General features: G+C 42.6%; 11 protein-coding genes across 11 annotated transcripts in view; 5 read left to right on the forward strand and 6 right to left on the reverse strand.

The window, feature by feature from the left end:
* The first annotated feature begins 12,438 nt into the window (after positions 1-12,438).
* Positions 12,439-34,938, forward strand: plekhm2 (pleckstrin homology domain containing, family M (with RUN domain) member 2). The gene is made up of 20 exons (XM_080734209.1): positions 12,439-12,948; positions 14,410-14,516; positions 15,003-15,112; positions 16,513-16,612; positions 16,703-16,790; positions 16,881-17,055; positions 18,176-18,229; positions 20,008-20,299; positions 21,196-22,038; positions 22,147-22,216; positions 22,478-22,568; positions 23,316-23,380; positions 24,020-24,108; positions 24,855-24,987; positions 25,106-25,293; positions 26,075-26,140; positions 26,703-26,862; positions 28,581-28,760; positions 30,786-30,902; positions 31,585-34,938. The coding sequence occupies exons 1-20, from the start codon at positions 12,889-12,891 to the stop codon at positions 31,720-31,722; spliced, it is 3,126 nt and encodes a 1,041-aa protein (XP_080590335.1). The 5' UTR covers positions 12,439-12,888; the 3' UTR covers positions 31,723-34,938.
* A 1,751-nt stretch (positions 34,939-36,689) lies between these two features.
* LOC308290902 (nuclear factor 7, brain-like) lies at positions 36,690-37,877 on the reverse strand (the record flags this gene model as incomplete). The annotated part of the gene is made up of 1 exon (XM_080732815.1): positions 36,690-37,877. One exon carries the CDS (start codon positions 37,875-37,877, stop codon positions 36,690-36,692), a length of 1,188 nt encoding a protein of 395 aa, XP_080588941.1.
* Positions 37,878-37,923: 46 nt separating this feature from the next.
* LOC308290903 (zinc-binding protein A33-like) lies at positions 37,924-50,560 on the reverse strand (the record flags this gene model as incomplete). The annotated part of the gene is made up of 3 exons (XM_080732816.1): positions 37,924-37,995; positions 49,517-49,717; positions 49,829-50,560. The coding sequence occupies 3 exons, from the start codon at positions 50,558-50,560 to the stop codon at positions 37,924-37,926; spliced, it is 1,005 nt and encodes a 334-aa protein (XP_080588942.1).
* A 27,103-nt stretch (positions 50,561-77,663) lies between these two features.
* On the forward strand, positions 77,664-122,067 carry ano11 (anoctamin 11; the record flags this gene model as incomplete). Its single annotated transcript, XM_080732817.1, has 25 exons — positions 77,664-77,668; positions 77,958-78,108; positions 82,201-82,368; positions 83,323-83,455; positions 84,095-84,297; positions 84,532-84,639; positions 84,758-84,894; positions 85,013-85,070; positions 85,276-85,386; positions 85,548-85,713; positions 86,519-86,609; positions 90,566-90,665; positions 91,798-91,941; positions 92,279-92,416; positions 93,054-93,152; positions 93,365-93,467; positions 94,942-95,053; positions 95,845-95,899; positions 96,620-96,717; positions 99,083-99,219; positions 99,998-100,203; positions 100,570-100,706; positions 101,036-101,126; positions 103,165-103,338; positions 122,017-122,067. The coding sequence occupies 25 exons, from the start codon at positions 77,664-77,666 to the stop codon at positions 122,065-122,067; spliced, it is 2,976 nt and encodes a 991-aa protein (XP_080588943.1).
* Positions 113,101-147,971, forward strand: arhgef19 (Rho guanine nucleotide exchange factor (GEF) 19). The gene is made up of 16 exons (XM_080733440.1): positions 113,101-113,218; positions 134,478-135,195; positions 135,326-135,814; positions 136,202-136,340; positions 136,454-136,539; positions 136,651-136,904; positions 137,557-137,717; positions 138,411-138,563; positions 143,427-143,556; positions 143,743-143,817; positions 143,918-144,007; positions 144,125-144,288; positions 145,199-145,357; positions 146,386-146,459; positions 147,435-147,539; positions 147,729-147,971. Exons 2-16 carry the CDS (start codon positions 134,499-134,501, stop codon positions 147,881-147,883), a joined length of 2,931 nt encoding a protein of 976 aa, XP_080589566.1. The 5' UTR covers positions 113,101-113,218; positions 134,478-134,498; the 3' UTR covers positions 147,884-147,971.
* Positions 147,972-149,681: 1,710 nt separating this feature from the next.
* LOC308290905 (putative pleckstrin homology domain-containing family N member 1) lies at positions 149,682-159,343 on the reverse strand (the record flags this gene model as incomplete). The annotated part of the gene is made up of 11 exons (XM_080732818.1): positions 149,682-149,807; positions 150,453-150,529; positions 150,948-151,023; positions 151,347-151,433; positions 152,510-152,656; positions 153,242-153,378; positions 153,937-154,021; positions 155,780-155,866; positions 156,918-157,064; positions 158,722-158,953; positions 159,309-159,343. The coding sequence occupies 11 exons, from the start codon at positions 159,341-159,343 to the stop codon at positions 149,682-149,684; spliced, it is 1,236 nt and encodes a 411-aa protein (XP_080588944.1).
* A 4,402-nt stretch (positions 159,344-163,745) lies between these two features.
* Positions 163,746-181,357, reverse strand: ttll10 (tubulin tyrosine ligase-like family, member 10; the record flags this gene model as incomplete). Its single annotated transcript, XM_080732819.1, has 11 exons — positions 163,746-164,530; positions 165,359-165,452; positions 165,573-165,689; positions 166,611-166,751; positions 171,845-172,016; positions 173,145-173,316; positions 175,601-175,704; positions 177,916-178,036; positions 179,326-179,444; positions 179,847-179,972; positions 181,020-181,357. The coding sequence occupies 11 exons, from the start codon at positions 181,355-181,357 to the stop codon at positions 163,746-163,748; spliced, it is 2,289 nt and encodes a 762-aa protein (XP_080588945.1).
* Positions 181,358-237,312: 55,955 nt separating this feature from the next.
* On the reverse strand, positions 237,313-244,209 carry LOC308291313 (succinate dehydrogenase [ubiquinone] iron-sulfur subunit, mitochondrial-like; the record flags this gene model as incomplete). Its single annotated transcript, XM_080733299.1, has 8 exons — positions 244,083-244,209; positions 242,662-242,810; positions 242,479-242,564; positions 241,484-241,620; positions 241,164-241,280; positions 238,314-238,415; positions 237,485-237,607; positions 237,313-237,393 (listed from the first exon to the last, which is right to left on the reverse strand). The coding sequence occupies exons 1-8, from the start codon at positions 244,146-244,148 to the stop codon at positions 237,313-237,315; spliced, it is 861 nt and encodes a 286-aa protein (XP_080589425.1). The 5' UTR covers positions 244,149-244,209.
* A 4,420-nt stretch (positions 244,210-248,629) lies between these two features.
* On the forward strand, positions 248,630-262,068 carry LOC308291300 (uncharacterized protein). Its single transcript, XM_080733282.1, has 16 exons — positions 248,630-248,939; positions 249,661-249,737; positions 249,932-250,033; positions 251,009-251,068; positions 251,155-251,224; positions 251,939-252,104; positions 252,251-252,320; positions 252,729-252,884; positions 254,810-254,866; positions 255,759-255,884; positions 256,224-256,348; positions 256,734-256,785; positions 256,872-256,942; positions 257,051-257,218; positions 257,759-257,867; positions 258,939-262,068. The coding sequence occupies exons 1-16, from the start codon at positions 248,741-248,743 to the stop codon at positions 261,165-261,167; spliced, it is 3,837 nt and encodes a 1,278-aa protein (XP_080589408.1). The 5' UTR covers positions 248,630-248,740; the 3' UTR covers positions 261,168-262,068.
* Positions 262,069-263,394: 1,326 nt separating this feature from the next.
* On the reverse strand, positions 263,395-277,112 carry tmem240a (transmembrane protein 240a; the record flags this gene model as incomplete). Its single annotated transcript, XM_080733173.1, has 4 exons — positions 263,395-263,549; positions 271,026-271,234; positions 276,589-276,695; positions 277,056-277,112. 4 exons carry the CDS (start codon positions 277,110-277,112, stop codon positions 263,395-263,397), a joined length of 528 nt encoding a protein of 175 aa, XP_080589299.1.
* A 7,679-nt stretch (positions 277,113-284,791) lies between these two features.
* Positions 284,792-288,358, forward strand: part of otud3 (OTU deubiquitinase 3) — a 7,672-nt gene continuing 4,105 nt past the window's right edge. Inside the window, exons 1-3 of the mRNA XM_080732484.1 lie at positions 284,792-284,935; positions 285,874-286,178; positions 288,088-288,236. Of these exons, the coding sequence (XP_080588610.1) occupies positions 285,973-286,178; positions 288,088-288,236 (355 nt within the window). The 5' untranslated portion in view covers positions 284,792-284,935; positions 285,874-285,972. The remainder of the gene's footprint in view (positions 284,936-285,873; positions 286,179-288,087; positions 288,237-288,358) is intronic.

The raw sequence follows: 288,358 nt of genomic DNA on the forward strand, positions 1-288,358 counted from the left end.
TAGCAGCTGGAAACCTCACAAGACAGCAATTTCCACAACATAATGCAGTAGAGAAACAACGTTTAAGTTGTGTTATGAGGCCACACGCTCAGGGCATGGATGATCATTTGCGGGGCTGTGGGATCCAATTGAATCTACAACAAAGAAAACTCAGCTCCATAAGCCACGGTTACACCCGCTGGGCTTATTTAGTATGGTTAGTATTCTCTTATGTGAATACTGACGTGTCCCAAACAACAATAAAATAAGATCTGGTTGTCCCAGAGGTGAGGTGGTCCTTTACTGATTTGATACATTTTTCTAATCTCTGGATGTATTCATAGAACAAGGATATTTGCTTTTTGGGTAAAATAAAATCATTCTGCTGGACAAATATGAACTACAACAATACAGTGCAACAATAACAGTGCGACAGAGCTGCAAACAGCATTACTTATGACAAGGAATTTTATTATATAAAAGAATCGCCTCAACACTGGTCAAAAGTACATACAACATATTGAACAAAAAATAGATATGTATTTTCCCCCACTTTTGAAAATGGCCATGTTGTAAGTTTACCACATGGAGAAAACTGATTGTCAGCAATAACATATTGACAGACAGGCTCCAAGAGCCAGACCAAATGCATCAAAATGACATGTTTTGGTATTTGTAAATGTATTATTTATTTTAAATTCTGTTGAATAACTGAATGGCTTTCTAGTAAATATTGGCTGTTTGCCTGCTTGTTTGTCTCATCCAAACGCGAGGTCATAAGAGGAACTGAAATTACTACTGTACACTTCTCGCAGGAGAATGCTTTTTGTGGTGATTTTATGGTGACCCACAATAAAATCACCCACAAACTCTGTGTGTATATTTACAGTTACATGTTCACACTTCAATGACATGTCATGCAGCCAAACCTAAATTACAGAGGGACTCCAGGATATTGAAGATAATTACCTTCCAAAGCCTATATATATATGTGTTATGCGACAAAGCTCTGCCATAAATTCTCAAATAAAAATAGGCCTATTCTGTCAACAACAAAAAAAAATAACTCCTTGCAGACAAAACAAAATAAAATCAGCCCTTGCTCCATTTATTGCAGAGGACACACCAATTGGCGATTTTTGATGGCATCAATGACAGAACGAGGAGTAGCCCAATCGATTCTGCAGCCCATATCCTCTGTGAGTGGTTTGAGTAGCCCAATCAATTCTGCAGCCCATATCCTCTGTGAGAGCCAGAACCTCCTTGATGGTTTCTAGGAGGATGGAAAAGATTAAGATAATTTTAGATTTTTAGACTTGGAGAAATTCATGTTGCTCATTGATGTAGGCAGCCCTGCTTCCTAGAGCTGGGTCAATTTCAGCCTCCACTGGATTATACCAAAGATATTTAATTTATGAAGATAGCTCAACCTCATTGGATCCACTAGAGTGCGACATTGTACACAAATCCTACAAATGTGTTGCGAGCTTGTAGATGGGCGGCTGTTATAAAGCTTAAGTAGCTCATGAATAAAGATCTGTTTGTGTATTTATTTAATACTTGTCTGCTTGTTCATTACAAAGTGCAATGCCATTTTCATACATACATAAATATACAACATACCAGAGAGGTGCCTTGCAGTCGACTGACCCTTGAGTCTCATGGCGCGAGCGATGGACACAACCTGATCAAACTTGAGATTTCCATTTTTTACTGTAAGCAAAGAACATGCATTCAATGTCAATCCAACATATTCAGAGCGAGATGGCAGGTACTTGATTAAATTCCAAACATTTAGGTCCCCATTTGCACGTAGAGGCACAGAGTTGTCTATTGGTGTAGGCACATGTGGATGTTTCTAGAGCTGGGTCTATCTGAGCCTCCACTGGATTATACTCAGTCACTCTGACAGAAAGGCATAGTGGCGGGAGGCTGCCATACAATAAAAACCAAACCAATTAAATGACTGATAGAGCAAACAAGTCCTCCCATCCTTACAAACCGGAAGCAAACTGACTCCATCTGCTGGTGCCTTTAAACTCGATTTACACTCCATAGCACAAGTTTCATTAGCTTAAAAAACGTTATTTTGGTCAAACAAAACCATTGTGCAACAAGTATAAATTAGTCCTACTCTTTAGAAGGGAAAGGCAATAACTAGCACTAATGTCAAGTTTAAAAAATGATGAACTAAAGATCTGTAAGTGCTACAGCATTGAACTTACTGTTCTTCAAAGTCCTGTTATGAGGCCACGCGCTCAGGGCATGGACGATCATTTGAGGGGCTGTGGGATCCAACTCAATCTTTGCCTTCCCGTTATTGGTGATGGTCCTGTTGTGAAAGGACACGTTCATGGCACGGAGAATCCTCTGGGGGGCTGTGGGAATCAACTTAATCTACAACAAAGAAAACTCAGCTTCACTTTCACCTCAAGACCTTTCCAAAGATGTGTTATGAGACAAAGCTCTGCCATAAATTCTCAAATAAAAATAGGCCTATTCTGTCAAAAAAAAAGAAAAAAAAAAGAACTCCTTGCAGACAACAAAATAAAATCAGCCCTTGCTCCATTTCGTGGACACACCAATTGGCGACTTCTGATGGCCTCAATGACAGCACGAGGAGTATCCCAACCAATTGTGCAGCCCATATCCTCTGTGAGAGCAAGAATCTCCCTGATGGTTCCTGGGAGGATGGAAAATATTAAGATCATTTTAGATTTTTAGACTTGGAGAAATTCATGTTGCTCATTGATGTAGGCAGACCTGCTTCCTAGAGCTGGGTCAATTTCAGCCTTCACTGGATTATACCAAAGATATTTAATTTATGAAGATAGCTCAACCTCATTGGATCCACTAGAGTGTGACATTGTTGTACACAAAATCCTACAAATATGTTGTGAGTTTGTAGATGGGCGGCTGTTATAAAGCTTAAGTAGCTCATGAATAAAGATCTGTTTGTGTATTTAATACTTTTCTGCTTGTTCATTACAAAGTGGAATGCCATTTTCACACATACATAAATATACAACATACCAGAGAGGTCGACCGACCCTTGCTTCTCATGGCGCGAGCGATGGACACAATCTGATCAAACTTCAGATTTCCATGCTTGACTGTAAGCAAAGAACATGCATTCAATGTCAATCCAACATTCAGAGAGAGATGGCAGGCAGGAAGGATTTGAAATATTCTTGCACAAAAAGTTCACGATTTAAAAAAAATTGCAGATCTACAAGCTCACAGTGCCGCGCTGTGAGCTTGTATATCTGCCATTTTTCAACAGTTAAAGCACAAAATGTGAGCGGGTCCTTGTACGCAGGGCCCAGACTTTGGTGTGACACTCCTGCTCTCTCTCTCCCCGGTCTCAACAGGGAGTGCCACACTGGCCAGTCAGTGATTCTGTTAGGAGGTGGTTCTGGGTTATTTCTTCCCCCTGTCGTCTCCCTCCTATGTCCTCATTTTAACCCTCTGGGGAGGAGGTACTTCTTTAGCTCCCGTGAATGGGCATTGCTAAGGCACATCTCATTGTTTGTTTGTACCCCCGATATACAAGTATACAGGTATACATACTGTACGTATTATGTTTTCCTTGCATACACGTATGCAAGGAAAACAAATCCAAACTACTTTATCACTGAGTTACAAAGGAAAAAATGCATAACTATGAACTAACATAACTTCCAGTAAGACCCCCCAAGGGCGATAATAAGCGACCGTCAGGGCGCTCGGAAACAACAGACTTTTCAAATTAGGCGGTGTATGATACAACACATACAAAAAAAAAAGAACTCCTTGGCCTTGCAGACAAAATAAAATCAGCTCCATTCATTGCTGTGGACAATTGATTGCACCCGTCTTCATGAGAGCAATGATGGAAAGCGGAGTAGCCCAATCGACTCTGCAGCCGATATCCTCTGCGCGATACAGAACCTCCTTGACGGTTCCTGGGAGGATGGAAAAGATTAAGATAATCTTAGATTTTTAGACTTTGTGGTGCTTTTAGACTTTTGGGGTGCTCCACTCATTGCATTCATTGCTGTGGACACTTGATTTCACCCGTCTTCATGAGGGCAATGATTGCAAGCGGAGTAGTCCAATCGACTCTGCAGCCGATATTCTCTGCAGAGGATAGAACCTCGTTGACGGTTCGTGGGAGGATGGAAAAGAAGATTTCACCCGTCTTCATGAGGGCAATGATTGCAAGCGGAGTAGTCCAATCGACTCTGCAGCCGATATTCTCTGCAGAGGATAGAACCTCGTTGACGGTTCCTGGGAGGATGGAAAAGATTAAGATAATTTTAGATTTTTAGACTAATTCATGTTGCTCATTGATGTAGGCAGCCCTGCTTCCTAGAGCTGGGCCAATGTCAGCCTCCACTGGATTATACCAAAGATATTTAATTTATGAAGATAGCTCAACCTCATTGGATCCACTAGAGTGCGACATTGTACACAAATCCTACAAATATGTTGTGAGTTTGTAGATGGGGGCTGTTATAAAGCTTAAGTAGCTCATGAATAAAGATCTGTTTGTGTATTTAATGCGTGTCTGCTTGTTCATTACAAAGTGGAATGCCATTTTCATACATACATAAATTTACAACATACCTCTCAGGCGCTTTGCCTTAGACTGACCATGGCGTCTCATGGCTCGAGCGATGGACACCACGAGATCAAAGGTGATATTTCCATTTTTTACTGTAAGCAAAGAACATGCATTCAATGTCAATCCAACATATTCAGAGAGAGATGGCAGGTACTTGATTAAATTCCAAACATTTAGGTCCCCATTTGCACGTAGAGGCACAGAGTTGTCTATTCGTGTAGGCACATGTGGATGTTTCTAGAGCTGGGTCTATCTGAGCCTCCACTGGATTATACTCAGTCACTCTGAAGTCTGACAGAAAGGCATAGTGGCGGGAGGCTGCCATACAATAAAAACCAAACCAAACCAATTAAATGACTGATAGAGCAAACATGTCGTCCCATCCTTACAAACAGGAAGCAATACTGACTCCATCTGCTGGTGCCTTTAAACTCGATTTACACTCCATAGCACAAGTTTCATTAGCTTAAAAAAAAATGTTATTTTGGTCAACAAAACCATTGTGCAACATAGTATAAATTAGTCCTACTCTTTAGAAGGGAAAGGCAATAACTAGCACTAATGTCAAGTTTAAAAAATGATGGACTAAAGATCTGTAAGTGCTACAGCATTGAACTTACTGTTCTTTAAAGTCCTGTTATGAGGCCACGCGCTCAGGGCATGGACGATCATTTGCGGGGCTGTGGGATCTACAACAAAGAAAACTCAGCTCCTTAAACCACCATCAACCCAAATCATCCCACACAATCAGTTTGATTTAATCTGAACCAGAATATATGAGTAAGATAAAGATTAGAAGATAAGCAAGCAGACATGTGGACGTGTTTCTACATACCGTTGCTGAAAAGAAGTAAGACTTCAGAATGCTGGTCAGGTCGGTACACTAAAATAATGAGATCCAGTCAAAATCTCTATCCAGAGTCTTTAATTAAACAAACGGATTAGGTGTGGTCTGAAACATAATAGAAAAAGAACAAACAAATATCAGACAATATATCCATGTCAATTCAAACATAAAGCAAAACCGAAAATAGCCAATCTACAACAAACAAATTTCAACTCACATGCACGCACACAGTCTTGGCTGGAAAAGAGGGAAAAAAAATCTTTGCTACAGCTTATATACCCTCCCACTCATCTGGCTAAATTAGACCAACCTGGCAGTGTCAGGGTGACCTCATCACATAGAATGCAGCCCACCTGGCACTGCCAGGCTGGAAGTGGAGACTGAGTGGGGGGAAGGGTAGACTTTCATACAGTTGCCTTCCTCTTCTTGATGGTCACATTCACTCTGATCTCAAGACAATTCCAGGTATGGCCAGTGACCTTGGCGATGTCAGTGCAAACTTTCTTTTGATTCTGAAAACAGAACATAAGTGAGAGCCTCGTTTTCCAACTATTCATATACAGCCCCAAATGTGTGAAGATACATACACATTTAACTCACCTCAATCAGGTCACCTCCACCAAACCCATTGAATGCATTGGACACACTTTTAAAATCTCCCCCTCTGCAAGTCATTTCCACTGTAAATGACAATTCACATTTTTTACTTCATGGCATAACCATTTTATGATCAGCAGATTACACTTGTGACTTGATAGGCCTTATGGAGACTGACATCACACCATTGCAAGACAGCAATTTCCACAACATAATGCAGTAGAGAAACAAAGTTTGTTTTGAACGAATCTCAAACAAGCTAGCATGCATGTGACACACAGGTGACATTATCAGTGAGAGAATGCACATTTAAATTGACTTAGTTCACTTGAAAAATGCCAACAAATAAACACTTACCAACGTTTGGGTTCGTGCTGAGTCGTTATACTGACCGTCGGTGTGGGGTTTTGTTCATATTTTGTGTATTGTGTTCGATATTGACTGCTTGTTCATTACAAAGTGGAATGCCATTTTCATACATAAATATACAATATAACATACCAGAGAGGTCCTTTGCAGTGGACAGATACTTGCGTCTCATGGCACGGCACGAGCAATGGTTATAATCTATTCAAACTTCAGATTTCCATGCTTGACTATAAGCAAAGAACATGCATTCAATGTCAATCCAACATATTCAGAGAGAGGTGGCAGGTACTTAATTAAATTCCAAACATTTAGGTCCCCATAACATTTGCATGTAGAGGCACAGAGTTGCAGTTGCCCATTGGTGTAGGCACATGTGGATGTGTTTCTAGAGCTGGATCTATCTGAGCCTCCACTGGATTATACTCAGTCACTCTGACAGACAGGCATAGTGCCAATTCACCCTTTGTCAAGTCCCGCCCATTGTCCTGCCCCTCTCCACACCCATTGGTTGCTATGTCTTGGTGGGACATTCGCGACCGAGTATTTCCCGGTGAATCTGTGCGCAACAGTGGGGGCTTGGGAGTGTGGGGGACACGCACCACTGACTATGATGATGGAGAGGTTATATAGCTTAGCTTTTATGTATTATGTTATGTAATGTAATCTTGCCGATTTAGTAAGAGACTCGTCGCCAATTGCAAGATATTTAAAAGTTATTTGGGGCCACGATGATATCCTTTTCTTCCCACAAGTAGACTAAGGATTTATATTGTCTGTGTTATTGTTTACAACAACAATTATTCACGTGTGGCAAGATCGCGGTTCACTAGTTTTTAGTAGGCTATAGTGTAGGCTTAGAAGCCTTTTCAGAAGTTAATTTAATGTTTTCCATTTAATGATTTCCTTTATCCTCATCTAATCTTGCGCTAATGCACGCACCTGTTTTTGCCATGTTTTAAGGCCGTGTATGGTTTTCAGAAGTTAATTTAATGTTTTCCATTAAATGATTTCCTTTATCGTCATCTTCCGCTAATGCACGCAACTGTTTTCGCCAGGTTTTAAGGTCTTATTTTAGTTGTTTCTCATAAGCTCGCAACCCTCCTTGCCCATTGGCCCCCACCTTTGCGCACAGATTCACCGGGAAATACTCGGTCGCGGGACATTCAGTGGGACATTCCATCCACTGCCATGTTAATTCAGTTGCTTCATATTGTTATTCTGTGTGCTCAATTCTAATTTCAAACTTTGTTTCAGTCAATTGGAGCTGCTCAGTGGCAGCATAGTGAATCAGCTTGTTTTTAAATGTTTTTATTTCTCCAAAAAATATGTTTTAGCTAATTCAACATAAAAAAGGCGGAACCAGGGCGGGACAAGGCAGATAGAGCCTGCTGGTTGGTCAGTCAGGGACCAACCAGGAGGCTAACAAAGGGTGATAGAGCAAACATGTCGTCCCATCCTTACAAGCCGGAAGCAACTATTGACTCCATCTGCTAGTGCCTTTAAACTCGATTTACACTCCATAGCACAAGTTGTATTAGCTTAAAAAAGTTATTTTTGTCAAACAAAACCATTGTGCAACATAGTATAAATTAGTCCTACTCTTTAGAAGGGAAAGGCAATAACTAGCACTAATGTCAAGTTTAAAAAATGATGGATTAAAGATCTTTAAGTGCTACAGCGTTGAACTTACTGTTCTTGTAAGTCGTGTTATGAGGCCACGCGCCAGGGCATGGATGATCATTTGCGGGCCGTGGGATCCAATTGAATCTACAACAAGTCACAGACATCCCAATAAAAACCTGGCTAAAAATACTGGACTCTGTGATAGAACCAATTTCTGTCTCTAATCTTTTCCCCATTGCCTACATTTGCAACATTTTAAATTGCCCAGTTGGATTTTTAGCTAATATTAAGTAACAAAATGCTAGACAATGATCTTGTGTAGGCATAGTCTGATGGCAGTATGTTCTATCTAGTCTGGTAAAAACAGTGTACAGTAGCTCTGTTATATTGGTTCAAAAATGTTATTTTAATTCCTCACATCAAAACATATTTGGAAGTCAATTTTAAATTGGACCCACAATAATTTTATGTGGCTTTTTCTTTTTATATAATGGATTTTTTGGGCTTTTTTTTATGTCTTTATTTGATAGGATAGTAGACTGACAGGAAATGGGGCAAGAGATGGGGAGTGACATGCGGCAAAGGTCGTCCGGATCGGAAAACGAACCAGCGACGCCAGCAGGCATCACAGCCCAGCATGCGGCATGCACCCGGGCGCCCTTTATGTGGCTTTTTGACAATAATTGGCAGACTTTTATTAACAATTAAACATATTTCCGCAACCAGGATTTCTTAGGACGTTAGTATGATGTTCTGGAGACTTCATAGAAATGGTCTGTGAAAAGAATCTGTTACCATTACCTCTTAAGGGCCATTTATAGTTACGTATGGTTGATTTTGTGTACGTTTGGGGGTGAGACAGTACGTACGGTAATTGCGTCGACATGCATAGTTGCTCTCTCCGTTATTTATGTGCCGACCCGCTCTCCGCTCCAATTCTGCTCCCGTTTGGGCCGCGCGCCACATGGAGGTGTTTTTTTAGCCAAAATAGCCTATGTAGAACTACAGAATTTCTTGACCCGACGACCGACGGGATGTTTGCTGTCGGCAACGGCAACGTTATCGCGGTAAATGCAACTCCGCAAGGGACCAAGGTACAGATTGAGATTAACCACCCGGACTGAGTAATTATAACAAAACACACTGCACCCCTCTTGCTGTTGGAGGACAAGCGGTGTGAGTGTGTGAGCGCGCGCGTTTGTGTGTATGTTTTCTCATGCCAATAAAGCCGTTTCAGGCTGTGACTGTGAGGAGTCCAGACGTCCTCTTCAGTGATTGTAATGACGTTCCTTTTTTCACGTTTCTTGCTAAATTATATTTCTTGTTGGGACACATAGTTTCAGAACCGCTGTCATAAGTAATTTTCCTAACTACTGCCACGGTTGACAAAAGTTCACCACGGGTAGTTCAAGCGTACGTACGTCTTTATCGGTTTTGATCCGTCGGGTTGAGTGCTGTCCGTAAGGTTACGGACAGAGTCAATTATGTACGGAGCTACGGAGCAACCGGATTAAATTACTCTCCCCCTCCGTTTCTTGTGTATTCCTGCGGTCCTTATACTACTATGCATGGTACTTTAGTCAGGATTTTATTCCAAGATTAGCAATCTTTCTGATAATAGTCCCAATTGGTGCACATCTTGGATTAATGCCAATTAAACATATTTACGCTGCTAGGATTTCATGGGACTTTTAGTATGATGTTCTAGAGACTTACGGTAATATAATTGGTCTGTGTAGATGTATTTTTTAGCGTCTAGTCGGGGACCGGATCTACTCAGGAACAATGTAAATAGGGAATGAATATCTGTGTGTCTGCGTCCATTTTATACCCATATATGGAGATCTCTGTATCTGTCTGTCGGGCGGCCGAGCATCTAGTCGGGGACCGGCCTACTCAGGAACAATGTAAATAGGGAATGAATGCCCCACCCTTCACACCCACACTATAGGACTATGTTCAAACTACCTCTCATATCAAAAGTCCTCGAAAAAGTAATTCTCTGTCAACTCATCCCCTATTTAAATCAAAACAATATCATAGAAACATAATAACATTTCAGTTTGGCTTCAAAGCCAACCACAGCACAGAGTCGGCACTACTGAAGGTGCATAATGACCTTCTCTGCACCACCGACCATGGTAACTGTGCCATCCTTCTACTATTGGACATCAGTTAACATTGGTAAAGCCAGTGGTGATGCTGATGCCAGTGGTGAGCGCACCTCATGGTGCGCTCTGCTGGCGCACAAGTAGGCCATACATGGCCTACATGTGCACAAGTAGGCCATACATGGCCTACTTGTGCACAAGGAACAAGTTGGCACATCAACAGAGTGCAGTTCTAGTTCCCTCTACATTGGGATCGGTATCCCGTCTCCAATTTTAAGACTCTGCTCTTTGTTTATAAAGACCTTTGGACTGGCCCCTGTAATTGCGACCGTAGGTCGCATTTACTACCAAAACCTCCACCGGCTGTCTGTGAGTGAGTGAGTGAGTCAGTCAGTCCGTCACACTTTTGCCCTGCTCATATCTCCACAACCGTTGCCCCCATCCATGCCAAATTTTGCACACACACTCCTTGACTGTGACCAAATGTGCTCACACGTCACACGACACACTTTTTCCCTGCTTATATCTCCGCACCCGTTGACCCGATCCATGCCAGATTTTACACACACACTCCTTGCCTGCCAAACTACAACCTCCAAGGACCCCCGGAGCCCCAGGGACCCCCAGATGTAAAAAATGACCAAATGTGCAAAAATGACCAAATGACCACCCCAACGGGGCTGCTCACGGGGAATTCCCGGGGACCACCGCCTCCTGGTGCTCCAGAACGGATGCAAAAGTGGCCCCAGTGGAGGACCCCCTGCCACTGCAGCGCACATAAAATGCCGTAACTCGGGCTAGGAGCGTCCGGGAGAGCCGGGGCCGGTACCTATTCGTCCGCCAAGGCAACGCGGAGACCCCACCCCTCATTTCTCACATGGCCCTATTCTAGCGCCACCTTCAGGCCGATTTTTAAAACACATTTTTGGACACTGCTCCTACAGTTTTTGCCCTAAAATCACGAATATCACTACACAGCATGTCTACACTCATGTCATCAACATGGATCAGGAAGATTTTGGAAAAACTAATTTTTGCCCTATTTGTGGAGATAAGCCACCTACGGTCGCTTATCTCCCGATTAGGGAGTCTTACTGGTGTACAGATTTGGACATTAGTATTCTCCTGCACTTCACTAGTACCAACCAACAGAGAGCAGTGCAGCTCAGCTAGTGCAGACACATTATACTCAGCTAGCATGCTGGGAGTTGGGAAGTGAGGGAACACAAACAGTAGCTGGGGGATTAACCACCAGGGATATACTGCTGTATACTTTTCATGTGCACACGTTTGGATTAAACTGAACAGAACTGCAGCCTTGCTCTCCTGAGTGTTCTCTGAACTTTACAGCCCCCACCTACTGTACATCACAGGTCTTGTAAAGTACCCCCCACCACTAGCTGGCACCTCAGGCAGAGACCTGCTTGCAGTTTAACATTAACACTTAAACACTTAACCTTAACTTAAACACTATTGTAAAGAACAATGCAATATCCTTTCAATTTCTTACAATTCAATGCATGCAGGAAATGAACTCAAGTTATACATCACTACATTTTGTTACACCAAACGCCCAAGATGACACTTTCACCTGGACTTGCATCCTGAATGAGGATCCCAACAACACCAGGGTGGTCCTGAGGACAGTTCCAGTTGAAGGTGCCTCATGTGGAGAAGCAGGAGAGATGGATGATGCTCAATAACACCTGACTGTTACCTCATCCTCCATGGCCACTGCCAAGAACACCGCATGCATGGCTGGATGGATGAGGAAGATTGGAACTGTATCAAGGAGGAATAACATAAGTCAAACACCTGTAGTGTAAGTAGGCCTATATCAGCCTCTCTAATATGAACTATACATCAATTACATTGAGGCTTATATCAATTTATACATTAAAATAAAGGTCAGGATTTATTGTCATTAGCCTACCAGTTGACTCTACCCCCTCCCCCCGAAGCGAAGGACTGAAACTGAAGAATGTTAAGTACTGAAGAATGTTAAGTAGCCTACAAGAAAACCAAAGTACAAAAGAGGGGGGGAAATATTAAATTAAGATATGGTTGAGGTAGATTGTGAAGAAGTGGTGGTAAACTTAGTGAATAAATCAAACTACTCTGGTCTGCTGGGTGTCATTTTTGGGATGCCCAGCAGCCCAGGCTGTTAGTTAGACCGGTCGTCTATGCCTTGGAGGACCAACTGTCCATTTAGCAGTGACGTCATGCCGAAAGCTTGTAGACCCGGCTATTGTCCGTGCGCGACACCGTCGTGCGGCGAAGTATACATCCTGCTCGGGTTCCTTCAGGACTAGGCTACTACTAGACAGGCAGAGCAGACATGAACTGGATTCCCAACTTATGTGGGGGCAAAGGCGCATTAAGGTACCATTATTAAAGCAGTGATATGAAAGTACAAGGTAGAGGAATTAAGTCATTTACGTTACGTACTAGATATACTAGTTAGTTAAAGTAAAAAAAGTCGCTAATAGCCAACCTTAAGCGTTAGCTCAGCGGGGCTAGAGGAAAGTATATCGCCTGGCAGTGGCAAGTATAACAGCACAAATGGCTAGCTGAATGTTACTTATTTATTGCTGCGGTCTGTGTAATTTGGAGTGTATTTGCTGTCTAGTGTCCATGTTGTTACACAGTTATCTGGGGTTGAGTGGTATAAGCTAACGTTAGCTTAGCACAACAACAACAACACAGACCGTGGAAAATCAGCTGACAGCAGCTGCTTGCTGCCAAGGAGACCAGGGATGGATCAACTGAAAGTCAAGGACCGAATCCTGGAAAACATATCTTTGTCCGTCAAGAAGGTAAGATGGTCGGTGTGTCCCCCTAGACAGAACGTTCATCTTATAATGACATCCATGCGATAGAAAGAGTTGTCATCATGGATGGATTGACTTTTTTTGTTTGCCAAAAGAAATAGGACATTTCTTCCAAGTCAAGTGAAATGGGAGTGCTCAACTATTGAGTCCTGTCCGTGCCGTTTCGTAGTCCCCGGATGGGCTCCGTCCCTAGTCGGGAAAACAAGTTTTGTAATAACAATGTATTTACACAAGACAGTGTTCTTTTCAGCAGCTTCTAGCGTTTAGATTGCCTCTATTTTGAGTTCTGTTGGAAGAACAATGGGGAACAGGGTGGCACCATGCCATCGCGTTGACCCACTCACTGCGGCATCATGTGTTGTGTAAACATGCTTTCAATGCTGCATTGGAGCAATGAGGGTTAACAGTGGTTTAGGTAACAGCTAACCGGCCAGCTAACTCATTTATATTCCAATTGGGGGGGTATTTATTTTTTTAAGTTGCGTGCAGCTATGGTGTTGCACTGAATGTTGATCCAAGGCTACTGCATAACCAGACTGACAGCATAGCTAAGCTCCCTTAGCTCTCTGTGTCATATAGCTCAGTCATTATCACAACAAACCTTTAATTTATGCTGATGTAGGATACAAATCCTATACTATCCTTCATAGTCCAGGCTGTGTCCATGAGCCTAGATTTCTTAAATATTTCCACTTCCTACACCAGTCAGTCACATGATTATCAGGTGATTGAATTAGGAAGTGCTCCTCTTTCCCATGTGTTTAATGTATATTGAGGTTTAGCCAGTTTTGCATTAAACATTGCCATCTTTCCCAACAAATAGATCTTAAGGTTTGACATTTTAACGTCTTCCCTATGATGAAAAACAGAGTTAAATGGGGAAACTGTGTGCACATGCACATTAACATGAAATAGGATCCCACACACCTTTAACAAAGCCTATACTGTTTGCCACGGACAAACATCCTTCAGTCATGTGGAGTTCTTAACATAGGATACAACAAGTCCCCTGACTTCCCTCTGTGTGTGGGAAGTTATTGCCAGATACAGTAGATACTTTCACTTGTTTGTATCAGGATAAGGATTGTTTGGGTAACCCTCAATGTATCCTGTAGCTACAGGCAAGTTACCCGTACTAACCCCCCACTGCAAGAGCAATTTCACTGTTCTCACATTCGTAATATTACATTAGTGTGTCCCCATACTATGAAAGACAAATACTGTAAATAAATGGTAATAAATGTGTCATAATGTTTTCAGAAATGTGTAAATATGGAACTGATTTACAAATACTACACAGGCCTCAATGTGCTTTACTTTTGTAAAAAAGAAAGAAGAAAACATTGTTTGGGGAATGCAACCAGTTTGTGAATGTGAAATAAGGTGTTTCTAGTACTCTGTAATAGACACATTCAATCTGTAATAATGTCCACTGTCTTTATGTAGTTGCAGAGCTACTTTGCAGCCTGCGAAGATGAGACTCCAGCCATTCGGAATCATGACCGTGTCCTGCAGCGACTGTGTGAACATCTGGACCACGCCCTCCTTTATGGGTAAGAAACACCACCATCTCTGCTTTTCTGTAAACTGAGAAGCTCTGATATACGTACAGTATATAACCCAACGTTTTGCTGCTTGTAACTTTTATGAACAAAGTGACAAATAAATCCCTCTTATATGATAAGCTCAGCTTTTGTGTATGTCTGCACGGTTTTCTGTGAACACTGAAATATACTCATAGCAAGTTCAGTGCTATGAGCTACAATTTACATGTATAAGAAGAACACTCTCTCTTATGGACAGAGTCATGGATCGACTCAGGTCTTTTGTGTTTGTGTCCATGTGTTTGCTGTGTCCTTGTTTTGTCCAGTAGTTTATTTATGTATTGTCACACTATGCTGCTGTAACACCTTAATTTCCCTTCGGGGATTAATAAAGTATATCTCATCTCATCTCTCTCTCTCAGTGTTTACTCTGAGTCTGTGTGGACTCAGTGTCGACTGACATATGCTTGTCATTACTGTCTTTCTGCATTGCAGACTGCAGGACATCTCCTCTGGCTACTGGGTCCTTGTACTGCATTTCACCAGGAGAGAGGCCAACCGACAGATCGACGAGCTCCAGCACATAGCAACGAACCTCGGTCGAAGTGAGAGTCTGTGCCATTAGACCGCCTTCTCATAACAAGGACAGTGTTAACTCATCTAGTGCCGTTTGCGTGATGTCACGCAATAAGTACTAGAGTACTTACAGTGCCGAATGCGTGATGTCGCGCAAAAAGTAATAAATTACTGTAACGTTGAGTACATTACCGAGTAGAATGGCCGGATGTCCGGAGACGAAAATCCGCGCTGATTTGTCATCATCACGGCTCCACGAGCACACAATAGTCATCCCATAACATTGAGGTGGACGGCCGATCTCATCTTTAATGTCCATTATCTCAAAACAACACTTTAGAAGCGAAGATGGAGGCAGATGCTCGCTTATATAACACATGTATAAACGCTCCATTGCAATCCAGCATGGCACCACGTAAACAATGATCGGTTCCGGCGCACGACCCGATGACGTCAGACCGGAAGTGATCACGCTGTGGCACTTCTGGCTTTCAAAATAAGAGAGTACAAGCGGATGGAGCCTGCGTGAGGCACTCTGGACATCATTGCGACCGAAAATCGCGGGCACAAAATGAGTTAACATACTGTCGTACTATCCTCCTTAATGACTCAAACCAGCACTCTGTCTGCTCACAATTCAACCAATTTGAACCCGACCCCGTTTGCACTGACCTTTCAAAGTGCAACCAGTGAGATGTAGCAGCGAGAAATAGAAATCTGATCAATGAATGAGAAACATATTTTATGTCTCTCTGATTTCACATAACTCTACTACACATAAACATCCTATCGCAACCATGCAGAAAAAAGTTGCATGGTGCAATGTCAGTATTCAGAATGCGGGGCTACCAAGATTAATTATGACAGTGTCATAATGACAACTTGATCAGGCAGCTAACTTAATAACATCTAAGATCAGGCTACCAGGTTTAATTATTGTGACACTGCTTTTTTGGTGTTGCTCCAAATCCAGATAAATTGTGTACTGTTTGGGTCCTCCTGGGAAATGTCTCTACTTATGATCATGCTCTTTGTGTGTGTAGAACTCCTCATGTCAGTGGTACCCTGATGCTTGTCATGTGTAGGGGGTGCATACACTTTGAGTGTTTATGGTTTCTGGGTTTAGCACTGTGCAACTTTAGTGGTGAACCAAGGCAATCATACAGCATAGTCTCTTTCCTGATTTAACTGACATAGCAGCCTAAATGGCACAATTTCATCTTGAACTTATCTTGTGTAACAGCTTGAATGCTACTGTAGTTGCTTTTGGGATTATGGAAGTTATGCTCTTAGTCCTATTTATAAAGTAGCATGTTTGCTTAGCATGGTTCTTACCAACTTCAATATTCAAAAATGGGGAATATATTCAAAACGGCTAAACCTTAACCTACCTGTTAAATAATGAGTATGTTTTTCTCTTCTCGCATAGGTCGTGCATGGTTATACCTGGCATTGAGCGAGAGCTCATTAGAAAGCTATCTTCGCCTCTTCCAAGAGAACCAAGCATTGCTACAAAAGTATTATTTCAAGTGAGTGATATTTGCAGATTCTATCTTCCATTTCTTAAGGGCAAACATGTTCCACGCATATAAAGCTGAATGTTGCTGTTTCCCCAACAGAAATGCACTGGTCTGCAGTCACGACCACCTCACTCTCTTCCTTACTCTGGTGTCTGGCTTGGAGTTCATTCGATTTGACCTGGAGCTGGTTAGTGCACCGTTCCATTGCAATAATCCACCATGTTAAAAATGTTGGAAGTTATGCGTCTAACTGCCTGTTGATTTCCTGCCGGCTCAGGATGTGCCGTATTTGGACGTGGCCCCCTACATGCCGGAGTACTACAAGCCCCAGAACCTGCTGGACTTTGAGGAGAGACTACCGAGCTCAGACAGCCTTTCTCTGCACTCCTTCACCTCCCTCACCTCCACCAACCTGGAGTGGGACGACAGCGCTATAGCCCCCTCCAGCGAAGGTGAGGAGCATTACGTTTCTCTTAAGCCCTTCTTCCCTTTTCTCTTTGGTTTTGTCAGCAGTGTTTCGCCCTGGAATATCGTGCAAGTAGTGCAGGTGAGCATTGTCTGTTTCTGTTTCAGTCACAGATTTGCGGTGTGCCACGTCTCTTATAGAGTGCCAAAGTTGGTAGTCCTGAAACCCATAAACAAGATAGCATTTTTGCACTTCCAGTTCCCTTGTCTCAATATTGTTTATTGGAATAGAATGGGTTTTGATGCCTGAAATGAAATCTTTTACTTGTGGCGATTGCATTGACATTCAAAAAATATATATATTTGAAGCGTTGTGAACATTACATGCTGAACAAAACATGTAAGCTTCATGGATTTTTATGCCACAGAGCCTATTTTCGGAATTAACCAAAATTCCAATGCCAGAATATTTTTTGTTGAGGGAATCTGGAAGATCTAACTTATTCCTTCCACCTACAAAAATATATTTCGAGAACATTATGCTATGACAAATTGGTAATGGTAATATCATCGATCTGCTGAATGATTGTGGCAGAAACACTGCTGCTCAGGTTTCTTCCAATTAATTGCCCAGGCAGATTCTACTCAAGTCACTCAAAGCACTTTCCACTGTGTGTGTGATGCAATTGCATGGTGACGTCTAGGTAACAGAGTATAGGTGTTGGGTCGATTCTGGCATATTCTCATAACTCACTGATAGAAAGGTATTTTATTAAAGGGAGTGCCATGCATACATGCAGCATTTGGATGTCAGAATGGCATATTCGTGTAAATGGAAATGGAGAAGCTGTAGGCCTCCCATTGCGGGGGTGAGGCTAGTGCTATGTGTGAATGCTCTCCCCACCTCTATCCACAAATCATTGAGTCACCTTCCCATTTTAGTTCCCCTCTTTCTGTCTTCCATCACGCCTGTTGTGTTCTCATGTGTGTCATTCATATAGTATGTTACTTCAGTTTTTATGATTTTGTGCCACTGTCTCTCAATCCCTCTCCTAGCGTTCTCTCTCTCTCTATCCCTCTCTCTCTCTCTCTATCCCCCCCCCCCCTTTCTTATAACTCACCTTTCCTTCTCTAATATTGAGTCTTATCCCTCCCTTTTTTTTGTAGATTATGATTTCGGTGACATCTTCCCCGTGTTGCAGCCAAGTGCAGACTGGGAAGGTGGGACATTGGTCATCCCTTCCCTGCCCTCTTGTGTGTGTCCCGCCCTCCCATTCTCCCTTTCTTCCTCCACTGTGTCATGCATTTCCGTCTCGCAGGTTGTGCTCGACGCATGCTACTAGCTTGAAATGTGACTCTCGGATGGTAACAAGGACGGTATATACCGTACAACAAAGCTGCTCATGTTGCATATCACATATAAACTGATCTTTAATATGCAATGCATGTGCTTTGAATAGGTTTCCCTCAGCTTGCTAATGATGCAATTTATTATTTTGAAATTCTGGGTTTTTATCAGAGATATCTGCATTTTTAAAAAGAGATGTATCAATCTAATCCTCAATCCTGACACGCAAAGCATTCTTGATTTTCAAGATTTGCTTCCGTTTTCCAGGTCAGACATCAGACTCACTTAAAAAACAAGGTTAATTTTGTTCAACTTTATTCAGATGTGTTCAAACTCTAATATTATTATTTACTTATATTTCAAAGGAACATGACATAACTGAATTGTAAAAGAAACAACATGTTCTTAAATGACAAATGAAAAGATTATCCCTGTTTTGATTTTGTAGATGGCACTGTAGAAGCCAGTCTGATACAGATTTTTCTACAGATCTTTCTACAGATTTACTTAAAACCACTTAAAAGCTCAAACCCAATTACAACCAACGTAGAGTAGATAGATGCAATGCGAATGGGGAATCTAAAATGAACGTTAAAAAGTCTTCAATCTGTATCACAAATGTGTATTTAACTGAAAATACACATGAAAAGCAAAATAACTACCACATTACCTTACCACCTTACCTTATGACCTTATTAAGTTTACCTTATTATTTTGTTTTTCCTTTTTAATATGACCCAATAAGTGTCATTTCATAATGACTGCTAGCTTTGTTATTGAGCACGAATGTACTGCTCTTAACTGGTGAATTCAACCTTAAAGGGTGTCAGCCATGCTATGCAGCTTCTCTCTTTCTCACGTGGGTGAGGATCCTAATCCTCACTCTGCATACTTGTGTGATGCAGCTGTACTCACTCTGCATGGTTTCTGTCTGTTTCCAATATTGTATTTTGTCTTTCCTTCTGCCTGGTGTGTACTAGTGGTGAATTTTGTGGCACAGGTCGAGGTTCAGCCGAACTCCTCTTGCTTACGTCTTTCTGGGAATGGTGATAATAATAATGGTACTAATATCTGAATTTGTGATGCTTCTATTATGCTCTATATCTGTTAGCATGCAGTACCGTTAACCCTAACCTGGACGTACGGTTTGACTTTAAGACCTATGCCACTTCAAGAAATCAACTTCCTGTGTGCCTTTCTCTAATTATGCAGCGGTTCTCAAAGTGGGGTCCGGGGACCCCCAGGGGTCCCCAGCTAAATGTATTTAATACACAATCATTTTATTCATTTTGTATAAATTGGCTATTAAGAAATAGCAGATATACAAGGAAGCTCACTGTGAGCTTTTACAGCTCACAGTGAGCTATTTGAACATACTTTAAATTATTTAAAGTATTTTAAAATCATTCTGAATACTGTTTATCTTGTTTTTTAGGACAAATCTTCTCTTCTGGGCCCAACATTTTCAGACAGGGTCTTTGGTCAAATACATATACATTTGGGGGTCCTTCACATAACAAAGTTTGAGAACCACTGCTCTAATGCATCCTGCTATATGCCATAACATGCTACCAGCCCTAACAACTATGTATTGTAAGCATTTAAGGCGAGTGAGCATTGCTTAAACCCAGTTTCTTGTATGCTGCCGTAGAGGGTGACCTCACAGACCCGGCCAGCTGTCCACGCTCCAGTGGGTCGGACCCCCAGACAGTTGTCAGCGACACAGTGGGCCACCGGGCCGGCGCAGCTGCTGCCACTGTTGTGATGGTGAAGATGGCTCCACCACACAGCCCCACGTTCAGGCACAACCCCTTCAATGAGGAATCGGACACCAATACCAACACCTCGGCCGACGTCACGCCCGTCCACGTGGCCAGTCGCTATGACATGGTCACCACCGGAGACGACACAGAGAGTAACAGCAACGAGCTGGAGGTCATCAGGTACATGTTCCCCCGTCATTACAACACCTCACCTTTAAGTAGTAACATTTGTGTGTATACTTTATCAAACCAGCAGTTTTTTATATCATTATGTCCAAGTGAGTTAACCCATTTAGAACGGGTACACATTATTGTGTATCATTATTTTATGCTTTAACTATTGAAAAATAGCAGATATACAAGCTCACTGCGAGCTTGTAGATCTGCTATTTTTGAAGAATCGTGAAAATTTGAATTTTTACCCGATTCTATAAGTGTCTTTTGAATCCTTCTAAGATTTTTTGAAAAACCTATGTTTCTATGTCAGCAATCTGGCTAGCCATCGTCAAAGAAAAGTCCTTTTCACTTAAATGGAGCTCAGTTGGTCTGTTCTTGAGAGACGACTGTGTCAGTGGTTCTCAAACTGTGAGCTTGTATATCTGCTATTTCTCAATAGTTAAAGCATTCAATAATCCTAGGCCTAAATGGGTTGAGTAGTAACATTTGTGTGTATACTTTATCAAACCAGCAGTTTTTTTATATCACTATGTCCAAGAAGTGAGTTAAGAGGGTTACATTTCATTGGCCAAGTACATATGCAAATACCCAGAATTAGTCCCTTGCATTCAAACCACCCTAACTGCTAGGAGCAGTGGGCAGTTACTGAACAGTTAGGGGGCTCCGCTACCTCGCTCAAGGACACTTCAATATAAACCTGGTTTGAATCAGGAACCTTGAGTTGTTTATAGGATGTTCGCAACTTAAGCGCTATTGTCTCTATCAAGTCTACTTCACTTAGTGTTCTCAGCTATTTCTCTATGGTGAAATTTGACGTTCCTATTTAAACGTATCTAATGGGATATATTGAATATTTGCATAAACCGGGGAGCATCAGCTGATGATAACTGTTCTTCCAGGCTGGCCAGACGAAGAAAACCAGCCAAGAAGCGGCGCGGGAAGGGCTCCACTGACTCCATCGGCAGCATCAGCAACTCGGCCTCTTCTGAGCAGATGGGAGCGGAAAACGGCCTCCAGATCCCAGAAGACGGCTCGGGACCAGGGGAGGAAGACGAGAGCTTAAGCTGTTCTCTGACAGACACCGGGGCAGCCACGGTGAGGAGGAGAAGCAGGCGGGGAACGGCGGAGGATGGCGATGAAGAAGAGGCAGGCGCCCTCCTGCGGCTCCCGCAGATGACGGACACCTCCATGGACGGCGTGGGCCAGCCGCTGCGCGACGTCATGGACCGCCTCAACGGGGCTCTGGACAGCGGGGAGGCATGGGGCCATCTAGGTGAGGAGGAGGAGAGAAGCAGAGAACCTGCGTCCACCTCCCTGGACGGCAACCAGGACTCCCAGCCGTCCATCCGGCAGCCCTTTCGAGAGGATCCGGGGGCCGAGCCACCCGACCCAGCACAGAGCCCCAGTCGCCTGCAGACCTCTCCCGCCTCGACGGACTTCTACTGCTTTACCCCCCACAGTCCAGACGCTACTTCCACGAGTGGTGGCCACCATGATCCTGCAGGGCATTGCCAGCCACAGACTCTTTCTGGTGGTCATGAAGATGAGGGAGCGGCAGAAGCGCCAGAGGAACACGAGCCCACAGTGAAGGATGCCGACGAAGCCGGGGAGGCGGTGGAGCAGAGCGAGACGGAGGAGCTTGAGACGTTGGCTGAGAACGGAGAGGCAGCTTGCGAAACAGAGGAGCAGCCTCTGGAGGAGACGCTCAGCCCAACAGAGCGCACGCATCCCGCAGAGTTCAAGTATGTAATGATGAGAATGATAATGATGAAAATCACTGAATTGAACCACGTGTCTTCAGGATTTGAGTCAAGAGATGGATTTGTTATGATAATCTGTGGATGTTTCAGAGTGGACAACAATCACCTGCTGCTTCTGATGATCCATGTGTTCAGAGAGAATGAGGAGCAGCTCTTCAAGGTACACACTGTGGTCACCTCACCAATGAACCCCTCACCCCATAACGATGACATTAGAAAAGTAGACACTGGTGCGCAACTGCACATGCATGCATGCATTTGTCAAAAAATAAAAACCCTACATTTTATAAATGGCAAAAATATCTGTCGCGATGTCACACATTGTGAGCTATTTTTACAATGTATATAGGGCTTACATGGTTTAAGTGATAAAGTATTGATCATTTATGTGTCACTTGTCATGATGTTATTGTGTCTCCAGATGGTTCGGATGAGTACAGGCCACATGGAGGGAGACCTGCAGCCTCTTTTCCTGCTGCTGACTGACTGTTACATTTACCTGCTCAGGAAGGGTAAGTGGCCATTAGACCAAGGAGTTGGGGTCTTCACCAGGCTGGGAGGTGACAAATGAAAAGTTGAACGTTGTGTCGTAGAAATGCTCCCTTTGCAGCTTGCTTGCGTCCTGCCGACTGCAACCCATGACAGACACAGCCCAGGTTAGGCCACCTGGCCTGGCAAAGACCTGTGCTCTTTTCTAGTTCTGTGTAACACTGTGTCTGATATTTGTAAATCAGAGTTACAAATGTGTTAGGCACCGGGTGAGAAAAATGGGTTGCAAAACCGTGGGATAAAAAACATTTAAAAAAAAAAATGTGTTAGGCTCCATTTGTTTACATTTGTACATTCAGTTATAACACAGATTTTACTTTCTAGTTTGAAGTAATATCAATACAAGCATTATTTGCAGTATAGTGGAACAAGCCACTGATATAAGTTTATTTAGCCAATCTATTCCAGTGATGAAAAAATGTCTAGTCTGATTCATGCTCATTTTATTCTGAACTGCTAAGTTTTTATTCCGAACTGCTAAGAAGACACAAGATAATGTTTATTTCCACAGATTATTATCCTTCTGTTAACAAGTAGCGTAACCCGAGTGACACCACAAAATATAATTTAATCAAGCATTAAGCTAAATCCAGACGATAACATCCTTACTGTAAATCCTCACTGTCAGAGCTATACAGTTGGATTTAGCTCATACTGTTGAGAATGATGTGCAATATGATGACTTGTCTTCCGTCTGCTGTTCATCCCAGGAGCTGCAGAGAAGCCCTACACTGTGGAGGAGGCTGTGTCTTATAATGAACTTGACTATGTCTCCGTAAGTACTGTACCTTGCACAACAAAATGTTGCAATCTTTTCTGTGAGCTGTGAGCTTGGTATGTCATATCATATCTTTTTGTATAAGGCTGCATTAATGTTAGAATGTGAAGGCAAATCAAAGTACTTTACAAAAGGCATACAAGGGCATTAAAAGAGAAATAGAATAGAAGCAGTCAAACAAAAATAAATAAATACAAAGACAAAGAGGCATAAAAGAATAAATGTCCAACTTCAATTAAAGTTGCCTTATTCTGGTCAGCCACCCACATTTAGAACATAAGTGATGTTCAGATATAAATAATGAACATAAGTTTGCTTGCTTTCCGCAAAGACAAAACAAAACAAAGACGAAACAAGATTGCCTCCACTCAAGTATGGTGACACATTGCCTGCACAGTTTGGATATCTGAACACGGCTTTAATGTGATATCATTACTGATTTTGAGTTTCCAAAATACTTCTACATAAAGGTTAAACTGAACTAGGTATTTTCAAGGACACTTTCATAGATGTTCCTAAATGAATATACAGTATATACCCTTTATCATGGCCTGAAATTCGGCACAATAATTATATTTATTTATACTTGGTTGTGCGATGGTGGCAAGTGGTAATTACTGTTTTCCTCAATCCCAGGTGGGCCTTGACCAGCAGACAATGACGTTGGTGTGCACAAACAGGCGACGACAGTTCTTGTTGGACACATCGGATGCTTCGCTCACTGTGTGAGTGTACCTCCAATCACCAGCCTGACGCCATCACCTGTCCCACTTTGCAAAGCATGCTGCTCTTGCCAGTTCACAACCAGTGGCTGTCTTTTATTGTATTAAGTCAGGCTTGGAGAACAGCATTTCTCCATGTTTGTGTCCAATCTCATCTTTATCCTCTCAGACTTGAGCCTGATTTGTACTTTGTAAGATGGGGTCACTTGACAAAAATATCCTATCATAGTAATTAAGTACTTGTAAGACGCCTCAGGGCAACAAGCGAGGTCACACCATGTCTTGGCCGTCTGGCCAGTGATGTATATCGGACCAGTTACCCATATATGGAGACCCCTGTTACCCCTAAATTGAGATCCATGTACTGTATATGGAGATATGCTGCGAGACCCCAAACATGCTTACTCAGTTATTCGTTATGTGAAAATCCTATGATGTCTATTACATCTGACATCATACATACAATCCCTTTTATGCCCATACATGGAGATCCCTGTCTGAACCAGCCACAGATATGGGCTGTCTTCCTCCATTCCCATATGAAGTCCTGTTAGATGTGGGCTTAATATTGATGACATCAGGGATCTCCATATACTGTATGGGCATAAAAGGGATTCTGTTAGAGTGGTTCCACGACATCACAGTGATGTCAAAGCGTGATGTCAGAGCGGCAAACCTGGGTCTATTGTCTCTCTTTGTATTTTTTTGTATTCCGTATTTTTATTCTCCTTCTCCTATGCCTCATTCAGTTGGCTCCTGGCAGCCCTGAAATCAGCCATGGTGAAGGGCTGTCGCGAGCCTCCCTACCCCTCTGTCCTGACTGATGCCACCATGGAGAAACTGGCCCTGACCAAGTTCGTCTCCCAGGAATGTCACTGTGAGGTACAGACCTAAATAATTTCTGTCCATTCCATGTCCATGTTTTGGTTACTCACTTAAGACCCCATCTTTTGAATGATTCGTCAAATGAGCTGTCAAGCAAATCTTGGTTCTCTTCTAGGTTTCAGAGGTGTCTATCCGTCTGTACTCACTGATCCACTGGGAGGACCCCATGGACATGGCCCTGTCCCCACAAGCCTGTTCTCCAGGCTCAGTGTCTTGTAATGCCAAGGAGGGGGCTCTGCTCTACAAGGCTGGTACCACCTACCTGGGCAAAGAGCAGTGGAAGAGTTGCTACCTCATCCTCAGGTACTGGTTGTCTCTGTGTGTGTCCAGCAGATAACTGTTGGACTGATCGGCGCATCGTCCGATTGCCATGAAACTTTGCGTGTTGATTAAAGCTAGGCCAAGGAAGAAATGCCACCCTACATTTTTCAAACTGGCCACATGGTAGCAGTGTAATAAGCTGATTCACGTTTTGGTCTGTAACTCTTGAACTGTAGCTCATACAATCAAGCTTCTTTTCCCCTTGGATTCCTTGGACCGCTACACAACTCCCCAAATAGGCCACGTCCATTTCCACTAGACAATATTAACATCATTTTGTATTTTCTTTGCAAAACACAGTTTTTTTTTGCTACTACTCCTACCGATGTTGTCCAAAACTCACCCAAATTCGTACACTATTATCTCTGTAGTCATGTGATCAAGATTGTTTTTCTAATACACCTGTTATAGTGCCACCATGATACAGATTTTTGCTAAACACATTTTTTATATTACTCCAAACTTCACCTAAGTCTATACACATTATCTCTTTAGTCATGTCATCAAGTATTTGTCATATTTCTTATATTCCATTCCAATTGGCTTCCAAAGTTTACACAGCATGCCATAATGTGTACAATGACTTAATTCCAATCATTGCTAGCCCACAATAACCTACCTAGTAGTGTGGTGGAGACCTGTTCTCCGAGGAGCACATTTTTCTAGTTTATTATGTCTTTACTTTTTTGGTGACATTAGGATGATATAAAATGTTTGTAACAAGGCTGTCATCAAATGTAACGTTTGCATGGCCATTTTGCAGCAAAGGGATTCTGTACCAGTACGCAGAAAGAACTGACGTGGTGCCACTTATGTCCATAACCATGGGGTAAGATTCACACGTGCAAAGGTCACATTGGAAACAGATAATTATAAATAAGAACATGTTGATCATTTAAAAAAAAAAAACCTAAATTGGGACTGATGTTCAAACTGCCTCTGTATGAAACTGGTCAGTAGGGCTGTCACAATTATTACATAATCGTCTAATCGTGATTTGTGATTATTTCACATTATCGCAAATATTTTGTCATAATCGTCATAATCGTGAATGTTGAAAAATGTCCGAAATAGTGGAAATAGCAGATCTACAAGCTCACAACGCGTGATGCGACGCGTTGAGTATTAAGTTGTCAAATATGTCAGTAATTTCTTTGTATATTTAGGTTATGTGTCATATCTACCATGTACAACTTCAAAGCCTAAAAGCCAAACAGAAATGTAATTATCAACGACAAAAACACAATTAAATCGTTAAACGCCAATTATTTGAGTGACGATTAATCGTCATGTAAAATGTCATATCGTGACAGTCCTACTGGTCAGTTCATTGCAAGATAACATCACCCATTTATTTTTTACCCTTTTACTTCACCCCCACCCCCCATCAGAGGAGAACACTGTGGAGGCTGTCGTCGTTCCAACAGTACAGAGCGTCCCCACGCTTTCCAGGTCATCCTGACAGAACGCCCCCCGTTGGAGCTCAGTGCTAACAATGAGCAGGACATGGCCGACTGGATGTTGCTGCTCTGCCAGTCTGTCTCCAAAGGGGTGAGACTATCCCTCCACAAATATGTTGCTATAAGGAGGCTATAAGGTTTGACTTGATCACATGGCCTTGTTGGTTGATCGGTCCAAAAACAACAATTCTCGAGAACTACTGGTTGGATTACCATGCATGGACCTTTCTGTGCAATTTCGTGAGCCACAGGGGATAAGGATGGCCCCTAGGCCTACAGAGTTTCGTAGCCTTTCCTGCAGTGACACCAATTATGTCAACATTCTCTCAATTGCAGTCATCACAAAATCTGATTGACATATTGCCATGAAACTTGCATTCATATGCATTGACAGTATACCCAGGCAAAAAATATCACCTTTTCATGCAAGATATCTCATAATCTAAAGATTCCAGGATGACGCCTTTGATTTTAGTGGCCCCATGACCTTTCTTGGGCAACCCAAGTTTTGTTAGCATTACACTGGCTTGGTTGTTTGTTAATGGTAATTTTTAAGGACTTTCTGTGTGTAAAATAATTTAGCTGTCATGACGTGGCTCCAGCTCAAAATGTTGCAAGCATGTGGTCAGCACAGCCAATTGAGCTCAGGGAAAAATGATTCTCTGGAAGCGGACAAAGCATAAACCTGGACAAGCATAAACGTCAACTTCACCCCACAGGGAAAAACATGAAAATAATTGACAATGCCAGATTATCTGTTTTATTTTTAATTTTTTTACTCTGAACAACCGTATTCAAAGTGCAAGTCTAGTCTTAAAGTGTGATCATTTTACACACACGTCTCACAGCACTCTGATGTACCACGCAGAGAGGCAATTTAATTTGTGCGTAAGTGTGGAATTGCATCCGCCACAGTGAATTGGCTTTAGTCACAGCCTTGCACAGAAACCAACAGCCATATTTCTTTAGCCTGGCATTGCTCATACTAATTCCTCACTGCGTGTTACCGCCAGGGGGTAGTGTTGTGCAGTCTGGTTTATTAACCAGGCAAATATTACTTGTCCAGAGGAAAGTCACATTTTCACAAGTTTAACAGGTGCACACATCAACTACTCAGGGAGGAAAACAAACGCGGTGACTGCAGTACAAACAAAAGCTGTTGATGTGTGTCGGGTTTAGATGGATGGATGTCTTTAAAGTATTTCTCTTCTGTTTTTGCTGAATTTTGCTTCCCACCTGGTCAGAAAAACACAACAATGTATGACACGTCACAATTTTATCACGATTTAGCCATACCAGAGTAGCCTCGCGTAGCCAGGCTTACTCATCTGCGAAGAGAAAAGCCTGGTCAAGACCATAGGCTGAAACGGCATGTTCACCGGATGTTATTGTTTTTTCATATTCCCCGCTGGCGAAAAAAACTGTTCTACTTTTCCCGACCCATCGGTTGCGCTCCTAATAAACAATATCCAAACAAAAACATGGATTCTGACAAAGGACACCTATTAAGAGCGAGTTAAGAGCTACAATCTTTATGTAAACGGACTGCAACGCATGACGTAACTTCCGTTAACCGCAGCACTTCCGCCACTAGGTTCATGCCGTTTTCATCGGCTATTCTGACCAGGGTGATGCCAGAGTGAGTTATCCGCTCGCCCAGTCTATCCACTGTTTCCAATGTGATATTCCCACAGACATCCTGATCTTTTCTGTCAGTCTACTGTAATCTATCAATAAAGGCAGAAAAAGCCCTATACACAATTTATATATTTTTCATCTTGTAACTGTTGAATTCTTTCTCCATTCCAGGTGATCCCCCAGGGTGTGGCCCCCACGCCGTGTATCCCCTGTTGCATGGTGGTGACGGACACCAAGCTGCTGACTTGTCATCAGGACTGCCAGACCAGCTTCTTCCGCTCGCTGGGTAGCGCTGACATCTCCGATATCACTGCTGTGAGCCTAGAGGACAGCAAGGAGTATTGTGTCATTGTGAGTGTGCAGGTGCCATGTTCTCAAGGACCTTGGATTTGTATTTTTGGGGGGGGTGACAATTCAGTCATTTGCAAATCCTGCCCCATTCTGCCCTGTTACTATGGTGGTACATTTGACCCTGGGCAGATTGTTTTTATAGTGGCGGTGAATGGGGGGAGAGGGTATTTTCATTGCCTCATTATTGCAATTTAAAGTACCAAAGGAAAAACATCTAGGTGATATTAATAAAAAGGGAAGACAAAGGTACAGTAGTTACATTGCACAACAGGGGGTTTCCCCGAAAATATATGTTTTAACCCATTTAGACCTAAGTCCGCCTGGAAAAAAGCCTTAAAAACCTATGGCCGATTGGAAAAATACCCCTAAAACCTGAGATTTTATGGAAAACTTCACAGAGGTGTCAACGTCTACTAAAACATTTATTTCTCAGCCTCTGTAGCAGCTAGAAACAACATTTCAAAACTGTTTGATAGCTTACACCTTTGGCTTTCATGGGAAATTATTTGTCATGGTCCAGACCTTTATAATTTTTTTAAAAGAAATCTGCAAACTCAAAAATTGTAATAAATCTTATAAAACGTCTAATAAATAATATATTTCTCAGCCTATGTAGCTCATAGAAACATAATTAGCAAATATTTGAGACCTTACACCATAGGCCTTACACCATAGACCACCACTTTGACAAGAAACAACAAGCACCAAAACTTTCATTTTCAATATTTCAATTCTAGTTGTTAGCTCCATATAACGGTAAATCTGGCGAGCGACATTTGTCATTATTATTATATGTGCGTGCGTGTGTGTGTGTGCGCCTGTGTATGTGAATGAATGAACCATATCATCATAATCATTTTATAAGTGTTATTACCTCTATAGCTGCAAATCTGTTGTTCTGGAGTTTGGGGTTGACTAGCTGTTCGGCTAACGTGTTGGTCTCTGAAACTAGCCGTCTCAAAGTGCGTCCGTGAAAAGTAATCCAGTCCTCATGAAATCCATGAAACACTTCTTCATCATCGTCGTCGTTTTCAAACATATCACGTAACAATAACAATGCCAATTCCAGCGGGTCCGGTTTGCCTTCGCTCAACGCGTCTTCCATTTCGCCGCTATGAGAAGCTTCACTGGGATTCTCCCAGTGCAGCCCCCTCCCAAACAGAAAAAAAAAAACAGAATGCTTTGCGGTAGTCATAGGGAAGCATACGTCATCGCCTCCTGATGCATTTCATTGGCCACGAGACCAGAAAAGGGTAAAAACTGCAGGAAACGCATTTTGCGTTCCCGGTCTGAAAGGTAAAACAGCATTCTGCGTTCCCGACCTGAAAGGTAAAAACGCATTTTGCGTTCCCGGTCTAAATGGGTTAATTTGTTTAATCCCAGTGGGACAGAATCACCATTGCAGATTCTTTTATAGTGGAAGTGGATGGGATTTTTTTTTTTCATAGCCTCATTACAGCTATATAAAGTACCAAAAAAAACACATCTACGTGATATTAATAAAAAGGGAAGAAAAAGGTACAGTAATTACAAAGCAAAACAGTAGTTTTCCCCCGAAAATATATGTTTTAATTAGTTTAATCCTCTGGATCAGAGAGAGAATAGAAATAGAAAGAGAAAGCGCAGTGCATCTTGGGTAGGAAGATGACAGCCAGATTATAGTTCTCCTCACATAATAGGCTGGCTTTTCGTAATTCTGCCCATTTAAAATATATGTACCCAATCGTAACTCTTAGTTACATTGATAAGGTCCATGTGAACTAGTTTGTTGAAGCTTATTCATTATGATGAGCGAGCTCGCTATCACCTCGCGTGGCCGTACTGCGCGAACGCCGTGCTCCGCAGAGCGGACCGTTGTTGAAAGCCTGAAGCAACATTCTCCACTGCACAAACTCCACCCCCGATAGCAAAAAGTGAATGGTTTTTTCTGGTTGGCCAGTCAGGGAGTCTCAGGGACCAATCAGAAGGCTGACAAACGGTGAATTCATCACGATTGTCCCTGCTTCTTCCCCTGTTTCTGTCCAGGAGTTTTCCGTGGACCGGGCTCAGTTCCTGCCTCCCTGGGTGCTTTACTTCAGTGGCTGTGAGGAGAGAGATCGACTGCTGGAAGTGTTAGAGGCCACCTGGAAAGACATCTTCCAGGTAGGAGATCACACGATGAATGTGTGCATTTATACAGTATTTATAATGTGCAAGAAACGTGCAAGAACAAAAAAAAACAGTTATGGAGGATAATTTCACAAGGCACTGGTAATTAAATGGAGAAAATGTTTAATAAATAAATAATGTTTTTTACTGGATTAGAAGGGTCAATCAGTCCATAAATGTTGTGGCAGGTTTGAAGGTTGCTCAAAAGCCAGTGTCAAGGTTGCGGAGAGAGACGACAGACTTCAGAAATAAAACCTGATAGTCACTGTACTCTCAAAAAAGAAATACTATTTATTTCCAAGTATTTCTGAGGATATACGGTAGGCATTGGTAGCATATATGACTGCCTCCATGCCTAGAATTTTCCGCCTGATGCTGTCCGCTGTGCCATGGGAAAAACACGAATATTTCTTAACAAAACACTACCTGTCCATTTGTTTGTCAAAAAGGGGTGGAATTTGTGGGAAAGGGGTGGGAGTTAATACATTTTTACTTCATCTCACTCCTTTGTGAATGTGTTTGTTTAATTTATTTATTTCGTATTCTCTCTTTGTCTAGTTTTCTTTGTAATTCGATGGCTTGCAAAAGAGAGTTTGTTTAAAATATATACACTACTATATATATTACATATTCGAAATAAACAACCAAATCTAATAATTTCTCCCTGACCACCCAGGTGGGACTCCCACGCAAAGAAGTGCATGATCCATCACTGCAGAAGCGTTGCAGCGAGGCCCTGGCCCTGATGAGGAGCGCCTGGCAGAGGGCCGACAGCCTGGCTCGAGGCAGAGCCCAGAGAGAGCCGTGGTGCTGATGGACAGGACCAGACGCAGTAAATTGTCACAAAAACGTAACTAGATGGACATGGCGTTGGCATAGACCGATGAGAATACATCAAAAAGTACAGACAGATGAATAGATGAAGATGGGATTTTGCAATCATCAGGACCTGCATGCCTTGGAGCAGTACGCAACACAGCCGATGCTGTTTTCTCATTCCGTTAATGAGTGGGGTGGCTCTCCTCAGCAGTAGAAGCTACAGTACATTACCATGTGATGCAGGTTTTTTTAGGCCTTTTCCACCCTGTCAAGGAAAACTCATGATGGGAAATACTGATGGTTGAGCAGATTACAGGAGGATCAATGATCGGGTTGTGGTGGCAGGGAAAATACTTTCCTACACACATTTGGTGTCTTCACCTTGGGGCTGAATTGACAAGGTTTTATTTTCAGTGAAGATCATTTTCAATTCATGCCATTGGTTCTGTCTCGGTGAATCTGTCAAACAGCAGTTGTGAATCTGTCAAACAGCAATTGGCTGTTTGACAGATTCACCGATAATACAAATGAAATGACTCCCCCTTAACTCTTCCCATGCCACAGACGAAAATTGACGAGAATCATCGCAAAACCCAATATAAAAAATATCAATTCTTGTTATTGATTATGTTCTGAATCTGGCACGTAGATTTCCATGTTAAAGGAATCTGTATTTATGCTAAGAGGATGATGTCGTAGATGTGGTGGGGAGGTCTAATCATTTTACCTCTGGCTTCTATTAACACTTATTAAAATATATTAATGTAAAGCCATAGAGAATGAAGAAGTAAATTGAGATGATCACATTTTCACACTCCTCACCTTGCACATGTTTATGACGCTTAACTTTCCTCTTCGACGTAACACGGGTGACTGAGGATCAAACTCTCACCTCTTGTTCTAAGTGAAGCTGCGGGCTTAAAGTTACAAGACATTCTTTCAAACCTGACCTGCACTACATTTGTGTACAGCGCTGTGCAGTATTAATGTATAATAATCGTCATTGCTATTCGTGTGTACATATATGATGATCAATTTCTCCGTTTGGCTTGTAAAGATTAGTCTATCAGCACATACCTCACAAAAAGTATTGTTATTTGTCATTTATAGTAGTGTTTTGCTTGGGAGGACAAGGGTCTCTCAACGTGGCCTGGTTATGAAGTGCACAGTAATATAAGGATTTTGCTGTGTATTGTATCTGGAGATTCTACTACTTGCACTGTTAATGCACATGCTACTCTGTCAGCCATCTTGGTTCTGTGTTTACTACAGTATGTCAAAGGCTGCCCACTTGCCCAGTGTCCATTGGGTGGATAAGAATCCTATCAAAATGATATGAAGCCTGACTGCGTCGCACAATGGTGGCGGGCACTGAAAATAGACGATCTACAAGCAACTTGTAGATTAGCCATTTTTGGGTAAATCATCGCAGACCTGCCTTCTCCATTCTGATCTGCTGTGAACAAGAGGCTTCCAGCTCAGCTGAATGCCTTATGGGAGTTTTCAGTTGGTTATTTTATGGTACCTAATAACTGACTCAAGTTTTGTCCAAATTCCATACATTTTGCTGCGTTTTGACTTTTAGAGTAAATGTGAACAAGTCTTGTTCATTTCCTCTGAAATATCCATTCATGGTTAGTTACATTTTTCCTTGAGATTTCTTCTGGTGTAGACTGTCATTGCATCTCTAGAGGAATGGTGGTTTATGTGTAGAATTCATGCCTGTGTCAGGCTGTGTGCCCTTTTTTTAAAGGAGAACTACCACTTGTATATGCATCTGGTTGCTACTCTGCTCTTGGCTGATGACATTATAGATTTAGATTTGACAACAGAAAGTCTTGGGAGATGGCTACACCACTAAATGTCTCTCAATGTTACAGTCTTGACTGAGAAATATAGGACCATTTGGGGATTCATAAAAATCCCTGTCTTTTGATTTAGACCAAGAGTAATATGTTCCTATATGACTATCATTAGATAGCCTTTAATAGCCATGCATTTACAATAGCTTCATGTGAAAATATAAGAATCATACAGTAGTGCATCATGAGATATTTGGTCAAGGTTTGCGCTTCATTATAATTTTACGATACAGCTGTGCCCAGATAAAGAATCTTTATATTCCCCTTCCCATGTAAATTATTGATGATGCATAATAATCAGATTCATTGTTCTTCATTACAAGAAAGTATGAGTAATGTTACCTTTAAACTGCTGCTGTGTGCATTACAATAGCCTGTCTGCTATTTTCAGTGGGAACAGTGGTATATAGCCATTAGCCACCACTTTAAGGTGAGCTTGACAAGATTTCCTCTGTAATGTTTCTGACAACCCAGTTACATTGTGGCCTTTTGTTGTCAACCTGAGTTAAATATGACACAAGTGGACAGTTTTCTTTTTGTCCCAGTGTGGCCTTACACCTTTAATTGGAATGCTGGAAGTCAAAACACAGGCATGAGGCATACATACATATGATTGTGAGACCTCCGTTTTGTTGATCAAGTCTCATATTTTTAGACATTTAAGCCATTGCTGAAAGCAGTGCTACCTGTTCTAACTTCTATTCTGCTCTTTAGTGAAGGTAATGATCTCAGGTTAAAATGGTACATATTTCAAGACCCAACAACGTCATACACACCCTCCTATTTCTGTTGTTGCTGTTTATTTGTTTTGGTTATTCCAAATTATTTTAGGTGCAATGTTGGATGAAGTATTGTATGTAAAGTTAGGTTGAGAGCACACTGGAGTCGGAGGAGGAGTTATTAGGATTTCTTCCAAAATTGGAGTGATAAAGGATTCAAATTGCAATCTTTTCCCTAGTGCGTTATTAAAGGTCGTCTTCAGTGCATGGGGGAATCCAACTGCAATGCAATATCTGAAAGTACTTGAAATGTTTCTTGGGATTATTAGAATGAATCTAAAATGTGGGGCCTTTTAAGTGTACATGTTGGAATTGTTGGAATGAAAGCATGACATTGTGAGCTGCGATTTCTGTTGGGCATTGCTGGCCAATGATGGATGACATCTCTTGAGAGGCGCCTTTTGTTTTTATATACAATGTTTTTATGCTTTGCTGTTCCTTTGTGTTTTTTTTGTAAATTGTATAGGCTTAATCAATTGTAACATCTGCTCACACACCAAGTCAAGCATGTCCAGAAGGTTTTTCTATTGTACATAATGGAGAATGTATAAATAAAAGCGTTTTTTTGAACGGGACGTGGACATTCAATATAAACTATGGCTTCTGTACTAATATTTTAAAAGGTTGTATTCATACTATCAGTGACAAAAGCTACATAATGATTAGGGTCAGCTACTGATGTACTGACATCAGAGACACATTCTGCTAGCAATTAAATATATATCCTGATTCCCAAGGCAGGACCGTTTCTCATCCATTTCATTGTGTGGGCAAAAACAGTCAACACAACTTCACAATCTACCACTTCCTTAAATTAATTCCATAAAGATTAGCATTTTGGGGTTTGCAGGATTGTTTAAGGGGGGGGGGGAAAACAAGATTCCTTGTTCAGTAATACATTACATTTGTAGCCCAAGGAATGTTTTTTTGTGCAAAACAAATGCTTGCAATGGATTTGGCGCTTTTAGACTGATTAGTACGAAATTACCATTCTCTTCCCCTAAGGCCCCCTGACTAGAATCAGACCATTTCAGTAAAACCTGACAATGACACCACACAACTTCAGCTAAATTAACATTTATTTACCAACATTACAACTTGACCTTTATATAGGAAATAAGTACAAGCTCTTTATATTAAGTACAAGCAGCTCCCAGCACACAATTCGAACAAAACAGCTAAATAAAATGGCCAATTCAAATAGCAAAAAAAAATATATATAACAAAAACTAGTAGTACTGCAGCTGCCCAACATGGTTGGAAACATCAAGAGACAACCAAGATATTATAATGATTAAGCAGAACCTAAATTAATTTAAGAATTAACCTTTGTGTAGCCATTAAAACAAAATCCAAGACAAAATATTAACTAAATGGTCCCTTGACATTACTGTAGGCATGTTCCTGGGACTATCCAACCCAAACCTCTACCCCAACTTAACATTCTGAGGGGGGTCATACGAGTATGTATGTAGCTGGGGGGAAAACAAGAAAAACTTTAGCTGCCTATCCTGACAAAACAATTAGGCAAAATATATTGTGAAAAAAAGTAAGCTAAACAGCCCAACCCAAAAGTCACAAAAACTGCAGACATGCAATTATTAGACCATTATATTCAGTAACGGGTATGTTTCTCAAGACATTTCCTCAATGTTATGTGAACTTGACTTTCCATAATGCCTTTTTCTTTACTCAAAGTAAAAAATAAAAAAAAAGAAAATATACATGGAATATATACATCTGTAAATAAATCAAGTTGCACACATTCCCACGGCCATTTTTCGACACTTTGTTCCAACTAACCTATCCAATGAAGATTATAGAAGATGTAACAGTTTCTACATTTTATTATTTCTCAAAAATAGTAAATCTACAAGCTTTAATCTTGAATAGGGCTTAAGGGCGAATACCTCTCATTTCAACGTTGAACTGTGTTATATGTATGGTGGTTCAATGGTTTGCCCCTCAAAACCCTAAATGTTTTTCTTAGCAACAGACACTTAACTCTGTTCTACTCCTTGATCATTTGGTCAAATGTGTTTATATTTAGTTTTACACTAAATTCACCTTACCCATTTTATACTCCTTTTTGTTATCTCAGCAACAACTTAACCAACAAGGGCTCATTCCCTCAATGTGCTCTGAGAATTTAACGTTGAATTAATTAATAGCTCCCACAGAATGCAGTAAGTTTAGTCAAACTATCAATACGTTTTCTGATGAGCCATGTCATGTCATGGCACTCCTAGCTATAATGCGCAAATTGTCATTAACGCATCAATTAGCATGTTTTAGCTACAAATGCTGCGTTGTCTTGGCATCTAACGGCTGTATTCCTGAGTGATGCAGAGCTTCCTTGGTATCACTTTCAGAGGGAGGGACATGTAGGTCCCAAACGTTGGAAAGAGTCTCTCAGTGAAATTGTGTCTGAAGGTGTGTAGGTGTGTGTTAGAATCAAGATCAGAGAAGGTCAGCTTTTTGTTGATCCAGTCTAGCTGGATTCCAATCCTCCGTGCCTTCTGGTTTACTGAGAGACAAGCGGTCACTTCTCCTGATGAGATTGCACTGTATTTACCATCACGCAACTCTATTAACCAGGATCCATCCTCTAACCTCCCCTGGTAACTCTGTACTGACACACCCAGTCTCCAGAATGTATGGTCACCAATCTCAACTTCCCAGCTTGCCTTTTTCCCTGGGTTAAAGCCCTCAGAACCTTTGACTTCCCAATATTCACACCTCTCTGGGTTGTCAGGAAGCTTCTGTGGTAAACCAATTTGCACACAGGTCAGGTCTTCAGACAGGTTGAGTTGACAATGTGCAGTGTTTGGGTCCAGAATAACAGGAGAGTAAGAGACAAGCTTCTTCATCTTGTTCCAGACTCCGAAGGTCAGGTTACCCAGGTGTTTGGCCACATCCATCAGTGCTCCTGAGACTGCCTGTGGGTCCGGCAGCATGACTGTGCGCTCTACAGCTTCCACTGTGGCCTTATACTTCTGCAGGAATGAAATGTCATTGTTGACTTTCAATTGGTCCTTGGCGGCTCTGATTGTAGCTGAAAGCATTGCCTTCCTTTTGCTCAGCGACTCAATCTGGTCCTTCAGCACCTGACTCCTCTGTGCCTGTTCAGTTCTCATTGCAGAGAGCCTCAAATCCTCTTCCTCTTGTAGAAAATCTCGAAGCTTCTTAAACTGCTCCTTAATCTGATTCTCTATCTGCTGGGCCTGGACCTTAATGTGTTTTTCGCTTCGTTTTTCGTCTGCTTCAACTTTATCAAGGACCTTCATTTTCTCCTGTAAGGGATTCAGTAATCTCTTCAGTTCCACTTTGAGATCTAGTGTGGCCTCATCAATGGGTCTAAACCTGTGGTCGTTGTGCTTTTTAGAATCCCGACACACAAGACAGGCAGGAACTTTGTCTTCCAGACAGAAAAGCATGAGTTTCTGGCCATGTGGAATGCAGAGAGTGTCCGACCTCTCCGACGAAGCACTCCGATGTCTCTCACACATGTTCTTCAACACCAAATTAGAAATAGGTTCTTCATTGGAGCCTCTTCTACAAACGGGACATCTCTTTGTTGGTCTTCCTGTCCACCATCCCTGTAGACAGCTTTTGCAGAGGCTGTGGCTACATGACAGGATAACCGGATCTTTAAAGATCTCATGACATATCGGACAGCTGAGCTCCTCTTCCGCCCGAGTCGAATTGGAAGCCATTGTCGTCTGCCCGTAGTCACTGGTGTTTTTCAATGTTACAGCAGGAGAACTAGCAGAGGAAACAGTAGTTTAACATTATGAACAAAAATACAACATATCGGTTGTAACAAGCAGTAGTACAAGTAGAGAATCATTAAAAAGGGGATTTAATTGAACTATTCAAAAGACCTGGCAAACCACAAATGCAATAATCAGTGAACCAGTACCAATTGTTGACCGAGGAGTTAATACTTTAAGCAGACTACTTGGATTGAATGAGTCTCCATAACTTGCAGTATAAAAAGATTCAAGCACATTGTATGGCTAATGCTTATTGTGTGGTACTGTGTCTGACCAGTCCCAGTAGGTCTGGGTAAGTTCCATTTATTTTCAAAATACAAACAGAACATAATTTTGATTGATTCTCATATTTTAATGTGCAACACACCTTGCCTGCTAATCCTTTAGCTACACTCCACTATAGGTATAGGGAAAATTAAGAGGTAGAACATTAATTTCAACTGAAGAAAGTGTTGATGCGACTCACTCTGGCACCGTTTTCAACTTTAATATAGACCCAAAAAGTGTATTTTATACATGAGGTGGGGGGCTCCGAGTGCTTCCACAAAGGAAAGTAGGCTTTCAACTCCTAAACGCCGCCTTTGTTTTGGTGTGCGAAAAGGCATTTGTTATTTTTGGACCAGACCAGAGGGTGCGCAGGCTTTCTGTGGGAACAGCAGATGGTTGGTGACATAGCATTAAAGGACAACTCCACCCTAAATAACATCTAGGTTCATTTTCCTTTCCCAGTTTGTCCAGTTTCCTCAGCATAAGCCAGCAGCCCTCATAGCTTAGAGTGGAGCCCATAAGCCTATTGCTTTTGCACTTTTGTTGCGGTCGAATCTTTTCATGAATGTGTTACTAGTTGTCATTACAAACACATCCATGCCTTGGTTTCCCACATAAGCCGCCACTCTCAAATTATGTTTTGGGGTGAGCATTCAGCACAACTGCCAAAGTGACAAGAGTCACATAACAGCAGTGATGTCATTATGTGCACATCCTGCATCAAAAACTCATTCAAGTCACCCAGGGACTCATTCATGTCATGGTCCTGGGGTCCCGGGGATGCGCCTCCATTGGAGTCCATGTTAAAATAATTTACCGCGTCACGGTAAAAGAAAAACATTTTAAAATTCCACAGACACCACCATTGTTCATGGGTGAAAGCATCCTACTTTACCCTACGTTAACACAAATAAAATCCACGTAGAAAGTCTTAAACAGGCGATAGAAACGTCAATGTTTTGATTCCACTGACGTCCGACGCCATTTTGCGCGCCCAAATTCATTAGGGGCACATGTTTTAGTAGTTTTAGTAGTTCTAAGTTCAAACATTAGCCAAACTGTAAAATAAATATAAGAAATAGGCAAACATTTTGAAAATAGCCGATCTACAAGCTCACAGCGCTCGAAAACATTGTATTGAGGACTTATAAAACTTTTCTAGGACCCATTTGAATGACCACCTGTGGGTCCCGGGACCCATTACATTGAAAACCTAGTAACATCACTGTAACAGTATCTGTTTAGCAGAGTGTGGCAGCTCGCAACACTTGACCACAACAAATAGTGTAAACGTGATAGGCTCCATGACATGCTTCCATTCCAATATCCCCCCATTTTGACACATTTTCCTAAGCCTAACCCTACTTAGGACTAGTCAGAGTGGTGGGACGTTTTCTGTCGGAGTGGTGGGACATTTGCAAAATATGTTAAGTACCGCCACTCCGACAATTAGAAGTCAATGTCGGAGTGGCGGGATGTCGGAATGGAGAGCGCACCCCGGATATAGGTCATGTACACTGCTGAGATGCGTCATGTATAATTTGCATACAGTAGGCCTACATAGTGCCACCATATTAAACTTCAACCTGGGTGGCAGGAAAGCCAGTAAAAAGAAAAGGCTGATCTACAAGCTCACATTGCATCAACGTACCATGTTGTCAGCTTCTATTTTCAATAGTATGGCTTGACATGATTAGGCCAGTCAATCTAAGCCAAAAAAGGCCCAACCCAAAAGAAATTGCAATAGTAATGTGACAGTTTTTATTGGTAAAAAATACCCTCCTGCATCATTTTAAGTTGTGAAATATATTCAGTGGATCAAGGTTAATTCAGGGGGTTCAAGTTTGGGCCCCATTCACTTACTATACCGGGAAAAAGACCCCCTAAAGATCTTCTTTAAGTAGCATGTGAGGCCTACTAGGGTTTTTTCATGATTCTGAATCCACTGAATGCTTGCAATGGATTCAGAATCATGTAAAACCCATAATTAGAGACCCCTCACTCACATTCTACATAAACAAGATTGAATGTGAATGAGACCCAAACTTGAACCCCTTAATTTACCTTGATCCACTAAATATATTTCACAACTTTTAATATGTTATTTGGATGACCCAAAGGATCATAAAAAAAAACTGAATGATTACCATTGCAATTTCTTTTGGGTCAAACCACAGATTGACTGGACTAGATGTTGTTCAGCATTTTTAAGCTGCAAGCACATCTCCACGAGGCCAAGCAGAGACCATATGACCAGGTACATTGGGTACATTACATATCAGTATGGTTAGAAATGGGCACGAGTCGAGGAAAGAATATTTTAAAACACCATCCACCAACATAGTTTAATTACAACTGTAGAAATTAATACTCACTTGACAGACAGTAAAATGTCCGGGACACCATGCAGGTCTGTTTTTGTGCCAGGTCACTCACAGGTAGCCTCGGGGATCCATGCAGGTAAATCAAGTTCAGACTAAAGATAAAGGTGTAAAGTTTGTGTCACGTTTATTCACTTTGATCGTAAATAGGGGGCAGAAGCTAACAAACCTCACAAAGTGTCTCTCGTTTGTTTAACCTGCTCAAAAAAGTAGGCCCTATAAAAGTAGCTTATAATTATGTCGATTGATAGCAAGAATAAACTCTGTTTAGAACTCACCATGTAGCTGGACGCCAAGTCTCATAGTCATCAACGTCTCACTCAAACAGCAGCTGCAAACAATGAGGAAATCAGGAGGGCGGGGGAGGGTGTTACGTCACTGCATCAGGTGAAGGTGAAGAAACACATTTTTATTTTATTACAAAGAAAGGTATCTTATTTGTGAAATGTTCTTCTTGATAAGGCCACGGTTGTTGAGAAGTCCTACCATTTATTTATGAGAGCCACGCTCTGGGGCTATGTTTTGACTATGTTATCGAGGGATTAGGCATTATAGGGATATTAAAGTAAAATGTGATTTTTCAATATCCTCCTGATCCTGATAACCTACTGACATTTTGATATTGTTCATCAAAATGTATCAATCATATGGGGAAGGGTTTGATATTACTTCACTGACAGCAGCCCTGGCTTTGTTTGAAGTTTAATGCCAATGAAAGTGATAGGCCCACCACCCTGCTCAATAAGAAAGTTCACAAACCAACAAGTTCTCTGAAGATGAATTAATCTGCAAGCCGGAACTTATTTGAACGAATAAAACATTATTTTAACCTATATCTGTATCGTAGAGCAGGGGTTTTCAAAGTGGGTGACGGGGTACCCTGGGGCCTGGGGTGCCGTGATGGCAGTCCAGGGGTGCCGCGAGATAATTTGATAATATTTGGAATTCGTTTGGACATGCACTTAAAAAAATATTTTATAATGTTATTTTCAGTCAGTTCCAATCAAAATGGCTATTATCTCAACATTTTCCTCGCAACATAATCGCTAAAATATGGCATAAATATAAGGTGTTGGGAGTGAAAATTATGAATATAATGTAGGGGTGCCTCGGATGAAAATAATGTTTATAGGGGTGCCCTGAGCCAAATAAGTTTGGGAACCCCTGTCGTAGAGTATATGTACAAGTTGTACAAAAAACGAAATTTTCACTTTAATAAAGAAAATAGATACATCACTGGTAAGATGTAATGTCTACACCCCCTCTGCCAACCTGGGAGAGCAACAGACTGACCTCATGCTTCCTTCAATGCATTAGGAGCCAAGCTGCTTCTTTTCACCTGACGGGCCGGGGGAGTTTCCCAGGTAGGATGTAACACTTGGAAGGAACACATTATTCCAACCAGTTCCTTTCCCCTCCATCAGGATCCCCAGCTGGCCAGGGGGAGGCCTAGGGGACACAGGGAGAACATGCAAACTCAACACAGAAAGGCCCTTTTGCCAACCCATACCTAGGGTACGGGCATGCATGTGGAGGAGAGAACACACCCCTAGCTCTGGTCCAGAGCGTCAGCTGCACTGACACTCTAACAGGCTGCTGGCTAAAAGACTAGACCAGGATTTCTGTACCCTTCGAGAGCTCAAATTCAGTCAAAATAAACAAAACTACTTCGCTACTCACCTAACCAAAGGTAATTTTGCGTCTCAGCACCCCACCCACTCTGTAAAATACATTATCTTTGTCATGAAATAAACCGCATCCAACTCGACTGCCGCTTATTTCCGGGTTGTGCCTGCAGTGGCTCGAGGTGGCCCTCCGTGTTCTCCTGGGCAGGCACTGGGCATCAGGGTTAACCCCTACGTCCTGGGCTGCTACATGGACAGGCTGGTGTGCCAGCCTGTAATGGACGGACATGTACTTCAGCCGTCTGTCTGCCACTGCTCTCACTGGGCAGTGTGTGAAGGAGGCTTCCCCTGCTACCTCTCGGTGTCTGTGTGTGTCCATGTGTGTGTCCAACCGTCTGTGAACAGCTAATCTCTGGCACCGTTGGACTGATCGATGTGTAACTTTCTGTTCAAGATGTTCCATTCTGATTGGCTATGACATTTCCAGACCCTGGGTAAGCAGACCTGCGCTCCAAGAAGCACACTTTTCTAGTCTTGTACATAATGTAATAATGAAGATTAGCTATCAATTAGCTGGGGGTCCCTCAATGACCTCTTGGGGTCTACAGAGTCCAGACCCCACACTAAAAACCACGGGTCTAGCATACAGTAATAGAGTAGTAATGTAACAATATCATATAACTATAAAGAATTGTCTGTCCTCCATATATGGATATATGGCAGAACTTCAGCGTAAAAAAAATATATAAATACATATATTTCACATCCGAAATAAACAAAGTAATTCAATCATTTCTCTCTGACCACCCAGGTGGGACTCCCACGCAAAGAAGTGCATGATCCATCACTGCAGAAGCGTTGCAGCGAGGCCCTGGCTCTGATGAGGAGCGCCTGGCAGAGGGCCGACAGCCTGGCTCGAGGCAGAGCCCAGAGAGAGCCGTGGTGGTGATGGACAGGACCAGACGCAGTAAATTGTCACAAAAACGTAACTAGATGGACATGGCGTTGGCATAGACCGATGAGAATACATCAAAAAGTACAGAGAGATGAATAGATGAAGATGGGATTTTGCATTCATCAGGACCTGCATGCCTTGCAGTACGCAACACAGCCGATGCTGTTTTCTCATTCCGTTAATGAGTGGGGTGGCTCTCCTCAGCAGTATAAAGCTACAGTACATTACCATGTGATGCAGGTTTTTTAGGCCTTTTCCACCCCGTCAAGGAAAACTCCTGATGGGAAATACTGATGGATGAGCAGATTACAGGAGGATCAATGATTGGGTTGTGGTGGCAGGGAAAATACTTTCCTACACACACTTGGTGTCTTCACCTTGGGGCTGAATTGACAAGGTTTTATTTTCAGTGAAGATCATTTTCAATTCATGCCATTGGTTTTGTCTCTGTACATCTGTCAAACAGCCAACTGCTGTTTGACAGATTCACAGATAATACAAATTAAAATGACTATATTGGCAATCCAATATAAAAAAAATATAAATTCTTGTTATTGATTTTTTTCTGAATCTGGCACACAGATCTCTGTGTTTAAGGAATCTGTATTCATGCTAAGAGGATGATGTCATAGATGTGGTGGGGAGGTATTTTGTTAATCATTTTACCTCTGGCTTCTATTAACACTTATTAAAATATATTAATGTAAAGCCATAGAGGATGAAGAAGTAAATTGAGATGATCACATTTTCACACTACTCACCTTGCACATGTTTATGACTTTTCTCTTCGACTTAACACGGGTGACTGAGGATCAAACTCTCACCTCTTGTTCTAAGTGAAGCTGAGGGCTTAAAGTTACAAGACATTCTTTCAAACCTGACCTGCACTACATTTGCTGTGCAGTATTAATGTATAATAATTGTCATTGCTATTCGTGTGTACATATATGATGATCAATTTCACTGTTTGGCTTGTAAAGATTAGTCTATCAGCACATACCTGACAAAAAGTATTGTTATTTGTCATATAGTAGTGTTTTGTTTGGGAGGACAAGGGTCTCAACGTGGCCTGGTTATGAAGTGCACAGTAATATAAGGATTTTGCTGTGTATTGTATCTGGAGATTCTACTACTTGCACTGTTAATGCACATGCTACTCTGTCAGCCATCTTGGTTCTGTGTTTACTACAGTATGTCAAGGCTGCCCAGTGTCCATTGGGTGGATAAGAATCCTATCAAAATGATATGAAGCCTAATTGCGTCGCACAATGGTGTCGGGCACTGAAAATAGACAAGCTCACAACTTGTAGATTAGCTATTTTTGGGTAAATCATCACAGACTTGCCTTCTCCATTCTGATCTGCTGTGAACAGGAGGCTTCCAGCTCAAACTGGGGGTTTCAGTTGATTATTTTATTATGGTACCTAATAACTGACTCAAGTTTTGCCCAAATTTCATACATTTTGCTGCGTTTTGACTTTTAGAGTAAATGTGAACACGTCTTGTTCATTTCCTCTGAAATATGGTTAGTTACATTTTTCCTTTAGATTTTTTCTGGTGTAGACTGCTCATGCCTGTGTCAGGCTGTGTGCCCTTTTTAAAGGAGAACTACCACGTGTATATGCATCTGGTTGCTACACTGCTCTTGGATGATGACATCATAGATTTAGATTTGACAAAATAAAGTCTTGGGAGATGGCTACACACCATGAGTGAGAAATATAGGACCATTTTGGGATTCATAAAAATCCCTGTCTTTTGATTTAGACCAAGAGTAATATGTTCCTATATGACTATCATTAGATAGCCTTTAATAGCCATGCATTTACAATAGCTTCATGTGAAAATATAAGAATCATACAGTAGTGCATCACAAGATATTTGGTCAAGGTTTGCGCTTCATTATAAATTTACGATACAGCTGTGCCCAGATAAAGAATCTTTACATTTCCCTTCCCATGTAAATTATTGATGCATAATCAGATTCATTGTCAAGAAAGTATGAGTAATGTTACGTTTAAACTGCTGCTGTGTGCATTACAATAGCCTGTCTGCTATTTTCAGTGGGAACAGTGGTATATAGCCATTAGCCACCACTTTAAGGTGAGCTTGACAAGATTTCCTCTGTAATGTTTCTGACAGCCCAGTTTCATTGTGGCCTTTTTTGTCAACCTGAGTTAAATATGACACAAGTGGACAGTTTTCTTTTGTCCCAGTGTGGCCTTACACCTTTAATTGGAATGCTGGAAGTCAAAACACAGGCATGAAGGTCCAGAAGGTTTTTCTATTGTACATAATGGAGAATGTATAAATAAGTGTTTTTTTGAACAGGACAATATACAACACTAGCAGGGACACAAGGTACACAATGATAGTCAGCTGTGTTTTTCTCATATATTTCAATGTGTGGGCATAAACAGTCAACACAACTTCACAATCTACCGCTTCCTTAAATGAATTCCATAAAGATTAGCATTTTGGCGTTTGTAGGATTAAAGGGGGAAAACGAGATTCCTTGTTCACTAATAAATTACATACTCTAGGCATGTGCATTGTTTGCATTGTACAATTGTCATATTTGCCCATTTAACCGTCATCAGACAAACCTGGGGTCTGACATGAAACTTTTCTAAATCTCAAATTCGTATCTTAATTACTGCATTCCATCAGGTTATGAACAGGTTGGATTTTATTGGCAATTTGAGTTATGTACAGCTGAGAATATGTCCACTTGCCTTTTTCAGCATCATTTAAGACTCAAGCTTTATTTCCTGTTATTTTTTAACATTTTCTCAAGTCATAACCTTATTGAATTGACCCATGTAACATCAAGCGGTTACTGGTGGCATTTTGTTTACAGTTATGTTCTACCACAATAACTTCTCTACTTTAAGGACCCCACATTTGATATACACATTAGGCCACCATTTGATTAGATGTTGATCATGGGAACCCAATCGAAGAAGATAGTGTACTCTACAGTGTGTAGGCCTATTGTTAATTATTCTTACAGTATGTTATCCACAATGTAAAATTATCTAGCCTTCTCTCCTTGCATTGTATGCCTTTTATATGGGTCAACAAATGTTTGTTTTCTTATTAGGTCTGATACGAATACAGATTACTAGTAATCATAATGATTTAGGATTTGGGGACAGATATTCATTCATGGTGAATCAAATCTTTTCAGTAAAACTTGACAATGACGCCACAAAACTTCTGCTAAATTAACATTTATTTACCAACATTACCAACTTGACTTTTATATAAGAAATAAGTACAAGCTCTTTATATAAGAAAGTACAACAAGCTCCCAGTATGTACACAAAATGGTAACAAAATTGCCAATTCAAAAAGCAAAAAAATGTATATAACAAAAATAACAAAAACTAGAAGTACTGCAGCTGCCCAACATGGTTTGAAACATCAAAAGATAAGACCTTTTTTTTTTGCTATTAAAACAAAATTCAAAACAAAATATTAACTAAATGGTCCCTTGTCATTAGGACATGTCCCTGGGACTGTCTCAACCCAAACCTACCCCAACTTAATTAACATTCTGAGGGTGGTCATAAGAGTATGACTGCCATGTAGCTGCTCTTTAGACAAAAAAAAAATCTTTGGCTGCCTATCCTGAGAAAACAATTTTGCAAAATATATACTTGTGTAAAAGAAAGTAACTCAAATTTAGCAAAACAAACCAATTTCAGTGCACAAATTTCAATGTTTACTCCAAGTGAAATAAAAAAAGAATTGAAAATATACATATGGAAATAAATCACATCGCACACATTCCCAAGGCCATTTTTCATGGACATTTTTCATTCCAACTAACCTATCCCTGATTTGGGCAGAATATAAGATTTACGGTAACAGTTTCTACATTTTATTTCTCAAAAATAGTAAATCTACAAGCTCACAACACATGCAGATGTTATGCTTTAGTCTTGAATAGGGCTTATGGGCGGATACCAATCATTTCAACATTGAACTGTGTTATATGTATACCAGTAAATGTTCAAATGGTTTGCCCCTCAAAACCCTAAATGTTTTTCAACTGACACTTGACTCTGTTCTACTCCTTGATCATTTAAATTCGATCCCAATTGCTTTTGGTAAAATGTTTTTATATTGTTTTAAACTACGTTTATTTACCTTACCCATTTTATACTCCTTTTTGTATCTCGGCACCAACTTAAACAATAACGGCTCATTCCCTCAATGTGCTCTGAGAATTTGACGTTGAATTAACTAATAGCTATCACACGATGCAGTGTTCAGTAGTCAAACTATAAATACGTTCTTATGAGCCATGTCATTCATGGCACTCCTAGCTATAACGTGCGGATTGTCATTAACACCAACATCAATAATTAGCAAACAAAATCTGAGTAAAATAAAAAGCAGGGCATGTCCCTGGGACTGTCCCAACCCAAACATCTACCCCCAAGCATTCACTAAACATGGCGTTAACACAGTGGTCATAAGAGTATAAAGCTACTCTCTAGACTAAATGTCTGTTACTGACCCAATCATACAATCTTTGGCTTCCTATCCTGAGAAAACAATTAGGCAAAACATATACTTCTGTAATGGTCTTAAGAAAAGAAAAATCTCGCTATCCCATACCATCTTTCCCAGTATACACAACATACTGTACAGATAGTGTTCAAAAGCTTAGTTTTAATATAACCATCAAAGTAACTAAAATTTAGCAAAACAGCCCAATTTCAATGCAAAAGTTTGTGCTGCATTCTTTTCATTTAAATTGTCACCAAAACTGCAGACATGCAATAATTAAATATAATTCAGTAACGGGTATGTTTATTTAAGATTTCCTCAATGTTATATAAACCTGACTTTCCATAATGCTTTTTCTTTTTAGAAAAGAAAAAAAATCGAAAATACACATTTGGAAATCAAACGTCACACATGTTCTCAAGGCCATTATTTAAGGTTCCCCTTTTGTTCCAACTAACCTATCCCTGATTTGGGCAGATTATTGAACATTCAACAGTTTCTAAATGTTATCGTTTCTCAAAAAATTGTAGAATAGGTTGTTCAATGTTTTGACCCTCAAAACCCTAAATACTTCTTCTTAGCTAACTGAAACTTCTGTTCTACTCCTTGGTCATCATTTAAATTGTTTTTCCATTTCGTTTTATACTATTAAAGCTATACTGTGTAAGATGCCCAACTAGTGGTTATTAGCCCTATAGCAAACCGCGGTCGCGTCCGCGTCTTTCGGCCGTTTTTCGTACCTTCAGACCCCCGCGTCTGCCTCCACCTCGCTGAGATCTATCTTTTGAGGGGTCCCTTGTTCCTGTGCGTTCAGTAATTCGAGATACGGACTCCTTCACCCTGCCTGGTAGGCGAAATTACCTAGAGAAGGGATGGTACAAACGGGCGACAACAAATATGGCTGCCATAGCGACCCCACTTCAAGATGCGCTGTGATTGGCCGGCAGTTGTATAACCCTCGCTGTAATTGGCCGGTAGTGTGATAACGCAATTTTGGCGCGAGATCCGGTCCACGGCAAGGATCGCAGTTTACATATATAGAGAAGGCTTTACAGGCTGAAATTCACGGAGTGGGTGTTCTAAAACTTTAGCGATTTAACAGTTAGGACAATTTTAAGATTTGTTTTATAAAAAAAGTTACATGGTACAACTTTAAGTATTGACCTTCCCTATTCTATACTCATTTTTGTCATCTCTGCAGGGCTCATTCCCTCAATATGCTCTCTGAGAACCACAATTAGCATGTTTTAGCTACAAATGCCAACGTCGTCTTGGCGTCTAACTGTGTCCCTTAGTGACGCAGAGCTTCCTTGGTATCACTTTCAGAGGGAGGGACATGTAGGTTCCAAACGTTGGAAAGATTCTCTCAGTAAAATTCTGTCTGAAGGTGTGTAGGTGTGTGTTAGAATCAAGATCAGAGAAGGACAGCTTTCTGTTGATGCAGTCTAGCTGGACCCTGATCCTCCGAGCTTTCTGGTTTACTGAGAGATCGGTGACCGCTGCTCCTGAGGAGCATGCTTTGTATTTACCATCACGAAACATTATAAACCAGAATCTACTCTGTAACCTCCTTGGGTAACCCTGTTCTGACACACCCAGTCTCCAGCATGTATGGTCACCAACCTCAACTTCCCAGCTGTGAGTCCCCGAGTTAAAGAAGCCCTCAGAACCTTTGACATAGTTATAGCCACACCTCTCTGGGTTGTCAGGACGCTGCTGTGTTAAACCAATTTTCACACAGGTCAGGTCTTCAGACAGGTTGAGTCGACAACCGGCAGTGTTTGGGTCCAGAATAACAGGAGAGTAAGAGACAAGCTTCTTCATCTTGTCCCAGACACCGAAGGTCAGGTTGCCCAGGTGTTTGGCCACATCCATGAGTGACTGATGGACTGATAATGGTTCCGGGAAATTGTCTGTGAGCTGGACATCTTCCACTGTGGCTTTGTAGTTCTGCAGGAATGAAATGTCATCGTTGACTTTCAACTGGTCCTCGGCGGCTCTGATTGTAGCCGAAAGCCTTTCCTTTTTTCTGATCAGCCACTCAATATGGCTCTTCATCACATGACTCTTCAGTGCCTGTTCCGCCCTCATTGCAGCGAGCATCAAATTCTCTTCCTCTTGTAGGAAATCTCGAAGCTTCTTAAACTGCTCCTTAATCTGATTCTCTATGTGCTGGGCCTGGTCCGTAATGTGTTTTTCTCTATGATAAAAGTCTGCTTCAACTTTATCGAATACCTTCATTTTCTCCTGTAAGGGATTCAGTAATGTCTGGAGTTCCACTTTGAGATCTACTGTGGCCTCATCAATGGGTCTAAACCTGTGGTTGTTGTGCTTTTTAGAATCCCGACACACAAGACAGACAGGAACTTTGTCATCCAGACAGAAGAGCATGAGTTTCTGGCCATGTGAAACGCAGAGAGCGTCCGACCTCTCCGACAAAGCACTCCGATGTCTCTCACACATGTTCTTCAACACCAAATTGGTAATAGGTTCTTCCTGGGACAGTCTTCTACAAACGGGGCATTCCTTTGTTGGTTTTCCCGTCCACCATCCCTGTAGACAGCTTTTGCAGAAGCTGTGGCTACATGACAGGATAACCGGATCTTTATAGATCTCCTGACACACAGGACAGCTGAGCTCTTCCTCCTGAGTCAAATTGGAAGCCATTGTTGTCTGCCTGTAGTCACTGGTGTTTTTCAATGTTCCAGCAGGAGAACTAGCAGAGGAAACAGCAAAAAAACATTATAAACTAAAAACAAAATGCGAACTATAATTGAAACAAATACAAAATGTGGCTGGTCCTAACAATCAGTAGCAGTAAGTAGAATCGTTAAAAATGGGATTTAATTCACAAATTGAATCTCTAGTGTACCAGTACCAAGTGTTGACTGAGGAGTAAGCAGACTACTTGGATTGAATACATGGGTCTCCATAATTTTCCAGTGTAAAAAGATTCAAGTATATTGATCATTTTAGTGCCATGGCATTGGTCCGAAGGTTCATTAGTCCGAATTTGTTAAGAATACTATGCCTAACTCCAAACCTAGCCCTAACCTTAACCTCAGTAACCCTAACTAAATTCGGACTAATGAACCTTCGGACCAGAGCCTTCTACCTACGGAGAGTTGCGTCACTCCCGTTCACTTCATGGGGCCAGGTCTTCTACGCACACATCTATTGGCTTATAGTGACAAACGGCGAACCGGAAGTTTACAAAATTAATTGAAGTCTATGATGTGTAAAGTGACAATGAACCACGTGACCAGCGCTGTTTCTGACCCCGCAGTGGCAGGACTCTTTGATTAGAAGACTCTGCTTCGGACTAATGAACCTTCAGACTTATGGGCAGTCCCCCCACTGGGTCTGGGTAAGCTTCATTCATTTTCAAGATTCACTCAAACAGAATACAATTTTGATTGATTCTCATATTTCAATGTGCACCTCTCACATGCTAATTAATTAGCTATGCTCCAATGAACAGGAAGAACTACGTTTTCAAATTAAGAATGTTTATGTGACTCACTCTGGCACTGTTTTCGTCTGGAAATAAGCAAATTGTACAATATTATACGATATATGCCCTGCCTGCCCACCGCACCCCCTTCATTAGCTTGCATATACAATATACATCAGATATTTGATCATTGATAGAGAATAATAATATAACATCACCTTGTAAACCAACATGTATCTGCCACTAATTGGTAATAGTTCAAACCAGAGTAGTGATGGTGCAGCTCCCATGGATATGCCATGCATAGGCTAGCCTCAGTACCATAGACTGTAAAAAATAAAGCTCGGCACCCATGGATTTTATTTTCATTGCACAGCCCTACTGCAGAGCCTGTCTGTCTCATGTATAGTTTGCATTCTGCCTCAGTGCCTCCATATTACACAAGCCAACTTCAACCTGGATGGCCTAATTTGTGTCAGTAAAAAAGAAAAAGCTGCGAGTAAAAAAATAAAAATCTGATTTACAAGCTCACAATGGCGCATCAATGTCATGTTGTGAGCTTCCATTTTCACTAGTTTGGCTTTGCATGCGCCCCTAGTGGCGAAAAAGTGAAAAACTTCTGGGAACCCAGATTAGGCTTTGCATGACGTTCAGCATTGTTTAAGCTGCAAGCAAGCGTCTCTCCTCGAGAGACCATGCAGGTGCACAAACATAAAGCTATAAGGGCACGACTCACGAGGAAACAGCATTCTAAAAACACCATCAACCAATATCATTTACTACTGTAGAATAATACTCACTTGACAGTGAAATGTCCAGGACTCCAGGTCAGTGTTTTGTGCCAGGTCACAAATCAGGAGTTCAGCCTACGGAATGTAAAAGTTTTAGTTTATTTTTTTTAATCTGCTCAGAAAATAAAGTGTAAAAAGGTATATGCTACTATTTATTGACGAGGGCCTCTGATTGATATCAATTCAAGAATCACGCAAATTAAACGGTTTAGAACTCACCATGTAAAAGCTGGAAGCCAAATCTCATCTCATCATCTCGCTCTAAACAGCTGCAAACAAGTAGGAGGAAATGAGGAGGCCGGGGGGAGGGCCTATACCCTTACGTCACCACATCAGGTGAGTGAGAAGTACATTCAAACAATTTGTGACTCAAACAATAAGGCTGAAAAAACTATTACACTGGGTTCACATTTTAATATTCTCAATTAGTAATTCCCCCTGGCTATGATTCTTTTATTTTTATTTTTTTTGTATTGTATTGTATTGATAACTTGTTGTGTTTGTGTTGTCCTGTATTGTACTGTACTGTCTGTTTGGTATTGTCTTGTAGCCTATGTCATGACTTTTGAATAAAGATTTATACAACAAAATGTCTAACAAATTTTTATTATTATAAAGAAATGTATTATTATTTGTCAAAATGTTGCTACGGGTGTTGGGAAGTCCTACAATTCTTTTATGAGAGCCACTAGCTGGGTCTCTGTTTTGACTTCTGTTGTAGGGATAGGCCTATCTATACTATAATTTTGCGAATGTCTGTCTGTCTGTCTGTCTGTCTGTCTGTCTGTCTGTCTGTCTGTCACAGCGTTTCTCCTCAGTGGCTGGAGCAATTGATCTGAAATCGCATCACAATTAGCATATGAACACACCTAACATAACTGTGAAGCCCGTTTGTCACTTTCACAAATCGTATGGTGTATCTACTATCTATTCTGCATCTAGCTTGAGGCTCATCTATTCTGCATCTAGCATGAGGCAACATGTTTAACCAGCTCTCTGTGTGTGTGTGTGTGTGTGTGTGTGTGTGTGTGTGTGTGTGTGTGTGTGTGTGTGTGTGTGTGTGTGTGTGTGTGTGTGTGTGTGTGTGTGTAGGCAGGCGGGTGTGTGCGTGGGCGGGTGGGCGGGTGGTGTGTGTGTGTGGGGGGGGGGGGTAGCCACGAAACGGGTATTTCTTACATTGATGCTCCTACATATTATCATGCAAGCACCAGTTACAGTTACTTTCCATCCCTCATATACTGTATGCACAGTGCACATCCCATAACCCACACACTGCACATCATTTTGGAGCTCATATCTTTGAACGGGTAAGGGCTAGTTGATTTGATTCTTCAATATCCTCCTGATGACAGCCTACTGACATTTGATATTGTTCATCAAAATGTATCAACCATGTGGGGGGGGGGGGGGGGGTTGTGTTCACTGTTACATGCCCCAGTCTAGGGGTACAAGGTTATGCAACATTAATAAGGCAAAGGGTAGATGTAAGAAGTATTTTTATTTATACCTTCTTTTGTTGAGTATTTAGGAACTGTTTACAAAAACAAATGAATGAAAGAACACAAAATAAGGGAACACTTTAACAATAATCAAACATAACTACCCTGCAAAGAAAAGAAACAATCAAAAAGTACTAATCCTAAACTTATATATTAACCACTAAATAACTAAACTAGACCAAATCAAAATTACAGGAGATTACTAAACTAACATAACTACACTATTCTAAACTATCAAAACATGAGTGATTACAAGAAGCAGGCAGTGGTAGCTACGTGTTAGCTGAATGCCACAACCTAGTTGTGGGTTTTAAACAAAGTCAAGTTCAAGTTCCCAATGTTCTCCAAACTCACAAAGGTAAGAATGCTATAAGCTAAGCAGTAAGCAGGTTCTACAACGCTAACATGGCAGAGGGAAACTACTACAGAGAGTAGCTCCCAAAGCAGCAGCAGGTGAGTGTCAATATATGTTGGACAGGATGTTCCCCCATGGGCAGCAAGGAACAAACTGACGAGGAGTTCTGGGCTGGCAAGGCTTTTGTAGGGAGGCCCCGCAGGTGATTGGACCAGATGGAATCAGGGTGTAGCTCTCCATCAAGCTCAGCTCACTCAGGTCTCCTCCAAGTTCAGGTCTCGTCTCCTCCCACTCCAACACAAGGCCAAGACCTAAACTGACACTAGTATAAGTATGTGGACTCCAACCAATATTGGGAACAATAGTAACGTAATAAGGATAACTAGAAAATAGTAATAAGATAGAATAATAAAGTAATAGAAAATACATAGGGATGTAACACCCCCACCCTCAAAATCAAACATAGTTTGATCACAAATTACCACGCCCGCGATAGGGCATCTGCCAATACATTATCTGTGCCCTTTTTGTGTCGGATTTCCAAATTGTAATCCTGAATCAGGAGTGCCCAACGCATGAGCCTTTGGTTGTGATTACGCATGCGGTGCAAGAATACCAAGGGGTTGTGATCTGTGTAACAAACCACAGGCAGTGGGCTGGACCCCACATACACCTCGAAATATTGCAGCGCAAGCAACACAGCCAAAGCCTCTTGCTCTATAGTAGCATACCTCACCTGATGTTTGTTGAACTTTCGGGAGAAGTAGCAGACGGGATGGTTAATGCAACTTGAATCCTCCTGTAACAGCACAGCTCCAGCTCCCACGCCACTGGCATCCACCTCCAGTGAGAATGGACGTGAGAAGTCTGGAGCAGCCAACACGGGCGCACTGCACAGAAGTGTTTTGACAGAATCAAATGCATGTTGACACTCAGGAGACCAGATAAATGCATTGGCAGGACTTAATAGACTAGTAAGGGGATGAGCAACAGTGGAGAAGTTTTTACAGAAGCCCCTATAGTAACCAGCCATACCGAGATAACGGCGTAACTCACGTCTGGTTGTGGGAGCAGGATAGGCAACAATAGCAGCGACCTTTGCCTCAATAGGCCGTACCTGCCCTTGTCCCACTTCTCTTCCCAGATAAGTAACAGTGGCCTTACCAAATTCACATTTAGCTAAGTTCAGGGTCAGCGAAGCTTTAGCTAAACGCTCAAAGACAGTCTTCAGCAGCTTTATGTGTTCCTCCCAATCTGCGGAGTACACAATTAAATCATCCAAATAGGCATTGCAGTTGGGCACCCCCTCCAACACAATGTTAACAAGCCGCTGAAACGTGGCTGGTGCATTGCACATGCCAAAGGCCATGACATCGTACTGCACAAAATGATCAGAAGTGACAAAAGCGGATATTTCAGAGGCACGGCGCGTTAAAGGTACCTGCCAATAACCTTTAAGCAAATCTAATTTAGTTACAAATGCCGCAGACCCCAAATTATCCACACAGTCCTCCATTCTAGGCAATGGATAGGAATCCTGCACTGTCACCGCATTTACTTTCCTGTAATCAGTGCAAAACCTAGGGCTACCATCAGACTTAACCTGCAGTAGACAGGGAGAGCTCCATGGGCTTGAACTTGGCCTCGCCAAACCATGAGAGAGCAGATACTCCACCTCTTTTTTCATGAGCGCTCTTTTGGTGGGATTGACGCGGTACGCGTGTTGCTTAATAGGCCTGGCGCGCTCCACATCAATGTCATGCTCAAGCACAGTAGTGCGAGTAGGAACATCTCCAAATAATACAGGAAAATCATTAACTAACCTGGTTATGTCAGTCTGGTGCTCAGGAAGTAAATGACTGAGTTGTTCAGGCAATTTAGTCAACATCTCCGAGTTGCACAAGCGTGCCTGTTGTGCGGGAGACGCACGCAACACCAACCCATCATCCTCTGGAACCGGCGAATCGTCAGATTCACTCTGCAAATCAATAGAATCGTGAGAGGAGGACACATGCTCAGCCACCAACAAGCCTACCTCCCTCACATGGAATGTTTTTAACATGTTCACATGGCAGACGCGACTTTTACGTCTCCTGTCTGGGGTACCAATTACATAGTCTGTCTTACTGAGCTTTTTCAGAATCACATGGGGACCTGAAAATCGGGAGGACAGAGCAGAGCCAGGAACAGGCAGCAGCACTAAAACCTGATCACCTGGGTTGAAAGAGCGCTCTACAGCAGCCTTATCAAAACGCTCCTTCATTTCTCTTTGAGAATTAATCAAATGTTCCCTAGCCAGGGAACACGCCTTGTTAAGACGCCCCCGAAACTTTTTAACAAACTCCAAAACATTAGTTTCAGGAGAAACAGGAGTGGCCATGAACTGATCTTTCAGGACCTTGAGAGGGCCGCGAACCGTGTGGCCAAAAATCAACTCATTGGGGCTAAATCCCAATGATTCCTGCACTGCATCTCGAGCAGCAAATAGCACAAATGGAATGCCCTCATCCCAGGACCAAGATACCTCTAGACAGTATTTACGCATCATGCATTTCAAAGTGGAATGCCAGCGTTCCAGCGCCCCCTGTGTCTGAGGCCTGTAAGCGCTTGACACAATGTGCTCAATAGACAGCATTTGCATTACTTGCTTAAATACCTTAGAGAGGAAATTACTCCCCTGATCAGTCTGGAGAACCTTAGCAAAACCCCAAGTAGCAAAGAACTTAGTCAGAGCTTTAAGTACAGAAGTGGCTGTGATTTTACGCAGGGGGATTGCTTCTGGAAATCTGGTAGCTGCACACATTATAGTCAATAAGTATTGGTTACCTGATTTGGTGCGAGGCAGTGGACCCACACAATCTACGATAACCCGCTCAAATGGTTCCCCAATGGCTGGAATCGGACAGAGCGGCGCGACAGGAATCTGGCTTCCCTGTAATCTGACAGGTAGCGCATGAGCGACAGTACTGGGACACATCCTGCTTTAAACCAGGCCAGAAAAAATGTTTGAGAATTCTAGCGTAGGTTTTTGTCACCCCTAAATGCCCAGCCCAATTATGGTCATGAGCTAACGAAAGAACCTGTCGCCGGTATGCAGTTGGGACCACAATTTGGACCACTGCGCTCCAGTCAGATTCCTCGCAACCAGTAGGACACCATTTGCGCATCAACAATTCCTCCTCACAATAGAAACCCATTTGTTTTGTTTTAAGCTGCTCTGTACTCTGCACAGCAGCGAAACATTTTTCAAGCGTGGGATCACTTTGTTGTGCCTTAACGAGGCTTTCTTTGGTGACTGGCAAGATTAACTGATCCTTTACAATGCCAGTTACCTCCCCCCCCTATTGTTAACACCCGATCGCTGTGCCAACACTTTAGGAGCAGTAGGCAACACATTGTCACCCGCAAGGGTGCGCATAACAATGGAATCAGAAAAATCACCATCCTTACCTATTTTGCGTGATTGCGCTCGAGTGATCACACACGCTGGAAAAGCGTCAGGAAATTTCACAGCCAGGGTATCCTGCCTAACAACCTCAGCTACAGGCGTCTCCACCACTTCAATCACAGGATAGACTTTACCGCCTGCAATATCATTACCCATGACAAATGAAATCCCATCGATTGGCAACTCATCGCGCACTGCTACTTTGAAGTACCCAGTGACTAAACCAGACTTCACATACACAGTGTGTAAAGGCGCAGAAATAAAGCCCATTTCCACCCCCCTAATCACTGCGCTCGACCCGCAGGCCGTCTGCTCATTCAAAGGCAGCACGTCCGTCAAAATCACACTCTGCTGAGCCCCAGTATCTCTTAGAATGCGAACACATTGCCCTTCATTGCTGTCTTGTGACACAGACACCACACCATCGAAAACGAACGGGTCATAACTTGGATCTGGACCAGGGCGCGCAGACAGAGACTGCTCAGTAACCCGTTTCTCTGTTTTAATTAAACCCATGCCCTTAGACCCATTTTGACCTTGCCTGTACAGCCGCTTACGACACTCGGCAATCACATGCCCTTTATTTTTACAGTAGTGACAGACACGCTCTTCTTTTTGGTTTGTAACAGCCTGCTCAGACTGTCTCTGGCCTGATTGTGGTGCGTAATTACGCACGTACCCAACTCTGCGTTGTGCGCTGGGGCTAACTGGAGCTGTATTAAACACGCTCTTGTGGGTTAGAACAAATTCATCGGCAAAAATCGAAGCTTCAGAAACGGAGGCGACTCTCTGCTCATTCAGATAAACTGCGATTCGGTCTGGGAGACACCTTTTAAATTCCTCCACCAGCATAAGCTCACGTAAAGTTTTAAAATCAGTGGCTTTGCTGGCAGCGCACCATCTATCAAAAAGAGCCTCTTTCTCCCTGGAGAACTCGACAAAAGTTTGGTTTGAGCCCTTTGAGTGTTGTCGGAACTTTTGTCTGTATGCCTCAGGCACGAGTTCGTAAGCTCTCAATATCGTAGTTTTGACCAAATCGTAGCTCATACAATTGTGATGGGGTGAAAGAGGGTACTCCTAAGTTTTTTCATTTTATTTTATTTTTGTACATGCGTGTGTTCTTTCTATTATTTTCTGCTGTGTACGCACGCCTTGTATGTTTATTGAATGATTAATTTGTGTTCTCTTTCCCCCATTCATGTTCTGTTTTGTGAATGGACTGATTGTTCCCGGGACATTGGGTGTAATGCTGCAGGGTTGGATAACTAGGAGCAGAGACTTGGCCAATGGGGGTGGGGGTGACGTCACTGCGCGCCAATGAGGAGCCGGCAGAGGGAGTGTCGCTGAGTATGAATGGGAGAACGCACTCAGTTGACAGCAGAACTCCAGAGAGGGCAGACGTGTGTGCAGACGAGCAGCAGCAGAGCATGACAGGGGGCCTAGTGACATTGAAAGAAACGAACTGAGTATACCATATAACTATCGTGAGTGACTTGTGCACCAGTGCAGAACCAGCCTTGGAGAGACGGGTCGTGTCCAAACTACCTCCAGCCTTCCAGAGGGTGACGGACCTGGCCGGGCTGTGTGACGGCGATCACAGTGTGACGAGCCTTTTCAACTCAGGAGGCAAGCGTATGCTTGCCTTTGTGTGTGAGTACCGTCTTATGTCACACTGCCACGAATCCTGTTAGCCTTCACGTATAAAGCGCCTGGTGGTGTAGAACAAGTTATCTGGCACTCTCCCTCCTGTGCTTGCAGGTGTACCGAAGTAGACGGGAGAAGTGATGATGTCCGGCTATCCATATACGCTCCATTGAAGACACTGGGTCCCCTGGGTGGTTGCTCTGCTATAACGAACTGAGTAAAAGCACTGTAGCGCTCTGCGCTCGTACACTGACACGTAACAAACGAAGTAATTGAGTAGAAGTACTGTAGCGCTCTGCGCTTGGCCTGAGTCATTGGCCTATAGTATGATAAGAGAGTTTTATTAGTGTCCCCATTTTGGAGGATTTAGTATTTTAAATATTGGTTTTAGTATTCATTGTCCTATTAAAGTTTATACTATTTTGCTATTTTAAATACCCCTTTACAATTCCCGGCTTAGTGGCGCTCCTAGTTAGGTTTTTTCTTTCTTTTGTTTGGGTTTCTTTTTTTGTGTTATTGTTCTAATGGCGAAGATGCCCATGTATTAGGGACCAATAAATTTGTACTTTTGTATCCCCCTGAGAACTTGTTTGGTCTCCCTCTCTCTCTTTGGGGTTTACATTCCCCAGGTTGCTCTCTCAGTGTATATTACGAACCTGTGTTGGCCTTTATTAAGAAACCTTTTTATGGGTCGTTGGTTAAACCAACTGGCGTTGTCCGGCAACAAATCTTGAACAATTTGGTATAAATTATTACACAGACAAATCATGGTAATAGAGTCAATTTATTAACATATTGAGAACTTGAACTTGAGAGTGAACTTGACCCAGTTTTGAACACTGGTTGTTAATGTAAGACTTGGCCAGTTTACATATTTGACGTTGTGTCGGCAGGGTACGAGAGAGAGCAACACGAGAGAGACCAAACAATTGTAGCTACATTGCTATTTACTTTTGACGGCTAACAATGATGATGATGCCTGTGTACCCAGGAGCCCCGTGGCTGCCTAAGTTTGGGGGGACTGAAGGAGAAGGAAGGTACAAGGAATGGAGAGACCAAATAAGGGGGTTACTAGGCACACAAGATATCACGGAGGCAAAAAAGGTGGCTATTTTGTTTAAAACTTTAACGGATGAAGCGAAGCGGCAAGTGGTTGTATTGGAAGAAGGTGAACGAGACACAGTGGAAAAAATCTTGAAATATCTTGATAATCTATATAGAGAAACTGTCCCGGTGTCTAAAGTGCGGTCACAGTTCTATGGTTGCACTCAGCGGCCGGGTGAAAGTATTGGTGCATATATCCACCGGCTTCGACTGCTCTCTTCGCATTCAACCGGACTTTATCACCCTTTTTCAGACGTTTGAACGCAGATAGTATCCACAGTGTATCCACGGAGGAGTATCTACTTTGAAGTACGCATGCGCCGATATCTCTCGCCTTGAATATTATTCCCCTCAGGGGAATCGAACCCAAACCGTGGGTTTATTGCATCCGTGCTCTACTGACTGAGCTAATGAACGGATGAATGATGTGACTCCTTTTTTGTGCATTTATCTATGACGTGGATAGTGTGGTAGACGTTGATAGTGAGGGACTGAATATTTACTATTCTGTCCATAACGGCACATAACTCGGTAACGCGGCTGAGTGGGATTGTGCGGCGTTCCCACCGCTCGTCGCGGCAACTCGGCTCGCTAGCGCTCGCCTCGGTGGCGACTCACGGGGGTCATCGCCGCCCAATACCGCGCCGCTCCGTCAGGGTCTGTGGCGTGGAGCGTTGCACGGGGGAACAGAGAATAGCTGGCTTCTGGTTCGAGGCTGGAATTCTCCTCAGGTTTTATTTTTGCGCTCCTCTGAGGTTGACCACTAGATGTCGTCATTTTACTACTAATATCTCTGCCTTGGTGAGATACTTCTCTGCATTGATGAGATACTAGTATGCTGTATCTATGGATACCTCTGCATTGAAGAGTCTGAAAGCACGTGAATATTTCGCATTAAGTGCGTTGATATCATTAGAAGCAGGTGATATATCCTAAGACTTAGAGCAGGGGTCTTCAACGTTTTCAGGCCGGGGACCCCCAAACTGATGGGGAGATGGAGCAGGGACCCCCTACCACCTCGTAGGGTGGGGGGGGTCGGGGCTACGACATATTTTTAAACATTTACAAGTTACAGCGAGCAGGGTGGGCCGTACCACTACCATTTCTAAACATACTACTTATTAACTGAGAACCAATGTCAATAATATCAACAATCTGTCAATTGCATATCATGTATTCAAGCTATTCAAAATGGATAGAATCATGATTTATTTCTCTTTTAAAAAAGAGAAAAAAAAACATTTTTTGAAATCTTTTTTTTTTTTTTTTTTTTCTTTTTAAGCAATAATTTCGCGGACCCCCTGCAGTACCTCCGCGGACCCCCTAGGGGTCGCGGACCCCCTGTTGAAGACCACTGACTTAGAGAACTATTCTGTGGGCTGCGGCGACATGATCCAACCACGGCCCCCTCCGATATCGTTTTACGAGATCAATTGCTTATGGGGCTGTCAGAGGGTCCGCTGAGCCAGGCTCTACGAGTATACGCTCGGAGACATCCAGATGACAGTTTTGCCGCACTACGAGAGGAGGCCTTATTATTAGATACTGAGTATGGGGGTATGGGAACGCCTGAAGTAATGTGCCATGCTGTTAACCCCACGCCTGCTTCTAACCCCTCACAGACGCGTGATTGGAAACAGACACTGAAACAGGAGATCATGGAAGACGTGAAAGCGCAAATGCAGGGACTGACGAATGAATTGATGAAGGAGATCCGCCCGATGGTTCAGGCTGCTGCCGCTGCTGTACCACCACCGCCGCCCGGTCGTTCGTATGAGGCTGCCACGTACACGCCTCCGCTGTATAATCGTCCGTATGAACCAGCCACCTATGCCCCGCCGCCAGCGCAGCGTTACGCGCCAACGAGTCACCGGTATGTGCCCAACCGGGGAAATGAGTGGGATGGGGAGGGTAGGCCAATATGTCGCCAGTGCAAAAAAACGGGCCATATAGCGAGATTCTGCAGAGAAAACCAGCCGCCGTTAAACTAGAGAATCCGGCTGCTGCAGTCCGGGCAGCCGGGATCAAATCCCCGTTTAAAGGGGTTAGGGCTAACGAGGCTTTTGTAGGAGAGTGTCCACTTATTAAAGTTACCATGGAGGGGGTTCCATTACAAGGGCTATTAGATACTGGGTCACAAGTCACACTCATGCAACAGAGTTTATTTGATCAACGTTTTCCCCCGGCTAAATTGGGACAAAACCCCCTGGTGTTTAAGTTAAGAGCGGCTAATGGCCTTGATATCCCATACACCAGCTATGCGGTGTTGGATATAGAATTGGAGGGAGTGACTGTGCCAGGGAGGGGGGTAGTAATTGTAAAAGACGAACATTGCACGCACCCTTTAATTATCGGCATGAATGTCGTTAGTGCATGTTGGGACGTTCTATTTAAATGGCCAGGGAAAGCTGCTTTTTCCCCCGGACATAAGAAAGCAGTGTGGAAAGACGCGTTCGCCGTTTGCAGACGGATAGAAACGGTAACTAACGAAGACGGCTCCCTGGGCTACGTGTGGCCTGCCGGTCGCCGACAAATTCGGGTGCCTGCCCGCAGCGAAATACTTGTGTGGGGTCGGGCGCGCCGAGGCCCTGCCGGTGGCGACTTCGAGGCCCTGCTGGAGAATGCCACAAATAACCACCAACTGGGGGTGGCACGGGCTGTAGTGACTGTGCGGGGAGGGCGGGTTCCTGTGCGCCTTTGCAATCCCCATGCATTCAGCGTTCGGGTGGGCCGGTATCAGAAACTGGGGAGGCTGTACCCCGTCGACGCTGTGGATGTCCGTGGGCAGCGAGACCTGAGCCTGTCGCTGGGAGAAGATGGAGCGGTGGAAGTGGCGCTGGTGAGCGCAGAAGAAGACGAGCTGGAGCGCACCTTACCGCGGGAGATGCAGGGGTTGGCGGACCGACCCGACCTACAAGAGGGGGAACGAGACGAACTGCGGGCGATGCTGTCCACCTGGGAGAAGGTGTTCGCTACCCACGACGAGGACTTCGGCCAGACCGACACCGTGCAGCATCAGATCCCTACCGGGGACGCGGCGCCCATTCGTGAGCGACACCGGCCGCTGCCGCCCTCCATGTACAAAGAAATGAAGACGCTGCTGAGCGGTATGTTGGAGCAAGGGGTTATTGTGGAGAGTTGTAGCCCGTGGGCCGCCCCGATTGTATTAGTTAAGAAGAAAGATGGCAGTTGGCGTTTTTGCGTCGACTATCGCAAATTGAATGCTGTCACTCATAAGGACGCCTTTCCGCTGCCGCGCATTGAAGAGACACTGACGAGCCTGACGCAAGCTAAATGGTTTTCAACATTAGATCTGGCAAGTGGCTATTGGCAAGTGGGAATGGACCCGCGTGACCAAGAAAAGACTGCCTTTACTACACCTCTCGGCCTGTTTGAATTTAAAAGAATGCCATTTGGGTTGTGTAATGCCCCTGCCACTTTCCAGCGACTTATGCAACAGTGCCTTAGTGGCCTAGTAACAGAGTCCTTGTTAGTTTATCTCGATGACATTATTATTTACTCACCTGACTTCTCCTCCCACCTACAGCATCTTGAGACCGTGTTCCAGCGACTGTGGAAACAGGGGCTAAAACTGCGGCTGGACAAATGTAAAATCTTGCAACGGGAGGTAAAGTTCCTGGGCCACGTTGTGGATCACGAGGGAGTGCGACCCGACCCAGACAAATTGGTGGCCGTGAGGGAGTGGGCCGCCCCCACTACTGTCCGTGAGGTTCGTGCGTGGTTGGGGTTTGCTGGGTATTACCGTCGGTTCGTGCCGTCCTTCGCTGCGGTGGCACGGCCCTTAACTAGCCTTTTGATTGGCATTCCAAATGATGCGAGATCGCACCAACATAAAATAACGTGGACCCCCGAATGTCAGAGTGCGTTTGATGCGTTAAAGGCAGCGCTAACCCAGGCCCCTATACTGGCGTACGCCGATTTTAACCAGCCGTTTGTGGTTTACACGGACGCCAGTAGCCGTGGCCTGGGTGCTGTGTTAGCCCAGGTCCAAGAGGGTAAAGAGCGGGTTATTTCCTACGCAAGCCGGAGTTTGCATCCGACAGAACAGAATGATGCAAATTATAGTTCTTTTAAATTGGAGCTCCTGGCCCTTAAATGGGCCGTGACCGAGAAGTTTAAAGATTATCTGACGGGGGCTCAATTTACAGTGTTTACGGATAATAATCCAGTGGCGCACCTTTCCACGGCACGGTTAGGTGCTGTCGAACAACGCTGGGCAGCGCAACTGGCTTCATTCACGTTTGACATAAAGTACAGGCCGGGAAAAAGTAATGCTAACGCAGATGCGCTGTCGAGATTCCCTGTGCGCAACGAGGCCGTGGCGGCGGTGGAGTTAGTGCGGGGGGAAGACGAGGAGGGCGGCATGAAGAGGAGCGAGTGGAGGGACGCACAGCAAGTGGATGATGATGTTGGAAGGGTGGCCCGGTGGGTGGAGCGGGGAACCCATCCTGCGTTGAGCGAGAAGAGGAGTTGGACAAGGGGGGTAAATCAGCTGTTACGGCAGTGGACAAAGTTGGAATTACGAGAGGGCGTGTTATATCGCAGAGTGACTGATCCGTATACTCGTGAGGAGTATTGTCAACTTGTTTGCCCAGGTCCCCGACGGCAGGAGGTGTGGAGGGGAATACATGAAGCAGCGGCGCATGCGGGAACAGATCGGACACTGGCGCAGCTACGACGGCGTTTCTATTGGCCAGGCATGGAGGGGGAGGTACGTCGGTTCCAACAAGGATGTGTCACCTGCAGCCTACAGAAGGTTAGAGTAGAGCCCAGGGCCCCCTTACAGCCATTTAATGTGTCTTACCCTCTAGAAGTTGTTGCTATTGATTTCCTGACCCTAGGAAGACCTGCTGATCCGTGGCAAAATGTTTTGGTGGCGACCGATCTATTTACGAGGTATAGTTGGGCCATTCCAACTCGCGATCAGACAGCCCAGACCACTGTCCGTGCCCTGTGGGCTTATGTTATTCAGCCATATGGGTGCCCTGTCCGTCTTCATTCGGACAGAGGCCAGAATTTCGAGTCGGCCTTGCTCCAAGAATTGTGTAATGTATATGGTATTACTAAGAGCCGTACGACTCCGTATAATCCGGCCGGAAATGGCGGAGCCGAACGGTGGAATCAAACGTTTTTGAATTTGTTGCGCTCCTTGGATGCAGACAAGCGGGACCATTGGGCAGAACACTTACCCGAGTTAGTACAAGCTTATAACAATACGCCCCATAGCGCCACTGGCTATGCCCCGGCCTTCTTAATGTTTGGCCGTCACTTGCGGCGCCCTGTGGACGTAGAGTTGGGTGTGTCGCCATCCCAGCCTAGGCAGAGGGTGGGGGACTGGGTACAGAGCCATCAGCGGTGCTTAAATATGGCTTACCATGCTGCAGAACAGAAGATGAGGGGGGTAGCGGGTCAGCGGAAGCGTCATTATGATCGTAGAGCAGGTATCCCTCCGCTGTTGCCCGGGGAACGAGTATGGGTACGTAATAGAAATAGACAGGGGCAGGGGAAGCTGGCTCCCTGGTGGGACCCGGAGCCCTTTGTAGTACTGGGTACTGTGGGCGATGCGGGGCTGGTTTATCGTATCCAGCCGGAGAGGGGGGGGCGGGATCGCACTATGCACCGGAACGCTTTGAAAGTGTGTATAGCTCCTCCACGGGAAATGGTGAGACCTGAACCAGAGCCAGAGATAAGGGGCCCAGTTATTCCACAGTGCTATGGGTTCTTTCCTGCGGGACCCCGGCGTTCTGCTCGTGTTAATTTGGGGCAGCCGCCCAGCAGGTATAGTCCAGCGTAGTGTTTTTCGCAGGGACTGCTAACCTTAAAGAAGGGGAGAGTGTGATGGGGTGAAAGAGGGTACTCCTAAGTTTTTTCATTTTATTTTATTTTTGTACATGCGTGTGTTCTTTCTATTATTTTCTGCTGTGTACGCACGCCTTGTATGTTTATTGAATGATTAATTTGTGTTCTCTTTCCCCCATTCATGTTCTGTTTTGTGAATGGACTGATTGTTCCCGGGACATTGGGTGTAATGCTGCAGGTTTGGATAACTAGGAGCAGAGACTTGGCCAATGGGGGTGGGGGTGACGTCACTGCGCGCCAATGAGGAGCCGGCAGAGGGAGTGTCGCTGAGTATGAATGGGAGAACGCACTCAGTTGACAGCAGAACTCCAGAGAGGGCAGACGTGTGTGCAGACGAGCAGCAGCAGAGCATGACAGGGGGCCTAGTGACATTGAAAGAAACGAACTGAGTATACCATATAACTATCCTGAGTGACTTGTGCACCAGTGCAGAACCAGCCTTGGAGAGACGGGTCGTGTCCAAACTACCTCCAGCCTTCCAGAGGGTGACGGACCTGGCCGGGCTGTGTGACGGCGATCACAGTGTGACGAGCCTTTTCAACTCAGGAGGCAAGCGTATGCTTGCCTTTGTGTGTGAGTACCGTCTTATGTCACACTGCCACGAATCCTGTTAGCCTTCACGTATAAAGCGCCTGGTGGTGTAGAACAAGTTATCTGGCACTCTCCCTCCTGTGCTTGCAGGTGTACCGAAGTAGACGGGAGAAGTGATGATGTCCGGCTATCCATATACGCTCCATTGAAGACACTGGGTCCCCTGGGTGGTTGCTCTGCTATAACGAACTGAGTAAAAGCACTGTAGCGCTCTGCGCTCGTACACTGACACGTAACAAACGAAGTAATTGAGTAGAAGTACTGTAGCGCTCTGCGCTTGGCCTGAGTCATTGGCCTATAGTATGATAAGAGAGTTTTATTAGTGTCCCCATTTTGGAGGATTTAGTATTTTAAATATTGGTTTTAGTATTCATTGTCCTATTAAAGTTTATACTATTTTGCTATTTTAAATACCCCTTTACAATTCCCGGCTTAGTGGCGCTCCTAGTTAGGTTTTTTCTTTCTTTTGTTTGGGTTTCTTTTTTTGTGTTATTGTTCTAATGGCGAAGATGCCCATGTATTAGGGACCAATAAATTTGTACTTTTGTATCCCCCTGAGAACTTGTTTGGTCTCCCTCTCTCTCTTTGGGGTTTACATTCCCCAGGTTGCTCTCTCAGTGTATATTACGAACCTGTGTTGGCCTTTATTAAGAAACCTTTTTATGGGTCGTTGGTTAAACCAACTGGCGTTGTCCGGCAACAAATCTTGAACAATTTGGTATAAATTATTACACAGACAAATCATGGTAATAGAGTCAATTTATTAACATATTGAGAACTTGAACTTGAGAGTGAACTTGACCCAGTTTTGAACACTGGTTGTTAATGTAAGACTTGGCCAGTTTACACAATCCTGAACAGAGAGAGAGACGCAATAACCTCTTGCGCTTTACCATGTAGTTTACATTGAAGTAGGATGGACCAGACATCCTTGGGCCAGCGTAAGGCTGTAGCCACTCTTTCAAATGCCCCAAAATAAGCATCCACTTCAGACTCGCGAAATTGTGGCACTACACCAATAAACTTGGAAATGTCAAATGGTAACGTACCTTGATTTGAGCTGGGAGTGGGGTTGGTTGGGGGAGTGGTTGGCACCGGAGCGGGGGAGGGAGAGACGGGAACAGAACCCATGTGTGCCATTTCCAACTCGAGCTGGCGAAGTCTGAGCTTTTCCTCTAGCTCAATCTTTCGCATTTCCAACTGAAAAGCTCGGTCGTTTGCCCTGTCCCGTTCTCTCTCCTCTCTGTCTCGAACTCGCTCCCGCTCCTCTCTCTCTAGCCGTGCTATACGCACTTTCACCCTGGTTTTAAATGAGACCTTGGATCCGTCTGAATCCGTGGAATCCGATTCTAGGCCCAGTGCGTTGGGGTCGGGAGCCAATTTCAATGGTGTCTTTTTGGGCTTTGCCTCTGGCTCAGCCACTGCTCCTTTTTCGGACCCCTCAACAGCACCTGCCACCTCGTCACCCCCCGGACCAGACTCACCTTGGAGCGGCCTCGGCACATCTTCAGGCACGGCTAGTTCTACTTCTGGTGGCACCACCAACACCCCTTGATCAACCAACTTAGTAAATAAAAAATCTTTAATTTTTCTCTTACTAAGCGCCTCATTAACAACGAATCTGAAGTGGTCTGCTATCAGTAATAAGTCATCTTTGCGACAATCGTCGAATTTGCCAATGGTGGGGTCTTTAACGAACTCCTCCAAGTCAAAGTGCACCATTTTTGCCGATTAAGCCCACAATTGTTTTAGAACCCGCTTATCAAAAATAAAAAAACTTGATTCACTTACCAATTGCCTCAATTAACGAGCCCCCATTAATGTTACATGCCCCAGTCTAGGGGTACAAGGTTATGCAACATTAATAAGGCAAAGGGTAGATGTAAGAAGTATTTTTATTTATACCTTCTTTTGTTGAGTATTTAGGAACTGTTTACAAAAACAAATGAATGAAAGAACACAAAATAAGGGAACACTTTAACAATAATCAAACATAACTACCCTGCAAAGAAAAGAAACAATCAAAAAGTACTAATCCTAAACTTATATATTAACCACTAAATAACTAAACTAGACCAAATCAAAATTACAGGAGATTACTAAACTAACATAACTACACTATTCTAAACTATCAAAACATGAGTGATTACAAGAAGCAGGCAGTGGTAGCTACGTGTTAGCTGAATGCCACAACCTAGTTGTGGGTTTTAAACAAAGTCAAGTTCAAGTTCCCAATGTTCTCCAAACTCACAAAGGTAAGAATGCTATAAGCTAAGCAGTAAGCAGGTTCTACAACGCTAACATGGCAGAGGGAAACTACTACAGAGAGTAGCTCCCAAAGCTGCAGCAGGTGAGTGTCAATATATGTTGGACAGGATGTTCCCCCATGGGCAGCAAGGAACAAACTGACGAGGAGCTCTGGGCTGGCAAGGCTTTTGTAGGGAGGCCCCGCAGGTGATTGGACCAGATGGAATCAGGGTGTAGCTCTCCATCAAGCTCAGCTCACTCAGGTCTCCTCCAAGTTCAGGTCTCGTCTCCTCCCACTCCAACACAAGGCCAAGACCTAAACTGACACTAGTATAAGTATGTGGACTCCAACCAATATTGGGAACAATAGTAACGTAATAAGGATAACTAGAAAATAGTAATAAGATAGAATAATAAAGTAATAGAAAATACATAGGGATGTAACATTCACTGACAGCAATGGCTTTGGGTGAAGTTTAATGCCAATGAAAGTGACAATTACATGTGTTCCATCCATTATCCTTATACTACATGTAGGTCTACACCCTGCTCAATGTTCAAGTTCTCTTAAGATTAATTACATATCTGCAAGCCGGAACTTATTTGAACTAACAAAACATTATTTTAACCAATCTGTATAGTATAAAAACAATATACTAGCACATCAGCAGTGGTTGAGGTGCTCTCTCCCTATCCACTGACACATTTAAGACCCTCATCTAGTGATAGTCAAACTGAAGCTCATAAGCACGCTATTTCCCTTGGTTAAGTGGGGACTAGCCCCAGGCTTTTTGGCGATACACTAGCAGTGACAAGCTATACAATGATCAAGCATGGTCTGGTCAACTACTGATGTACTGACTTCACAAATTCTTCTGCTAGCAATAACAATTTATTCTAATTCCCAAGGCAGGACTGGGTTTAACCCCATCAATTTCATTGTGTGGGCAAACACAGTCAACACAACTTCACAATCTACCTTCCTTAAATTAATTCAATCAAAATGGCCCGTTTTGTACAGGGTTTATTATAGGATTAAGGGGGGAAACAATGTGATTCCATTGTACAAGTGTCATATTTGTCCGTTTGTCATCAGACAAACCTGGAGTCTAGCATGAGACTTTTCTAAATCTCAAATTCATACCGACCTTCATTTATTACTGCATTCTTTCAGGTTGTGACTTTTAACATGTTGGATTGTATAGGCAGTGAGCTATAACTCTATGGCAGTGAGTTGGTAAGTACCGCTGAGAATATTTCCATGTGCCTTTTTCAGCATCATTCAAGACAAACAGGAATACTTATACAGGCTGTTTATTGCACAAACATTTGCTGTTATCTTTGTTTAAATGCTCCAATAGAATTGACCCATCTAGTGGTTACTGCTAGTATTTTGTTGATTGCAGTTGTGATCTACCACTGTGATTCTTACTTTAAACACCCCACATTTGATAAACATTAGGCCAATAAGGCCACTATTTGATTAATGTTCATCATAGGAACCCAATCGAATAGTGTTGTTAGACCTCAAATCGATGCTACAGTATAGGCCAATTATTCTTATAAAAAATATATATTATATGCATATTATATGGGTCAAATGATTTTCCTTTATAGATCATTAGTAATCATAATGACTTAAGGATTTTGGGACAGATATTCATGGTGAATCCGAGATCTCTTAAGTTAAACTTGACGACACAAACGCCACCACAAAACCTCAGCTAAATTAACATTTATTTAACAACATTACACCTCGAGCACAAGTACAAGCTCTTTAAATAAGAAATAGGTACAATACAAACAGCTCCCAGTACGTACAAACTTCAAACAAAATACAATAGCCAATTCAAATAGCTAAAAAACTAAATACAAAAATAAAAACTAGAAGTACCGTAGCTGCCCAAAAACAACTTCACTTTTTGAAACATCAAAACAAAGATAAGATGCAAGATGACACATGGGATAAGCATAATACAGTATTGTTTACACTGGTAAATAACCTTAATGTAAGAATTGGCCTTTGTGTAGCCATTAGTAAAATAAAAAGTAGGGCATGTCCCTGGAACTGTCCCAACCCAAACATCTACCCCCAGGCATTCACTAAACATGGCGTTAACACAGTGGTCATAAGAGTATAAAGCTACTCTCTAGACTAAATGTCTGTTACTGACCAATCATACAATCTTTGGCTGCTAATCCTGAGAAAAAGAATTAGGCAAAAAATATATACTTCTGTAAGTCTTAAGAAAAGAAAATCTCACACCTTTCCCAGTATACACATACTGTACAGTTTTCAAAAACATTTAATATAGCCATCAAAGTAACAAATATTTAGCTAAACAGTCCAATTTCAATGCAAAAGTTTGTGCTGCATTCTTTTCATATGACATTAAATTGTCACCAAAACCGCAGACATGCAATAATTAAATATTCAGTAACGGGTATGTTTCTTTAACATTTCCTCAATGTTATATAAACCTACTGTAGCTGCCCAAAAACAATTTAACATGGTTTGAAACATCAAAACAAAGATAAGATGCAAGATGAGACATGGGATAAGCATAATACAGTGTTGTTTACACTGGTAAATAACCTTAATGTAAGAATTGACCTTTGTGTAGCCATTAAAATAAAATCTGAGTAAAAACAAAAAGAAAAAAAAAGTAGGTCATGTCCCTGGGACAGTCCCAACCCAAACATCTACCCCCAAGCATTCACTAAACATGGCATTAACAGTGGTCATAAGAGTATGAAGCTACTCTCTAGACTAAATGTCTGTTACTGACCAAATCATACAATCTTTGGTTGCCTATCCTGAGAAAACAATTAGGTAAAACATATATACTTCTGTAATACTTTTAAAAAAAAAGAATCTCACTATCCCATACCACCTTTCCCAGGGTACATATACTGTACAGATAGTGTTCAAAAACATTTAATATAGCCATCAAAGTAACTCAAATTTAGCTAAACAGCCCAATTTCAATGCAAATGTTTGTGCTGCATTCTTTTCATATGACATTAAATTGTCACCAAAACCACATACATCCAATAATTAAATATTCAGTAACGGGTATGTTTCTTTATCATTTTCTCAATGTTATATAAACCTGACTTTCCATAATTCTTTTTCTTTACTCCAAGTGAAATACAAATTTAGAAAATACACATTTGGAAATCATAGGTCGCACAAGTCATGTTCTCAGGGCCATTATTTAAGGTTCCCCTTTTTGTTCCAACTAACCTATCCCTGATTTGGGCAGATTATAGAACATTCAACAATTTCTAAATGTTATCGTTTCTCAAAAAATAGTAGAATAGGTTGTTCAATGTTTTGACCCTCAAAATCCTAAATACTTTTCTTAGCTAACTGAAACTTCTGTTCTACTCCTTGGTCATCATCTAAATTTGAGTAAATGTTTTTCCATTTCGTTTTATACTATTAAGTATTGACCTTCCCTATTCTATACTCCTTTTTTGTCATCTCTGCAGGGCTCATTCCCTCAATGTGCTCTCTGAGAACCACAATTAGCATGCTTTAGCTAAAAATGCCGTCGTCGTCTTGGCGTCTAACTGTGTCCCTTAGTGACGCAGAGGTATGGTATCACTTTCAGAGGGAGGGGCATGTAGGTTGCAAACGTTGGAAAGAGTCGCTCAGTGAAATTCTGTCTGAAGGTGTGTAGGTGTGTGTTGGAATCAAGATCAGAGAAGGTCAGCTTTCTGTTGATGCAGTCTAGCTGGACCCTGATCCTCCGAGCCTTATGGTTTATTGAGAGATCGGTGAACGCTGCTCCTGGTGAGCTTGCTTTGTATTTACCATCATGAAACTCTAGTAACCACAATCTACCCTGTAACCTCGGGAAACTCTGTTCTGACACACCCAGTCTCCAGTATGTATGGTCACCAACCTCAACTTCCCAACTGTGAGTCGAGTTAAAAAAGCCCTCAGAACCTTTGACATAGTTATAGCCACACCTCTCTGGGTTGTCAGGAAGCTTCTGTGTTAAACCAATTTGCACACAGGTCAGGTCTTCAGACAGGTTGAGCTGACAACCGGCAGTGTTTGGGTCTAGAATAACAGGAGAGTAAGAGACAAGCTTCTTCATCTTGTCCCAGACTCCGAAGGTCAGGTTGCCCAGGTGTTTGGCCACATCCATCAGTGCTCCTGAGACTGCCTGTGGGTCCGGCAGCTTGTCTGTGAGCTGGACATCTTCCACTGTGGCCTTATAGTTCTGCAGAAATGAAATGTCATCGCTGACTTTCAATTGGTCCTCAGCGGCCTTAATTGTAACCGAAAGCGTCGCCTTATTTCTGATCAGCAACTCAAAATGGTTCTTCATCATCCGACTCTTCAGTGCCTGTTCCGTCCTCACTGCTGAGAGCCTCAAATTCTCTTCTTCTTGTAGGTAATCTCGAAGCTTCTTAAACTGCTCCTTAATCTTTTTCTCTATGTGTTGGGCCTGGACCTTAATGTGTTTTTCTCTATGATACCAGTCTGCTTGAACTTTATTAAGGACCTTCCTTTTCTCCTGTAAGGGATTCAGTAATGTCTGGAGTTCCACTTTGAGATCTAGTGTGGCCTCATCAATGGGTCTAAACCTGTGGTCGTTGTGCTTTTTAGAATCCCGACACACAAGACAGGCAGGAACTTTGTCATCCAGACAGAAGAGCATGAGTTTCTGGCCATGTGAAACGCAGAGAGCATCCGACCTCTCCGACAAAGCACTCCGATGTCTCTCACACATGTTCTTCAACACCAAATTGGTAATAGGTTCTTCCTGGGACAGTCTTCTACAAACAGGACATTCCTTTGTTGGTTTTCCCGTCCACCATCCCTGTAGACAGCTTTTGCAGAAGCTGTGGCTACATGATAGGATAACCGGATCTTTATAGATCTCATGACACACAGGACAGCTGAGCTCTTCCTCCTGAGTCAAATTGGAAGCCATTGTCGTCTGCCCGTAGTCACTGGTGTTTTTCAATGTTCCAGCAGGAGAACTAGCAGAGGAAAACAGTAATAACATAATTAACCAAAATACAAATATAATTGATAAAAATACAAAATATGTCTGGTCCCAACAAGCAGTAGTACAAGTACTACTAGCTGCAAACATCAAAACTTTTTTTTTTTGGGGGGGGGGGGGGGGGGGCACCAACTCTATGGAAAGTTTGAATTATCCTCTTTCTATCTGTAAAGTGTTTGTTTCAGAATAATCCACCGTAGACATGTTATGAGCTACTTTCTGTCAGGAAATCCGAGCAGATTTGTGTGTGTTGAACTTTGGAAGCACTCGTCAAAATCTAGTGTTGCAATTTGCAGCTAAAGTACTTCTAGAGAATTGTTAAAAAGGGGATTTAATTGAACTATTCAAAAGACTTGGCAAACCACAAATGTGTGGACCAGTACCAACTGTTTTCAACTGAAGAAAGTGTTGATGTGTCTCAATCTGGCACTGTTTTAGGATGGAAATAAGCTAGTTGTATGTAGACCCTGCCTGCCCACCCCCTTCATTATCTAGCTTGCATAGGTGTCAGGCACATTCGCCTATGATTTCTTTGCCTACATGGATTTGGTCTTTTCGCCGTTGAGGAGAGCCTTTTCACCAGGCCTGTCTGGCCGATTCACCGCAGTTGAAGAGCCATTTCGCCTACCCTTAAACTGTCCATGTTTGCATGACAGTGGTGTTACCTCACCTGTCAAACAGCGACCATTACACACGGCTATCCTATGCACTCCATAGAAATCACATGAATACAGAGTAGAGCTATTGGAATCAGGTGTATCCAAATAATTAAAGGGTTTATAATCACCCGCGTCGACAGGTTAGATACTCACGAGCGTCGGCAGGTTAGATAATCACCCACGTCACGGTTACTGAGTTTAGGCATACTGGATTAGGCATAGTTTTACTGAGGTTATGATTAGGTTTAGGAATAGTTTTACCGAGGTTTGGGTTAGGTTTAGGCATAGTTTTACTGAGGTTAAGTTTAGGCATAGTTATGTGAGGTTAGGTTTTGGTGGTCGGACCAAAGGGTGTTCAACCTAAGGCATACATCATGGGCAACTGGCGGCCCGGGGGCCACATGCGGCCCCCACCTTCACTTAATGCGGCCCGCAGGTTGATACCAGAATACTGATATATTATTGATTTCAGCTGTTACTAATTCCAAACATGCAAACATGACCGTTTTAATTACTTCAGTCTATCTTAGTAGCTTAATCATGACTAGTATAGTAGTACTAAAATGTTAGTCTTTTTTTCATATCCAACATATTTGTATTTAGGTTCATAAAGTTAACATGAGTATAACTAAATGCATTTGAAATTAAATACAATTGTACATTTTAGGATTCCAATTAAAGAATAACAAAAATTATTCATGTTTCCAATTCAAAAGAAGCAAAAATAGCATATTTTTTCTTCTTTTGTATGAGATACTAGAAAGACAAAGTAGAAAGTAGCAATATGCATTGTGGCCCTCTGGAGTGAAGGTGGAAATATAGTGGCCCTCGCCATCATCAAAGTTGCCCACCCCTGACTTAAGGACATGTTACCCCGTTGTTTGACACCGTCACTATAATATTTAAATGAACAGCGGTGAATCGGCCAGATAGGATAGATGAAAACACTCTCCTCCACGGCTAAAGTGCCACGCGAAAAGACCAAATCCATGTAGGTGAAAAAAATCATAGGCGAAAGTGCTGGTTACCCTTGCATATAGGCTACATCAGATATCATTGATAGAGAAGAGAATAGGGGAATAATAAATATATCACCTTGTAAACGAACACGTATCTGCCACCAAACATTTATATTGTATTAATTTGCTCAGCAAAGTTAACTATGCAATTGTTCAATGTAAACTTGGTAATTAGTTGGTGCTCCCATGGATGCTGTTCATGCCTGGCTGGTACACAGGCTTCTATTTTCATTGTATAGGCCTACAGCAGAGCCAGCTCCTTGACCCCTCTTTGTTTTTTACCTACTGTATGTTTCTACTTTTTTTTTTCTTCCCCTGACTATATCTATTGCATAGTACTGTGTTCTATCCGTCTGTTATTCAATGTTATATGAGATACTTAAATGGTTTCCTATGGAAATAAGCTTAGTCTTTTCTAGGATCTCCTTTTAGTAGACCTTGTACCAGTGAACTGTACCGTCATGAAACTGTACCTTTTCCTATGCAAACTTCTAATAGTCTTCAATAAAAAAAAATCACCTGCGTGTCTGTATACCTTAGTTTGCATACTGCCTCAGTGCCTCCATATTAAACGCTAGCCAACGTCCGAATATTAGCGACCTCTACTGGTAGTTATGATTTGTTGCTAAACTTCAACCTGGGTGGCCTAATTTAGGCATGCCAGTAAAAAAAAAAAAAAGGCTGATCTACAAGCTCACAATACATCAAAGTACCACGTTGATCGTGATCGATCTTCCATTTCCATCTCCTCGAGGCCAAGCAGAGACATATGATCAGGTCAGGTGCACAGACAGTTAGAAAAGGGCACGAGGAAACAATATTTTAAAACACCATCCACCACCAACATCATTAATTAACTGTAGAATAATACTCACTTGACAGTGAAATGTCCAGGACTCCAGTTCTGTGTTTTGTGCCAGGTCACAGCCACAGGTTAATCAGATTCAGGAGTTCAAACTACGGAATGTAAATGTGCAGGTTTAGTCAATAAACAACAAGAAGCCATGTTTTTATTCAAGTTGGTCTAAATGGGGGGGGTAGAAGCTTACAAAACCTCACCAATTGTCTACCGTTAGTTTGATCTGCGTAAAAAGGAAGTCTAATTATAGACGAGGGTTATCGATTGATATCAAGAATCACGCAAATTAAACAGTTTAGAACTCACCATGTGGACGCCAAGTCTCATCAGGTCGCTCTGCAGCAGCTGCAAACAATTAGGAGGAGTTCAGGAGGACGTTACGTCACTGCATCAGGTGAAGCTGGAAGTGAAACATTGACCTATGGCAGAGCCAATTTGTATTTATAAAGTGTATTATTATTTGTCAAATGTTCCTGTTGATAAGTTTATGGGTGTTGGGAAGTCCTACAATTTGCCACACACTCAGGGGCTATGTTTTGACTTATGTTGTATTTGTATTTGACTTATGGTAAGTAAAATGAGATTTTCTTCAATATCCTCCTGATACTGATGTTTTGATATTGTTCATCATCAAAATGTTTCAGTCATGTGGGGGATTTTGATATTGCTTCACTGACAGCAGTGCTGGCTTTGGGCACTTCACCCTACTGCTAATGAAAGTGACGGTTAGCCTACATTTCTTCCATCCATTACCCCTGCTCAATAAAAAGCTCACAACTAACTTTGTAATTTGATGTTCGATCGTTCAAGTTCTCTGAATTCAATCTGCAAGCCGGAACTTATTTGAACGAATAGAAGGCTATATTAACCATTCTGTATGGCAGCTAGTGTATGTAAAACAATAGCCAACTCTTGTAGAGCAGTTTTATTTTGAAGACGTTTTAATAAAACTTCTCTACAGGAGTTATAATTTATGGCTAGTAAAACAAACTAGCACATCTGCAGTGGTTGGGCACCTGACACCTACGGTACATTATAATCCCTTAGCTAAGGCTCAGTAGTCTCTCCTCTCATACAGCCTCTGGAGAAAGTGGCAATTGTGAATTACTAGAAGATTGCTACAGCCTTCTGCTTTAACCCGCTAACCATGGCTTGTGAGGAAGAGGAGTTGAGGCCAGGGAGCAGGCCCAAGGATGAGGTCAGTGCCTTTTCCCCATTGGTTCCATTCTTCCAGCCTCAGCCTGCTGGTGGCCATGTGCGTGGGCATGTCCGCATGCTGGGAGATGACGGATGAACTTATTATAACTCTATGGGATGAACCCATCATGATACTGGTCATTCTCATTCTGGGACTGCTAATGAATAATAATGAAACATGTATTTTGTAACACAATTTATTGGACACAAATCCAAAAGTGCTACATGGCATAAAATGTCAAGAGATTAAAACTTTGCTGTGATGCTCTCTAATGGTGGGAATTCCACAGGCGAGTAGCAGCGGAGCAGAAGGCCCAGTCCATCCTCAGCCTGGTGGTGGCCTTCATTGTGTATCTGAGGATAAAATCTCTCCTGGCACTGCCCAACCTGGGGTTCCTCCAGACGCACGTCCTGGGCTGCTCCCTGGGCAGACTGCTGTGTGTGAAGGAGGATTTCTCTGCTACCTCTCCTGGCTGATCTGGCCTTTTTCATTCTGGCTGCCTTAAAGTACACTCAGCAATTTCGTTACCACTTAAGTCCTGTATAACTAGTCAATCTTCAAGCTCACAACACTTTCTGTTCAAGATGTATCTGTCAGATTTTTACATTCCAATCCGATTGGCTATTACTGAATTCCAAAGTTTGCAGACCCTGGTTACGAAACTGACCTGGAAGAGACCTGCATTCCAAGTAGCACACTTTTCAGTCTTGAACACAATGTGATAATGAAGATTAGCTATCAATTATTTAGCTTGCGATCCCTCAAAGACCTCTGGGTCTCCATACCCCACTATGAAAACCACTGGTCTAGCATATGTGGCAAGAAGTCCATCCAGCTCCTCCTTACAAACAGCAATTTCTACTGTATGTGCCATATTAAATAAGTTTGGCCTGTCACAATATCACACAAAGAATGATCTGTCCTCCATAGATGGATATATGGCAGTGAGTCAATCAACAGCTCGGAGGACAGTTTCTCTTAGACTACACCATCAAACAGGTACTGTTTTTCTTCTCACTCCTTTTAGAAATGTTAATATTGTTTTATTATAACATTACATTTCAAATCAAACTGGAAATGGCATTCTAAATACATATTGGTGATGTGTGAAACAGTGACTTTCCTGGGTTATTATTTATATTGCAGTCACTCTCACTGCAATATTGTATGATATTGTTTTGTGAATGGCTTTAGTGTGATTAGAATGTCCAGGAAGACTGATCACTTCAGGGATCGAAGACAATACTGTATGTACAGTAGTTAGGCTACATGCCTACAGTAAGTGGTTTTATATGTGGTTCACAAATTATTATAGAAAACCTTCCAGTGGCAGAAAAAGACCCCATCCCTGAAGACTTAATTTTTTTAGATCCAATGCCAAAAATTATACCTAGTTGTACAAACTTGTCACTCACTGATTTTTACTGATTTTCAGTGGTCCTACCGTAGAACAAATTAGGCCTATACATTTTCCTTAAAAAATGGCAGGGAAGATGAAAACTTAGAATGCTATGGAGGAAAAACTAAAGAAACCAGCTGAACAGCAAGCAACACAACACGAGGAGAGATGAGCAGAATTGCTGGCATCAGAAACCCTGTGAAAAATCGTTGCGATGGTACAAGGAAGACATGGTGAAATCTGCTGAGACAGAGCTAAGTCCTCTGGGAAACAGCCCAGGCCAAGAGAGTGGAGGGCAAATGCCAAAATTGTGGATGATACAGTCTCGCAGTGTAGTCGGAACACAAATAGCAGTGCAGAGAAAAAGAGACAAAAGCTGGAAAACACAAATCAAACCAGATGGATCCATTGCTACTGATAATGCAGTTGGACAGAGTAAAAATGTAATGGCGTGTCAGAAAAGTAATGCATTACGTTCATGAGTAACACAATTATTTGACATGTTCCTTTTACAAATCAGGTAATATTACAATTACTACATTACAGTATATCAAGTAACACCTTTCTTTTTACTAACATTTATGTCTCACAATTTTTGTATCACATTTTTCTTTTCTCCCTTTGTCTATTGTAGGCTAAACCTAGGCGTTAACCTCGCTCTGCCAACCTGGGGCAAGTAACTCATTCCTTTCAGAAACTGTTATTTATAGTTTTTGAAGACTTTGAACTGTTTACCTTGCACCACTAGAGGGTGCTGCAGCTTCTGAGTTAATATTTGTCTCTCATCATTACATTGAAATTTAGGCTGCTAAAAACTATTTATAATTTAAATTTTAGGCATATAGCGGAGGTGCGTATCCTAGTGTTAATTTTACGAGCCATTTTTTTATTTAGTGTCAGTCCAGTTTAAAATTTGCCCTTGTTAGTTTTTATCACATTTAGTCAACCTCATCCTGTTTTAGTCTTTATCTTAGTCCAAGACAACGTAATTTTAGTTACCTGTAATCTAGTTTTAGTCGACAAAAACTGTCAACATTTTAGTCTAGTTTTAGTCAGGACAATCGGCCAGCAGATAGTTATGCCCTACAAAATAAGGACTTAATGTTATTGCTGGTCCTTTTGTGCTTTATTTTAGGGTACAAAAGTAGCACAAACATAATGTAACATATTGAAAGTAACTACCACAACACTGGAAATAAGGCAAAACTGGAACCACACAATGGAAATTAACGAATTGAGGAAAGTAGAGACATTTTTGGAAGAAGAACTGATGAAACAGAATGCGAAGGCATCCAGCTCTACTGCTCTGAATCCAGCCAGAGAGTTTGTGTCACCCAACCGAGAAGAAAAGCCTTTAAAATGTGAAATTCAAGGGGAAAAGACAGATGGAAAAGCCATGGGCCACTACTCTGACTGAGAGAGAACCACACCACAGGGGGGCTTAATGTTAATTGGAAAAGAAGGAAGACATTTTGTCGCATGGTGCGCTAAACTCTTATAGCCTGATGTAACATCATTGTACGATATGACATTGCAGATCAGCTATTTTCAGCAAGAGTATAAATTAAGAATTACTCTTACTACCTCAAAGCCAGGGCTGAAGATGTATGCATCCTGGTACTCTGCAGTCACTGGCCGTGGAGTCAATCAAGTGTAAGGGGAAACATTTGGTCTAATGGTGGGGCTAGAAGGAAGCCCCCTGGGTCCCAAATTCAAATTTAAATACGGTATCAACCTCTGAGGATTATGAAATTGCACTTAAAATTACATGGCAATCCAGTCAGCTACTTTTGGGACCAAAGTGGTTGACGGACGGACGGACGGACGGACGGACGGACGGACGGACGGACGGAGGGGCCAACATTGGCGTCCTTTTAGAGCCCCACTTCAAGTCAGAATCTGAAGGCACACCTGTATTTCATTTTTTGTTTATCATGTGAGTTTGTAGATCTGCTATTTTAGCTTTTTGTATAGTTGTATATTTTGCATTACCTGGACTTGTGTCACGGCACACCAGCGTGCTTCGAGTCTACACACCCTTTGTGAACCACTGACCTAAGAGGACTCAAGTAATATATATTTTCGGTTGCACAGTAAAGTGCAGGGTGAAATGCACAGAAGAGTCCAGAAGATTCACCAGCACTCACAGAAATGCCCTTTAGGCAACTTGTATTTAATTGAGCAGCATAAATACGAACACGTTTCAAGACAGCCTTCCTCAGCGTATAGCAGTAGTAACAAATTGAGAATTGGCCATTCAAATTCAGAGGACCACATGCTGCAAAAGGATTTCCAACGTCTCTGAACTCAAAACCTATTATGTGCCCTTGCTCTGCAAAGAGAACTAATTTGCCTGTGCTATTTCAGGCAATAAAAGGCAATGAGGGGTGGGGTTTTTTCTTGTAATAGCATTAATTATTTAAAGGTGTCCATTTAATTCAATTTACATGTGTGAATCAGCCTGTGTGGATGAGGGAATGTGATTCCCCCCTACCTAATTCATCCAATACGAATGTTAGTGACGATTCACAGCCCTACATTGCCCCTGTTCCTGTATGCATTAATGTATTATTTATGGTGGGATGGATGCGTACTGCATGCGCTGACGCGGATTCCCCTGTGCTGAAAAGGAGCGACCCACTAACTGCGCCTATTTTCTGAGCAGTACGGCAATCCACAGTGCTCCGCTGTTCTCCCCGTGGAGCAGAAGAGATAGAAGGATACAGAGAGTGCAGAGGAGAAGGGAGGTAGAGATTGCTCCATATCTGAACCACCAGCTCTCGCTTCCATCCGTGTTTTCTTTCCCAGGCTCCTCTCCCTTACAGAAGAGGTACAGTATCAGCCATTCCACTCTTCTCCATTCTCAGAGCATGTTCATTATTTACGTCAAAACACTTGACAGGGTCACGTTAGCATCCTGAACCTGTGATATTTGCATAAAACATCCACAGCATGCAATGTGCACTGATCGTCTGTACAGTAAAATCCTCAGTTTCAGTTTAACCGTTTGTAACTCAGAGAGAGTACACACTCACAGTTGAATTAGCACTCAGGATTTTACTGTGGGTGCAAACTCCACATGTCATGCGGGTCCCGCGTCAGACACACCTGTGCTATGAAACCCAACGGCTAGAACTTCATCCTTCTCATCGTCATCATCATCATTGTCATCACTCTCACAGGCTCAGAGCTGCTGATGGGAGACAGAGAGGTGCTGCTGGATCTTGACTACGCGGGCGAAGCCCAAGGCAGCGACAGCTATGGAAGTCTGGGGAATGGGGTCTTCATCCCACCAAGATATGTGAGCACTGTTTTACCCCCCCTACCCTACCCAAACACACACCTTCTCTATTCAACATCAGGCATATTCAATACCAACCTCTAAACCTATTCTAACCCTAACCCCAATTTGATTCTTTTACACATTTTTAGTCGGTATGCACTTCGTACTTTTACATATTTCATACTGTAACCCAGGACTGCACAAGTCATTTGAAATAATCAAAAGTGGTTATCTTATGTTTCACACCATTATTTAATGAAACCTGGCAATGTATTGAAACATCTTATTTGGTTAGCTGTTACACCTTGCCCTCGTCTCCCCACCAGTACTAAAGGGTTAATAACCGAACACTGTCTCCCCGGGCTCACAGGGGCACCAGAAAAATCACACAGGCTATTATATACTATTAGGTCAAAGAAATTACTCAGATAACCACAATGAGCAATAGAAACATCAAGAAATATTTAAATGACAAACAAAATACATCACAAACAACATTGGGATTATCACACTGCCCAACTGTAACCCCCAGTCCCCACCCCCCACCATACCCGTCTCATTTCCTTCACGCCTCGCCGACCTCTCCAAGACGATGCAGTAAATCTTGAAATGCTTTTCCTCCCAGATCTGACATCCACTGCTCTGGTGTATGAGCTTGTGGTGTGAGACGTCTCGCATTTCTATATGGATTTCACCATGATCTAGGAGACGGGTGTTCTGTACATCATACAAAAGCTTATTCCTAGCATTTTCTTTTTCTTTTATTTATTTGTTTTATAGAGGGTGCATCTAAAGATCAATAGAGAAAAGGGGAGCCCGTTATGATGCTGTTTAATGGCAAAAAGATAAGAAAAAAATCGAGTGTTATTATTTATTTATTGTGCTTTCGTCCTGTTATTGTTTGCTCACTGAATAAAGTACTCAGCGCCGTAGAATACTGTATAATTTAATTGTATATGGGCTCGTTTTCAGCTCTCAGCTGCAGCTGGGGATGAAAACGCGTATGACGACGATGTCGACCCCATCTACCTTCAGTTTGATGCAAAGAGTGACCAACCAGCCGCTCTCCAGGGAAACTACTTCAGAGATGGACGCACCAAGATAGGTAGGCGGCGGTGTCATGGGCAGGGGCGTCACACCAAATTCTGGGCCCTGGGTACAAGGAGAAGCACTGCGGGCCCCCCATGAATGTTAACTATTAAAAAATAGCAGATATACAAGTTCACAGCGCGGCACCGAGTGCCGCGCTGCGAGCTTGTAGATCTGCTATTTCTTTTTAATTGTGAAAATGTGTGCAAGAAACCATGTTTCCATGTCAGTGATGCTCAAACTTTTTCATGTCAAGGACCCCCAAAATGATATGAATTTGGCCACGGACCCCCATCTCAAAATATTTAGTTCCAGGGACCCCCCCGGAAGCAAAATTTTAGTTACAAATGTTCGCTTAAAAAATACATATTCAAAGGTTTGCACACATTTTCACGACTTTTCAAAAATAGCAGATATACAAGCTCGCAGCGCGGCACTCGGTGCCGCGCTGTGAGCTTGTAGATCTGCTATTTTTCAATAGCTAAAGTTACTAGGGCCCCTCCACCTTGGGCCCTAGTAACTCAGTCCTACCCCTTGTGACGCCCCTGGTCATGGGTCATCGGCTGTGACAAACCACCGAGCATACCCTGACTGATAATCAAACATCTGACCAGAGTCTAACCCCTGGCCTCTGCTGCCAATCGTATCCATCCAGACTTCGTGCTGGTGTGGGAGGTGCGATCCCGGAAAAAGAAACGCCGCTCCAAGGGCAGGGAGCGGGACGATCCTGCCAGAGAGGAGGGGGAGACGGCGGGGGCAGAGGAGACCAGCAGATCTGAGAGGAGGAAGGCCCAGCTGGCAGAGTGGAGGGACAGGTTCGTCCAGAATCTGCAGAGTGTCGGCTTGCTAATGGAGAAGGTACAGTAGGTCACATGTAAAAGAGCTTCCGTCAGACTTATTAATTATTCAAATAATTACTACTACAGATGTCCCGTGCCAGAAATAGACAATCTCCAAGCTTACAAAGAGCATTGTGAGGCAAAGTGCTGTGAGCTTGTAGATCTTTACATTTTCGGCACAGGGCACAGACGGATTATAAATCAGGCATAACAGCCTTTGCTTTGTGTTCTCTCTCTTAACTCATCCCACTAGGAGGAAACGTCCAATGAGAAGAAAACTATTCATTTTCTGAAAGTCAACGCCCCCTGGGAAGTGCTAGTGTATTACGCTGAGGACCTCAGCCTAAGGGCACCGCTGCAGGTGGGCGATAATATTTCTTGTTGAAAGGAAGCTGGCCTGGATATCGCTGCTCTAATGCTATTGACAAGTTGTTCTTAACACATTCAGTGAATGATGGGAAATGATGTTTGCCACACAGGCGCAGCCCAACCCAGACTTCAACACTTCTGATCGGGTTCTTAAGAAACTATACATACCGAACATCATGGCAGAGTATGTGCCAAACAGACCGCTGGACTACTACACGTGTGCCTTTCGCCAGTCAAAGATGAAAAAGTAATAGTCTGATATGATCCAATTTCATGTCATATGCCCTGCCATGTACTGTATATCGCTGTAGTAGTACATAACATATGTGCAGAATAATTAATGCATTTCTCATTGCTCATTTCAGGTTCCTCGGTTCAAACAACCAGGAAACATATTTCACAAATACTCAGAGGCACCGCATTGTAAGTACAGTACACTCCTGACTCGTAAAAGACCGTCTTTGATGATCTCAGAGTAGAAATTGTCATTAAGGATTTTGTAGTGTAGTATGGCTTCTGATAATTGAACTTCCTGTTGTCATATCATGTCAATAAAGCACAATGAAAATTAATTCAATTCTGTACATCGTGGCATCAAGTGTTATACCCTAAACCCTCTCCATTCCAGGTGTATGAGATTCTTGCTCGGACACAGTATGGAAAAAGAAAGCGTGCTGAGGTGGGCGTGGCGAGGCTAATTAATGAGGGGGCGTACACCGCCGCTTTCCCTCTGCATGAGGTCAGATCATTGCATACATATCACTCTGCTATAGTGTAGTCATCGTCATCTCTCTTATCAGCACATGTGCACATTTACTCTGAGATTGTACAAATCGGTACACTCAGAGTTACATTTATGCTGAGGATATGACTGTGCCTGTCTTGTTCCTCACTCTTCAGGGTCCCTTTGAGCTTCCAAAGTACGAGGTCCGTCCTGACGAGCTGAATAAGAGACAGATTCTGTTCCACTACTGGGCCCGCTGGTCCAAATGGTGCAAGTACCAGCCGCTGGACCACATCAGAGAGTACTTTGGAGAGAAGATTGCACTTTATTTTGCCTGGCTAGGTAAAGCATGAATCATAATTGTAGTGGGAGACTGGGGTTCGATCCCAGCTCAGCGCAAATGAGTATTATCATTGTTCTTGTTTCCATGCATTTTAACAATTTTGCTGCCATTTTAAACATAACTGTAGTAAGCAGCTGCCAAATTGTCCTTACCTTTTAACGTGGGCACGCGCACGCATCGTGCACAATCTGTGCGCGACTCATCTAGTAGACGTGTAGACTCGGTGACAGCTTTCGAATAATTAAAAATCATATGCCAGGCGGGTAGAGGAATCAAACAGCTACAAAATAAAAATAAAAACGTGTGAAAAAATACCATTCTATGGCCATGCAGTCAGCTCACTTGTTTACAATGAAAAGCTATGCGAACGGAGCTGCGACTGGACGTCAGACCGGATATGGAAACCTAGATCCGGTCCAAACGGGAAATACGACCGGATACAGTTAGGGGGCGGGCCTAAAGTCTCCGAAACGGCTATATACAGCGATCATACTTTGAATCGTTTCATAATGATTAAAGCTAATTAAATTTCCGGGAACGACGGGCATCGCAGAGAGGTACAGTGGTAAATCTCCGGTTTCGACGGGATCGCAGAGTATGAGTTAAGATGGCATACGGTACAGTATAAGACGGATTGTCACAGGCCCAATTCAAAATTGTACTACAATTGTGTTCTTCAGGATGAGTGATGTGTCCCAATGAGACATGCTGCCACTATTGCTCCATGTAGAGCAGAATTAAGCAGTGAAAATTGATCCCTGCTCATCCAGGGTGTAAAAGACATTTATTTCTGTTTGTCTGGAGGTTTCTACACAGCCTGGCTGCTGCCCGCTGCAGCGGTGGGAACTTTCGTGTTCGTGTCTGGAGTCATGTCCATGGGAAGCAACACTCCTGCGTGAGTCCAAACCTCCTCTAAATTAAATCACTGCTTTAAGTCATCACATATTTCTCTCTATTGGAATGTAGGTAAACTTACAGTCTCACAGGTATTGTTTCTCAATGGGCATGGTAGTAATGATATTAAAATGTCTTAAAGCAATAACACACTGGACTTGGAGAGGAACCAAGATTGTTTGAAAAAGAAAAGAGAGGAGAGAGAGTTTGTGCATGTGTGTCTGTGCAGAAGAGAGAGAAACGTAATGGATTGGGCAATTGAATGAAAGCTAGGAACATTCTTTCATCTAGGACAGATTTCTAGATAATTGACAGTGTCAGCTGTTTTTAAAGGATGAATCGTGCAGAGATTGGTACACATTAAAATCTAGTGCTAATTCAACTCAGTGTGTGTACAAATGGATACATCTAACATTGGGAATTTTACTGTGTAGCCAATGTGACAGCTAAAACACTATTGATATAAGGGTAAAGCATTTAAAACACATACTGTAAAACATACCTAATCAATCAAATTGCAGATGGTAGCCAGACACATCATTATATGTTATCCATGGCAAATGTGCTTTTAGGACATACTCATAGGGTCTGGCTGATGAAGTCTGGTTGATGAAGCTTGGCTAATGTCATTCTTTCAGACATAAAGATGAACATTAGTTTTGCAACATTTCTTGCTTTGTATACTCAGGGATTGCTGCCTCAGCTCATTCAGTAATTATGACATTGTAATGAATGGATTCCCCTTGGGTCAGTGATAGATGTTTGGCTTTCCATTCAAATTCAAGTATTTTTGTAGGCCCCAGATCCAATGACAGCCCAAAAATACAGTCAGACTGTATCTTTTCATCAACCAATCTAATGTCCATCCATTTGCAGCTACAAATTGCCTGCTGCTAATGTGATTATGGCTCCATCAGCCATCAACCATGCTTCCTCATAACAACCATAGTGAAAACATTTGTATAGTGATTAAACCACTTCAATCCTATGTTATACTTCATCGCATGACTCGCTATCTCAAGCTTGTGAGTGCGTCAACGGCGCATCTCAAGAACCGCCCGCCCACCCGACTTAAAACCTGACGTGTGTATTGCAGAGGAGTCGAGGACTCAAGGGAGTGATACACTGAGTGTTCAGTAAGTCGGATCAGCAGATTCACATATGGACTGCCCTGGTGTCAGAAATATGTCATAGTACTGACTGGACTGGACTTCGTATTTGGGCATGCCTGGCACGGAACTGCCGTATATGGGCATGAAAGGGACACAGACAGATGGGTACAACAGGTATTGCATAACTGGGTGGGGGATGCATTTCCAACTTGCATCGTTCCTGACACAGAGCTCTTTGGCTGATCAATTGGAAATAGGTGAAGATACTATGTTGATTAGGGATGTCCCGATACCACTTTTTTGCTGACCAAGTACAAGTGCGAGTACTTAATTTGAGTGAGAGAAGGTGAAAACACTGTTCACTAGTTGAACTAACACACACAAAACTATGTCTTAGGACTTTTGATATGTTGTTACCAACATATTCATGAAACAAAATGGTATCTGGCGCTGCCGTGAGCAATATCGGACGAGTAGAGCAAAATAGGCCGGTATCGGGCGAGCACCGATTCTGTTATCGGTATCGGGACATCCCTAATGTTGATAAACTGAATACATAGTATATGATACAAGGATGGAATGGGTCCTCAGATGCTTCAGAGTCTCTTTCTTTAAAAACAACTAAATTCTATTAGCATTTCACTGTGTCAACAATATCATAGTGTTATTGACATTATATAAAAAGCCCCTGTGGGTATTCCCTTTTGAATTAAGTTAAGTACAGTTTGAGACTTTGAGGAACAGTCTGCTCTGTGCAAAATCAAACTAGAGAGGAGTGCTCCATGGAGCGCATAGCCCTGCCAGGTTGGGTTGCCCAGCCTGGGCCATGTAAGTCGTGGTGGGTTGCAGCATTTCTACAACATGTGTTGCAACTTTGCACATTCGTGGCACCCCCTGTGGGCAGAAGTGAAAGTACTTTTGGAGTTATGGGAGTTATACTCTACTTTACAACAGGTAGTTCCGATAAAGCAATCTGACTGGTTGAAATAGCTTTCTACCCGTGCGAATAGGCCTAATGAGCATAATCACACGGGTCTCATCAAACAAAGATATCAGCTGTGGCGGCGGTTGCGAAAGAGCTGAAGCGCTCCCTCTCCCAACACTATGCTAGCGGTCCCTCAACTTACAATTTCAATTTGGGGTTGATTGGATGTTGCTGTCATGATATATGGTGGTGTTTTTTGTAATACATTTACCCCTGCCACTAATTTTGTTAGCCAATTAAGTTGCTTTTATTATGGTGAGTTGCATCATGATCCAGTTCAATTTACAGTATATAGGCCAACTGCAGCGAGCATGAAAAGTTTGACTCTGATCAGTCCAGCAGTTTCCAAGATTGTTTGCACACAGACAGACAAGCAGACAGAGACACACAAAGACAGGCATACACCGATATGCGCGGAGCACGCACTCACACTCGCACGCATGCACGCACACACACACACACACACACACACACACACACACACACACACACACACACACACACAGCCAAAAAGGCCCAAAACACAATTTCCGCCTCCCGGCTTTTCAGCCAGGCAGAGATTAAAATCAACAGACTAATTGTGTAAACCACATGGGGTATGTTATGTTGTGTACGCCCGTGGTCAGGTTGTAATATACATAATGCATCACCTCAGTGAGTTCCCTGCTACCGACACTGCAGTGCTGGATTGTTTCCCTTTCAAGTGAATCTCTGGGTGACAGCGAGCAGTAGTAATAATGCCTCGTCAGAAGGTCCTTATTTCACCCGTCTGTTTCCATGGCAGCCATTGACCACCATGACTTCCTCCTCAGAGGGTCTTAGTGTTTTCTGTTTTCACTCCCCCACTTTATTTATAGTGCCTTCGAATAAGTAGCAAATGAGAAATACAATGGAGTTCACGATTAATGTTGGGGAAGCAATAAAGCAATTGTCTTAGCGTACTGCAACATTTGTGTGACTGTTCATTCTGTAGTGTAGATTAGGGCCACGGATCACTGAGACAAGCAGGGAGAGCTGTATTGGTAATAATGAACTGCACCAAGGCAATTAGTGGATAATGATCTTCCCATTATTCAAATAGAGTCTGGAGGTCTCTCAGTGTCGGATATATTTGAGTGCTGTATCTTATAACTATACCAGCTGGTGTGCATCCACAGTTGCAGCCAGCTATTCTTCTTTACAAAATGTTTCCAACAGTACCTTGCCAGCAATTGCCCTGAGGCAAAAATCGTTTGGCAATCATCCACACAATCACTGTGCTTTTACTGGGATCAAGGTTGAACAACAGATAACAGAATACATTGATTTTGTATCCTAAGCACTATAGTGTATTTAAAGCATCAAGCCTTTCTCGCTGATCAGAATTCAGTGACGCAGTGCTTCATTGAGCTTCTGAGAAGCAGAGGTGATTCAGATTTCCTATTCCCTTTCAGTCAGAAACATGTAATTTCTTTCCCCCATATACTGTATGTGTTGCTGTGTTGGTATACTGTACTTGTCTGTAGGGCTGCAACTACTGTATTGTTTTTTCTTAGATTATATTCTGTTGATTACTTTTTCGATGAATCAAGAAGTGTGGTTTTTGATATTGTTAAGTCTTTATAGAATAACCACTTGAGCATTATTTTCTTCTTTGTTGCACTAGGGTGTGGTCTAGCGACACATTGTGAGCTTGTAGATCTGCTATTTAAAAAATACATTGAATCCTGTTGCCTATAATGCCCAAAATACAGATAGATTATTAATCAGTTATTTTAATAACATTTTGATTATCAATAATTCTTTATAATGTATTAAATTGATTAGTTTGATTAACTGCTGCACCTCTACTGTTTTGGTATGTACCGTACATGTCTGCAGTAAGGAGATCTGTGACAGTGGAGACAGCTACCTGATGTGTCCTCTGTGCAACACCGGCTGCAAGTCGTGGAACATGTCAGACATCTGCCCCATGGCCAAGGTACTAAACCCAGGGTTTATTCAACATGGCCAAGGTACTAAACCCAGGGTTTATTCAACATGGCCAAGGTACTAAACCCAGGGTTTATTCAACATGGCCAAGGTACTAAACCCAGGGTTTATTCAACAGCCAAGGTACTAAACCCAGGGTTTATTCAACATGGCCAAGGTACTAAACCCAGGGTTTATTCAACAGCCAAGGTACTAAACCCAGGGTTTATTCAACAGCCAAGGTACTAAACCCAGGGTTTATTCAACAGCCAAGGTACTGAACCCAGGGTTTATTCAACAGCCGTTCCCCCAAAAGTTAAACTACCCTTACGAATAGTGAACATAGCTGAACTACAAGCTCACAATGCATTGCATAGCAAAGTGTTGTGAGCTTTAGGGCATTCACGAATAGTGAATTTTAGTATTCAAATTATTCGACCTCTTCGAATAGTCGAATATTCGACAGGACTGGCCAAACTGTCAAATATTAAGTAAGCAAGGGGCTAACATTGTGAAAATAGCCGATCTACATGCTTGCGAGGCGTTGTGAGCATGTAGATCTGCTATTTTCACAACATTTATCTGCGGAACCGAGTCACATTAAATGTAATACCTACAATTCCTAGTGCTTGTCAGGGTGGGGGGCCCCAGTTAAAATATGTTTATTTTGTGGGTCACGGCCTAAAAAGGTTTGAGAACCATTGACAACTCATTCTTATGAATTCCTATCTAGCCAAGCTTTATAAACTATATATTTTTTAAACAAAAAAACAAAAAAAATAATATTCGACTTCGGTGAACAACGTTGAATAGTGACTTTGATATTCGAATATTCGAATATTTGGTGAATGCCCTAGTGAGCTTGTAGATCTGCTATTAACATTTTGAACATTTGTATTTATTTATTTTAATTTTGGCCTATAATAACATGCTGGCATCCCAAAACAGGGATGCCAGGTTGAAAGTGTTTAAGAGAACAAACACAATACCACAACTTCTTTGAAGTGCATTCGCTTTTAATTATACATTCTTATGTAGATCTCTCGTAGAAATGAAGCATGGGTACTGCACCCAAAAAAAGGGTGCAGTACCAGTAGTCATCTTTTTCTCTGCATGCTGCCCCACCTGTGTCTGCCTTTCAGGTGGGCTACCTGTTTGATCACCCAGGTACAGTTTTCTTCAGCGTGTTCATGTCCTTCTGGGCTGTTACCTTCTTGGAGTACTGGAAACGCAAGAATGCCACCCTGGCCCACCACTGGGACTGCATGGACTTCCAGGAAGAAGAGGTTTCGTGCCCACCCGTCTATTACCCATCTTCATCTCATTAATTTATTCATTCCTTCATTGGTTGGGGGGGGAGGGGATTTGCCAATATATAGAGTCATTTAAATTAATTACTCAGCATGTCTCAAGCTTAGTTTATGCTTCAGTGAAAAATGCCTTACTTTCAACAGAATCAATTGTGACGTAACATGACTGAATGATGTTGCGTCAGCGGTGTGTCAAAAAGACAACATTTTCATCGATTTGACACATCGCACGTGACTTTCTTGCTGATGAATCAATTACATTTATAACATGACAATGCTGTCAGACATTTAAATGTCCTTCTTGTCCGTCCAGGAGCGACCCAGGCCAGAGTTTGCAGCGATGGCCCCTGCTATGGAGGAGAACCCGGTGACGGGGGTCAAAGAGCCCTACTTCCCTGAGAAAGCGAGGCTGTCCCGCATGCTAACTGGTTCTATGGTCATCGTTATTATGGTGAGACACTCTGTATTTTAATAGATGTTCTGTTTTCTTGTGTCACCTTTGATGATATTCATCTTCCCCTTGGTCAGTTATTGTAATTAACCTCTTTTGAGATGTTTTGACCACTGAAGCCCTATTTCTTTTTAAATAGCCGTTTTAGCAATTTTCCCCAAATCCGGATGCCAGGGTTAAAGTGGTTAAAAGACCTGTGGGTTGTCCCACTCAATAACAAAAAAGAAAAAAAGTATAATAATATAATTGAACCAGGTCGTGTGGCCTCTGGACTTATACTGACTGACCTATACTGTGTAGAAGATCATCCAATCCCAGTTACAAATGGCATGCTCAGATACAGCGCAGAGTCAGCATTGTATCACCCAGCATTGTAAGGCCAATCTAGCATATTAAGCTTTCTGTATTGATGTTGAAAAGTAGGCAGGACAATACTGTTTTGTGAAAATAGCCAATCTTTAATCTATTAATTTTATACATTTGAAAACTTGTGAAATGGGACTTTTACTTATAATGGAGTATTTCTATATTGTGGCATTGTTTATTTTACATACTGTACATACATTTTGAGTAACTTTTACACCACTGCCATTATGAAGTCAGTGAAATGAATTGTAATATTTTGCCTGACACTCAGCTTTGTGTGGTGATGATCTTCCTGGTGACGGTGATCATGTACCGCGCTATCATCAGTGTCATGATGTTCCACACTGGGAGCCCAGTGCTGATCACACAGGTAAGCTTTAGCCCCATTTATACTTTGTCGCACGGCAGTGTCGCAATAAGCCGATCTACAAGTTCACAGCTTTGTGAGCTTGTAGATCTGCCGTTTTCGGCACGTGGCACCTCACCTTCAGCACGACAGGAGATCCTCGTTTAAGTAACAGAGAGTGTGTGTCTGTGTGTGTATGTGTGTGTGTGTGTGTGTGTGTATGTGTGTGTCCGCAGGCAGGGAACATTGCCAACATCTCCAGCAGCATGGTGAATTTGGGGCTGATTCTGCTGATGGGACAGGTTTACACCGCATTAGCAGAGAAGCTCACTAAATGGGGTAAGAGCCAGCGGCACTATTTGGCACCTCCCCCGCTTGATATACAGCAGCGATGCCCAGTGCTCCGAAGCATCTTTAACTGTTGGCACCTCTCCCATTGATTTACGAGATCAATGCCCACCGCGTCGAAGCATGCACTGACTTCCAGGTCGTAGTACTTTAGGTTTTAGTGCAGGTGCTTGTGTTTAAGCTAAAAGCCTCACAGCTAAAGTTAGTCTTTAGGTCAGCCTCACGGAATAAAATTTAAATCTACCACAATAGAAAATATGTTTAGCATGATGATGATGATAATAATGAGAATGATAATAAGAGTGATAACAATACTCATCATAATAATGATGATACACTTTATAATGCCTCCTGGTGGCGCTATAAAAGGCAGATGTGAAACATGCAGGGAAACAGTTCTTTCTTGGCCTCTAGTGTGCATACAAAGTTTTACACTGATAGGAATAGTTATAGGTAAAAACACGAATCAGCCTGTTATAGCGCCACCATGAGGCTGATTTGAACATTTAGAAGTTCCTCTGCCTAGTGCAGGGGTTTTCAACTGATTTTGACCCAGGGACCACCATCTTGACAAAGAGTAACCTTGGGACCATCACTATATTGTTGGTTATGTCTAAACACTTCTGGGAACTCAGATTAGGTCCCACCCAATAGTGTCAGGTTTTTCTTTTGGCAGGGATATCTTTTTGCCAAGAAACACAACATTTTTGTTGGACATATTTGAATGCATCAACTATTTACAAAATGATTTTCCATGGACCAAGCAGGACAGCCCAGGTCCAGGTCCTTTTCTTTCTTTTTTTTATGATTTTCTGATTGCATGGCCAGGGACCACCTGCAATACCTTTTGCCCTAGTGGGAATGTGCGTGCACAGTTTCACTGAAATATGATTTGAGGCATTTTGTGATTAATGGACCAATTTCTTGTAGGCCAAGGAAGTCTTGTTATTATCCTATTTATCTTGGTTTGGTTATTGAGTCTTACTGTACTCTTACCGTACCTGTACTTCTGTGTCCCCAGGGATCAATAGTTTTATTTGATCATGAATTTTATATGACACATCTCCTATGTGTATAAGCTGGAGGGAACATTTTTGGTGGGTCTGTTTAAGGCTAACTGTCTCTAGAGAAGGTGTGTTTTTCTCTCCAGGGCTAAACGGGTGGACCAGCCAGCGTTCAGTTTCTTGTGCACACTGCCAGGTCATTTCAGATAATGTTGTCATTTCCCATGATATTATTATAACCTCCATATTTCAGCAAGGTTTCAGTCCAATCTGACTGCCATTATAAAATATGTGAAATATATCAACCAAAAAGTGGCATACTGGCAGTGTGCACAAGAAATGTGGTGCTGATCAGTCAAGTGGTTTGTGAAATGAACCATGGACAGAGACGTGAGCAAAGCTGAGGTGGTCTTTACTCTTTAGTGACATGAAGATCATTTTTTTCTTCTTGCTTTTGACAGAGATGCACAGAACGCAGACCCAGTATGAAGACGCTTTCACTTTCAAGGTGTTTGTCTTCCAGTTTGTCAACTTCTACTCCTCTCCCTTCTATGTGGCCTTCTTCAAGGGAAGGTGAGAGAGAGGTCACTCATACTGTATGCAATACTGTTTTTCTGCTCACAAGTGAAACCACTTAAACCCTATATTTTGTTGACCAGGGTCCCTCTAGGGCATACATGGGCAACTGGCGGCCCGGGGGCCACATGCGGCCCCCACCTTCACTTAATGCGGCCCGCAGGTTAATACCGGAATACTGATATATTGTTGATTTCAGTTGTTACAATTCCAAACATGACCTGCTTTAATTCCATCAGTCTATATTAGTAGCTTGATGACTAGTAGTATAGTAGTATTAAAATGTATTTTTTATGTCCAATGTATTTAGGTACATAAAGTTAACATGGCTAAATGCGTTTGAAATTAAATAAAAATGTTACATTTCAGGATTCCAATTCAAAAGATGCGTTTTGAGCTTGTAGATCTGCTATTTTTGCTTCTTTTGTATGAGATACTAGAATGACAAAGTAGGACATAGAAATATGCAATGTGGCCCTCTGGAGTGAAGGTGGAAATATTGTGGCCCTCCCCATCATCAAAGTTGCCCACCCCTGCTCTAGGGAACTGTACTGTCTTTGACCCCTCCTTTTTGCCCTCTCTCTTCACTGAAAACAGCCACTCTACAAGCTGACAACGCACTGCAGTGCAACACAAGCTTGTAGATTGGCTATTTTTGCAGAATGTTTGCCTATTATTACATCCCCAGAAAAGGGACGCTAGGATTCATGTGGTTAATTTGTAAAAAAGATGTTTCTAATAATAATCAAATATAAAGAATTTCATTTTCTTTTTCATGTCACCTATAGATTTGTGGGTTATCCTACCAACTATGGCACCTTATTTGGGATGAGAAACGAAGATGTGAGTTTTCTCTTTTATGTTTGAATGATGTGTGGTTCTTAGCCTAGTTCCTAAAGTAGGTTTTGCTCCAGCACTTTAGATCTAGCATAAGGAGCTTATGCTGGCCAAATCAGCCGTAGCATTTTAAGTCCCTCAAACTACAGTAATTTGTGATAGAGACAGCAATTTGTCTCATTTTATTTATTTTAAATTATATGATTAATATAATACATTATTTAATACCTTCTATCAGTTGTAACTTTAGACCATTATTATTTATTGCTATTATTAGTTGCAGTATTAGTGTAATTAACCAGTACTGTAAAATAACCAGTATTATTATCATCATAATGAAGATTCAGCGTTGATGAGAAATCTGTAAAAACCTGTATCATGTAAATCTGCTATTTTCACAATTTCTGCCTCTAATATTTGACAATTTGGCCAATGTTTAATTTGTCATTTTAGAGGTATTAAAAAGTCCTTAAATTGACACTTTAGAAATGTGCAGATACCCTCTATACACGTAAACTTTATGTTGGTTTGTTTACTTTTGAGGGTAGAAAACATTAAGTTAATCATCTGGGGAACCACTGCTCTCTCTCTCTGTGTGTGTGTGTGTGTGTGTGTGTGTGTGTGTGTGTGTGTGTGTGTGTGTGTGTGTGTGTGTGTGTGTGTGTGTGTGTGTGTGTGTGTGTGTGTGGGTGTGTGGGTGGGTGGGTGGGCGGGCGTGCGTTTCAGTGCGGTCCAGGTGGCTGTCTCATTGAGCTGGCTGAGCAGCTGTTCATCATCATGGTGGGGAAGCAGGTCATCGGCAACGTCCAGGAGTTTGTCATCCCGTAGGTTTGCTCTGCACACTTTAACCACCTTAACCCTCTAATCTTAGTAGAACAGAGCTGAGTCACAATCTTAGTAGAACAGAGCTGAGTCACAACTGGTGCTTTTTTCCATCTATTCTACACCAAATGTTTCTGCCAAAAATAGCAGATCTGCAAGCTCACAACGCAAGCTTGTGGATCTGCTACTTAAATGACGAGAATCTCGTTTTCAAAGACGAGATTCACGCCATTTTGGTTTTTCGCTAGAGGGCGCTCTTCTGCACTCTTCCGCGGCCTATGAATGATCCCAGGACTACAAATCCCAGAATACAATCGGAAATGACGGCATCCGAAAAATCCATCCCGTCTCCTGTAACGTTATCGCGTAGACAAAAGTCTATTTATCTCCGTTTTTTTCCTCAGAGTGGGTTTTTGGTCAAAACAAGCCTCTGTGGGTCTTCAAAGGTTAGTAAAAACACTCAAAACCTCTGGCAAGGGGAGACTAAACAGTGTTTTAACTGCAGTTAAAGAGTTAAGTTCTTCCTTTGTGACCTTGAACATCTGCTATTTTCAGTGCATGACACCTGCTCGCTACAAAGTATAAATCAAGCCTATAGGCTGTGTTGCAATGGAGATGTGTTTGCCTGGTGCAGTACAGCCCAATACTGTCCTATTACTGCAGTACTGGCACAGTCCGCCCTGGGACTGTACTGTAGAGGTGTGTGTGTGTGTGTGTGTGTGTGTGTGTGTGTGTGTGTGTGTGTGTGTGTGTGTGTGTGTGTGTGTGTGTGTGTGTGTGTGTGTGTGTGTGTGTGTGTGTGTGTGTGTGTGTGTGTGTGTGTGTGTGTGTGAGCGAGAGAGAGCATGCAGGCATAAGTGTGTACAGTGTGTGATGAACAGACTGGACATAATGCATACTCTGCAAATGTATTGTTTTGACGTGTGCTGTCAGTTTTAAGCCAAACAATGTACAGTGAGAGCACAAAGAGAAAAAGTGGACACAAACAAAAATCTCCCTCCTGTGTCTCTTATCTTGCCCTCTTAAATCCTCTCTATAGAAAAAGGCATCTGAGTTGCAACTGTGTACTTAGACTGCTTTCTTCCCCTCCATGCCAAATTTATTTGCCAAAAACTGCCAATCTGCGAGCTCACAATGCATTGTGAGCTTGTAGATCTGATATTTTTGGTGAATATTCCCCCCCAAATGAGGGATGCTGGGATCCAAGTGGGTTTCAAATCTTGCGACGCATTGTAAGCTTGTAGATCTGCTATTTGTGGTGAATGTTTCCCCCAGAATAGGGATGTTGGGATTCAATTGGTTAAACAGAAGCTGCTACAGCAGGGTTCCCCAATAGGCGGCCCGCGGGCCATTTGCGGCCCGCGGGGGGCTACTGTCTGGCCCACACCAACCCCAGTAATAATGGTGGTATAAGAGCAGCAACAACACTAGTATATCGTCGTTGTCGGGTGGAAATCTCGTATCTCCAAATTTGTACGTTCTTTCGCAAATCATACAAGGCCGTCTCACAAAAGTAATGAAAACAGCAGATCTACAAGCACACAACGCCTCGCACCGCAAGGCGTTGTGTGCTTGTAGATCGGCTGTTTTCACTAGTTTAAAGTTGTACTATGTAACTTTTTTTATAAAACAAATCTTAAAATTCTCCTAACTATTAAATCACAAAAGTTTTAGAAGATCCGCGCCGTGAATTTCAGCCTGTAAAGCCTTCTCTATATGTAAACTGAGATCCTTGCCGTGGACCGGATCTCGCGCCAAAATTGCGTCATCACACTACCGGCCAATCACAGCGAGGGTTATACAACTGCCGGCCAATCACAGCGCATCTTGAAGTGGGGTCGCTATGGCAGCCATATTTGTTGTCGCCCGTTTGTACCATCCCTTCTCTAGGTAATTTCGCCTACCAGGCAGGGTGAAGGAGTCCGTATCTCTGGAATTACTGAACGCACAGGAACAAGGGACCCCTTAAAAGATAGATCTCAGCGAGGTGGAGGCAGACGCGGGGGTCTGAAGGTACGAAAAACGGACGAAAGACGCGGACGCGACCGCGGTTTGCCATAGGGCTAATGACCACTAGTTGGGCAACTTACACAGTATGGCTTTAAATCATTTTTAAAATGATACATTGAAAACGAACGGTTTTGGACATACAAGATTTTCACCTGACAACGACGACGAAAACTGTCGCTGGAGCGCTGGGAACGCCACCGTCGCCCCCTGCAATGTTGTGGCCCTCGGCTTGCTACCCTAGACATAATTCGGCCCTTGGGGAAAACTAATTGGGGAACCCTGTGCTACAGTATAAGCCCTGTGGCTGGTGAGTGTTATTTAAGGGCTTAATTGTTTCTTAATTGTGTCCTCTGACAGTAAGGTCAAGGCCTGGCGCCAGCAGCGAGCCATGGCCAAGGTACGGGGGAATAAGGTACCCGATGAACCACGGCGCTGGGAGGAAGACTACCAGCTGGTGGAGTATGAGGGTCTGTTTGAGGAATATCTGGAAATGGGTGAGGGTCTCACTGCTCTACCTCTACTATTATTATTTAGGGCATTCACCAAATATTCGAATATTTGAATATCAAAGTCACTATTCGACATTGTTCACCAAAGTTGAATATTCGCTTATTTAAAACTTTTTATTGTTTTCTCTTTGAAAAATATATATATACATGTACATTTCTTCATGGTTTATAAAGCTTGGCTGGATAGGAAGTCATAAGAATGAGTTGTCAATGCCCCTGGTGGATGAATTTGTTAATGCTCTATACCAGGGCTTCTCAAAATCTTTTAGGCCGTGACCCCCAAAATAAACATATTTGAACTGGGGTCCCCACCCTGACAAGCACTTGGAATTGTAGGTATAACATTTAATGTGACTCTGTTCCGCAGATAAATATTGTGAAAATAGCAGATCTACATGCTCACAACACCTCGCAACGTGAGGCGTTGTGAGCATGTAGATCAGCTATTTTCACAATGTTCGCCTCTTGCTTACTTAACATTTGACAGTTTGGCCAGTCCTGTCGAATATTCGACTATTCGAATACTTTGAGGTTCGATAATTCGAATACTAAAAATCACTATTCGTGAATGCCTTGTTAATATTATTATTATTATGCTTGTGTCAACTGAACCTGAAGTTCTGCAATCTTGTTTAGTGATGTTGCAGTTTAATCTTACACCTTTGCTGGCCTATATTTTGTCTTATGACTAATGGCAAAAACAAAGGAGATCAACATTCATCTTTTAGTTTTTTTTTAAATGTATGAACATTTTCATCAACAGTGTTGCAGTTTGGTTTCATCACCATCTTCGTAGCAGCGTTCCCGCTGGCTCCTCTCTTTGCGCTCCTCAACAACTGGGCAGAGGTCCGTCTCGACGCCCACAAGTTTGTGTGCGAGTACCGGCGGCCCGTGGCTGAGCGCGCCCAAAACATTGGTGTCTGGTTCAGCATCCTGGAAGGCCTGTCACACCTGTCCGTCATAGTCAATGTGCGTCAGAATTTACTGTGCACGGTCTAAGAAAAACTAAACAAAAAACACCCTTATATCACACATTTTTCTTGTTATTAAGACATATTAAGACTTCTACAAATGCCTTCTAAATCAGTAGTTCTCAAACTTTTTCGTCATTCACAATTATTCAAGATTTATCAAACACTTTCAAGATTTTTCAAAAATGTTAAAAAATAGCAGATGTACAAGCTCGCAGCACGGCACGAAGTGCTGTGAGCTTGTATAGCTGTTATTTTTGAATAGCCAACGCTAAAATCTAAAATGTCACTGATTCTTTCCCGGTTTAATATACTTGTAAACTCTTGGTGATCTAGATCCCTATTCTTGCTTTTTTGTCCACAGGCATTCTTGATCGCCTTCACGTCAGATTTCTTACCTCGCTTGCTGTACCAGTACAAGTTTCATAACGATCTGCATGGATATGTCAACTTCTCCCTGGCTCATGCTCCGGCTAATTACACCCACTTCCCAATGTGCAGGTACTGTGTAAACTGTATGCTGAATATTTTGTGACAGCATAAAAGGCTTACTCTGCATGTGCGCATGCTTGAGAAGAAATGACTAGGTTGCTTTTTTCTTGTAGCATGCCTGAAAATAAAATACAGTAGGTCTTTATTTTTCTTTCTGAAAAAGTCAATGCTGATTGAAGAATGTTTGTTAAAGGTTTGAATGTACTGTAGCTCTTGTTTCATGTGAGATTCGAAGACTTGACCAACAGATGGCAGCCTTTCTCATTTTATTGTTGCCGCTGCTGCCTCTGTTGATTAACAAGACTTATCAGATATATTTGTGTGTCTTCTTCTTTAAGGTATAAAGCTTTCAGAGATGACGAGGGAAATTATACACTGTTTTACTGGGAACTGCTTGCTGTAAGACTGGGCTTCATCATTGCATTTGAGGTAAGGCAGCAACTGTGTATCTGTGAGGTCCTTGAGGGGGTTCCAGGGGGTCCCCAACTGATAGTTACAGTAGGAGCCAAATGGACCCATACAGGTCTGTAACTCAGAGAGTGTACCAATGGAAACAGTAGTCTTTCAAGCCAGACTATCTATTCCACCTTTGAATTCTAGGGAGTCTTGTAATTCTGCCCGTAAAAGTTGAGAACAGGAGGCTGCCAAATCACAAAAAAATATTTGTAGGTATCTTTAAAATATCTTTAAAAATATATTTTTAAATGTCCATTTCTGCTAAGCAGCTAGCTAGCTATAGAGTAAGAGACTAGACAACCATCTTTTGTGAGGTCCGCCACTATTAAAACAATACGGTGTGACATCACCTTCTCTTTCTTGTATAGGCCTCGACTAGCTAGCAAAACAAATGTCTGACTGTACCTTGTGCTGATTACATTTCTGTCTAATAAAGTAGTCAATCAGTCAATCAATGGGGAGGACCTCTGCTTTATTTTCTACTCATTTGCATTTTAAGAGCTTCTGAAATACAGCAGGCATTTGAGATGTGATCTCAAGAGACTAAATTAACATTGACGCTTTTATAGAATATATTGGGCCCTAATGCATATCAAACGGGGGTCCATGAAATAAAAGCGGTTGAGAATTACAGTCTATATCTTATGAGCTGTGTCTGAGTCAGCAGTGTTGCCTAGTTGTACATTGGTTCTCTTATTCTACTGTATATGTATATGTATCCATCCACTGACTGACGTTTCAGTTTTGTCCATTTCATTTCATGCTTGCCCGTATGTACGGAGTAATTTATGTGGTCATGTTGAAACTGGCCTACCCTCAACAATCTGTCATCCATCTCTTCAAGTTTATAACCACCGTATTGATTAGCCGTCTCTCCGCACACGCTTTTCATCTGGCAGCTATCATCTCGTTCCCTTTTACTCGTCTCTTCCAGTGCTTTATATTCTCCCTCTTTTCTACCGTCTTCTCAGATTTTGTCAATATCTTGCTCCCTTTTTTTCCATCTCCATCATCACTCCTCCATCTCTTGCCGCAGCATCCCTCACTCTCTACTCCCTCTGTTCATGTCTTAAACCTAATTCATGCTTCAGCTGAAAAGTGTTGTTTGACACATCACATCAGCACTTTTTGCACTTGACATATTCAACACTTAGGGCAGGGGTTCCCAAACTTTTTTGTCTCAGGTCACCCCATAAATATTTTTTTAATCCGAGGCACCCCTACATTATAATTTTCACTCCCGGCACCTTATATTTATAGCATATCATCGTTGTCGGGTGGAAACCTTGTATATCCAAAACTGTTCATTTTGTATTTATCATCTATAAAATGTACTAAACTAGTGAAAACAGCAGATCTACAAGCACACAACGCCTCGCATCGCGAGGCGTTGTGTGCTTGTAGATCGGCTTTTCACAAGTTTTGTGCGACAGAGGTTTCTGCCTGACAGTGACAATATTTTAGTGATTATGTTGCAAGGAAAACGTTGAGATAATAGCCATTTTGGTTAAAACTGACTGAAAATAACTTTGTACTTCAAGATATAATATATATATAAGATACTAAATATATTTTTAATAAATTCAAAATATTATCAAACGATCTCGCAGCACCCCTGGACTGCCGTGGCGGCACCCCAGGGTGCCCCGTCAGGCCGTCACCCACTTTGAAAACCCCTGCCATAGGGGTCACGGGTTACACGGTAAATCATAAGTTACACTTTACACATGACATCCAGCTGGCCTTACGTAGATCGTAACTTTAACCACTTAAGCCTGAATCATACTTTGTTGTGAGATAGCGTCGCGAGGCACCGCCGCATGACAAACTATAAAAGAAGCGCATGTAGGCCTAGACTATTCTTTCAGATAAAATGCCCAGAGGGCCAGCAGGGTTAATGTGGTTAAGCTCTTAAACCTGGAGGGGGTGTGGCAGACAGACAGTTCTCTCTTTTCAGCTGTAAATCTTCCTTTGGTGTTTTCTCTCTTTCCTCCGTACCCTCGCTTGGCAGCACGTAGTGTTCTTCGTGCTGCGTGCCATCGACTGGATGGTTCCTGACGTGCCTGAGGATCTGGAGGTGCAGATCAAGCGGGAGCGCTTCCTGGCCAAGCAAGCCCTCACCGACAACCAGGAGGCTCTGCTGGTGAGTCGAGGCCACGGGCCCAAAGCGGCCCGTCCAGGCCAGGTCAGTAGAACACAGGGACACGCACACGCACACACACACACACACACACACACACACACACACACACACACACACACACACGCACACACACACACACACGTTTCTATGTCAGCAATCTGGCTAGCCATCGTCAAAGAAAAGGTCCTTTTCACTTAACTGGAGCTCAGTGGTTCTCAAACTTTTTCATGTGAAGGACCCCCAAAATGATATCTATTTGGCCATGGACCCGCATCTCAAAATATTTAGTTCCAGGGACCACCCAGAAGCAAAATTTGAGTTACAAACGTTCGCTTTGAAAATACATATATTCAAAGATTTGCACACATTTTCACGACTTTTTCAAAAATAGCAGATCTACAAGCTCGCAGCGTGGCACTTGGTGCCACGCTGCGAGCTTGTATACGGTATCTGCTATTTTTCACTGGTTAAAGCATTCAATAATTCTAGGCCTAAGAGAACCACTGCTTTAGAGACTTATCACCCCTGTTTTGTGTGCTGTCTGTTGCTGTCTGTCAGGTGATCGTTGCATTGTTTGGTCCTTCCTTGCCTTCCATCTGCATGTCTTTCCACAACTTTGATTGATTGATTGATTGATTGAAGACTTTATTAGAAGTTTGCATAGGAAAAGGTGCAGTTTCATGACAGTTCACTGGTACACGGTCAACTAAAAGGAGATCCTAGGAAAGCACTTGGCTTATTTACACAGGAAACCATTGAAGTATCTCATATAACGTTGAGTGACAGACGGATAGAACACAGTACTATGCAGTAGATATAGTCAGGAAAATAAAGGAAAATTTCAATAAAACAAAACCAAACAGTGCAAAAAATATATATACAGTAGGTAAAAAACAAAGAAGGGTCAGGGGAGGGTAAGGCTGCGCTAGGTTCGTTATTGCCAGTTGCGAACGGCTGGCGCCTGTAAGTGCATCATATAGTATACGGTAGATTGACATTTACCATGGGCTATCTTCCCACGTGAAATTATTTTTACATTTACAGTGTTCTGTAGTTGTAGCCAGAACCATAGTTTATTTCCTGTGGCTTGGTACTGGGAAGGAAACATTAATCTCCTATGCGATCAATTGCATTCCCAACAGTGCAAGTTGGGCAGTAGTGTTAATAGGTTACATATTAAACCTATACCCCAGACAGTTTTTTCCCCATAAATAAATTCCACACTTTATAGGCTTTTAAAGCCCCCTGTGCCGCCTACAAACTCACTACTCACTTTGGAAAGCACCTGCAGCTTGCCTTGCAGTCATAGAGTCCCCAGTCCCACACAGTTACAGTGATTGTTGAAGATGTTCGCACATTTCCAGATTTCTGTTTCTCAGTTTCTGTAGCACTCTGTGGAGGACGTATACCTGGCCAGATATCCCTGAGATGACTTCCTATAAGGAATAATAAACTGAGGGAAATGGTAAAGGAAATGGAATGTTCATGGGGAAAGTCGTTTGTGGTAACGACTAACCTTTCCCCCTGGCAGTAAAATGCGTCATGACCACTAATTTCAGAGAGATTTATTAATGAGTACCTCCCACATGCCTCTATGTATTTATTACCATTTAATAATTTAATATTGAATTAATTTAAAAAGAATATGGCATTCTATTCTAATAACTAATCTACTACCAATATATAGGATGCAGAGGTCTTTTAAAGTGATAGTTACCTAAAGCTGTAAAACCTGAGGTCAAATTCTGCACCTGAGAACGGCAGCATATTAACCCATTTAGAACGGGTACACATTTTGTGTATCATTATTTTATGCTTTAACTATTGAAAAATAGCAGATATACAAGCTCACAGCGCAGCACCGAGTGCCGCGCTGCAAGCTTGTAGATCTGCTATTTTTGAAAAATCGTGAAAATTAGAATTTTGACCCGATTCTATAAGTATCTTTTGAATCCTTCTAAGGTTTTTTGAAAAACCTATGTTTCTATGTCAGCAATCGTCAAAGAAAAGGTCCTTTTCACTTAAATGGAGCTCAGTTAGTCTGTTCTTGAGAGACTACTATGTCAGTGGTTCTCAAACCTTTTCATGTGAAGGACCCCCAAAATGATATGTATTTGGCCACGGACCCCCATCTCAAAATATTTAGTTCCAGGGACCACCCAGAAGCAAGCCAACCCCCATCCCCCCCAAGGCATGACATTGTACCCCACACCTAGCCACCCATGCTGGGCTGTTGAGCTCAGTGTAGCGCTACTGTACAATTATCCATTATGATTATAATATCCATGACTTTTCCAATGAATTGAACAATTGAGAAGCAAATAGATAATACAAATACATTGTTATAATCGTCGAAATAGAATAACAGGGTTAAACCATAGATCCCTATTTTATATTTCATTGTACAACTGTTTCATGCAAAAGTCATTCATTTCAATTTCTTTCCATCAAAATTGATCCTTTCATTAACATCTATCCTTTTTATAATTGATCAATCAATTCATTAAATTAGCTGTTGTACCTCTAGTTCAGTGCTGTGCTGTGTTGATGGTGTGTGTGTGTTTCCCTGTGTTCTGACCAACAATATTGTGATGTGTTTACTTTCCTGACGGTGGGGTGAGTAGTACTCAATACAGTATGTCCTGCCTCATGCTGTTGTTAGATTCTAATCAAATGGAATGAAACCTCAATGTAGGCTACAGTACACACAGTCAAAATGTTAACCCATTGACCTGATGTTGATTATAAAATAGATATATTTTTAAATACGTTTTCAATAATAGCAGATCTACAAGATCGATGCGTGGCACGAAGTGACACACTATGGCCTGTATATCTGCTATTTTTTAATTGCCAAAAATAATGGTTAAAGTGGTTAAAATCTAAAATGACACAGATGCTTTCCCGTAAAGGAAAACTTTCAGTGTACTAATAACACAATGGACTCCTAAAGTCCATTTTTTTTTATTGAAGCCTATAAAGATTCTTTGGAAGAGATATTAAAAGTGCTTACAAACAGAGGGAGGGCGAGTGCCAAAGTGCGGCCGCCCCTGGTAAACAAGAGCTCAAAATTAAGTGTACAGTGCTGTTAGGCATTCTCTGTTGCTCTGGCGTCTTGCGTCTGTTTTATGTACAGTAGGCTATATCGGTGGTTCTCAAATGTATTTGGCCGCTGACCCCACCTGAAAACACTTTGTTCCAAAGACACTGATACAAGATTTGTGTTATTAAAACGTTTAAAATATATTGTAACAAAAATGTCTAGATTTTTCTCAAGATTTAAACAATAAACACATTGAGGACTTGGATTGGCTATTTTCAAATGTACAGTACAGTATATAGGGTTAAAGTGGTTAAACCGATTTTGATGCAATATTATCTGATTTAGCTGGGGGTGCTGGAACACCCTCAAGGATCCATAGGGGTCCGCGGACCCCACTTTGAGAACCACTCGACTATATCATAGCAAAAAAAGCTCAAAAACAAAAACAACTCACTTTGTCACAGCATTTCCGTCGTCATTGCAACAAGGTGTAATTTAGCCACTTACTGTACGTTAAAATAATAATAATATTTTCAACAGAATCAGTTACAGTATTTTTGTCCTTGTTGCGACAAGACGTAAATTAGCCCCTTAAGGTGTTGTTGTCTGCTTCAGACACAGCTGTCCACTGACATGTAGAATTATTATCTCTCTCTCTCTGTCTGTCTGTCTGTCTGTCTGCCTTCTTCATTCCTAACACTCTCCTGTCAACCCTCTACTGTACGTCCTACCCTGCCTTCAAGCAAGCAACGCGTCCTCTGGCAACATGAGTTAAGACCGCAGTGCCCGAGAGACGCTGCAACGAAGATGAGGAGGAGGGGAGGGGGGAACAGTTTGCCAGGGATTGCAGAGATTTACGCAGCAAAAAATTCTCAGTGCTCATTTTAAGATGCAATCTGTTACCGTTATGTCCTGGCTAGGATTGCAACCACAGGTCTCCCCTCTTAAGAGACCAGATTTCTACAGCTCATCCAAGAGAGCAATCCTCACTTTGGCCAAGGGAGATGTTGTGCTCATGGGCTTCAGGCAGGGCTACATGTCCATTGAGAAATGTAGACTTAGGGAAACCACCTCCAAATACTGCAGATGTGCTAGTTAGGAATATTGTATTGCCCTATATCGGGGTTCCCCAATAGGCGGCCCGCAGGCCATTTGCGGCCCGCGGGGGGCTACTGTCAGGCCCCCACCAACCCCAGTAATAATGGTGGTTAAGAGCAGCAACAACACTAGTATATCATCGTTGTCAGGTGGAAACCTCGTATATCCAAATGTGTACGTTCTTTCGCAAAGTAAAGCCCTGCTTCATCATTCAAGGCCGTCTCACAAAAGTAGTGAAAACAGCAGATCTACAAGCACACAACGCCTCGCACCGCGAGGCGTTGTGTGCTTGTAGATCGGCTGATTTCACTAGTTAAAATCATTTTTAAAATGATAAATGCAAAACGGTTTTTGACATAAAAGATTTTCACCCGACAACGACGATATCTGAACTCAGTGAACTGTCGCTGGAGTAGCGGGAACGCCACCGTCGTCCCCTGCAATGCTGTGGCCCTCGGCTTGGTACCCTAGACATGATTCGGCCCTTGGGGAAAAGTAATTGGGGAACCCTGCACTATATTATACCATGGTCACACACCATGCATGTGTATAATCTAAGTCACACAGATAAATGAACACTGAGGACTTTTACTGTGTATACGTTTAGGTGACACTCCTTTGATAGAAAAGACACTGGTCAGTGGACTTGTCTCTGCATTGGACTGTTGGATGCTAGTGGATTTTGTTCACAGAAGCACTACTGTGAAGTGACTGTGTTGAGGAGTCATCTTCTCCATTTTTTACAGCTTCTAGTTCAGAAAGAAATGCTTCGATCATGGTATCAATATATATCATGGACTTCTTTCATCTCCAAGGCCAAGCACAAGGAGCACACTAGAACTATGGTTTATATCGTTGTTGTCGGGTGGAAACTGTTTTTATTCATCATTTAAGAAAAAACATTTCAACTAGTGAAAATAGCCGATCTACAAGCACACAAGCAAAAAAACGAGTGGAAATAGCAGATCTAATTTACGAAAATAACTGCAAATTTGAAACTTGGAGATACAAGGTTTCCACCCAACAAGGACGATATTCATCTCAATTTCTTTTGCTCTGAGCTCACTTAATTTCACATTAATTCACATGATTTGTATTGTTTGCTTGAAATGCTGCTCAAGTAACAGCTGCAAAAGTCCATACTGTACTTCTCTTCAGTGTATATACACACACACACACACACACACACACACACACACACACACAAGTTGAATGGCTGCACAGTGAAATACACAGTGTCCATTTAACTCTGAGACTTTAAAGATAGACCCTGACGGACCTGTCGTTTCCATTGGGGTCAACCTTTACACTTTCAGATTTAAATGAACATTGAGTATTTGACTGTGTCTGAATGTGAAGCATGTATGAAACGCTTTATGGTTTGTGTGCAGATGGAAAACTTTAGTCCCTGTTATGTTGCTGACGGTAAGAATCGCTATGACAACATACAGTAGACACTACTCTCCATACAGTATGTGGCAGATGTTGTGTGCAAGCTGTTTTGAAAATAATTCTGAATAAATATTGTTTGATGAATGCAGGAAAACAACAACAAAAAAACAATGCATCATCCATAAGAAAAGGTTTCTATCTCTCCTGTCTCCAGTGGTGGAAGAAGTACTTTTTACTCAATGGTTGCAATACTACTACAGTAGAAATATTAAGTAAAAGGCCTGTATTCAAAATCTGACTAAAGTGTCAAAATCTATACAAATGTAAAAGTACTGAATTCTTAGTACTGAAACAAAGCTGACCTGCAAGCTTCAAATAGCTGAAGTGTATAAAATGGGTTAATAATGGTTATTTTGTAGGTAATAATTGGTTATGTTAATAATCTATGTACCTATGCGCAAAGTAACTAAGAACTAAAGCTGTCAAATAATTGTAATGGGGTAAAAAAGTACAATATTTGCATCTGAGATGTAGTGCAGTAGAAATGTAAACTATTGAAATATGGAAATATCCAAAATTGGACAAGTACAGTAGGCTACTTGAGTAAAAATACTTTACTTACTACCCACCACAGCTTGTCTCTCCTCCTCTTCCACCCATCACTCGTTAAACAAACGTGACCTTCTCTAAACCGAGGGGCGCAGATGACACAGATGACACAGACTTTGATTTATTAAGAGTCAGAGGGAGACAGCTGTTCTTTAATGATTTCTTTCTCGCGCTCTCTCTCTCTCTTAATCTCTCTATCTCTTCCCAATCGCTCCCCCTCCCTTCCTTCACAATCCTAAACCATACTGGTGCACCGTCAAATCCTGAGTGTTACTTTAAAGCTGCAATCATCCATAAGTTTTATGTCTTATTATCCGGATTTGAGCTCAGCTAGGTCTCCCGCCTGAGAGACCAAACTTCTATCACTCTTCCAAGATGAAATCTTTGCTTCACGACACAGCAGATACTGCACTTAGGAGCTTCAGGCATTACTATTTGTCAGCCAGTACGTATCTGACACCAGTTTCTCATTGGACAAGCAGGGAGACAACCTCCACCCACTGCAGATGTGCTAGTTACAGTATATCGTCGTTGTCAGGTGGATGTCCAAAACCGTTTGTTTTGTATTTATACATTTTAAAATGATTTAAACTAGTGAAAACAGCCGATCTACAAGCACACAACGCCTCGCACTGCGAGGCGTTGTGTGCTTGTAGATCAGCTGTTTTCACTACTTTGGTGCGACGGCCTAGTATGATGAAACAGTGCTTTACTTTACGAAAAAATGTACACATTTGAAACTTGGAGATACAAGGTTTCTGCCCGACAGTGACGATATTGTATATATCCTTCCATACAGATTGATTAAAAAATAATGTTTTATTCATTCAAATAGGTTCCGGATTGCAGATTTAACACTACGGATTTTACTGTGTGTGTGTGTGTGTGTGTGTGTGTGTGTGTGTGTGTGTGTGTGTGTGTGTGTGTGTGTGTGTGTGTGTGTGTGTGTGTGTGTGTGTGTGTGTGTGTGTGTGTGTGTGTGTGTGTGTGGCTGTGGCCTTGGGGTACTTCTGATCCCCCCCTCTCCCTTCCCTTCTCCTCCTCCTCACCGCTCTGTCACCCCTCTCTCTCTCTCTCTCCTCCCTTCGTTTTATTTTCACTTCCCGTCGGCCCTCTTTTGTTCCCTCTCTCTCCCTGGCCCTCCTCTATCTCTACCTGCCGCTCTGCACCTTCCTCTCCCTTCTTTCTCACTACCAGCCTGTCTTGTTTTTAGCCACGTTCATCGTTTTCTTTTTTTTCTTTTCTTTTTTTTTATTGTTATGATTGCTGTGCGTTCCTCCTCCATGGCCTGCAGGAGGAAGAGTGCAGCGTTAGTACATGTCAGCAAGCAGCAGGTATGCAATGTGGACTCTAAAACATTTACTGACTGACCTGACTTTCCCACTGCCAAGCTGAAGTACTGTACATGAGCTGCAAAACCTCTGGGCCGGGGCCCACTGGTGGGCCATGAGGGTATTGCAAATGGGACCCCCAATAATTGGCAAAACACAATTTATTGATACTTTAACATTAATATCAAATCTTTGATGTAAAAATAATAATAAAAAAAATTGTATCTTTTCTTTAATCTGGGGTTTCATACCAATAGTTAAAATATACTGTACTACATTGGTTCCATTGATCCAAGCCAGAGCACAATTGATTGCTTGATCATTAGCTTGAGGAAGGTCTCACGACCGAAACGTTGCTCTGATTTTATAAAACGACTCTCTTGAACTTGCAAGTGGCAGTGTGCGCGTTTGATCTGTCCAAGATTCCCACTATTGCTTGATCATTATGCTCTGAGAATACTTGTGGCCCACCCACCTGAGGGTTGGACACGAACGCCCTTTGAGATTCTCAAGTGGGCCCTGATCCAGAAAGGGTTGGAAACACAGACATTGAAGCTCTTATCAAATGTATTACAACCCCACCACACCCATCACCCAAGGCATTTTATTTATCGTTGATTAGTAAATGAATAGCTGTAATTAAAGAGGAAAGTCCTCGATAAGTTAGTGCCGAGACGGAAAACTCCAAGGCTTTCAGAGCACGGTTTCCCTCTCTCAGCACTGCTGGGTACGTGTTAGAAACCTCATTGTTAGTTTATCCATTTGTAACTCCAACAGGGTACACATCTAACCCATTTGGTTACATTTACACACTGCCAGAGTTAAACAAACACTGAGGATTTTACTGGGTACAGTCCTGGCCCGAGGTAACCTGTTTTTCCACATAGGCCTTTTCATGTTTGATTAGAGAGTAATTAGGTCGATAAAATGCCAGGCAGCGATGGCAGGGACACAGAGCTCTGCAGCATGCCTTAGCCGCTACTCTCTGTCTCCCAAATTTCATCTTGCACGCAGACGCTTACACTGTAAAATGTTAACCACTTATAACCTCTAGTCTTAGGGAAACCGACCTGAGTGAGTTGCAACTGTAGTTGGACTGCTTTTCTCCATCTACATCTTATCTCTACATCTTTGTCAAAAATAGCGGATCTGCAAGCTCACAACATGTCACATCGGCACGTCTTGTAGATCTGCTAATTTCTTTGACTAATCCCAGAATAGGGTTCAAGTGGTTGATGTTAAAATTGTTCATTTTGAAGAGAGTCTTCAAATGCAACCAACCGGTCCCGTAATGGTCCATTTGATTGCATATGTGTACTTTCAGAGTTACAAAAAGATACATTTGATGTAATGTTGTTGTGTCAAACACACACACACACACACACACACACACACACAGGGCACATGCACGCACGTGATCGGCCGCTCGCTCACACGAATAATTTGCATTCATGCATGCATGCCCACATTCGTCACTTCCGCACACACATGCTTCTCTGCAGTTTTTGCACATGCACAGACATTCTCCCAATGTTCCTCACACATTCCTACTAAAATGCATGCACTCACGCACTTGCACACACGCACACACACACACACACACACACACACACACACACACACACACACACATAATGCCACATAACTCTTTTAACACATGCATACAAAACAAAACTTCTCCCTCTAAACCTGCTGCTATTGTCTCACATTTACTGCATGTTGACACACGCGCACACACACGCACGCACGCACGCATGCACGCACACACACACACACACACACACACACACACACACACACACACACACACACACACACACAAACATAATGTGAGTATATGAGATTTTTCTTTACAGTTCCTTCCTTGTTGCTCTCTCTCTCTCTCTCTCTCTCTCTCTCTCTCTCTCTCTCTCTCTCTCCCAAGCAGGTGTTGAAATGAGACACTAAATAACTATTAGACTCTAAGGAAGGGAGGGGAGGGCGAGGGAAAACAGCAGAGTGCTTCCCCAACAGTAGCAGAGAGAAAGAAAGAGAGGGAGGGAGGGAGGGAAAAGGAGAGAGAGAGAGGGTGGTTGGGAGAGAGAGAGAGAGAGAGAGAGAGAGAGAGGGAGAAATGTGAGCGAGGAGAAGAGAAGAGCTTACAGAGGGCTCTGCATTGTAAGTAGCCCAGAGAACAGCAAGTGGTTGTTGTTGGAGCTTTTTTCAACCTGTTTTCTGCGCCTGAGGAGTACAGCAGGGAGTACGGCTTCGTCCAGGACCCCTGTCCGGGTGCCTGGGATTTGCAGACGGAGTGGAGTTTAAGAAAACCAGGGAGAAGGAGAAACAAGAAGCCGAGAGGAACGCAAGGCAGCAATGGATAGCACAGCGGCTCTGCCTGACCCCGGGACGGCCTGGATTCGAACACAGATGCTGGCCACCATCCAGCACGCAACATACTGACACTCATGAGGTACACAGGAGAATATCAACCGCAGGCTCTCTGTGGGTTGTCACAATGTCACACTGTAAAATCTGAAGAGTGTACACAGATGGAACTGAATGAATCTGTAAGGGTCCATTCGGATCCATCTGTACTCTCTTCAGAGTTAGATCAACACTGAGGGTTTTCCTGTGCACAACATCAAATAAGATCTCAGTCTCAATGTGTAAATGCACTTTTTGGAAATCAATACTGGGAACATTCCGTTCCACTGTCAGTGGTTATGTAGCGTTTAAGTGTTTTGTTTGTTGGGGTTGGTGAGGTGAAAGTTGAGCCGCCTTGATGTTTGTCTGCGAGTCACCCAGGCTGTGTGTCGTTGTGCGCTGTGCACTTTTGGAAGAAGAAAAAAAGTAATACACTGCTGCATGTCAGGTGCACCGCTTTGTCTCTGTCAGTGGTGCACTAGCTGCTGGAGACAAAGGTAGCTCTGTGGAGGATCTGTGTGGAGGACTCTGTCAGCCTCCTATGGGATATACGAAACGCACTCGCCGTGACACGTTATGTCACAGTGCACGATATATATATATGGGATGCATTCTTCCTCTTCACTTACAGACATGACATTGTAATGAGAAAGAAAACAGAAACCAGGCTTTGAAGGATCGCTCACTGTGTTGTCTTAAAACTCCTTTATATCGGAAAAAGTGGGCCAGTCAATGGCAGGTCTTGAAGCACTGAACGTTGATGTACCTACTGTACACTGCTGCCACTGTGTGTAGCACATCAGCACTGTTTCACACGCGCGCGCGCACACACACACACACACACACACACACACACACACACACACACACACACACACACACTGTAAGTTTCACATTATGTGAATAATCAGTGCATAGCACAAGCTTAACCCTCCCCAGGGTTTCATGATTAGCTTTAATTTTAATGTATTCTGTTGGAAGCGTTGGCGTTTGCATGGGCAATAATAATAATAATGCTTGAATTGTGCAGAGAGAGAGGTGAGGCGGTTCTAAGCCATGGGCTTCAGTGTGATGCTTTACAGTGTGGAGCAGTGAGTTGTTGCAGAGCGGGGCAGGTAAGTGCATGTCTGGACTATGTTGGATGAGGGGTTGTTAAAAAAGAGATGAGACTGTACATGGCTGAAACTTGGCGCCTGTGTTGCGCTCTCCTCACGGTAGTGTTCTGTTTGCAGGGCAAAGTGGAAGAGTCAAGACTTTTCGTAGCCGTTGGCTAAGAGTGACCCCATGTTTGTACACTAAAGCACTGCTTCTCAAAGTGCGGTCCGGGGACTCCCCAGGGGTCCTTGAGGGGGTTTGAGCAGTTTTAAAACATTAAGCAGTATGTAAAAATAGCCAAAACTAAATGTAGCCGATCTGCATGCTATTTTCTCTATTTTTGAAAATCTTTGCTTATGACATGCACAAAATAGGGACACCAGATTGAAAGTGGTTGATTTCAGTATAATTTCACCAGTTTCTACATGTAGTTATTGTAGGTGCTAGAAGTTAATCCAATGAGTGAATATACTGCATAAGAATGATTATTCAGATCCTAGGTTTCTCTCTCTCCCCACCTACAGTAAAGAAAGTTATAGAATTCTGTTGCTGTACTTAGTAATCTAATAATCTAAGATATCCTCTTACAGGGGTCAAATGGGGGTCTACAGCTTAACACATCAATCTGGGGGTTCTTGACATTAAACTGTTTGAGAGCCACAGCACTAAGGAGTGTTTGGTTGGTGTATATGTGTGTGTTTGTGTCTCTGTGTGGCAAACGGTATGTGTAATATGTAAGATGTGTGTCTGTTTCTCCAAGGCGACCGTCAGATATTCTCCGGCGCAGGCGGTTTGTGCGTGTTTGTCTATTTAAGCCAAGTCTCTGTCCAGCCGGGCCCTGCAGTTGCTCTGGGTTGTTGACACAGCTTCAGGAGGGACAAACACACGACGCAGCGATGACATTCAACAGCCAGGCAATATAGCTGTTTAGTGCCCCAGAATCCCATTACGCACTCTGTAGTAGTGGTGGTGCTTTGGTGAACTGGTGTTTAAAATAGGTCACAGCCCTCCAGACGTCTTCGGAGCGTCTTACAGTATAATGATCGTCTGTAATGTAGCAGAAATGATCAGCAGCTAGAGGGTGAGCCCGGGCGATGCTCGCTGCTCCGTCTGCACTCATGATGACTAAGTGTATCGTCATGCGAGGTTGTCTGTGTCCAAGTTCAACTCAGAGCCTCTGTCTGGCAGCCTGTCTGTGTGTATGTGTGTGTCCCATATGCAGATGTCTGCAGACTGCAGGTACTGTACTGTACATGGCGTCACTGCCGGGTGGAAACCTTGTCCTAAACGGTTCTTTTCAGGAAATGGAAAATAATAACATGTGTTCCAATGGGTCCAAATGTACGGTAGTTATTTTTATAGACACAGGTTCTTGTACTTTTCATTGGTTCAAAATGTGTAAAACCCACATACACACTTACTGTAACCACTTTCACTTAAACAAATCTTCAAAGAATATTACAAATAGCAGATCTACAAGCTCACAACACGTCATGAGCGTTGTATTTGCCCTGCTTTTGTGTGACACTGTAGTATAACAAAGTATAGGCATTCATTTACGTAAATATAGAGATGCTTGGTTTCTACCAGACAGCAATGGTATTTTGGCTACAGCACAAGTTTGGTACACTTTAGCCCCGGGCGACTTTCTGGGGTTTGTTTCTGAGATTATGTGATTCACTATCTATTCAGTGGACGGAGGACACACCACCTCCTGCACTTGCCATATCGAAGCATGAACACTCAGGTATACAGAGCGTCTCCCGCTGGTGTAGCATGGCGGACCGGAGGGTAGAGCATAACAGCTGTCTGCCTGTCTGTGCCAGTTTCCTCCTACAAGTTAATTAATGCCACGTTGAAATAGATACTGTACCGTACGCATTCTTCTTATGTAAGCTTCTGAATGTGAGGCCCATAGGAGTTGTGGATTTGATTCTGGTCGAGGCCTGTTCATATCATGCCTAGATTTATAACAAGGTTCACCACAGTGCTCCCTCCACCCCCCCCCCCCTCGCCTACCCTCCTCCCATTCATCGCTGCATGTCTGGAGAGCACCTGCCCCATCACCTGCCACTCAGACACGCTGTGTGTGTGTGTGTGTGTGTGTGTGTGTGTGTGTGTGTGTGTGTGTGTGTGTGTGTGTGTGTGTGTGTGTGTGTGTGTGTGTGTGCGTGTGTGTGTGTGTGCACGCGCACGCGGTGGGGAAGCCATACACAACGCCGTGCCCCACCCTTCTTCCCCACCGTGCCCCGACCAACTGTGGCATGCAAATCCTACCTGCGCTCAAAGCGACGGCCTTCGCGAGCGCTTCAAACACACCAAAAGTGTCCAAAACGCCGCGATAATCTTCCACCCCGCCACCCAGCGTGCTGAACCCCGCTTCTCTCAAAGCGGAGACAAATTTGCCTGCTGACCTCCAAAGTTCAGTTTTTCCTCTTAAAGTGAAACGATACTAGTGTTTTTGACAAGGGTCAACCACTTTCTTAGCCTTTTCAGCGTATGGCCTAAATAGCAGTGGGCTTAACGGTGTATAATAGTAGCCTTTGCTTTTTTTTTTTGCACGTGGATAGTTGAGTTTCTTTGTTTGTCCCCCTGCCTCAGCTTAGTGGGCAATTTCAGAGGAATGACAGGGGCCTAGTCATTCAGGGAATGTGGAAAGTGTCAGAGGGTCTCGTTTGGGGGGAGGGGGGGGGGGCAGGATAGCACAGGAGTTAGTCGTGAACTTGTCTTGAAACATGCTCGATAAAATGGACCACTGACCCAGCAGATTTATCTTTGTTATGCTCAGGGGTGTCGCACCATATTCTGGGCCCTGGGTACTTTAACTATTGAAAAATAGCAGATATACAAGCTCACAGCGCGGCACCGAGTGCCGCGCTGCGAGCTTGTAGATCTGCTATTTTTGAAAAATCCTTCTGTCAGTGGTGTTCAAACCTTTTCATGTGAAGGACCCCCAAAAGGATATGTATTTGGCCACAGACCCCCATCTCAAAATATTTAATTCCAGGGTCCCCCCGAAGCAAAATTTGAGTTACAAATGCTCGCTTAAAAAATACATATATTCAAAGATTTGCACACATTTTCATGACTTTTCAAAAAATTTTCAATAGCTAAAGTAATTAAGGCCCCTCTAGCTTGGGCCCTAGTAACTCAGTCCCACTTTTCCCCCAAGTTGTGACGCCCCTGGTTGTGCTGTGTTGCCAATGATGGTTGTGTTTTTCAACCACTTTCAACTTGGTGACCCTATTTGGGCATGCCATACTGTAGGTAGAAAAAATGTCAAACATTTATAGGCAAGCGTTCTGAGAAAATGGACAAACCTTTGGTAATAAACAGGCGAGCTTCAGAGAAAATTGCGGATCTACGAGTTTACCACATGTCACAATATGACACGTTGTGAGCTTGTAGATCTGCTATTTTTTTAGTAGAGTGTTGATCGTTTCTCATTTAAAATGATTCAGGTGGCCATCCGTGACCACTGGAAAGCATGCATCAATATGTCAGTTTCGATCCGGGTGGCATTCTTCTGAGGATTTAAGAACCCCTTAAAGGGTGTACATTTAATGATTTTAACCTGCGTGTGAACGAATATTTGCATGTGGGAATGCTAAAGGAGACGTGAAAACCCTTAGCCTGGAGGCAAAGTGTGAAAAAGTGTCTCTCCGGTTGTGTTGCTTGCACACCTGTCTAGGACTGTAGCCTTCAGGCTTGGCCAGGTTGGGAGTTGGCCAATACGGGTAGAGAGTTTCACATGCACACTCATGCAAGAGATAAGGCATTTTTTGACCTGGGAGGAATTACTTCTTTCATAGAAACTGGTTGACATTTAGTGCTTCCCCTTTTCGGTTGAAATTGATTGGCTTTTGTTTTGTTGTTTGTGTTATTTAGCTGAAAGTCTAAAAAATGTTTACACTGTGACTGTGCCATGTTTTTGCTGTGTCTTAGCTTATCTGACAACTTCTTTAAAGAAACAACTAGATTTTTTTCCTTCTCTCTTTCTCTTCAAATGTGCAAAATGCTGGCACTCAGCCTTTGTTAGATTCATCCCCTAATCCTGATGACACGGTGCGGTTTTTCAATCGTTTTCTTGTTTTTATTAGAGCGTAGCTTCACCTCTAGGCAACAGCAAATCATTTTCTAGAGACCTGCTGCATGGTCAGCTCGTTATGTTTGCTCCACTTTTACCCGATCACATTTCAAAACAACAAGCAGCCCTTTGGGTTACTTGTCCATACCTGTCCAGATAATAAAAGAGGGAAAGGATTGGAAAAGGGGAGGTGGGGGTTGACAAGAAAATGCTGGTGCTTGGCTGAAAAACCAACGTGCAGCGACACTGGAAAAACAGCCAGGGAGGAGTGTGAGTTAACATGGAGGAGATGAATAGGAGATACATTAGCTTTAACCTTAATAAACCTTCTATTCTTAGTGAAACAGACCTAGGTACACTCCTTTTTTCCTGCCTACACCAAATCTCTTCGCCACAAATAACCAATCTACAAGCTCAATAGGTTGGCTAGTAGTTTTGACGTATGTTTCCCCTCAGAATATGAATGCTCAAGTGGTTAAACTCTAAAGTAGGTCAGCCTCTTGAGAGTTTAATGGCAGAGGATCAGATGGGATTCAACGTGTAGCCTGTTGACTGACAGCTTGAGTGTAGAGAACATCAGCCAGCGGTACTTTTTATACACATTAGAGCCCGAATGAGGAAAAAATAGATAATAATACAAACAGATCAAGGTGAAATGAGAACGCAGCAGATAAGTGGATGCCAGACATTCTTCACAGCATTCGGTGAACCTCAATGTAATAGTATTCCCAAAACCGAACTCAATTAAGGGAGGACCAATCTCTGACTAATTTCCTCATCTGATTATAGTGGAGTTTATATGAAGAGCTAGATTCAATTTCACAAAAACATTATTCTTAAACTCTTAAATAAATTAGAGATAAATGTATGGACACGTTTTTCCAAATCCTTTTGAGACATTTAGTCCTTTAATCCTTGATCTTATTATTGGTGATTGTAGGCTGACAATGTAATTGTCTTAATGTGGCTGTTGAAATTCAGATCAGAGTCCATGACTACACAAGGATTTTTGTCTTGTGTTGTGGTTTTTTAACATTAGTAAATGAGGGCTGAGGCCGGATTTTTAATCTTTCTTCCTTGGCTCCAAAAGCAGTTACTTCAATTCTGTCTTTGTTTTAGAGAATTCTGTCAAATCAAGTCACTGATTTGTTCAATGGATTTACTCAGTGCTCAGATCCAACAGCACTAACAGATGTCTCTATTCAGTAACTAAGACCTTTGACAGCAAATTAGCATTTTAGATATTTTAGATTATACGTAACATCTAAATACGTTAGCTGCATCTTTGAAGGGGCTGACATAACAATTAATGTAACAGTTAAACGTTTTCTTTATTAAAGTATGTGGTATTCTTGGAATAATGTAATGAATATTATACATGTGACTTGAACAAACATCCTAAAGTCCTCCTTTCATAGGAAGTTATTCTCATACAGTCTTCAGCCTAGCCTCCGATATCAAAGATTCCACTGTTCTTTGTCAGACGGTGCTCATTATGAGATTGTGTGGATTTACTGTGCGTTGGATCCTCAGCCCTTCATTGGATTTGATTTAAGTCCCTTTTATGACTCATGAATCATGAAAGTGCAACTGCAACATAATTGAATCAAGTAATTTGGTTTTTGCTGCTTTGTGCAGTAAACTCCTATAGTGTTCATGCAACTCTGAAGCGTATAGACTCTATAGAGGGTATGCGCATGCTTAAAGTGAATAGCAAATTGAGTGGCAAAGTAGTGGCAAACTGAGTTAAACGTTGTTTAACATTGTTTAATGCAATCAGATAGGACTTTTCTGTTTGGATGTATGAGCTGTCAAGGCCAAAAAGTAGTTTTTTTGCCACTCAGTAAGCGTTCCCACAGACATATAAAGCTAGACGCCTCCTTCGGCTAGGGGGCGTATGCATTGAGCAACCAAGGGAATCTTTGTCGCTTCCGTGTTCATTGCTTCCGCGTGCGTCACACATACGGAAGTCGGTAAGCCAATCAGAGGCAGGTGGGGGCTGGTCTTTACGTATGCAGCCTATAAGAACAGCTGAGCAGCGCAAAATCGGAACTGGCTCTGTTGAATTGAATTGTGGTCCTTGGAAAAGTCACGGAAAAGACACACTGTGATTGGCCAGTAGTCACTTTGACTGACAGCGTTCCATTTGTTTTTTCAGGAAGTCCGGTCTAGAACTTTTGCACATCGCTCCAATTAACTGCAGAGGCGAACGAGGCATCTAGCTCTTTATATCTGTGAGCGTTCCTGCATAACTTCCGGGTATGATGATGATGTCACACGCATACCCTCTATACCAGGGGTGCCCACACTTTTTTGACGTTAGATCTACTTTTAAAATGACTAGCTCAACATGATCTACCCATCCAAAATGTTTTAGCTGAGGGCCTGAGGGAGGCTTTGGAACAGCAGCACTGGCGTTACATTTTAGACAAACACACTTACTGTAAGGGGGAAATAAATGGGAAATACTGGGGGAAATGCCTTCATCCCATCCCATACAAATGGAACCAAATGGTTGCATTCGTAGACTGGGATTTTACTTGGTTGATCCATTGCTGTTTTTCCTAGCTTTCTATCTGTCTGGAGTTGTTATTGTGGAAGGGCACATGGGGGGTGGGGTCGGGTGGGGTGTCAAAAGTTCCCAAAGACTTTGACGTTTGCATGTGAGATGGTCCCCATTTTTTCCAGGCTTCTAAATGAGATATTGTTGTTTGCGCTGTCCGTCTACATTAGCCCCAAACCTGCTCAACCGAGCCAGACCAGGACAAGGTTAGGGAAGGTCTCCCGATGTCTTCTTACCGTACATGCGATCAAAGATAGATGCCACTTGCAGTGTGTACATACACACAAGCGTGCCTGCACGCACGCGCGCACACACACACACACACACACACACACACACACACACACACACACACACACACACACACACACACACACACACACACACACACGCTAGCACAACATTCAGACATTAAATTTTGTCCAGTGGGGGCCTTATGTGTCAGGGCCTTGTTCGATACTAAGCCAGGTTGTCAGTATTCGTCTTGATGGTGTCTTGGTGGGACATGGGTAGCTGCTGGAGGCTATAGAGTAGGATTAGGAGGACCCACATCATGTGTAAACATTCGGGTGCCACCCCTCAACCACCCCTCCTCCTCCATAGCCTCTGGGTAGCTCACCTGTCTGAGTGGAAGCGGGGCAGAAGAGGGACAAATACCAAAGAACCCTCTGACCTGAATTCACTCATCCATGCTCACAGAATCCAAATGGCTTATCTTACAAATAAATGCCAATTAGCCGGTCACTTTGCCCTCCTATGAACAGGCTTCTCTGGGATGAAATAGTTTCAAGCTATTTTTTGCTGAGGTATTTGAATTTGGAAAATAGTTTAACGCTAGATGCAGCATTCAAGACCACGTGGCTCACCTCATTGTGGTCAGAAATGGTTTTAAATTCAACACATGGAGAACCACGTTTTAGCATACCTGAGATTAAAATGTGCGTATTCACAATTCAAGAAGCAATAAGACAATAGGGAAGGATGTAGGCTAAATAACGCCTGATATTTCCAAAGTCACTGAAAAGAGAGCTTGAAATAAACCTTGTTATTTTCCCTCGCTAGTTAACAACACTCCTTTCTCTTGCGTTCTTCTTAATAGACAACAATCCCTAAACAGGAGAAGCAGAGCGGAACGTTTTCCAAGAAGTGACACACAAAATGATGTCATGTCTCCGTGGTGTCACTGGCCTAAGCAGACAGTGTGGGCTTTCTGCAGTCTGCTGCCGGGCAATTAGTGGTCTGATGTGACAAAGTTTCACTGCGACCTCACACATACACAGGAGCTGCTCGCACCACACCGCTAGGACACTCCGGCCTGTCTGACCAAACAAACTGGACTCACAGCCTTGGAGAAGAGAGGCCAGGCTAGCTCACATACAGCTAGATTGATCCTCATACAAGTATTGGTTGTAGTTTCTGACATTTGACTAAACACTGAAATCCACTGACAAAGGAATACTCTCCAAAAAATGACCGCTAAAACCAACCCACATTGCACAGAACCATCAACCAACGTCACACAAACCACACGTCAGAAAAGTAAATGCGCCGGAAAAGTCTCTTAAACTCCATAAACCACAAACGTTTCTGACAGTGAACACATTTTGTTGTAACACCCTTGCCTTCCCTGCCAAACATCAAACAAACTGTAATGATGCTATTACACAACATTTTGGGCTTTCACAAAGCTGAATCGGCGTTAAGTTTATGCTCGTATTCATGCCAGAAGGATTATTCCGAGCCTTCAAGATGAAAAATCATATGATAAAAAAAAAGATATATGCTGTATATCTCCTTTTATCACCGCTGTCATAAAAGAGATGCCAGAGTGCCATTCATTAAGTGCTGTATGCAGACTTGCTGTCTTACGGCAGCCTAGAGAAATTACAGGGAGCAACTCTGGCAGCAAAGTCCATAAGGCTCACAAATAACACCCTGCTATGACAAGGAAAATTATAAGTCTTTGGAATTTAAATGTGAATGGCCCGATATAATAGCATCATCGCAGGGAATGCAAAATGCATGTAATCGGATGCTTTTTGTGTGTTGATGAATGCGGCGAGTGGGTTATTACCACATGTTGACTGCTTTTATACAAAAGAATAGTTTGATTCACGGACTAAATCATTGATGTGGGCTTCATGGTGACAGTCAGTTGACCTGCTTATTATTGAGAAACACAATAAAATCTGAGTTAAATTAGCCCTCTGGATTTTGCCGTGCAGTTGTCATGACAATAGCTGACGAGGAAACGCCCATCATTTGACAGAAGGATTTAGCAATAATGTGTAAGCAGCACTGAGCACCATTATTGCTGGTATGTTTGTAACAGGATTACAATGTATAGTAGAATATGAGTGGAGGAGTTTAGTGTTTCCACACAGTAAAATCCTCAATGTTCATTTACCAAGGAGTGTACTGTACAAATGGACCCTTTACCATTTTGGTTCCATTTGTACACTCTCGGAGTTAGCAGCATAAGCTGTTCCCACAGCCTCTTGGGTATCCTGTGCTCGGGGCAGCTTGCCCCAGTCGCACAGATAAAGGCTGCCTTTGTCTGCAGCAGGGAACAGGTAACCGTTTGTGTCTGCTCTCTCTGTGTGTGTGTGTGTGTGTGTGTGTGTGTGTGTGTGTGTGTGTGTGTGTGTGTGTGTGTGTGTGTGTGTGTGTGTGTGTGTGTGTGTGTGTGTGTGTGTGTGTGTGTGTGTGTGCGTGCGTGTGTGTGTGTGTGTGTAACAATGTATGTGTGTTTAAGAGAGAGGGAGAGGGATAGAGTCGACCAGGTTTCCTACCTTTGCAGTGAGAGTGGGTGTGGCCGTTTCAAAGGAGAGGGGCAGGATCGTATGTGTGTGCTTGTGTACGCATGTGCGCGCATCTATGCACGTGTGCCTGTTCCTACAGTACCCACTTAGGTGTGTACCTGCCGTGCCGGTGGTGACACATTGTGTGTGTGTGTGTGTGTGTGTGTGTGTGTGTGTGTGTGTGTGTGTGTGTGTGTGTGTGTGTGTGTGTGTGTGTGTGTGTGTGTGTGTGCACGTGCCTGTGCATTTTTGTGTCTGAACTATTCCACTTACCTGGTGTTTAAGTCAGAAGTTGAGGATTAGCTGTTCAGGAAGCAGGGGGGAAACAATCACAGACTGTGCCTCAGTGGGTTCTGTTTAAACAGCCTGTCAAGATGGATGTGTCCCCACCGGTGGACTTTAAGAGACTCTCACTCTAAACATCCAGCAAGAAACACTGCGTGTTTCACCGGCATGTGCTTTTTCTAGCTGCAATCCAGAACTTTATTGTAATGAGTAAAACATTATGTTTAACCAATCCGTATGGTAAACCAGTGGTGCTCAATGGAAAGGACCCCCACTTTGATATATATTTGGCCACGGACCCCCATTTGAGAAGAGTTCATAACGCATGTGAGCTTGCATATTGGCTTGTATCAAATAACCGAAAAATAAAATACGGCTTAACTGTTCCTCAACCCCCCGGAACCTCCTCATTGATCCCTGGGGGTCTCTGGACTCTACTTTGAGACCCAGTGTGGTAGAGCATTACTATGTACAGTAATACACTACAACTAGTTTCCCTACCTCTCTTGGGATAAGTAGTAGTGGTAGAATGTGGGAAAACAGGGTTCAAATCTGAAAAACATAAAAGTAATGGATTGCAACTGTAAAAGACTCTCACTGTGAACACTGGTGTCACTGGTGTTCTTTAAGGTTGAGAACCACTGTTTATTGTCAAACCTCCAGACAGGGTCCCCCTAAGGGATAACAGCGCCATCTGATGGCGCAACAGAGTAAAACTCATAAGCTCCCGAACGTCAAATACAAAATGTCGGGAGGGCTGTCAATCACAAACGAGGGCACCGCCCCCCGAGTGTATAAAAGCCCCCTGGGCCAGCATAGCTTCCTCTTTCCGCACCTCTGCTTACCGCAACTAGAGTACTGCGAACTCAGCCATTATTATTTTAAAGTTTAAGCTTAAAGCGACGGCTAGGAAGTCGGCCACAGGCCTCTTTAGAATATTCTCCCACTTTAACGTCTAATTTCTTCAGTTATTCTCCTTGTTTTCACTTGTTTCCTCTGTTTCTCCTTCACGCTTCTTCTCTCGACGGTCATTTGTGCGTTAGCCTTGCTTAGCTTAGCTTAGCTTAAGCTAGCTCGCTAGCATGTCTGCGCCACGACCCAGAGGACCGAGCCCTAGCCACTTGCTGGCTATGGTGCCCAAGAAGTGTGGGAACCCTGCTTGCAGAGGACTCATCGCAAGGGAGGACACTCACCCTTTTTGCATCGTCTGCGAGGGGGTAGGACATGCCCTGGCTGCTCTGTCTCCACCAGCTCCAGCCTTGGGGGTGAACTGCGTGGACTGCCTCCGCTACAACGAGGTAGCCCTCCGGGCCCGGTACGAGATCGCTTCCGCTGGCTTCGGCCTAGCCACCGCTCTCGTCGCTGGACCTTCCCCCTCTACCCCTCCTAGTGTGCCGGTCAGCGCTGTACGCCACAGCGCTGCTACTCGCCACGAGGTTGGGCCTCCGGCGGATGCGGCCCTTTCTAGCACCGGTAGCCCCGGCGCTAGCGGACCTGTTTCCACTCCCGCTCCACCGGAGGTCCCTTCCACTGTTGCTCATGTCTCTCCTGGCACTGGGGCCGTGCCCAAGAAGAGGACATGCAAGGCCGCCTTCGGAGTGGTTTCACCGCCAGTTCCCGCCACGAAGGCCGCCTTCCAGGAGTTCCACCCCGGTGCTTCTGGCCACTTCACCGTCGGTGATTTTCCTCAGTCATTCTCCGTCCCCCAGCAGCGCGCCATGCAGTCCTCCTGGCACGACAGCGATGGAGATGAGGCGGAGGACGACTACGACCCTGGAATGTCGGAGGAAGGGTCCGAGGGTGAGTATGAGGAGGAAGACCCTCAGCTCCCCTCCGGACAGGGCGGAGACGCAGCCAAGGAGGTCCCTCATGCCGAGGTTCCTTCCTCCGCTGTGCTCTCCCCGGCCCATACTGCTCCCATCCCCCCTACTACGCCAGTAGGGGGGAGCGGAGCAACAGCACCCGACCCAGACTCGATCCCGCTGGACGAGCTGTCGGTGTTGGAGCGCGCCGCCATCAGATGTGACTTGGAGCTGCCGCTCGAAGCCCCAGCGCTTGGACCCCGGGACAGAGTCCCCATCCTAGGCCAGGACGTGGAGCCTTCCCCACCGCCACGCATGGCGAAGATCCCTGTGGTGCCTGGGTTTGCGGAGGCCCTGCATTCCACCTGGTCCACTCACAAGGACCCCCCGAAGCTCCCTTTCCTTGTTGACTGCCTCAACGCGGAGAGCATAGGGATCCCCCTGTGTCCCCCCATGGATAAGCTGCTCGCTCAGTCCTTTGCGGGGAACATCAAGCCAGAGCACGAGCGGACGGGACCGGGCGGTCGCTGTCCATTCAAGCTGGCTGTCGGGAACAAGGCGCCTGGATTCGCCATTGATTCTGACGACAAACAGTCTGCCTTGGTGAGGAACTGTTACAGATCCTCTGCGCTGGCCGCCAGAGGACTGAACGTTACACAGCTGTTGCTCACCTCTACCAGGCGCCTCCTCGGTGAGCTAGAGGGGTTCCCTGAAGACACAGCAGCCGAGTTGGACAAGACCCTCCGCATGCTGGTGGACCTGAATGTCCATGCCATCGAATGGCTTGGACATGGCATGGACTATTCGATGCAGGCGGAGAGGCAAAGGTGGCTCAACAAAGTCAAGCTACCTGGTTCCTCGGGGGTGGAGACCGCGAAGGTCATGCAGGACCTACCCGGACACCCTACCACCTTGATGGGCGGTGGACTGGATCTCCTCCGCCAGGAGGTGGAGGCCAAGAGGATCACCCTGGAGCTCCTGGAGGCTACCACCGAGCCCAAACAGGAGCCTAAACCTGACAGGCAGGGACGAGGGAAGGCCCAAGGTCAGGCTGACAGAGGGCGCTCTTCCTCCAGCAGGGGAAAACCCCATCCCCCCAGGACCCCCTCCTCCTCTGCGGGGCCCACCCGCGGAGAGGTGAGGGCTCCTGCCCGCTCACAGCCTCGCCCCCCTCACAGGGGCGGGAAACCGAGCGGCTCCTACAGGGCCCGTGGGAAGCCGTCGCGGAAGTGACATTGGACCTTGGCGGGGCCCCCTTGAATTTTCAGGGGACCCCCCCTATCAAACGCAGGCGGGTGGACAATATAATTATTTCTCATGCCAAGAAAATAATATGTGTGCCTCCTCCTCTGTGTCCAGTGCCAATAAAAATAAAGAGTATGTTGATGAAACAATGCCTGTTTATTTCGACTCCTCCTGCATTAGCACAGACGACTCCATTTTGCATGAATACAGCCAGTATAGAGAAGTCCAGGTTGGATTTTCTATCAGCTCAGAAAGCACCGCTTTATCCAGTCAGGCAGACGGGGTACAAGCCAGGGGTTTCTCTTTGCAAAATGCTTCCTCTTACGTTAGATCCTATTCACAGCATTTCAACTCCTCTTCTATGCAATACTCCTCTGTCTCCACTGAGCGGCACTGCAGTGCCGAGTTTAGTACAGGACAGGGGTTTGGTGCTAACGTTAGGGAAGAAGTCAGCTTTTCACAACAACCAGGGTCGGCCTCGTCTTCCCGTAAGGAAGAAAATAAAGGCCTTAGAAAAGGTATTAAACGTAAACACACTTCCCCAAGCCGGGGATTGTGTTTCTTATGTAATAAAACCTGTCCCCCGGGTTCCTCGTTGTGTTCCCCCTGCATCTTTAACGAGCGGGGCCAGGAGGGCGTTACGTTTCTGGTCTCTACCGGATACGGAAACGAACCTACCGGATACGGGGGTCACGCGCCTTCCGGTGCGATGGCAACCGGATACGGAAATGAAAGTGCCGGACACGGAGACCCCTCGCTGCGCAGCGAGGTGGCCACCGGATACGGAAACTTCTCTTCTGGGAACGGAACCTCTTCCTCGCGACCCTTTAGTCACGCGGACTCTGTACAACCCCAAGGCTTCTCCTTTGCTCAACAACACGCTGGCTCGGTGTGCGGAGCATTGGAAATGTTGCAATCCGAATCAATGGGTGTTTCGGACGGTGACACGGGGGTACAGGCTACAGTTCGCGGAAGTACCCTTTCTCTCCAGCAAGGTTATTTACACTCGAGCCCGTGGCTTGAAGGCAGAGGCCTTGAGAGAGGAGATAAGCTCGCTATTGCGCAAGGGCGCTATAGTGGAGCTATCTCGGGATCAGAGCCGTCTAGGTTTCTGGAGCCGTTATTTTCTGGTCCCCAAAAAAGGGGGGGGGCTACGTCCGATTATGGATTTACGTGCTCTGAACAAGCACTTGAAAAAATTCAAATTCAGGATGTTGACGTCAGAGGCTCTGATGAGATCAATGAGGCAGGGGGATTTCCACTGTTCAGTGGATCTAAAGGACGCTTATCAGCACGTCCTTATTTATCCCCCCCACAGGAAGTTCCTGCGGTTTGCCTTCGAGGGGCGCCTGTACGAATACACGGTCCTCCCTTTCGGCCTTTCCCTGAGCCCGCGGGTTTTCGTGAAAGTGACCGAAGCGGCCATAGCTCCACTGAGGCGACAGGGGGTCAGACTCGCAAACTACATAGACGATTGGATGATTTCAGCCGCCTCCTGCTCAGAAGCGGCGCGTCATACCAATCTGGTGTTATCACACCTGAAGTCTCTGGGTTTCAACGTCAATTTTGGCAAAAGCATGTTGACACCCTGTCAGCAGATTTCCTTCATAGGGATATCTCTGGACTCGGTGGAGATGTCTGCCCGCCTCTCACCAGAGAGGGTGGACAGATTTCTGGTTTGTCTCCGCTCCTTTCAGCTGAACCAGGTGGTCAGATACAAGGAGTGTATGAAGTTAGCAGGGCTGATGGCCTCAGCGGTGCAACTTCTGCGCTTGGGCAGGTTTCATATGAGACCTTTCCAGCGGTGGACACTGGCACTCAGGATTTCCTCCCGGCAGGGCTACAGGAAAGTGGTTGTCAGCCAGGTCTGCTTGGACGCTCTGGTTCCTTGGAGGGATCAGGCGTTGTTGACAACTGGAGTCTCCATGGGCGAGGTGGTGTCACGCAAGGTGATTACCACGGACGCCAGCCGCTCGGGGTGGGGTGCCACCCACGAGGGGCGTTCAGCCAGGGGTCTGTGGACTCCGGCTATGTTGGAGTTTCACATCAATTATCTGGAATTGATGGCGATCTACTTGGCGCTCAAGTACTTCGAACCGTTTCTCCAGGGTTGCCATGTCCTAGTCAGGACGGACAACACGGCGGCCATGTATTATCTCAACAAACAGGGCGGCCTATCCTCGCGCACGCTGGATCAGCTGGCTCGGGAGATGGCTCTATGGTGCGTGCCGTGTCTCAGGTCCATCAGGGCTTCCCATGTTCCGGGACTTCAGAACGGCGGCGCCGATCTGTTGTCCAGGGGGGAGCCTCGCTACGAGGAGTGGTCACTCCATCCGGCAGTAGTGAGGCAGATCTTCTCCAGGTTCGGGCAGCCTCGGATCGATCTCTTTGCCTCCCAGGAGAACTCGAAGTGTCCCCTTTACTTCTCAGTAAGGGGGCCTTCTCCCTTGGGGACGGATGCGTTCGCTTACGAGTGGCCGGTGGGCCTTCTCTACGCGTTTCCGCCCCTGCAGCTGATCCTTCCCACGTTGGAGAGGATCAGGTGTGCCAACCTGGAGGTTCTTCTGGTGGCACCATCCTGGGGAGTGTGGAGGTCCTTGATCACCCCACTGCTCTATCGGTCCCCTTGGCAGCTCCCATTGCACAGGGATCTGCTACGCCAGGCAGGGGACGAGATCTTCCATCCAGACCCGCGGGTCCTAGACCTGTGGGTTTGGCCCGTGAGAGGGAGAATCTGTTGGCAGCAGGCTTCTCACCAGCGGTTGTAGCTACTATTCAGAGTGCTAGAACCTCCTCTACTAGGGCTTTGTATGATGGGAAATGGAATGCCTTCTTGGACTGGTGTGAGCTTCAGGATCCTCCTGTGGTGGCTCACTTGGCTCCAGCCCAGAGGGTGTTGGATTTCTTGCAGAACCGCCTGGACCTGGGTCTGGCGTTTTCTACCTTGAGGGGTTATTTAGCGGCCTTGGATGCCTGTCACCTGGGGGTGGCAGGCAAAGGCTTGTCTAAAATCCCTGAGGTGGTCCAGTTCATGCATGGTGTCGACCATTTGAGACCTGTGACTAGAGTGTTGTTCCCTTCTTGGGATCTACAGGTGGTTCTGGTGGGCCTATGCAAGGCACCGTTTGAACCTATTGAGAGTTCCTCCTTGAAGCATTTGAGTTTCAAGACGGCTCTTTTGCTGGCTTTGTCTACGGCAAAGCGAGTGAGCGACCTTCATGCGCTCTCAGTGAGTCATGATTGTATGAGGTTTCTCAATAATGACTCTAGGGTTCTTCTTAAACCTCATTTGGGTTTTGTTCCGAAGAACCGGGTGGTCCCGAAGGACCCTGTTGTTCTGACGGCTTTTCATCCTCCTCCGTTTGCTTCGGAGGAGGATAGGCGTCTTCATTGTCTATGTCCTGTTAGGGCCTTGAAGGCCTATTGTGACAGGACGGCGGACAGCAGGTCTACTTCTCAGCTTTTTGTTGTTCTGAATGCTCGGCAACGAAAAGCGGTGTCCACACCAACTTTGTCAAGTTGGATTGTGGACGCTATTAAGTTGGCTTACGCCCGTGCGGGGTCTGAAGTGCCGGTGGCATTTAAGGCCCATAGCACTAGGGGTGTGGTGACCTCTTGGGCTTTGTCCAAGGGGGTCTCCATTAATGAGATTTGTGCTGCGGCGAATTGGTCTTCGCCCTCCACATTTGCGACCTACTATCACTTGGACCTTGCGCTTTCTGCTTTGGCGCATTCGGTCCTGGGTGCTGCTGCCCCATCTACTGTGTAGTGGGACGGCTCTCTTCTCTCCCTTTCCTGGGACAGCGTGCCGCTGTTCCTGGGTGGCTTGGGGGGGACCCTGACTGTTTCCTTATCTTACTGTAGTATTATAAGGCAGACCTATGTCTGCTATTAGTGCATAAGGCAGATCTCGGTCTGTCAGGGTCTTTTTACTGTCTGGACACGCCCAGGCCCTGTGGGTCTGGGTCGGCCGGTTCCTGGGAGGGGTCACGTCGGTTGACGGTGACTCTTTCAGGTTGTGGTCTGGGTTCACGACAGTTCTGTCGGTGCATGGCTTCTCGGGGTGTTTATGAGTCCCTTAGGGGGACCCTGTCTGGAGGTTTGACAATAAACTATTAGGTTCCGAACGGAACCCTGTTTATTTAAAACCGGAGGACAGGGTCCCCCGATTTAAGCCCCTCGGTTCGCTTGTTGCGGGCAGAGGTGCGGCTTTAGAGGAAGCTATGCTGGCCCAGGGGGCTTTTATACACTCGGGGGGCGGTGCCCTCGTTTGTGATTGACAGCCCTCCCGACATTTTGTATTTGACGTTCGGGAGCTTATGAGTTTTACTCTGTTGCGCCATCAGATGGCGCTGTTATCCCTTAGGGGGACCCTGTCCTCCGGTTTTAAATAAACAGGGTTCCGTTCGGAACCTAATAGTTTTGAGAGACCCTGGCAGACACATGGCTCTGACAGGGACAAAGACACACAGTCAGTGTGATCGATGAGCCTTAGATCTCAGGTGAGAGGTGAGAGTGGTGAGGATATGTCTACTACTAACCCTGACTGTCTGGCTGTTGTGGGTATTCTGTCTGGCCTTCTGTCCCTGTTACAGTGTGTGTGTGTGTGTGTGTGTGTGTGTGTGTGTGTGTGTGTGTGTGTGCGTGTCTGCGTGATAAGTACAGGGGCTGCAAGCTGTGTGTGAAGCAGTCTTTAATTAAAGCAGGAAGACATAGCTCAGGAGACACTGCACCCGACTGAGGTGTGCATCACACAGTAAAATCCAGAGTGTTGGTCGCGCCTTTCTGGTCCATTTGTACACCCCCAGAGTTTAATGAACACTCAGGATTGTACAGTGTGTGTGTGTGTGTGTGTGTGTGTGTGTGTGTGTGTGTGTGTGTGTGTGTGTGTGTGTGTGTGTGTGTGTGTGTGTGTGTGTGTGTGTGTGTGTGTGTGTGGGTGTGTGCGCGCGTGTGTGCGCGTGTGTGCGCGTGCGTGTGTGCGTGCATCACATCCTGCACTTGTCTTCGTTTTAGCCTTCATCTTGCTAATTTGTGTAGGAAGTGTGTGTGTGTGTGTGTGTGTGTGTGTGTGTGTGTGTGTGTGTGTGTGTGTGTGTGTGTGTGTGTGTGTGTGTGTGTGTGTGTGTGTGTGTGTGTGTGTGTGTGTGTGTGTGTGTGTAGACGGCATGTTAAATGTTTAAGGGTCTAACCGCAACAATGTAACAGGAGCCATGTTACACAGTAAGTTTGAAACGTCCACTTCGTCTGGAAGTGCTGTGGAAGGAAACCTTCACAGTAATATCTGGAGTGTTCATTAACTCTGACTCTGGTCCATTGTTACACTCTCTGAGTTAGATTGGATTTCAGTGTATAAGGTTCATCCCACAGCCCTCTCTAGTGCTTTCAGATTAACTAAAACTTTCATGTAACAAATAACAATTCACTCACTGTTCATTATAATGGACTACCACTGTGTTACGTAACACTTGATCAAGTCCATGGAATCCTCTGGCGTCACTGAAGCCAATTTACCAGCCATGAGTTACTGCGCTGTCATCCATCTCTAATTGCTGGATAAGCAGTTTGTTGCTGTATTTTGTATGTTTGCTGGTGTTTAGTTATAGAGGACTAGCACCCAGGCAACAATGCTCAATGTTCCTTTTCTTAACAAAGAATTCCTGTTTTCCAACGCTTTACTCTTTTCATTAGCTCCTGGTGTTGAGATCAGAAGCAAATGCTCTAATTTGTTGGGCTATCAAGCATCAAGAGTTCAATCTTCACTGAGTTATTTTATTGTTACGTCAGGTACATAAGACTAACATTTGTTTTGTCTTTTGTTCTGTCATCAGACATTGTACCAGCGTTAATAACAATAGTAAACATATGTATACAACAGCAATGGGGAGTAGTAAAGCTTTACCGCTGTCCCAGTGCTTAAAGGGGAATACCAATCATTTCCCATTAAAGGACCAGGTCACCTCTGGGACAACCAGATCGTATTTTATTGTTTTGTGGGACAAGATCAACACCATCCTGAGTTATTTTTTGTGTTCAATCTGTGTTTATAGATATTTTAGTATTTCAGCCGATCTCAGCATGCTACAACTGGTCATATGATGCTAAATGCATCATATGACCAGTTGTAGCATGCTGAAATACTAACATATCTAAAAACACAGATTGAACACAAAAATTAATTCAGGATTGTGTTGATCGTGTCCCACACAACAATAAAATAAGATCTGGTTGTCCCAGAGGTAACCTGGTCCTTTAATAAAGGCCTACCTTAGAGTTGTTGGGTGGAAATAAGAAAAAGGTCCCCCCCTTCTGTGTTGCCTAGAACTGGAGGATTGATTGTTAGGGATCTCCATATATGGGCTTAAAGGGATTTGGTTCCCCTGGCATCACAGGGATCTCCATATCTCCATATATGGGCATAAAAGGGATTTGATTACCCTGGCATCACAGGGATCTCCATATATGGGCATAAAATGGATTTGGTTCCCCCGAGCGTGAGTCAATCAACAAAAAAGACAATCGTTACCCATACAGATACGGTCAAGATGTGACGGTTCTGATACTAAACTGCAACCTGCAGTGAAATAGTTCAATGTTGAGAATGAGTGGTATTCCCCTTTAAGGTGCTTGAAGGTGCTGTGAGCATGGTTGTTATTCACCTACAGTATAACTAACTAGCTTATAACATCTGAGTGCATTCACAAGCTGTGAATGGACCTGTGCCATTGTCCTTGGCATTGTTCAGCACACACACTGCCTCTGACCCCAGACAGATGTGTGGTAGACGGGTGGGGGGGTTATTAGCTGAACTTGATTTATTTTCCCTGGCCAGATCAAATTAATTGAGACATTGACATTTTGAACACCGAATCGAATAGTTACCTCCATATAACTTTGTTGTTGTGCAAACATTTACAGGCCCGAAAGGGATCCAAAATCTCTTTCAGTGTCAATAAAATTAAACTGTGTCCATTACATTGAACCATTGAACCATTGAAAGAGAACTTAAAGTTCTTGTTCAGTGGAGCTTGATATTATCTAAAGACTCTGCCTCTGTTCTATCTAGATTTGAGAATTTAAGGATCATAGCACAATCAATACATGGCTTTCCAGATTTAGCCATATTATAGGCTACATAAACATAGACCATTTTCTGTTAGTGTCTTCTTCTTCAAAGTCAATACAACTTTACCAAAGTTTTGTTTATTACTCTAAAGATAAAAACATTTAAATTAAATAAACCTTTACCAAATGTACCTGCATACTAGGTACTGTAGGTTTGGAAAAGGGTTGACAGTAATGTCAAGTAGTCATTTATTTAGGTTACTTAATGTGTAGAAATATGTAGCTGACTTTAGTGACTCATTACTTTGTAGTGTACATAGATATGAATGTGACCTTTTTCTCTCTTCTCTCTTCTTCTGCAGCATCCATGAATTTGTCCAGTTATGCTCCCTGGGTATGGATTGTCGCCTCTCCCTAACTTTCAGCCCCACCTCCACGCCTTTCACTGCCGAGGAGAGAGCCCCAGCATGTGGATCCCTGGCTCAGGCGATTCCCAAGCTTTGAGTGAGGCCCGAGATGACAGATCCTTGCTACGGCCATGCCACCACAAGCATGTCGCAGTGTGCCAGCAGGAAACGCTGGCTTTCATAGAGCTGCAGCCACCAGTGACTCCTAGACTCAATGGTCTCGGTTCTCCCAGGTCTACCATTACTCTGGACACACAGTGCACGACACGCACTCTGGCACTGAATGGTCTGAAGCACACGCTGAACGAACTGAATGAAATACAAAATGGCTGCCACAGGAGCAACCTGAACAATGACAGTGACGCAAACTTGAATTTGGACTTGCAGACTCTAAGAATCGATGACGAGTTTGACGGCCAGAATGACACTGGGACTGACTCTTCTCAGGTGCCGGAGAGACCTCATTCAGTAACGACCTTGTGCCGTCCCCTCCATGCAGCGCTTAGCCTCCCGCTGTCTTTACCTCTGTCTTCCCTTTATACTAACAGAGACTCCTGGGATTCTCAGTTGCCTGGCTCCCCGTCCTCCCCAGAGGGTCCGGGGTTCCAGGGTCCAGACACTTACCTGCCACAGAGGAGAACGTCCCAGGGTTCGCTGAAGGAGAAGTCCCTCCGTGAGTACACTGACCACTCCAATGTTCTAATGGTTGACCGAGTTGAGGTGATGATTTGGGCCTCAACCCAGTTTACACCTTTTCTGTTGAACCACTGCTGTTCATTAATACTCTTCCCCCTGTTTGCTAGGACGAAAGATGCGAGTCTACTCCCCGGATAGCTTGAGCGATGAATCTCTCAGCAGTCCGATTCTGGACGGAGATTATGTTTTCCCAGGACCCTTTGCATCATTCCTGGAGGAAGACGATAATGGAATATGTTCCTCTGAGGCGATCACCAGTCCCTCGCCTACAGATGCTACGGACCTCCCAAGCCCATTTCACTCTGACACTCTGACTTTGCCAGAGGAACCCCTGCATATAATAGAGGACTCACTGCCAGGGGTGGGAGAGGACTGCGAGAGTGTAGAGACTTTAGCTGCCACTGGAGGGAGCTCTTTATCACGACCTCGCCAAGGGGACCAAGAGCGCCGGCGCTTCTCGGCTTCCGAACTGATATCTAGACTGCAGCTGTCGCAGAGGAAAAGCTCCTTCACCCTGAAGCTGGGGAAGTCGCTGTCTGCTCGGGTGGCGTCCCGGGACAGACAGAGTTCCAGCAGCCTCAGCCCCAACCCTGACTGTGAGTCGCAAGACAAGGAGCCATTATACCTTTATGCGTGTAACCATTATGCTAACGTTATCATCCAAAAGGTGTATAAAGATGAACCCAAACATCCCCAGGCATCTAAACAAACAGAAACTAAAATGTACAGTTTAGGTACTTTCAAAGAAATTGTTAAATAGTTAAAAATAAGAATATAACCAAAGCAATCCAAAGTCCCTGGATTCATTACAAGTCGCAGAGGAATTGTGTATCGTGACACGATTGTTCCTGGGTTAACGATTGTTCCTGGGTTTCAATAAGATAAGCCTAAGAGATTTCTTTTGTTTATTTTTCACACATTTATTACCATGAATTTTGAAGCTGTTCATTATATAACTATAGCATCTGCTTGTTCCTCTTTAGCTACCGGTAAGTCCAACTTTAGGCATCGAGGCTCAGTGGGTTCTAGCGACAGTGCCCCCCACAGTCCTGTTGGCCCCCCACCACCACTGCCCTCCAGTGATAGTAGCATGCCATTACATCGTTGGAGCACCAAACTTGGGTGAATATTCACTGAAGGAAATCATTTTAACGCAGTTATAATCAGATGCAAATGCTGTGATGTCAATGTCGACATTCTTTAGGTTCGCTTGACTGTTCTCCTCTTCCTCACAGGATTAGAAAGAAATCCATAGAGGAAGACTGGGGTTCACCTCCCCCTCTCACTTGCTCAAATCGACTGTCTCGCTTTTTGCCTAGCTGTAAGTTGTCCTGCATGCTGTATCCGTTAAACCTTTTAAACATAACATTTTACTGAACGTGATTATGATCATGAACTGTTTTCTTTCCTTTGGCTTGGCTTCACATCCTAGCGATTCTATACCAAGAATACAGTGACGTTGCCATTAACAGAGAGATCCAGAGGCAACAAGGGGAGGAGCCAAGCACAGAGGATGAGCTTAGGGAAGAGGGGTCCGATGGCACCCCATCTCCATCCAATCTCTCCCCATCCAGTTCCTTTCGTTCGTCACGAGGCTCTGCTTTTGCTCTGTGGCAAGATATCCCTGATGTTCGATGCAGTGGCCAGCTGGACAACTTCAGCAACGAGGAAAGGAAGTTACAGGAGGTGAACATGGAACATTTAAGAAAGATTGTTTTTGGAGAGTGGCATTATTGTGCAATTATTCTGTTCTTTTGGTTCTGTTGACTGTGTTGAGGTGCTATATGCATTTTCCTTGAGTGGTTTGCGTCCAAGAAAGGCAAGGCAAAGCAAGTTTATTTCAGCAATAAGGCATTTCTAACAATAAGATAATATGAATTCAAAGAGAAAAACACGATAAAAGTACATGTTTAATTTATTTATTAAAGAGTTATGAAGAATAAAAATAAGTGAAATAATGTAAGACTAGAATAAAGTTTTGTCAAAAACATCAGTGAAAGGCAGCGGTAAACAAAATGTAGTTGACCTCGGTTCCTGTGCTGTTCTGGGTGTTTGTTCCAGATGTGATGCAAATTTCAGGTACTGTAAAACATTGGGGGTAAAACATTGTGGTTATATTAACATTTTCCGTAGGTGAGGCATTTCTATTTTGATGGGCGTTGTCTTTTCTATATTGTAATACCTACCTCCCAAGGCCACAATTGGTCACTGAATGTGGGTGGACCTAAACTATGCAAGGAAAATGCATATTACAGCTGAGCAGAGGCAAAGGAACACTGTTGTCAAAATAGTTTGTGTCCGTCATTGACTGAGGTATAATATTTCCTTTTCAAATCAGGCCAAGTTTGAGCTGGTGACATCTGAAGCGTCGTACATTCGCAGCTTGACAATTGCAGTGGACCACTTCATGTTCTCCCAGGAGCTAGGCGAGTGTCTGGGAGCCCAGGATAAACAATGGCTCTTCTCTAAGCTACCTGAGGTCAAATATGTCAGTGAGAGGTAAGATGGCTTTTATTATTTTGTGCGTGCCGCTTTTGTTACACAAAATTTCGATGTTTGTTTTGTCTCTCCGTTGATAATACATATCGTCGTTGTCGGGTGGAAACCTTGCATGTCCAAAAGCGTTCGTTTTGTATTTATCATTTAAAAAATCACACCAAATGTGAAGTGAGCGGTGGTCGTGCTTGCATAACGTCTTCAGACTAGGATATAAGTCTAGGATGTACAGGCTACAGACACACACACACACACACACACACACACACACACACACACACACACACACACACACACACACACACATTGCTATGGCAAAACGCTGAGGAGTACAGGCTACAGGCTACAGACACACACACACACACACACACACACACACACACACAAACACACATTGCTATGGCAAAACGCTGAGGAGTACAGGCTACAGACACACACACACAGCCACTCTATGGAGCGGTCTACCACCGCTCAAAAATGAACCAGACTAGTGAAAACAGCCAATCTACAAGCACACAACGCCTCGCACCGTGAGGCGTTGTGTGCTTAATAGATCTACTGTTTTCACTAGTTTTGTGCGACGGCTTTGTATGATGAAGCAGGGCTTTACTTAGCGAAAAAAAACATACACATTTTAAACTTGGAGATCCAAGGTTTCTGCCTGACAATGACGATATTCTGCTTGATTATCCATAGATTCCTTCAGGATCTGGAGCACAGGCTAGAAGAGGACATCCTGCGCTTCGACGTATGTGACATCGTCTTTGACCATTGCCCAGCCCTGCGTCGGGTCTACCTGCCGTATGTAACCAACCAGGCCTACCAAGAACAAACCTACCAGCGTTTGCTGTGAGCAACATTTTAACTCCCTTGAAATTATAATCCTGACTGAAATGTCAGGTTTCTCTAATGGCGTTCAGGCGTTCTTTGATACCTGCTAGGGCATTCACCGAATATTCGAATATCAAAGTCACTATTCGACGTTGTTCAACTAAATCGAATATTTGCTCATTTTTTTTTTTTTTTTTTTTGTTATCAATTATTTTTATTTTCCATAATCAAAAGAAAAATGCAATTAACATACAAACAACACAAACAATAGCAAAACAAGAAAAGGAAAAGAAGACCCACCCACCCCCTTTCCCCGGACCAACACGGAATGTACAATAGTGCATGCCTGTGCTAGGCTGTTACCACTATATAGTGATTTCTTGAATCATAGCCTTAAGCTTATCTGCAATGTCCGACCACATATTAATGTTTTCTTCTTTTGCTCCGTGTAACCTTGCTATCGACTGCTCTAAATATACTATATCTAGAAAGGTTAAGGCCCACTGGCGAAACGTTAACGTATGAGGAGGTTTCCACCGCGTAGCTACCATCTTCTTCGCCGCCGTTAATCCAGCAAAGAAGATGCGCTTGCGTATATTGTTTAGTTGCAACTGTGAGACGTCATTTAATAAAAATAAAGAAGGAGAAGATATGATATTGATACTAAAAATAGTTGAAAGTTTTGAGGCAACCATATTCCAGAATGACGACACATTTGGGCATTCCCAAACCATGTGAAGGAAGGTACCAATACTATTTGAGGCGCAGAGAGTGCAGTTGGGATTATTCAAAATCCTCATAGCACATAGTCTGCGAGGAGTTAAATAAGTCCGATGAACAAAATTTAAATGAATTTGTTGATGGTCTGGATTTCTAGAAGATAGCCTAATGTTAGACCATACTGTGTCCCAACAAAAGTCAGGGTCCAAATTTGGTACATCATTCCTCCAAACAGTATCAACAGATAGGGGCCCATAACTACAGTCTAATAAAAAACCATATAGGGTGGAAACCAAACCTCTTGTTCTATTACCATCACAGATAAACTCATGGAAGGGGTGCAATCTAAGGGGAGCTTGCCATGGGACCCCATAGGTCCTCATGGACGTTCTCAGTTGGAAGTAGAAAAAAAGGGTATTTCCAGGCAGATTGAAGATGTCACACAAATCTCGAAAAGGTCGTAAACCATTTCTATCAAATAAGTCCCCTAATGTACGAATCCCCTTAGCCCTCCACCTTGGAAAGCGAATGGGGCGATCCTCTATTAAAAGTCTTTGATTATTGAACACTGGGGAAAATAAGTTCCATTTACAATCAATCTTACACATCTTTTCAGCTGCCCTCCATACTGCCACTAAATGAGAAATGATAGGTCCAAAGCGAACTTTGCATTGATGTGTAGTTATGTTTGAATAGATAAGATCTCTCAATTCAACAGGCTGCACTAAACTCTCCTCAAGCTCTCTCCAAGAAACCTTATTTGCTGGGTTAAACCAATTTAAAAGGGGGCGGAGCGTGAAGGCCCAATAATAAAATTTAAAGTTGGGCAATGAAAGGCCGCCATCATCTCTAGCACGTTGTAATAGAGAAAGTTTAAGACGAGGGCGTTTCCCTTTCCACACAAACTTAGATATCGAAGAGTGAAGCTTATTCCAGTATTGCGGCGGTGGTGGCAAAGGGAGCATAGAGCTTACAAAGTTAACCCTAGGAAGAACATTCATCTTTATGATTGAAACTCGAGCTTGGAGAGAGTTGGGCAAAGATGACCATCTATCTAAATCAAGACAAATCTTATTTAGAGTGTCACCATAGTTGTTCTTAACAATAGCCTGAAGAGAAGGGAAAATATCTATGCCAAGATATTTGAATTGGCTTACTACTGGGATTATGGACGGCAGGATAGCAGATCTCATCTGATCATTTAGAGGTAGAAGGGCTGACTTCGTCCAATTAATTTTGTAGCCGGAAATGGAACTGAACTGATCAAAAATTTGAAGGACGTGAGTAATTGACTGTGGTGCATTCTCAATGAACAGTAGAATATCATCAGCATATAGGGAAATGCGATGCTGTGTGTTGTTAATCGAAACAGGAGTAATATCTGCAGACTGACGCACTGTCTGAGCCAAGGGTTCGAGTGAAAGTGCGAAAAGGAGAGGACTAAGGGGACAACCCTGCCTTGAAGATCTGCCAATCGTGAATAGCGGCGAACAGATCTTACCGGTTAGGACCATCGCTGACGGATTAGAATAAAGTACTTTAACAAAATGTATGAATGAAGCACCAAATCCCATTTTATCTAGTACAGCCCACAGGTAAGACCATTCCAGACGATCAAATGCCTTCAACGCATCGAGCGACAACACTGCGGCGGGGGTCCTCAGCTCCTTAGCCCTATCGATGATATGCAATAGTCGTCTAGCATTATCAGAGGCTAGTCTAGTTCCTATGAAACCTGTCTGATCACAGTGTACTAAGGTGGTCATAAAACCCTGCAAGCGACGCGCAAGCACCTTAGCAAAAACTTTTAGATCAGAATTCAAAAGTGAAAGCGGTCTATAGCTTGCGCAATCTGTGGGATCCTTGTTCTTCTTCAACAATAATGATATAATAGCTACATTCACATCCCTGGAGAAAGAGCCACTTTCAATTGCATATCGAAACATGTCTAGCATCAGCTGACCTAGATCTTCCCAAAAGATGGCATAAAGTTCAGGGGGTATCCCATCCAAACCAGGCGACTTGCCCCTACGCATTGCGAGCACAGCTTCCTGTAATTCCGCCAGATGGAGCGGTCTATCTAAGGCTTCCGCATCCGCCTCGCTAAGGGTTGGTAACTGTATGTTGGATAAAAAATCATTGCATACTGCATCATCGTGAATGACCTCGGAGGTGTAGAGCTCATCATAAAAAGCACGAAACGTGGCATTGACCTCTTTGGGTTCTGTAACCATGGCTCCCGTTGTTGATTTGACACTAACAATATCAGCAAAATGCTCATTGGATCTAAGACGTAAAGCCAGTAAGTGACTGGGTCTTGCACTATTAAAATAGTAGTTTTGCCTTGTGCGTTTCATTTGAAATTCTGAGCGGCGCTTGAGAATGGAGTTAATTTCTTTCTTAACTAGCTCCCTCTGGGTTGCTGTACTAACATCAAAGTTATTTTGGAGAGAATTATCCAAAGTAGAAAACCGAGATTCCAATTCCACCAGTTTGGCTGACCTTAATTTTCTCTGAGTGGACGCATAGAGGGTTGTATTACTCCTGATAAAGCCTTTAATTGCATCCCAAAGAATTCTGGGATCCTCAACTGAGCCTGTATTGATATTTATAAATTCGCGCAAACCAGTTTGAAACTGAGCTACAAATGCTGCATCGCGCAGCAGTGTGGTGTTAAACCGCCATCTAGGAGCTCTATCTATAACCTGTTTCAGTGAAGCAACACACAGCACCGCCTTGTGATCCGAGAGTGACATTGGGAGCAACTCTACCTTGGCAATTTTATGAAACAAGCTAACAGGGGCAAAAACGTAATCGATCCTAGAGAATGAAGCATGCCTACCCGACAGAAAAGAAAAATCTCTAACCGTTGGGTTCATTAAACGCCAGATGTCGAGTAAGCCAGTTGAGTTTGCCCAAGCACGTAGTTCTGCAGACGCTAGTGCTTGTTCTCTGCTTTCTACCCCAGTGGATCTATCTAGGTTATGTTGCCATGTTGCATTGAAGTCAGCACCAACAATGATTTTGAAATCCGTCAGTTCCAATAAGGTTTTAGTTAGTAATTTGTAAAACTCTTTGTCTAAAACATTTGGAGCATACACAGAGACTAGTGCTAGCATTTTACCCTCCAAGCGGATTTTAGCAACAGCTATCCTCCCGTCACTGTCAGACCAATCACCCAAAAAATCCAACCTAAGGTTACGTCTAGCCAATATGGCTACTCCCTTGGTTTTGGAAGAAGCAGCTGAAAAGGCTAAAACACGATAATGTTTATTAGCCAATCGGTTGGAATGCTCTTTTAAAAGATGAGACTCCTGTATAAATGCAAAGTCAATTGATTTAGATCGCAAAACCCCCAAAATGCTGGTTCGCTTATGCGGTATATTCGCTCCCCTTACATTGAAACTTAGAAATTTATATTCTGTCATAATTGTGGTTCAAACCATACGCACAGCAAGCACAGTAGAACATTTTAGAATTTCCTAGTTGGTCCCTCACAACAAACCTTCCCAACAGAAAAACAAAACAACCCCAAAAGGAACAGAAAGGAAAAAGCAACATCAAACGAACATAAAAAAACACATAACATTGAAGCTTGAGGGGGAAAACCCCATTAGCATCAGAGTGCACAAAAACAGTTCCCCACCCCATCTCATTTTTATTTTTTTATTGTTTTCTCTTTAAAAAATATATAGTTTATAAAGCTTGGCGAGATAGGAAGTCATAAGAATGAGTTGTCAATGCCCCTGGTGGATGAATTTGTTAATGCTCTATACCAGGGGTTCTCAAAGCTTTTTAGGCTGTGACCCACAAAATAAACATATTTGAACTGGGGACCCCCACCCTGACAAGCACTTGGAATTGTAGGTATTAATGTGACTGCTTAATGTGACTGCTCACAACGCCTCGCAACGCGAGGCGTTGTGAGCATGTAGATCGGCTATTTTCACAATGTTTGCCTCTTGCTTACTTAATATTTGACAGTTTGGCCAGTCCTGTCGAATATTCGACTATTCGAATACTTTGAGGTCGAATAATTCGAATACTAAAAATCACTATTCGTGAATGCCCTAATACCTGCCTTTTTATAAATGATCAAATGCTCTACTTACATTTTTAAGAGTGTTTCAGCTTCTAAACGTCTGTCTAATATCCTCTCAGGCAGGAGAATGCTCGCTTCCCTAGCATCCTGGCTCGCTTGGAGGAGGACCCCATCTGCCAAAGACTTCCTCTCGCTTCCTTCCTAATCCTTCCTTTCCAGCGGATAACGCGGCTAAAAATGCTGGTGGAGGTAAAGCAGTGAACTTTGATGACAGAATTCATGCTTGGTTTCAATTATGTGAGCCATCATTAGGTTATTCTTCCTGGCCAAGTATTTTGCAGCTCTAAGCTCAGCCCAATCTCTTTTAATAGCATTACTTGGCAGTGATGTTTTCTTTGTGGCATGTCTTCAAGAGATTTCTACTTTGCCTTGTAGAATATCTTAAAGAGGACAACACCAGGATCGCGAGATGAGGACACTGCAACTAAAGCCTTCAATGAGCTGAAAAAGGTAGTGATTGACTATAGTGAATAACGGGTGTATTGCAACACAACTTTGTTACTTTGTTATTACTTGACAGTAATAACTATGTTGGACTATGTCTCCACAGATCATAATGGAATGTAATTTCAGTGTGCAGTCTATGAAAAGAATGGAGGAGCTTATTCACCTCAACAAGAAAATTAATTTTGAGGGGAAGGTACTTTTTTGCACTTTGCTATATCTGTGTGACTTACCTTTCCTATCCATTGTAGCTATTAGCTAATATCAACTCCACAAGGCAGCTTACTGTACACTGCAATCTTCCCCCTTCCAGATATTTCCTCTGATCTCTCAGTCCCGCTGGCTGGTGAAGCATGGTGAACTACTGGAAGTGGACACACAGATGATGAGCATTTCTGGGTCAAAGCTCAAGTTCCCCACAAAGCCTGTGTACCTTCACCTGTTCAATGACTGTCTTCTGCTGTCCAGAAGGAAGGAGTAAGTTTAGATCCTAAAAGACACAGTCCACAGTCTGGTTTCACAAGTCATACCATGCAGTGAAGGAAATAATACCTTGAAAAATATACTTACTAACCCATGATTAACGGATCAGCATTGATTATGTACATTATCTCACAGCTTTTACATAAACATAGACCATTTGACTGTCTTTAGATGTTTACATTTTATCCAATTTTATTAAAACATTACAGCATTTAAAAGAGAAATAAACATTCGATAAACCAAAACCTCCCTATAAAGGAATCATTTGAATTTGGTTTATAAGTAAATACAAAAATCCAAAGACTATTTTCAGCTACACGTTGCAAATTAATCCGTGCTTTAAAGTGCATAATAACGTACATGACGACATAGAATAATGGTGCAGTGAAATGTAATCTGTTGGATCACGTCTTAAGCAATTTTCTACGCAAAGCGGTACACAGTATCTCTACAGTCATGTCATCAAAATGCATCTGTCCCATCTAGCACCACCATCTGGCTGATTTTTGAAAAACACATTTTTGGACACTGCTCCTACAGATTTTTCCCTAAAATCACTCAAAGCGGTACACAGTATCTCTAAAGTCATGTCATCAACATGGATCTGTCCCATTTACCAGATTCCCTCCTAATTGGCTACCATTGCCTTCTAAAGTTTGTGTATGCGACCTGACGGTCGTTTATCTCCCGATTTTGGGAGTGTTACTGGTTCTTATATCTCTGCTTTGCAAAATAATTTCAAATATACTGTGAGTCGTAGTCAATGGGATAAACCTGCCAGAACACCAGTATGGTCCTTTAACTACCATATGTCAAATGTAACACACAAACTACTGTAGCTACTGTGTGTGTGTAGTGTCACATGGATCCCAGAATGATGTGTTCCTCTGGTGTTTCTGTGCAGCACGTGGAAGTTCATGGTGTTTGTCCATGCCAAGATTGGAGAGTTGAAAGTGAAGGACCTCAGTCAGAAGCTCCAGGGCATTTCAGGTTTCATCTTCCACCTCCAACTGTGTGAGGGCCAGCAGCTCAAGCACCAGATCTTACTCAAAGCCCAGACTGAGTGAGTATTACTATTACAACAAGTTTATAACAGTGGTTTTCAACCTTTTTTACATGTCAAGATCCATTATTCATTCAGCATTTGAGCCACAGACAACCATTTGATGAGATTTAGCCTCTCAGACCCAAAACCTAGAATATGTTGTTATCGTTGGATAAAGATTTGCCACAATTCCATGCTGTATTGATGTTGGTACAATAGGAGAGATAACTGGAAAACATGATCAAAATAACAACTCTTCAGCATTACTGTAATTGTATAGACTTATTGTAAATTAAGTAATGCAGATGTTTTTAACAATAATTTAACTCTCTAGAGCGTAATTCTTTTTACTCATTTTAATCTCTCAAGAGTTAAAACAATTTTTTAAGAGGTGGTGCCATAGTTTTGTATGTGTCTATGGAGTTAAAATTACTCTAATAGACCCACAGGTGTGATTATAATGTGCAGATTTGTCTTCTCTGAGTATTATTGGTTACTTTCTGAAAGCTGAAAGACTGAGTCAAAAGGCCCAGTCGAGAAACACAGATTAAATGACATCATAAAATTAGACCCCTTTTTACCATACACCCAACACAGTGGGTGCGGTTAATGTCAGCTGGGTCACCTCACCAACCCACCTGACAACCAGGCATACTTAATGAACAGGGATGTGGCCACATAAAAACCCAATTTCAACACTTTCTGTACACTTTTTGAAAAAGTCTTTGTCCTAGTATAATCATAATACCTGATCATCATGTTTATTAAGGGGGGAAAAAATCATGGCACCCCATCTTTAAAGATCTATAAGGGTCCATTTGGTTACCAACTCTGCGTCATATAGCTGGGGACCACCTGGAATCCCTTCGAGGACCACTGGTTTATAACCTCCCCACGCTTTATAGAGCCTCGATGAGTAAAGTCCTGAACAATCCAGAGGGCTCCTCTATAAACCATTTTCATTACTGTTCCGATTGGACATTTGAGCCTTTGCTTAAACCGTTTGTGTGTTGTTGTTTTTTTTGTTGTTTTTTTACACTGTCAAGGAGTGCAAAGCAGAGGTGGATCACAGCAATGTTTCCATCTGATTCAGACATTGAGCAGGCCAGTGAGAATGAAGGTGAGTACTATGGGTTTGGTTTACGTGGGACTATAGCGATGTTGAACTTTGGTAGAATCTTTGGTCATAATTGGTTACCTGGGAAGAATATTTTGGCCAAATATTGTTGATCATCTTAATCTGTTGTTTCTTTGTGCTGTATAATGTAAAGGAGCCAGTAGGAGTTACATTTACCCTCATTGCATGGGTCTTAAAATCACACCAGGACATAAAAGAATATCAACAAGACTAAGCATCATTTCAGAAAAGTTGCCTATTTAAAGTGCTTAACGTGCATGTTTTAGGCATATTAAGAGGTGCCGAATCCAGGTGTTGTACAGGTATGTCCAGCAAAAGAAATAGTGATACTGCCTCAAAATGGACAGTTTTAAAGATGGTGGCCACCACTATGCTGAGAGATATTAAAACATCTTTTTGACTAAACAATGTAGAAACGTGATTATTATTTGGTGCTTTTTAGGTCTCCTTGTCTCTCCACTGTATCTCCACTGAGGAGACCATCTTTCCCATACACCTGATGGCCCAGCTCAGTCTCAAAGTCTTGAGCTTTTCAAAACCATATACTTTCTTTCTTTCTTTCTTTCTTTCTTTCTTCAAATTTTTGCACTGGACATACAACAGATTTGGATTCAGCGCCCCTTCATACATGTACAGTAACATGTATGTCATAAATTAACACGATTTGCCTTCAGGGTTAAGATTTTTGGAAATCTGTTAATATGTCCAATTACTTGTTTTGGGGAAAGTGGCTATATTCTTGTTATATTACCACCATATTGTCACCAGTTATTCGAGTACTGCCGCTGCTTGCCAGTAGGCAAAATAGGTGAAAAGGGACACTTTTTAATATGTTGGAAGAATCAGCTTTGTTTATTTTCTTTTATGTGCTAATAGTGGGATTTTTGTACGTATTTCGCTATGATAAAAAGATTGACGATATTTGGACTTATGTCGCCTTTTTTCTTTCATTGTTAGATCTATCCCAAGTTCAGTGCATCAAGAGCTATAAGGCACAAGAGCATGATGAGTTAACGTTGGAGAAGGCAGATATTCTTCAAGCCAAAACTATTACCAGTGACGGTAAGCCTCTTGACACCAATTTATCTATTCGCAAATGCTTCAGTTCTAACATTTGAAAATGAATAATATATTTCATAAACAACTGAAAGTAAATCAGCAACAATAAAAGACTTTCTGAATGGTGAAATTGAAAATAAAACAGACAGAGGTACTGTGTTTGGTTTTGTAAGTGTTGCTGTATTTTCCCAGGCTGGGTGGAAGGCATCCGACTGTCCGACGGGGAACGGGGCTGGTTCCCCAAAACCTATGTGGAGGAGATCACAAGTCGCAGTGCACGCCTCCGCAACCTCCGAGAAAATATACGCATCAAGTGTGTCACACAGAAACTGGAGGTGGAACACTGAAATCCACCGTTAGCGCACCATGTGATGTGGGCATAATGACAAGTATACACAGTGGTGGAAAAAGTACTTAAAAGTATCAATACTGCATTATAGAAATACTCTGTTAGGTCACGGTCACACCAAAGTATGGTTTCCAGCTGATACGCAGATTCTGCCAATGTATTTCAATGGGAATGGAGCGATTCATTAGAAATACTCAAGTAAAGTACAAACAACTCAAAAGTGTACTTAAGTACAGTACTTACAGCAAATGTTACTTTACACCACTGAGTATACAATTAAGGTACTACTTTAAAGCTTCTGCATTGATGTTTTATCTTTAAATGTATGTGGGTCCTAAATATATGCAGCTGCTAGAACATGCCAAAATTGCAACTTCCTTTTGCATGCTGGCGGTGAATGCATTCAATGCTCTTTGAAATGACTAAGCACATTATTCTCAAAGCTTTGGCTCTGTATCCATTCGTGTCCATCTCGAAAAGGATTCTATACGGTACATTATAGGGATTAAGTTCAGTGATTTTTAGACCTACAGTATATATCATTTTGAAGCCTAAAATTGCTAAACCCTTTAAGAGTATCTTGGCAAGATGAGTTGTATTAACTTTTCAAAACTTTCCTAGACCCAACACTTACAGTACATTTAAAACGTATACACTGAGCACTGACTTGCAGTTAAGCCTACATCTTTTCCCATCAAATGAGATTGGATCTATACTTTCGGGGACTTGCAGTTTAAGCGAACCGCTCTCGCCACTCCATAGAGGCTGAAGGTCAATAACATAATGTAAGTGTACTGTATGTTATCAGTCAACCACTATTACTGACATTAAGATGTAAACCAATCCAGTGGCACATGAAATGTTTATAAATCGACTTTTGTTACACCAACCATGATGGTAGTTCTAATTTAAATGATTGCTGTTTTATGATTGCGGTATTTATGCTCCTATAGCTGGTTATTCTCTATGGAGATGCTGATGTAAATTTACTTTCTGTACTAGATGTACGTAGTAGCTACATGTATAAAAAAAAATAGTATATGGTTCATTTACGTTTATGATAATTTATATGAGCAGAATTTGACATTCCATAATGCTGAATTTGGCAGTGAAAGATAGCAATATCAAATAGTATGATACACTGGATGTTTACTGGATTTCAGCACACCACTGTAGATGTTTGATTCTTAAAATAAATGCAAATACTTCTCCTTTTATTGTTGTTTCACGTTTTAATCAATCACATACATTTTATTTTTAAAAACTCTTCTCTCTTGTTTATTGATAATGAAAAAAAAGTTGTTGCTGTATTATATCCATTAAAAAGAAATCAGAGATCACGGTAGACATGAAAATGTGCAATGTGACCATTTTGTCTTCTTAGGCTGTCTTCCGCAATAATAGTAGGTTATTGGCATCTGCAATACAGATGCCGATACAATGCAATGTTCAATTCCACGTGAAACTTGTTCTCTGCAACTACTTAAAGCGTGAAATTGCCCTTACGGACCCTACAGGCTGGCATTTTTAAACAATGACTCAGGTCTCACAATGGCGATGATTGTGTTCTGTCCTCACAGTATACCGCTATAAGTGCATTTCATTAGCCTGGCTCCCAGAGCGAGCATAAACCTAAGTAACTCTGGGTACATGACTGAAAAAGAACCCCTTGCCTGAGATTTCATTAGAATACAGTATATTGTTGTTGGTCTCATGCAGTAGTAGAAACTAATGTACACTATCTACATATTTGTGTTTTATAATTTAATGATACAGGAGAGCAATTAATCGATGAGTCAGCTCCATCCATTGGTGTGGCCAGAGGTTATCATTGGTTCCTGAGATTCCTTTCTATTCCTGTGGCGCTTTGGCATGATTGGAGGAGCGATGTGATTCACTGGGACGTGGCTGTTTCTGTCAGGCTGTGGATCACATAGGCAGACCCATTAAATACATTTGCATTCTTTAATGTAACTTTCATATCGCCAAAGAGTCTACATTTATGGAATTGAGAAAAGGAAGGACTTGATCTGCAATGGGGCATTTATGTTTTTAAATTAGCTGGCCAGATTCAAATGACCTGAAACCGTTCCTCAAGTAAAAACATGAATATCACTCAAATCGGAGTGATGTAGCAAGCAACTGAAACAAAGTCTGTTTTTCTCATACTTTGCTCAGGGTAAAGAAGATGCTATGTCATGTCAGTTGCTATTTGCATAGCATATCCGTAGCTGAGTGTTTAGTGAAGCTGCCTGGGGAGCCAGAGCCCCTGGTTGTCCCAGGTACGACTCCCAGCCAGGCCAGCTATGTGTTGATGTGTCCCTGAGCAAGACTCTTAAACCCTAATTGTTTCCTGAGCGCCACATATGGCTGCTCACTGCTCCTAGTTGTTATACTGTAGGATGGGTAAAATGCAGAGGACAATTTTCACGTGTGTGCAAATGTACTGTGACAAAAAACATCCCAAGGCATGGGGCCTATATTTCTACAGTTTATTTTATTTAAATTTCCAAGCTGACATGTACTGTACGACAGTAACTGACGAAAGAGCCGTAGGTTGTAAATACCTGTTGTAGATGAAAGATCCAGTTCTGGTAGTCCTCTGGACTGTTGCAGGAGACTTGCAGGGACTCCATCAGGTCACCTAATGGAGAAAGGTACATACTGCTTCACTGTACTGGATAGTTCATTTCGCTGTCATCAAGTTATAAAAGTAAAGTCCTCAGTGTTAATTAAACTTCAAGAGAGTTTGCACATTTTTCCCCCCTAAATTTATATCCCACGATTTTTGTAACCCATTTTCACCCATTGCCAATTCCCAAGCTGTAATCCTGGGCGCTATTCTCCCTCTGCCAAACTGGGGAGAGTCCCGAACTGAGCTCATGCTTCCTTCAGTACATGAGGAGTGAGCAGGCATCACCAGCAGGAATCAAACCCAGTACCTAGCTGTGAGGCGACAGCCACCGTGACCTACATTTGTTTTGTACATTCTTAAAGTTGAATTAACACTCTGGATTTTAGATTGGCTGAGAGGCCCTGGTTTCTGTACTAGAATAATGTACCTCTCAGTTCAAATTGGAGCCGTCCGGTAACTGAGGACCTCTCCACGGCTTTGATGCTTTTCCTGGGTAACCTACCCTATTGCAGTTGACAAGAGATAAGAACATTTAATCCAGATGGTTCACTGAAGCACATGTAACATGCACCACTTCCTGAATTCGTACCATAAGTTTCCCCCGATTCAAATGCGTTGCTTAACAAGAGACAGGATTACATTTAGATCATATTCAGCCTCATTTCCTTGAGCAGATGGGTGTTATGGGTGGGTACGCGTGAGCAACGACAATGTGTAATATGTCATGTGTCAAAAGAACAACCGCAGTGTAATAATAACAGGTGGATAGGTCAGAGTGTTCAGAGGTATTATCATGGAGTTTTCCCATAGTGTCGTTTTACGCTACCTCATATCTCACATTCAGGCGCTTGTTGTCGACTGACAGCAGAAGGACATCTTGAGGGAAGAGGATCATGACTCTTTCCTGGATTCCCTGCAACAAAGCCGCCAGTGTCACAACGACTGAGTTAGCGGTCATAACACACACCGTATATTACAAATAGAAGGCACCTTGGCATTGGGACAGAGGTGTGGACTCCAGTCACATGTACTGGACTCCAGTCAGACATCACTTGAGCAATTGATTTGACAGCTTGCAAAGACACTGCAGCTTGCAAAGACACCTCAGACTTGAACTGTATGATATACAAGACATGTTTTGAGAATTTGATTTTTGTTTTGTTTAAACAGATTTGTTTTACCAATGGATTCCCAGATTGGTTGAGTCACATGATGCAAGCTGATTGTCTGTTTATCAGTCTGTGTATAATATACATGAATGACTGAATGAATGAATGACTGACTGACTGACTGACTGACTGACTGACTGACTGACTGACTGACTGACTGACTGACTGACTGACTGACTGACTGACTGAATGAATGAATGAATGAATGCCTTGGTCCCACCTCTGCATTTTGAAATGTTCTCAAATATTCTTTCTTCATCAAGGACTTTACCACATCCCAAAAGCTGTGTTTGCCTCTTTAATGACCCAAAATTCAGTATAATGTAAGCCTGAGCATTTCCAATTCAATTCAACATGACTTTACCATAATATAAACCACTGGTTCCCAAACACTGGGTCGGGACCCATTTGTGGGTCATTGACACATTTTCACGGGTCCCTTCATTTTTGGTTTCCTACATTTTGTTTTTAATTATTTTAACCTTTTTCTAAAAACATTCCTCAAAACGTTTTTTCATGAATTAAAAAAAATGCAATGATTTTTTTTAAGGTGATTTCATTAATAATTAAATGAAAAATCGAAGAAATTACATAAATTAGAAAACAAATGTTTTTACGAAGTAGTGAAAATAGCCGATCAATCTTTGTAGATCTGCTATTTTCACTAGTGTGGCTTCCGGGCAAACGTCTAATTTCTCTCTTGAGCTAAAAGGTTTGGGAACCACTGATAAACCATCCAGTAGGTAATCTCTTGTGGTAAGTTCCTGGAAAACATAATGCAGTATTTTAGTATTAATACCTCCTGGTGGAGCTCATTTACCTGTCTTTGTGTATTAATGATGTGCACAAGGGATACATATCCTGGCTGACCCATGTGCTGGATAGGAGAACCTTCCCACTGCCATATTGGAGCCTTTTGTAGGTACGTTTTCAGCTCCTCTCTTTTCCAGTGCTCGTCACAGGGTAACTGCGGCAGAAACATGAGGAGTTGACCATATCAATGTAGAACGATTACGTTTGTTTCCATGTTTTATTCGGGCAATTAATATACTGTTATTTACTACAGTGGTTCTCAACCTGTGGGTCGGGACCCCCAGGGGGGTCGCCAAATTATTTTGGGGGGGTCCCCAGATAATTAACTCAATGTGCAACATTGTTTTCTTACTCAACAGTAAACAAACAAGCTTAACGTTTAAGTGAGTAGATGCACATTTCTAAAGTGACAATTTAAGGACTTTTTAATACCTCTAAAATGCAAATTAAACATCGGCCAAATTGTCAAATGTTAGAGGCAGAAATTGTGAAAATAGCCGATCTATGCTCAAAACGCCTTGTTGTGAGCATGTAGATCTGCTATTTTCACAATAGAACCATGTTATACAAAATGTAATGCCTCAACTCTTAGGGTGGGGGGGGGGGGGGGTCCTAGTTAAAATACGATTATTTTGGGGGTCACAGCCTGAAAAGGTTGAGAACCACTGGAGTATATCAATATAGAAAGATTACTTTTGTTTGCATGTTTAATTCGGGCAATTAATATAGTGTTATTTACTAGATATGAAAGTGCACTGTGGGAGGGACTGAGGGGCTGTTCCGTTGACTTGTATCTTCTGTATTCGAGGTACTCCATCCATGTCCTCAGCTCTGTAGCACTGGCACAAATAAACACCTTGGAATCCATCATTGGACCTGAAATAGTGAGAAAATTGTAGAAATCAAGCTCTGCATTTTACAATGTTGCCATTTTCCTCTGTTTTCTTTTTTTTAGGGTATTTTACTGCAGTAGTTCTCAAAGTCTCAAAGTGGGGTATGGCAAGCAATGTTGCATCAAAATCAGCTTCACCCTATATATATATAGTACATCGGCTATTTGAAAATAGCCAATCCGATCTGCAAGCTCACAAAAAAATCTGCTATTTTCAAAGAATCTTGAAAATCGCTGATTTTTTAAAAATATTTTTGAAACAATACAAATCTTTTTTTTTGTGTCCGTGGCAAAAAACATTGGTCCTTGACATGAAAAAGTTCTGAGAATCAATATTTTACTGTTTGCTTATTTTTTTATCTCGAACATCTATATCTGGCTTTGTCCGGGCTCTGAAGCATGGCCTACATCTGGCCTACATCTTGGCACAAAGCGCTCAAAGTTTGTTGTACTCCCAGGGTCACATTGGCCAAGTTTCGCAGGGCGCTTAATGAAATAGCACCGCTCACTCCACACTAGGTGTGATTTTTCCTGTGACTCACCACTGATCTCAAACATATGTGATGGATGTAGCGTGTCAGGGAGGGACACTGCTTGTATGGACAGTCCTGAAAGAGGCAGGATGCCCTGAGGAGACAAGACAAGCACAAAGTATACACAGGGGCGTCAATTGGGTATGGCAGGGGTATACAGCTGCCATACCCTGGGTCCAGGGTGGAAAATAAAAGTTACTTTTAAATATAAATCCATGAATGTCTCTTTGTCTATCTGTGCTGGTTATTATGTTGTTAAATTACAGTAAAATAACTACGGCACAAATGCAAAATGTTACAAAATGGTCACTTTAACATGTCTTGCATGCGCGCGTGCAAGACACCAGTCATGTTGCCATACCTTAGCTTTTTCTGAACTGACGCCACTGAGTATACATTTACTCAAGTACTTTTACTTTACTTGAGTGTCCATTTTTCCATACTTTATACTTCTACTCCATTAGATATCGGAGGCAAATGTACATTTTGAGCACAAAACCACAATGCATGGAATGCATTGTGAGTTTAGATCCCTATTTTGACCAATTTTGGAAAGATTTTAATTGAAAAGGGATATTGATGCCAATACTTTTGTACTTTTACTCAAGTCAAATTTTGAATACAATGCTTTTACCAGAGTAGTTCTACCTGCCATAGATATGTTGCACTGGAAATCCCCAACAACAATAAAACGTCAACATCAATGGAAGGCCCACTTCCAATTAGATCAAGTGACAGATACCAACCAGGCTATGTTGTTTGCACTTTGTAACATTGTTAAGAAAGGTGATATATAAATAAAGATGTGTATTATTATTATTATTATTGTTGTTGTTGCTGTTGTTGTTGTTCAGCCTTTGGGTCGGGACCCCCAAATTATTTTGGGGGGTCCCCAGACCCTAACCCTAACCCTAGCTTAATGTGAAACATTGTTTTCTCTCTCAACAGTAAACAAACCAACACAAAGTTTAAGAGTATAGACAGAGGGTATCTGCACATTTCTGTAAATTTAAGGATTTGTGTTAATACCTCTAAAATGACAAATAGACAAATTGTCAAATATTAGAGGGAGTAATTGTGAAAATAGCCGAACTACATGCGAGGCATTGTGAGCATGTAGATCGGCTATTTTCACAATAGAACTGAGTAAATGTAATGCCTCAACTCTTAGTGCTCTCAGGGGGCGGCGGGGGTCGCGACCTGAAAAGGTTGAGAACCCCTGTTGTAGAGTAGACTAAATGGAACTGGAACTCAAATTGATGCTGCTAAATGGGTTCTCTCTCCTGATTGTTTCTGTTCTGTGTTTATGATAGAGCTGGAGAGATGGGAAGACCCCTGTTACTGAACAAATAGCAATGATTACTACAGTATCAGAATATTGAGCTTTAACTTTAACGATAAACATTTAGTTTAAAAACAAACAAACACCAAACCACCTTTAAGGGTATCAGTTGCACTGAAGACACAGTTATGTGCTATGGTTTATGAGTGTTACCTGTAAAGGTCATTCTATACATGTCATACTGTAGATACAGTACTGTAAAGTCTTTGGCAGCACAATGGGTCTTTTATCTTCCTGAAATACCCCCAACAGCAGATTCAGCCATGGAATTTATCTTTTGTTGTGGCTATTCCATTCATTTCCAGGTTCCCTTTTGTTTAGCATATACACGTGTATAATTCTTGTTGTTGTCTTGCCTAAAGAAATATTCCCAGGCTAAATATTTAAATGTAACAAAGAAATCTACACACAAGGGTTCACTTAGGTCTGTTTAACAGCAAGACCTACATAAATAGCAGAAATAGTGGATCTAGCCAAGCTATATTTGAATAAAACCTCCTTGAATAGTACCTCATAAATAAAGTCATGGTGACAGTGGTCCAGAGACAGCAGCAACAAGTGGAAAGAGAACAAGACCAGGAAGTGTTCTCTTGTTTCCTGTGGGAACAAATGGAGATATACTGTATATCACGTGGCCCATCGCTTCACTGTTAAAAAGCCTATAATCAGAACAACTTCACACTTTTGTGCGTGACGTGCATGAAACGAATGTGCTAGCCATGTCTGACAACCAGACTTCACACCTATACGTAATGTCTCAGAAATGCCGAAGGTTCTGCTGCTGTACATTATTAAAGTGTATACTTATATGTGAGTGTTGATGCCATCATTTGCTATTATGTGCCTTTTGAGTTGGCATACTCTGAAGACATTTGAGTTGAGCACACAAGTATCTTGTTTATTATTACCAGTGGAGGACAGTAATAAAGTATACTTTACTTGAGCATTTTTGGACACTCCAAAGACAAATATTGTTCTTAATTTGACATTCTTATCTAGGAATGGCAAATGTACATTATCTGAGTTCTGAGAACAACTTTATGATGACATACATCTACCATTAATTATATATGGTTTAATTTAGAATTCACCTGCCGATAACATTGCACTGCAACATTGCTACCTGTAGGTAAAAGTGTCCAGCCTGCTTGTGATTGGCTAGTTGGTTGTCAGGCAACCTCTGACAACCAGTAAAAGGCTAATTGTAGCCTACCTGTTCAACAGTGTCATTGCTTTGGTGAGATCTGAACATTTCCCTGACTTACGTGCATACAGTAAACAGAAATCATTTTCAAAGTCACCTGAATAAAAAGACCTTCAAAGGTCTCCCATAGAGAAGAATCTTAAGCACAAACATAATCATTTTGGAAAGATACACAAAATAATCAACCACCAATAATTTTATAAAATAATCGATTAGTAGACTAAGCCTAATCAATCCCTATTTTGGGCATGTCATTATATTGCCAAAATATTTCAAATACTTTGCACGATAGTATAAAATGTCACTAAAGAGGTTAATCAATTCGAGATATGTAATTTTTATAACCACATTTTAAAACACACCACGCTTCTCGATTATTCAATTAATGAAAAAGTAATTGAGAGAATAATCGCTACACATCAATGGATAGCTATAGAGCCCAACCTGTGTATAGGTGTTAAAGACAGACACCAAGGAGGAGTGGATGATCTCTCCATACATGTGTGCAGGCTGGCCCTCCCAGCCCTGTAGAGACTGCTGTGAGTAGATCCTGTGATACAACTCACTTTTGCTTCTGCCCCACAGCACCATCTAGAGGGAGAAAGAGAGAGAGAGTAGTGGTGCAATAGTATGGACTATGAAAAATAATCAATAATCAATCATTTAATCCATCAGTATAGCAAGTGTCTTTCAACCACCTGTAAACAGATATTAGACTGAGTTTCATCTATGACTTAGATAAATAACTATTTGCTATTGGCACAGGTCTGAAGATACCGGTAGCTGTGTATTAGAGTTAATTTTAGTAGCAGTGATTATTTTGTGCAAGGGCACATTTATTGTACAGAAATGCCTGATTTGTACTTTGTTATACAACAGAGTGTAAAGAAGCACACTTCATGAAATCCTAAACTTCTGCTTACAACCTGCTATAATACTGTCTAGAATTATGACACAGAGAAGACAGGATTAGTATTAGGGAGGAACTTGAATTGTCCGTCCAATTCATCCGAGCAGATAAAATACTTCCTCTTTGATTGCCATAAAAGGTTATTGGCAGATTTTTTATCTAGTTGCAGCAGTGACAGACACGCACGCACGCACGCACGCACGCACGCACGCACGCACGCACACACACACACACACACACACACACACACACACACACACACACACACACACACTATTACCATTACAGTTGAAATCAATCCAACAACCCTGACATTCATTCCCATTTTCCCAAGTACTGTGGAATAACTGTTTTCCTTTGGCTACTATGTTATTCCTTCCCTAAGCCTATTTTGGGTTGGAAACATTCGTACAGCAAATGAAGAATGCAATGTCTCTCACCTGTGTCATGGAAATTCCTGTGGTGTGTGTATTTAGAACATGACTCGTCTCAACACAAATAACAGCTTAGAGTGGAAAATGTTGATGCTGAAGTCGGTCTGTCACAGTCAGTGCAACTGCTTGCCACACTCTGATATTAATGTGTTGCTCAAATTGATGGAGCAACCAACTGTGGTTTTCCTCAAATTGGTTGGTTCATGAGCACGTGGTGAAACGTCTACTTATATTATGTCTTAAGTATCAAAATTACACACAGATACTTTTCACACACACAGACTTTTGTCTAATATCTCTTTTGTCTAATATCTTTTGTCTAATATCTCTCTATTTGTCTCTCTCTCTGTCTGTCTCGCACACAAGCGCGCACACACGCACACACTAGGGCATTCACGAATAGTGATTTTTAGTATTCGAATTATTCGACCTCAAAGTATTCGAATAGTCGAATATTCGACAGGACTGGCCAAACTGTCAAATATTAAGTAAGCAAGAGGCAAACATTGTGCACACAAAATAGCCGATCTACAAAATAGCCGATCTACATGCTTGTAACGCAAGGCGTTGTGAGCATCTGCTATTTTCACAATAGTTATCTGCGGAACCGAGTCACATTAAATGTAATACCTACAATTGCTGTCAGTGCTTGTCAGGGTGGGGGTCCCCAGTTCAAATATGTTTATTTTGGGGGTCACGGCCCAAAAAGGGGCATTGACAACTCATTCTTATGACTTATGACTCTTTTTTTAAAGAGAAAACAATAATAAATAAAAATAAGCGAATATTCAACTTCGGTGAACAACGTTGAATAGTGACTTTGATATTAGAATATTTGGTGAATGCCCTAGCACACACACACTCACGCACGCACACACACATACACGCACTCAATTCCACTGACCTCTTGAACTCTTTTAGGCGACGGCAGTGGCTCAGGAGGCATAGCGGCCGTCTCTGGACCAAAGGCTCCCCGGTTCGATCCCCGGCCCCTCCTGGCTTCGGGTCGAGGTGTCCCAGAGCAAGGCACTGAACCCCTGTCTGCATCCCCTGGGGCTGCACGTTGCTCCTGATAGGTTAGAGAAGTACTGTCATCTCCCCATGGACAGTGGTGGACAAAGTACTCGAACTTTTTACTAATAAGTAAAAGTTTCAATAACGCAATGAAATACTCTGTTAGAAGTCCGGAATTCAAAATGTACTTGAGTAAAAGTATCAAAGTATTGGGATCAAGATGTACAAAAGTAGAAAGCACTCATTATGCAGAATGTTCCATTTCAGAAGTTTTCAAATGTATAGAAATATATGAAATAGCAAGCTCACAATGCTCACAGCACTGTGAGCTTGTACAGTATATATGCTATTTCTTAATAGCTAAAGCATAAAATAATGGTTAAAATGGTTCAAATCGAGAGAGGTCTTAATGGGTCAATAACCTTTTTTTTACCCATATTTATATTTATTTTGATTTTTTTATTAAAGATGTCTTACTGAGGGGTGTTGAGGTGGTGGTTGATGGTCTCCATTCCTCACTGACAACTGCAACCTGGATTCACTAAGCTTCCATACCCTGAACAATTCAAGCACTTATTATTAAGCTTCCATACACTGAACCATTCAAGCACTTATTATTATTTGCATGTACAATTTGCAATTAAGCTATTTAGCACAGTGGTTCTCAACCTTTTCAGGCTGTGACCCCCCAAATAATCATATTTTAACTGGAGACCCCCCACCCTGACGAGCACTAAGACTTGACTCGCGTTGCGAGGCCTTGTGAGGTTGTAGATCAGCTATTTTCAAAATTTCAACCTCTAATACTTGACAATTTGGCCAATGTTTAATTTGTCATTTTAGAGGTGTTAAAAAGTCCTTAAATTGTCACTTTAGAAATGTGCAGATACCCTCAATACACTTAAACTTTATGTTGGTTTGTTTACTGTTGAGTGAGAAAACAATGTTTTACATTAAGCTAATCATCTGAGGACCCCCCAAAATAATGTGGGGACCCCCCTGGGGGTCCCGACCCACAGGTTGAGAACCACTGATTTAGCAGACGCTCTTATCCAGAGCGATTTACAGTAAGCAAGGACAACACATGGTAATTGAATGCATAGAAATAGTAATCTAGGATCATAAGTAAACCAAGAAGCTATCATCAGTCTAACAGTGGAATATCCAAAAAACTAAATCAATAGTACATTGAAACTATACACACTAGGATGCCAGGTATATCTATATATAACATGCTAAATTAAATTACATTTTGCCTTATTATTATATTATTGGACATAATGTCTAGAGCAGAGTTGTCTAGCCTATACTGTATGCATTTCTACCGTGTGTCTTTTCAAAAGAAGATCCATTGGACAACCAGTCCATGTGCCAAACCCGTAAAAAGTTGTATTGTGGTTGATAATCCTCTTTTATTTTTCTTTGTTACACCAACACTGTTCTTGTGGAGGAGTTTTGTACTTATATGATAACAAGTATTTATATAAAAATAACTTTTTACATTCTGGGATGTAGACTGTTTGGAAAAGATCGAAAAACGAAGCTACTTGATTGTTTGATTGATTAGTTGATTGATCGAGCATTTGATTGATTGATTGATTGATTGATTGATTGATTGATTGATTGATTGATTGATTGGCATCTTTATTGACAAAATGCATAAACTTAGTATCTATACTATAGTATATATCAGTCAAAAGAATAAAACACAATAAAGCTTCACAGCTAGTTTCCATTGTGGTCCTTTATCATCATAACTACTCATCTTTCTGTTTCCTTGCCTTTTATGTTGACCATATTGTTTATAGTGTAAGATTTTAATTGTAAATGTTAATTACCATATTACTTGGCTTGCAGTATAGTTACCAAAAATTGTGACCCCCCTAGCTGATGCCAGACAATATAGTGACAGCCAGACATAATCAGATTAATGTGTGTCAGTGTATCGCCTGCTGACCTGCACCATCTGACCTTTTTTTGCACACACACAGATCTATCTCATATGGTGGTTGCAGTCGTGACTCGTGAGATGGTGATGCTGCACATTCAACCAAATGTGTAAACTGGTTGCTTTTCACCTCTGTGATTGCAGCACACTCTTTGGATACATGTGTGTGTATGAGTGCAAGGCCTATACTGTACAGTAAGTGTACATATACAGTTCAGTACTCAAGCATAGATCATGATTGCTTTATACTGTAGTGTAGGTGCATACAGCGCTGTGTGAGTATGGCTGCTGGCAGACGGTCCTCGACTCCTCATTACAGTTCAGGCACATATGGACAGCTATTAGCCTCTGATAATCCCCCAGTCTCAGAAATGAGACTGGGGGACACAGATGATCTCTGTGTTAAACTCCTTATTGTACAAAAGGAATCGCAGCAAGGCCATTGTCTTTTCTTTTTTGTTTACTTAGTTTTTGGCCATTTTCAGCTATATTCAGATAGCTCAGATAGTGCCAGGCAACCGAGGGCAAAGAGAGGAGAGACACGCAAGACATGACACCAGCCACGGGAGTGAGATTCAAACCCGGGTCCTCGCAGCTCACATGGAGCATGTGGTAAGTGCATTAAGTGGCTGAGCCACCACCCATTGTCCCTTTACAATCTTCTAATCACATCATTGCTGCATCACTGACTTCCTAAGTTCATGTTGTGTAAATACAGACTAATTAGTTGTCCCGCCTCGGTAGGCTGTTTGGTGTCAATGGATATCATCTGGATGCTGTCTGGTTACTAGGGCTGCAACTATCTATTATTTTCTTAACGTTATTGTACTTTTTCAATTAATCAAATAATCTAGAAGTAAACTTTCTCAAACGGTATATTCATATACAAAGCAATGAATCGATTAACCATATTTGATACTTTGTGCCCAAAATAAGCATAGATTATGAATCGATTATCAAAATGATCAATTGTCGATAAATCCATCGAATAGATGGATTATTTCAATTAACTTGTATACCCCTGCATCTTTTAAGTTCATAATAGAACAGACAGGATTTCAATTTGTAAAACAAAATCAGAACCGAAAAAGACAAGTAGCAGCAAGCAGATATTGATGAAGAGCTGTGTAAGCACTTGAAACTGCAAAATGCAGATGTGTAAAGTGGCTGCATAAGGCTTAGTGGTACATACAGTGGGCATTGGATACAGCTATTATAAATTCAAATGTCATAGAAAGCCACAAAAGTTGAAACAAAAGATGGCTGTTATCAAACCACACTGCTCTTTTACGTCACAGCTATTTACCACTTCCTTTTCTACTGAAGTCAACAAAACAACCCCCGTATAACATGGGTTAAAATTGTATAAAATGTATAAGATAAACTTATGAACTATTGCCTGAATGACATTACGAGTGTATATTTTCCTTACCCTAAATTGTCCCCAGAAAGTTCCAGGAGTTCAATCTCGTCAGGTCCCACCTCATCAATCCCAGTATGGCTCTGGGTCACACTGCAACATCCCATGACCAAAGTGTCCACTCCTCAAAGCCTTGCAGTGACTCCTAATGTACCTTTAGCTCCAGTCTCTCCACACAGTGAGTACCATCTGTCCAGTGTGACTCATCCACACCAAAGAGACGTGATATTCGACGGGGGCTGGTATTGTGTACCAAAAGAGGATATTCTGCACCAGGGAAGGAGGGGGTTGAGGCTAAGCCCTAGTTTCCTCTTTTCGCCACCAAATGCATGTCCATGGAGGCTCAAGAAAGACAGAGGTGTCAAAGCAGAGTTGCTAGCCAGCCAGCTTGGTTCTTCCTTCCTGTTTGTTGCCTCAGTGCAGGGCACCAAGCAGCTTCCTCACTTGGGTTTTTTCAAACACAGCCTCGAGCAGGCAACGTGCTGTCACTTTAACTTCTGTCAGGAGGAGACACGCTTTGTTGTCATTGACTGTCAGACACAGTTGACCTCAATGTCATGGTAACAGGGTTGAACAATTGCAATCAGAAAACAATTAAGCTGCTGAGCAGGCATTCCCCTCATGTTTTCCAAGCAATCCTCCTGATGTTGTCAGCCTGTCTTTGGAGGCACCTTGCAGGTGAAGCAACAGATTTACAGAGCCGTTGGGAAAGACCAGACCATGTAGGCAAAACGGTGGAAGTGTAATGCCTGTGTTTACATGTGCAGAACCTGAACGTGGACTGTGTCAAGCAAAGTAATAAGCTGTTATGAAACCATGAGGCAAGGGGTTACTGTCATAACAGTAAACCATTGCCACGGCACAATTGTACCTTGTGTTAATGTTGGTGGTTAGGAGCTAGAGCAATGTGTTGCGTGGGCATGAAGTATGAGTGCACAAATCATGTCTGTGTATTCATCATTTGTATGGAATCTTATTTGAGGCAGGAGGAGAGTCCACGGGCCATTTGATCTGTTTCTGTCACGTGAAGCACAAACCACAATGCCTCGCCCCTACAGCTACAGACGCTATCGAACCCTGCTGTATGGTGTGGTTTGTGGTTGTCTTTTCATTGCTCCATTTGCAGCTGCAGAAAAAAGGTCATGCTACATCCGGTGATAAAAGATAGACAGATACATTTATAGATTTGTTGAAAATTACATTTTCATTTTCGGACAGACTGACTTTATTTGTTACCATTATCCACTGGCATCCCCATTTTGAGCATGCCACAGCAGGCAAAACATTTCAAAACAAAGAAAGGTTAAACAATGTCAGAATCTTGAAAAATAGCAGAGAAATGTTTGACAGATTCATCAGCAATGCAATGCCATAAAGTATAATCATTATTAAGAGAGATTACACTTTATTATATACTTTAATAACACATTACACTAACATGTTGTTTTCTTAACCACTCCCTGATATTTATCCAGATTGAACACAGTAATCAGTTCTATGCTAGAATTAAAGCATTGCAGATGTTGGATTTCTGCATTATGAGGCATTATGGTTTCAGTTTGTCTTTCACGTTGATCCCTATGTTCCTTGACTCTTCTCCACACTCCTGTTGATCAGGTCCATGTCTGTTTTCAGGACTCTCCATCCACACAGAACGTGTTGTGCGGGACAGTGAGTAGCGAGAGGAGACTCTCGTCACCTCGCTCAGAGACGGTGTTGAAAGCGACGTGACATCACTCATCTCCTGGAGTGACTCAGGGGGCCCGAGGTGGACTGGGGGCCCTGAGAGGTGAAGCCAGGTGCATTTGCTCAGCTTGAGTTCAGTCCGGGGCTGAGACTGTGACTTGTGCAAACGCAGGTGGTGTTTGGGGGGCTCCACAGGTTTAGCTACAAGATGTGGTTTTGGATCGACCAACGGGCTAGCGGCTGAATCTCGAAGTGCATGCATTGATAGGTGTTCATTTTTTGGAACACAGTGATGGACGGTGGAGGTTGAAATTGCAGCGGGGCAGTCAGCATTTGAACTGTCCTCTGCACTAGCAGCCACCAACTGACTCACACAGGTTTCGGAGGAAGCTGTTGATGTAATTTGGCTCCTTTCTCTTGATTTCCTCTGAGTACACTTTTCTGGTGCAGAGTTTGGCGTCTTCTTGTTGGCTTTCAGGTCAGACACTCTCTTCGGTTTCTTTCGACCTTTTCTCCTCTTGCGGCAAGGCAAAGCAGAAGCAGGGGGAGATTCCCCATTGAACAGAAGCACAAACTCCCTCTGCCTGGCCAAGGGTAGGATTTGCTGTCCTCTGCGAGACTTGTTGAAGATCTCAAGGGTTAGATCTAATGAAGATGGAAGGAATGGGGTTAGGATGAGCAAGCAGGTTCAGGGGTGTCACACCGTAGGCTATCAAGTTCTATTTTACAAATGAGCAAATCAAATGCGTGTTATGAGTATACCACGCAAACAGTGAATAGTGTCGCTATTACCAGTAAGACCGTCAGGTCGCATACACAAACTTTAGAAGGGTAGCCAATAGGGAGGTAATATGGGAAATGGGACAGATCCATGTTGACGACATGACTTTAGAGATACTGTGTACCATGCGTGATTTTAGGGCAAAATCTGTAGGAGCAGTGTCTAAAAATGTGTTTTGCAAGAATCAGCCTCATGGTGGCGGTAGAAGAGGGCCATGTGAGAAATGAGTTTGGCAACCAAGGAGTGTGTGTGCAAAGTTTGGCATGGATAGGGGCAACGGTGGCGGAGATATGAATAGGGGAAAAGTGTGACGTGACGTGTGACGGACAGATTGACTGACAGACTGACGGACTGACAGACTGACATACTGACAGCCAGTGGAGGTTTTGATAGTAACTGCGACCTGACGGTTGCAACAAAGTGCTCTAAAAGTGTTCTATGAATATTCTTAAATAGTTAGTTACGCATCTCTCATGTGGCCTGCATGGTATGTGGGTCTACATACGTTTGTGTAATATGGCTGAGAGTGCTCTTGAGAGTGCTCTTGGCACAAGTATTTCATCGTATCTATACTTGCATGGATATATGTGACAATAAACTTGAACCTGAACCTGAATTGCATTCTTATCAGCAGGAGTTCAAAATAAGAGGATTGATTGTGATTAGAAAATAGCACCAAATTATGCACTCACCTAAAGTCTCCACAACAGCATCAGGTATCACTTCCTTCAGGACCCTACAGTTAGTGTGGAGAGCTGGGTTACAGTTCAGCTCCAATAACCAGACCTTTTCAGGGTAAATGAAGATGATCTTGGTCAACCAGAAAGATAGACACACAAACATTTTCTTTTGTAAAAATAGTAAAAAGTAAAACATAAATAAATATATAATTATCATAAGTAATACCTTGAATTCCTCATCAATCATAAAATCACAGCCAAACAGATCAAATATGCCCAGCCTGCGGTCCAGCTTGGATTTGACCGCGAGAAAACACTGGGTCATAATCTGCTGCATGCGCTTCTGATGACAGAGAGAAAGAAACAAATCATTTAACCAAAAAAATAAATAAAAATAAAATGAAAATAAGATTTTAGCCTAATAAATAAAAATAAAATAAAAATAAGATTTTAGCCTCTATAGCTCAGTGGCTAGAGTATGGATCTACCACCACCACTGCCAGGGTTCGGGCTTACTTTTTGAATGGGACTGCTCTCATGTAAAACATTTGCTCTCTCTCATTCTACTGTAAGCTGTGTTTGATTAAAGAGTAGTTCACCCCCAAAATGACCTTTTTTCTAGCGATGTATTTGATTACTCACCCCATGGAGACTTCAATAATATGTTTTTGTTTTTGTCGCATTCCTCGCCAATAATTTGATTATAATAGATTTACCTCTGGATGGAGACCCAAATGCATGTGGTATCAATGGGCCTACAAAGAGTCTCCTCAAATTATTGGCTTAGGAATGTGACAAAAACAACAACAACAAAAAATATATGATTGAACTCAAGTCTCCTTGGGTTGAGTAATCAATAGAAAGTCATTTTGGGGTTGAACTACTCCTTTAATGTATCCATCAAACAAGTGACAAGTTAACTAACCATTATTTTCATAATTGATGAATCTGGTTCTTTCTTTTCATTATACAATTAATCAAGGACATGAAATAATCGTAAAATCAAGTAATGAAGTACAGGCAAATGCTCATCACAAGTTTGAAATGTTTACCCAGAAATCACAGACATACAAGAATTCACATTTTGGTGTGCACATAATACAGTAGCCTATAGATATTTTTACATGAGACATCACTAAGCATATTATACATGTTTTAGGTTTATTATCATAAAAAACAATTAGTATTTTAATGAGCAACACTCATTAGGCTGCTACAATATAGGCTACTAAGTGGTTTTACTGGTCAGAGTTACACAACTCACTGCAAAGGCACCCATCACCCAGTCCAATGGCAGGCCTTTGGCAGCCCTGAACCTGTCGTTGATATAGGCGTTGAAAGTCTCCATGGACCACACTGTGTCCTCCTTCACCAAGCTGTACAAAGGATGCTTCTTCTGCATGCACTACAAAGAGCCAGCAGGGGGAGCAAGAGACACACAAACAGGTGAGAGCTAGCTGGAGGGAGGGTCGTAGGCTAGGAGGGTCGAGGGTGATGATACAATACTATTGCTTTGAAGATAACTCAAATAAAGGAGCATAATATTACTAGGCTGATTTAGTTTTATACTTCAGCTACAGCTGGGTAAAAAAAGAAAAAAACTTGTCAAGCTGCATAATCACTGAAGCAGCATAATATGTGATTGTGTAGTAGGCCTACACCTGACCCGCCGCCTACACAGTAATGTACTGTAAGCAACACAGCTGCAGCCTGTTAGATTTTAGGTGGGGGTTGTGTAAAGTCGTGTAACCGTCCAGAGCATGCATGGTCGAGACTGACTGAGCCACCTAAAATCTAACACAATCCCATTTGGTTTGATTAGCTGCAGGCTAGGCTGCAGCTGTGTTGCTTACATCAGTACAGTACATCACTGTGTAGGCGGGTGTAGGCCTACTACACATTCATACAATGCTGCTACAGTGATTATGCGGTCACACGCACACCTTGGTACATTGCAGCTCAGAGCGTTGTCGCCTACGTGTCTGCCATGTTTTTAATCTGCTATACATCAGCCTGGAGGTTCGTTCCCCTCAACTCAACTCAACGTGTATAATTTTCTAGCATACAGCTACTCAGCTGGGTTTGCAAGTGACAGTGTAAACATTTGGGAGAAATTATTCGCCAGCCATACAAGCTCCAGCATTGCAAGTAAGGTGAATAGTGATGAGAGAGTGTTTTTTACTGGTGATTCAGTCAGAGTGTATGAAAGGGTGCGCTCGTTTTATTGTCCACGACATTGCAAGCGGCGCGAAGGCCAGCGGACCTTGGTCCTGCTCTTCGCCCCCGAGCGCCGCAGGCGCGAGTGGCCGCGAAGAGCGGGCCAGGGCCGCGCGGCCGGCGGAGCGCCGCGCGAGTTACGAAGCCGTGGTGAATGCAATCGTTATATTTATGCCCAGGCCGTAAGGCCTGGGCAAGCCCACGATAAACGCCCGCGCAGTCCGGTGCGCATTTCCGAACGCACCCTTTCCCCACACTCGGACTGAAACACCAGTAAAAAACACCATCCCGAATAGTGATAGGGGAGAAAGAAACAGTGCCATTTCAGCCTAGAATAGAAACTTTTTTGACCAAAGCATCACACATGAATGGGACAAGAAATGTCCCCTCTGTACAGATTTGTAAACAGGGGGGACATCTTTAGACTTTATTTTATTTTATTACTCCTCATGTAGGCCTAATGAAGAATGTGGTAGCAGTAGCACATTGGGAACACTGAGTAAGTTTCTTATTATATTTATCAACCATATTTTCAGAATTGTGAAAATGTATCAATTTCCTCCATATTAAACATAACAGGGTGGACATGTTATGCTTGACTACAACAGTAATGTAACCTAAAACATTGATAAAAAGGCAAATTTAACCATGCTACTTACACTTCTTATGGTATATGATTTCCTATCAAAAATGTATGCTACTTTCTGAAGTCATGTGGCCCTTAGAGGAATTAGTCAGCCCTGGGACATTTACAGGGGGGACAGTCAACTGAGGCACACGCATTGATTTGAAACAAAAAATACATAAATCACAATTTATAACATTTGGTGAGAATATTAGAATACAATACATACTATATATATATGTATATATATATGTATAATAATATATATATATATATATATATATATATATATATATATATATATATATATATATATCATTATTATTATTATTTATTTATTTTTATTTTTATTTTTTTTTGGTTAGAATTTTATTACTTATATTTGTAACTGAAGCTGAGTAAATATGAGGTGGGACAGGACATTTAGCTTACTTCTACTCAAACCAAAGTGATTATCTTATATTTCATTCACCCTGAGTATTTTTTAAATATTTTTCCTATGTTGGAGAACCTTAAACAGTCTAAGATAAGCTTTTTGTATTTTCGTATTTTTGCTTATTTTACGAGATATGCTGTATTATATCATGGGGACACAAATGGCACTGAATACTAGGAATGACCCCCATGTGAAATGACGTTAAACCAGTAAGACTCCCTATTTCTATTCAACTAGTAAGACGCCTCAGGGCGACATGGGTCTTGCCTTGGCCATCTGGCCAGTGATGTATATCGGACCAGTTACCCATATATGGAGACCCCTGTGGTACCCATATATGGAGATCCAGTACTGTTAATGGTACATCCCTTTATGCATATACATGGAGATCCCTGTCGGAACCAGCCACACAGATATGGGCTGTCTTCCTCCATATATGGGCATTCCCATTATGAAGTCCTGTTAGATATGGGCTTAATATTGATAACATCAGGGATCTCCATATATGGGCATAAAAGGGATTCTGAGTGGTGCCCATGACATCAAAACAATCCCTTTTATGCCCATACATGGAGATCCCTATCTGAACCAGCCACTTAGATATGGGCCATGTATTGGCCATCTGGCCAGTGATGTATATCGATGACATCAGGGATCTTCATATATGGGCATAAAAGGGATTCTGGAGGAATACCCATAGATGGACTTTTACAGGTGATGTCACGTGTGATGTCACAGTGATGTGTCGGGAAGCACAGTGTCAGGCGTGACGTACAGACAGAGATACGCGGACAGGATGTGCCGGTTTTCATTGCGACCGTAAGGTCGCAGTTTAGTATGAAAACCTCCACCGGCCGTCCGTCGGTCACACGTGCGGTCGACCGCACGTCACACGTGCGGTCGACGTGTGATGAGGTCACGATGAGTCATCTATGCCCAAATATAGATTTCTAGGTCAGATGGCCCATAGAGTTTGTGATGTCAAACCTAGCAACCCAATATAAACAAACCTGATGTCAGACCTGAAGTATCCTTTTATACCCATATATGGAGATACAGAGATCTCCATATATGGGCATATTAGAAAGCCCATATATGGGCATATACGGATGACATCAGGGATATCCATATATGGGCATAAAAGGGACAAGGGCTTACAGTTAAGAGATCTCCATATATGGGCATATCAGAAAGCCCATATATGTTCATATACTGATGACATCAGGAATATCCATATATGGGCATAAAAGGGACAAGGACTTACAGTTAAGAGATCTCCATATATGGGCATAAAGGGACAAGGACTTACAGTTAAGAGATCTCCATATATGGGCATAAAGGGACAAGGACTGTTACAGTAGATATAGAGATGTCCATATATGGGCATAAATGAACAAGGACTGACAAACACTGAGATCTCCATATAACCTATGGGAATATAAGGGACGAGGACTGTCAGCTTGTAGACCTATTTTCTAAATATTGTTGTACATTAAAAACTTGAAATGGGTCGTTCTGCATAGTACTTGGGATTTGTTGATGTAAATGTTCACATAGAGTGTAATAATTGGTAAAACAAACTTTTGGCCTATTTGTGGAGATAAGCGACCAACGGTCGCTTATCTCCCGATTAGGGAGTCTTACTGGTAGTAAACTTGCGACCTTCACTTAATGGACAACAAGTGATGAAAAAAACGATATGTGTTATGTCATGCCAACCTATTACAGGAAGCTACTGTGGCCAAAGGATGACTGATGACTGTAGACATCTGGAAATCGCCGGTTTGACCCTCAACTCAACCAGTCTGTGTCTGGAAGAAATGTCCCTGAGCAAGACACTAAACCCCTATGAATGACAGGTATGTTTGTCAACACCCCTAAGGTACCACAATTATTATTATTACCAGTAAGACTCCCTAATCGGGAGATAAGCCTGAATGAGAAAGGCCATCTTCACCTAATCACTCTGGATGCTAAATCAAATGAGCTTTTCCATATTTTCCAATTATTGGCCATAATTTCATCATGACATTACAGTAGTTAGGATTGGAAGTGTTCATCTTTGGTAAAGGTAAAATACTTCAGGGCTGTGATATATAGTAGGCCAAACGTTATTATGTCATGTGTATATTGTAAAAGTTAAACACTATATACTTACTTGATCGTGGTCCCGCAGGACTGTATATTAGGTCTGCTCTTTTTTTCCCTCAACACCAAATGTCTTTGCGAGCTGATCCACAAACTCAAAACTCGCTGCATTGCAACATGTAAGCTTGTAAATCTGTTATTTGAACTGAATGTTCGCCCCAGAACAGTAGGGTTTATGTTCAATTGCTTGAACTATTAAATGTTGGTACTGGCACAATAATAATAATATATATATATATATTTGTATACCCCCTACGCCCCCACTTGGAAAACCACTCATCCAGGTTGCTTGGAGCATTGCCCTGTACTGGAGTTAGTTTCAAGGAAAGTCCTCGCCTCACTTCAAAAAAGGAAACATAGCTGGCCTAGTTTCCAGTAAAATACAAGAAGAAATAATTGTATCACTTCTTCCCTTTTTCATTGTTGTGCAGAACTGTCACCAGCCCAGTACAACCCGATGTTCAACTGTAATCATTTATACAGTATGTCCATGTAATATCAAGGCATGTCATGAAGAGATCTCACTTTCCCAGTTCATGAGGTCATTAAAACTTGAAATTCAGAGATACTGTATTTCCTCAAAACTACTGTGATGGAACAGGTTGTCATATCTGCTTTAGACTATCAGGTAAGACTATCAGCCTGAGCTCCATTTCTGATCTGGTGTCACCGGTTCCCAACCTTTTCTGGATCAGGGCCCACTTGAAAATCTCTAAAGCGTTCATGGAACACCCATCTGACCACTTAACACGGCTGCCGTGTCGATGGAACTAACAAAGTATACTTTAAGTTCCTACTCATCTGTATCACAATGTTTCAAGGTATTTTTTTTTTGTTATGTTATTGAATATAAAAGTATTTGGGGGCCCACTTACAATATTCTCATGGCCCACCAGTGGGCCCCGCCCCGCAGGTTGGGGATCGGTGATGTAGCTCTGTACATCAACAGTTTGATTGCAAAATAGTGGTACTCATCTAATACTGTAGCTCTCCAGTCTGCTTGACATCTCTGTGGAAACCTTCATTCAAAATCTGTTCCATGCTGCTGTCAGTGCTGTGCATTCAAATCTACCTGGTTTGTCAGGTGGGCAGACAGATTGTTCGATTTGGGGTCGTAGCGATCACAGGTCAGTCGTACGTAGCCATGGCGAAAGAAGACCATGTAAGGTGCTGTGCAGGCAATCATCAGAAAGGAGCGCACGTCAAACTTCCGCCCTTTCAGGAGCAGTGGGTTCTGGATGTACCTGTGGGCAAGAGGAAACATTTGTTGTTAGCTTGTAGATCTGCTATTTCTTTTTAATCGTGAAAATTTGTCTTTGAATATATGTATTTTTTAAGCGTACATTTGTTACTCAGATTTTGTTCTGGGGGGGTCCCTGGAACTAAATATTTTGAGATGGGGGTTCGTGGCCAAATACATATTATTTTGGGGGTCCTTCACATGAAAATATTTGAGCACTACTGACACATATTCAAAGACTAGCTCACACACATTTTCAAGATTTTTTAAAAATAGCAGATCTACAAGCTCGCAGTGAGCTTGTATATCTGCTATTTTTATAGTAGTTAAAGTTATACCATGTAACTTTTTTTATAAAACAAATCTTAAAATTGTCCTAACTGTTAAATCGCTAAAGTTTTAGAACCCCCACTCTGTTATTTTCAGCTTCTGAAGCCTTCTCTTTATATGTTTTCTATGAGTTGTGAGGGGGGGAGAATTTCCCGGCAAAATGATGTCATCTCCCACATGATACACTACCGGCCAATCACAGCGCTGATCATACACCACCGGCCAATCACAGCGAGTCTTGCTGTCTCTAAAGGAAGTAGCTTCCCTCAGCAACTGTGTTTACATTGGTGAAGGAATCTTGCTTGCTACTCCCTCAATCCTGGTCTAAAAATGATGGGAATCGTATCGGCGAGGCGGAGGTGCTCGCGACGGCCGCGGGGGTCCGCGGACCCTCGTTCCGGTGGTCCGCGGCGACTCCGGCCGAAAAAAGCAATACCGCTACTGACCACTAGTTGAGCAGCTTCCACAGTACAGCTTTAAAGCACAATATAATGCGTTACCAGTTCCCCCTATGAAGAACATTCATGGGGGGCCCGCAGTGAATCCTTGTACCCAGGGCCCAGAATTTGGTGCGACACGCCTGCATGAGGCCACAGCCCGCCATTTTATTTTTTATCCCTGGGACCCAATCTACACTGAAAAATCCTCAGTGTTCATTTATCCATCTCTGAGAATGAGAATGTACAAATGGAGGAACCAAAAAGGCTCCATTTGGTTTCATTGGCATGGAATCATTTGCATGGAATCCTCGAAATGGAATGTACAGAAGAATAGTTGAAATGTGAAGAATTTGTTCACTCACTGTTGTACAATGCGTGCCTGAGGCTGGCGGAGGTGCATCTTGTACTGTTGGCTGTCCTCCAGATCCTGTAGCATTAGTCTGAGGGTGGTGATGTCCTCCTGGCTTCTCAGGAGGAAGATGCCTCTCCCCTGGTTCAGACCCGTGGGCTTACATATCCACATGCTGCTCGCACCTACTGTAGCAACCAGGCAGAGCAGTATAGTAAGTCTGCCCCAGGGGCCGGGGTGTAAGAATTAATGAGAGCCCTCTCTACAATATAGTCTAGTTATAGTCTCTCAAACCAGAAAAATATTCCTCAATCTTTGAATGCTGCATAGAGTCTATAATTACGCCCCCAGAAATAGTACAAAGAATGTTAACATTTCCGCTAACAAAAATATATTTTAAAATATATTTTTGAATTTCTATTTCTGCTAACCAGCAAGCTATCTACTCTATATAATTTGATTTACAGTAGGAATTATTAATTACGCAAAGTAAGTGGAGGGGAGACGGACATACTGTACGCTTTAACAGGCTTGAACTGTTTTAGTGCTTCTGATGTACAGAAGCAGAAGCATTTGAAAATTGTGTGTGGCAACTAACTGTTTTGTCTCGATAGATAGGCTATTTTAGTTATGTTATTGGAGATTAATTTCACCCCCATAAAGTTGCATGGACATTTTCAAAACGTAGCATAATAATTGCGACCAAAGATCGCAGTTTACGATGAGAAACGTCACAGCTTGTCCGTACACGTGTAGACGTGTATACGGTCTATGGGCAAATGTCATCATGCTCTGATGTCACTGAGTCAGGGGAACCACTCTACCAGAATGGGTTTGCCACTCTGACTTCACGCTCTGGCTTCACTGTGATGTCACAGTAACAGAATCCCTTTTATGCCCTGATGTCATCAATATTATGATGCCCTGTTAGAGAGATCCCTGTGATGCCAGGGGTAACAAATCCCTTTATGCCCATATTTGGAGATATGGAGATCCCTGTGTTTCCAGAGATCCCTGATGTCCACATCCCTGATGTCCACATCACTGTGGCGCGGCCTCGCCCTTTAGGGTGAGGTCGCTTGTCGCCCTGAGGCGTCTTACTAGTAATACATACAGTACAGTTATATAGTGCTTTTCTAGGTACTCAAAGTCGCTTAAAACATGCTAAGCAGTGCATGACAAGAGCACAGACCCAGCACCCCCTACATTTACACCACTCGGGAGAGGGAGGGCAGCAAAGTCTGCTAAACTGATCTGTTCAGGTGAGCTCTATCTGAGACTGAACCGTCCTGTACATGTTCTACAGATGCATTCATCTCCCAGAGATGACAAAGGTGACTGTGTGTTTTGTGTTGACTTTCAGATAACCATATGTTCGCCATTACCGTACCTCATATGTTATATTGACATAACGTTGAGGGTTTCGGGCCTCAGTGAACTGAACAACACGCAAAACAAACTGTATGGTTCAGTGTTGCATTGTCGCTGAACCATTCCTTGTGCCCATGCTGGCTACAAGTATGGTCACTAGAGTGTTATACAGTTCACAGTGGTGGAGAGTAACGTATATTTACTCAGGTATTATACTTAAGTACATTTTTATGGTACTTTTATTATGTTGTTATAATATTGCACTTGAGTATTTCCATTTCTTATACTTTACCTTTACTCCACTACATCTACTACAGGGTCAAATAATGTACTTTTTACTCCACTACAATTATTTGACAGCTTTAGTTTTACAAGTTACTTTGTAGATGTAATCAATCAATCAATCTTTGATTTGAATTTAGATTATTATTAGTCCTATTAAATACGGTAATTAGGATAGTACAACATCTGAGTACTTCCTCCACCACTGCAAGCTACAAGCTTGGCCACTGGAGTGAGTTTTGTACAGTCCAATAGCAACATAGTGTACAGGCCTGGGAGCCTGTTGAACATTTCCCTTTGTGTCTCAGCCCTGCCCTCTTCTGACTGGTGGCCATGGCAACCTGTTCCGCTGGTGAGTTTCCCATGGCCTTATGGGAGGTGAAGTGCATTAACCCCTCGATGAAACGCTCAGCAAGGTTGCTATCTATCGTCTTATCATCATCGAGGAGTGGAACAGTTAATCAAACGAATTGATTTAATGGATTATAATAAAAAAATATATCACTTTTTCTAAGTATGATATAGTAATTGCATGGTATCATATCCATCGATTTAGTCAATTATTGTTTTTAAATGTGTCAATTTGTTGATGTAAAAAACACGCTTCTAAATGTTTCTATCAATCGAAGAAGTTATGGCAAAGAAAACTATTGACAGTCACATTAACATCACCAGGCAAATTCCATAATTTCTGTTCTCTTTGCAAAATCAACGACTGGAACAAGCTCTTGCTAAGTTTTCCCACGAACGCCCCCCTCACAAAACAAGAATCTAGTTTAACCAGTGTGATAGCATCAGCATGCTATTGTGCAGCACTGTGTTGCCATGTTTTACCTTCCTGTAGGGCAAAGAAAGCCTTTCTCTCATCCTTCACATCCAAGCGAAATGTTTCAGGAAAGAAATCCTCCATTTTCAGTCTCCTGCTACAAAGCACATAATGGGGAATTATCATTAGAGGCCATGAATAATGTACGGGTGCAATAGTTAATCAAACTAATCAATGTAATCAATAAGCAATAAGCAATAATTTCATAACATAACTATAAAAAAGTGCTCCTTGGAGCACAGGTCTCCGCCAGGTCAGGTAGGTTATTGTGGCCTCCTGATGGCACACTATAGGGTCATAATGTGAAAAGTTTGCAATTTGTACCTAGTCCTTTCACGGCAATCGGATGTTCATGATTTAAGTTTTAGTTTTTTGTTTTTTTCAAAAAATCGTGCTAAAATCTAACTGCTGGTGGTTCTATTACATGCCAATGTGAAAAGGGTGACATTTCTTCCTCTGCCTAGTGAGAATGTTCATGCAAAATGTAATGGAAATTTGCGTTCATGATATGAGGTTTTGTTCAAAACAGACTGGTAAACTTTTCCTGCAAACTTTGGAAGACAATCAGGATGGAATATGAAACATCCGACAGACATGTTTGGTTTAATGACTATAGAGATAGTGTGTACCAATGTATGTGATGTTTGACAAAATCTGTAAGAGTAATAAAAAAAATATGTTTTGCAAAGATCGGCCTCCTGGTGGCGCTATAACGGGCCCATGTGAAGAATTCAGGGCAGAGGTTCTGCTCTGGCATTCAGGGAGTGTGTGTGCAGTTTCACATTGATCGAGTCAACGGTGCCGGAAATTAGCTGTCTACAGATGGACACATGGACGGACACAAAACAGACAGACAGACAGACAGGGTGCAAAACATAGTCTCTGTCATGCCTTCGGCTTGGCGGAGACAATTATAGGCAAAAGGTTTCAAAATTCTATTTGTTTGGATTTGATAGGCTAACTACTGTAGTGAAAATAGATGATATATAAGAGTCGCATTGCGACACGTTGGGAGCTTGTAGTTCTGCTATTTTCTAAATGCTTGCATGCCACCGTAGTACGTCGACGTTATTTTAAAGTATAAAATAACGCTTTAGTGGTTAATCAATTCGTTGATATATAAAAAATATATAATAGCAGAAATGTAATCAATAGAATACTTGCTAAGAAAATAATCAATAGTTGCAGGCCTATTACAGACCACAGGGAAGTATGAATGGAGGCCATGAATTATGTAGAACGGTCACGCCTGTGTGGCTTTCCTCTTATCTGTTAAGTGTTTTGAAACCAAAGGCGTCATTTAAAAATATAAAAAATAAATAAAGGATGTCAAGCAGATCTACAAGCTCATGTGTCACCATGTGACCTGAGCTTGATATTTGAAAAGAACCATGGGATGTGATATAAAATTCAAATATGAAAAAAGCAGAATGATCCCTTTTAAGGCTATAGTTGGATTCCAAGATTTAAATTAAAGGTATGGTTTAATTTATAATCCAGCTATTACTATAGGTGAAAATGTGATTTTCCTTTGGTGCTCAATGGTTAAGATGTAAGTTCATCATGTAAAGAATTTCAAAATCTTGTAGTCACAGTAAATAGTTTTCAAGTGAGAAGTCAACGTGAATTAGAACAGTAATTTGATTCTAGTATCTGGGGTCAATTTGTACTTTAGACTACCATATTGCTGCCTTCAGTAAAAACTCGCCTACAGCTAGTTCATGCAAGCAGGTCACATCACTGAAACCTGAGTAAACAGCAGGTCTCTGCTCCAAGGAATACGTTGCTCCAGAAATATCCTGACATCACCACAATCTTGTCACATTGTATGCAGAAAGTTGTTATATTCTGCCCCGAGATGTTTGCTACCATTGTGAACATTATTTATCGAAGCCAAGGGATACAGTACCAGAAGCCATTAGTGTGCAAATGAGAAAAAGAACTGACCGAAATTCAAAACATCACAGTATTCTCTTACGACATGTAACAATAGAGACAGATAATGGTTCATCCCTCCCTTATGAAACCGGTGTACCTGTTTTGGAGAATGGATTTTAAAATTCAGTCAAATCCACAAGAGCAGTGTTTCTCAAAGTGGATTCCAGCCTTTCCAGGTACTCTATGGGTTCCTTTAGGGGGTCTAAATTGACCCATACAAGTCTGTAACTCTAACAGTGTACAAATGGAACCAAATGAACCCGTCATTGTACACTGTCAGAGTTAAGGGGAGACCTTGAAATGAAAGAAATTGAGAAACACTGCACTAGAGGAGAGCTGTACTATTTGTGTGGATTTGTTGTCTCACCTCTGCCCTTGACCATGGTTGGTTTTGGCACTGACACGCTCATACTCTCTGAGACTGCAGAGAAGACCGATCTTAGTGGTCAGAACCTTGTTGTTGGGAATCTGGAACACCAGCTGTTTACCTGGATGCAAACATGGATGGAATTCAGATTTTTATGGCATGACGCCGATGGGCCCAGGCAACCCGATAGTACTGTGTGTGTGTGTGTGTGTGTGTGTGTGTGTGTGTGTGTGTGTGTGTGCGTGCGCGCGCGCGCGTGTGTTTGTCAGCACATTAGCAGATCATTGGTGCTTTGTTCATAAACATCACGCCTACAGTAGTACAGTAACTTGCTATCCATGTTAGCTACAGATTGCATAGGGAAGCCATGCCGTTATTAGACCCTATCTTGTTTTATTAACCACTTTTCTTAAACGCTACCCCGTGATTTTCCCTCTACACCAAATCTCTTACAGCCCACAACGTGTCACATTGCAATGCGTTGTGAACTTGTAGATCTGCTATTTTGTCAAACGTTCATCCTGGAATAGGATGATGTGGGGATGTATGGATGTTCACCTAGCTCAGTACTGTTCCATAGAAATAGAAGTTCTCCTGTGACTCATTTGGACTCTCAGCCCCCCACCTCCCTTGTAAAACAGAAAATTGCCATTGACAAGATCTGTAGGTGGCGCACTGGAGTAACTAAAAAAGAAATCCGTCCAGTGGAATATTTTCTTTTCTCGACAAAAAGTGTATATATATATTTTTTTTAATGTTTTTTATCCCACGATTTTTGCAACCCATTTTTCTCACCCGGTGACTGACTACCTAACCTGTAGTCCTGGTTTCCGCTCTCCCCCTGCTGCGCCAGGGGACATTGGGGAGCACCCGGCTGGCTAGGGGTAGTATAGAAACCAGGACTACTGCATGTTTTTGTGTGAGGGCCTATGCCCAAGGAGACACGGGGAGAACATGCAAACTCACCACAGAGAGGCCCTATCGCCAACCCCACCTAGGGTGTGGGTGCTGATGACGCGGGTGGAGGAACACAAAAAGTGTATTTTACATGGAAGGTGGGGGGTTGAGTCTTTCCACCAAAGAGAGTAGGCTTTCAAAACATTAAGACTTTGTTTTGGTGAGTAGCAAAAGTGTATTCTTTATTTTTATTAAATTCGAGAGACTGTGCTACGGCGATATGAAACAAATGCCCAAAGAGTCACATAGCGTTAAGGAGAACTCCTATGGACCAGAGCTAACGTTCAGCAACGATGATGATAGTGTACAGTATAACAAAAAATACCAGGTGTGAGGTGTCCCAGTTTTATGTGCGGGAAAAGCAGGGTACTGTAATTACTATAAGGGAGTGTAATGTATAGAATTACCACAAAGTGTGTTTGGTGTCAACTCACATCACCAATGACTGCTTACCTTCTCTGAAGCTGTAGTAGTTGGCTGCAGACTTGGTCTCGCACCACTTTAGCTTGAAATCCTCCCTGCGCATGTCGTAGATCCGCCTCCATCCTTTGCTCTCGCAATAATCGCTCACTCTAGACCCAGAGAAAATCCATCACACTTCTACTCTTACCAGTTACCAGATACTGTTATCCACAGGTCATGAGATCATGCAGTTTAGCTGTAATACATGGATATGAAATGTCAAAAATAGCCAATCTACCTGTAGATCTGCGATTTTTGCACATTTCTTTTAATGTTTGAAATGTTTTGAGAGTTTCAGAAATTTTGGAAAATGTTACCCTATAATGACATGCCCCAAAATAGGGGCAACAGGCTATAGTTATAGCTATTATCTAAGTTATACAGCTATTAGTTTTACTTAAAGAAATTATTCAATTAAGGCATTGTTTTAGGAAGTGATCATCTTTATTGTTTGAACGAATATGAGACCAAACATATAGTGCAAAAACAGAGTGATTTGGACTTGTATTTACATTTGGGCCCCGTTGGCTCCTCCGAAGAAATAGAAGGGCCCAGAGCCCCGGGGTTCCCTCTCTCTGTCTGGGTAGGAGAGCTCCTCCACTCGCCTGGACGTGGTTCTCCTGTTGCTGCTGACCACACTGAAGTAACGCTCCACCAGACACACACCTGACACACACACGCACGCACGCACGCACGCACGCACACACACACACACACACACACACACACACACACACACACACACACACACACACACACACACACACACACTTATTACTGTACTTGTGAGGATATCGTCATCGTCATTTTAGGAACGGTGCTTTTGTTTTATCATTTTTGGCTATTTCTTACCCATCTACAAGCTGTGGGCTTTTACTGTAGATCTGCCATTTCCAGTGCATGAGACCAACCCCAACCCCTAAACCTAACCACCAAATGTCTAATCCTGGCCTTAACCACAATCTGAATCTTTTCCTAATTGTAAGTCCGACTCCCTATATCTTTTTTTAACCATAAATCATCCATTTCTCTACTAGTCAGGACCAGCAAAATTGTCTATTTCTCCAATTCTACTATATATTTGTGGGGACATTTGGCCCTCACAATTATAGTATTATTACAAGTGTACCTGTGTGTACACACACACACACACACACACACACACACACACACACACACACACACACACACACACACACACACAAAGATGAACCGATATCAGCAATCAATCATTTTTTGGAAATTTGTTTTTCAATTTAATTCAAATGCTGCAAATCGTTAATGTAAGTTGTTGCTTTCACTGATAATTACATTAGATGACCTGTTTGAGCTCATGCGATTGTACAAAAAATAAAACCAAAGGCCCTTCCATACTGGAAGCGTGTTTTTTGTTGTTGGTGCGATTAAAAGTTGCTGTAAGTGATAGGAGACACAGCGATATCCCCTGTTACTGAACAAAAACTAATTAGCAAAGAACTAACAAATATCACTTATATTATAAATACTGTATGTTTTTCAAACTGTTGCTGGAACACAAATATTAAGTGGCAATAAACTAAGTAGATTATTCACCGTGAATAAAAGGCATCAACTATATTGTTCGTTTCATGCTAAATCACGCTCCCGGTGTGTAAAGACCTTAAGCAACACACAGTTGTAGTGGTTTGAATCATGAGACGGCCCACCTTTCCCCACACACACCTGGCCCTCCATCACTGCTCCTGCCCTCTTCCTCTGCACTCCCCTGGCCGGAGCCCTCTGGACGCCTCTCTGTTGCCTCCTGCTGTACCTGCTCCCGACGTCCTTCTGACTTTACCTCCTCATCGATCCTGCGCTTTGGGGACAAAGGATCTTGTCCTCCTGACACCTCTGTGTCCCCCTGAGTCCGGATCGCCGCAGGACACTTGTCCCTGCAGGAGAGCTGTGCCTCCTCCGCTCGCGTCCCTGCGTCTCCCTCCAGCAGCCCCGTCAACCCTGCTTCACCCTCGGGGCTGGGCTCAACCCAACACTTGGATGACGTCATTCTCCGCCACTGACCCACATCGTTGGGGGAGAATCGCAAATTTCCATTGGGGCCTGGCGGTCAGCCAAGGGGAGAGGTGGACCTCTCTGTCTGTGTCTTGGCCCTACAGTTAACAGAGCAGAGAACACCAGGTATATCCAATTCTGTAGATTGAGTCAAGATAGACTTGAAGTACATTGAAAGGAGAGCACTGGGGATGCCTTCTTTCATCCTGCTGTATACTGCACACGCTTGAATCTAATTCTGATTGGCTATACGCTTCACATTACGTATAGCCATCATGTATGGCGTGACATCAGGTATATAGCCTATAAATAGGCAACCACACACCTTTCTAGTTTCATTTTAGTTTTGAAGCTTTAGTCTATAGTTATATAGTTTTGTCAGTCAATACATTTATCAGTCCTAAAACAACAAGTGTTAGCAGACAAGCCAGACATGAGAAGACAAAAACATACTCAACATACATACAGAACATAATCTGAATGAATGTGGCGTTGTGCACTGGCTGTCAAGGGGTGGACTCTGACCTTACTGGCTGCTGCTTCTAGAACTGGAGAGGGTCACTTCCAACTTCCCATGAAGCAAGCACACGGTCAGCAAAAATGCATGAAACCTACTTTTAATCCCCCTCCTCCACCCAAATGCAGTCCGCCTCGTAGTCTAGTCCCAACAGGAGCTCGGTACCAGAGAAATGGCAAACTTACAAGCTGAAGTGGAGAACAGAGAGGTGAAGTCGACTGGCCAATCTTCAGTCAGTGTGGGCACACTTGCTAGACCAGTGTAAACAATCACTGGTTGCTCTGGCAATGGGCCCCTAGGCAACAGTTGCTACTAATTATATTGAAAACAAGCCATACAATCAACCCAACACATACCGCTCAAGGATAAGTGTCCTGAATTGGCCCTGACCTACGTTAAACACCATTCAATATTAATTGCCAGTAATCCTTTCGTCAGTGAACCCATGAGTAACATGAGAACAGGCTGTCAATCAAAATGGATTTGTTGGCTTTCCAACGTATTATATTCAGACCTATCCAGACGTAAACAGCTGAAGGCTGAAGTTGTACTGGTCAGTGCTGAAATGTGAGTACAGTATATCACTACAGCTATATGCTGCTAAAAGCACAATTCCCACTCATTCCAAACCGGGGGCGCCCACTGGCCTAGAGTTCCAGCTCTGATGCCTGACATCGCGTTGCGGATTCGAGTCCCAATCCCGACGACCTTCGCTGTGTACTCCCCATCTATTTCCACTGTATACTATCAGTAAAAGGCAGAAAAGCATATATATATATATATATATATATATATATATATATATATATACTGTATATATAAAAAATAACATAGAAAACCACCCTCACCAGGGGTGCGCGCAGCACGGAAAATAGACGCTTCGCAATCGCAGCACGTTTCACCGTTTTAGCGCTCCTTCAGCAGCCTTTTGCTTCTGGATTTCTTGCGCTTTAGCGTTGATAGTTCTGTCTTCTAAAGAACGTCCATTAAGCCGGCCTTGCAAAAGCATATAGATTTAAGCAAGTGTCAACATGAGCACAAAACACATATATGCATACTATAGGGTAAGAAAAGGCTCTGGCAGTTTGATTGACAGCCTATAATTGCAGGTAGGAATGATTTATTTTATATTTCTTTAACATTATTGGCTAGAAGTAGGCTAAATCACTGTATTATTAACCAAATGGACGCTATATGTTATGCTATGCTCTTGGCAGAAATAGCAGATGGTTGTATTGGCTCCTCTAATAAAGGAAAAAATCACACCCGTGTGAAGTGGAGCTGTGTGTGTGTGTGTGTGTGTGTGTGTGTGTGTGTGTGTGTGTGTGTGTGTGTGTGTGTGTGTGTGTGTGTGTGTGTGTGTGTGTGTGTGTGTGTGTGTGTGTGTGTGTGTGTGTGTGTGTGTGTGTGTGTGTGGATCATGTGTACCGATTTTTGTGACATTTGAAGAAAATATGTAGGAAAAGGAGCAAAAAGTGTGTTTTGGAGAAAATTCAAGATGGCGGAAAATCTATCATGGCGCAAATGGGCGTGGCCTATATGGGGAGATGCGTCATGACCCAAGGAATCCAGGGAAAAAATATTTTTAATTTTCCGACCTACGGTTCAAGAGTTACAGGCCAAAACGTAAAGTGGGGTGTTATGGCGCCACCATGCGGCCAAATGACACAATTTTTTTTTATTTAATCCTTGAAATCATTATGAACCTCCTCTCCAAGTCTTGAAACTCTAGCCCCTATGGTTTGCGAGAGACAAATAATTGAATGTGAGTTTTTGCGATTCCCATTATAAGTCAATGGGGAAAATTAATTCACTAATAAATTAATATCAATTAAACTATTGAACCTTTCTCTTAGCAAGTTACTAGCCCACGATTCCCGAGTAAGCCGGTCGATTTGACATATGGCGCGAGTGTGTGGTGGCAAAACTGTGGGACTAGTAGCGTGCCGAAGTTTAGGAAGTTCAGGCTACATACAGACACACACACAGACAGACAGACACACAGACAGACCCACACGGCCACGTATAGGGAGCCTGTGCTTCACACAGCTCCAAAAATATTGAGTCTACTGTCGTCTGCTGCATCAGCAGTCAGTCAAGCCAGATTTATATTTATTCCGACACTTTTTTGGGGCATCCTACTACTTCCACAATCTTTGAGCTATACATTTTGTTCAAACTTCAACCTGTTCAGCTTTACGCACTTTTGCTTGTACCTTTCTCTTTCCAAATGTTTATGCTTTTTGAGATAAAACGGTTTCCCTGTGGATTCCTCTGGTAAATTAATTCTGTCTTACCATTTATATTAGGCTACTGCTAAAGTCCTTCGGATGAGGGATGTGTACATTTTCTACTGTACAAAATATACTTTGTGCGTCTTTTCAGCGAGCCCACGCAGTTTCTGCAGAAAGGTCTGTCAACTTAAATAAAAAGGAGCTGCTGAGCAAGAGCAGTGTGCGGGTGGAATAATGGAATAATTTTTCATGATTGCTTCAGTTTTCACAGTCCAACCCACCTGCATCCGAATCAAGTGGATGTGTGAATAGTTCCTTTACATAGTTTAAGGTCAAAACACTGCCAGTCGGGGTGCCCGCTGTCCTAGCGGTCCAGGCACATACCACATACTGTAGGCCATGATGCCTGACAGCACGTTGCGGGTTTGTGTCCCGTTCCTGACGACCTTTGCTGCATTTCACTCCACCTCTCTCTCTCCCTCTTTCCTGTCTATCTTCACTTGCGCTATCAACCAGTAAGACTCCCTAATCGGGAGATAAGCGACCGTCAGGTCGCAGCGTGATTTTAGGGCAAAATGTGTAGGAGTAGTGTCCAAAAATGTGTTTGAAGAAATCGGCCTGATGGTGGCGCTATATGGGACAGATCCATGTTGATGAAAAGAGTGTAGACATAGTGTGTACCGATTTGCGTGATTTTAGGACAACATGTGTAGGAGCAGTGTCCAAAAATGTGTTAGAAAATATCGGCCTGATGGTGGCGCTATATGGGACAGATCCATGTTGATGACATGAGTGTAGACATACTGTGTACCGATTTGCGTGATCTTAGGGCAAAAATTGTAGGAGCTGCGTCCAAAAATGTGTTTTGCAAGTATCGGCCTCATGGTGGCGCTAGCAGAGGGTCATGTGTGAATCGAGTGGAGGTTGTGGTTTGGCAGGCAAGGATTGTGTGTCCAAAATTTGGCATGGATCGGGGCAACGGTTGCGGAGATATGAGCAGGGCAAAAGTGTGACGTGTGACAGACAGACAGACAGACAGACTGACAGACAGCTGGTCGAGGTTTTGATAGTAAATGCGACCTGACAGTCGCAATAAAGGCAGAAAAGCCACAAATAAAATCGTAAAAAAAACAACAAACTACTACTGTATCTACAAATTAGCTTTCAGATCAGGCTGTAATGCAAAGCAGATGAGTTCCTGAAGAAAAAAAAAAGAAAAACATGTTGGTGTCATTGGTCATAAAAGGATTTGACTCGGATGAATTGGCTGAATTCCTCGCGAATTGTTATCCTGGCAAACTGCTAAAAGTTATATTTTGAAGTTACTGGATGCAATGCCAAGTATGCTGTTGAGCAACATGGCATTTGTCTCCTCGTACAGTATGGAAAATCCACTAATCACTCCCTGTCTCAGTGATTTGATTACTGAGGACCCGCCCAGGCCCAACCACATTGGCAATTAACCATAATCTCCTCTTCCTCCCAACTGCCTGATAATTGACCGGGAGGGGCGTCTTTTCTAACAAGCATCCATGCAACCATACAATTATGGATCATCTCATCATGAGGCGTGCATATACCCTCTACGCCAGTCTTGTTCATGTCTTACGAAACGTATTTCACCGTAAATACCGCAAAGTAAGATACCGCCACGAGCCACACAGCCTGTTCCGTCATTCATGAGGCTTTGTAAAACGCCTCATTTGGAGAACAAAAATGGCAACGACCATGAAACGGGTCTTTGGAACGTTACAGGCTGAGGCACCCCATTTATTATTATGGAGGTGTATTTCTTGTGCAGAAATGCTTTGTGTTTGGCTGGTGTTGAGCCAGTGTCAGCCACACCTTGATAAAGAGCCGCCATCTGATAGACACACTGTGCAGAGTGCCGCGTAGGTGGACAAAGAGAACAGGTTTGTTTTACAGCCTCACCGATCCCTCAGCCCGCCATCTGCCAAGAGTGTGCGAGCGTGTGTGTGTGCGTGTGTGTGTGTGTGTGTGTGTGTGTGTGTGTGTGTGTCATACACCTGCGAGGGCATATGTTTGTACATGAGTATATCTTATTTAATGTGTGTGTGTGTGTGTGTGTGTGTGTGTGTGTGTGTGTGTGTGTGTGTGTGTGTGTGTGTGTGTGTATGTGTGTGTGTGTGTGTGTGTGTGTGTGTGTACATGTATTACTATACTTGTGAGCGCCGATGTATGAGTATAGTAGAATTTGAGAAATAGACATTGTGAGAACAGTTTTCTTGGTCCTCACATGAGAAATATGGAGCATATTAAATATGATTAGGATTAGACATTTAGAGGCTTTAGGAGTTGGGGTTACAGTTGTGCCAGATTATGACCTAGCTGTGTGCCTGTGTAGTGCACCAAAAGCAGCAGCTCTATATTATTTTCGGCTCTAGGGTTGGCGTTAAAATATATGTAAACTATTTTGAAATGCCATTCATAAAATTGCTGTCCTCACAAGTTTAGTAATACAAACCTGTGTGTGTGTGTGTGTGTGTGTGTGTGTGTGTGTGTGTGTGTGTGTGTGTGTGTGTGTGTGTGTGTGTGTGTGTGTGTGTGTGTGTGTGTGTGTGTGTGTGTGTGTGTGTGTGTGTGTGTGTGTGTGTGTGTGTGTGTGTGTGTGTGTGTGTGTGTGTGTGTGCGCGCACCTACCAATGGGCGGGCCTTGCCACTGGGCGGTGACACTGCGAGCTGTGTGTCTTTGGAGACAAGCCCATTCCCATGTCATCTCAACCGCCTCTTGCACCAGGAAGTACTTTTGCAATTACAGGGGTGCTGCCTGCAGCAATGGTGTCCCTGCACAACCCATTATTTGGAAGGATTCTCCTTGTCAAGGTGTTATAGGGGAAGGAATGGAGTTAAGTTACAATGTAAAGAAAGACCTGTTTCAATGGGGTCTCTCTCTCTCTCTCCCACTATTCATGATTTCCTTACAGAATTACAACGGCATTGAGGGTGGGGGTGGGGGGGGTCTGTGAAAGAAAGCAGCGTTCCCATGGTCTTGAGCCGATCCATCCCACCGTAGGTGAGACATACAAGATGGGTATATGCTCAAGTCGAGTTTCACTAAAACTGGTTTTGAAACTCATCCAAAACCGCAAGGACAATGCAGTGAAACTTCATTCTTTTGGGAATAAATGTTGCAAAATGTATTCATTTTGGGGCATATCTGCTTTTTGTCGATACGGGACGGTGAGGACATACTGTCATAAAGCATGTATGCAACCAAGTTATGGAGGCTTGGTTCAACCCAGGGTACTGTTCTTACACGGGCATGTGACTAACTGAGCTACCTGGTTATGTGGTTAACCTGGCCTTCTCTCCCCATCCCAATCTATTGCGTTTTCCTTGTTATATTTCTGTATCTTATATTTGATTTATTGCTTGAAAAAGCGCCCATTGATCTCAAGTGACAACCTGGTAAAGCTGAATTAGAAGCTTAATTAAAGCATAACTAACTAGAAGCAGTGCTCTTCCGAGCACAGGTCTCCGCCAGGTCAGGTATGTTATTGTGGCCTCCTGGTGGCGCTATAATAGGCCAATGTGAAAAGGGTGCCATGTCTTCTTCAGCCTTTCACTGTAATCTGGCGCTGCATTCATGATTTGAGGCATTTTGTTCCAATCCAATCTTGCAAACTTTGGAAGCCAATTTTAGCCAATTAGGATTGAATATGAAATATCTGACAGATCCGTCTTCATCACATGACTATACAGATACTGTGTAAAGATTTGCGTGATTTTTGGATAAAATATGAAGGAGTAATATCCAAAAGTGTGCTTTACATAAGTCGGCCTCCTGGTGGCACTATAAAAGTCAGATGTGAAGAGTGCAGTGCAAAGGTTTTTCCTTGGCCTCTTGGGAGTGCGCATACAACGTTTTACAATGATCGGTGGAGTTATAGGGTAAAAACACATATCGGCCTGTTATAGTGAGGCTGATTTGAAAAGAATCAAGTGGCATTTCTTCCTTGGCCTAGTGGGAATGTGTGTGCAAATTTTCACAGAAATCGCACTCTGTGTTGATGATTTGAGTAATTTTGTTCTAAAGGGAGCACTCCTGAAAACTTTGGAAGCCAATCTTAGCCAATCAGGATGGAATATGAAAAATCGGAAAGACATTTCGTTTTTTTCGTTTAGTTTAATGACTATAGAGTTGCTGTATACCGATTGGTGTGATATCTGGACAAAATCTGTAGGAGTGCTGTCCAAAAACCCGCCTCCTGGTGGCGCTGTAACAGGCCCGTGTGAGAAATTGGGGGCAGAGGTTCTGCTCTGACACCCAGGGAGTGTGTGTGTACGTTTCCGCTGCCATCGTGTCAACTGTGCCGGAGATTAGCTGTCCACAGACGGAAGGACACGCGGACTGGCTATTTTCACGACCACATACTGTATAAAAAAAGGGCTTTCATTCAAATGAAAGAAAAAAGCATATTCCATCACAATCTGCATTTTACTCCATTATTGAGATATGGCTCATTCCCAAAATGGAACCTCGGTATCCAGGCATTTCAAGAAGAAAAGCCTGGGCTAGCCCCCCTGTAACTGTGGTTCACGACATTTTAATTGTATATAAAATATATGTAGCCGTTCAGATATCTTATTTGACATCAGTATTGTTCATGTGAACTGGTTTGTTTAGGCTTATCCATTATAATTATAAAATCGCTATGATTTATCACTTGTTTTCCACCCCTGATCACTTCCTCATTTACTCAAAGCGGACAGCAGCAGGAGTCATGTCCCCCTCTGCGTCCATTCCAGACGCCGGAGGACCTGGTGAGATTTGCCGGGGGCATGAAATGGCCACGTTAGGCAAGACTACCCCAAATGTAGAGAAACACTTGTTTTCTGTCTTTGAATAGTTAAGATACCACTCGTTTGCTGCCATTACCTGCATCATTGTATAAAGCAGTATAAAGTAAACAAGCATCACAATCTGGTTTTGCAAAGCCTGAAAACACAATGGGTGTGCTGTGTACACTATAGCATGAATGATACAAATTAATATTCAGGGATCAGCGCTTTTAAAGTATCACTCTTTATGTGTACGGTTCCCTAGGCAACCAATGAGTTTTCTGCCGTCGATCCTAAACACAGACACACCTGGTTGCAAAGCTGCTAACCCAGTCAGCAGCTTAACATTATGAAGACACAAACGAGCTTATGCAGACATAACTGCCACGATTGTTGAACAGCATGCTTTGTTCTGACAGCCTGGCCTCATTCCATCAGCATTGGCAAATCTTAATGATTGCACGTCAATGGAAGATCAAACAAATGCTGAAAAATGTCTCCCTGCTTCAGTTTAACTGGCTCGCCGGATGACAATGTTATTTATTTAGTTTCTCTCATGGAAGCCATAATGATTATTTTGCAATCCATCAGACTGAATCCAGGTGATTTAGAAGAGTATTTCAGTGGCTGTACTACCACACAGTACTACATCTATACAACCTAGTTTATGGCCAAATTACTTTTTACAATTACAATTTCACCTAGTACACTCTCTTCAAAGCCTCTGGCTCGCCACTTAAAGGAGTTCCCTCCCCGGGTGAGTGCGTGACAGCGTGTTGGGCCTACGTCACCACACCCGTAGCTATGTCACATGCACCAGTTTAGCCCTGGGCTCTGCTGTTCCACCTCAGTGGCAAACTCAATTGAACTTAAGCCCTCCTCCTCCGTAGTGGAGCGTAGCATAGGAATCTGGTCTGACTAGGAGCATGCACAGACCAGTGCTGGAATCCTCCACTAGCTCTCCATGTCTGGAATGTTACTGCAGTGGTTGGGATGATGTCACACTCATCCAAGATGGCTGCTCGCCGACGTCTATTCTCTGTTCAGCCTCCTCGCAGGATGACGAAGCAGGATTTGTTCTTGTATCCCAGCAGATGTTCTCAAACCTTTTTAGGCCGTGACCCCCAAAATAAACATATTATTTGAACTGGGGACCCCCACCCTGACAAGCACTTGGAATTGTAGGTATTACATTTAGACGGCTATTTTCACAATGTTCGCCTCTTGCTTACTTAATATTTGACAGTTTGGGCAGTTTGGTATTAAAACGGTCTTGAAAGTCCTTAAATTGTCACTTTATAAATGTGCAGATACCCTGTATACACTTATAATGTGTTTTGGTTTGTTTACCATTGAGTGAGAAAAAGAATTACATTAAGCTAATCATCTGGGGACCCCACAAAATCATTTGGGGACCCCACTTGGGGTCCCGACCCCAAGTTTGAGAACCACTGCTGTATCCAATTGACTGGCATACTGAATGTCATTCCTGGGCAGATGTAGGGCTCTTATCGCTAATTGTCTTAGCAATTATTCTATCAATTACTTTTTCTATTGATCGAATAATGGAGAAGCATTTTTTCTGTGATAGTTTTTTTATATAATATATTTCAAAGAAGAGATGTGGAAAAAATACTAATAGATTTTTTATAATATACTAAATTGATTAGTATATGATTACACTTAAGCCCTGTTTTATACTTGGTTATCATAAATAGCAAACGTTGCAGATCTACAAGCTCACAACGCATCGCTATGCGACGGGTTGTGAGCTTGTAGGTTGGCTATTTTTTAGTTTTTTGGAAAGAAAATGTGAAAAATCATTTTCTAGAAATAATTTTCTACATTTTATTCTACTAACAAATGGCTTGTTGTTAGCATTCCTTATTAAAAGTTCTAGCCTCTACTAACCACAATCTAAACTATTTGCTTGCCATTGCAGTTCCTCTTGGCTTCAAAGTCATACTAACAATCATTTTTTCGGTGTAGCTGAAGGACACATTCTTTCCTATTGTAGTATGTGCAATGGCTGCCAACGTCAAAGATGACAAAGTAAAGACAGACATGTAAATATGTCAACGTATCCCTTAAAAGCTACAATCCGTAAGCTTTATGTCCGTTGTCTCTCTCTAGTGTTCAATAGAGATGTGGTGCGCTGTCTGTTTCAAATAGCTTTATTGTGTCCTCCTATCTGACACCAGGGGTTACATTTCTAAATGGAAGAGATCATCTCTAACCACTGCAGATGTGATAGTTGTAGTGTTTTAACATACTGTACCATACAAATTAGATAAAATAACATGTTATTCATTCAAATAAGCCTTTGGTGCTGAGTGTAATATGAATATGTTTGGGCCCCTCTCTGTTGGGGACTGTAGCCACTTTAATGCTGGTGGCCCTATTTTGGGCAAAATATAATAATAATTGTCTACAAGCTCACAATGCTACAATGGAAGATCGGATGTTTTTTGCTACTTTTGCAGTAGCACTTAAATGGTTAATGGGGCCCCGAGGAGCCTGTTTGGTAAACGGACAAATAGTTTTTGTTTGTGTTTGTCCTGATAAAATCAGAGCTGCATTTAACCGGTCAACTGAACCCCCAAGCTAACAGGCCTAATCAGACACCAATATTCCTACAATGTATTTGTGTTTTTGTGTGTGAGACTGGTGTAACAACAAATCAAACCAGTTATAGCATATAAATTGCACCGTAATGTTGTAATAACCTGGATCCCAGTGGAAGACCACATCCTTGCGCTTCTGGGCTTATCAAGCAGGCCACATCGGCCTTTCCTAGGACACAATGAGGGCTTAGCTGATGGGGGGACCTCATGGGTAAATTGAGGCATTTAAAAAGGAGCTCTGTTCACCTGTAACCTGATCCACACCTGACTGGGGGCTTGGCATTCCGGTCTGGGCAGGCAAGAGTTCTCCAGAACACAATGACCAGAGAAATGGAGGCCCAGTGGATAAAAAAAAAAGCCCCAAATACATTTTGAACCACTTGAACTCTAGCAGCACTATTTTGGGTTAAGATTCACCGAAAATAGCAGCTCAACAAGCTCAAACGGCGACACGTTTTGGGCTATAGATTTTGGCAAAGAGATTTGGTATAGAGGGGGTAAAAAGAGCAAATCAAATACAGGGTCCCCCCTGGTCAACTAAGTGCCCCTTTACTAATTATGGGGGTTTCAGTGGTTGAACAGTGATGACAAGAGTACAAATTGAATTATATGAATCAAGAAAAGGAAATTATGAAAAAAAAGGCAACTTTCATTTTCAATGGTAACCATTTTTTATTCAGGATTTTCGTACATAACATGATATGATATTGCATTACATGCAGTTACTTTGCATAATGGTTTGAGGGGTTCATTCATAATCGGTGTAACTATATGCATTCAGAAACATTCAACAGGACAACATCAGGATATGTTCTTGGGTGGGAATAGAGTAGACTGTAAAAATCCTGAGTTAGGGTTAAATATGACTGTAAAAATGGACCTGTAAGGGTCCATAACATGGAAATAAAGGAAACACTTATTTAATTAAAAACAAAACGGCAACATATTTTACATACAAATACTGTTTTAATGACAGGTGAATATGTTTTCTGTGCATAGCATTCAACATATCACACATTTAACCTTCAAATGTACAGCCTTTATTGAAACTCAAATAGTCAGCAGGTGCAGTCATGTTCCAAATGCATTATGGGGAATAGCCGCTGAACAAAGGGAACTCTGACACAAACCACATAGAAGAAACCCCAAGAATTAAATCATTCTTCCTGTGCAAGGCTCATAGTTCCATATACATATCGCCATCATTTGTGTATTCCACCCCACCTGTCGCTATATAATTACTTGCGCGTCGACTGTACAGCTTTTGGTCAATAAATACACTGCACTGTCTGCCAAAGGTGACGGAGGGCACTTACACGTTAAAGAGTGACAGAGAGAAATGAGAGAGAGCGGAAGGTAGTGCCATTTAATGGACGGCATTACCAGACAGTATTAGAGACAAATAATTACATCTAACCATGTCTGGTAAGACGCCTATCAACGGGCTGGAAGGATCACCTCTGAGCTTTTACAGTACCTGTACACGACTGAGGAAGGAGAAACCAGAAGAGACAGTGAGACATGCAAGCAGCAAAAAGGACGAAAACAAGCACTCTACACAGTAAAATCCTTTACTCTGCGAGTGTACAAAATGTAACCAAATGGACATTTGGTTCAATTTGTACACTGTCAGAGTTACATTTGGATGAACACTGAGGAATTTACTGTGTACTTTGAAGTGCTCACAAAGCCCACAGTGTAGTTCAGTGCTGTACATTGACAGTGATTTGCCATGCATGGACAAGGAACAACAAACCCATGGAGAGAGCTGACATTTCGGCTGTAAGTAAGCACAGGCCAAGGGAGACGACAAAGGAAGCTTAGCAAACTGTTTTCATGACGTTTTCTTTTTCTAACGAAACCTAGCCTTTCTGGTTTCATCATTACTCTCTGAAACTAATGTTCGGCTTTTTGACGCCAGGAGAAAGAAAAGGGCGGTGACTAAAGGGAGGGAAGGGAAGGACAAAAAAAAGCTAAGCTATATATTGCATGTGTCTATGACAAGGATAATGGAGCTGGGTGGGCAAATATAGGTGTGGCTTAATATTTGCGGGGTAATTCTCCCTCCTTAAACAAACATTAGGCCTCTGCCAGCTCTGTGTTGATTATTTGCCTTCGTCTGTGGTGACTGTTTGAAGGTTCCACACATTTAATTGGGATTTATTTTCCTGTTGGCAAGGGATAAAACCCTCATTTGCCTCGAAGGATCTGCTTATTTCACTTAAAACACGTTATCAGCATCCTCTGAAATTCAAAAAGGAAAATATGTGTGGGGGTGGTCTGGTGGTTCAAAAGTCTTTTGTTGCGGTACTGAACCTTCAATTAATATCTTTACTTCCCACGTGTGAATGAATCATTCTTGACTGTTGAAATATGCAGTAATTCTTTAGCACGCAGGCCGCGGGTAGCGGGGAGAGGGAGGAGACGACAGTGTCGTTGAGGTCTATTTTTGTCGTTAAGTGCTCAGGTGAGCTCGTGTGTCAGTTTCAGGATGTGCCACGCAGGTAAGGCGAGTTGGACCAATCGCGGTCGCACAGCACAAAGGCCCACACTGTACGGGGGGAGGGAACAAGGAAATGACTCCCGGCACGACCGGTGGAACCATCAACCGACTGATACTCTCGGACAGGGAGGGGTCGCCATAAAAAAGAAAAAAAAAAGAAAATGAATACAGGACAGGGAAGTACAGAGAGGAAGAACAATGGCTGAGCTTTAGGGCCCAAATGTCTACTCTTTCTCATTTCCCAGAGGAAAGTAATTTGTCTCTCACAAACTCAAAAGGATGTTGAAATGAATGGCTATCAGAATTATCTGATTATGATAAGGAATTTTATAAAAAAAAAAAACATTTTAATCACATGAAACCTAGTCTCCCTATTCTGGGCATGTTATCCAAGGCGATCCATAGACAAACGGCCTGCGAGCATAGAGAGAATTGCACATCTGCAAGCTCAGAGTATGTTCTTTTCACTATTTGATGTAACACAAAGTTTAAGTAGTTAAATATACGGATGTAGATATACAGTAGGTATACAGTAGGAACTGGTGCTGAATCACCATGCAAATGTGGTCCAGGTACAGCTAGAGCTTAGACATGGTGCACTAACTTCAGCTAACATAATGAGTGGCTGAAGGCCACAGGTAAGTTTATCTAACAATGACATCATCAGAGGAATCTTGTAGATAACAGCATTCATTAAAATCCAGGGATACCAAGAAAACTGAAGTCATCACTATCAGAGTCAAAATGGAGACATTAGAGCTGTGCTTTATAGAGTGACTCATTTAGCATGTTCTGTTTCAGAGTTGGGTTAGGCTGCAGTCCATGGGTCACCCAGAAAACATCGTTACCAGACAGTGTTAGAACACAGACGTACAATCCAGCACTGTAAGGTAAGATGGGTCCTGAGAGCCAATTCTTTAGGATGAACCCCCCCCCCCTCTTTTTTTGCAAAGCTGTAGCCAAACTTAATAATAATAATAATGATAATAATAGTCTGAAACAGTCTACTAATCTTGCTAACGTCAAACGTGACGGGGTTCATTGCAGTATAGTGGACAGCTATCATCATCATTACCAGGCAGTATTAGAGAAATTGTTGCTATCCAATGCTGCCTCGTAAGATGGAGATAATCATCCAGTTTCTCCTGACAAACACCTCAGGCATGAGATTTCTGCTACTTAGTATGGAAGATGTGTGAACATAAAGATAATATTTTGGTATGCAGTAGACTTCAAGACTTCTAAAACTTAAATAAATACAAAAAAATGAAGCAGAAAGATGGTTTCAAACCTATCAACCATGAGTAATATGAAGTAATATATCCATTACATGGGCTTTAATTAATGTGAAATGTGTAATTAATTATCCAACCAAAATGAATGAACATCATGGTGGAAATATTAGTAACAAACTGTACTGTTACATGTGGAGAACAGGCGGAAGTCACTGTGCTACATGCCTGGAGTTAGCATTGTATAACTTTAGCAGTCATTAGCTGCGTCCCTCACTCTCTCTCTCTTATATATTATTGCGATCCTTTGTTCTGGTTGAGGTTTTTTACCTTAAACTAGCTGTCACAGAAGATTGGGCCACAGCCGTTGTTAATGATTGCCCAAACCTGTTCCGACTGGTCTGAATCTATGGCACGGCAAGGCTGCGACAGCTGCTTCTCGCACAATAGATGGCGGTTACTTATTTCAAACATTTCCTCGCACACATCCATCCTGTAATACTACAAAGTCTCAGGCAACCCTACAACCCCTGGAGTTATTTGCACCATATTCCCTGGAGAATGGTGGTCATGTTGTTGTAACGTTGCAACATGGTGCACTAGCTGTCTCTAATAAATGCATGCTGTCAAATGCATTTCAACAGATCTTTTTCATGAAATGTAAGCAACTTTTTTTCTCTTTCCTCATTAGCCCGATTTATACTTTGAGGTACGACTTATAAATCACCCCTCAGCCCTCTCAGAGTCTCCCGTCTTTGTTGTTTGCATTGTGATGAAAGCCTGAAGGAATGCTGTTCAGGCTGACCTGTGTCTACGCTGTGTAGGCAGAAGGTCATGCAGTCAGCCCTCGTTTACTGAATAACGTGTGCCATTCACAGGTACACTGTGTGAAAATGGCACACTCCCTATTTGTGTATCTGTCCTGTATAATGCTATTTTTACACCTTTTATCCATGTAGCCAAAAATTAAAGCTACATGGTTGCAGTGAGGCCTGTGTTAACACATTACAAATGTTTAGTCACGTTAGTGGTGAAGTATAGCATATTAGCCAATAATACACTGTATAACATGTGTGTAGCATAGGATTCTACTGTTTCGGGGTAGGGTTTCTATATGTCCCATTTTACTTAGCTATTACTTTTGCCATTTTTCCTTCTCATTTCCATATCGTATATATTCCAAAGTGACACATTTTCTTTCTAGGCAGAAAACAGAATCATTGGGTGATTAGTTCTTGTGTAAAAAGAAAAAAAGGTTTCCTGTCATCCTGCAAAGCAAGAAGAAATAGAAGAGCTTGAGAGTGGGAGAGAGAGAGAGAGAGAGAGGGAGAGAGAGGGAGAGGGAGAGAGAGAACAGAGCATAAGGGAGGGAAAAGTTCAAGGAATGGAAGGCAAGAAGAGGGAAAACCGTAGAATACACCTGTAACCTTACCGTCGTGAAAGGTACCCCAAGGAAAGATTGTAACAAAACCAAAGTGAGAGAGTGAGTATGGAGCGGTGGGGGGGTTGGTGGCTGAAAAAGAAAGATGAGGAAAAAGAACAAAAACTGAAGAAAAAAAAGAGAGAAACTTGAATTTCCAGCCTGTTGTCTGAGAACGCGGCGTCTTCTTCCCGGTCAGTCAGGCCCCATGAAATGAGAAAGCCAAGCAGACCTGCTCTCCCAGACTCTATTTAGTTAATCATCAGCATTATAAACCAGTGCTGCAGGCCCTATGAGGAAGAAAAGAGGGAGAGAAAGAGAGGGAGAGAGAGAGAAAGAAAAAAAAAAGATTAGCCCAAAGTAGGCAGAAAGAAGCAGTGTCCACAAAAGTAAAAGTATCTGGTCACGGTAGAGTTTGTTCTGCGTTACCTATCTATCACCCCGATAGACCCCTACAGTAACTCCAGCAAACTTCCTTTGAATTAGTTCTAACCTGCCATTTCCTTCCAAATATATCCTCTTCTGCAAACTTTGTTCCTTGTGTGGGGTTATTCCATTGTTGAAGCATGGTGTTCTTTTCGGTGGGAGTAGAAGCGCTTATGGCTGCCCACACTTGTGGCTGTTGTAAGTGAGGCGTGCTCAGGTAACCCTGCCCTCTGTGCTGGAATGCGACTCCACTGTGAAATGAACAACCTGATAGGTAAACCAGCCTGGCCCTTAATCAATAGTTGGCGTCTTTGTGAGAAAACAATGGTTGGGAAACCCAAAACCTTATTTAAGTCCGGACCTTATCTCAACGGCACCTGATTGGGCCTTCCTACTACCGGGGAGTCGCCTAGTTACCATGAGGTGTAGCTGCTTCCCTGTTTGTTTGTTTTATACTCCTCTTTGCTTCTTCTCACTATTTCATGTTAAATGTAATGATACATTGATTGTCTAAAACAGTGGTTCTCAAACCTTTTTGATTTAATTTGTAAAATATGTTGTACCAGATTTGTGTTGAAAATATTTTAAATATTTCACATGAAAAATAAATATGCATATTTAATTTAAAATATCAAATCTACAAGCTCTTATGTGATCTTGTATTTTCAAATAGTCTATGTTTGTAAGGTTAAAGTAGTTAAACAGATTTTGATGCTATACTAACTAATTTAGCTGTGATCCCCCTGGGACCCCCTCATTGACCCCTGGGGTTCCCTTGACCCCACACTTTGAGAGCCACAGGTTTAAAAACTACAGCTATACTTGATTCAGTTTCGCTCTCTCTTTGGTAAATATGTAAATATTTCCCTTTCAGAGCCATTGGATCATTAACTCCTCCCTTGCAGTCAGTTTCCCCTTTCCGTTTGAATATTTAAATTATTTTGTGAAATTTGCAAGAAATTTGATAATCAAAAAGGGTTGTGCACTTCCTTTTTCTAATTCCCTAATGCTTTTCCAGTGCTCAGGGAAGAATTCCCAAGAGGAGTTCCTGTCCTGTAACTTATATCTCATTAAATTCCATGAAGTTGCAACTATTGGTTATTATTAAGTTATTACTTTGGATGTCAGTTATTAGACAGTACATCACCTAATTATCATTGCCCAGTTCTTGGGGGGGGAAAAATACATCATACACTGTTTAAACTGACCATGACACATGGCCTATGTAAAGCTGTCATTAAGTCAATCCACTAAGTCAAATGCTGCTTTAACTTGACCTCTCACCCTTTGTGGTGATAAGAGCAACAGTTCCTTTTTATTACAAGGCAGTCGCTCTTCTGCTTCAAATGGCTAGCTGTGAACAAACATTATAAAAGCAACCATTCAGAAGCAGGTCCACCATTTTGTTTGATGTCCCTATCATCGCATTTCATCTCGCTTTTGGCTGAAATTCTACTCTGTTTCCACCCTGTTGTCACACACTGGCATAGCTATTAGAACTCATGTGACTTGCAGCTATTCAAATGTATGAAAGAATTGAACAAATGTCTCCCTATCCACCAATCACAACCTTCCACCTCGCTCTGCGTTCACTGCTGTACAGTATGTGGTCGACATTTTCCCTCCATTTTCCCCATGCCTTTCTAAACTTCACAACGCAGGGCTACTAAAGAACACCTTAAATCAAGCAAGAAAAAGTTAATTTGAAGTTTCCTCAGAATTTCCTTGTTCAGAGGAAGTCGACTAAATTCTCTCTCTAGCAAACGTCTGCAGAAACCACAGAGGCAAATAAAATGGATGAGCACTGAGCAGACATTTTATGTTCCGCACGCTGTACCAGCTTTCCTTTTCTCAGATCAAAGGCAAAAAAACAGGGATTATTCTCTCAAATCTCTAGCTACACAAGCCAAAAGACAAGCGAGAACATGTCCACCCTTGGTATTTTAGCCTCCTCTTCAACAGACAATATCTTCATCTTGACAAAAGACCACAAAGGCTTGTCAGTCAACAGGTGTTAGAGAAAAGTTGTCGACGCAGTTTCTCATATAAATTATCACTCGCCGTGGCAAGAATCCTTTACAACTAAACAAATATTGTGAAACAACAATTTCACAATACTTTTTCCTATAAGAAACAACAAATAATAGCCTGTTATCAGATCCTCAATTTGTAAAAGTCGTTCGTACCATAATTGCTCAAATGTCCTATTGTAAAGAACATTTCAGTCTTCCCATAGCAGGGATCTGCCACCGTTTTCATAGCCTTTGACAAGTCTGGCAGCTTGCCTTTACCTGCCCCAACTGGTCTATCCAGTTTAGGAATGAGCGTTGGCTTCTATTGTTTCCTCTCCTTTCTCTGTTTAAATGGAGCTGGAATTTGATACAGATTAAGCTTTTGCTTCCCATCGAAACTAACTCGACCCTCCTATATCAGCGTACAAACGCCGAAGGCTTCACGCAATGACCTAATTGGTTTGCCACACATTTCCTGATCAGTGCATACTGTAAGTCAATGTAAAACAGAATATCCATAAAGCTCTAACTATGTCAACGACAAACGGCACGTGTTTGAACAAATTACGTCTAAAAATTAAGTAAAAGCAGACAAAGAAAGTATCACATCCGTGAGTTTTTACCCTGTCTGTCCCCAGGTGTGGTCATTGAGCCAGAAACCCAAGACAAGAGACATCATTGTGCGCTGGCGCTGACGCCTTGCTGGCTTAGTCTTCCTCTTTCCTCCTTCTCGCTGAAGGACGGTCAACTTGTGTAGGCTTCAAGGTAAAAAAAAAAAAGAAAAAGTTGTCCTTTTTCGGGTAGATGCAGTTTCAGGTCAGCTCGCTGGGAGGTCAGATCCATCTATCGGACGGAGAGGACCGGCCATCGGCGAACAAAACCAAGCCGGCGTTGAAGCGAGCGAACTCTCTCCCGGCGCCTCTTTAAAGTAGTTTTTTTTTTTTCCTCTTCTGCTTCTTCTTTCCGGGTGCTCTCGTCGCCGATGTTCGTTGGTTAAGCTCCTCAAGAAGAGAGACAGAACTTGTAAAGGGCTTGGTTTACAAGTAGCCCTCCCCCTCCCCCCGCAGGTGTAATTTTCAGGTCGCAGCCAATCTCCTTAGCCTCTGGCACCCACAGGTGTATCCATCGCGACACGCTTAGCCAATCGCAGTCGAGACAAAATGGCCCTCTCCCGCCCCCGCCCCCCTCCCCCGACTCCCACCTCACCGGTTCGCCTGCCCCCACCTTCCCTTCCTCTCATCCGCCCCAGGTACCTTGTTGTGTGTGTGTGTGTGTGTGTGTGTATGTGTGTGTGTTTTTTCTTTTATGATGTCAGCTCCAGCTTCTGTGGGAACGGCCTCCTATGTTCCTATCACAACAGTCACAGCAGTTGACGGCAAGCGCCATCATCCTCGTCCCCATCCCCTCTGAGGGATGGGGACGAGGACAGGTACTCGCTGAGAAAAAAGTTAAGTATCAAGAAACTGGCAAACTATGGCAAGAAGCCCCTCGCCTCCTCCCCCACCCCCTGAAGACATGTACACACGTTTCATGACATACATGAACCCTGGCCTACTTCTTGGCGTATGACACAGCCGTAACCTGAAGTACCTGCCCTTTGCCCTCTTCCTGTTCTCCAGGCCCACTCTTTCTTTCTCACTCTCTCTCTCTTTGTTTCTGCCTCTCTTTGTGTTCACACGCCCATTTGAGGCCAACTATAACCCTGCTGCGTTTATAGAGAGAATGACAGGTGAACAAAGTGCAGGTGAGCAAAGCAGAGACACACAGGCGGTTTGAGGCCGGCTGGCCGGGTCCATGGGCGGGAGAGAGCTCAGACTAAGGTGGCCATATTTTAAAAAATGCTTTCAAGGACCCTTAATCAAATCCAGAAATAGCTAAAATAGACAATGAAGCTACAAGCTCGCAGCTTGTAGATCTTGTAGATTTTCTTTTTTTTCACCCTGTGTTTTCATTAGGATGCGGGGCAGAACAGAATATGATAGGCTAAACATCTATGCACTCAAAACAAGTGTTATTATTTTAATTGTGGTGAAAACCAGGACTATTTAGTAGGGAACGTTTTACAGATATTTGTCAGATCTCGGGATACCCAAATTAAACCCGGGACTATCCCTGCCAAACCAAATCTGGCCCCTCTTGCCCAGCCCAAAGCAGGAGCAGTGGGGTCTGTCAATCAACGGGGGGCTGGTACGTATAGGCTTGAGGCTCACCGCCCCAGAGGCATGAGGGGCTAATCCCAGGCCCCGTCCAGGGCGAGGCTAGCTGCTGGGCAAGGCAAGCCACTCTCAGTCTTGAGGTGTAATTGTCTGGATTAGTCTCTCAACAATGAGCACAAAGCCAGAGCCGGATCCTGTTTCACAGGGGCGTGGCGCAGGTTGCTGTGGCGCTGCGGTGGCAGGAGGAAAGAGGTGATTGCTAGAATCTGTGAGTCAAAAACCTGCGAGATTTCATCACAGACGATGAGAAAAGCATCAATATTGTTCATTTTGTCAATTCATGGATTGCATTTGTAGTCCTACAGCGGCCATGTTGAGACCCAACACAGGTGTTCTGATTGGCGTAGAACATTAATTCTTTGCCAATCAGACAAATCAAACACCTGTGTTGGTCCTCAACATGGCGGGTGTAGGACTACAAATGCAACCCATGAATGGATGCTAGATTTGGAATAAAAGCACAAGGAAATTAGCTCATATAGACCAAAACGTGTCAAAACCCGTGGTCATTTAGTTAATTTGGTACGAGGCGTCGAGACCACCAGAATAAGCAATTTTACGCATGAGCATTTTAAGTCTCAACATCACCTATTAGGTTCTGTCCCTGAATGAAGCCAGGCCTCTTCAGAGGAAATGGATGGTCACTTGCCCCAGTCTGAAAGGTTTGCTTTGTTTAGGATATTCATTTGCATACCAAATGAGGTTTAGAGTGAAGCACGGGGGCCTGACCTGCACTCATTTGGATACTGATGGCTATCTGGCTGGCCTGTCACGCAAGGCAGGACGCAAGGACTGCCATCAGCAGCCAAACAGGCGACACACACCCCTCAACAACAAACACGCACACATGCGTGCAGTGCACGCACACATGCATGCACACATGCACGCACACATGCACATACACAATTCCAAATGCACACAATGACACAAATGCATACAATCACAAGTGGCTCCGAAGCGCATTGGCCCTCCTAGAATTGCTTTTATAATTGCGACCGTCAGGTCGCAAGTTACTATGCAAAGCTCCACCGGCTGTCCCTCCCTCCGTCCGTCCGCCACGTCAAGTCATGTCACGTCACGTCACGTCACGTCACACTTTTGGTCCTACTCTTATCTCTGCCACATGCCCCTATCCATGTCAAACTTTGCACACACATTCCTTGGCTGGCAAACCACAACCTCCAGCCCTGATTTCTCACATGGCTCTTTTCTAGCGCCACCATGATGCCGATTCTTGCAAAACACATTTTTGGACACATATTTTGCCCTAAAATCATGCAAAGCGGTACACAGTATCTCTAAAGTCATGTCATCCATCCATATTCGCTCCTGATTGGCTACGATTGCCTTCTGAAGTTTGTGTATGCGACCTGACAGTTGCTTATCTCCCGATTAGGGAGTCTTACTGGTTTTATTATTATATGGGGGCGGCATAGCTCAGGGGTAGAGAAACCGTTATAAGAGCACGAAGGGTTCCCGAAGGGTTCCCAGTTCGAAACCCCCGAGTTCATGTCGAAGAGTCCTTGAGCAAGACTCTGATATGAACCCCTAGTTGCTCCTGGTGACTAGGTTGGTGCCTTGCATGGTTTCCTCCGCCACCGGTGTATGAATGTGTGCGTGAATGTAATGCACAATCTATGTAAAGCGCCTTGGATAAAAGCGCTATATGAATGCACCATTTACCATTTATTATGATAAAAAGTGGTGTAACAATCTGACAGATTTGTTCCTACATCCCTTCATACATGTGTGCAAACACACACACACACACACACACACACACACACACACACACACACACACACACACACACACACACACACACACACACACACATTTCTAGCCTATCCCTAACATTTACTTATTATTTTAGTTATGATTTTATTCTCAAACAGTGATTTTGGTATACCATTAAAATGTATTGTCATTTTAAAACGGCATTATGTAACTCTATTTGAGCGGTGGTCACACCGTCTCCTTGTTTGCAGCACACATACATACACCCCCCCCCCCCCCCCCCCCCCCCCACACACACACACACACACGCACGCACACTCTAAAAACTCATGGTTTATTTCCATATTCCATGGATCGGCGGTTCTACTGAAAAACAGTAACGGCAGGAGAAGTTATTTAATTTAATGTTGAATTTCATAAAGCACCAATTTCATGGAATGACCTGTGTGTGTGTGTGTGTGTGTGTGTGTGTGTGTGTGTGTGTGTGTGTGTGTGTGTGTGTGTGTGTGTGTGTGTGTGTGTGTGTGTGTGTGTGTGTGTGTGTGTGTGTGTGTGTGTGTGTGTGTGTGTGTGTGTGTGTGTGTGTGTGTGTGTGTGTGTGTGTACATTTATTTTATTTTATGTTTAATTGAGTGCTGTGTGTGTGTGTGTGTGTGTGTGTGTGTGTGTGTGTGTGTGTGTGTGTGTGTGTGTGTGTGTGTGTGTGTGTGTGTGTGTGTGTGTGTGTGTGTGTGTGTGTGTGTGTGTGTGTGTGTGTGTGTGTGTGTGTGTGTGTGTGTGTGTGTGTGTGTGTGTGTGTGTGTGTGTGTGCGCGCGCATCCACCTCATAAATGTCCATGTGTGTATGTCCATACACAGGGACATCCGCTGTTTGTGTGTGATTGTGTATGCACAGCTGCATCTGAGAGTGTGTGTGTGTGGCAAGTAGACAGACAACACACCGTCATTGTCTATTGTCCATAAGCCTGGTTGCCCTGTGGAAAGAGCTGCCCCAGAGCCTAGTGGTCTGCAGTACCACTTGCCAGACAGTAGCAGCTGAAACAGTCCATGGTTGGGGTGGCTAGGGTCTTTGATAATCCTACAGGCTTTACCGACGTATCGTCCGGTGTATATTATACCCTGTGTGGAGAGAAGCTCAGGGCTGTCCGTACCACCCTCTGCAGCACTTTGCGGTTGAGGGCAATGCACTCCCATGCCAGCAGTGGTGTAAAGTAACTAAGTATTTGTACTCAAGCGTTGTACTTAGTTACTTAATTTTGAGGCACTTAAGTATTTCCAATTGTCAGTACTTTTACTTCTACTCCACTACATCTCAAAGGCAAATATTGTACTTTTACTCCACTACAATTATTTAAAAACTTAGATAAAACATAGATTTTGATTATTATTACAAAACATACATTAACCCTATATACATTTTGGTCATTTGACAATTGCAGCCAGCGGATTCTCCCAATAACCAATGACACGTAGCCACAACCACTTGTCACTTCCTGAGTCTTGGGATGGTCCACCTTCAACTCACTCGATTGGACACAGGGAGAAAACAGTGCTTCAAGCAAAAACGCAAGGTCTCCGCGGCAAGCTGAAAGCAGCACAAGACCATAAATCCACACCATTCCCATTAAAATGCATTGGCAGAATCCACTCTCATAGGTAGAATATGTGGGTGGTGTGACGTACCCTATCAGAGTGTTTCTATACACGTCCTAGCGGGGAAACTCCCTCTGCCAGGTGAAAGGAAGTGGCTTGGACTCCTCGTGCATTGAAGAAGCACAAGCTCAGTTTGTTGATATCCCCAGGTTCACAGAGGGATAGTAGCGCCCAGGATTACAGCTTAGGCACTGTCTGGCACTGGGTGAAAAAAAATGTGTTACAAAAATCGTGGGATAAAAAAAGAAGAAAAAATTCTTATGAACAAAATGAGTACTTTTCCCACTACTACAGGGGTCTTCAACATTCAAGGACCCCTTAGCTGAGAGAGAGATGAAGCACCCCCACTACATTTCGTGTAAAATTGTGTTGCAGATGTTGCTCGATTTCTTATACAGCTTAGACTTGTTTGACAGCACAGTATCATCTGTGTAGTTTGGATTAATGTGTATTTTCATACATTTAACCACTTGAACTGTCAATACCTACTAGTCTGCTCTACTTTTCCCTCTACACCAATCCTCTGTGACAAAAAATAGCCGATCTACAAGCTCACAAGCTTGTAGATCGGCAATTTTTTGGCTAATATTCCACTAGAATAGGGATGCTAGGGTTCCAGTGATTGATGTAAAAAACATGATCCTATCACACAAAGATTTGGTGGCCCCCCTGTAGTAACTCTGAGGACCCCCTGTTGAAGACCTCTGCACTACTGCATGCCAGGCAACATGGTCAGGATGCCCTTGGTGGTGCCTCTGTGGAAGGCCTGCAGGATTTGGTGTTGCATTTGTGTGTTTTTTCACATCCTCATTGTGGTGGTGGTGTTGATGATGATGATAGATGAGATTAAGAATAACAATATCAACACCTTTTGCAGGGGTTGACACTAAGGTCTCAGAGGCACTTGACCGTCGGGCAAGTACAGGTCATGTTCTACTTGCCCAAAGGTCATGCCCACTCGCCCGAAAAGTAAATCGTCCATTATAAAATGATAGGTACGATTTTAATTACCGCTCAATGTAACACTTATTTCTTTACTTTCTGGGTCTGTGCGATGAAAATGTTATAGGCCTACCTCAATACCTCCAAATCTAAATACCTACATAGCTATGATTGAATATGTCTATGGTTTCACACTTGTTATATATTTCTAAGTGTAGCTACAGTAAAAATAGCACATTATACGTAGGTAAACAGTGCTCTTATTTTACATTCCACAGACCAGAAGACAGAGCGATTTGGCCATGTTCATGTGTTTAGACAGATATCTCGTGTTGTGTTTATAGACGGTTGTGTCCCTTCTCAAAACAAGCACTTGCAAACAAGCACTTGCCCACTCGGGCAACCTGAAAGCAAACTTCTCCTGCCCGAAAGTTGTATTTACCTGCCAGGGGCAGGTGTGCAAGCCTTAGTGTCAATGCTTGCCTTTTGTGTCTAGACTAGATTGACAAAATAATAGCCAATAACATAGTGTCGCTGTCAGGCAGAAACCTTGTATCTCCAAGCTTCAAATGTGTACGTTTTTTTTTGGTAAAGCAAAGCCCTGCTTCATCGTACAAGACCGTCGCACAAAACTAGTGAAAACAGCGGATCTACAAGCACACAACGCCTCGCGGCGTTGTGTGCTTGTAGATCGGCTGTTTTCACTAGTTTAGTTGATTTTTTGGATGATGAATGCAAAACGAATGGTTTTGGACATATAAGGTTTCCACCCGACAACGACGATAGAGAAGTTTAAAAGGAGTTCATTTGATGCTGTGAAGTGTTTAGTCTTCCTCAGTAACCCCACCCAGCAAAATCCAGTGCCATCTGGATCCATGCCATGGCTTCTTATTGTCTGAGATGTTAAACCTAACTGTTTTATTGTTCTTTATGTGCCGTTGCCTTTTTCATGTCAGAACATTTCTGCGTACAGTCCCTCCTCAGTAATCAGTGTTCCGTATCCATGGTGACTAAATCTGTAGAGGTAGAACAGGCCCTAACTGAATCCTTAGTGTACGTGTTGTGGTTCAGGCAGAAATTACACTTACACAATTTACAGGATAATTAACCACAAATGACATTTTATTCTTTTAAAAATAATATCCCCTCCAGGGCCTTAACATTTTTTTTTACATGGATCTTTGTCATCATAATTATATTACTGAGTGCAAATGAACTACTTCTCTGCTTTTTGTTCCTCAGGATACCAAACTTGTTTTGTTGCAAATGACGTTTACAATAACTGATAAGCTGTGTCTTGGATACGGGAGTGTGTAATTAGCCCTCATTATAGGTGCAGTACAACAGCCCACCTTAAACATGTGCTTCCAAACATTAGATGCATTTTTTTTAAACTAATATTTGTTTTGCTTATCTAGAACAGTGGTTCTCAACCTGTGGGTCGGGACCCCCAGGGAGGTCCCCAAATTATTTTGGGGGGGTCCCCAGGTGATTAGCTTAATGTGGAACATTGTTTTCTCACTCAACAGTAAACAAACCAACATAAAGTTTAAGTGTATAGAGAGTATCTGCATGTTTCTAAAGTGACAATTTAAGAACCTTTTTAATACATCTAAAATGACAAATTAAACATTGGTCAAATTGTCAAATATTAGAGGCAGAAATTGTGAAAATAGACGATCCACATGCTCACAACACCTCGCTGCGAGGTGTTGTGAGCATGTAGATCTGTGTTATACAAAATGTAATGCCTCAACTCTTAGTGCTCGTCAGGGTGGGGGGGTCCCCAGTTAAAATATGATTATTTTGGGGGTCGCGGCCTGAAAAGGTTGAGAACCAATGATCTAGAAGAGAATAGTGCTGTTACAGTACATTGGATTATGTTTCATTTAGATTGTATTGTAACTCCTTGAATATAATAAAGTAAGAAATCTAAGAAAAATCATTCTAAAGCCTTTGGCAAATACTGATACTGTAGGTACGAGTTTAGCCTCTACCAGCATAATATTGTCATACAAAATGGTGAGGAAAATGTTATATTGCAGATTTGCTCTAACAGTCGCTGATTAGCCTGTTGTTTAAGCTAAATGAAGTAATGTTCAGTGAATCAGTTATTAACATTGAGTATCATTGAGTGCTACAGTACATCACATTATCAATGTGTATATAATGTCATCCGGTTTGCAGACAGTTTGCAATGGCTCGACCTGCAATGACCCTTTCTCACAGAGTGACACAGGTTAAACTAGAAGCAGTGCTCTTCCGAGCACAGGTCTCCACCAGGCCATGCGTCCTGGTGGTGCTACTGTATAATAGGCCAATGTAAAAAGGCTGGAATATGTTCTTCACCTTAGACCTTTCATGGCAATCGGACACTGCATGCATGATTTGAGGCATTGTGTTCCAAAAATGTGTTTTCCTAAAGTCTACCTGCTGGTGGCGCTATAAAAGGCCAACATGAAAAGGGTAGCATTTATTCCTTGACATAGTGGGAACGTGGGAATGTGTGGCAAATTCCACGGTAATCGCAAGCTGCGTTGATGTTTTGAAGCATTTTGTTCAAAAACTGAGCAATCCCGCAAACTTTGGAAGCCAATATTAGCCAATTAGTATGGAATATGAAATATCAGACGGGTCGGACTTGATCACATGACTATAGAGATACTGTGTACCGATTTGCATGATTTTTGGATAAAATCTCAAGGAATAATAGGAAAAATTGTGTTTTACATAAGCCGGCCTCCTGGTGGCGCTATAAAAGGCTGATGTGAAAAATGCAGGGAAAGGGTTTTTTCTTGGCCTCTAGGGAGTGCGCTTACAAAGTTTCAAAGTTTGATCGGTGGAGTTATAGGTAAAACCACGAATCGGCCTGTTATAGCGCCACCTGCATTGCCCCTGCAGATGTGAGACGGGAAGTTGCCAGCCGAGTAGAGATCACAAAGGCTTCCAGTGATGAACGCCACCTCCTCCATGGACGTGAACCCCCGGCCCAACGACTGAGGTCAAGGAAAAGCTTCCTCAGCCATGTCCAGCCCCTAACAACATCTCGGGAAGACACCAGACTCCAACTATGGACAAAAAAACTTGAGGAAGACCCCCCTCCTGTTGGCATGGAAATCCCCCCTTCTGAAGCCCTCCCATCTGGCTCAGAAGCACCATGGGCCCAGTGGAAGACACTAAACCGCCTGAGAACTGGAACAGGGCGATCAAAAACTGCTATGGCCAGATGGGGCTACAAAACCAGCCCAACCATCTGCGAATGCGGGGAAGAGGACCATACAATGCAGCACTGCCTTGTCTGCCCTCTACTACCCAACCAGTGCAGCATAAAAGATCTAGCAGAGTTCAATAAAAAAGCAAAGGACTGTGTCAAGAAATGGGAAACTGTCATATAATGCTTCAAAGACACGAAAAGAAGAAGAAGCGCCACCATGAGGCTGATTTAAAAAATGTGAAGTGGCATTTCTTCCTCGACCTAGTGGGAACGTGTGTGCGCGATTTCATGATAATTGCACTTTGCGTTTGGGATTTGAGGCATTTTGTTCAAAACGGCTCAATCCTACAAACTTTGGAAGCCAATCTTAGCCAATCAGGATGGAATATGCAAAATCAGACAGATCCGTGTCGATCACATGACTGTCGAGATACTGCCTACCGATTTGTAAGATTTTTGGACAAAATCTGTAAGAGTAGTGCACAGAAATGTGTTTTGCGAACATCGGCCACTAGGTGGCGCTAGAAAAGGCCCATTTGAAAAATTTAGGGCAGAGGTTCTAGATTGGCATCCAGGGAATGTGTGTGCTCACTTTGGCAGCGACCGGGCCAACGGCGACTGAGATTAGCTGCACACAAACTGCGAGGACACACACACACACGGACGGACGCACGCACGGACGGACGGACGGACACACGGACGGACGGAGGAGAAAACATACTCTCCCCCATGCCTTCGGCTGGTGGAGACAACAAACGTGTCTGACCCTGATCTAAACATGGGTCATCGACACAGCTCAACCCTTTTACACCAACACTCAACGCGTGTATAAACCCTGTCGAGGGATGTAGCCTCATTTGCCATTGCACAGGCAATGGCACATGACAATTGACTTTGCCGTTGTCCCAGTTGTCCCAGTAGTGGTGCGATGGAAACACAACATGCACATTTTCTAGTTCGATGCTACAGTATGATGTGACGTTTAATTTCTGGATATTGGCACATAAATAGACTGGGACATATACAGTATAATGGCTTCCATGCTGCTTTCTACTGTTTGTTTCCCAATTAAGCAGACAAGCGAATGACACGTTTCTTCAAAAGGAATAACCACATGCTTGAACATGGTTATCATTGATAGATAATGGCCCTTCCATGCTTTGTGAGAGGACATACATGGACCACTTGTTCTCAAAGTGGGGTCCAGGGACCCTCTTGACTCCTTGAGAGGGTTCCAAATGGACCTGTCACTTACAGGTCTGTACTGTAACTCTGAGAGTGTACATATGGACCCATACAGGTCCCTGAACCCATGGGGTTCCTCGAAATTAACACGTTTGCAAACCACTGCCATAGACAGAATGTTTTGCCCCCATCGATAGACAGTCTATTGGCAGACACCCTATCATTAACACCCTGTATCCATCCATAGCAATAAGTAGCATCTGTTTGTTTGGTCGTTTCTGTTGTTTCATCCACCTGTCTCCATGCACTGCCCTGCTGCTCAGGTGACTCTGGGATAATTACATAGATTTACATTGTCTTACAGGAAATTGGAGGACTTATCACAGGTGCGATGTTTAAAGGCCCCTCATTACCCTGATCAGCCACTCAACCACTGATTTCTACGGAGTCTCTCGCCAATTAGCTCCCTGTCTGCCTGGTTACCGGAGAACAATGTCTGCATGTCACACAGCCTCCGAGTGAGGCCATCAGATGTGTTTGCAATGCACTCACGGCACTGAAATACGTCTTTTGATTTTTGCGCTGTATGACTCTTATATTACGGTACACTGTTTTAGCTCTACAACTGGACCTCCAAGGTGCCTAGTTGTGAGACTTGAGGAGCGTTTGAGCATATTTTTTCTCATGAAGGAAGGGCATCACCGAGGGACCAAGGTGCACACAAGCAGTCTAGCAATCACAGCCTTGCTCCAACTTGCCGCCTTCCAGCAGCAGCAGGTAATTGGCCCCAGAGGATTTAGTGGGCAGGGGCGTGTGTATGTCACCACCGTACCCCATAATCCCCAGTGGGGCAGTTACCATAGGGACGGAGGGGAAGGGGAACGAGCCACACCAATTATTATTGCATCTTATTCCACAACACACCTGTTTGGCTGGCCTGCTGGCTGAGGCCAACTGACTATTGTTTAGTCTGATGTCAGAGCAAGCTAGGCAGGCAATGGGAAAGCCCTTCCTCACCATATAGGAATAGTGCAGAGTAATGCGTAAACTAGGAGAAAAACACACGATTGAAACAGGTAAAATAATCAAAAGCATACATGCACATGCAGCGTCACTGTCTGGCCAAAACCTCTCATCTTCATTTTAGATTTTTTGGCATAACTCAGGGCTATTGAACACCCTAATATTGAACCAATGGAAATTAGTAAAAAGTGCCCGACAGCAGAGATATACAGTACCTATAGCATAGATAGAAACAGGTATGCACATGAGGTTAGGAAATAGCATCATACACAGAACACAGTGCAGCGGTACGGTGAGGTTAACCGTAGCCGCAGGCGCAAGAATACAAACGGTGCCGTTGACTAGAGCAATAACAGATATGCGGTTATTGGTCTTTGTGCAGAAAGTAAAGGTAAATCCATATTAGGTAAATCCGCATGGCATGATCAACGTAACGTAAATCCACGTAACGTAAAGCCACGTAAAGTTAATCCACATAAAGTTAATCCACATAAAGTTAATCCATATTAGGTAAATCCGCATGGCATGATGGTCCACGTAAAGTTATTCCACGTTAAGTTAATCCACGTAACATAAATCCATGTAAAGTTAATCCAAATAAAGTGTGGTAAATCCATGTGAGGTAAATCCACTTGATTGATTGATTGATTGAAAATGTTATTAGACAAAAACGGAGAACAGTACAAGTTTAGTCAATACAATAGAAATGTAGTACAGTACAAGTATAGTTAAACACCCTGCCTAAAAGGAACATCCCAGATAAGTCCTTTTACGGTATTTTTTATGTTGAAAGTCCTAGGTATTCAATTCATGGACATGGACTTAACGTAAATTCACATAAGGTAAATCCACATAACCTAAATCCACATAAGGAAAGTAGTCCACATTTTACTGTGTTGGCTTTAGACTTTGCCCATTTTGTACAATCACTCATCGCATCATCTCCGTTCACTACAATGATCAACCGGAGATGACGCGACTGTCCACTAGAGGCAGAAGTCCTATGTTAAGCAAAATAATTTCGGACAAAAATGCTTTTTATTCAACAATCCGGTAGCGGCGTGTAATGAACGTTGTGCAGCGTCAAATTGTTATCAAAGTTGGCTTAGGTAAGCACTTTATTTTTGAAATCTGACGTTCCTAGCTCAAACCGTTAAGGGCTCGATTGCCCACTACTCCTCAAGTTGAGGCGGCACCAGGACGGTCATGTATATGACCGTCCTGTATTCAGGGCTAGATTCAACCCCAGATCTGATGCATGGATGGGACAACAAATATCTAACTCTCACCCAAAGGTGAATCTCTTACTAAAGGTGCTGCTATGATACATAGAATAAACCTTCATTGATCCCACAAAGGAAATTCAGATGTCATAGCAGCACCGTAGTGACAGATACAGATAGGAGTAGAGAGATGCATCTAAGAGTAAACAGGTACTGTAGTCATGTACAGGAAGTAGAACTTATTAAAAACATATACCAAATAGGAGACCTAAGTTCAAGTCTGGCTATCTGCACTTGGACTGGCTGGGATTTGCATAATGTATGTAGACAAAATATCAATTAACAATCTACTGTATAACAATCTATAAATATTTACAGTCAATCTAGTGTAAATAAATTAGGAATATAATCAACAGTGATTTACTGTATTTAGCCTAATATACAGTACCATCTTTCACCATTCATATGGCACAGTCGGTTGGCTTTTGACTATATCAAAGCCATGTCGTATCCCACTGGACACATACAATACACTTACAGTACATACAGTATCAGCCAGCTACATACACAGTGGGGGAATGGATACATTTGGACAGTCAATCTATAGTGAGAAGAATAATGAGGAATATGCAATCTATCCATGGTATATTGAGAAGAATAATGAGGAATATGCAATCTATCCATGGTATATTGAGTGTCATTAGAGGCACTGGTAGTGATAAGTAAAATGTAATACATGATAAGGATGATTGCAAAGATTAAAACTCTTATACACACACACAACCCCAGACATTTGCACGCACGCTCGCTCGCACACACCTACACACACACAGACACTCACTATGCCATTGGTGTGGTTCTCATTGCCTATCAATCACCTTTGTGGAGGGCTTTCCCTGTGTCAAGTTTCAGTAGTGAGGGGCGAGACGCCGCGAGAGGCAGCCATGCCTGAGACGTTAGAGTTTGTTTAGAAAATGAGTTTAAATGTCGACCTCAAGGTCACCAGTCATTGTGCGCCGCACTAAATAGCATGTGTGCCTCGCTGCCTTGGGGCCAAATTGGGCATTGTCTACTAGCATGAAATGGTCTGTGTGCTCAGTCAACTGCATTATGAGCGGCTATGATAGCGTACACATCTCCAAACACACCTGCCTGTTCCTTCCAAAAGATTCTCTGTTTGGTCTCAGGTAATTAGCTAGCTGTATGATGTGTTTACTAAGGCATTATGATGAGGAAAATTACAATAGATTCTAAGTTCAATAACGTCAGAAGCGCTGGGTGTATACCTCAGTCTATGTTTGTGTTATGAGCTCACCGAGGGGAAAGGAAAAGTGTGACTATGTCACCAACAAAAGCTTTGTTATCTGGGTCATTCCAGGCCTTTTACTTGTCACGAGCAAGTATGACATGTTTCATTATTTTGTCTAGAAAAGATACATGGATTAGTCAAAGAGGCAAAGGAGGGTCTAAAATCTTCTTTCATGTTTGGGCGCAGTGAAAATAAGATATTTTGTAGTGTTTTCCCCTTAACCACATGAACCCTAGCGTCCCTGTTCTGGGCATAGCAGAACAATGTAGACATTGTACACCAAAGTGTATAGGGTTTAAATGGTTAAAGTAATTTACACAATTGTACACAGACTGGAAAGAAGACTAACAGAGTATAACAGTGGCCTACTGGCCTAGTAACCTTACATAGGATAGCATCCAGGTGTACACATGATTCATGAAAATTCAGCTAGTAGTTATCTTACCGACCGACCGACCGACCGACCGACCGACCAACCAACCAAAGAAACCAATATTGCCATCATAAAAAAAAAAAAAACAGCTGCCAGCAGGACAAAAAAATGCCTCTTTTAGGAATGTTAGAACGCTTGATTCTGAAATTTGTGAGCAGTATATAATCACTTTTATCTATAATCATTTATATTACATGAAAAATAAAAACAGGGAAATGGACATCAATGAATAGTTCACTGTTACAGTATACAAAAGTTAGACACAATTTCCATCGGACAGAATGGACAATGCACACTAAAGATTATTACATTAAATTGATACTTCATGTAAAACTATTGATTTACTGTTAATCATAAAACAAAATATGGAAATACAATGATAAAAACTGGGTAAAACATTCAAAAATCACCAGCTCAATACATCAGTTCTAACTGTTTTATGGACATAAAAAAACTATTAAAGTGGGACTTCATGAGGCATTATTTGATTCCGGCCGGAGATCTATGAGGTATATCCGTCACTCTCTGCCCCCTCTTCTCTACTACTATACTATCTATAACAAAAAGCAACCTCCAATCACACACACGCACGCACGCACGCACGCACGCACGCACGCACGCACGCACCCACCCACCCACGCACGCACGCACGCACGCACGCACACACACACACACACACACACACATATCGCTTAAATTTCAAGACAGTACATGAAGGCAACATCAATCAGATTAGTACAAAAGCCAAGAAGAGCAAAGCAAAGCAAAGGTCTATTATTACTATCAAAATTGTCACTCAGTTTTATCTCCCAGATTATGTGAACGTTCAAAATATTGGCCTCTGAGACGAGACATCATAGCTTTCTACGCTTTCAGCTTCTGTTTGTAATATGTCCCATCTCACATATACTACATTCTAATGTGTGTTAAGCTACACCGGCCTGTGTGTCAGACATGAATAAGCACTGATCTCTCCCAGAGAGCCTATCATGGGCCCTGGGCTGCTTGTTCCCGGGCAGGGGAGCAGCAGATCTGGCTAATGATGCAACATGTGTTTGTGATGTGGAGAGGCGTCTCCAGAGAGAGGCAGTCAGGTGAAGACACAGCCAGGGCCCTGCCCTCTGGGAGCTGTTGCCACGCTGGGGACACGCCACCAATATGCCTATTACTTACACATGCATCGTGTTTCAAGGTTGCGAGGCATCTTCTGAAATCAAAGGTGAATGAGAGAGATCACCTCAAATTGTACAGTGTAAAGCAGGGGTCTTCAGCGTTTTCAGGCCAGGGACCCCTTAGCTGAGAGAGAGATAAAGCAGGGGCCACCACTACATATTGTATAAAATTGTGTTGCAGAAGAAAGATTTTCATAGATTTCTTAGACACTTATTTAGACTTGTTTGACAGCACTGTCATCATGTTGGAGTAATGTGTATTTTCAGACATTTAACCACTTGAACGGTCAAATACTTAGTCTGCTCTTCTTTGCCAAAAATAGTGGATCTACAAGCTTACAATGCTTTACGTTGCGAGGCGTTGTAAGCTTGTAGATCTGCTATTTATGGGTAGTGTTCCACTCAGAATAGGGATGCAAGTGGTTATGGTTAATGTAAAAAACATGAACCTATCACACAAAGATTTGGCGGCCCCCCTGTAGTAGCTCTGAGGACCCCCTAGGGGTCCCGGACTCTGCCGTAAAGCCTTGTTAATCTAACTCTGAGGGTGAAGCCAAATAGTCAATTTAGTGACATTTGTACATTCTCAGAGTTACAAAAGGATACATTAACACTGAGGATTTTACTGTGTACCAATGTTGGAAAATCGGAAAGTTGCTAAACTCAGTTATTTCAATGGCAGTTAATGATCCCTAAATGCTTAGAAACATCCACCAAGTGATCTTCACTGGTACCTTTTATTTGGCCTTGTAATAAATATCTGACATGGCCCGGACTGCTGGCCTAGCGGTCTAATGTAACCTGACAGCTCATCGCAGGTCGGACGCTGCATGTCTCTCCCCATCTCTCTCTCTCCCTGTTTCCTATCCATCTCCACTTAGACTATCAATAAAGGCAGAAAATCCCATAAGAAATACCTTAAGAAAAACAACCACATAAGCTTGGATTCTTGTCAGCTTTCTTTGTCTATGATTTACAAGACGGCAGTGTTAAAGGTTCCAATTAAATGAGATTTGTAGCTCTTGGTAATTTACAATTCTTGGCAATACTGATAGCCAGGGCCAAAATATACATCTGACCTCAGCAGTGGTGTGGGTAGGGAGATACCCAGACACCCGGCCAGCTCGCCCCCTCAAAGGCCTACGTAATTTTTCCGGAAAAGCCAAAAGAAAAAAAAGCAACAAAGGAGCATGGAGTGCAAGAGTTATGGCACTCCATAACTCCATAATCATCTAATTTATCTCAAAAAGGATATGAGAGTGAACCAGAGATTGAACCAGAACTAAATCTTTGGAAGCGAGGCAGCATCACACCCCTTAACTGGAACACACCTACACTTCATGAAGAATAGAAACAGAAACCATTTGGGTTCCTGGATATCATACTGTATCTGTATAGCAGGAAATGGTTATTAAAAAAAAGTTAATAACTGGTGCTATAGCACTGTATCTGGTTGTATATTATGCTAAAGATAAGCGATAAGATTAGACAAAGATAAACTCACAGCAGCAACAGCAGTGAGAGTGAAACACAGGAGGTACAGGTAGAGAGATAAGAATAAAGATAAAGATAAAATAGTCTGAGTCTAGAACTAGAAATCTGAAGGGGGTCTGACTGAGTTAACTTAAGTAAATTCTCTCAATAAATATACAGTAAGTAAATGTACAATCTATCAGCAGTGAATATATATGCATGAATATACATCTGTCGTCAAAGCTTTTCGAATTACATACCCAAAATAGGGATTCATTTTTAAATTATCAATATTTTTTTAAATAATCAATTAAAAAAAATAGTTTTATTAACTATTGCACCTCTAATTATAATACAAGTAGAATAGAAATAGGAATACAAATAGCTAAATGGCAATGGATAGCAATAGAAATAAGGTGGCATCTTTACAGACCACAAATCTGTAAAAATATAATCCTTTACAGAATTAGCCTAGATTTACCATGGGAAATGCATACATTTACTGCCCAAACAGAAAATGAATGAAACGGGGAATTTAAACATTTAAAGGGTATTTTCTTTTGTGGGGTGCCCTTTATGCCCATATTGATAGGACTAACAGGATATGGGGGACAGAGATGGGGAATAACTTCGGCTGTCAGGATCTGAACTCGAACCCGCGACATGCTGCCAGGCTACAATGAGCCTAGGTGCCTTGTATGCTGCGCCAGTGGCCCAAGCCATTTAAAGGATAATTCTTTAGAAAAGGGGTCTTCAACAACAGACCCCTAGGGGGTCCTTAGAGGTACTACAGGGGGGCCGCCAAATCCTTTTGTAATAGGATAATTATTTTAAATGAACAACTCGAACCCTCGCATCCCTATTCTGAGGAGAACTTTAGCCTAAAATAGCAGATCTACATGCTCTCGGCGCCTCTTGCTGCAAGGCATTGAGAGCTTGTAGATCGGCTATTTTTGGCGAAGAGGGAAAAGAAGAGCAGACTAAAGTATTTGACGGTTCAAGTTCTTAAATGTCTGAAAATACACATTACTCCAACATGATGACAGTGCTGTCAAACAAGTCTAAGAAACACAGGAACATTTTTAATCTGCAACACAATTTTATACAATATGTAGTGGGGGTCCCTGCTTCATCTCTCTCTCAGCTAAGGGGTCCCTGGCCTGAAAATGTTGAAGACCACTGTTCTATAGAATATGTGCTTTTTGTGTTGCAACACATTCTCACAAGTAGATGTCAGTTATTGCCGCTCTGTCATTTCCCCTCCCCAATGCTTATACGATTACGCTACAAAAGCTGAAATTGGAGCAGGCATTGGACCTTCAAATAACACCTGTGTTCCAATGGATCCAGTGTAGTTATTATTTAGTCTCAAGCTCTTGTTAAAAAAAATCACAGATTTAAATCTTTTTCCAAAATTATCTACAAGCACATGACTCGCCACTCTGCCAAGGTAAATTAGATCGGATATTTTAGCCACTTTTGTGCGACACTATTGTATGGCAAATGAGGGCATTCATTCACAAAAAAAACATATAAAGTTTAAGTATGGATATGGAGACGCTATAGGCCTGCCTGCAACAATGTCTTACGCGATTAAGTTAAAGCGTGCGACTTAACTGCAGTTACTTTAATGGACAGTCATGAGGTCACAGAGGGAATCGTTTCCTTTTACTAGGTAATACATCTAGCACTACTAACACCTATCTATAGTATACTACATGTACAGATGTATATATTTGATCACTTTGTACATTCATTCATTATCACTTTGGATGAGGACCTAGTTTGTTAGATTTAACCACTAATGCCTTATTTAAAAAAATATATATGAACACATGAAACATTTTGGAAAGCATGGTTTGAAAGTGGTTTAACACATTTAAACAGGCAAAGCATCTGTGTAATATTATGATTTTTGCATTGTCTATTCAAAAATAGCAGATATACAAGCTCACCGAGTGTCACTTTGTGCCGTGCTGCAAAATTGTACATTTTGGGCATTTTTGGAAAAATCTTGAAAACTACTGATTTAGAAGGCATCTGTAGAATCGGCCTCGGGTCTTGGATTAATGGGTTAAACCTTTAACGTGAGAATTCTAGCGTATACTGAAGTACAGTCAGAATGTAATGTATTTTATGCCAGTTGTTTGTGGTGTGTGTGAATGATAGCGTAGGTAATGCATGTGTACATGATTCCCTTGAGACGAAAGAGCGACAGGACAGGATTCATGCTCATTATTAGATAAGACTGTAGGCAGACACCAGCCAGAACACCCTGAGGATGAAATGACCTCGTTCACTGAATGCAATCATACTGGCCTCTGCAAGTCAATGATCAGCAGATCTCATTCAATGTTATGAATCAGGAAGGAAATGAGGATCAAAGTCCATGTCGGGGCCCAAACATCATTCTGACCACCTCCCTTTAGCTTTTTCTCTCTGATTCACAGTCACCCAGGCGTGCGTGCGCGCACACACACACACACACACACACACACACACACATACACTGTAATAGGGCAATAAACGTACCTATTCCGCGAGTTTAACAACTTCAGCTCTATTACACCTCATCGCGGGACAAGAAAATATCAGATCTACAAGCTCACAACACCTCACATCATGGCACGCTGTGAGCTTGTAGATCTGATGTTTTCGTCATTCAATTTTTGAAGGTTTTGAGCAATTGTCATCTATAATGCTATGCCCAAATTATGGACGGCGCCATGCCAAGTTGAAAGTAGTTTTACAGCCTTCCAAATACCCACCCTTTGCATTTGGACCTCTCTTTCTCTCTCTCTCTCTCTCTCTCTTGCTATATCTCTGTCAACAAAAGTGGTCTCCAGGCGCAGGGACCTCTTCGTATTCCCCACAGCCAATCGAAGGGCAGAGAAGACGCAACACAGCCCTGCAAGGGGCCTATGAGGCAGCGGGAGTCAAGGAGACCAGCTGTTCCTGGGGTGATGGATAACGATGCATTGAGGCTGCAGGTACAGCTCCGCTGTGGCACACAGATGGTAGCGCTGCGTTCCCTCTCAGGGAAGTGTTCTGTCACTTTTATAGCCCAGTGATTCTCAACCTTTTAATTTCAAGAACCCCCGGTTTGATATGCATTAGGCCACAGACCTTAGTGTACAAATGTCCATTTGTACATGGGTATACAGACGGGGACTGCCCAAAAGTCTGAAGGTTCATTAGTCCGAAGGTTCATTAGTCCGAATTTAGTTAGGGTTACTGAGGTTAAGGTTAGGGTTGGGGTTAGAGTTAGACATATTCTTAACAAATTCGGACTAATGAACCTTCATACTAATGAACCTTCAGACCAATGCCATGGCACCATACAGACCTGTAAGAGTCAATTTTTTTTTTTTTAGCTAGGGACCCTGTGGAACCCCCTCGAGGGGCATTGTGGGCGCCCGAACGTAACTTTGAGAACCACTGTTAAAGCCAATCTATTTGGACAGGAAATACAGCTCAGTAAGAGGCGGTTGTTGTCCCTGAATCATCATCCTGGCATCAGCTGGGAAAAAACTGACGGCACACATGTCCCTGCATGTGGGGCTAAAATAAAAATTGTTCAGCCAAGTTTCACATAAAATGGTAAATCATGCATTTGCATGGCGACTTTATCCAAAGCGCTCACGCACGCACGCACGCACGCACGCACGCACACACACACACACACACAATAGAAAACCATCGAGGCACCAACCAACCTGCTCATCAGGAGCAGTCAGGGGTTCAGTGTCTTGCTCAAGAACACTTCGACATTAACTGAGGGGGAGCCGGGGATCGAACAGGACACCTTTCCGTTTACCAGGTCGGCCGCTCTACCTCCTGAGCCACATGTAAAGACAAAGCGCTTGAGGCGGCCTCTGCTTTGTGTCAGGGTGACAGACAGACACCCTATAGATGTGGGAACACCTCCAGCCTTAACCTGAGCTGACCTACCTCTTGATGAACGTGACCTCTACCCCTTGGAGGAGAACCCAGCCCCATCCGTCTCCTCTCTCTCCCCTCAAAAGAACCGAGGGGAAAGGGTGTCTTCTTCATTTCAGGCCAGCCGCCTCAGCTCCTTGCCGCGTTTGGATTAAATCCGCTCGAAATGAGAAAGAAATTAGGTGCGCTGACTCAACGCCGGACAGTGGGATATAGACTGTGGCAGTATTTCAATGTTAGCTGCATAGGCAAGGCGAAGAGGGGAGAAGCTGAGGGGAAAAGATGTTGGCAGTTGTGATGTGTGTTGAGAGGAATGCACCGGTGTTATCACTCACTGAGTTATGCAAGAGCAGTTTGGTGGAAACCTTTGCCTGGTACAGTGCTAGGCCCCTGCCCAGTGGCGTCAGTTCAGAAAAAGTTAAGGTATGGCAGCATGACTGGTGTCTTGCACGCGCGCCTTCGCGCACGTGCAAGACACCAGTCATGTTGCCATACCTTAGCATAGCAACAGGCATGATACATTTGTTTTAAGAAGTACATTCTATTTTTCCCCCCGTTTCTACGCTTTTTGGGCTGGAATGGTTGTTCAACTGCAGCTAAACGTGGCATGTTAGTAAACGTGCCACAATTAACAATAATGCATTTCACCTGTGCAGCTGACCTGTGGAACCTGGGAATATACCATTTTGTCAAGATGGGGAGAATACAAGTGTGGAGAATATAATTTTAATACCTTGTGACCATTATGTAAAATTTTGCATTTGTAGTTATTTTACTGTAATTTAACAACATAATAACCAGCACAGATAGACAAAGAGACATTCATGGATTTATATTTAAAAGTAACTTTTATTTTACCCCCCTGGACCCAGGGTATGGCAGCTGCATACCCCTGCCATACCCAATTGACGCCCCTGCCCCTGCCTCCTTACGCACAACCACACACACACAAACGCGCACGCATTGAGCCAAGGAATCCTGCCCTCAAGAATTTCTAATTGCCCTTGCTGGATGGGAGGCAGGCGGACACACAGGGCCAACCGCCCGGGTTATCGCAGCACACACCGCAGAACTCCCCATTCTTCTCCCTAACTTACTATTTTTAGCTCGCCTCTGTAGTTTTTTTTCTTTTCTTTTTTTCGTTATCAAAGGCCGTTAGGTGTATGGGAGGTATGGTGAGTGGACCACTTACCTAATGCTGTGTTCACACTCCTAGTGACAAAGCTAGAAACGAGGCCAGGCGTGGCCAGTTACACTGTCACAGAGTCACCGTTGAAGTGGAGCTCAAGCAAATACTCTCGCAAATTTGCAATAGTGGCGAAACCCTGCCAACCTGCCTTTGTGTTGTTAGTGTCTAAATAACAGGGTACGGGTTAAATACAAGCACAGGGAACTGGCTAACGGCAAGAATGACATTTTCTTCCGATCACGGAACAGAACAGGAATTGTGGGGTAAGAGAAGGGCAGCGGAAGAGGTGAAACAAAAAAATAATGTGTTGGTTGACACTTAACCGCATCATTATAGTGCTTCAAATAGTTGCCAGTTCAACTTTGATTTGTAGCGTGTCACACCGCCAACCGTTGACAGGTGTCAGCTTGTAGCTAAAGTGCCATCACTTTAGGCTGTTGTTTTAGGTACACTGAGGGAACACACGCCATCTTCCCTATAGGGGGTCCTGAATTCCAAAAGCTCCAGCCTTATATTAAAATTGGCTTACTGGCCTCATGTCACTATGACTCAGCCATAACCATAAGGAGTTCCCAATGCAGCGCAGCTATGCCCAAATATGGAGAGTGTTGTCTACCTGAATGTGTCGTCATGGCGTCAGGCATAAACAAATAAGTCAGCTCGATATGAGCACACAAGGGAACATGCCCATATATAATGACATATACTGAAGACATCACAGATCTCCATACAGTATATGGGCATACTGGTCAGATCAGCCCAAACTCTAGATGTGGGGCCCGCGTATCGCCCGAACTTCTAGTAGTACAGATCCATAACAACAGTTGCTAGCGGGGGTGATGGAAAGTGAGCAGCAATTTTAAAAGAGGCATCAGCAAGTGACAGCAGCAAACAGCAAGCAAGAAACATGGACGTGCAGAGAATGTTAGAGAGGCAGGGGCTTTTGGTGAAAATAGCAGACCTCCAAGCTCACAGCGCGTTGCGTTCTGAGCTTGGAGGTCGGCTATTTTCGGTGCTTGATACCACACTGAACTAACCAGTATCAAGTCAATACTGGAGATGTGGCGTAACGGCATGGATTTCTACACAGAGAGGGCAATTTCTTCAACATAAGATGCTGCATTCAAGTTCAGGAGACTTTGGACAAGGCAATTCTCTTGAATGCTGCCTTCAGGTATGGCAATGGAAAGAGGGCATTTTCATTTCTCTCACCATAGTAAAAACTGCATTCATGGTCTGGAGAGGGCATAGCACTTTTTACGACGGCTAAAGGGGCAGGGGCTCAAGCCCCCTTTGATGTCTATGTCTGCACGTGCCTGGCAAGGAATGCAGGAAGTAATGCAAACTTCTCCATTTATTGAAGTTTGTCTCTCTGATTGGTTGAGAATAGAAGCGTGGAGCTCAGCTGAGAACTGAGTTTTCCAACTGAACTTGCTCTGCTCTATGTGCCATGCGCGATGCTCATTAGACTGAGCACTCGCCTAACTGTGATCTGCACCCGAGCTAAGGAAGGTTAAAAAGCATTAAGACTGTTTGAACTTCCTCCCCCGTGTTGTCAAACTGTGCCTCACATATTATGGGAGTCAAGTATGCTACTGTAACTTCTCACAACGTTCCTTATAAAGACACGTTCCAACTCATTTCAACAGAAAGCCTTCAGCGCCGTTTGTGTTATTACAGATACCCAACACAAACGGTTCACTTTGATCAGAATCATAAGTTAACCTCTTTTAACCTGACATCCCTATTTTGGGCATGTCATCATAGGCAAGGTTTTCAAGCATTTTCCAAAACATTGTATTTATTGTCTCCACCAGCCGAAGGCATGGGGGAGAGTATGTTTTCCCCTTTGTCCGTCCGTGTGTCCGTGCGTGCGTGCGTGCGTGCGTCCGTCCGTGTGTCCTCGCAGTTTGTGTGCACCTAATCTCAGTCGCCGTTGGCCCGGTCGCTGCCAAAGTGAGCACACACATTCCCTGGATGCCAATCTAGAACCTCTGCCCTAGATTTTTCAAATAGGCCTTTTCTAGCGCCACCTAGTGGCCGATGTTCGCAAAACACATTTCTGTGCACTACTCTTACAGATTTTGGCCAAAAATCCTACAAATCGGTAGGCAGTATCTCGACAGTCATGGGATCGACACGGATCTGTCCGATTTTGCATATTCCATCCTGATTGGCTAAGATTGGCTTCCAAAGTTTGTAGGATTGAGCCGTTTTGAACAAAATGCCTCAAATCACAAACGCAAAGTGCAATTATCATGAAATCGCATACACACGTTCCCACAAGGCAGAGGAAGAAATGCCACTTACATTTTTTTCAAATCAGCCTCATGGTGGCGCTATAACAGGCCGATTTGTGGTTTTACCTATAACTCCACCGATCAGTTTCAAACTTTGTAAGCACACTCCCTAGAAGCTAAGGATAAACCTTTGCCCTGCATTTTTCACATCAACCTTTTATAGCGCCACCTTTGGGCCGACTTATGTAAAACACTTTTTTGGATATTACTCCTTCAGATTTTCTCCAAAAATAACACAAATCAGTACACAGTATCTCTATAGTCATGTGATCAAGTCTGATCCGTCTGATATTTCATATTCCATCCTGATTGGCTAATATTGGCTTCCAAAGTTTGCAGGATTGCTCAGTTTTTGAACAAAATGCCTCAAATCATCAACGCAGCTTGCAATTACCGTGAAATTTGCCACACATATTCCCACTATGTCAAGGAACAAATGCTACCCTTTTCACATTGGCCTGTTATAGCGCCACCAGCAGGTAGACTTTAGCAAAACACATTTTTGGAACACAATGCATCAAATCATGCATGCAGCGTCCGATTGCCATGAAAGGTCTAAAGGTGTCTACACACCAAACAGCCTACAGGAGACTCCTTCTGACTGTACACAGACTGCAAAGAACTGCAAAAAACTAAGCACTTATTTTTTATTTTATTTTTTTCAGACGACGCCGACTGTAGTTACTGTATGGCAGTGGTGCCAGGTCTGCTCCTTATAAGCAACGTTGATCCTGTTTTCCTATAATGTTGCTAGATGTGGGTTGCTTTTGTTTGGGCTTGTTTCTGAAGTGTAGTTGCTTATTTGGCCTTGCTTTCAACATTATTTTATAAAATAACTAATGTAATAGAGTTCAGAGGTGAAACTGGTCGCGCTTTTGGGCTTATTTTCATAGACCTGGTTGCGTATTTCACTCACAGAATCTGGCAACCCTAACCCGGCCGGAGGCAGCTCTGTTCTCCGTGCAGAGGAGGAAAAAAAAGAAAACAACAACAAGGGCACTTGATGGACTATTACTAGCCTACTACTAGCTTTGCTTTGGATCCGATTGGAATAGGAATTGAGAGTTGAGATTGAGAATATGGTATTTAGTAAAAATATGCGACGGGAAAATGTCTCTGGCTTGTTTTGGCTTGGTTTTGGAGCAGTAGTAAACTATTCTACAACTCCCTCAATCTTACCGACGGCGAGGGGCGACTGAACAAAACTGAGCAAGTCCAGTTTTCCAGTTTTCGGTCGATAAGGTTCCCGACCCGCTGCCGAAAACCTGACGATGAGCTCCCGTTCGGCAACAGACGCTTTCCGCCGCCTTCCGCCGCCGAATCGTCGCCGAATCTGTGCGGTTAAAAGTGGCCTTTAGGTGAAGAACATATGCGACCCTTTTTACATTGGCCTATTATACAGTAGCACCACCAGGACACCTGGCCTGGTGGAGACCTGTGCTCGGAAGAGCACTGCTTCTAGTTTAGCCTTTTTTTATATATATATAAATAGCGGCACAAATGGTTCAAATCTGGTTAAGATTGTATTGTTCTCGTTTCAAACACAATGAGAGATAACAGGTCCGTTTCCTCTTCATTAAAGTGCTCAGAGAGGGAGCGTCATTAGAACGGAGCCCTGGAGCAGGAAGCCGTGTATAGCACCATAAGTAGAAGCCTTGGGCCATGGACCTGAATGCAGTGACAGTGAGGTGAGGAAGGCTGGTATCAAATGAACACATGAAAGAGGAGGGCTGTGGATTTAAGGCTCTTTTTTTTGTTTTGTGGGGTTCAAAGAAGACAGCTGTCGACTGCACTGGGCCTGGCTCTATTCATGTGGGGGGGACCGCAGACAGAGGCCCCGCCAACACACACACAACACACGTACGTGCACACACCTCCCTTTGAAGTGTGTGTGTGTGTGTGCGTGCGAGTGAGCGTGCGTGCGTGCATTTGTTTTAGCGTGCCTCCTGACAGACAGGGATGTACACTATTATTACCATCGCTACTTTATTCACACGCCAGCAGGAAGTGGATTTCTCCCACGCGTCCACAGAAGAACGTACCGTACAGCATGTCATAATTATTCGTAGTCATCACCTAGCATCGAAAATACCCCTCTCACCCTGTAGAGCAGGGGTTCTCAAACATTTTTTGGGCTTCAGTACCCCCTTTTCCTGATTTCTAGACAAAGAGTCCCCTTTACCTGACTACATGTTGCTTAGAAAACTATATCTAGCATATCATTGCTGTCAGGTAGATACCTTTTTTTTTTTTTTTGTAAATGAATGCCCTACTTACTATATACAGTCAGTGTCATACAAAATTGGCCAAAATAGCAGATCTACAAGCGTTTAGATCTTGTAGATCTGCTATTTTTGCTACATATGAGGTATCCACCCAATGCTATGCATGAATGAAAACCCACCTTTTTAAGAATGTATTGAAGAATATAACATTACATATTACATAACAATATATGAATATCAAATATCAAGTACCGGTATACATAATGTGTGTCCTAGAAAACAGAGTACCTCATTATCTTGTGCAGAGAGAGAGACATCACATAGCAGCAGATATAAAATACGTATTAAATGTTTTGGAATGGATTATTCACAGACATGCATATTCACATATATTTACATTGGTACTTCAGTTGACATTTGCATCGGATGCAAATCAGTCCGTTTCACTGGACGAAGTGCAGGTGGACTCACGTCTGAAGGGAAGAAATGCGTTTTAACTTAGTTCAGAGATACTTTTATTCATTATTCAACAGATGTGGTAACATTTAATTCGGATGTTGTTTACTGGTCATATTGCTGGATTTGTTTGCAGCTACATTTGCCTCCTTCTTTGGTAATCTTTGCAGAATAACACTAAATAAATGGATACAAATCATACAAAACTTAGTTAATTGCAGAACACAGTATTACACTGAGGCGGGCGGCCACAGCTGAGTGGGTAGAGAGGCCGAATCGGGAGCTATCGGGTTTGACCCATTGCCCATGTCCTTGAGCAAGACACGTAACCCTTAACTTGAGTATGCGTCTTAAGTTAAGCACCTGAGTCATCTGAGCATTTGAGATTTGGGTGAAGCTGTAAAATTATTTTCTAGTGCCCCGAGGACCCGAAATATACTCCTTGTACTTTCCCTAAAATGGAGTGGAGAAAATGGACCACAGGTCAATGTTCCCACTCCTAGAGTTAAATGAGCACTCCAAATGTAATTGTGAAGTGTGGAGTAATAGTTGCGACCGTAGGTCGCAGTTACTTGCACACTATCCAAACCTCCACCGGCTGTCCCTCCGTCACTCCCTCTGTCACACGTCACACGTCACACTTTTGCCCTGCTCATATCTCTGCAACCGTTGCCCCGATCCATGCCAGATTTTGCACACACACTCCTTGCCTGCCAAACTACAACCTCCAAGGACCCCCGGAGTTTCGGGGACCCCCAGGTCCCTGGGGGACCCCCAGGTGTAAAAAATTACCAAATGTGCAAAAATGACCAAATGACCACCCCAACGGGGCTGCTCACGGGGCATTCCCGGGGACCACCCACTCCTGGTGCTCCAGAACGGATGCAAAAGTGGTGGCGCCCCCAGTGGAGGACCCCCTGCCACTGCAGCTCACATAAAATGCCGTAACTCGGGCTAGGAGCGACCGGGAGAGCCGGGGCCGGTACCTATTCGTCCGCCTTGGCGGCGAGGAGACCCCACCCCTCATTTCTCACATGGCCCTCTAGCGCCACCATGAGGCCGATTCAGATTTTGCCCTAAAATCACGAAAATCACTACACAGTATGTCTACACTCATGTCAACAACATGGATCAGGAAGATTTTGGAAAAACACATTTTTGCTCTATTTATGGAGATAAGCGACCAACGGTCGCTTATCTCCCGATTAGGGAGTCTTACTGGTATTATGATACTTTACGTTCAATGGAATTCAAATAAAAAGAAAATAAATGACAGAACAAAGACCAACAAACATGAACTGTTTGTGAATTGTTTAGTTTGTATTATTATCATAATTATATTCTATGTTCTCAGTGAATGACCCCACTTTCTGCAGGCTGTGGTGGAAGAACACACACATGTATGTTTTACTCAAGCAAAAGTAGCGATACTACTAAAAAAATACTCTGTTACAAGTAAACGGCCTGTATTCAAAACTTTACTTTACTGTATAAAGTATACAAGTATTGGCCTAAAAATATACTTACAGTACCAAATTGAAAGTACAAAAAATTGTCACAATTTGACAATCGTTTAAAAGAATAACAAATCTACAAGCTCAGAACGCGATGGGAGCCTGGGAGGCGACGTGTTGTGAGCTTGTAGGTTGGCTGTTTTCGAATAGTTGAAGTTTAAAATAGGATTGAAATGCATGGTTAATGTATGTTTTGTAAGACTAATAATCTAAAGCTGCAAAGCAACTGGTAAGTGGTAACTATAAACTGTCTAATGATTGCAGTTCAGTAAAAAGGACAACTGCTTCCGAGGTGTAGTAGAGTAGTATAAAGTCTTGAAAAATGGATGTACTCGAGTAAAGGAGAAGTACCTCAACATTTTACTTGAGTGCAGTACATGTAGGCCTACTTAGTTACTTTGCACCCCTGGCAGCAGGTGTATATTCTCTTATTCTCCCAAGGCTTACACTTTCATTTTCCTATGCAAATAACTTTCCATTCACTGAGCGGATGCTGGTGTGGGATCAGCAGGCAGGACTGGGGTGTCACGTGACTTCTTTTGTTCAAATCAAACCAAGATGCAAAACCGGCACTAGCAGGAGACATGGCTAAGTCAACACCTATATATCATTATTAGCTACGCTGTGTGTGTGTGTGTGTGTGTGTGTGTGTGTGTGTGTGTGTGTGTGTGTGTGTGTGTGTGTGTGTGTGTGTGTGTGTGTGTGTGTGTGTGTGTGTGTGTGTGTGTGTGTGTGTGTGTGTGTGTGTGTGTGTGTGTGTGTGTGTGTCTGTGCGTGTGCGTCCGCGCGCACATTTTCCTGGTCTTGGGTTGGAAGAGATATACATACATAGTTGTGCACCGGTGTTGAGAACAAAGAATAGCCATTTGGCAGGACAAACATGTTTGTCCTGATGAAGGTCTAACGACCGAAACGTAATAAAGAGCTTGATTTAAATCAAACTAGCTTTGATTTGATATCATAGATACCTTTCTGAACATTTGGACCTTCCTGGTTGTCCTATATGCACCTGTCACTAACCATTTAGGTGTGCAAAAGTTAATGGCTTTAGGGTTTAAAACAGAAATGCTAAAAATGGCATTCAATGGCAGTCCTAAAACGTTAATGTCCTCACTAATATAAACGTGTGTGTGTGTGTGTGTGTGTGTGTGTGTGTGTGTGTGTGTGTGTGTGTGTGTGTGTGTGTGTGTGTGTGTGTGTGTGTGTGTGTGTGTGTGTGTGTGTGTGTGTGTGTGTGCGTGTGTTCGTTTGAAAATGTGTTAAAATAGGATTTAAATGTTTTAAATATATATTCTGTACAAAAATGTGGTTGCAATTATTTATAATTGTAATAAAAGTGTGAGAATGAGTTTAAAGTGAAACTGAGGGTTGTAATTGTTCACTGCACACATGCAGTCTATCTTTTTTAAACTGCATATTAGGCCAAAACTTTAATTCCTATTGAGCTAAACTTTAAAATCATAGAGGGTACTTCAGTTGATCCTTTGAGACAGAAAGTGTTCAATGCTCAGAAAAGGATGAGAACTCCTGATCTACAGACAGGGGTGTCGCACCAAATTCTGGGCCCTGGGTACAAGCATTAACTGCGGGCCCAACATGAATGTTCTTCATGGGGGGGGGGGGGGGGGGTTAACCCATATAGACCGGGGACGCATTATTACGCATTATTTTGTGCTTTAACTATTGAAAAATAGCAGAAAGCACTGAGTGCCGCGCTACGAGCTTGTAGATCTGCTATTTTTGAAAAATCAAGATTATTTTTTTTTGTCAGTATAGTGCTCAAACCTTTTCATGTGAAGGACCCCCAAAATGATATGTATTTGGCCACGAACCCCCCATCTCAAAATATTTTGTTCCAGGGACCCCCCAGAAGCAATACATATAATCAAAGATTTGCACACATTTTCACGACTTTTCAAAAATAGCAGATCTACAAGCTTGCAGTGAGCTGTGAGCTTGTATATCTGCTATTTTTCAATAGCTAAAGTATAAAATAATTAACACCCCTCCACCTTGGGCCCTGGTTACTCACTCCCACTCCCCCCCTAAATTGTGACACCCCTGTCTACAGTAATCCAAGCGTGGAAAGACAATGTAAAACCCTGCGTGCTACTTGAACTCAGTGAACCTCACAGTGCTTCTGAATTGATGTTATTTGAAAATGAATGTGCTAGTCTGGTCCACTCATTGTATGTGAAATAATTTCCTTTCATTGTCCAAAATATCTACATGCTAAATGACCATTCCAATTTATAACCTTCCAACCATACTAGTTAGAGTCCAAACAGTTATTTTTTTTATTAAAATGCTTAATTTTACCTTTCCAATGCCCATGCATATGCTTCTATTTTACACTAATAAAATATCTCTGTGAAACATCACAAGAGTATAACAACTTAGAACTAACGTGACAGTGGAAAAAGAAAATTGTTGATCATAAAGTACATGTCATACTAGAGTAAACAAGCTATAATAACCTGATGTTGTGATGCTTTGCATGGTGACATCCAGTCTCTTGTCAGCTATCGTCTGTTTGAATCTTTGTCATAATCAGACGGCTAATTTCTAAGTTCTAAGTTGTAAGTGGCTTTAATGAAGGGTATGGTTACATACAAGAAAACGTGTGTTTACAACATGCAGATGATATATCACAATATACAGCAGGTGGACCGTAATGGATTGAGATGCACTGCATCCATCTAAATTAGAGGTGGAGAAAATAATAGAATTGACAATTGGCCCCAAATGATGCCCCTGGTCATAATGCAAGAGGGAACACTTGTATATTGAACTGTCATATTTTCAGTAGGTCAGGAACGAACAGGGCATGTGAAGGGAATCTTCCCTTACATGCATCAACTGGGGGAGAGACCATTGTAAATCAGCAGTTCTCAAACTTTTCACGTCAAAGACCTCAAAGTATTAGGCCATGGACCCCCATCTGAAAATATTTTGTGCCAGAGACCCGCATACAAGATTTGTGTTAAAAGTAAAAAAAAGAAAAAGAAAAAGAAAAAATACATAATACAAGATTTGTAAAAGAATTTCAAGATTCTTTGAAAATAGCCAATGTATACTGTATATTACACTGTATTAAACTCATTTTGATGATTTTCTGGGGACCCCCTGGAACCCCCTCAAGAATCCCATGTGGGTCCCCGCACCTCCCTTTGAGAACCACTGATGGACAGTTTAGTACTGTATGTTCCTCATGCGCCTCCCCAAACCTCAGATGGGAAGGTGAAATGTGCCTTCTGAATGTCTGATGTCTAAATTGGCCTGGGTCCCATCTATTCCACCCATCTGCCATGGGGAGACCCCCACAGATGGGGCTTGTGTTCCTCTAAAGAAGTGTAATGACCACCTTCTTAACAAATCCTCAGTGCGGTGCAGGCAGATTTGGCCTATAGTCAACAGCAGGCCCCCACAATGAGGGCTGGGGGCCACAAGTCCTGGCATGGGTGGTCTATTGAAGTGTTAAGCAGTTATACAAAGGTGGGGCTGCTCCACAGGGAGCTTTCAAGTTCAACCTAGCATCCCTATTTTGGGCATGTCATTGTTGGCTGGAAATTGTCAGGAATTGTCAACATTTTTGAAAATAGATGATCTAAATTTACAAGCTCCTGGCTTGTTGTGAGCTTGTAGATCGGGTATTTTAACTATCTCTTGTTTGACAAAGTATAGAACTAAAGTGGTTAAAGGAAAGGAGGTACATGTACATCCAAGTGCAGCTACAGAACATCCTCGCCATTGATCTAACTCTGAGAGTGTAAAAAGTGACTCAGTTTGGACTTGTAAAGGTTATACAGCACAATCCGTTTGTTTTCCTCCTTCAGTGAATTACATTACAACTAGCCCTTACCCGTTCAAAGATATGAGCTCCAAAATGATGTGCAGTGTGTGGGTTATGGGATGTGCACTGTGCACACAGTATATGAGGGATGGAAAGTAACTTTAACTGGTGCTTGCATGATGTAGGAGCATCAATGTAAGAAACCCGTTTCGTTTAATGGCTACAGAGATACTGTCCCCCCTCCCCCCCCCCCCCCCCCCCAGCCCGCATTACAATATGAGGAATCTATCGATGCTGCCTCATTGTGAAGTAATTTTCCTAGCGTTTGATTGGATTGGTTCTTTGTGGATCGTCATTTCTCAGTGAGAATCCTTTCCTGTCTGCTCTGCCTCAACCTTTCGTCTAAAGCGACTTGATCACCTGCCACAAAGCACTTCAAACACTGCTCCTGGCTCATATTGCATCAGTGGGATTTCCACCATAGTAACAAAGTCCCTCCACCCAGTTTCCAGCGCTGACATCTCATCTCTCAGCAGCCTAACCATCTCAAATGTTATACTATTAAATACACATACAGGTACATTTTACTACCCCAAGCAATAGTCATTTGCTAAGATGCGTTTATTTTAAAGCTCTTCATAGGATATTGAGGTGTAAAATCCTATAGTCTGAGGGAAAATGTAAATTATCATCAAAATTACGTTATTTTCCTTATGACCAGCAAAGACAAATTTATACTGATTTTCAGAGATGATAAAAATACAATGCAGGGAACTGATCCCACCTGAATGTCATCGGTCTCTCTTTTGAAGTGGAATTAAAACGAGTTTTCACATGTTTCTCTCCCTTGTTTATCTACCTTATTCACCTTGCCTTGCTTTATCGTAATGACATTGAATATTTCATTCATTGTTGGAGAAAACAAATCTGTCTCTCTGCCAGGTGGTTCATCCATTCTCCTGTTCCATCAGCAGTAGTTTTTCCAGGGACCCCTGGAAAAGAGGAAATCTTCAAATGGCAGTAAACCGCTCTATTCCCATGTAAATGCATTGGCAGAATCCGCCCTTATACCGGTAGGTAGAATAAAAGTGCAGTAAAAGTCCGGAATTCAAAATGTATTTGGTAGTGGTATCAAAATGTAAATAAGGTACCAAAGTAGAAAGTACTCATGATCCGATTCCCAAGTTTTCAAACGTATAACATTGAAAATAGTAGATCTACTGTGAGCTGGTAGATCTATCTGGTCTATTTTCAAATGGCCGAAATGTATATAGGGGCTGAAGTGGGCAATGTATGTTTTGTAATAATAATAATCAAAATCTACAAAGTAACTAGTAACTCAAGTTTTCAAATAAATGTAGTGGATTAGAAGTAAAAGTACTGAAAATTGGAAATACTCAGTAAAAGTAAAAGTACCTCAAAATTGTACTTTGTTACTTTACACCAGAGCTGCGTCGTGACTCTTGACATGAGCCACATCAGCAGCTCCTCACGTACAATGCAATGATCATTTTACGTTGGTGCGCCTTCATGAAAAAAACAACCGATGCAGCGCTGCTTGTTGATGCAAAAACAGGTGTTTAGTGACAGTGCAAACAAAGCCACCTCATCCTGAATCACTGGTTTCACAGTCTGCTCACTGCTGGATCCGGCTGCAGCTCAGTGAGCGGACAGCATGCTTCCTGCACAGGCAGACAGACAATGTTTGGTCACAGGATTTTATAACCTTCAATGCAACATGCTCCCCAACACAGAACTGGAAACTGCAGTCAGTAGCCGGTTACAGGTTGGGTTAAATAAGCGCTTATGGACATCTGAGAATTGTGAGAAATCCATACTGGTCATGGACAGAAAATGAACGAGAAACTGGGATAGGTTGTTTAACCACTCTGAACCCCGGAATCCCTATTTAAAAAATAGTAATTAGGCTATATCAGATCTATAAGCTCACAGCTTGTAGATCTCCTATATTTGCTATTTTCTTTTCTTCTTCTTTAGGGCTTAACTGGCTGACATCTCACATTTGCTGTGTACTCTGAACACGTTATGGCAACATTGCTATCAACAACAGTATTACGATAGTCTGGATAAAGCTGCAAACTCTTCAAAGGTGCTCATCAATCACAGAGAGAAGTAAATCTCTTCTCAATGTCAGGGCCTTAAAATGGCAAGCACAATCCTTCTGAGTTTTCACTTCAACTATGAATTATTAAATGAGTGGAGAATGACCTTTCCCCAGGCAGTGATGACAACTGTTCATATTACTTTCATTCCATCGCGACTTTAATCGATTTGAACCTGTTTTGAGGAGAACTATGAACTTGTGTATTCTGTACTTCCGTGTCCTGACAGCTTGCCACCGCCAGATCTGGCAAACTCTGCCTGATTATGTAAATAACGCATAAACTAGAGATGCTCTCAGACTACAATCTGTATTTCCTGTATTTCCAGTCAGCCCACCCCAGAGGGAAGGCAATTCAAGAGAGAAGGCGTCTCCAAATGGGATTGTTGTGGGCCCCACCACAACCCAGTTATAGTTACTGGGAACTTACAACCCCTAAATTCCCCTTGGAAATTCTGCACGACATGTTTTAACTTTGCATCCATTTTCATTTTCTTTTGTACTGGTTTTGTTGAACTAATCTACTGGCTTTTTAGAACAACATTTTGACCTTTCAATTTATATAGTGATGAAAGCTGCTGATGACATAGACTACAGCCCAGGTACGTACATTGTGTTTACCCTCTAAACTGAGGTGATCAACTGTGTCTAGCCCAGCATAGATTCTAACAGGATTTCTTTTAGCTCAACTGACATCGTGTCGCTGGGTTCGAGTCCTGACCCCGACGGCCTTTGCTGCATGTCACTCCCTATCTCTCTAATTAACCACTTCCTGTCAACCTACTATCCTATCAATAAAGGCATAAAAAATATATTTTTATTTTTAAACTGAGATTTGTCAGCAGGCGTTAACCACTTTAAACCTTGTGTCCCTATAGGAAATTATAGGCAAAAAATAGTCAAAAAATAGCTAAAATAGCAGATCTACAAGTTCACAAATATGTGTGAGCTTGAAGAAAAGCTATTTTTTGCAATTAATCTTACAACAAAGTATGTAAGCCCTAAGTGGGTTACACGTTTTACATTCAAACAGTAAATAATAAATTAGCTTTTTCACTTATGCAAGATATAGTTTATTACTCTCCAGTGTCCGTGGTGTGCCGTAGGTAAGACTGTATTGGAAAAAAAAAACAGTGGGATCAATTTTGCAACTAAGGAAAAAGAAACCAAGGCACTCTTCTTGTGAAATATTAAAATACTTTATTTGAGGTGGCTAGTTCATAATAGGAAACTGGGATAACCCACCACGCGTATAGTGGCCTACACAGCCTTTTTCAGGTATGATTGGGATCAATCTTGATCGACTTGCACTATTGGATTTGCCACATCAAAGCAAACTAGGCTACTTTGTCCATTATTTATTATTATAATTATAATTAAAACCAGATTTTTTGCGATGTGAATGGATATAGGCCTGTACACGACACAAAGACATCCAGTAAAATCTGGAGCGCATCAGTAAAAGTGTAGGCCTATCTCTTTCTTTTACATTGCAACTTTATTGTCTGCTGTTTACTTTTTATAGCCACGACTAGGCTATATTTTTCCACATGCATATAGGAAATTAAATAATTAGGCAACCTAGCATAAAGTTGACCTGTAAGTTAAGGAAATTAAACTTACATTGACCATAGGCAACGGACATGTCATGTGGCATTGTTTAGCATTTGAACGAAAACATTTAATGATCTTGTACATGGAATAATGGTGAAGATTAACGAAACAGTCATTTAATGGACCCACTGGAACCCCTAAAAGATCTCTGGGATTCCCTGGGCCCCACATGGAGAACCACATTATTCATTGCTTACTTGCTTATCAACTGGCATTCTGAGGTTCCAAAATGTATTGGCAGCCCTTTGAAAACACATTATGTGGCGCCATCTTCTGGCGGAACTGAAAACAATGGAATGCACCATTGATTTGTTGCTACAGTATCAATTACCAAATGTATTTGTTCAAATTAATATTTTAATTTGTTCACATGCAGGATCAAAGCCACCCTTCGTGTGATCATCTGATACTTAAATGTGACACCTGTCAAAACAGCAGCACCTTAGAAGGGTGTTATAGCAGAACTGGTAACCGGTCGACTTGAATCCTGTGACTTAATGTTCAATGTGAAAACAGCAATAATGGATGGAGCTTTATATAATATGAAGCGCTGGGGAGTAACTTTAGCCTATTTTAAATGTTGGCTATGGGGCAGGACATCAGTACTAATTTGGCATACAGATGATGACCGGCGTAACCATTCCCTATTTGATACTTTGGCTATTCAAAAATAGCCGATGTGCAAGCTCACAGCGCATTGCATGGCTTTGGCAATGCGTTGTAGGTTTATAGATGGGCTATTTTCAGTGTGCGACACCAGTGTACAAAGAGATAACCTATAAACATAACACACAGATTCAAAAGAAATCCAAACTTTACAATAAACAATCAACTTTTTACTCAGGACTGAGTCACCATGTCTTTAATGCATGTGTTTAAATAATATTTACATGTTGAATTATTGGTGTCCTCCACTGCCTGCCACATAGCATGCAGTGTATTTACAGAACATAAATTACATGGCCCAGAACATGACATAATGTTTGAGTTGATACAATCCATCACTCTATGTGCATCTCATCACAGCCAGCAAGTGCTCAAAACATCTTGCATTCTGTTTCTCCACCCAGCTTTCTCTCACAAGGAAGTTATTTATGTTGTATTGCCTCTGTTCATTTCAATTCCTTGCTCACTGTTTCCCATATTCACTTAAAATACACTACCAAAAGGTGCCTGCATCATACAACTATGCCTTAAATGTGAAATCAGCTATGTCGGTTACACATAGTGTAAATAATGGAGTGCTACAGACTTTCAGTAAGTTTCAATAAGTTATTTGTGGATCCTGTGATAACCAAGATAAACAGAATGTAAAAAAAAAAAAAAAGGATAAGGCGCAGTTGTGCAAAAGGAAAAGTGAATAACTGGGCCTTCACTTAATTCACAGGTGGAAATGGAAGTCGAAGTTCAAGGTATTATTCATCAGGGCACGGTAAGATGTTATTATTCATGACACGGTTGCTCTCTTTTCTTTGTACATTGCCATCATTTTCTTGATTTCTGCGATGGCCTTCCCTGGATTCAGTCCCTGTGAAAATGAACCAATGAAATGACACGTTAGACGGCTAATCAAAGCAAGAGCAGCAGGAAAACATGTGATTGTGTGGTCTGTATCCTACCTTAGGACAGGTTTTGGTGCAGTTCATAATGGTGTGACAGCGGTACAGGGAGAATGGGTCCTGAAGTTTAGACAGACGCTCCTCCGTAAACTCATCACGGGAGTCGATCATCCAGCGATATGCCTATAGAAAAATGTAATAATTATGGCATTAGGTAAGACACTGGTTATCAACGTGCAGTCTGGAGACGCACACTGGTCCTTGAAGGGTTTCCAGGGGTTACCCAGATAAATGATAAATCGTTACGCAACCAAATGAGGGGTTTACTGTGTAGATTGGCTTCCTGATATGTATTTACCAAATGGTGGTCCGTGACGTAATAATGCATATCAAACTGGGGGTCCTTGAAAATTAAAAAGGTTGAGTCACTGAGTCACTAATATGTATTATACGTATCCTACAGTATATTGCTATATGAAGTAATGTCACTAATTTCGAACTCCCTCATTGCAATTAGAACTGCAGACTCACTCCCTAGCTTCCGCAGTAGTCTGAAGACTCACCTCTTCAGACTCCACCTTAGCCCATAGCACTTACACACTTGCCCACCCTTGATGACCATACATGTAATTTAGATAGCATTGTTATATAGATTGATGTCAGGAGTGTGTATAACTTCAATGTACAGATTACTGATGTTTTGATTGTTTTTTAAATGTATTGAATAGGTTCTTGGTCTATTTACGTCCTTTGGATTACTATTTCTATGCATTTGATGTATTAATGATGATGTATTGATGTATTACCATGTGCTCGCTTTGGATTAAGAGCATCTACTAAATGCCTAAATTGTAAACTGTAATGTGTTCTTTTTGAGGTGGACACCCACCTGCATGAGGACAGCAGGCCCCAGGTACTTGTCTCCATTCCACCAATAGCTAGGACAGCTGGTACTGCAGCAGGCACATAGAATGCACTCATAAAGGCCATCCTGCGGGATGAAGAGAGACACCGTTCACAAATTCTGTTTGCCTAAGTCAATGACAATGTTGCTGGTCCTGTGTCGCTCCATTTTGGTGAACATGGCAGGGTTAAATACACGTGGACAACACTCCACACATCCCAGAGTCTTCTCGCTTCTGGCTCCCAACCTGTGGAACTCACTCACTCCCAATCCTTCGCCGTAATCTGAAGACTCACCTCTTCAGACTCCACCTTAGCCCGTAGCACTTGCCGTAGCCTTGATGACCTTGCAGGCTCATGCAATCCTATATTTGTATAGTTTCAATGTTTAGATTGTTTTATTTGACTCTTCAGACTAATATTTTCTTAGTTTACCTATGATCATAAATTACTATTTCTATGCATTTGATGTATTATCTTGTGTTTACCTTGCTTACTTAAGTGTCTGCTAAATGCCATAATTGGGTGTGTGTGATCTTGATTGCATCACCAGTGAGAACTCTCCTGTTCCTGATCTATGACCAATTATGTAACACTGAGCTTGATTGTGACCTTGATCTTTGCCATGTCAACACAAACGTTAATCATCAGGGCAGCCTACTGATCATTCTCACCACGTTTCATGATTTCAATCCACCCATCTGTTCTCAATTTTGCGCTTGACCTTGATAGTGACATTGGCCTTTTCCTTTTCAAACTGAAAGTTAATCATCTCTTCGGGGCAACCTACTGATCATTTCCACCCAGTTCCACAGACACACAGACAGGAGTGATTACAAGACTCCGCCATGCAGTGCTGCCAACAGGGTTATAATTAATCAAAAATAATCAGCTCCCTGCTCTCTGTTGCTTCTTATTTAACCATTTTCATTTGGAGGTCCAATTTCACCACAGACTCACAGTCATAACATCACGGTATGTTGTCAAATTGTATAGTTAAAGTGACATTGAGTTTTGTTAGAACCTTGGATTGTATTGCTACCTGGCCATGATGTACTGTGTTGTGTATCTTTATCTCTTGTTAATACCAGTAAGACTCCCTAATCGGGAGATAAGCGACCGTTGGTCGCTTATCTCCACAAATAGGCCAAAAGTTTGTTTTACCAATTATCAAGACATACGGGCAGTTGACAGTTTGCCATGGTTACTCATTGAAGTTGAATCTCCATATATGGAGATAACCTACGCATCACACTAAGTCTGACCTCACCAGCCCATATTTGGGCATGAGCAACTTATGTCTCCATATATGGAGATATGATGACATCACACAGTCCTCAGCCGATGATGTGGCGTGATGTCATACAATACACAAACGAGCCCTACAGTATAAAGGGGCAATTCTTGCCAGGAAAGAAGCATTTCTTCGACTCAGACCTTATCGCCAGGGTTGGCTTATAGCAGCTGTCGGTAGGACCATATATGGATTCTGTTAGTGTGGATCTCCTAACAGGGCATCATCTGGGATACAATCCCTTTTATGCCCATATATGGAGATCCCTAACAGAATCCCTTTCATGCCCATATATGGAGATCCCTAACAGAATCCCTTTTATGCCCATATATGGAGATCCCTAACAGCATCCCTTTTATGCCCATATATGGAGATCACTAACAGCTAACAGAATCCCTTTTATGCCCATATATGGAGATCCCTAACAGAATCCCTTTTATGCCCATATATGGAGATCCCTAACAGAATCCCTTTTATGCCCATATATGGAGATCCCTAACAGAATCCCTTTTATGCCCATATATGGAGATCCCTAACAGAATCCCTTTTATGCCCATATATGGAGATCCCTAACAGAATCCCTTGTATGCCCATATATGGAGATCCCTAACAGAATCCCTTTTATGCCCATATATGGAGATCCCTAACAGAATCCCTTTTATGCCCATATATTATGGAGAAATCCCTGCTCTGAGTATCTGACATCAGTGTGATGTCACCTGTTTATGCCCATATATGGAGATCCCTGCTCTGCGTATCTGGTTGCTATGGTAAACAGTTGGTTGCTAGGGTAAAAAAACATGGTTGCTATGGTAAACAGTTGGTTGCTAGGGTAAACAGTTGGTTGCTAGGGTAAAACCATGGTTGCTAAGGTGGTTGCTAACGTACACTAACAGACCAGCAACAACAGACTGTTGCCACAGCAACGTACACAAAGGTTTGTGTACACGTGGTGTGATGTCATACTGATGCGGAGATATGAGCAGGGCAAAGGTGTGACGTGTGACGTGTGACGTGTGACGTGTGACGGACGGACGGACGGCCGGTGGAGGTTTTCATAGTAAACTGCTCCCTGACGGTCGCAAAAATATAATCAGGGGAACGCAGAATTATATTTTTTCTTTCTCTCCTTTCACTTTCACTGCATATAGAAAAAAACAATTGCACATTCAAAGCAGATCTGCAGTATCTGCTTTTCTAAAAGTGTTATTTTGAGACTTCACCATGCAATGAGAGTAAATGGAGAGAGAGAGAAATAGCTACTTTCCTTACCTCATAGAGCAAAGGGGCAAGAGATAAAGATGATTGATCATATATTGACCAGATAGCTACAGTAGATGTAACCTAGGGTTCCACCAAAGTAATCACTTTAAGGAAGTTTAGAGAAAATGCAACCATATCAAGAAACCGAATATCATTGTTTGGACAATAAATATTCATGAAAGTCACATCGCCCAGCTATAATCACAATGATAGGTTATATACAGTAAAATACAGAGATGTTTGGGTGTGTTTAGGGGGGTTCAAAGCAGGTCTATGTACCAGTTTTTGCCGGTCTTCCACTGACTGGAAGTACTGATTCTTCCCTTCCTGTGTCTCGTCCTTCTTCTTCAGGTAGGGTTCGATGGATTTGTACTGAGCATAGAAGTTGCTCATGTCCTGTTGGCAGAAATAACAAACTCTACTCACTCATTTCATGTCAGTCTACTGCGAACTATCAATAAAAAGGCAAAAAGCTAAAAAAATATCAAGGAAAAAAGAAATCACAGCTTTTTAGGTTCTTTAGGAAAAAATAAATCACAGGTTTTTAGGTTCTTTAGGTTCCTAAAAAAAAGTATTTTAAGTACAGATGCTGTGCTCACCGGTACCAGGTCTTTGACGACATACATGTGCGGGAGAGGGTAGATTTTGGTCACTTTGCTTGTGTTGGAGTCTATTTTGTTGAGGCACGCCAATGTGTTGCCGCCGTTGATGTTCATGGCACAGGAGCCACAGATCCCTGAACAAAAACACAAACACTGTGTCAAAACGTCCAAGCACAAGCGTAATTTGATAGGGTTTTTGGGTTTTAAAACCCCAAGGGCCCCCCCAGTGGCGAAAATAAATGTTGTTTTTAATAGGCCTAAATAAAGAAATGCGCCCATATCTACATAAATTCATACTAGGATATTATATATATTTTGTCATTTCCAATATATTAGGGGTCCCAGGGCCCTACTTTCCTAATCTGTGGATTAATCATTGTAGTTTGCGCTTAAATGGTGCAAAGACAACAGACCCGGGCCCCTTTGATCAGGGCCCCCTTTATCTGAAAACCCATGGGGAATAAGGTCTAATTTCGCCACTGCGTCCAAGAGACTCCAATAGACTGAGATATTATTTAAATAATGTATGCACACTACCGAAAATAGACAATCTACAAGTATCACAACACTATAGCAACACGCTGCGAGCACGTACTCGCATGCTCATTTGCAATGTTCTGCATTCAATCAACTCTGTTGTACACTGGAGTATAATTTAAGCATATCAACTTGCTTTATATGGAATACTTCAATTTATAAAAATTATTTGCATCTGCAGTATATCGTCACTGTCGGGCAGAAACCTCGTATCTTCAAGTTTCAAATTTGTAATTTTTTTCTTAAAGTAAAGCACTGCTTCATCATATGGCCATCGCACAAAAGTAGTGAAAACAGCTGATCTACAAGCACACAAATCCTCGCCGTGCGAGGCGCTGTGTGCTTGTAGATCAGCTGTTTTCACTAGTTTAAATCATTTTAAAAATAATAAATACAAAACAAACAGTTTCGGACATACAAGGTTTCCACCCAGCAACGATATGTTAATGTCTCACCCTCTCGACAGGAGCGTCTGAATGTTAGAGTTGGGTCCATCTCGTTCTTAACTTTGATGAGCGCATCCAGTACCATTGGGCCACATCTAGAATGTGAACAATAAACATGGCAAATGTGAAAATAATAAAAAACATAGAGGCTGACTGCAACTGTCAGACAGAGACACTCAAGACGACACTCACGTGTTCAGGTCAATTTCGTATGTCTGCATGCGGGGCTTGTCACCAGCGGTGTCCGGGTCCCAGCGGTAGATCTGGAACTTCTTGATCCTGGGCTGGGCCGGGGCTGGAGCAGCCGCTGTAGCAGCCGCTGTCTGTGCATAACGCACCATCTGGACCACACATAGAGACAGAGGGCCAGTCAATACATTAGAACAGTGGTTTTCAACCAGTGGTCCGGGGACCACCGGACCTTGGAGGGATTCCAGGTGGTCCCCAGCTAAATGATGGAGTGTTGGTGGTAACCAATACCAAAGGACCATTATTAGATACATTTGGTTTCATGTTATGCTCTCTAGAGACTTAAATTATTGTTAAACATCTGCATTACTTAATTTTACAAGACGAATGAAGAAGAATTGTTAATCTTATCAACGTTTGCATCTTATCTCTCCTAAGTCCTAACACGTCAGTATTCATTTTTTTTTTATTATAGGCTTGTTAAAGCTCGAGTCTCCCGAATGAGAGATCATCTAATTTATCTTTATCTTTTATTTATCTATCTTCAGACTCCACCTAAACCCATAGCACTACTATAACACTCCCCTTCCCTCGATGACCATACATGAAGCTAGATAGCATTTTTAGGTTTTAGAAAAGTTTTTTTACTGATTAGGTGCATGGTCTACTTATGTTACTGTTTTTTTTCTAGATTGATATGCCTATGCAATGTATGCATTTGTTGTTGATGTTGATGTACTGACATTTTATCTTATTATATTGTATGTATATATAAGAACATTTCAAGGACACGCCATGACACTCTGTAACTGTGAAGTGACAGTTTATCAAAAGGTATGCAGAATATGGTTATCCAATCCTACTGTTCCAGGCAGCTCTTTGCTGTCTAGTCTTCCTAGCCTGCCTTTCCTTTCAAAACAAGTTACGACACTGACCCCTGGTGGCATATGTACGCTGGTACAATGTACATGTACTGTTACATCACCTTTCTGTCTGTTGTTACCTAACTGTCATTCTGAGAAAAACTACAAAGTTGGGATTTTTGAGGAATAAAAATAAATAAACTAATGTATATTCCATTGCTATGAGAAAAGAATAAAATACATATGCACTTCATAGCACTGTTACTTTGAAACATTTTTAGAATGGCTAAAACAAAGAGTGCTTGGAAGAGTTGCACAACAACGATAGTCGGTTCTCTCCCTAGATGTTAGTAAGCATGCTTAGGTTATGGCAGGTTAATTGATGTGATGCAGTACAATTTGGTATTTTTAAATAGTAAACGGTAGGCCTATTTAAAATAGTCAACAACTCGATTCACAAATAGACATCGCAAAGAATATGGTAGAGCTGGTCTGGGTGACGATTGTCTCTATGCTTTTAACAAAGCCATACTCCGTTAATCATGTCTTAATTGCACTTACCACCATTGCGCTAGAATTCCTCAAAGCCAGTGCATTTCGCCCCAAAGGAATACAAACAATAGACATTTTCTTGATTGTTTTAATTGTCCCCTAACAAGAACAACAGGCAGGCAGGCTCCGATGACTCCTTCTCTTCTCACATGTAGCCTAACTTACGGCTGTCCCGCCCCCACGTGCCGCCGCGTGACGTTTCACTGCAATGGGCCAATGTATGGGCCAATGTATGGCCAGCATATACATTACATTACATGACGATGTCAGAGACTGTTTCGCAAGTGACATTGCTGTGGGTCATGAGAGAACATTTTAAAAGAATATAACTATCTCAATAAAAAAAAAAATACAAATCATTACAATATTTTAATTTGTTAATAAAAAATCTAATTCAATTCATGAGCTCATTGTCAATTTGACAAAACGTTAAAACTAAAGTGTGTGCAGTGGTGTAAAATATGACAAGTAGATGTATTTAATTTATTCAATTAATTCAATTTGGAGGTATTTGTACTTTACTTTTCTACTCCACTAGGCCCACATCTTGGATTCAAATATTGTACTTATATTTATTTATTTGTATAATGTATTTATTATTATTGCAAAACAGACATTAACCACTTCAGCCATATCAATTTTGGCCGATCTACAAGCTCACAATGTGTGCGATATTGTGAGCTTGTAGATCCGCTATTTTCAAAAGATGTTTGTACATTTGAAAACAATTTAAATGGGACATTCTGCATAAAGAATACTTTTACTTTTACTAGTACATTTTGATGCCAATATTGTGTGTGTGTGTGTGTGTGTGTGTGTGTGTGTGTGTGTGTGTGTGTGTGTGTGTGTGTGTGTGTGTGTGTGTGTGTGTGTGTGTGTGTGTGTGTGTGTGTGTGTGTGTGTGTGTGTGTTTCTTTTTCAAGACTATTTCAAGACTGGTTCTATGTCTGTTGTACTGTTTAAGTCACACTGCACAGCATAAAATAGAAATGTGTGCAATGTGCATGCATGCTTATCACTGTGCTTTAGCTGCTGGTGTAATGCACTGTACAACAGCCATCTGGCAGACTTCTTGAGAGGGCACACTGTGCCCACTCATGCATGGCAAAAGAATTTAGTGAGCTGGGATGCTTTTGAGAAAATGCGTATGTGGAAACTATTGAAGTTACTGGGACAGCTGGGCCTATGGGGAGTCTGGAGGACAGATACTAACCTATAATCGTGCAATAAAAAATACAATGTTTATGTTTTATTGTTTATTTATGACTCACCCCATCATTTCTACAGTAACAACTAGCCTACTTTCCCTGGTGTCCAATAGACACACAACAATTCATTGTGAGCACAATCCACAATATCAACAAGAAAATGTATAAATAAATACAAAGTAGTGAATATAAGTAGTTGTTTCAAATACCACATCATCAATAAATGATAGAATATAATGGTATAAATAGTCGTTTTAATCTGGGTATAGGGTAGCTACTACAGTATGGTACAGTATGTTTAAAAAACTGCGCACCCTACCTCAATTCAAGGCCGCTGGCCATGATAAAATCGCCCCCAAATTTCTCATAGACTCAGCTGCCACCATTGCCCCAATCATTACCCATATTATTAATCTATCTATCATGCAGGGTTATGTCCCCCAGGACTTCAAATTAGCTAAGGTAACCCCCCTGCACAAAAAAGGCAGTAAACTTGACCCTAGCAACTACAGGCCAATCTCAATCCTTAGTTCCATTTCTAAGGTAATGGAAAAAATTGTCTATGAACAGGTGGCTAAATATCTTGAAGAGAATAAACTGATCTACGAGTTCCAATCTGGCTTCAGAGAGTCCCATTCCACAGATACATGCCTCATCTATTTGAATGATTACATCAAACGTGAAATTCACGATGGCAAATATTGCGGCATGGTCATGCTGGACCTCCAGAAGGCATTTGACACCGTCGATCATTCTATTCTGATTGAAAAACTCAAAGCTATTGGTCTTGATAGCACAGCAGTGAGATGGATGCACTCTTACTTGGTGGGGAGGGAACAGATGGTGGAAGTCAACGGAACCCTGCCCCCCCCCCCCCCCCCCCTCCCAGTAAACTGTGGAGTACCTCAAGGGAGTATACTAGGACCACTGTTGTTCTTAATATACGTAAACGACATGTCATCTGCTTGTGACTGCAATCTGTTTCTGTTCGCGGATGACTCTGCTCTCCTAGTCTCAGGCAGAGACATATCGCAGGTTGAAAAGGCCCTTAACTGTGAACTTAACAAGATCTGCACCTGGCTCAATGACAACAGACTCTCAATTCACCTAGGCAAAACTGAATGTATCCTCTTTGGATCTAGTCAGAAACTTAGCCTAGTTGAGAACTTCACAATTAAAGTAGGTGACACTGTGATAGAAAGAAAAAACTACATCTGCTACCTGGGTTGCATCCTGGAGGCTAACCTATCCAGTGAAAAAATGACCACCAAGGTAATCAATAAAGTCAACCAACGAATTCGCTTCTTGCAAAGGGTTGCCCCGCTGATCAATATTAAATCCCGAAAGACATAGGAGGTGCTCTTATTGGGCCCCTCATTGATTACGGAGTCCTTGTCTGGTATCGCGAGATTCGCGACGCCCCAGCTGCCTTAAAGTTAAAGCTCCAAACAGCCCAAAACAAACTAATTAGGGTTGTGCTTGGTCTCCCTCCTCTGACCCACCTTACCGATCATCACCACGAAAGCGTGGGATGGCTCAAAGTAGCTGACAGAGTACAGCATCTTGCAATGGGCCTGGTGTACAAGATACACTACACCTCCAAGATTCCCATGTACCTGACAAACTACTTCTTAAAGGTCAAGGATGTTCACGATCACAACACCAGAGGCAGCTCCACTAATCATCATCAACGTAGATTTAACACTAAACAAGGCTCTAACTCGTTCTCCTGCTACACCATCAACATGTGGAACGCCCTTCCTCAAGCCCTAAAGGAGAGCAAATCCCTAGCCTCCTTCAAAATTGGTATGAAAAGTCACCTTCAGACAGCTGCTACCCGTGACTTGTAAATAGATTAAGCCCCCATGCTCCCCCCCTCCCCCCTTTTTTTTTCTTTTTTCTGCCTTTGTATTTGATGTTATGCTTTTGAAACTGATATTATCCTAGATAAAGTACTATGTTCTATCCGTCTGTCTTTCAATGTTATATGAGATACTTAAAGTGTGGTTCCTGTGGAAATAAGCCTCGGCTTTCTAGGATCTCCTTTTAGTTGACCTTGTACCAGTGATTTGTACTGTCATGAAACTGTACTTTTTTCTATTGCAAACTTCTAATAAATTCTTCAATCAATCAATCAATCAATCAATAGACCTATGTATATCTACAGGCTAGTGTTGTAGCTCTATTCCACCATAGCGATCAATTCAATAGCAATCAGTTCTGTTCAGTAACTAGCAATCAATTATTTTCAGTAAACATATGTCTCCCCATCTTCCTTTATTTTAGTTTATTTGCTAAACCTTACTTTATAAGAATCAGGCCTATTCATCTGTTCAGTAGGCTACTCAAATGAACAAGACCCAGGCAGAGTAGATTGATGATTGACTACCTTTAAAAAGGCAGCCTGAACTGTGATAACCACATTAAGCATGTAATATCTTAATGAACATTTTGGAATCTTTATTGTTGACATTCCAATTAGTGTGAGATGCTCAACAAACAAGTCCACCTGTCATGGGTTTGCAAGAGTCTCTCAAATTTCCATTACATTCATTATCTTCATTCATTATCTTCCCCAAAATAATTATTTGATCTAGGGACCCCAGAAAATGATCATATTTGTACCCATCGCAAAATGATCATATTTGAACTGGGGTCCCCTGCAAAATGATCATAAAGAACAGCTGCTGGAGTAGTTTGTTTTGGTAGATCAGTGTGTTTCTACAGGAAACACCACCACACTAGTCCAGTGGTTGATGACTAGAGAAATTATGGGTAAATATAATGTACTGTGTATTGTTTTATGTTAACACACACAGGACAAAGATTCATAATATTATGCCTCTAATAAACGGTGGCTATGTTTATGTTAACATATCAATATCTACAGCATAGTGTTGTTCTATCCGTCTGTCAGTCAATGTTTACTGTGGAAATAAGCTTAGTCTTTTCTAGGATCTCCTTCTAGACCTTGTACCAGTGAACTGTACCGTCACCGTCATGAAACTGTACCTTTTCCTATGCAAACTTCTAATAAAGTCTTCAATCAATCAAACACATTTAGCTGGGTCCCCCTGTAATCCCTTCATCGACCCCAGGGGGTCCCTGGACCCCACTTTTGAGAACCACTGGTGTGTAGTGTGGAAAGTGGCTTCCGTTTTGACCACTGTCCAATCGCAATCATGGCGCTTTTGGCACTCTCCAATCACATGGCATTAGAGGCGGGAGGTGGGTGGGGGAAAACAAACTATGATCCAATCACATCACTGTATGAGTCCCATGGATCTCCTACTTTTCCCACGGCTGCGCTTGCGCAGAGTGGCTCAGACACGCATGGTTCAATGTAACCAAAGTACAGTGTGTGTGGAAAAGAAAGAGGGTCTGTAGGCAGGGACTAGGGACCTTGCAACCCCAGGCAGGGCAGTAAAACAAAGGGCTAATAGCACACATTAAGCAGCCATGTCGTGGCTCTTCGGCTGGGGGAGGAGGTCTGGTCCTTCGGTGGAGGAGCAGGTAGCGGAGGAGGCTGCAGCAGCATCGGCGGCAGGGGGCTCGGCCGGTGGCTCTGGGGGAGACAGACCCAAGGACAAGTGGAGTAACTTTGACCCGACTGGGCTTGAAAGAGCCGCAAAAGCTGCAAGAGAACTTGACAGATCACGTATGTAAACAGTTTTCCAAGCGCGTTGGTACATGTTGCACTGCTGCTGCTTAGCGTTTTTAGCTAGTGTAAACAGCTTCTAATTGGATCAGAACCTGTTGGAGCCCGATGCGATCCCAAGTAATTGCTAGAAAAATTACTTCAGGACAAATGATCATAACGTTACTTGGCTTCAGCTCAAGGCAGGGTGATCTGCGATTAAACAAAGTTTTGTCTACTTTCACTTGTCTGCAACAAAGGTGTAGGTTGGAGCTTTAGTGGGCGTGTCAGAGAATAAAGAACAGAGTGTCCCATTTGTCGACCCATGCATGCATGCCACTTGTTAACATGCTCTCAGTGCGTGTGTGTCCAAACTAACTTGACATTGGGCCAAGGCCAAGTTACATGTATGCTATGTTGCTAGGTGGTGGGGTGCGCCATGTTGCCTATGAGTTATAACTCTGGAGGCATTCATCTATGTCCATTGTTTACCATGTAGGCCAACACAACGACACATGAGTCAAATTACAAGCCAAGATCTTTCCTTTCAAATATTTGTTATTGTCAAGCCAGGCTCTTTATGGATCCTTGTGATCTACCATCAGCTTTAGGCTGCTATTATTTATATTAAAAAAAAGGTCATTTCAGTGAAAGTGTCATTTCAATTAACCTGTCATTTCAATTAACCCCTGTCAAAACTGCTTAATGCATCTAACAATGTCCTGCTGTTTATCCACTGTAGGCCATGCAAAAGAAGCCCTGGACCTGGCTCGCATGCAGGAGCAGTCGGTACAGCTGGAGCATCAGAGTAAAGTGAAGGTGTGTGTTGAAACAACATAGTCTGATCACGTGGGATCACCCACATCCTCTATTGTGGTCTAACTTGTGGGTGATCCCACGTGATCAGTCTGGCAATGCCAGGCTAGAAACAACATGCCTGAGGAACAGATACGGTGGAATCATGTCTATTGGTTTTAATTGACTCACAACTAACAGAATGTAAACACCAACAGGAATATGAAGCAGCTGTAGAGCAGCTGAAGGGCGACCAGATCCGTGTCCAGGGGGAGGAGAGACGGAAGACCCTCAATGAGGAGACTAAGCAAAACCAGGCTGTACGTCTGTACGCTGTATCTCTTTGTTAATGCTGCTTAACTTATACTTTGTGGTACAATGGTGTCGCACACTGAAAATAGCCGATCTACAATCTCACAAGTCACAATATGTCACATTGGTGTGAGACAACATTGTATGACAGAGTATATCAGTCATCATGCATAACGTATTGCTTGTATTGTCTTTACCAGGCTGACAGGCATGAATGACTTGTCCGATCGACCCCAAATTAGTTTTGAACATTGCAGAGCCAAAAGCGATTTCACATATTCCCATTGTAGACACCACAAATGCTACAATGTAAGGTTGGGCAATATATCGAAAAATGATCTATATCGAGGTATCAACATGTGAGGTATACACATCGACGAAGACGGCTTGAAATGAGGAATTGGTGTATGTGTCAAATTAATTAACAGACACACTATGCATGCAAGTAGCACATGCAAAAAAGCAGTCCATCTATAACCAGTTGTGGTTATTTCAATAAAACCCACCCAACCCTTCTATGTGTACTGTGCAGTGGCCATCCATGGATATGCTAATCATTATCTGGTTTAGCAGTGGACCTAAAGCAGAAAAACATTAAAAACTATAATGCAATTGATTATACTAATATCCTATATCGAGGTATTCAACAACGTTATCGAATATCAAAGGTTTTCCTGATATCGCCCAGCCTTACTAAAATGTTGCTGTTGCAGAAACATGACCTCCTCTCCACACACACACACACACCACCACCACTACTAAATTAGGTACAAATAATCTCGTCGCAGAAACACCTTTTCACCCCATCGCTTCCTTGTGTCCCACCATAACCAACCCACAAGACATCCATGGATAGGCCACCTGCACTCAGATCAGCGCCCTTTCCTAGTTCACGCTATCCTCCCAATTGATACACAGTAATTACATTATTATTGATCTTGTTACTGTATATAATTATGTTTTATGTTATTTGCCACCTCTAGAGGGCACAATATCAGGACAAACTTGCCAGACAGAGGTACGATGATCAGATCAGGCAACAGGTAAGCTCTCCGTATCGACATTGTTGTTTAAAATGTCAACGCATCTGAAGGGACATGTTAATCAATCATGTGCTTTGTATACACAGCAAATGCTCAATGAGGACAACCTCCGCAAACAGGAGGAATCGGTTATGAAGCAAGAGGCTATGAGAAAAGGTAAGGGAAACTTAGCAGTAAAATCCTGAGCGTGAAAGCTGCAATCCATGAGTTTTAGTGGGGGAAAAAAACATGATTTTGAACAATCTGCAAATTGAATTAACACATCTGCAGTGGTCGGAGGTGTTCTCTCTACTCTCCACTACTGGTTGATGAGGTATTGCATGATGAGGTATTTCCAAAAAGGGAGACCTGAGTTTGAAACCTCTGTAGGTGATAAAGGTTATGGATTCAGGTTTAATTTAACTCTGAAAGTGTAAAAATGTAGCCATATGGTTCACTGTTGTAAAATGAAACATCATGTTTTTGACTGTTTAAAGATATATTGTCAGGGCGACCCAAAGCATGGCATATGGACTGTAATTGCTGTCACTGAGTCCCCGGTTTGATTCCAGTCCAGCCTGACCATTTCCTGCATGTCACTCCCCTGTTTCTTCTCTCTCTTTCTCTCTCTCTACTGAGAATATCAAACAAAGGCTCAAAAAAGGCTTCTTTATAGTCCGTGCAGGTTATTCATGACATTCGGATAAATGAATGATCAAAATAACCCTTAGTTGCAGTCCTAATTTGATATGTTACGGTTTTGTTCCATGCAAGCTAATTTCAATTATGTGATTAGTTGCGACTTGCAAATTCCTGGGCCTGCTCATCTCATAACTGTTATGTATTCAATGATTAATTCACACAGTAACCCAAACCTGCTTCATCTTCTAGCCACCATCGAACATGAAATGGACCTGAGGCACAAGAATGAGCTACTTCGTGTCGAGGCCGAGTCCAAAGCGCGGGCAAAGGTCGAACGTGAGAACGCCGACCTCATTCGGGAACAGATTCGCCTTAAGGCTGCAGAACACAGACAAACAGTCCTTGAATCGATTAAGTGAGTTGAAGTCATTTTCTGCTTGGCAAAGTATTGACAGTAAGAATGACACTACTGGAATGTTGCCCACAGGTATCTCTTTATTATATCGGTATGTTTGGTTTAACAAAACGCCAGGTGACAATTATTGTCTTTGTTCGTTGCAGGACTGCAGGAGCTGTGTTTGGGGAGGGTTTTCAGGCCTTTGTTTCTGACTGGGATAAACTCACAGCTGCTGTAAGTCGGACTTGTCGGTTTCTGTCACATTGTCAATATAGGAAGTGTTAAGGGCCATCCCCACCAAAAATAACTATAACCATAGGGATGTGAGCATCCACACTGATGGGCAATAACATGTTGAACGTGACTGACGTGTTGAACATGATGCCCTGTACATTCGGATGTATTTTGATTGGCTTGTCAGTGTTTTGATTGTTCATCAAATCGCTCTGAATGTGATCCGAAACAATGTTGTTTGCCACTGTCGCTGTTGTGGTTGCTTAAAAAATAAATAAAACCACATTTATAGTTATTACTGCAGTTATTGTTGGTGTAGAAGGCCCTTTACATTTACAGACAGACACCATGACTATATTCATGTTCACCATTTTTAAACCTGGCTTGTGTGGATGTGTGTGTATGAAGGTTGCAGGCATGACCCTGTTGGCAGTAGGGGTGTATTCTGCCAGGAATGCCACAGGTGTAGCTGGGCGCTACATCGAGGCTCGGCTAGGAAAGCCCTCGCTGGTGCGGGAGACCTCTAGGATCAGCATCGGGGAAGCCATCAAACATCCCATCAAGGTTATCTGAGATTCACGTTGGGCATATTCAAACTGACATAATTACTGTTATTTTAACTGTTTTTTTAAACTTAACTCATACAGGGCCAGATTTCCAAAATATGAATATGAATGTGCGCTTATAACGCCAGGAAATAGCTATTTTGTATCCCCCCAGACCACCTTAACCAGACCACCTTAACGAATGCACGTCCAGCATACCATACCACCAGATGACCACTAGAGACCACCATACACCATACACTGACATGGTCCCATGTTAAGCCTGTTTAAATCCACATAACAGGATGAGACGCTGACTTGGTCCTCATTGACTTAACATGGACGGGCCGCCGGTCACCATTTCAGCTCAATACTGTTCAATTCGTGCTTGATCGTCTCAAACCACCATTGGTATGGGCATCGGGACGTATATAGATGCCACACAGAAAGTTTCAGAATCAAAATCCGACCTAGTGAAGCTACGTGAGGGTCGGATGGTTGCATTGAGGCTAACGGCTAGCAGAGGCCTGTTGTCAACAGGAAGCCCTGGTTTAAAGGTGACGTCATAATCGTATCCTTTTTTTTCACGGTTTACGTGTGGACATTAGCTGAGGTAAGCTAACCATTTCGCTCCGTCTATAAACACATATTAAAAGCTTAAACAATGCTTTTATATAAAAGTCGCTCCGAGTCGCTCGGCACCAAACGCCATAGTGAACTAGTCGCTCGTAAAGTCGCTCGGCGCTAACTGAGTTAATGATAGTAAATTATATATCAATAGACTGCCAAAAGAACCAGAACCAGAAAAACTGATCATTTTAAATGGATGTTGGATATTCAAATAATGTTATAAAAAGGAAACGGCAATTAATAATTAATTTGGCATTCTCATACACATAAAATGTTTTATAGAAATCACCTTAATTCCCTATGTCAAATGATACTTATCTATATATTCAATTTAAACTAGTAGAGGGCCTTCAAGAGCATTGCAAATATCTGGTTTTGAATGCTAGACATTTTACATTTTATACTGTTGGCCAATATTGTACTCAAAGCACTGGCAACCAATAGGATGTACGTCTTTCAGCTTCCTCCACTAGTCATGTTTTCACTCATTTCCATATAACTACTAGGTATATGAAAAATAAACGACTACTAAAGGTCTTTGCACACTGCTGCGTTTTTCGGGCCGAATATCGGAGTGATTTTCGGAGTGCGTGAATAAAAAAATCAACCTCACGTTATGTCAATCACGTTTGCACACTGCCGCCGGTTTCGTATTTATTTTCGGACCAGGGTTGATTTTTTCCGATTTTCGCAGCTGTTGCACTGAGTCCCTTGCTCTCTCTCCCTTTCTTCTCTCTATCCCTGGCCTACAGCTTTCGGATTTCCAAAACGCAACGAAAACACGCAGTGCAGTGTGCAACCACCTTAAGTCCCTTATCTGTTGACCTATCTTTAATGTATATCCTGAAAAAATTACTTAACTTTGATAAACAATTGGACATTGCTCTGAAATAAATAAGTCTACATAAGTCTATTGTATTTTGAGAGCTTGTTAATATGGTGGAATAAAACCTAGAACAGCCGAACTTAACTGCCACCAGGCAGGTGTTCTCGAAAGCTTAATGTTATTGAAAATATTCTTTCCAGTAGATTTGTTCCGTCACACCATCTATCAGCACTTTCTGTTCATGCAAACAGTGGCGCTATTCATCCCCGGATAGGCACACACTATCAAATGTAACGCATTCGTATTGTCTTTGTTTTATTCAGAGTTGTTTCACATCCATTCTAGGTCATTTGAATGATTTATCAACAAAATGTCACAGTTATGCAACCTCCAATATTCTGCAGTGTTTTCTGCATTATATTCTATTCTGCTGCAGCGGGTGTAAAGCACTGCTGGTGTTGAATTTCAAACATGTTTTCTTATTTTAGACGACCAGGCGGCTGAGGAGCAGACCCCAGGATGCTTTGGAGGGCGTTGTGCTCAGTGTGAGTGATTTATATGGTTTATGTAAAGCAGACGTTCCCAAAACCTTTTTGGCTTCAGTACCCTCTTTCTCTGATCTCTAAACCCCAAGTACCCAACTACAACGTTTTGCTTACAAAAAAAAGAGAAACCCATACCTAACATAGGATGCGATGAATGAATGATAAGTGATATGACCCATATCAAGAGTGTAAAATTACAAATAAGAAGAGTTGCAATTACTGTCTCCTGGTTACATAACATTTCTGCAAGTCCAGGTTTGATGTCTTTATGTTCAAATTACAGTACAATGGCAAAACATATTATTTGTATTCAATAACAGCTGTGCTATCAAATGTTTTATTTCAATTGGTTTAACACTTTAATACATCAGCAGATTCACAGAGTTTGTTGTCTGTTTTATCATTAAACAGCAGAAAATCATTTTCTTTTACATTTTCCACTTTCTCATATAACCCTTGTAGTACCTCCATGTACCCCTAGGGGTACACATTCCCCCACTTGAGAACCACTGATTGATGTAAAAGTTATGAATTGTGTTATATGATTTATTGGCTTTCAAGAGAAAACAACCTCATATCCAATTGATGTTACTCATTTAGTGTCTTACTGTTTGTGTGCATTTAGTTATCAGTCCTTGTAATGCCTAATTTATACGTCATCATAATGAGGTTGTCGTGCACCGAAAATCACAGATCTAGAACCTCACAATGCATGTTGTGTTGGGAGCTTATAGATTGGCTATTTTTGGTGCACAATAGCCTCAGCATCAGAAAGAAAGTAGAAAAGAAGGCTTCAAGAGCCTTGTAGTGTCTTATGCAATTTTAGTGTTCATATACTTATTATGACTCCTTGTAAAGAGCAGACATGTCCTTCCTCTTCTTTGTCTCACAGCCATCTCTGGAGGAGCGTGTGCGGGACATCGCCATCGCCACCCGTAACACAAGGCAGAATAAGGGCCTCTACAGGAACATCCTGATGTATGGGCCACCTGGGACTGGAAAAACACTGTTTGCCAAGGTATTCCTTGGCAACGGCAATAACTTATTCAATAGCTGAGACAACGGCAACAGCATACTACGGTGATATCGGGTTGCTGGAGTGCAAAATGAACAGAATTTACTATATATTTTAACTGCATTAAACCTGGCCTCCCTATTATGGGCAAAAAGTATATGAAGCATAATCAGTTTGTTTTTCAAATTGTCTGGTATAAAATGACAGAAAGAATGACATTTATTTCATACCAGTTGTGACGATATACACTACAGCATAGTTGTAATGTTTACATTTTTAAGTCATGGATATTTTTCCAGCCTTGAATACATTTTTTGATTTATTGTTACGTTACCTTTTCAGAAACTGGCGCTCCATTCAGGCATGGATTATGCGATCATGACCGGTGGCGATGTGGCTCCTATGGGTCGTGATGGAGTCACTGCGATGCACAAAGTCTTTGACTGGGCCGGCACGAGCAGACGAGGGTAGGACACGTGAGCCTACTTCATTAGCAGTCTGCATCCCTACTGTTGAAAGCTCAATAAGTGAACATAGTATGTACTTTGTGAAAAATATAGTTAGTTGGTACTACTTTTATTATGTGGGTTGCGTAGGATATGCACAGAGTAAGTTCAGTCAGGAATCTCTTTGCAACGATTGGTCTGTTTGAGCTCCACACTTCCATTCTCAACCAATCACATAAACACTTAACTAATAAAGCGCCCTATTTAAACGGGGAAGTTTGCATTGCCCATTTGCTTGTTTGCTTGTTTGCCTTTTGTTTTGCACCAGTTTTCCTTCTTGTACCCTATTTGGTAGAAAATAGTAAAGCTAATAAAAATGTTTCGTCTTACCTGTTCTCCTCTTCAGCCTCCTGCTGTTCGTAGATGAAGCGGATGCATTCCTTCGTAAGCGATCCACTGTAAGTTAAAAAAACAGAGCCATGTTTATGCATTATTATGTGTTTCAGTGTGTTTGTATTCAGGATGTATAATCTTTGTATTGCAGGAGAAAATCAGCGAAGACCTTAGAGCCACACTCAATGCGTTCCTTTACCGCACTGGAGAGCAGAGCAACAAGTACGTATCTTGCATAATTCAGTATGCATGGCAGTGCATAAAAAGGGCATCGGTATGACTGGAAAGGTCATTGCGACTGAGTTAAAACAATCCATTTTCTCCCCTGAGGTTCATGCTGGTACTGGCCAGTAACCAGCCGGAGCAGTTTGACTGGGCCATCAACGACCGCATCGATGAGATTGTAAACTTTGCCCTCCCAGGGCTGGAGGAGAGGGAGAGATTGGTTCGCATGTACTTTGACAGATTTGTTCTGGCCCCAGCCACTGCAGGGAGGCAGTGAGTATACTCATTACCACTTGATGAACAAGCATTACTCATGTTGCCATGTTTAAAATGTGATTTTGAGCAAGGAAACAAGGTGGTCTATGCTGATTTTTTATTTGCATGATTTTTATTTATTTTTTGCTGCAGAATGTTTTTTTTATTTTTATGGAGTCAGTGGTGAAAGATGTAATTCAGATTTTTTTGTTGATTTTTAGTAAAAGTAGCAATGTAGAAATACTATTGTTGACTAAAATCCTGCATTCAGACTTTTAGTCGAGTCAAAGTTTAAAAGTATTGACACCAAAATATACTTGAATATTATTTAAAACCTATAATCCATACTGGAACGTAATTAGTCATGTGTAAATACTCAAGTAAAGTAAAAATTGTGTTCAAGTACGGTAGTTGATAAAATGTAGTTGGTTACTTCCCATCACTGAATGTAATCAATCTGGTAGCTGATATGGTGCTTAGATACAGTAGATAAGAATTGCAATGCATGGACGGTTGATAATGGCAAACTAGTTTACCTTCTTTGTGTTAACTCAACAGGAGAATGAAGTTGGCTCAGTTTGACTATGGGCTGAAGTGTTCAGAGATAGCAGTAGTAGCAGAAGGCATGTCTGGCCGTGAAATCTCCAAACTTGGTGTGGCCTGGCAGGTGAGTAGTAGCCTTTAGGTCAGGAGCCTACAGCATCTCCTGTTATCTTAGCCTTAGGCAACTTGATATACAAGTACACCCCCTGGACATTACACTAGTATGTCACAGACAGACACAGACCACACTTGGAGGCATTGTGTACCATCTTTAGCATGACTTGCCCGGGGATTGAACATAGCTGGTGAATAGGATGATGAAGAAATGCTTAACAAAGCCTTAAACATTTAAAATCTACCGTTCCTATTTTTGGCATCTCATTATAGTTTTCAGAAATGTTTCAAACATTTCAAGAATTATTTAAAAAATCACACCCGTGTGAACTGAGCGGTGGTCGTGGAGGCTGCGCAACAGCAAAACAAATATATATATACCTGTGTATATATATATATAATACAAAATATTAAAACAATATTAAACAAAATATTAATAATAAAATGCATGTCACTCAGGCCGCCACTGGTATCCATCCTGTGTGTGTGTGTGTGTGTGTGTGTGTGTGTGTGTGTGTGTGTGTGTGTGTGTGTGTGTGTGTGTGTGTGTGTGTGTGTGTGTGTGTGTGTGTGTGTGTGTGTGTGTGTGTGTGTGTGTCTCTCTCTGGTCTGGCCTGAACAACAGCGCCCCTCCCTTAACATGTGTGGTCAAAAAAGGTACTGTAGGCTACAGACAGACAGACAGACACGCAGACAGACAGACATACCCACACACACGGCCACGTATAGGAGCGTTGTGACCACCGCTCAAAAACAAAAGCAGGTCTTATGAGCTGTGTGTGTGTGTGTGTGTGTGTGTGTGTGTGTGTGTGTGTATCGTCGTTGTCGGGTGAAAACCTTGTATGTCCAAAACCATTCGTTTTGCATTTATCATTTTAAAAATGATTTAAATTTCTCGCACAGCGAGGCGTTGTGTGCTTGTAGATCAGCTGTTTTCACTACTTTTGTGCGACGGCCTTGTCTGATGAAGCAGGGCTTTAGGCTACTTTGAGAAAAAATGTAGGCTACACATTTGAAACTTGGAGATACGAGGTTTCTGCCCGACAGTGACGATATATATAATTGTTTTCTTTTCTGATAGGCTGCGGCATACTCTTCACAAGACGGTGTTTTGACTGAAGCAATGATCGACTCAAGAGTCCAGGATGCTGTGAAGCAGCATGCACAGAAAATGGACTGGCTGCAGTCAGAGGGAGGGGAAGGTGTCGGTAAGATCGGGGTGATGGTCCCCAAGGAAAAGGCTGCCCTTGGATTCACACCTGCCCAGGACACTGCTACACTCGCACAAGCCGAAGACGTAGCCCCTCCGACCATCCAACAAGTCCTCCCAGTGGTGGAAGCAGTGGTCACCAGTGCCCAGGCAGCAGCTGTGACCGAACCAGTGGCAGAGGTAGAAGCTGCTGCCATTGTCACTGAGGCCGCCGCCTTGATAAAAGAGGCCGAGGTTGCTGCTCCCCTCGTTGCTGAGGCAAGTGCAGCAGCTCCAGCCCTCAAAGAGGCAGAAGCAGTTGAAACCGTCACGGATATGGCCACCTCTGCCCCATTGGTGCAAGAGGTGGAGGCCGTCAAGGATCTGACAGAGGAGATTATTGTGCCTGAGGTGAAGGAAATAGATATCACAGCGGTGGTGAAAGAAGCAGAGGCCGCTCCAGCCTCCGCTGTGCAGGAAGCTGCAGCTGTCGGTAAAGAGGAGTCAGCCAGTGCTCCAGCTGCTCTGGAGGTTGAGGCCGCAGACGTAGCCAAGGAGGCCGTTGAACCAGAGGCCATTGTAGCTGAGGTCAAGGAGACAGAGGCTGCAGTCTCCCAGGAGACTGTTGTTGCTCAAGAGTCTGAGTCAGCAGCCACCTCCTCTGAGTCTGTACCTGAAGCCACCAAAGATGCTGATATTGTACAGGAGTCACAGGATATTGTAACTAATGTTGCCCAGGCAGCAGAAGCGATAGCATCTATTGCTAAGGAGGCTGAAGTCATATCAGCTGATGTTGCGAGGGTAGCAGATGTTGTAGTCACCGTAGCTGAGGAATTGGAGGCCGTGGTCAAAACTGGGGTGGAGGCTGCTGCAACAGAGGTCGCTAAGGAGGCTGAGGTCATAGCGACAGAGGTCGCTAAAGATGTTGAAGCCCTAGCAACAGAGATCGCTAAGGATGCTGAGGCCATAGCAACAGAGGTTGCTAAGGAGGCTGAGGCCGTAGCAGCAGAGGTCGCTCAGGAGGCTGAGGCCCTAGCAGCAGAGGTCGCTAAGGATGCTGAGGCCATAGTAACGGAGGCCGCAAAAGACGCTGAGGCCGCTGTAGCAACAGAAGTGGCTAAGGAGGCTGAGGCCGTAGCTAAGGAGGCTGAGGCCGTAGCAACAGAAGTAGCTAAGGAGGCTGAGGCCATAGCAACAGAGGTCGCTAAAGATGCTGAGGCCGTAGCAACAGAGGTCGCTAAAGATGCTGAGGCCATAGCAACAGAGGTCGCTAAGGATGCTGAGGCCGTAGCAACAGAAGTAGCTAAGGATGCTGAGGCCATAGCAACAGAGGTTGCTAAAGATGCTGAGGCCGTAGCAACAGAGGTAGCTAAGGAGGCTGAGGCCGTAACAACAGAGGTAGCTAAGGAGGCTGAGGCCGTAGCAACAGAGGTCACTAAAGATGCTGAGGCTGTAGCAACAGAAGTAGCTAAGGAGGCTGAGGCCATAGCAACAGAGGTTGCTAAAGATGCTGAGGCCGTAGCAACAGAGGTCGCTACGAAGGCTCAGGCCGCAGCCACAGAGGTCGCTAAAGATGCTGAGGCCGTAGCAACTGAAGTAGCTAAGGAAGCTGAGGCGGTAGCAACTGAAGTAGCTAAGGAAGCTGAGGCCGTAGCAACTGAAGTAGCTAAGGAGGCTGAGGTCGCAGCAACAGAGGTTGTTAAAGAGGCTGTAGCCACAGTAACAGAGGTTGCCGGGGAGACAGAGGCCGTAGCAACAGAGGTTGCTAAAGATGCTGAGGCCGTAGCAACAGAGGTTCCCAAGGAGACAGAGGCTGTAGCAACAGAGGTTACTAAGGAGACAGAGGCCATAGCAACAGAGGTTACTAAGGAGACGGAGGTTGCCAAGGCATCTGAAATGGAACATGCAGCAGACGTTGTCAAGGAAACAGAAGACATAGCAACAGACGTGGCTAAGGAGGCAGAAGTGGTGGCAGCAGACACAGCAGCAAAGACTGATACAGACACTGTTGTACAGACACCTGAAACTGCCAGCACTGAGGTAGCAGAAGATGGCAAAGACAAAAAACCTGTAAGCAAACTGTGGAAACTGTGGAATGGAGAGAGTGACCCCAAGAAATGATTTAAATGAGAGAAAAAGCACTTTGAATAGTTCGCTTAATTCTTTGAACAAGGTTATTTTTGATTGAATGTCCTTTAACATGAAATACTGCCACTGTATTGCAGAAAGTTGAAGCATTCATTCAGAATTAATTCTGGTTTAGATTACAGTCCTGCTGTTCAATCATGAGCTATCCTTGTGTTATGTCAGAATGTCGTCTGGAGCTTCTTCTAACTTGAAGGTGATTTGGCTTAAGTGGCACAGGGAACAATGATTAAAATATAATAATGCGTGCTGTGACACCCATTCCTTTCTGCCTGTAACCTTCCGACAACAGAACATTGGTCGCATCAAGTCCTCGAGTCAACAGAGATAGACCCATGCCTGCCTGCCCGACAGTATGCAGGGAATAAAAACAATTGCAGATTCACTTTATTCTTGGTTGCAGACAGATTGAAATAACTCCATGGGGTAAAGGGGCGCTGGATATGCTCATGCTGTAATGTTGTAAGCTGTGGCATCATCTGCACCACCTCACACTGTTAACGGTTAAATGAACTTGTTGAAGCGTGTGAACCTAATATGGCTAGTTCTTTTGGTTCCTCCATTTTCAAAAATTCAACAGGGGTAATCTAGTTTTCTCACACAAATGTGAAATCTAAATATATTTACCTTTTGATTTGAACAGAACTCTGTATATGTTCAGGAACAGTCAAGCTTAGCTGTCCAAGGAACTTAAAGTCATATGTACTTAACTGTACATGGTCCATGCATGTTTGTAGTGGCAAAGAGCAAATTCATATTTGTATATGGAAAAACCGGGCACATGAACTCACTTGATTTATACCGTTTTTGTATCACCACCAGGCTATACTAAATGACTACATGGACTGTAATCATGTCATTGTGTTAGTCATGTCAGTGTCGGTACATGTTGATTAAATGTTTTTGATTAAAGAATGATAAACCAACCTCAAGTTGTCAAGTGGGACCTTACCGTGTGATCTAGAATTGGCAACCACTCATTGGGTTTGCACTGAAATAACCCATGTTTCCCTTTTATAGTCATTGATGTCAGGAGCGATGCAGTCAAAACATTAGGGGTCACTGCTGTGCTTCAATGGCACTTTTAATAAAACAGACATTTCATCCTCACAACAGCAATGTCTGGACAGAGAGGGGAGGGGGGGCCGGGCAAGGGTTCCCTCTGCTGATAGGCTGGTTGCTCCTGATAAGTGTGATTGAGTTGGACATAGCAAATGAGAAGCGCTATTGGACACAGTGTGGTGAAGACGAGGGAAGCACTGCCCTCTTACCTCGGCTGGCATCAATTCCTTCTCCCATCACTAATAAAACAATAATAGCGCAGCAGAGAGAATCCTTGCCGCAAGCACATGCTCCTCCCCTCCCACCCGCATATTTACAGGGGGAAAAAAAATTAATACATTCATTTAATTCACTAAGTAACAAAGCTAAATTTTCTGTTCTTTTTTTTTGTTCTTGTTTTTAGCAGAAATCACATGGTTCACATCCATTTGTCAACCATAGTCCTCTCTGCTGCTCCGCGTCTATAATCTTTCCCCCCCCACACACAGTCCCTCATCCAGTTTTCTACTGAGAAACGACTCGCACACAAATCCCTCCCCCTACACACCCCATGTTAGACTGTTATACCCCACTTTTCCGTATGTATAAGTATTTACAGAAGCAGCAATCTAACTGGTTCTTCACAAAAAAAAATGTTTGAAATCCACCCACCCCTTGTCATTCACCCCTCCCCATACACAAAGTCCCTCCCACCCGATAGAGAAAAAAAAGAGTCATGGCACCCCATTCTCACCTCCCTGTTCCATACACTGCCCACATCTTACCCTGTTCTAAAAGCATGCCAAGTTTAACAATGAACACAGAAAATTTCTCGATACAGAAAAAACACCCTTAAAAATGTAGTTTTCCCCCCCTCCTCCCACAATAGTGGACATGGACATAAGACAAGATTTCAGTGGCAACAATAATCTTCCATTTGGATTTTCGGGGCTGTTTGGACGCTGACAGGCGCCAGGTTTTTGTTGTAAGAAAGCCCTGTCGCCGAGGGTGGGCATTTGGAGGGGCCGTGTTCATAATGGTGGGAGGGCAGTTTTTCAGGGTCTCTGAGGCAGCAGTTGGCCATGGGGCAGTTTGGGGTATCAAGACAGGTACAAGGGGTTCAGGGGTGTGGGGGGGTTGGGGGTGGTTCTAGTTTTCAAAGTCAGAGGTGGCGAGGGCTTGGGTGACCGTTGTGGTAGAGCTTCTGCTTGATGTGGACCATGTTGCCGGTGGAGTCTTCCAGCTGTCGGAGCTGCGCGCGGCGACGCAGATCCCGCAGGTTGCAGAACTGGGGCAGCCACGACCAGGATGGGGTGTCTGGGACAGAAAAACCACAAGAGAAGCGGGACAAGGTTAGAGGGGTGAGGATCATAAACTAGATCGGCCCAGATCCAGATCTGGGTCCTTCTCAGCTCCCGGCCGGTGCGCCAGCGTCTATCACAGAATCAGCGTGACAAACGCACCTGGCATTTCCCATCAAACATTTTGTCCTTCTATTTTCGAGCACAGGGCAATTGAGCTAAAAACATATATCTGCCACTGAAATAGATGCACAGTGAATCCTCATTGTACTACAGATGTAACCAAATAGACCATTTGTTATATTTGTACACTCGGATTACAAATGGATAAATTAACACAAATCTTGCTGTGCGGCTACCACTGTCAACTGTATAAAATGAGATCACACAGCAGTTGTTTAAATATTAAAACAGACAGTTCTCGTTCTTTATTATTATTGGCTGGGCCGTGTTTTAAACCATTGTAAAATGTTGTTTAAACACACCTGAGACTGCAGGAAATCCGCATTACTGCACCAACAGCCTGTTAACAATATTCACAGTTCAGTAGACTACCTTTCATCAATTTTCATAGCAACTGCTTGTTTGTGCAGGCAGTCAGGGACTACATTCTTGTAGAAAAGTTACTACACTGTTGTAATTGGGATATGTGTATATGCTTGTCATGTGGCCATGTTTGGTAAGCCACACAAGGCCATTGTTTTTAGAACTACCAGGAGGGCTTTAGGCACTCGTGTGTGCCTAACAACGCCGTGTGCCTAACAACGCCCTGTAAAACCACTGTAAAACATGACCCTTGGGACATGTTTGGTTTTCTTTTTATCCACTATCTTTAATAAGCTCGAATTGTGGAAAGCAGGGGGTGTGAGCATTTTACAGGGACACAGGAAAGAGGTGCAGTATGTGATTGGCTGAGACGAGAGAAAAGAAAATGGTAAACAATCTCTTAAGTGCATGGAATGTCCTTGATTCACTACATTCATGTTTGGTACAGTATGTTGCACATGAACAGGTGCCTTGGCTAAGTCCTCCCTTGCCTCTAAAGAATGAAATTGGCATTGCGTAAAAAGGAAAACCATTCAATGGACACAGACCAGACCCCATTTTTTAGAGTGCAGTAGCACATGCTGCTCACTTGCCAAACGTAGCGCTCTGTATTTGAACAACTGCCATAACTCAGCCCTGATGATGCGTGTATCTGTGTTACAAGCTCTGTGATGGGGAAGCTGACCTGCTGTGAATCAGTGTGACTGCACTGGGATGAACTGGGATTCTTTTTTTCTTTTCTCTTTTATGGTTGAGGAAACAGACTGGATTGCGGAGAACAGGAATGGCGGAGCTACATTTGAGCTTGTTGGGCCAATCCGAGGCAAGGACCACTGGAGACTGGGTAGAAAGAGGGGAGAGCCCCAGACAGAGAGCCTCAGTAGCCAGATTGGGGGAGGGGAGGGGAGGAGAGGGGGGGGGGGTGAGTGAGTGAGTTATTTATAGCCTTGAATGGATATGCAATCCACAAGGACTGCTCTGAAGGGTATCCAAAGGAAACGACAGCACGAGACGGGTACCTCTCATTTCAATAAAAGGATGGAAGAGATGGAGATGGGCTCTGCATGAGAAATAAAAATGATAATGTAATGCACAAAATGGGGGGGGGGAGGTACACCCGGCAACCTTTTCAATAGGCGGTTGGGGGAGGGGATGTCTAACGCCAAGTCATCATTTTCTTTATTTATATCATTGCATTGCCTCCCCTTTCACTCGTTTAACAAAGGCGACGCCAGTGAGTGCACTGACGCAAAGCACATGCATTCGTGGTGAATTCCACAAAAATGGAGAAAGTAACCAACAAATTGTAAAGGATGCATGAGGAAAGGAAGCTGCTTGGAGGATATTCAATAACTGAATGGGAAGGGGGAGAGAGCTATAGATGGAATTAGGAAAGGGGGGGGAGAAATGGAAATCAATGTTCACTTCACTTCAATGCGGCACGTGCGTATATCGTCACTGTCGGGTGTAAACCTTGTATATGCCAAAACACTTTCAACCTGGTGTCCCTCTTTGGGGCATGTCAAAATATTTTCAGAATATTTCACAAATACTGAAAATAGCAGATCTGCAAGCTCACAACGTGTCACATCAAGACATATTGTGAGAAAATAGGGAATTAATTATTATTTTTTTAAACAAAAAGCTGAAAATGGAGACAAGGTTTCTGCGACAATACAACAGCGACAATACACGCTGCGCGCGCGAGTGTGTTTCTCCCTCACCCGCCATTCCAGCTGCTCTCTTATTCTATTTTTAGTTCTGGAGGAAGGAGAACACATATGTGTATGTGTGTCTAGGTGGGGGTTGGGCTATGTGACAGCATCTCCACCCTCCTTTCCGTCTCCGCTAGCCTCACCTTCACTCCCCATCTCTGGAAGGCTAAACGAGTCGAACCACACTTCTACGTCACTGCCAACGCAGTGGGCATTCCCTCCCTTGCACAATAGCCCCAGCACAAAATAAGCAGCCTATAGCTCCATTCTATCACTAAGGGTCGTGAATATGGATGTATCTTTGCCTTTTTCGGGGGGGATTGCCAAGGATGTACAGATGCAAAGGAGCAATGGCATTACTTCATTCATTTACAAGAGAATCTCTAAAAGAGAATGCCAGCACTCACGGAAACTGTCATTGCTTCATTCATCACAGAAGCCTTTTATTTCTACTCAACAATGGCACCTGACAAATTAATCAAGCTCTCAGAATATAATGTAAAGAGGCCTTGATTGAAAGAATTCGCAAATATATATCACATTTCTGGTGAAATGTCATCACTCGCTACTGGAGCACATTCTCCTTTTCAGTGGTGATCCGAATATGAAGGTCACACGCCGCTATTTTAGCATTATCCTTAAAGCTAAGAATCCCAGTTAACTCTGGAATGTAGGTCTGTATTACACAGCAATATTCAGAGAGTCTCCTCCCCATCACACAATCACTTAACGAGGCAGGAGGGAGGAGGCAGATATAAATTGGCAGGCTATAAATATAAATTGGTACACTTATCATCAATATGCATTAGACATGGGTTGCTCCAGCTTGAAATGATACTATGTAACTTTTTCAATTAAACAAGTTTTTTTTTATACATAATTGTTCGCTGGTATATTTTTCACGATAACCATTCCACATAAATGTGTTTTTTTACAACGTCTCAAACACTATTAGGCTATTCTTTGTCTGTGGTCCAAATGGTCAGAAAATAGGGCCCAGGTAAGAAAGAAAGAAAGAAAGAAAGAAAGAAACCCTGGTATTTTACACCAACTTGCATCAGGTGCTGTCGAGAGCAAGCGTCAGCCACGTCATGTTTTGGTTTTGTATGGCCCCATTTTGGACAGGTGTATTTTTAAATCTTTTCATAGTAGGTGATATACTGTATGTGCAATATGGTTATTGATCCTAACTGACTGACTGCAGTCTTTGGTGTAGTCCCAAAGGACACACTGATAACAAATCACCATGCAGGTGGAAGCTATAGCGTTCTCTGCTTTACTTGTCTAGACATCTCATGCACTTTAGTTGGAAGAAAGGTATGCTACCAGCTCACAAGCACTGGTGTAACAGCTTAAGCTTGTGGTTCCATTTGAAATGCCCAGCAATAATCAGTTTTCATGTTTCTAAGTTTTTCTTATTTTCGGGTAGTGTGTACTGTTGTGATTGTACAATATATATGAAAATCAATACAAATATTACAATAATAACTCAAATATAGACCTGTTTTGACACAGAATACCACAGAGCAGAAATGTGATATAGACATAATATCACCACGTCCAGTGTGAGGACATCATTATTGGAGAAAGGAGGAGACTTATACGGAAATTAGGTCTCAGACACACAGAGACAGAGAGAGAGACAGGTGACGGAGTATCTCACCAATGAACAGACACGTGTCCTCTGTGCGCGGTCGACTGTCTCACCGGGTGCGTCTGGTCTAGACACAGCGCATTCTCCCTTGATTCCATTTGTGCTTCCTCTTTTCTCGTCCTCTTTTCTTTTTGGCTTTGAAAGCATATAGTCAGTGTTTTCATACTCGACGACTATACAACTGCATAACACATTGCTAGACAATGTTGCCAACAATGAACGTTTTCTGTGTCATCGAATCTCCAGGACTCGTTTTTGTGGATAGTTTTTCCTTCATTAGTCTTTTCAGGACAAGAGGTGAGAGAGGCATCATGGAAGCCAAAATTTAGGGGGGGAGGGCAATCAGAGTGGGGGTACATCGTACTTTTACAACATGCTGTAGCTTATTATAACTATTATTATTATTATTATTATATTTAATAGTCATTATTATGCAGCAACTTTCACTGCCTGATCATCATGATCATGAACATCATTGTCCCTTGATTCTCAAATGGTCATAATTATAAAAGGGAAAAAACTATTTTAATACACACCTACATACGGCAGGTTTCCATTATAGAAATATACCTTTTGAATTACCATGAATTTCACTTATCCAGAAACCCCAGAAACATCTCTGTCATTATCTCCACCAGGAGATCATGCATTCAGAACTGTGGGTCTGTCTGTCCACAGTTAACCTCACATACTACTGGGCCGATCAGTGTCATACTTCTTGTGCATGCTGACAACTATATAATTAATTGTATTTATAATGGCAGAGCAATTGTCCCTCCAGGCTATAGGATAAAAGTCCCACCAGGCTAGCCAATTACACTGCTCCCATTACTGTGAAATAGAAAATGGCATATATGCAAGTTCGCTGGCACAAGCTCACCAAAACTAAAATGAGGAGTTGCTGAACGAGCATGCTGGACTTGAAGATTACATGTTTACAGTAGGTGATGCGATTGGGACATCCTAGGTGTGAGGAAGAGCTGTTAAGCTCGAAACGTTACCATAAGTAAACATACTCTTTGGGAGCAGAAAATTGGTGTGCGGACTCTTATTTTCTTATACTGTTCATTAGTCCAGCACCCAGCCTATATGGCCTTGGGTGCTTTTTTGGCTGTTTTTCAGCCTCTTTGTTAACATTCCAGGAAGATCACATTAGAGACTACTCTTTCATGGTAGTGCAGGAGGTAGAAATGTCACTGTATGCATTGCTATTATTATTATTACCATTATCATTATTATTATGAATTAATTATATTATTATGTGCATGCTTCCTGGTGGAGATGCACTCTGCTGTGCGCAGATATTTTTACAGGAAAACATTTTCTTCAATTCAGTGTTTTGCTAACTATAACCTTTGACCGTGGAGGTGAAAGCTGCTGCATGACTGACAGGCTAAATATTTTCACCTGATAGTGAGGAGTTTCACCAGCAGAGTGTAACATGTGCGGAAGAACATGCTATGCCTCCCAGACAGTGCCACCTGCAAACAAAGACAATTGTTTTCATTGGAGCACCCGGCCAAGCCATAGGCACCATGGAGGATTCTAACCCCAGTCTCCACAGTGGTGGGAAGGTACTACTTTATAGTTGTGCCACACGGGCGGCCCCAGCAGGCACATGCACACGACATAAAAGGTGGCTTGAGCCTCTGCCCTTTTATCTGTCTGTAAAAAGTGCCCTCTCCAGACCATGAATGTCGTTTTTACTATGGTGAAATAAATTGATTATGCTTAGTTCAGTGTGGCATCAAGCACCGAAAATAGCCGACCTTCAAGCTTGCAACGCGTCGCAGCGCAACGCGTTGTGAGCTTGGAGGTATGCTATTTTCGATATTTTTCATCGAAAGGCCCTTTTCGAAATCTCAGCCCCTGCCTCTCTAACATTCTCCGCACGTCCCTGGGCCCCAGAACTTCATATTAATAAAAGGAATGGGCATAATGCTCCTGAGTCGTGAGCATTATGAGACCTTGACTTGACAGTGACTTGAAAACACATCAGCCAAGAAGAAACGGAGTAGGTTATTTTATCCAGTCATTTGAGTAATATTTGGTTCAACCAAATATTCAGTGATCTGGCCTGTAAACATCCCCCACCCCCAAAAACGAATAAATTAACAAAAATTGATTGTATTACTACGACTACAGTAGTATGAATCATGGCACAGTATTGGATGTTTTGGCTGTGAAATTCTATGAGGTCACTGTAAGTAAGCGGAGGTGGAGAAAAAAAAGTGAGGTGAGACAAGTGGAAAATGGGCCAAGGGAAGGAGGAAGGTCACTCACAAGAGCTCTGCCACCTCCTGGCTTTTATGGCAAGGCTGATGTTTATGCAGGCTTATACATGCAAATACATTTGTTTTTGTCTATTATTAGTGTGAACTATTTAAAATGTGAAATATTTGTACATTTAAATATACCATATATTTACTCTGCGTGCGTGCGTGCGTGCGTGCGTGCGTGCGTGCGTGCGTGCCTGCCTGCCTGCGTGCGTGCGTGTGTGTGTATGTGTGAATCTACCACCTAGTGCTGGGCAATTCAAATGGACAGAAGTGGAATTGTTGATATTTGATGTCTCAGTATAGCCATGTTATCTGTAATCTAGTTTAATAATACATTTCAACCGACCTCCTCCATATTTTATGCTTTTACCCATTGCAAACAGACCTCTGACTCACAAAGGTTTACGAGATATTGATGGAGAGAGAGGAGAAATATATTTGGTGACTTGTTGTTAAACATAATATCTTCATTGCCTGCCTTGGTATTGATTTTTATCATAGCCTTCATTAAAATATTTCTGTCATATTGGACTTAATATACTACCTAGTACTACCTCCCGAAACCTAGCTTTCAGGTCATTTCAAATAGCTCAAGTCACTCGACACAAATTACTGACTCTTTTGTTTTTAATCATTTTGCCATCCATTGACACCTCGGCACCTCTCGTCAACTTTTTGTTGTCAATCCCTTGAAAGATTCGTAGATGTAATTTTAGGTATATAGTGGACAGATGGGAAACTTTATCTTCAAAGTCAAAACAATCGCCCTTTGTTTCAACACTTGTTGGTGTACACTACACACTTTCATTTATCATTTCATTTCAAACTCTTAGTTTTAAGACATGAAAACATCACCTTTACTTACAATCCATTATCTGTAAAGAATAGATTTCAAGTGCCAGTTTATTTACACATCTGCTGAGCTGAACACTGACGCTTCAAGGGAATCCATTCTCACCTGCACAGTCTCTGGGGCAGGTGACTGATAAATGACAGGAGGTGCTAGCTAAAATAAATAGATCACTATGGAAATAAATATCTGTTGATCTATTAGCTCTGCTTAACTTTGTCTATGAGCCTCTTAATTTTGCAGAAGCGTAATGCTTGCCAGCTGGCCAAGGACTCGTACTTTGTGTGTCACTCGATGAAATGAAAGAACATAATTTCAATTGGAATGTTTTGGGGTAATGCAATGGGTTTTTCAGTTGCGATTTTCAGCTGAAAATCCGTTATTTTTGTCAAGTGGCACGGTCATCCGACTTAGTATAAATGAGGCTTTTCCGTTGTGGATGACTTACCGTAGTATCGGCTAGCCCTCCAGGCCCTGACAGCACAGTGTAGAACGCCGTCCAGCCACAGCAGGAGCCAGCTGATGCAGAAGCCCAACAGAAGGCCCAGCATCAGGTCCATCTCTTGCTTTGTCACGCTGTCACTCACAAAGTAATTCTCTGATGAATCCACCAAGGAATGGTCCCCATCATATGGGATGACATAGTGGACATGATGCCTATAGGGCAGCAAGACAGAGAAGAAAAAATATTAATCATTTTTGACTCAATGGCACGAGTCTTTTCCGGATAACTCAGCGTTGTCCTGGGGGTACAATATATTAGTGATTATATTCAATTAGACTGTATTTTGTCATCATAACAGAAATATGTCTGGCTTAGGAATAGAACTAATTGGAGTTCAAGAGGATGTTTATCAGCTAGGGATGGGACGATATGAAAATGTCATATCGCGATTATTGTGGCAAAATAAATCGCGATTTACGATATTTTAATCAAAATCCATTATCCAGGGGCGGAACATTTGATAGAGAGTGAAAAAAAAGACTGTATCAAGTACGTTATTTCCATGTCCGTTTTACCAATTATAGAGGGTTTTTAAGTGGTACCGGATATGCAGCTAGGCAAATAAAAGGTGAATTGATCCCTGTGCATGACGGAGGACGATATCATGATAAATTAAATCTCCACGATACGATTATCTTGAGTGTTTTTTTTATAAAAATAAACGATAATATCGTGTATCGTCCATCCCTATTATCAGCATCCCAAACAACTAACAAACGGTGAAACCTAGAAGTGTGCATAGTTGAGCCGGGTTTCAGCCTCCAGTGGTGGACATAGTGAAATACAGAATACATTACATACAGACAGACAGACAGACAGACAGACAGACAGACAGACAGACAGACAGACAGACAGGCAGAGATAGCTCAATGCCGTAGTTTTACATCCCTTCATGGCTTAAAGAGGTGGTGCCATAGTTTTGCACTTTTTCTGTTTTGTATGTGTCTATGGAGTTAACATTACTCTAATAGACCCCCAGGTGTGGTTATAATATTCAAATATGTCTTCCCTGTGTATTTTTGGTTACTTCCTGAAACCTGAAAGCCTGAGTCAAAAGGCCCAACTGAAAAACACTTCGCAGTCACACATCATAAACTCAGCCCCTCCCCTTTTACCATACACCCAACACTGTGGGTGTGGCTAACTTCAGCTGGGTCACCACACACCTGACAACCAGGCATACTTAATGAATTGGTGGGTGTGGCCACATAAAAACGTAATTTTAACTCTGGGAGAGATCATGGCACCCGATCTTTAACTGCCAACTGACATTTCATATTGGTTTCTCTGTTCCTCATTAAACAGCGGCAACTATCTAGGTATTTTCATATTCATGAACAAAGAGGGGAAATTAGACAAAGGAACACTGGTGTTTTTCACAGATTGCTTATCCCTTGCTGTGCTGACAACTGACTCATACCATTACTGACATTCATCTTATTACATTATTCAGCAGTGACTGCATTTCTTGATGACACTTATTCTGTCTTGCTAATTGGAGTGCACCAAGTAGGCTCGTGCAAAGCAAATATACAGTATTCTTTCCATACCTCCAACTTCAGAGAAAGAAAGATGGGTGTAAGTGTTCAGCCTAATTCAAATCGAACAATGGCTTGAGTTAACCAAACAAATGAATTATTAATTATTATCACATGTTATGCCTCTTTGAAACAGTGTTAACCACTCACTTGCCACCACCCCCCCCCCCCCCTCCACACCCCACACACACACACACACCAAATAAATCTCTTTGCCAAAGCAGCCAATCTGCGTGCTTAAACACATCGCAATCTGCTATTTTCAGCAAATGCATCGTAATAGAGCTATAGGGTTAAGAGGTTACATTGAGGAAAAGTTGAGGAAAGTGATGCTTCCAAGCCTATTATTAGGGCTGGCCGATTTAAAATCAATATAATTTAAAACTTGTGCCTCGATTATTTATGTATGATATATATGTATGTGAAAATAGCAAATTTATAGGATCTACATTTATTTTATTTACTTTTTTTGTACCCCACCATTGTACAATACAATATAATCACTTGAGGACCACTTCACCCATGTTTAACCAATCTTTATATCATTGGTCATAACTATAGCTATCATAAGATGGCACCCTTTCTGTCTACTCACTCTGCGTCTCAGAGGAGGGATGTGGACAGTTCAGAAACCTAACAGTACATCATCGATAGTAATTCTGGTCATTTCAAGAAGGAGTTATCACTTTTACAATGGCTTCTATTTCACATGCTAACTTTTCAGAAGGAGGAGGGATGTTGTTTCTATTGGCTTGGAATCCCCATTGATGATGGCATTGGTAGGCAGGTTTCTGGACTGTCCATATCCCAACAATGAGACACAGAGTGGGTAGACAGAAATTGTGCCATCTTATAATGAGCATGAGGTCCAATTATATGAACATAAGGTTACAAATGGGTGATGTGCTCCTTTCAAATAGTGGAAATAGCAAGCTCACAACATATGATATTTTTTAAATGTTAGGGAAAATCTTTGAATTTTTGGGGAACTTTTAGAAGTATGTTGCCAACTTGTAAGCAAGTACCCCAGTACTTAAACTTGACAGAGCAAATATGCACTCGAGTCATATTTGACCTCAAGTATCTATACTTTGGCTCACCTACTGTACTGAGTAATAATGAATAACCTCATTGAGGAAAGCTTCCAAGCCTAGAATGCACAAAATCCCATTGCTTCAGTAAAACAAAGCACCATACAGTGCCTCTTCTCAGTGACGGATGTAACCAGGCTGATGCACTATTGCAAGCACTGGAGCAAATGAATAAAGACAGCTGCATCCTGGATTGATGTCATTAAATCCTTCGGGCCTGTCTTCTGATGTAAGGTCCGCCAATACTTTCTTTAAATGACAAAACTGCCTGGAGCTGATGATGAATATCACTAAGTAGAAATTCTTAGTGTCAGTGTAACCATTATGAATCCTAGCATCCCTATTGTGGTTGGAATATTTGCCAAAAACAGCCGATCTACAACTTTATAATGCTTCTCAATGGGCTATTTTTGCTGAGGAGATTTGGTGTAGAGGGGAAAAAAGAGCACACCAAGTAGGCTACAGAGGCTCATGTCCAGTTTACTAAGTATAGAGGGTTTAAGTGTAAAGGCCCATTCCCACTGGGCCAGATAACCATTTGTATCTGTGGCAGATAATTATTTTTTATCTGTATCTACCATCCACTTTGAATGGAAAAATATCTGGAGAAAGAGATTTTTTTATCTGTTATCTGGCCCAGTGGGAATGGGCCGACGGTAAAAATGGACTCAAGTGTCTGACACTCCAAAGTGCATTTGCAGTGCATTTAAAAAACATTTCACTACACCAGCTTGTTGTCAGGGCCCATCACTGACAAAGGCTGGGGAGCATAAAGGGGTTCATGTGCATTATTCTAAGCTTTTATTTAGCGGAGTGACAGGGCAGTGACAAGATAGAACATGCAACACAGGCCCTGAAGTGAGATTCTAACTGTGGATGGTGGTCAAACTGTTAATTGGCAACCGGTGGACAAGTCTTTTGCCAACACTCTGCCTCCCCACTCCGCACGCACGCACGCACACACGCACGCACGCACGCACGCACGCACGCATTTGCACATTTTCCAAAAAGAGCAGGCTACATAGCAGCATCCCATATGCAGGCCTACTTGCTTGTGCTCTGTGCCACATGGACGCCAAACTAGACTTCCACCTCTGACTGTGGCAAAGCTACAACAAAACAAAGCACAGTAGCTGCCAAATAAAATGACACAGGATTTGTCCTCAAGTCTGATCAAGTGATGGACACCTTAACATGTAGTCAAGGGTATACAAACAGTTCCCCATGTAGCTCACAGTGGAAAATCCTAACCGTAAGGGTCCATTTGGTTACATTTGTGCTACAGATTGATTAATTAACTCTTGAGGATGTTACTGAGAAGGTGCTGAATATTTAAGCTGGCACAAAAACCAATGACCAATGCTGATTCGGTAATGTGTGAGGCAATGTGTGCCAATAGCAACCTTAAATCGGCCAAGATAAGGGCTCTAGATTGGGACTTTCTTTGTGGGTCACTCACTCTGTATTTTAATACAGAATATATTATTCATCAAAAGGTCAAAATCAATAAGCTGTGGTGTAGTTATTGAATTTAATCATTGCAGCTCATATCACTTCATGTTGATCAAAATTTTATGGCAACTTTATTGGATACGTACAGTACTGTGGAGAGAGACCAAAACATGCAGCAAATCATCCAGCTGGGTAAGGAATTGAACTGGGAACTAGCTGTCAGGCATTTGAGCCCATGTGTTAAGTCTTGTGTGCCCTAACGTAACCACTCAGCTATCAGGTCACCAAACTAAACCTCTTGAACTTGGAACAGAGCCCATTCCACAGGTTGCATCCCTGTATGAATATAGACTATATTCATACAGGGATGCAACCTGCATGGTGACCCATTTCACATCCACAGCCTCTAAAACATTAGTGCTCATATCTTTTATTGAATACAATGTATGTCCACTGCACATCCCCAGTCTGCAGATAATATCTATGCTGATCTGCAATTGATTAGGATGAACTACCTGATTCTCATTTAGTACTAGGCACTAATAAACTGTGACAGTGTCATTGTAACTGCTTACAGCCTGTGGCATTCAGATATTATCATAAAATGTGCCACAGCAGGTGCCTGTGGACCTATTGAATCAAAGGTCTCCTATTCTTAAATTCTCAAGGAACACCCTTGGGCAACGCAGAAAGAGACAGAGAAACTAACTCATTAAAAGAAAAGAAGGGGGAAAAATATCAAACACCTAGGTGATGTATGTTGTATAGGTCATAGCAGATCTTTAAAATGTTTGACTGGTGAATTCCATTTGAAGATACTGATGAACAGGCCATGCAGATGTTTATCTCTCACTTCAAACACAGACTATAGCCTGTCAAATGAGAATAAGAGTTTCTCATTATCCAAACCTTGCATTATCAGACATACCTATTACCAAATGGCAGGTAGCCCTATAGTTGGTCTTTAAACACCACATGATTTCTAATGGCTAATCATAATGTTTTCGACTCGGCATTCGGCAAGTGTTTTTGTTTAAAACGCACTTGATGATCAAATTATTTTAGAATGGCCTCATATAGGCCTACATAATAATTCATTACCTATTTATGGCTCCATCCAACACACCTTCGCATGCAGCAAAATCTAAATCAGAGTAGCCTATAGCCTATACCCAAACACCGACACAATCTATAAATAAGCTGTCCGTTATAAGCACACAGCACGATTAAAATCGCTAATCGACATCAATTAAGCAGTATTTCTGTAGCTGTTACGCATAGGCTATATCAGGTTCGATTTTCAGGGCTTTACACCGCGCGAAACATTCGTGAGGCCTTTTGAGCAATTATAATTTGACGGGCAAAATAACAGCGCGTTTGACGCTGCCCGCACGGTGTGTATTCAGAATATATGATGGCATTTACCTTCCACAGTTGCAATGACAGACGCGGTCTTCCCCTCGTAGATGCGGTAAGATGTAGTTGTGAAAGCGGTCCAGTAGTGCGTTCATGTCCATTAAACAGGCTATCGCCTGCAAAGAACCATTCCAGTCAGCTGGGACATGTCAAGCAATATGCTAGGCTATTCCACCTAACTGCAAAGGATATGGCAGTGTGTATTTGAAAAATAATTAAACAGAGTGGCAGTGGGAAATCCGCCTGAATGTAAGGGGAAACTCTTGCATCGAAATGGTAGGCAATTGGATTATTTATTTATGACAGCAGGTAATTATAGGTAGGCTAACCTACTTCCACATGCCATTGATAGGCCTTTCTGCAAGGTAGTTTCCTACACATGATGTGCGCTATATATAGCTTTAATTACTTAACAAATGTGTGGTCGGTAAATTAGGATGCGAGCGTGAATCTGGCGAAGACGAGGGGTGACTTACCATTACAAATGAAGCACCAAGAATCATAAAAATCATGGTGGTTGTGATCATATGCATCAAAAACTTCCAAACTCGCCGCCTTGCCGTAGCCCTCCTCTACCCGCGGCACTGATCAGACGCTCCGTCCCGGGAGAAGCCGCTCATCGAGGCGCCCTGCTGCACCTCTGCTCTCCGTCCCTTCAGGATGCCCACGGTGGAGTGGAGTGAAACGGCACAGCTAGGGCTGAGCCGGCCCGCTGTCCCCCCGTCCCTCCACTGTTCGACACAAGGCAAATAGCAGCCTATAACAGCATTCACTCACTGCATCGCCAAATACCATGGGGGGGAAAAAGGCAAAGTTTCCGGCCGGCTAGTGCATCTGATCTACCTCCCCTGTAGTGGTTGATGCTGCACCGGGCTGGACGCGGCAAGGGTATAGCCGAAGAGGAGGAGGCTGTCCGGGCCGGCGTGGCTCTCTATCCCATTCAAAAGATTCTCAGCAAAGATGCAAGGGGTGGAAATCTGGAAAGGTCCCGTTTGTTCGTTGGCTATACTGTCCCCTTTACCAAGTTATTCCCGACTTTGGTATTAAAGGCTTATGCGGGTTAGAAATAGATATTAGCCTATCCTCCACCAATTAAAAAAAAAAAAAAAAGAAGAAGAAGAAAAAAGAAAAAAAAAGAAAGAAAAAGATTCCGTTTCTCTCGACTGTTGCCTAATGCACGCAGCCCTGGTTTTTCAAAGAACTGCGCCAACTAGGCTACTTTCACGGTTCCCGTCTTCTCGGAATGGTTTGATAACATCGACATTAGGCCAAACAGATCCAGTCGGAGCTAGACCCACCCAGTACCCTCACCCTCAGTCCTGTCCTGACCAAGCAACGGCAGCTGCATCAACGCCCGGAGCCAGACTCGCATGATTATCCCATCTTGTCTTATAGCAGCTACGAGCATCCATCCAATCCATCCATCCATCCATCCACCACCACCTCTCTCTGTGCATGAGCGTGCGCACTTGCTTGTTTGTGCGTGTGTCGTGCGCGAGTGTGCGTGTGCATGCGCGTGTTTGTGGGCGTTATACGAGGGACAACCGTGAGTTTGATTGCCTTTATATCATATTGTTAATCGAAGCCTGCTGCAATAGAGTGCATTTTAAGAATCTGCACATTCGCGCTGATTTCATTTAACCAAAATTCTCTCTGGAGGAACCTCACCACTCGGCTCAAGACCCCCCTTATCCCATCCACCCCCGCCCCTCCCTTATCCATCGTCTCTTCCTTCTCTGGACGTTGCAGTTCACTTTCACATTCTGCGCCATTTCGCTGAGCTTTGTGATACTCTTGTCACAACCCTGCCAGTTTATCCCACTCCCATTTATGGGTGTCAGGTCAAAAGACTGCTTTGCCCTCTAACCTTTTTTTATTCATAGTCAACTGCCAACATATAACTATATAACTATTGATTGGACCAATCGGTTAAAAATGTGAAACAACCTGAGGACAAATATCATTGCGAAGTCTAGGTTAACAGTTTTCAAATACTAATTTAACAAATGTGATAGGACTATATTGTGTAATTTTCAGGTCAAGTTTCATATAAATAAAAATCAAACCTCGGTTCGAAGTGGAGCGGTGAATCTGAGCAGCTATACTGTGTGTGTGTGTGTGTGTGTGTGTGTGTGTGTGTGTGTGTGTGTGTGTGTGTGTGTGTGTGTGTGTGTGTGCCTGCACAACAGCGCCCCTCCTTTAACATGTGTGGCCACTCAAGGTATTGCCAGGCTACGGACATAGCCAGCCACATAGCCACATAGCCAGCCACATAGCCAGCCACAGACATACCTGTCTATTGGGAGCGCTTTCACCGCTCCAAAAACAACACAAAAGAACAACTCTGCCTTTTAGACTAGTGATGTCAAACTTCAGGACCTTGGACAGTTATGTGATGTCAAACATTGCTTCAGGACCTTGGACAGTTATGTGATGTCAAACATTGCTTCAGGACCTTGGACAGTTATAATTTCTTGATTGGACTGCAGTGGAAAGTAAAGTATAATTTGCTGAGTTAGTCAACCGTTTTAGAGGTAGCAAATCAAACAAAATAAATTATGATATTAGTAATCATCTACAATGTGTAGACAGACAGACTATAGCCCTTAATGTCTAATTTAACCCCTAGGCCAAATTGGTACTATATCACACTTGGGCACACACACACACACACACACACACACACACACACACACACACACACACACACACACACACACACGCACACACACGCGCGCACGCACGCAGGAACGCACGCACGCACGCAGGCACGCACGCACGTACATACCTGATGCTCACACCGCAACTGCACCCTGAGATAAAGCACAGATGCAAGGCAAAGGGTTGGGACTCAACTCAAATGACAGGGAGCAGTTGTTGATATCCCAAGGGCCTGGCTTTATATGGGCTTAGTAACAGTAGCCCTTCAGCATCATAGTGGCAAGAGAGCTAACAATGTCATCATTCACCTTGGGCACACAGCCTGCTCACTCACCCACATCAGCATCAGGAGCACTGTTACACAAACCCAACCAGCCGTCCATCGTGAGACACCAGTCAATGGGATGTTCAATGTTCAACATCACAAACAATTGGCCCGCCCGCCACTACTGACACCATTAGGACATGCCCCGGAGGTGTCGGAGATTAGAGTTTATCATGATTGATTATGTGTTACGTTATAGAGTAGATCATGTGTTCATTGATTATATATCTAGGTCTTTATGATGATACTAATACCTGGTAGTTAGGAGTAGAGAGGCCTTCAGTGGGCCTCAGTAACTATTGTTTTGGTAAAGCCTATCTTGTTATGGTACAGCTAGTTCCAGAGGCATTGAAGCCACACAGTATAACTCTAGTGTCGGACCATTCTTCTTGGCAGAACTCTTTTACCACTGCTCAGAGTGTTAATTGTAACTGTCCATGATATCATGTTATATAAACTTGACCACACCACCACCTAATATAATTGTCTTGTCTCCTCTGTTTCTCATGATTGTTGATTGATCTGAATTCCACCACAGAGGCCTTCCATCCAACACGGATTATGGCAGTTTCAGGTCATGCCTTTTGACCTCTCAACACCCCCACTTCCTTCAAGCGGTTAATGGTTAGGGGATCCTGTCCTGGCCAGAGTGCCTCAGAACTGCTGTGTGATTTACCTGGACAACCTACTCGCCCATTCTGTGGACTGGCAGCCCTGGCCGGCCTTCAGGAATCAGGAAGTACAGTAATTGCCAGGCTTGCGTTTGTGTTCCAGCCAGGTAAATGGAATCACTTGTGATGAGAAATTTGGTTCCTGGTGATGAGGGGTGGTTGTGTGTTAAAAGTAGTTTATACTAGGATAGAAACTGCACACCATAAGCTTTGGTTCAGACTTACTTATTAACAAAAAATACATTTCGATCTGTGTTGGATCTGTTCAGGCCTTCCACATCGCTTGCCTCTTGTCAGACCCATAATGGGTGCATGTACGACACATCATAATCACATGTTGGGTTGTTGTAAAAAAGAACATACATAGAAAAGATTACACAATACACAATTCCTGAGCCATATGGTCAACGGTGAAGGTGTCGATACCGACCAAAATGAACTCGCCATCATCACGGACTGGCCCCCAAGAACCTAGGAGAGCAGCATAGTTTCCTGGGTCTTCTACGGGTGGCTATAGCTGAATGGGTAGAGAGCCAGCCTGGGAAATAGAAGGTCCCAGGTTCAATTCCCAGCCCTGTTGAGGTGTCTCTGATCAAGATGCTTTACCCCCAACTGCTTAGCTCCACAACTTTAAGGTGTCCAAAGGCAGCATCCCAACCATTGACCCACACAGCACGTGCTTACTAAAAGTAGGACAACAATGTGGTGCTAGAGTTGGGTCAAAGCCGGCAAAAGAAAGCAAGCTATGCTATAGTGGCCCATGCAGCCTCGCTTTCCTTCACTGCCTGCTGTGTTGCTGATGGCGTGCACCTGAAGAGGGAGGCGAGGTACAACAGCTATCGCAATCACAGACTACCTTTCAGGCAGACCACAGTACGTGAGGCTGCAGAGTTGTCGGTCTAATGTGCTGGTGAGCAATACGGGTGCCCCCCAGGGCACTGTGCTCTCACCTTTCCTGTTCACTCTCTATACATCGGACTTCCGCTTCAACTCCAAGACCTGTCACCTGCAGAAGTTCTCAGACGACACTGTGGTGGTCAGCCAGATCTCGGGTGACAACACGGCTGAGCACGATGGTGTGGTTAAGGACTTTGTGCAGTGGAGTGAGGCCAACCACCTCAGGCTCAACGCGAGCAAGACCAAGGAGATGGTGGTGGACTTCCGCACTTCCAAGAGAGTCCCCCCGGTGCCAAGCACCATTAATGGAGAGGTGGTGGAGTTTGTGGACAACTACAAATTCCTAGGTGTGCACCTGAACAGTTCACTGGACTGGTCGAACAACGCGGAGGCGATTCACAGCAAGGGGAAAAGCAGGTTGTTCTTCCTGAGAAGACTGAGATCGTTTGGCGTGTGCAATAGGATGCTACAGATGTTCTACCAGTCTGTCATGGCAAGTGTCCTCTTTTTTGGAATAACCTGCTGGGGTGGCAACAACAGAGCGGGCGACACCTTTAACCTAAATAGACTGGTGAGGAAAGCGGGCTCTGTTGTTGGGTCCTCTCTGCAGGGGGTGGAGGAAGTTGCCAAGGTGCGAACGGCTAGGAAGTTGGACTCCATCTTGAACAACTCCTCCCACCCCCTCCATCTTGAGATCTTCAGTTACTGGAGTAAGAGAGGAAATGACCGTTTTGTCTACCCAGGGCGGAGATGCGAGAGACTAGGAAAGTATTTTGTACCGCTTTCTCTCAAGCTGTACAACGAGACACACAACGGTCGATTGACAACGACTACCTTCCTAACGTAGGACGACGGTAGCCTTTTTTTCCTTACTGGAACTATATCTGCACTGACTTTGACCTCTAAGGACCTTCCAGGGAGGGTGTTTTTTGTGCGTCTTGCCGCATCACCCTTTCTTGTTTATTTTTATTCTTTTTTGCTAGTTGTTTTTATCGCTCTGACCTTTGGACACTGCACTATTAGGTTGTGTTAGTTATTTTCTTTTAGTATTTCTGCTTGTGTTTGACATGATGTAGAGATACTTGTTGCACTAACTAGCATTGACTGTATGGTCACTTTGATTTGGGCACTGTATTATTTTTTGATAGTCGTGCTTTAAGACACTTTATGTATATATATTATTCGTTCCCTTTCCTGTTGTACCTTGCTCTTACTGTACTTACTGTACTCTGTACTCTGTTCTTGTTTTTTCTTTTTATCTTTTTCATACTTCTCTGTAACTTTGTAAATAACCTTATACTGCTGTGCTGCCTCTGGGCAACAAATTTTCCCCCTTGGGATAATAAAGGTATCTATCTATCTATCTAACAGCTCCTGGAGTCCCACAGCATCCATATAGACTGGGAGACTGGGACATCCACTTGCCCCAGATCCTGTGGTTATATCAAACCAGAAACCACAGTTCACAAGTTTATGCGTTCAACTCTAGCAGCTCTTGTGTTTGGAAGAGAGCTATACAGTGGACAGAATTCAGTGGACCTCATCTTTGGGACAGTGCCTGAGCTGGAACTATTTGGACTAGTTGGGACTATTTCACACATCTATGGGAGAGACTGCGACCCAGTAGAAATGGTACGACGATCCGATGCACAGGAGAGGACTTTGCTCCAAGGGTGTTGGTATGGTTGTTTGAAAATAAAGGGGGGAGGGGGAGAACCAGGTATAGTACTGGACATGCTTCGCGGTGGGTCACCGGAGCCCCTGAGCCTTGGGAAGAGGTCAAGAGGAGGTGTCTCAGCACCTCTGAGACTTTATGTTATGTAGCTGCATGGGTCTCTCGGGACAGATATACTCCTCAGTTGGGGGCTGTGTAGCACCCAGGGTGTGTCATTCAGGGTGTGTCATTGATCAGGGGAAGGACTTCCCAGCATGTCTTGGATCCGATTGTGTGTTCAAACGATCAAATAAAAGTTTCCTATTGAACATTTCCTGGTCACAGATCATTATGTTTGTTACATTTGTAAAAAACCCTAATGCTGATATACATTTTGTGAAGTTCTAATATGTACGTGAATGACATGCACTTTGGCATAATGTATAGTAGGCCTACATATAGCCACTGGTCACTCAAGTTTGTCTATTTATAAAATAACAACAAATGAGGTTTAAATGAAATCCCAATACTGTTTTGAATGTAAGGATATTGTGTGGTCCATGTTTCCAATGAGCTAAGCCCCCGACAAGGCCTATTCATTATATATATTTTAAATTCTGTTAAATAGATGGTCATGATAATGACGAGAAGACTTTATTCTTTCCCATGTGTTGTGGGTGGGTAGCAGGTAGTCCGGCTGTCTGGGCATCAGAAAGTCCCAGGTTCGATCCTCAGCTTCTCCAGGCTTTGTGTCGCCTGGCTAAGTGCCCCTGTGGAAGACACTTAACCTCCCACGGCTCCCCCGTGTGCTCACTCTGAGTCAAGCCACTGCTGGGTCAATGCAGAGGAGTCATTTCTCCTCAGGGATCACTACAAATTCTCCCTTTGTGATGCCGTTTTATGTCTTTTCCTCTCAGCAGCTGCCAGTGTTTCTTTTCATTTCATTTATTTTCCCCTCTTCACCCACACCTCACCCTCACCGTTTTCTCCAACTACTGACGTCAGGAGTTGCAAGTTAATAATAGGACTCAGAGGAGATCAAAAGAATTTAGGAGAGCAGAATGTAGAGAGAGACTTTCTTATTCTATTCCTTTCAAAACACTGAACTCACCCTCCTTAATCATCATAGTCTAAACATGTTTTTAACACATAGGCCTAGTTAAAAACATTCTACATTTTTCAATGAAATTCAAAATAGCCGATGTATATAGTGTACGTTTCAAGTGTTAAACTGATTTTGATGCTATATTAGTCATTTTGCTGGGGATCCCCGTCCTAGAACCTCTTCAAGGTCCCCTGGGGGTCCTCAGACCCCACTTTGAGAACCACTGGTCTACGCTATATGGAGCATATTTCACAACATGAACATGACCAAAGCATTACATAATTTCAATTTGTCATTACACAAGCTGTCAGTCAAGAAGTTGTAGTAGTCATTCACCTGATAATAACTTGCATCAAAGTAGCCTTGTTGATTGAGTAATGTTGTTTTGGCATGATATTCCGTCATTCCCATGATCTCAACATGATAATAAGTTTAAGTCGTAAATATTCAGTGCAGGATAGGTGGGCACTAGGGACATATTGGCACATTGATGTAAAATGTAACACAAACCACATAGGTGGTGGTCCCTATCCTGTATTCAAGGGATCTACAAGCTCACGTAAATTGTTTTACATTGGAAATGTTCTACATTTCAGTAAAGCAATAATTTGTACTTTTGAATAGGAGTATTTACTTGAGTACCGTATATAGGATACTTTGTCTTCCTCTTCCACTGCCAGGCAGTGGAAGAGGCAGTGACTGCCTACAGTAAAATATAAAAGCGTATAAAGACGTTTGAGATAAACCTAGTATGAGCGACTGTTACTACCTGACTGGCCCATAGATGGCGCCATACATTCGCTATGTTGAAGCTTGGTCCTGAACAGTCTTTGTACATTATTACGCAGGCGGAAGTAAGTGTGTGGAATCTAATTTGTAAACAAAGCTAAATAATCACGAGCCGTATCTTGCTTTAGCAAAAAACATATCCATATTATTTATTAATTCTCACGTCACGATAACAGTTACGTCTTGTTGGATGTAAGTAGCGGCGCGTGTTGCATTCAGTTTCTCAGTTGACCAGCGGCAGGTGATACGTGGTGGTAAGCGAGACTTTTTCTTCTTTGAATTATGTAACAGGCTGGTCTGGTCGAATGCTAGCCTGCGAGCTTTAGCTCAGCCTCAGTTAGATTATTGGATGACGTTGTCAAGCGAATGCGCTGCTTCGTTGAATGTGTAAACACTTTGACTAGTTAAACAGTAACTTAACCTGGTTCATATAGCATTATTGGCAGTTAACAGTTACTGGCTGTTATTATTATGCCTTTAGCCAGCAGCCCTAGACGTGACGGTTGACTATCCGTCTCTCTCTCGCTCTCTCTTTTATGAATTGAGTACAAAAGAACCCAATGTAAACAATTAACAAGCCATTCGGCTTTCTTGAGGTTTAGACCGTGTATCTGAAGTGTTAGACCTGACGTGTTATGCTGCATTCACACTGCATATATATAGTTGAACGTTTTGCTTGCTTGGTCAATGTTATCTCAATGGAAACCAGCTTTAAAGATAGAGGACATACACAGAACAAAGCTTTGAAAGCTTGTCCTCTTGTCCAGGACAACCTGTCCTGATCAAGTAATGCTTCCTTCCGGACAAGTTCATTAAAAATCTACTTGGTGTCCGTTGGACAAGTGGCCCTTGGTTTAATTTTTTCTGTGACGCACCTGGCAGCTTTGTGCTGTATTCAAACTATGGACTGCCCATACTATGTAGTGGAGGGAGCAAGGGGGGTCGGGGGACTTCTAATAAAGTGTTCTATCAATCAAAAACCCTCTCTCTCTCTGTCTCTCTCTCTCCAGTCTCCACACACTCACACACGCACACTACAGTCAGGTTTATCTCGCCGGGCTAGATTGACGACATGGTTTAGTAATAAAGCAACATTTGTCATCCTGCTACATACATCAGACATCGTTTTATTAACATCTAACTGGCTCACTGTGTCCCTCTTCCTCTGTGTTGCGTTTGTCTCTTCCATCAGGTTCCTGATGTGTGGAAGTGACACAGCCTTCAGTAGCAGCACTGTGGAGTTGTAGATCTACTCTCAGTGGATCCCTCCTCAGCAACATCTACAGTCACCATGTCCAGGAAACAGGCAGTGAAACCTGTGCGCAGCAACAAGAAGTGTGATGTGGAGCGCAAGCGGGACGAGCGGGCAGCACGCCGGGCCATCGCCAAGGACCGCAAGAACCGGCCTCAGGATGGCGATGAAGGGGAGGAGTTTGTCAGTTTCTCCAACCAGCTCCAAGCGCTGGGCCTCAAGTTGAGAGAGGTCCCTGGAGATGGGTAAAGCCTGATTTCATTTGATACTCCAATATGATTGATACACTGATTATTAGCTGATCTTCAAGCTCACAAAGCATTGCATTTGTGACATGATGTGAGCTTTTAGATCAGATCCATCCAACAGTATACATTTTTCAGTAACATAAAGACTCCTCTCCTAGACCCACCTGTTCTCTATCGTATCGAGACTATCTCTCCATCCAACATATTTCATATGTATGGGGAATGGTGAGGTGGGGTCATTCATTCCCCATACATATGAAATATGTTAGGAGGAGGGGCGCCCGCTGGCCTACTGGTCCAGGCACATATTACTTGGGCATTGCCACATAGGCATGGATGCCTGGCGGCGTCGCCGATTCGATTCTCGATCCGGACGACCTTTGCAGCGTGTCACTCCCCATCTCTCCCCCCCATTTCCTGTCAGTCTACTGTCCTATCAATAAAGGCATAAAAGCCCGAAAACAAATCTATATATATATATGTATTTGTTAGGAGGAGTGGGGAGAGAGTCTCTTCACTCGGAGAACAAAGGTTACAATGTAACCGAATTATTTGTGCTGCCAGTTCCTTTGTACAAAAGCAAGGAAACCTTGCTACCAGCTCCATTTTCAAATACATTAGCTAGATTTTGGTGAACTGGAAGGGGGCTTGGAAGCCCAGTGGAAGATGGATGATTTTGGATTATTCAACTGAATCCTGCAATCTAGAGCCTTAGGTGATAGTTCAGGTTTTTGACATGTAATAAAAGAACCCAATCCAATCTCCCAGTGGATGCTCCTCAGTCACAAGTGCCAGTTTGGGATGTGTAATATCGAACCCCAAGTTAAAACGTGAAATATTACTTTACAGTAAATAGTATGAATGTTGGTGTGAGACATAGTAATGAAGGGTTATGTTTAAATGAGTATAGCTGGTGCTTGAGAGCTGAGAGCTTTGCTCCAACATAAAAGCAAGATCCACATTAGATCCTTCTCTGTCCTGTCCAATACAGAATGTGCATGTCTGCCTTTTCCATTCTACCAGCCTACACTGGCAGAATTGACTTTCATGCTGTAGTTCTGACATGTTTTAGTGTTCATGTGGAGGGTGTCTATTTCAACATTGACAATTATGTAAATGCCATTAGAACAAAATAAATTACTCGAATGATGAGGATGGAACAAATCACACTTTCTGGGAATGGCATGATGAGGGAACAAATGACTTCTGTGCAGAACGGTATGAGAATGGCATACATCTCTCCCGCAGACATATCTTTTTTTGTCTGTGTTGCCTAGTTATTACAGTTATTGATGCTGAAATGTAATCTCAACAAATGTATAATTATTCTTAGTTTAAAATAAATATAGCATTACTTTCCTCCTCCCAATTGGCAAAACTAGACGAGCGTGACGTCAGTGCTATGTCGTGATATTGATGACAGTTATCTCCTTATGTGGAGATTGTTGCGGATTTATAGATATTTTTGCAGAACTACTCCAGATGCCTTCACACCGGGCACCACACTCCCTCAGGTCCTCTGCGATACACACGGCAAGTTTGAAGTTGATCAACAGGACAGATATGCGATGGAGAGTTATATTTACACACACACACGCATGCAGAGATTTTACGCTTTTAAAGTTGGATGCATAGGTTGTAAATGTTGTTTTTTGTTGCCAGCCAGAATGACAAGGAGGGCTTTTTAATCATCTTCTTACCTTGATCAATGATCAACTTTAGTAGCTAGAAACCAGAAATGTCTTGATAATGCAACATTTATCTTTAATGAACATTGGTTTGGCATTAGATTTGGATAAAATACTACCATGTCAAAAAAAATGATGAACTACATGTTTTAAAGGCAGATTTCAGTCTCATGGCAGTCTTCTAATTTAACAATATATTGTCTCTATCTTCCCTGTAGGAACTGTCTGTTCCGAGCTCTAGGTGACCAGTTAGAAGGTCACTCCAGGGGACACCTGCGGCTGCGTCAGGAGACAGTCCAGTACATGACGTCCCATCGACAAGACTTTGAGCCCTTTGTGGAGGACGAGGTGCCCTTTGCACAGCACTGTGAGAACACAACTCAGATTTAATCATGGCCTTGTCATGTAGTCCATGAACTTACAAATATGACGATTGAAAAAAGAAAAGAAAAAAAGAAAATTGTGTGACTAAACCCTTTGCTTGCATGT

The sequence above is a fragment of the Nannobrachium achirus genome (genome assembly GCF_963921795.1).
Source record: "Nannobrachium achirus genome assembly, chromosome: 9".
Taxonomy (NCBI): domain Eukaryota; kingdom Metazoa; phylum Chordata; class Actinopteri; order Myctophiformes; family Myctophidae; genus Nannobrachium; species Nannobrachium achirus.

Coding starts and splice junctions, on each gene's coding strand:
- plekhm2 (XM_080734209.1), top strand. CDS start 12,889: ATGGATCAACTGAAAGTCAAGGACCGAATCCTGGAAAACATATCTTTG. Junction 12,949..14,409: donor TATCTTTGTCCGTCAAGAAG/GTAAGATGGTCG, acceptor GTCTTTATGTAG/TTGCAGAGCTACTTTGCAGC. Junction 14,517..15,002: donor GACCACGCCCTCCTTTATGG/GTAAGAAACACC, acceptor TCTGCATTGCAG/ACTGCAGGACATCTCCTCTG.
- arhgef19 (XM_080733440.1), top strand. CDS start 134,499: ATGCTCCCTGGGTATGGATTGTCGCCTCTCCCTAACTTTCAGCCCCAC. Junction 135,196..135,325: donor GCTGAAGGAGAAGTCCCTCC/GTGAGTACACTG, acceptor CCTGTTTGCTAG/GACGAAAGATGCGAGTCTAC. Junction 143,557..143,742: donor GGCTAAAAATGCTGGTGGAG/GTAAAGCAGTGA, acceptor TTTGCCTTGTAG/AATATCTTAAAGAGGACAAC.
- LOC308291300 (XM_080733282.1), top strand. CDS start 248,741: ATGTCGTGGCTCTTCGGCTGGGGGAGGAGGTCTGGTCCTTCGGTGGAG. Junction 254,867..255,758: donor TGGAGGGCGTTGTGCTCAGT/GTGAGTGATTTA, acceptor TTTGTCTCACAG/CCATCTCTGGAGGAGCGTGT. Junction 256,349..256,733: donor GCCGGCACGAGCAGACGAGG/GTAGGACACGTG, acceptor TCTCCTCTTCAG/CCTCCTGCTGTTCGTAGATG.